General features: G+C 37.4%; 1 protein-coding gene and 2 pseudogenes across 9 annotated transcripts, besides 2 other annotated features; 1 reads left to right on the top strand and 2 right to left on the bottom strand.

The window, feature by feature from the left end:
- RPL12P43 (ribosomal protein L12 pseudogene 43) lies at positions 34,263-34,761 on the bottom strand (annotated as a pseudogene).
- Positions 51,652-52,076, bottom strand: TUBB4BP3 (TUBB4B pseudogene 3; annotated as a pseudogene).
- KLHL13 (kelch like family member 13) lies at positions 63,484-283,011 on the top strand. 9 transcript variants are annotated; one of them, NM_001168301.2, is made up of 8 exons: positions 63,484-63,547; positions 152,327-152,400; positions 235,249-235,390; positions 260,454-260,586; positions 261,107-261,303; positions 270,728-271,523; positions 278,878-278,991; positions 281,429-283,011. In NM_001168301.2, the coding sequence occupies exons 2-8, from the start codon at positions 152,351-152,353 to the stop codon at positions 281,914-281,916; spliced, it is 1,920 nt and encodes a 639-aa protein (NP_001161773.1). In that variant the 5' UTR covers positions 63,484-63,547; positions 152,327-152,350; the 3' UTR covers positions 281,917-283,011. The 9 variants fall into 9 exon arrangements, with proteins under 9 accessions (NP_001161773.1, NP_001161774.1, NP_001381795.1 ...); NM_001168302.2 differs by lacking the exon at positions 63,484-63,547 and adding an exon at positions 64,014-64,316; NM_001168299.2 differs by lacking the exons at positions 63,484-63,547; positions 152,327-152,400 and adding exons at positions 195,495-195,584; positions 197,279-197,344.
- Positions 148,146-148,646: an enhancer, noted in NCBI's record as "H3K4me1 hESC enhancer chrX:117166141-117166641 (GRCh37/hg19 assembly coordinates)". NCBI's record gives its function as "activates a minimal SCP1, AML or CMV promoter by ChIP-STARR-seq in primed H9 embryonic stem cells {active_cell/tissue: H9 hESC(primed)}" and the evidence as "EXISTENCE:reporter gene assay evidence [ECO:0000049][PMID:30033119]".
- Positions 207,844-208,138: a silencer, noted in NCBI's record as "tiled region #7314; K562 Repressive non-DNase unmatched - State 24:Quies". NCBI's record gives its function as "represses a minimal TATA promoter and a strong SV40 promoter by Sharpr-MPRA in K562 cells {active_cell/tissue: K562}" and the evidence as "EXISTENCE:reporter gene assay evidence [ECO:0000049][PMID:27701403]".

Here is a 288,358-nt window from a genome sequence, read left to right as displayed (position 1 = left end):
TGGCCATTAATCTAATAATCACACTAATGAATATATAAATATAAACTGAGATGACTTCTCTGAAGGAAAGTTTACTTTGATTGGGGTGGAGGGTTGGGGTCAGGAAAGGTGTCTCTTATAAAGTGATCCTTGAGCTTAGATTTGTGGAAGAAGAAGTGATAGAGAAGATTCTAATGGGGCCATTAGAATGTGCCTGGAAGACCTCCTAAAATAGAAAGTGTAATTGACAGAGGGCCTCAGCTGCTGTGTTCTGGCACTTCCCATGGGCTGTCGCCTCCCATAACTGAGTACTGTGGAGAGAGTAAGACAGACTCATTCCTGGGCGACATGTGGACACCTTTGTTGGGCAAATTTGGCTCAAGAATTTGCAGAAGCTTCTTTAGTCTACACAATAGTCTAGGATGCTTCCACCCAACCTCCTCTTCCTCTCCCTCATTCAGGGTCAGACTTTCATCATAGCTCCCTCCTGATTTTCTTTCATACGGGCATTTCTCCTGATACCATCTTTCCATGTTTAATATGGTCTTGACATATACTCCTTGGAGGAACTGGAAAAACACAAGTGAAGTGGGTATTTTAGATGTAGGGAACAGTGTTTATTTCCAAGGGCCAGATACGACTTGCATGACCTGGTGTAATCCTGAAAAGAAGACCGAAAACTGTGAGGCTCCAAAAAAACTAATTGTTGATAGCTGTATGTGCAGGGCCGGATTATCAGGAATAAAGTCAAGAGAGGTGAGGGGTAGATGCTGTGGGCTGACAGTAAGCCCTGCCATCCCTTCTGCCATTCAAAGGCTAGGGAAAGGTCTCTGAGCGGTAGGCTTGGGGACACTGCTGTCTTTACCCGCCACCATCTTGCATTGCTTGCTCTGGTCTGCCTTTTTGGCCACAGCTGTTACTCTTTTGCTCCAGCTGAGTTGCTACAATTACCGAGTGAGGAAATACTGATAACAGAGAATTTAGAGTTCCAGGCTTTACTGCTTTCCTAAAGGTTATCTTAGTCAAAGCCTGCCTTTCAGCTTCCTAAGGTCTTTTTTTGTTTTTTGGTTTGAACTTTTCCACAAGTTCTTTGCCATATATTTTGTCTTTCTAAGCCTGAAATGTTTTCTTTTCTTCACTTAATTTAAATGCCCTTCAGCTTTCAACTCTCTACTTGAAGAGGCAGTGAGTGTTCTAGACAGAGTTCAAACTCAAAGTCAGATCAGAGATGAAACCCCAGCTCCATCTCTTTCTATATGTGAGTCTTTGGGCAAGTTATTTAATTTTTGATTCTAAATTTTGTTATTCATAAAATAGAGATATTGGGATTGCTGTGAGAATTACCTGTGAGAATTACACGAGTTATAGTATATAAAAGGGCCTGGTATTGGCACTCAGTAAGTGTTGGTTCCCTTTTAGCTCACTTCCACCCTTCCTCTTGGCATTCTTTACTTTTCTTCTCTCCTTGGATGCCTGGCTCTCACAGCAGATTTCCCCTTACCAAGACAATGAGAGCCCTGGGAGAGCTATTTCCTTTTAGATTTTTCCACGTCTTATTTATCTAAGCACAAATACGTCCTTTCCCTTATTCATTACCTTTCATTATTCAAAACTTTGGTGCATTCAAAACTCATGTAAAAGGATTCAACTCATCATAGAGATGGAGCTTACAGGGCAGCAGAATTTAAAAATGGAAAACTACTGATGATAAATAGAACTCATTCATTCATTCATTCACCAAATATTTCTTTTTTTCTTTTCTCTGTTTTTAGCAGTCCTTATCCCAACACTGAAATATTTAATTCTCTATTATGTCTCCACTGCATAGGGTATAAATGTTACAAGCTTTACTTTTTCAGGATAAATCACAGTATAGAGTAGGAGCAATGTAAAATTTGATATAAAATATCAGGGTTCCAGAAGATTCCTGGCCACATCCTATTATAAAGAATTGTTGCAGTACTTTCTCCTTAGTTCAGCTAAAACTGGGCTCTTGTCACATGACCAAGAAAGATTAGGCTCACCGACACATAGAAGGGTGAGGAAAATGGAATTTATTAGGCAAAAAGAAAAATAAAAAATAGCTCTTAGCGAAGCGAGAGAGAGTCCTGCTAGCAGGTTTCCTGCCTCACAGATTGAATCCCAGGTCACTACACAGGAACAGGAAAGGCCAGGCTCCTCCCACCTGCAAGGGGTGAGAACTTCCCGAGGCGCCACCCTATGCTCCCAGTGCGCAGGTGGTGGCCTTATTCAGAAAGAATCAGTTAGGAAAGGGTGGGCTTCATCCCAGTCCAGCAGTCCAGTTTTTCAGCCTTCAGGCTGTTTTAGGCTTGAAGGCGCAGTTTCTCTAGGGGACCCTTGGCTGTCTTCTGTCTCTATAAAGAATGTCCTACTGGTAGCTCGCTCTCTTGTTAGGCCCTAGTATCCCACCATGTTGTGGGGGGCTGCTCTTACTCCACAGCTTTTCCATTTCCTAGCTAGGGCAAGTTGCTTAACCTTGAAGACTTCATTTTTTTTTCATTTGTAAAATAGAGTGAATTAAAATATTTTCCCCACAGTGTTGTTATGAGGAGTAAATGAACTGACTTGTGTACAATGCTTAGCACAGTGTTTAGCACATAATGAGCACCCAATACCTGTCAGCCTATTGCGAACATTGTTATCAATGTTATTATTCAGGTGAAGTGAACCTAAGAGCTTGTAGGCCCAGATTTTGAATGTTCACACTATTTCCCCCTTTCATTTGGAGAAGTTAGAGGGGGAGACAAGTATGACTGCCCACTCTGTTACTTAGTATCTGTGAGATCTTCAGTAAGTCATATAATGTCACTGAACTACAACTTACAGATCTGCAAAATGAAGAGACTAATGGTCACTATTTCATAAGACTGTTAGGAAGATTGAATGAAGTAATGTGGAAAGGCACTTAGCCCCATGCCTGGAAGAACATAGTAAACATGCACTGGAAGTTAGCTATTAGAATTACACAGTTAATTTTTTACCATCTTCATCCTCTCTTCTTGCACTCTCTTTCCAGCTCCTATTTCTGGGGCTCTGTTCAGGGGAAGCAAAAATAATTTTGCACAAGAACAATCTCTTTATCCCGAGAAAGTTCTCCTTTCTACTTTGTTATGCAGGCAGTTAGACCCCTTTGACTAAATCTCCCCATTTCAGACTGTGCCTCAGGCTTTGACTTTATCACCAAAGCGTGTATAATGGTGTTGTACTAGACAGAAGAACAGCATCTCTCCTACTCCCTCCAGGTAAATTCTACTGCCCCCTTTCCCATGTGGAATATATATGTATATAAAAATTTTTAAAATTTTTTTTTTTATTTTTGAGACCGAGTCTTGCTCTGTCACCCTGGCTGGAGTGCAGTGGCGTGATCTCAGCTCACTGCAACCTCTGCCTCCTGGGTTCAAGCGATTCTCCTGTCTCAGCCTCCCAAGTAGCTGGGATTATAGGCACCCGCCACCACACCTGGCTAATTTTTGTATTTTTAGTAGAGACGGGGTTTCACCACGTTGGCCAGCCTGGTCTTGAACTCCTGACCTCCAGTGATCCACCCACTTCAGTCTCCCAAAGTGCTGGGATTACAGGTGTGAGCCACATGCCCGACCTAGATTTTATATACTTTTAAGAGCAGTTTTCCCTTCATGCAATACAATGGATCAGTAAAGATGAGATTTCAGGCGTCAGTCTCAGACCAAGAGGCCTCATTAACTACACTGTGAATTCTCCCCACCTTCACCAATTTCAATCTAGAAGCACCTCTGACCCATTAATGTCAAATGCAATGTGCTTAGCCTCCAGCAATCTCCACCAGTCTGTGTGAGGAGGCTTTGGCCTTCAGGCGCATTCATGCCATTCTGATGGACAGAAACCTTCTAGCCAGGCTGTGTGGGGAGAGAGGAGAAAAGTGTATATGTGGCAATGGGGGTGGGAGAAGAACAGAAATTACTGAATTATAAAGCACATACTTGCCAGGTTATAAGAAACATTAAACTAAATAGCCTGAACAGTCCATTTGCTGAAAAGACATTTAATTATTTCAGCAAGAACTAGTCAGAGATGAGAGCCCATAAAATAAGCAAAAAGACACTAGTATTTGATTTTAATGTCTTTCTATTTTGCCACAGGCCACAATTTAATTAAAATTCTGAATAGAAATTTTAAGACAACACATTCTCCTCCCTAGAAGCCAGACAATGAAGATAAAACATCCCCAATATCTTCCTGGAATTTTGGCCTTTTTAGCTAAATGCCCAAAGCTAGGCAATCTTTGCCAGCTGCCCCCACTCCCACCTCCCAATAACGAAGGCATTGATGAGAGATGTTTGCAGTTACTAAGCTCTATGTTTTAAATCTGGGCCAAGTGCCCAAGGGTCATAGAGTCATAGACACTTTGTTATTTATTTTAGAGAAAAATGTAGAACTGATTATTGAAAAACTGATCAAAAGAGGTAGTAGAGGTGAGTGCAGATGTTGGGGAGAGATGTGGTTTTATCTGTGTGATTTTCATTGGTAGAGAGAGTGCTGAATTCTGGGTTCTAACCCTGGCTCTAATAGTTGAAAGTTGTATTTTAAACTTCTTGTCACTTCAATTTTGCCATCTGTGAAATGGGATAGGATAGGCCAGTGATCCTTTATGGTCCCCCTGTCCTAATATACCATGCTTTAAATATAGTAAGATAAATATGGCCTTAAATATAAATTACCACAAACCCAAATATGTTGGAAAAGATGGCAGTTCTTCTAACTGTGTTGATCAAGTTTCAGAAAGAATTACATAAACATCGTTTTTTTTTTCTTGCTCATTGTACCAAGAGCCAAAAATACATCTTTTGTTGTTGTTGTTGTTAACATCCAGTGACTAGAGCAATGCCTGGCTCATATAGGTGCTCCATAAATATTTGTTGACTGAATATATGAATCATCCATGAGTTTTAGCTCTCAGTTTTAATTACATATCTTCCTAGCCCATGTTGTGAAGATGTTAAAGATGTTTTCATGTACTTAGTAAGAAAAATAGGCCAGGTGTGGTAGCTCCCGCCTGTAATCCCAGCACTTTGGGAGGCTGAAGCAGGAGGATCGCTTGAGTTTGAGATCAGCCTGGACAAGATGGTGAGACCCTGTCTCTAAAACAAACAATAAAAGAAGTATGTTAAATAATAAATTATAGGCCTTTTTAAAGAGACAGAGTCACTTGCCATGTTGCCTAGGCTGGTCCTGAATTCCTGGGCTCAAGTGATCCTCCCGAGTAGCTGGGCCTACAGCCACGCATCACCATACCGGACTGGGCCACTGCATTTTAACTTGTTTTTTCTGTCAGTAAATTGCAGCCACACAGGATTTTAAAAATTCTATCTATACACCAAATCGGTAAAATCCTAGAAAGACAAATGATTTGTATCCTACCTTTGCATAGGTTGTGTTTTTGTTTAGCCTTTTAGGCCTTTAAAAACCAAAGGCCTAAAAATGGTTTCTGTTGCATTCTCACTGTCCAATCATTTTTTATATTTACAGCAATAAATGTATTTAATTTTTTTTTGTTCCACCTTGACAGTTCAGGAAGCTCCTCTGAACCTGAGAAAACCTTTATGTTGGAAGCTCCAGCCATATCACCCTTTATCGGCAGGAATCATAAAATCTCTGTCTTAAAAGTTATTTTGGCCAGTATTTAATCAGATACCTGGCTCCATTTTACAACACCTCCAGTGGAATAATATTTTCTGGCAATGTTATATACCATCGTATGCACGGCCCCTTTTAGCTATGGTTTTCCCCTCTAGATATTCTGTTTCCTTTCTTCCTGCTCTAGCTAAGCTAACTACTTGCCTCTGCTTCCTCACTCCCGTTCACTCTTTAATGTGTTGTGATCTAGTACTGACACTGTTCTCACTAAGGTCACCAGTGACCTCCATATTGCCAAACCACTGGACAGTTTTCTTATCTTGCAATGCATTACAGCATACGAAATATTAACCACTCCTTCTTCAAAAATCTTCCCTCTTTTGGCTTCTGTGATAATCTTTGATTTTTGTTTATTTATCTTACCTCTTACCTCATTCTCTGGCTCCTCTTCCTTGGCTGACACCTTCAGTGTTGTTTCACAAAGCTCTAACCTTGGCCTTGTACTCTGTCCTGTATTTCTCCCTGAACAGTCTAAACACGATCATTTATATACATGTGACTCTGAAGCTTAACTTTAGCCCAGTTTTCTAAGCTCCAAACCTGCATGTCTGACTACCTATAGAATATCTCCACTTGAATGTTCTATAGGCATCTCATCAGGCCCCCACTGGATCATTGCAGCAGTCTTCAGTTTCACCCCTATTTTATTAAGTTCTCCACACTGCTGGAAGAGTAACTTTTAAAAAATACAAATCTGTTTGGGTCATTCTCGAAGTCGAAATTCTTTAGTTTTGTGGTTCTCCATTGCCTATGGTATAAATCTAAACTTCTTTGTAGGTCATATAAAGTCCTTCATGATCTGGGCTTTATCTTTTTCTCTAGCGTTATCTCCTCTACATCTATCTTTTCATGCTGTAGCAACATTGAGCTGAGTCCCCAGATAATTCCATGTCCTTTCATATATCCAAACCTATGCCAATGCTGTTCCCCCTTTTTTCTTTCTTTCTCTCTTTCTTTCTTCCTTCCTTCCTTCCTTCCTTCCTCCCTCCCTCCCTCCCTCCCTTCCTTCTTTTCTTTTTTTTTTTTGAGACGGAGCTCGCTCTGTTGCCCAGGCTGGAGGGCAGTGGCGCGATCTCGCCTCACTGAAACCCCCGCCTCCTGGGTTCAAGCAATTCTCCACCTTCCGAGTAGCTGGGATTACAGGCGCCTGCCACCACGCACAGCTAAGTTTTGTAGTTTTAGTAGAGACGGGGTTTCACCATTTTGGCCAGGCTGGTCTTGAACTCCTGACCTCATGATCACCCACCTTGGCCTCCCAAAGTGCTGGGATTACAGACGTGAGTCACCGCACCTGGCCGCTGTTCCCTCTTTCAAATGAACCCAAGCACAGCTTCCTCTGGGAAGGATTTTTGCACTCAGATTCTCCTTCCTCTTGTATCCCATTGTATCATGTATCAACCTTCATTATCGTTGATATTGTGTAACGATTGCTTCTATTATGTGTTGGTTTGATTATATACTCATTCCTTCATTGCACAGGTGAAGCAAAGAGCAGCCTTGTTAGATGGGTGGACCTTTAGAGCACGACACAGATTCACAGTGTATGGAGAGAGCACAAGCAAATTTGATGATACCCTCCATTCTCCTGAGTTCCAGTGGAGAAGATAAAGGGACATTCTCTAACCCAAAGGGAAAATAAGGGTGACATTTTCATTCTGCTTCAAGTGAGGCATGCTGTTAATAGGGTAACAGATTAGGTGGAGTTGTCCTAAATACCCCATGGGCTCTCAAACAAAGCTGAGTCCTTTCTTGGCCCTCTAGCAAAGTGATAACACTTTGTCAGTAAGTTCCAACAGTGGAATAAACGTTATTTGTGTCTGTTTCCTCTGGCTTTCCCTCCTTTTAGTGACAGCTGGATGTTGTTATGGAGGAGGGAGAATAGTCAGAAAAATAGTCTGAGCAGCCTGAGCACATTGAAGATGGCAAAATATTTAGGGGTTGGGCTGCCCAAGTACATTGAAGAAGGTCCAGTATTCAGGAGCTGGAGCTCCCAGACAAATCTAACTCCCCAGTGCTAAAAAAACATAAAAAGACTATTACGTGAGATCAAAATAGTGGTTACTTCATTGTGGTGCAGATGGGATTGATCTTGTGGTACAAGAGAGGTTTCTGGTGTGCTATAATATTTTCTAGCTTGATGTGGGTAGTGGTTACATGGGTATACACATAAGTAAAATTTTATTGAGTGATTCACTTGAGATTTGTGCACTTTACTGTATGTAGGTTATATCCCAATAAAACTTAAAAAAGAAATGAGGGGAAAATATATATGGCAGAAAAAAGTAGCCTATCACAATTTATATTTCAAACACAGCATTGGCACCTCAATTCAAACTGCTGTATTATGTTTTACCTAAGGCCTTTTAGGCTTTAGCAACTTTAGGGGGAGAAACTGGTGACCAAAGAAAGAGAGATTCTTTACAAAATGATATTTCCTTAGAGGTGCTTAGGCCCTTGCAGAGAGTTGTAATTGTCTATTTACCCCCATTATATTGTCTTTCTAGTTCAGGGAGCATGTCTTTCTACCTGTCCCAAGTGTGCAACACACAGTAAATGCTTCATCAAGTTCCCTCTGTAACAATTACACTCTGTTCTGCAAAAGAGTGAAGCAGACAAGGCTATTTTTTTTTTTACCTTTTATTCTTTTTGTATAATTTATTTGAGACAGGGTCTCACTTTGTCACCCAGGCTGGAGTGCAGTGGTGCAATCACAACTCACTGCAGCCTCAAACTCCTGGGCTCAAGCGATCCTCCCACCTCAGCCTCCCAAGTAGCTGGGACCACAGGCACGTGTCACTATCACTGGCTAATTTTAAAACATTTTTTATAGACACTAGGTCTCCCTCTGTTGCTCAGGCTAGTCTTGACCTCTGGGCCTCAAGCGGTCCTCTCAAAGTGCTGGGGTTACAAGTATGAGCCACCGCTCCCGTCTGCTTTTTTGCCTTTTACTTTTCCATGTTCCTCTCCTGCATCTTGGTGCCCCTGTGCCCTGCCTGTCACCTCCAGTTCCCTGCTGTTACAGACATAGAAACCACTTACCTGGTGGAGGGACACTGTTCCTGTCACATAACAGGCACTTAATAGATACTTGTTGACTGAGGCAGATAAGCAAGGATCTGGGGCGTTGCTGTAACTGGAAGGCTGAGTGAGTTGAGGAAGTCAGTGGAAAGCTGTATTGGACCACAGGTGGAGCTGCTGCCAGAACCAGCACACTAGAGGAGAAAGTTCACAAAAGAGCACTAAGACCTAGAACCTAAGACCAAGCCTGGGGCTCTGGAACCTGAAATGCCAATCCAGAGTATCCGGTCATAGAGGCCAAAGCCAAGAAGAGCCAGGGACAACCAGAGGAGATTCATGCTAAAGTGTTAGCCTGCCTGAAGAGACTCACTCAGGTGGTGGCCATCTCTGCCCAGGCTGACAGTTTTGAATTGCCTGTGACATAATTCATGTGTGTGTGTATGTGTGTGTGTGATGGGGTCTCACTATGTTGTGAGGCTGGTCTTGAACCTTGAACTCCTGGGCTCAGGTGATTCTTCCACTTCAGCCTCCTGAGTAGCTGGAACTACAGGCATGTACCACCATGCCTAGCTTGTGACATAATTCTGTTTTGGACTATGCCTTGTTGGTCTATCCACCTTAAACTGGCTGCATACATTTCTCTGGTTGTTAACTAACTTATCTAATCTTACCAGAGGTTTAGCTGATCACAATAATACCTTATAGTTGTATAATCTTTTAAAGTCTGCAAAATGCTTTTGCAACCATTAAATTCCAATGACAATCCCATGAGGGAGTTGCAGAAGGTGTTAGCATTGCCATTTAACAGATAAAGAAACCAAGATCCACTTGTTTTGCCCAAGGTCACATAGGTAATAATTGACAGAGTCAGAATTAGAACCCCTCTTCTAACTGGAAGCCCAATTTACTGTTTTAAAAATCACACTGTAGATGCCTGATAATTATTTAAGAGATTACCTTTCTCAGTGACACCTTTTCATAGGGGATTTTTGAAAATGGAAAAGACTCTAAGATATAGAAAAGTGACTTCCTTTTTTTTTTTTTTTTCTTTGAGACAGAGACTTGCTCTGTCACCCAGACTGGAGTGTAGTGGCACGATCTCGGCTCACTGCAACCTCCTCTTCCTGGGTTCAAGCAATTCTCCTGTCTCAGCCTCTGGAGTAGCTGGGATTACAGGCGCCCAACACCACGCCTGGTTAATTTTTGTATTTTTAATAGAGACAGGGTTTCACCATGTTGGTCAGGCTGGTCTCGCACTCCTGACCTCAGGTGAACCACCCACCTCGGCCTCCCAAAGTGCTGGGATTACAGGCGTGAGCCACCGCGCCTGGCTGAGAAGTGACACTTTCTAATGGTGGAAATTTGGGGTATTTTTGCAGGAGGCGAGAGAGATTTTTGGGCAGGAGATCCTGTCCAGCTCTTCTCAAATTATAACATGTAGTTGGTAGCCTAGTATGTGTTCTTTTGATAATCACCCTGCTATCTGGGCTATATGTTATATGCCATCTGAACCAACGTGCATAATACAGGATAGTTAGTCCTTTGCCTCTTGCTCTACAGACCAGAAAGCATAATGTAATTGTTAAAAGCAAAGACTCTGAAGCCAGACAGCTTGGGTTGAAATTGCCGCTTTGCCATGTATTGACTGTGAAACTCATGGCGAGTCCCTTTACTTCTCTGTGCCTCAGTTTTCTCATCTGTGAAATGGCAATAATAACAATATTTACCTCATGAGGATTAATGATTTAATATATGTAATGAGCTTAGAATAGCTCTTGGCACACAATAAGTGCTATGGAAGTGTTACCTATTTTTAATTATTTTTAGTACATATTAGATGTCCTTCTGGTGAGAGCTGTGTTGAATACATGTGTAAATATGTGTGGTCTCTGGCAGGCCAAATCAGGTAGGGTGAGAAGTAGGGTCTTTAGACAGATATGCACCTTGGTAGGGAACCCAGCCTATGACCCCATACATACCTCAGGACTCTTGAACATCAGTTCTGCCAAGAGTTAAGGCACCTGAGCAAGTTATAGACACAGTTTCCCGGGCTACAGACAACAGATCATTTCAGGGGCAGTTGCTTCCATCCTAGTGAAAGCCATGCAATTATAGTCGCCAACATTTGACTCCTCTAGACCCCAAATAGCCAAATGTTTTCACTTATCAGGTATAAAGATTTAGATTTAATCTCCTGAAATTTTTATGAGATGGGATGTTCGTTCATTTGCTGAGTAGCTGTATGAGAAACAGGCTCCCTTTTTACCAAGCTTCTGGGAGGGTAGGCATGATCACTGAGAAACAGTAGTGGAAAATAAGTCATTCAGGCATGCAGAATTCCAGCCTTCTCTTCTCTGGCTTGCTCCAGGAAAACTTTCCCAGTTGCTACAGTGCCCAGTGATCTCTCTGCCTCTGATCTCTGAGAGCACTGACTGCCACTCAGTTTGGCACTTAATTATTTACCACCTAAGGGAAATCTCCCCAATTATAGCCCAGTTCAAGTACACCCCTGTTCTCTCAGTGAAAGACTGACTGAGACAATTGATATTTGAGAGGGAGAGTCAAAGGCATAAATTTACCACTTATTCCCCAGGATTCTCTAAGTTATATCCCTGTATTTAGTCCATTCACCAGAAATACTACCCAGCTGAACTATGTTGCTTTGTTCTCCACCCTCATTACACCCCATCCCCTTAAAATTGCCATTGTAGAATTGTGTTTCGGCTGGGAGCGGTGGCACATGCCTGCAGTCCTAGCGACTCAGGAGGCTGAGGCAGGAGGATCTCTTGTGCCCAGGAGTTCAAGACCAGCCTGGGCAATATAGCAAGATCTTGTCTCACAAAACTCCCAAAGTTGTGTTTATCGTTCTCTTCTGTTGTTTTCTGTTTTCAAATGAAAGCTATCCCAAATCCTTGATAGGAGAAAGGAGCCTATACGTAAATATTCAAAGTGAATTATTGTTTAAATTAGACGAAATTAATCCTACCATTTGAGTCCTGTACATGTTAACAAAGATGAGAAACTCTGAAGGGTTTGTTTGGTGGGTAAGCTGGAAGCAGGCAGAGAGAGAGAGCTGTCAGGAAATGTGGGGTTTTGGATGCCTGTGGCTTCTGAAATATCAAAAAGTATAAAGAAGTTGTAAAAAGTAGAAAAAACTTAGGGCAGTAAATGGGACAAGGTGCTGGCTGCCTGGGAAAGGGTGAGAAAACTTCTCTTTCTTCATCTCATTCCTTCTAAATATCCCCCAGCTCAGTAATTCTAAATTGGACTGCTGCTCTCTCCCTCCTGGCTTCCAGACATCCCCTGTGGAAAATTTGGCTGCCGTTTACCAGTGACTCCAGTGTATGTTGGCCCATTCACACGTTGTTGATTGCACTAGAATGTAAGTGTCCTGCAGCCATCTTGGGTGCCACATTTGGTGCCACTTTTGGCACATGATTCTAGCATTTATCCCTCTGATTAGAATGTGTACCTTTACCTGGTATATGATCTGTGATCTGTGCTTGGAATAGGCATAAAAATATCTCTGTGGCCAGCTTGGTCATTTTTTTGGTAGTCTTGGTTCTGGGGTGGTAGCTTATTTTAGATCTGTTGTAGAGTGGGATCCTGATTGTCAAGGCCTTTTGAGATTCTATGGCACTATGTGTCAGTAACCAGGAACTGAGACAATTCTAGCTGATTGTTGCTATAATGCAGAAATGATAAGATTCTGGCATGATCTGGTCATGATTTTGTACTTCTGGGAATTGGTAGAAAATATGTTACCATTTTTCCCTTAAAGTAAAAGCAATGTGTGGAAATCCAAATTTTGCAAATAAATTAATGGGTGGTTATTTGCTGTACAAAATGTCTGACAGAGTTTCCTTTAAATAGCAAGCTCCTCTGGCGTGCTTAAAATGTGGGCCAATTTATTTTTAAAAAGCCTTTTCACGTGCAGCACATTTAGAAACAAGTCTGTTATATAAAGAAAGATACATATGCATGATGGTTTGGGGTTTGGTTTTGAACCAACAGACTTCACTTGTCCGAATGAATTCACTTCTATCTTTGTCCAGGAAAGTCTTATTTTGACTTGAGAACTGAAGGTAATTGGATTAGGATCCTTAAGAAAATCAACAGAGAAGTACCATTCATTCTGCCTCCTGTGGTGGTCTCAGACAAGCAGATTCTTGTTACAGGAGAGTCATAATGGTCTCAATAGTCCTTTCTATGTACTTCTTCTCTGGGGGGTGTTAGTAGAAAGTGTAATATTTAAAAATTTTTGCTGAAATATGTAGACACTCAAAAGGAAGTCAGAGACCTCTGGTAATGTGTGAATCACATGGAAAAAAATACGATTGTGTTTTAGACAAAAGGTAACCTCCTTGAACATCCCAGGAAGATTGGTACTTAGTCTTAAATTCTTTTTGAAGTTAGCGTTAAGATCTTTGTTAGTGTCAGCCACTCTGAAAGTCATGAGACCACCATTACCTGAATGTCTTGTTCTGTCTTTTAAGTCAAACCCATATGTACTCAGCTGTGAGGCATGCTGAGATTCAGTGGAGATGGGGAGGAGGCCAAGATTGAGCTGAATCAGCAGTTAAGGCTCTCATCCAAGGATAGTTGCCTGCTATCCACATCCCAGCATCTGAGGAGATGGGGCAAATTTCACCTGGAATTGGCAAGTATTTATGTCCAGAGGGTCTCATCTGATGGTTTGGGCCTAGTAGCACAGGTGGAGCTATGACTGAGGCACATGGCAATATCATGCTTTGGGGTAGATGGCTGGGTATGGATGACCATCTAATTTCAGCAGGAATTCAGCTAGTAGCTAGGGAGAGAGAGAGAGAGAGAGAGAGAGAGAGAGAGAGAGAGAGAGAGAGAGACAGGTCTAGTCCAAGAAGAAAAGCAGTGGTTAGGGTTAGATGGGGACTGAGGGTCATAGCCAACCTGGTTGGGGTTCTGACAGAAGACACTGGGCATGATTCAGGAACCATGGAAGAAGCAGTCGTGCAACTAATAGTAATAGCTGTTCTTTATTAATCACTAATCTGTATATCACAGGTTATTTTATTTAATCCTCACAACAACTCTGTGAGGTAGTCTATTTTTTGTGTGTGTCTTGTTCTGCCTTTTAAGTCGAACCCATATGTACTCAGCTGTGAGGCATGCTGAGATTCAGTGGAGATGGAGAGGAGGCCAAGATTGAGCTGTATCTGGTGTCAAATACAGCAAATACGGGATGTATTTTTTCAAACACACACAAAAAAGTCTCCAATTCACTGTGGACATCAACTGGGTGTCCAACAATTCAATTAAATTCTGACACTAGCTACCTGAAGTTAGTCCAAACCTCACAGTTTAAGGGCTTCATCACACAAAACTGCCCCCACTTCAGAAACCAGCCACAAATGGGATTCTCAGATGACCTACACTTCTGCCCAGCTGACTACCAATTCAGGGATTCCCACAACCCCTCCCAGGTTCAATAATTCCATAATTCACAGAACTCAGGCCAGGCGCGGTGGCTCATTCCTGTAATCCCAGCACTTTGGGAGGCCAAGGCAGGCAGATCACTTGAGGTCATAAGTTTGAGACCAGCCTGGCCAACATGGCAAAACCCTGTCTCTACTAAAAATACAAAAATTAGCCAGGTGTGGTGGCGGGTACCTATAATCCCAGCTACTCGGGAGGCCGAGACACAAGAATCGCTTGAACCCGGGAGATGGAGGTTGCAGTGAGCTGATGTAGTGTCCCCGCACTCTGGGCAACAGAGTGAGACTCCGTCTCAAAAAAACAAAAACAAAAACAAAAAACCAACCAACCAACCAAACAAACAAAAACTCAAATAACTCAGGAAAACATTTTACTTATGATTACTGGTTTATTATGCAACTTGGGAACAGCCAAATGAAAGAAATGACATGAGGGCCTGGGGTGGGGCCTACATGGAGCTTCCATGCCCTCCTGCCCAGCACATCAACATGTTAACCAACCCAGAAGCTCTCCAGATCTCCTTTTTCAAGAGTTTTTATAGAACATAATTTCCAGCCCTCTTCCCTTCCCTGGAGGTCTGGGAGTGGGACTGAAAGTTCCAACACTCTAGTCACATTTAGTCTTTCTTGTGACCAGCTCCCATCCAGAAGCTATCTAGGGGTCCTACCCTGCATCAGTTGAATAGAATAAACCCAGGTCTGTTTGAAAAAGATTTGTTATGAATAACAAGACACTCCTATCACTCAGGAAATTCCAAGGGTTTTAGGAGCTTTGTGCCAGGAACCGGGGACAGAGTCAAGTATATTTTTTTCTTATACCACTGGTAGGTATTGTTGTTATTCTTATTTTATAGATAAGGAATCTTAGGCACAAAAAAGTGAAATAACTTAAGGTCACACAGCTGGGAAGTAAGTGGTAGAGCCAAGAATTGAACCCAAGTCTGGTAGCTGTCAAAGCTCTCCACTTAGCTAGCATCTTGCCTGTACTATGTTGTATATGTCATGGCTGAGGTTGGAGGGAAGGATTGCCAAAACTCAGGCAGCTTCCTACACTTATACTGCTTAGGGCAGGCAAGGCCATATGTATCAGAAAATGGAGAAAATACAAACCCCAAGCCAACAAAGCAAAAACCAAAGTCAGCACTGCTAAAAATCCAGCATACCAAAGGTCATAATGCTGAAGACCATCTTTCTTTTGCATTTATTTATTTATTTATTGATATGGAGTCTTGCTCTGTTGCCAGGCTGGAGTGCAGTGGCACGATCTCGGCTCTGCAACCTCCACCTCCTGGGTTCAAGCAATTCTCCTGCCTCAGCCTCCTGAATAACTGGGACTACAGGCACATGCCACCACGACTGGCTATTTTTTTTTTTTTTTGGATTTTAGTAGAGACGGAGTTTCACCATGTTGCCCAGGCTGGTCTCGAACTCCTGAGCTCAGGCAATCTGCCTGCCTTGGCCTCCCAAAGTGCTAGGATTACAGGATTGAGCCACCACACCCAGCCTCCTTTTCTTTTAAATTTAAGGATAACTGAACTCCATACGACTCCCAGTCACATGTCCTGGAGAAGATTGGGAAGCAGATTTCAAGTAGCAAGAGGAAGTTGAGTTAATTACACCTTTGCGGAGTGCTTGCCGGCTATTTGCCAGGCACTCTGCTAAGGTTGTCCAGTGAAGAAAGGTAAAATGAAGAAGAAATCAGGCAGAAGTTAAACCTATAAAAAACTCTAGTAAAACATGACCAGATCGTTAGGATCAAAACCAGTCTCTCTCTCTCTCTCTCTCTCTCTCTTTGGTAGAGACAGAGTCTCACTATATTGCCCAGGCTGATCTTGAATTCTTGGCCTCAAGTGATCATCCCACTTTGGCCTCCCAAAGTGCTGGGATTTAAAATCAGTCTTTTAAAAATTATTATTATTATACTTTAAGTTCTGGGGTACATGTGCAGAATGTGCAGTTTTGTTACATAGGTATACATGTGCCATGGTGGTTTGCTGCACCCATCAACCTGTCACCTACATTAGGTATTTCTCCTAATGCTATCCCTCCCCTAGCCCCTTACCCCCCAACAGGCCCCGTTGTGTGATGTTCCCCTCCATGTGTCCATGTGTTCTTGTTCAACTCCCACTTATGAGTGAGAACATGCAGTGTTTGGTTTTCTGTTCTTGTGATAGTTTGCTGAGAATGATGGTTTCCAGCTTCATCCATGTCCCTGCAAAGGACATGAACTCATCCTTTTTAAGAGCTGTATTACTCATCATCAGTCATCAGCTTGTGAACTAGTCTTGCCTTTCCTAAGCAATGAGCTCCCTAAGTCTCAACTTCCCAACCCCTATAGTTGCTGTTGTGTAGGAAGGTCCTGAGAATTGGGTCAATCTAAATTGGTTGCTATCCAAGGATGCATGAGGCTCCATTGTCAATACAGAGAGGCAAAGTTGTAGTTACTCATTTGATCCATTAGTCTGCAATTCCACACTGAATAGTTACCGAGGGCCAGATACCACAGATTATTACCAGGAGGAAAATAACATTATGTAGCTGTAAAGGGCTAGGTGGATACAGAATATGATGAGTAGCAGAGCCAGCAGCCAGTATAGTTTAGAGGTGAAAAGAGCTGGAGCCCTGGTGCAGACAAGGCAAACAGTTGAGAATGTATCCTTTTGGGGAGGGCCTGGCTGCTTAAAAGACCCTTAATGGTGTGTATACACATCTCAAATTGTTAGGCCAGACATGTTAATAATTTTTTACAGCCTCAAGCTCAATAGAGTCTATTCAAATATAAAGATGTGCCCAGAAGCAGCATGGTATAGAAGAAGGAGCACTGGATTGGGAACCAGGAAATTTGGATGCTAATTCAACCTATGCCACTAATGTTTTGTATAATTTGGAGCCAATTTCTTAACCTGCATGGCTCCTAGATTTTCCCTTTGTAATAAGAAGAGGTTTGGGTTTCATTGATCTTTCCAAACAGCCAGTCCATAATAGAGCAAGTCAACATTTTAAATCAACTCCTGGCTCTTGCCTTGCCCTTCCTCACCTTCCCTATCTTATTCCTGCTGTCCAAGGTAAAGAATTTCAATATTAACCTGGACCACAATACAATCTAAGTTGGGAAACCTTGGACTAGGTGATATTGATATTTCAGGTACTTTCCAGCTCTAGAATTCCATGATTTTGTGTCAGTCTAACTGTGGGCTTTAGATATATTAATTTCATCATTTGTAAAGATTGGCAGTTGACCAGAATTTATGTTCAGGCCAGATATGGGGTCGGGGGTGGGGGATAGGGCTGGCCAAGTAAAAGACCTTGCAGAAAAAATTGGAATTATTGTACCTAAGTTGATGGAAACACAGCAAGTGTGAGGATCTCATCTGTCCAGGTGGATATAAATTAAGTGGAGAAAACTCATAATTGTCATTGCTGTTATCATTTTTAGTTATCTTTTAATAATCACGTACTGTGTGGCAAGCACCCAGCCAGGTTCTCTATATTAAAATTACATCTTTCATTCTCGTGATAAATCTATGAGATATTTATTGTTTTCTTATCCCCATTTTTCAGATGAGGAAATTGAGACTTAGAGAGGATGGAAACTTTCCCCACACAGCAAGAGAAAGGAGGCTTGTTAAAGAAGGGCTGACAGCTCCAGGGACCTTGGTAGATCAGGCTTAGGTGACTGAAGAGAAGATGCCTTGTGTTTGAACAAGGATAGGACCTGGCATCCTCGAGGGAGGGCTTGTGTCTCCAATGACTGGGTTAAATGTTAGCTGATTAACCTGGAGAAGAAACAATAAGAATCTAATGGTTGTGAGTCAGACTTATGTGTGAAGATATCGAATTTGTTTGACTTTGTTTTGCTTGGAGGTCCCATCATTTTCTTCAAAAGACTATTTTTTGTTTTCATTGTGAATTCTTTGTTAGTAATAGAATACATAAACTGGATTTCTATGGCTTGCCTGTAGAGAGGAATGTACTGTTTCTGTACAGACATGTTTGCCCACGTAGATGAAGTATTGAGTCTAATGATAATTCCCCGTTAGGGATACACTATACTAAATTTATTGTCTGACTAGATGTTCACTACAGTTTTGGTGCCATTTAAATTCATTGATCTTTAGAGTCATGCTTTGTAGCTTATGTCTGGGCAGCAATCAATAATTTTATATTTAGTGTGAATTTGACTGTAACCAAAAGATGGAGTGCTACTTTGTCATGGTTCTTTATTGTAAGTAGAATTTGTGCTTTCTATGTAGTGTCAGAATAAATGAAAAGTGAAGTTTTCAGTATTCCTACTATGCTCTCTGAAAAGTCACAACCACTCATTCACAGTCAGGCTAGGAGGTGGTGAATTCAACTTGTCATGAATATGAAATTTATAGATTCGGCTTAAGTGTGAAGGAAATTATTTAGGAATATGGTGCTCATCATACTACTCTATTTCAAAAGATCCTTTAAAAAATCTCTCATTAATACCATTAAGAAAAAATGCATCTGCTTTGATAAGAGCTTAATTATACTAATTTGATTCATTGTTCATGAATATACTTTATAATTTCCCTTATGTGTTTATTTTTGTTACCTGCTGAAAAATGTCTATTTTCTCTGATCTTTAATGGATGCCAATAGGAGAGAGTATATACTATTCATGAATTTGTTCATATATTGATGGTAATACATTCTATATTCTACTTGTATAAAGTAATTTTCAGAATTCTCAACAAGGTTATACATTACTGCTAATCAGCTCAGCCTCCAACACTTTTGATCATCCTGAGAAGTCTAGTCTGGCCCACCTCTCCTCTGGTCACTCCCAGTGACCCCCACTTCTTGATCTGCTCTGACATTCTCACCGTAAAGTAACTCTGGAAGGCCATGCTAGAATAAAAAGATATTCGCTGGAAAAGGGAGGTGGATCCTGATTATCATTTTCTAGCCATTTCAAGATGGTTTATCAGATTAGCTGATTGTTACCTTGGAAGACACAAAGTGCTTAACCCTGTAAAGATTTGCTGTGTCGTGAATGGTGGTTGGAAAATCAGGAGACCTAGAGTGTAGGCTCTGCCTGCCACTAACTGAGTACTTGACCTGGGCCAGGTCACTACCCCTTTCTGGACCCCAAACTTTTCATTTATTGTGGTAGGCTGAATAATGCCCCTTTCCAATATGTCCATGTCCTAATCGTTGGAAGATGTGACTGTTACCTTATACAGTAAAAGGGACATTGTAGATGTGATTAAATTAAGCATCTCGATATGGTGGGATCAGCCTAGATTATCTGGGTGAGGCCAGTATAATCACAATGGTCATTACAAAAAGAGGCAAGAGGATTCAGAGGAGGAGGAGGAAGCAGTGTGATGATGGAAGTAGAGGGTGGAGTGATGTGCTTTGAAAATAGAGAAAGGAGCCACCAGCCAAGGAATACAGGTAATCACTAGAAGCTGAAAAAGTCAAGGAGAAGGGTTCTCTCCTAGAGCCTCCAGAAGGAACCAGCACTGCCAACACTTGGACTTTAGCCCAGTGTGACTGCTTTTGGACTTCTAGCCTTATGAACTATAAGAAAGTAAATTTGTGTTAAGTCACTAAGTTTGTGGTAATTTGTTAGAGCATCAATAAGGAACTAACACATTGTAAAATGAGGGAGTTGGACTAGGCAATCTCTAAAATCGTTTCTGGCTATAATGGTCTATGGTCTAGGATAAATCTAGGGTAAATGTTTCGGTGGATAGGAACAAGGACCATTTGAATGGATGGAAAGGAATAAGATATAAAAACCAGGTATAGTCTTAGTAACCACTTATGGTTTTATCCATACCTGGCAGAACTAACTACTAATAAAAATGACTGTAGAAGAGGTAATCTTTAAAAAATAAGCATGACTGGGAAGGGTGGCTCATATCTGTAATCCCAACACTTTGTGAGGCGGAGGCAGGAGTATTTCTTGAACCCAGGAGTTTATGACCAGCCTGAGCAACATAGTGAGACCCTGTCTCTACAAAAAAATAAAAGAATAGCCAGGAGTGGTGGAATGCATCTGTGGTCCCATCTACTTGGGAGGCTGAGGTGGAGGATGGCTTCAGCTCAGGAGGTTGAGGCTGCAGTGAGCTGTGATCGCGCCACTGCACTCCAGTTGGGGCAGCAGAGTGAGACCCTGTCTCAAAAAATAAAAATAAATAAAAAATTGAAAAGCATAATTAGTGTTAGCAAACTTTATAGTGCATTGAAACATGGTCTACTCTAAAAGTAATCAAAGGACAGAATTTGGATACCAACAAACTATGTTCTCTCCAAAATTTATATCCTCAATTGTATTGTAAGTTGTTGGGCCAGAGTTGGGTGGAAACAGAGCCCAGTATTTTAGGCAGTGCCTTTTAGAACTAGTGTTCACAGGAGATGATTATGAGGCTGAACTAAGAGACAAATTACTGGTGAAACAGCCTGCTGGGGTGAGGTAGATCTCAGAGTAGCAGGTGACTTTGATCATGACTGACTGAATGGTCTTATATATCTATATCTGTGTTGAACTAAGGAACTGTATTTATGCCTCATCTAAGTGTGAAAAACTCATTTTTTCTTTACTACCTTCACTTGCTTTTGTAGCCAGATTTTTAACTCCACCTACAGGCCCTCAAAGGAGAAATGATGAAGCAAGAGAACAAAATGGTTAAGCAGTGATGGATGATGAGAGAGAGTCATTCATTCTCTCATCCATCCATCCATTGATCCATTCTCCATCCATCCATCCATCCATCCATCCATCCATCCATCCATCCATCCAATATAGTTTGAGTACCTGCGCAGGGCAAGTCTCTGTACTACGTGCCATGAGAACATCAAGATGAACTAGACACAAATAATATTTTCAGCCAACTTGAGGTTGAACGGGAGAGTTACAAACTGTCTAATACGTAATAGAAAAATGATATATACTATAAAAGAGTTCTGGGCAAAATATTAAGCGTATAGGAGTATATCAGTCCTTGTCAGTATTTCGTGCCCTCTTATTGTGGAAGATACCAAAGAGCAGCATAGCATCATTTAAATTCCACTCTCAGAGTGAGAGTTTATTATACAGATAAAATCAACTAGAGGGTGTGTGTGTGTGTGTGTGTGTGTGTGTGTGTGTGTATTCCTTGTGGCATTAGATACATTAGATAATCCTAAAATGGATTAGATATGCCTACACAACTGGGGCATTTTAAATAAAAAGGATCAGCACCATAGGAAAGGTAAACAAATAAAAAAATTAAAAGGAAAGAGGTCTTTCCTTTTTTCTTTCTTTCCCTTCCTCCTTCCCTCCCCCCCCCCTCCCTCCTTCCCTCCCTTCCTTCCTCCCTCCCTCCATCCCTCCCTCCTTTCTCTTTCTCTCTCCCCTTCCCTTCCCTTCCCTTCCCTTCCCTTCCCTTCCCTTCCCTTCCCTTCCCTTCCCTTTCCTTCCCTTCCCTTTCCTTTCCTTTCCGATTTCCCTCCTTCCTTCCTTTTCTTGTAAGAGACAGGGTCTCACTCGAGTGCTCAGGCTGGAGTGCAGTAGAACGATCATAGCTCACTGAAGCCTCGAACTCCTGGGCTCAAGGGTTCCTCCTGTCTCAGCTTCCTGAGTAGCTGAGACTATAGGTGGGCACTACCCTGCCCAGCTAAGGAAAGAGTTTTATTGCCTACTTTCCTGAGTCAGCATCTGTTTAAATAATAGAACAGAAGAAAATTCTGGAATCTAAGTAGGCACTGTCCTCTTAGCTGCAAAGGGCACTAGGACTAATATTTGTTCATTTAAAGCAGAAGTGGCAACTCAGATGCCTGTCAGGGCAGATAGGTGATTTAAATGAGTGACGCCAGCCAGATTGTATTTTCATGAAAGACACATTTGTTTTGCATGTTGAATATATAGTAATATTCTTCACTTCTGTAAAAAATGCTCTTCTCCCCATTTTTTTCTTGAAATACAGAGTCCATATTTATCTTTTGTTTTCTTATTTTTGTTAGGCATGGATAGGAGAAATATTTCACCTTCTTTACTGGAAGGAAAAGAACAGTTCAAAATGCAATGATAAAGGGCTCCTGATACCCAACTGCAGTGTCAAGGAGGCAGTAGGGAATGGCAAGGAATGTGGCTACCTCACCACATGCACAGAGAATACACGTCTGGTCTAATGGGGCAGCTTCTTTTCAGCTCTGGCCAATCATTGCCACAGGAAAATATGGGCTCAGTATTGCCTGACTTTCTGATTTTTCAAGAAAAGATGGAAATATAGATTTTCATGTGAAATCTCCCACTTTTTAAATGTTAGTACTTTTTACAAAAAAGATACAATAAACCATGTGCACCACATAGACAATGCCTGTAGGCCTCCAATTTGCATCATTTGATTTAAATAATATTTTATAATTTTTATCTTTTCTATGCCAGCTTCCATCACTGCCACGTACAAATTCTAGTGTCTTAGTTTGAGATGAGAGTGGGAATAAAAGCCAGCCTGTGTTAGAGGTAAGAAATGAAGTTTGAGGCCCATTGCAGTGGCTTGTGTCTGTATTCCCAGCACTTTGAAAGGCCAAGGCAGGAGGATCACTTGAGTTTAGGAGTTTGAAACCAGCCCAGGCAAGATGATGAGACCCCTGTCTCCTCCCCGCTCCACCAAAAAAAAAATTAGCTAGGCATGATGCTGTGTGCCTACAGTTCCAACTACTCGGGAGGCTGAGGTGAGCGGATCGCTTGAGCCCAGGAGATTGAGGCTGAAGTGAGCTGTGTTCATGCTACTGCACTCGAGTCTGGGCAACAGAGTGAGACCCTGTCTCTATTTATTAAAAAAAATAAATTTGAGGGGAAGAAAAAGAAAAAAACCTGAGATACTTTTGTTCATCTCCTCACCAAATAAATATTGTCAGGACTGTCTTGTTCTCCTCGTGGAGAACTAATATATGTCTCGGCCTAGTACTTACATTTTTGAAACAACAAATTGGGACACGTGATCTGACAGTAGGACATAGTATTGAAATGTGGGAATGTCCAGGACAATCTGGGACACATGGCAGACATTCTTACAGAAACCCAAATAAAGTACCTTAGTGACTCACTACGTTGCTTACTTTCCAGGCGGCAGCCTTCTGTCACCAGGTCTTTTTGTATTTTTGTCTTTTTCAATATCTTGGTAACTAAAACTCCTTGGATGGACCTGCCTTCTAGTGAACTGCAAATACACAGAGGCTCCTGTGTTTGCATGACTGTCCGAACCTTCAGCTCTGGCTGTTGGCAGCACCGAAACACCTTGCTGACCCCAGCGTGGCTTGCACTGGTCCCCTGTCTGCAATGGAGAGAAAGACCCATGGGTTAGTACATAGGCCCACTTGAAAGTGCTTTCCCACATTTGTTGCAATGCCAAAGTATAGAAGGAAGTGCAGGGGGAAGTACTGTCAGGCCCAAATTAAGAGTCTTCTCAGAGAAGGCTTGAGCTGATTTTGGATAGCGGCTGGTGGCTGCAAGGGGAGGGAGACTAGAGGGCAGCAGTGGTGTCATGGGAAAGTCTGGTCTCTGTCTTAGCTCAAACTCAAGAGTGTTTTGGCCCCAGGCTATTCAGTGGAAGTCCAGGAGTGGTGACTACCTGGAAGAACAGGAGGGCTTGTGCTGTTATCAAATATATTTTTTAAATCCACCATTTCTTTAAATCTATGCTGATCTCACAAAACGTGCTGAATACAATCCACTTGCTACCAGTTGGAGCCCTGGCCTAGTTCCTCTCTGAGGGCCCTCTAGCTATGACCCCTCATTATTTGATAGTATTTTAAAAACCCAACCTGAAAGCTAAATGCTTTAAACCCCTGAAATGAGGTCAGGTGGGTGTGTGGCCAGACAGCATCTAGAAAGAAATGCTGTTGCTCTCAGAGAAAACTGAAGCGGAGCCAAGGACTGAGCAGGCATCCACTTCTTTTCCCATGTGGACTTTCTCACCTTCCTATGTGGGCCTGTGTTCTCTTAACTTTTTGTTTAGACCATGGTAGATTTAAATCCAGATCATATCTAAATCTTTAATAGTAATTGACCACATTCCGTTCAATGCTTTCCCACGTCTGCCAACATGCCAAGTGGGGTTTGGTAGATTGGATCTGGACTTGTGACAATCTCTGATATGACTTTTGAAGTGCTAAAGAATAATCTTGTGTTGGAATGGGGTGGGAGGAGGGTGAAGTGGTGCTGTTTCTTGGAATTTGAACTCTTTCTCCTCTCTGTTGACAATGAGAATATGGAGTAAAGTCCATTTGTTTAACGGGGTTTTCCCTGACTGCGTATTCGCTTACACAGTGGTGGTGGTTGTTAACTGTTTCAGATATGTACATGCACTGAGTGGCTTGGCTATGAATGTGGGTTTTATAGACTCATAGAATATCAGAGCTAGAAGGAATATTTGAGAGATCTCATCCACCAAAGTCCTCATTTTACTGATGAGGAAACTGAGGCCTAGGGAGGGAAAGTGACACAGTGATTTAGTGGCAGAGCTAGTACAAGAGCTGGGGTTTCTTTCTTTTTTTCAATCCAGAGCTCTTCATCTTTATTATTTGCGACTGTGGAAGAGCTACATAGATCAGTTGTGGAGATCAATCATCCCCTCATCCATGACTCTGGTACTTTCCTTCCTAAGAAGTCAATAAATAATTATGAACCCACTATAAATGAGAGCCACTATGGAAAATGCTGCCAGTAAAAATTATGCTTCCTAGATGCAGACTTATTATAGCCAATGAGTTCACAGACTTATCAATCAGTAGGGACACTTAAGATGTTCATATATTTGCCAGCTCCACTGTCCCTAATTGCTACCAGCACTGTTTTTAGTTGGTTAGATAACTATAATTGTGGTAACTGTTAAAAACATTTTCATGTTTAAAAAACCATGTTTGGTGAGTAGGTTGACCAAAAAAAGAAAAAAAAAACCTTTCATGTTATACTTTTTACATTTTAGTACTGAATATGGAGTAGGTACTCAGTAAGTATGTATTGAATGAAATAAATGCTTCACTGCAATTTCAGGGTTTTGCTGTTCTTTCCGCTGGCCCAGGCTTCTTTGGGGAAGTAGTTCTGCCTACATTCTCTTAAGGCCTCCAACTAAAACATATTTTCTTTAAAAATTTTTTTAAATGTATTTTTTATTTTATTATTTATTTATTTATTTATTTATTTATTTTTAGCAATGAGGTCTCTTTCACCGAGGCTGGAGTGCAGTGGTATCATCATAGCTCACAGCATCCTTGAACTCCTGGGCTTGAGCCATGCTCACACCTCAGTCTCCTGAGTAGCTGGGACCACAGGAACATGCCACTACAGCTGATTAATTTTTTATTTTTGTAGAGACAGGGTCTTGCTATGTTGCCCACACTGATCTCGAACTCCTGGGCTCAAGTGATCCTCCTGCCTTGGCCTCCCAAAGTGCGTGGATTATAGGTGTGAGCCACTGCACTTAGCCTGACACCTCTTTATTTCTAATCTCCTCTGTTCCCCTCACAGTTCAGAAGTTTACCTGGACATAGTGCTTCTCAAATAATTCTACTTCTTCTAATGGTAAGGGAAAGTATATACCCTCTGGCGAGTCAAGGAGTAGTTTAAAGTGGCTTCTTGCAAGTACTTAATTTCTGTTAAAGCTTGTCTTTTACTGTCTAAATATATGAGAACTTTTTATTCTGCTTCATTCTTTGTTTGAATAGAAAATTATTATTTACTCTCAAATTTTGGGGTAAAATTGCTGCTCAGGAAAATGTGTCATTTTAATATTCCATGGCATTCCCTAGGACTCCCAAGCCACATCATAGGATCCCAATTTGAGGAACATGGAACTAGAAAGTATCTAGTATAGCTGGATGCAGTGGCACATGCTAAGATGGGAGGATCACTTGAGGCCAGGAGTTCAAGTCCAGCTTGAGCAACATAGTGAGAGCCTGTCTCTTGAGGAAAATAATTTTTTAAAAAAGGAAATATCTGGTGGATCCAGCCCCTTGAAGCAAGGTCATTGTTCTTAGCCTGGGGAGGTTATGATATCTAATTTCTTTGGAATTAGAGCAGTAGTTTTCAAAAAAAAAAAAAAAAACAAACTGGCTGGGCATGCTGGCTCATGCCTGTAATCCCAGCACTTTGGGAGGTTGAGGCGGGCAGATCACGAGGTCAGGAGATTGAGACCATCCTGGCTAACATGGTGAAACCCCATCTCTACTAAAAATACAGAAAATTAGCCAGGCGTGGTGGCACGCACCTGTATTCCCAGCTACTCGGGAGGCTGAGGCAGGAGAATCACTTAAACCCGGGAGGCAGAGGTTGCAGTGAGCCAAGATTGCACCACTGCACTCTGGCCTGGGTGATAGAGCGAGACTCCATCTCAAAACAAAACAAAACAAAAAATACTATCCAAGTAATGTTTCCTTTAAAATAAGGCTGGCATGGAAGACCAATATGTAAGATTTGGGTCTTTTCTGGTAAAGGCAGGGGATTGGAGGTCAAGAACCTTACTCCTTTGGGTCCCTTCCCCATGTAATCTCTGAAAGCAGTTTAAAAAGTTTTAAACTAGGGTGAAACCATTCTTCATTCAAATCTGGCATCTTTCATTCATTCAACATTTACTCACTTGATGTTTGTTGAGTGATTACTGTGTGTGAGCTAGCTTTGTGGAGATCTGGTGAAAGAGCCTTCCAGGTGGAGGGAAGAGCAAGTACAAAACCTTGAGGTGGAAGGGAAAAGAGAAAAGAGGAGACAAGAATGGCACTAAGGTTTGTTTTTTCCCCAAATATATTACCACATTAGACACTAAAGTTTTTGATCTGAGCAATCAGAAGAATGAGGTTGCCCTTAGCTGAGATAAGAAGACTGAGGGAAGAGAAGGGTTTGTGTCTAGGGGGTGGGGTAGGTGGGGGCAGAGGGAATATCAGGAACTCATTTAGACATGTTAAATTTGAGATGTCTGTCCTATATCCAGTTAAAGATGTCTGGTAAGCGGTTGGATGTATAAATCTTGAATTCAAGGCAAAGTTCAGGCTGGAGATTGACATTTTCCCACATCCCTGTAATAAGAATGTGGAAATACATCAGAAATACATCAGCAAACTGTCTTTCCACAAATGGCATGCACCCAGAAGGTTCATGGCTTCTAGTCCTAGTCACTTGAGGCTGCTGCATTCCAGTTGGCATATGTACAGACAATCCATTGCTTTCACCCTTAACAAGTGAGTTGGATAAACATGTCCGCACTTTCTTTCAAGGATCCCTAGAGATGACTTGTGAAGCTCAGAAACACAGTTCCAATGGAACTACATTTCATGATCTCAGATCCAGAACATTGCTTTTCAGTTGTAATGGCCTCCTTAGAGGGCCACAAAAACTTTGAAATAAAGCAAAGAAAATTTGTTTAGCCACCAAGGCTGTCCTTGCAGAACCCAGGACAGATCACAAAACTGGCATTATTGCACATTATGAATGACTTATCAAGAGGAAATCCTCTTCAAAGGAATGTCAAGGGCAGACTTGAGGGGAAAAGAAGTTAAAAAAGCAACAGGGAGCCCTGGGAGCAGGGGTGCAGTGTTGGGGGGGTGGGGGGAGGAGTGGCAGATTGGCTTTGCCAAGATCACAGAAGGAACAGTTTTCTTGACTTGTGTGCAGAGGAGCTCCAGTTTTTACTTAGTATCAGAGCACCAAGCCACCTCCCTCTATCCCAGTAGCTGCATCCTAGAGTAACTGCTCAACACCAGGTCCAAAGCGTGGGAACTGGAGAAAGGCCACTAGTCACTCAGCACTGACAAATATAGTAAACTCCTGCTGTCTTTGTTAGAGTGTGGGAGGCTGGGGAAGGGAGGAGGTTGATACAGGATGAGGGAGTAGATGAAAAAGTACAGGAAAGAGTATTATTGGGCGTTCTAGAAGGGAGAGCTGAAAATGGGTTAGAGAAGACTTTCAGGAGTAGGTGGCATTTAAATGACAAGCAGGATTTGACTAGGCAGAAATGGAGAAAAGGGAAATCCTAGCAAAGGAAATGGCATGAGCAGAGGGAGATGTCTTCAAGGAATAGTAAATTAAAGTGGGCAGAGTTAAAGTAAGTGAAAGAGGGCATGAAAAGGAAAGCCATACAGTGTTGTGGTTAAATACATAGTCTCTGGAGTCAGACACATTGGTGTGAAGCCAGGCTCTGCAATTTACTATGTGACCTTGGGCAAGTTACTCAACCTATTTTATCCTCTGTTTCCTTAATGTAAAATGAAAATAATAAAATTAATTGCATAATAGGGTGTTTGTGAGTATTTAATGAGATAATATCTAAGTGCTTGGCACAGTTCTATTTAAGTGCTTGGCATAGTTCTCTATAACCTAACTATCAATCATACTAGGAAGGAAATTACACTAAAACATTTATAGTAGTTATACTTGGGTTTAGGGATTAAGGGGAATTTTTCTCTGTTTTACTATTTTCTTTTCTTACATATACATTCTCACAGCAATAATTAGAAAAAGCAAAACAACTTTTCTTTCTTTTTAAGCATGTGTGAAAGGTCCGGGCGCAGTGGCTCATGCCTGTAATCCCAGTACTTTGGAAGGTCAATGCGGGCGAATCACTTGAGATCAGGAGTTCGAGACTGGCCTGGCCAACATGGCGAAATGCTTTCTCTACCAAAAAATGCAAAAATTAGCCAAGCGTGGTGAGACATGTCTGTAGTCCCAGCTACACTGGAGACGGAGGCATCAGAGTTGCTTGAACCTGGAAGGTGGAGGTTGCAGTGAGCTGAGATTGAGCCACTGCACTCCAGCCTGGGTGACAGAGTGAGACCCTGTCTCATTACAAAATATGTGTAAAAGGCAATAGAAAACAATAAGATAAGAAAAATAGATTGAGGCTAGGCCGTCAAGCACATTCTTTTATGGCAAGGGTTTCAAATTACATTTCATGAGTTCTAAGATTCTATATAAGTGCTTCTGGGGTCTACAGATACTTGGTTTAAATTTCTCCTTTAAAAATATATGGTGAGGCCGGCGTGGTGGCTCATGCCTGTAATCCCAGTGCTTTGGGAGGCTGAGGCAGGTGGATGGTTTGAGCTCAGGAGTTCGAGGCCAGCCTGAGCAACATGTCAAAACCCTGTCTCTACAAAAAATACAAAAATTAGTTGGGTGTGGTGGCGTGTGCCTGTAGTCCCAGCTAGTCGGGAGGCTGAGGCAGCAGCATTGCTTGAGCCCAGGAGACGGAGGCTGCAGTGAGCCCAGATTATGGCACTGCACTCGAGCCTGGGCAACAGAGCCAGATCCTGTCTCAAAGTATATATATATATTTTCAAACTCTAATAAAATTAAAACTATGTAAAATACATAAAAATTAGCATAGTAGAGACAATTAAAATTATGCTACCTCTTGACCCATTTTGTGTAGACTTTATAGTAAAGTGTCTTGTACAAATAAAGTATCTTACAAGATGAACTGCTAAAATTGTTAGCATTTGCAGCTACTTATCTATGGGTAAGAATTTTCTCAATACTGTACCACCAAAATAAAAAAACAGAAATAAGTGGGGCATGGTGGGGCATACCTGTAGTTGCAGCCACTCGGGAGATTGAGGATTGCTTAAGCCCAGGAGCTCCAGGCTGCAGTGCGCTATGATAGTGCCTGCGAATAGCCATTGCACTCCAGCCTAAGACCCAGCTCTATTATAAAACAAAAGCAAAAACAGAATCAAATTGGATGTTAATATAAGAATGTAGTTCCCTAGCCCTTGATTTCAGGTTTTTGTGTTTATCAAAAGAGCCCCATTTTTCTCACTGATTGATTTCAAAATACATAGATGTAATGATTTTTAACTTACAAAAGAAATTCATGTTAATAATGTAATCACCCAATGGGCTCACCTTGCCTGCTGCCTAGACAGAGCCGATTTCTCAAGACAGGGGAATTGCAAGAGAGAAAGAGTAATTCGTGCAGAGCTGGCTGTGCCTGAGACTGGAGTTTTATCATTACTCAATTCAGTCTCCCTGAGTATTCAGGGATCAGAGGATAATTTGGTGGGTGAGGGAAGGCCAGTGAGTCAAGAGTGCTTATTGGTTGGGTCAGAGATGAAATCATGGGAAGTTGAAGCTGTCCTCTCTTGCTGAGTCAGTTGCTGGGTGGGGGACACAAGATCAGATGAGCCAGTTTATTGATCTGGGTGGTATCAGCTGATCCATCAAGTGCAGGGTCTGCAAAATATCTCAAGCACTGATCTTAGGAGCAGTTTAGGGAGGGTCAGAATCTTGTAGCCTTCAGCTGCGTGACTCCTAAACCATAACTTGTAATTCTGTGGCTAATTTGTTAGTCCTACAAAGACAGTCTAGTCCACAGGCAAGGAGGTTTGTTTTGGGAAAGGGCTATTATCATCTTTGTTTTAAACTATATACTGTAAACTAAGTTCCTCCCAAAGTTATTTCAGCCTACACCCAGGAATGAACAAGGACAGCTTGGAGGCCAGAAGCAAGATGGAGTTGGTTAGGTCAGATCTCTTTCACTGTCTCAGCCACAAACCTGCAATGGCAGTTTCAATAAGATATCACTTTTTTGTGTTTTATACACCGGAGTTCTGTGACAGGTTTTTGTCTAAGATAGCATTCATTTGATTTTGAAAAATAAAAATGTCTGAAAACCAATATTCTATAGGAATTGGGGGCCTCTGAAAGTTTTGGGGTTGGGGAATATAAATCTTATATCTGTGCATCTGGAAAGTTTATTTGGCAGCAATGTGAGAGATGGATTGATGGGGAGAAATTGGAGACTAGAATTAGGGAGAATAGTGCCTAACTAGAGGATAGGGCAGTGGATACGGGGAGAAGATGGATGACAGAGATGCTGAGGGGCAGATTGACATGACTTGACAGAGCATGACAACTGATTACTTATGAGAAAGGGGAGTCAAAGATGATGTGCTGAAGTTTAAAACCCAAGTCCCCAAGATGAATGCATTGCTGTCCTCAGAGATCATAGACACAGGAAGAGGAGTAGATTTAAGGAACAGAGGCAGGAGATGATGAGTTCATTTTGGAGTATGTTGAGTCTCAGGGGTCTATGGACAGAAAAGTAGAAGAGATGCCATTCAGCAGTGGGAGATATGAGTCTAGAACTCAGGAGATTATTCTGAACTGGAGATGGAGATGAAGATTTGGGAGTGATCCACTTAGAATAGATAAGGCCCAAAAATTGGTAATGCAAACTATGAATAGAAGTATAGTGAGATTATTGTTTTTTAAAACTTTTTTTTTTTTTTTTTTTTAGAGACAAAGTCTCACTCTGTTGCCCAGGCTGGAGTGCAGGGGCAGGATCACAGCTTACCGTAAGCTTGAACTCCTGGGCTCCAGCAGTTCTCCTGCCTTGGCCTGCCAAAGTGTAGGATTACAGACATGAACCACCATGCCTGGCCTTGGCCAATACTCTTTGTGTAAAATTGCGTCATGATGCCAATTTACAAAGTTTTATTTCATTTTAAATGAAGTAACATAGTTGCTCTCAGTCTGTGCTAGATAGTGAGTTGGAATTGCACTGGGTAGTGTTTTTCCAGCTTAATTTTAGAGGCAGGACCTAGGTGGACCTTGGAATACCCATGTCAGAGCATTGACTCAGCTTCACCTGGTAGAATTAAGTAGGCCTAAGTGGATCACAGATGAAGATAATACAGCTACATGCCCAATCTGCCACAGACTACAAGCAGTTTATGTTTCACTAGTAGGAATATTTAGATAGATGCCAGAATGATGTGAATTATAGATGTCATGCAAAAATCCCGGTGCTGCTAGAGAAAAAGACTTATTTGCTAACAAAGAGCTGTCACTTAACATATTGTGGTATGCTTGCAGTTTAGAATCTGAAAAATAATGAAATTTTAGAACTCAAATGCCCTATGGAGTTCTTTTATTTCAACTTTCTAATTTAACATTTAACCCAAAATCTTACTTGGTAGCAGAGCTCAGAACTGAGATCAGCCCAGTGTGCTTCCCGTGATATTGCATTCCATCCAATTCCATTCCTTTAATTTTAAACTACAATACAATAGTTCTCTAATTCAATGAGATTTGAGGCATATAAAGGAAATTAACCTTATCTCTAAAAGGATGTATATGTATCATGCAGTGCTTGACCTGAGGTAAGATGGGGAAGCTACAACTGTTCCATGACTTTTTACCTGTGTGATTAAATTACTTCCTTATTTCTCCTCATATGTATTTGCATTTATAGAATGCAGTTGAAGAATGTGGATTATACAAATGGTAGCTAAATTTGCAAGGAAATGATCTATGCAACTATGTTGGCTGGGTGTGGTGGCTCATGCCTGTAATCCCAGCACTTTGGGAGGCCAAGGTGGGCGCATCACTTGACGTCAGGAGTTCAAGACCAGCCTGTCCAACATGGTGAAACCCCGTCTCTACTAAAAATACAAAAATTATCTGGGTGTGGTGGTGCACGCCTGTAGTCCCAGCTATGTGGGAGGCTGACGTGGGAGGATCACTTGAATCTGGGAGGCGGAGGTTGCAGTGAGCCAAGATTGCACCACTGCACTCCACCCTGGACCACAGAGCAGACCCTGTTTGAAAAAAAAAAGAATGTCAATATGCTAAAAGTTAAGGGGTGGTTGGTGAGAAGGTGGTAGTCACACTTGAAATGTGTGGAAACAAGCAGTGTGGCTGGACTACCTCTTCCTTCCTTCCTTCTTTCCTTTCCTTCCTTCCTTCCTTCCTTCCTTCCTTCCTTTCCTTCCTTCCTTCCTTCCTTCCTTCCTTCCTTCCTTCCTTCCTTCCTTCCTTCCTTCCTTCCTTCTCTCTCTCTCTCTCTCTCTCTCTTTCTTTCTTTCTTTCTTTTTGGGAGTTTCGCTCTTGTCCAGGCTGGAGCGCAATGGTGTGATCTCGGCTCACTGCAACCTCCACCTCCCGGGTTCAAGTGATTCTTCTGCCTCGGCCTCCTGAGTAGCTGGGATTACAGGCATGTGCCACCACGCCCAGCTAATTTTGTATTTTTAGTAGAGATGGGGTTTCTCCGTGTTGGTCAGGCTGGTCTTGAACTCCTGACCTCAGATGATCCACCTGCCTCAGTTTCCCAAAGTGCTGGGATTACAGGAGTGAGCCACCGCGCCTGTCCATGGTCTCCTCCTTTCTTCACTAACCCTTACTAAGCCTCTCATTTATAACATCTTAGAAGTGGTACTTATTTCAAGGTGGTGAATGAAATGCAAGACAAACTGAAGTCAACAGATGGTTGTGTGATCAGAGTGCAATTTGCAATTTTGTCTCAAAAAGAGTACTAATTGGGAGAGACTGACTTTTATTGACCCAAGTTAGAAATAATCAAGTAGCATCTTTACACAATTAAAATAGTATAATCACAGTTAGATTTTCAGGATTTTCAGTGTCTCTGAACTTTTCTTTTTCACAATCTTTTTTTTTTCTTTTCTTTTTTCATTTTTAGAGATGGTCTCACTGTCACCCAGCCTGGAGTGCAGTGGCACCATCATAGCTCACTGCAGCCTGGGCTCAAACAAGTCTCCTGGGCTCAAGCAAGTCTCCCACCTCAGCCTCCCAAGTAGCTGAGACTACAGCAACGTGCCACCATGCCCAGCTAATTTTTTTTATTTTTATTTTTTGTAGAAACAGGGTTTTGCTATGCTGGCTGGTCTTGAACTCCTGAGTTCGATTGATCCTCCTGCCTCAGTCTTTCAAAGTACCGGGATTAGAGGCATGAGCCACCTCATCTGGCCTTCTTCTGATTTAAAAAACATATAATCATTATAGAACACTTATAAAAACACAGAAAAATATAAGAAGGAAAATAAAGCTCATTCATAATCCCATTTCCCTTGTTTTTTGGTCCGTCGAGGCATTTTATTTGTATGTATTTATTACATGCCTAGAAAAAAAAGTCTCAGGTTTCCCCTCCTGTGTGTTTTCATCTTGTTTCTTCATGGTCCATGATGTTAGCTGAAGTTGTCAGTACAGTGAAACCTAACTGACAGATGGGAGCAGATTATTCTGTCATTTTTCTAGATCTTGTTAAGGTCTGAGCAAGAGTACTATCTGCCCTCCCCCCTCCTTTTTTTTGGTTGTCAAATGATTCTTTATTGAAATATTTTCCTTCGTACTTCTTAACTAGCTGGGCATTCCACTGTACCACTGTTGATGTCCTCTATGATGTCATGACAGTGGTGGCGGCCATCAACATTGCAGCCCACAGATTGGGAAGTCCCCAGGATCTCTTTAATGGTACCAGAGAGTTCTCTGGCTAAAGATCAGTGCCACACCTGTCCAGCAAGTTGATAATCTCATCAAAAGTGATATTTCCATTGTGTCTAATGCTTTTTGTTTCTTTCTGTCTTTTGCTGGTCCCTTGAGGGCTTCGATGACCAGGGCAGAGACAGAAGGTACTGCCTCAGTCTGGGCCTGTCTCTTCTGATGGTCAGTTTCACTGTAATCCTCAGACCCTTCCGGTCACCAGTTCCCTTGGTGATGTCATATCCAGCCTTTTTCTGGAGACAGATCCAGGGTGCTGATCTTGGGAGCCAGGGCAGATGTGTCACCGACTTCATTACTAGTGCACCTCATGTATATGACTTAGATCTCATTGGGGTTGAACTTAGGTGGCATGATGAGGCAGCTGGTGTTAGATGAACCCAGATTCAGGATGACTGAAGAAGGTTGCACCTTGGCCTTCTCTGAGCTGGAAACTGAAAGGGTACCTTTCTGAAATGATAAAATTCACATATAGGAGTGATTAAAAACAGTAAACATAGAAATTCTCAAAGTAAAATCGCAGGCTAAATTTATAAAATAATAAAAGTCCACACTTTTATTGATCCAAGTTAGAAATAATAGTACTTAAATGATTATCATTTGACCTTTAGTGTACAGATGCCACCCATCGCAGATCTCCTTCTGGTCTACCTCTCAGGCAGGCAGGAAGGAAGGAAGCAGAGTGATACAGAAGCTAGCTGGAGTGTTGCTAACCAGCAGGGTGATCTTTAGGGCCCAACAGCTCATAGGGCACATTGTTATTGAGGTCACTATGGTGGCAGAACAGCCTGGTTCTGCAATGAATCTTTTATCCTGACTGTGTCCTCCCATTTCAACTTTAAGTCAGTCGGTTGACATCTGTTTATTGAGCACAGCTGAGGTAGGCATTTAGGATACAGAAAACATCTAAATCAGATATGTTTCCTGGCTTTATGGAGATTGAAGACTAGTGGGAGTGATCAGCATTAAATAATTACACCAATAAACAGAGTAACAGAATAGGTGCACTTCTGTGATTTCTGTTCTGAACAACCTTCCTTTTATGTAGTTAAAATATGGAAAGTTATATTTTCCCTATATAACCTATTATATATAGAATATTCCTGTTCACAGAATACATTTACATACAAGGTAGTACTCACAAACCAACTATATGCTATTTTATGGGAGATTTAAGTGGTTATTAATAGTAATCTTGACTCTGCTATTTTTACCCCATATGCTGATTTTAGAACTTAACCTTTGGGTAAACTGGAGCTTCATTGTGATAAAGGTCTTAGCACCTGAGGGAACACAGGTGCTAAGAGACAAAGTAACCAAACGACTCTATTTAGATTGGGGAAACAGCAAAGTCTCACTGCTTCTACTCTTTGCCAACCCCTTTGTAGATTCTCAGAGACCCCGATTGGGTCTTTGCCAAGATCTGGAATAATTGTCTTAAAATGTAGCTCTGAAGCAGCAGTTCAGCTTTGTAGGAAAATAAGGTATTAATAGGAATGAGACACTGAAGAGGTATCTCAGGCAGTAGTTCTGAAGTAGTTCAGAAATGTTCAACCCCACTCTTTATACAGAGCTGCTCTTTGTTTCATGTCTGATTTCTTCTACATGAATAATACCCATTCTTGAATTCAGATACAACAATCCGACATTCATTGTCATGATAAAAATAGAAAACGACAGGAATTGATTTTTCATAGCAATTAGTCCTAGGTCTGTTTTCTGATTTCTTGAGCACATACAGGCAAAAGAGGCAGGGCAGTAATATGGAAGAGAGTGCCTCATGCATTTAATAGGAGATCGTTGTGTTGCCAATCAGGAATGATGAAGGATACTATATTTCAGAGAGTTTTTTTTCTCATTTCAGATTTAATTTTTCCTCATATATAAGCAACATCTTCTGCTAAGAGCAGAATTGTATAGTTAACAACAACAACTTTATCAGGTGTTTTAAAATTCTCTTTTCATGCTTACCATCTGAGGGACCATTTTTCAATCCCATGTGTTTTGATTGTACCAAAAGGACCTGATAAGATCAATTACAATAATGTATAGAGTAGCATTTTTGTAAACGATCACATGTTTTAGGATGATAAGGTACTATTACTCTTCATTCATTTTACAACTATTTATTGAGAGACTATGCTGCACCAAGCACTGCACTAGATGCTTGGAAAAATGCAAAGAACAAGGCAGGCAAAGTCCAATTTGAGACCTCAGAGAAATTACATTTCAGAGGGGGTGACAGCCAGTAACCCAGAGTATGGGATAAATTCTGGAGACTTCACTCCATCATCTAGATAACTTGCCATTCAAAATGCCATTCAATCATTACTTCCCTCAACTAGTATTCCTTTCTACCATGGTGTGTGCACATTTGCATCATAGCACTTATCTCACTATAGTGGGATAGGTCTTGGCTTACCTACCTAGCTCCTCTGTTACATTGTTAGCTCCTGAAAGGCAAGGGACATGTCCCATTACCTCCTTGGTATCTATAATTTTTTACTTGCACATACAATGTACTTAATTAAAGTTTGTAGTAATAGATCAGTTAATGCGATGCATGGTGATTAACCTTGGCTCTGAAATTATGGACTATTGCACAAGAACTATAAAATAGGAAGTGCTATCCAAAATCATATAGTCTAGCCTCCCTTCGCATACGAGGAACTTGAGCTCTGCTGATATGCTGTGCTTTGGGCAGAGCAAATCATTCTGTGTTTTAGTGTTCTCAACTGTAAGCTAGAGATAAGAGAATTTTGGAGCTGAAAGAAAGTTCACAAAGATTTCCTTATCCAAACATTTCATTTGAGAGGTGAATAAGTTGAGGCCCAGAAAAATGAAGCAGCTTGTCTAAATTTCCACAGCAAGTTAGTAGCAGAACCCAAAGCAGGTCTTCTGGCACCTATAATAATTCTTATTTCACAATCCCATGTCCTTTCTCCCTGTAAACCTTAGTATTGCCACAAGATTTCTGTGAAGTTACATGGAAAGAATAGGTATGGATACTGTGGCTAGAGTATAAATTAGTGTTACCACTTTCAAAAACACTGGTATTATCTAGTGAAGATGTACATCCTCTACGACCCAATGGTTCAACTCCAGGGAATACTCCTGAGAAATTCTTGTACATGTAAGTAAAGAGGCATGTACAAAAATATTTAGAGCAGCTTTGATAATAATAGTAAAAAAAGAGAAATAAACAGCCTCAATGTTCAACACTGATATCCAATGACAGAAAATAGATAAATAAATATATGTATAAACATAAGATGAAACATGATGTAGGAAAGAAAACAAATCTCATAAACATAATATTGAGTGAAAAAGCAATTTCACCTCCAGTGTCAACATCCAGAATGTTTCATGTAGTATAATATCATCTATAGAAAGTTCAGGCTGGGAGACCTTGTCTCTCTAAAAAAAAAAATTTAGCCAGACGTGGTGGCACACATCTGTAGTCCCAGCTACTCAGGAGGCTGAGGTGGGAGGATCACTTGAGGCTGCGAGGTCGAAGCTTCAGTGAGCCATGGTTGCACCTCTGCATTCCAGCCTGGGCAACAGAGCAAGTCCCTGTCTCAAAAAAATTATATGTATGTATGTATGTATGTATGTATGTATGTATCTATATCTATATCTATATATATTTAAAAATTAAAAATGGAACGTTTGATTATGAGCAAAGCTAAGCAATATATGTGGTAAAACAATAAATAGCAATAAAGAAATGACAAATACAAAATACTAAAAGGTCTAGTGTAATATTCAGCCCAAACCAAATATCATCATTGTAGAATGAACTTGTGAGATAAAACAAGTCTGAAACTTCATTTAAAAAATGTATTATTGCTATACTTCCATTATTAAACCGTTTAATATCCAAATTGTTTTAGTTTTACCTTCAGTATAGGAACAGTGTTTTTTTTAACACTGTTAACTGTTAGATTGCTCCTGATCTACACATTTATGAAACTAAATAGATGTTCACTGTCAACTGAGGTCAGTACAGAACCAAGCTATTTTTAGGGTGCTTCTATTTTCTTTAATATTTTCATCTTTGTTATACTCTGCATATTCTCTATTATGTATGTGGTTGAAGATGATTTGTCATGGATGTAGTTATAAATGATTTTGGAGTTTTCCTCCTTGTGAAACTTAGAGGTGACAATGCTGATTTTTAATTCATCATCACAAAATACTAAGGCCTCAAATGGGACTTTTCCTTAAAAGGCTTATTTATGGCCTATATGGAATTAGATACTTGAAAGTTAACTTCATTCCTTAAAGATGATGTTGTTTCATGTGGGAAACACAAGTACGTCAAACTAATAAAAAATATTTGAATTACTATCCAATCTAATTTATACTATTTGCTCTGGAATTATTATGTAATTTTTATAAACATTTATTAGCTTGAAAAGTATATAATTTTTTCATATAGTTATCAAGTAAACACACTCTTTTAAAATATTTATACTAACTCTCAACCTATTTGCCTATTGTTCATTTTTAAGAGATAGGATCTTGCTCTGTTGCCCAGGTTAGATTTGAACTCCTGGCGTCAAGTGATTCTCCTGTCTCAGCCTCTGAGTAGCTAGGATTCCCTGTTAATTTAACTACTTGACGTGCGTAGTCATGGTGCTTGTACATAAATTTAACAGCTTCCTCAATCATTATTTATTAGTGCAGCATTTTACTCCTGCAATAATAGATGTGTATTTAGGCTCCGAGTGATTGAGAATTTTGACATCTAGAGAACAGAGCCAATTTTCAGTCCAATTATCATCTAGAATGCTTACATTTGAAACTGAATATTTCGATATTTTGATATAATAATTCCAAATGTTGTTCTCTGATCATGCACAAGTTCAGGGAAACCGAAATGATGTTGATGTGGGCATTGGCTATTCAGCTTTCCAAAGACCTAGCCCAAAATCAAAACCAAATAGTAGACTTGGCCAGAATACAGAGGCCAAAAGCAGACCTCCGTCATCTCCTTGATGGACATTGGGTTTACAGGTATTATGGCTATACTTTATAATTTGCAGACACATTGCAGACATTCCATTGTAGGTATCTAATATTTAATAATTAAAAATTCTAAGGATCTAGAGGTATTTTGAAAAATAAGAATATCCTATAAGGGTAATCCAAGTTGTAACCCATACCTCCTTTTCCCCCTTTCTTTTTGACATGTTGAAGACAGTTTCTTTCAAAAGGCCCGATCCACCATGACTCTCATATTCAACACTCTAGTGCTCCCCTATGTTACTCACATCTGGGACTGGCTGGCTCCCCTTGGCAGCAGGTGTGCCACTTAGCAGCATTCATACTTAGGCTGTGCTCTGGTTGAGACTTACCCCGTACTTCTTTGGGTACCACATATGCCCTGGCAGACATACAGATAGGCAGGCATATGAATGTTAATAGACCCTCCCTTACTGCAGATTATTCCTAAGAAGATTTAATGAGCTAAGCATATTAACATTTAATAGCTTAAGCACCATTCATATTTACAGTCATCTCCCTGGAGGTAAAAGAACATTTATGTAGGAATTGGCTGAATGCCTTCGAGAAAAGTATTAATATCTGTTTGCTTGTGTTTATGGGCCCAAAGACATAAAGAACAAGCTGGTCAACTCTGTGAGGCAGCCAAGGACATACCACGTAATCCTCTCCCTCCTTTTTTTTTATATTGGGGGCTGAGGACAAGAGAAGTTTTCTTTTCATGGAAGATGAACTGAGATAGCAACTAACAAGTGGAGAGGGGATTTTTTTTTGAGAATTTTCTATGGCCTTTGAACTTAAATGTATGCATTGGTAGCAGGAAGAGTCTACTGTGAATATTTTATTGGTATTCTTAGGAGTATGGATTATTAGAAATAGAAGAATAAACTGTTCTTGTTTTTTCTAGAGACAGGATCCTGCTCTGTCACCCAGGCTAGAGTGCAGTGGTGTCATCATAGCTCACTGCAGCCTTGGCTCAAGGCTCAAGTGACAGCCAGGCTCAAGTGATCCTCCCACCTCAGCTTCCCAAATAGCTGGAACTGCATGCACACGCCACCACTCCTGGCTAATTTTTAAAATTTTTTTGTGAGACGGGGATCTCCCTATGTTGTCCAGCCTGATCTTGAACTCCTGGGCTTGAGGGATCCTCCCACCTCAGTTTCCTGAGTCGCTGGGACTATAGGAGCATACCACCATGACTGGCTAATTTTTTCTTTTATTTTTTGGAGAGACAAGGGTCTCACTATGTTGCTCAAGCAGGACTCAAATTCCTAGCCTCAAGTGATCTTCCTGCCTTGGCCTCCCAAAATGCTGGGATTACAAGAGTGAGCCACTGGCCTGGCCCAGTATGTGTTCTTTATGTGAGGTACTTCTGGATAACAAAGATCCATTATAATCACATGTAGCAGTGGAATACAAAAAGCCAAAACCATGTTTTATTTATTTATTTATTTATTTATTTATTTGGTTGGTTTGAGAGACACAGTGTCTGTCACCCAGGCTGGAGTTAGTGCAGTGGTGTCATCATAACTCACTGTTGCCTCAATCTCCTGGGCTCAAATGATTCTCCCACCCCAGCCTTCTGAGAGCTAGGACTACAGCCTCACACAACCACAACTAGCTAATTGATAAATTTTTTTGCCTGTAATCTCAGCACTTTGGGAGGCTGAGGTGGGTGGATCACAAGGTCAGGAGTTCGAGACCAGCCTGGCCAACATGGTGAAACCCTGTCTCTACTAAAAATACAAAAATTATCCGGGTGTGGTGGTGGGTGCCTGTAATCCCAGCTACTTAGGAGACTGAGGCAGGAGAATTGCTTGAACCAAGGAGGCGGAGGTTGCAGTGAGCTGAGATCTCACCACTGCACTCCAGCCTGGGTGACAGAGCAAGACTCCATCTTGGAAAAAAAATTTTTTTTTTGCAGAGATGGGGTCTTGCTATATTGACCAGGCTGGTCTTGAACTCCTGGCCTCAAGTGATCCTCCCACCTCTGCCTCCCAAAGGTCTGGGATTACAGGCATAAGCCACACTCAGCCTTGAAACCATGTTTTAAATCAAGAGAAAGAAGAGTCTGAGTTTCGATTCAGACTTTCTTTGAAAGAAGAGTTGGCTAGGTGCGGTGGCTCACGCCTGTAATCCCAGCACTTTGGGAAGCTGAGGCAGGTGGATCACCTGAGGTCAGGAGTTTGAGACCAGCCTGACCAACATGGTGAAACCCTGTCTCTACTAAATACAAAAAATTAGCCAGGAGAATCGCTTGAACCTTGGTGGCGGAGGTTGCAGTGAGCTGAGATTGTGCCATTGCACTCCAGCCTGAGCAACAGCAACAACAACAACAACAACAACACACACACACACACACACACACACACACACACACACACACAAAAGAGTCTGAGCTCAGTTGTTGGGGGAGCAATGCTAGAGGAGGAACAAAAAGGAGAAAAGAGTTGGCAGCCATCAGTGAATTATTTTAAGAAAATGGATAGAGGAGGAAGAGGCTGTCAACTCTGTCAGCTTAACAATTTGTAAAATATACGAATGTTTACGTAGAAATTGATAAGTTTTAGAGGGATTCAATATGGTACTGGAAGGTCTAACAAGAGTAGTTACGCTGGAAAAAGAAAAGGCATCCAAATTGGACAGAAAGAAGTAAAATGATCGCTGTTCATACATGACATAGTCATATATGTTGAAGACTCCACAAAAAAACCTGTTAGATGAATTTAGTAAAGTTGCAGAATAGAAAATAAACACCCCAAAATCAGTGGCATTTCTATACACCAGTAATGAGTAATGTGAAAAGAAAACACTTTAATTTACAATAGCATCAAAAAGATACTATACTTAGATAAAATACTTAGGAATAAATTTAACCAAGGAGGTGAAAGACTTGTACACTAAAACTACAAACATTGCCAGAAGAAATTAAAAAAGACACCAATAAATGGAAAGACACCCTGTGTTCATGGATTGGAATTCATATGGAATTTCAAGGGACGCTGAATAGCTAAAATAATCTTGAAAAAGAAAAAAGTTGGACATCTCACATTTCCTGATGCCAAAACATGTTACAAAGCTGTAGTAATCAAAATGGTGTGGTTCTGACGAAAAGGCAAACACGTAGAACAATGGAATAGAATAGACAGCCCAGAAATAAGCCCTAGTGAATATGGTCAAATGATTTTTGACAAGGGTGCTAGATCACTCAATGGAGAAAGTACAGTCTGTACAAAAAAAAAAAGGTTTTGGGAAAATAATATCTGCATGCAAAAGAATAAAGTTGGACCCCTACCTTACATTATATACAAAAATTAACTCAAAATGATTAAAGATCTAATGTAACACCTAGAACTATAAAACTAAACTGCTAGAAGAAAACATAGAGGAAAACTTCACGACATTGCATTTGACAATTGTTTATTGGATATGGCACATAAGTACAGCCAACAAAAGCAAAAATAGACTAAATCAAACTTTAAAACTTTTGTGCATTATAGGTCACAATCATTAGAGTGAAAAGGCAACCTATGGAATGGGAGAAAATATTTGCAAGTCATATATTCAATAAGTGGTTAATATCCAGAATATATAAAGAATTACAACTCAACAACAAAAACAACACAGTTATAAAATGGGCAAATGACTTAAATAGGCATTTCTCCAAAGATGATGGACAAATGGCCAACAGGCACATGAAAAGATGTTCAGCATCACTAATCACTAGAGAAATGCAAATCAAAATGATAATGAGGTATCTCCTCACGTCTGTTATGATGATTACTCTTAAAAAAAAATAGAAAATAAAAGTATTGGTGAAGATATGGGGAAACTGGATCCCTTATACACCGTTGGTGAGAATGTAAAATGGTGTGGTTGCTATGGAAAACAGTATGAAATTTCCTCAAAAAATTGAAAATAGAACTACTGTATGATCCGGCAATCCCACTTCAGACCATATATCTACAAGAATTAAAAGCAGGGTCTCAAAAGAGGTATTTGCACACCCATGTTTATAGAAGCTATTCGTGATAGCCAAGAGGTGGAAGCAAAGTAAATATCCATCAATGAATGAATTGATAAAGAAAATGTAGTGTAGACTGGGCATGGTGGCTCACCCCTATAATCCCAGTGCTTTGGGAGGCTGAGGCAGGAGGATTGCTTGAGCCCAGGAGTTTGAGACCAGCCTGTGCAACATAGAGACCCAGTCTGTGGGGGGAAAAAAAAGCCAGGTGTGGTGGTGTGCTCCTGTAGTCCCAGCTACTTGGGAGGCTTAACCAGGAGGATAGCTTGAGTCCAGGAGTTCAAGGTTGCAGTGAAATATGATTATGCTACAGCACTCCAGCCTGGGCAACCGAGTGAGATCCTATCTCTTAAAAAATTATTTAAAAAAGAAAATGTGGGCCAGCCACGGTGGCTCACACCTGTGATCCCAGCACTTTGGGAGGCCGAGGTGGGTGGATCGCTTGAAGTCAGGAGTTTGAGACCAGCCTGGTCAACATGGTGAAATCCCATCTCTACTAAAAATACAAAAATTAACTGGACTTGGTGGCACATGCCTGTAATTCCAGATACTCAGGAGTCTGAGGCAAGAGAATCGCTTGAACCTGGGAGGCACCGGTTGCAGTGAGCCAAGATTGCACCACTGCACTCCAGCCTGGGCCACAGAGCGAGACTCCATCTCAAAAAAAAAAAAAAAAGTGGTGTGTATACATAATAGAATACTATTCAGCCTTAATAAAGAGGAAACCTATTATTTGTGACAACAAGGGTGAAACTTGAGGGCATTATGCTAAGTGAAGTAAGCAGCCAGTCACATTTTATTTTTTCATATGGTTGATTATCAGTGTGCAGGAAATAAGCCAGTCATAGAAAGACAAATACTGTATGATTCTACCCATATAAAGTAACTAAAGTCAAATTCTTAGACACAGAATGCAGAATGATGGTTGTCAGGAGCTGAGCAAAGGGGGGAAATGGGGAGTTGTTTAATAGGTATAAAGTTTCAGTCTTTCAAGATGAAAAATTTATGGAAATTGGTTGGACAACAATGTGAATATACTTGACACCACTGAACGATGCATTTAAAAATGATTAAGATGGTAAATTTTATGTTATGTGTTCTTTACCACAATTAACATTTAAAAATATTAAAGGAAACTTAGACATTATCTATTTTAACTAACTCATTTTGTAAATGCTAAACTGAGTCTCAGAATAGGGAGGCAAATTGCTTAATGACCTATAGCTACTCTGTCAAAGATTTAGGATTTCTGAACAACATAATAATGAAAAATGTGTGTGTTTGTGCCCTAGGAAAACATTTATGGTGTTAAGTCTCAGTGTTGTTTTGCTCTTCTAAAAAATAATTTATAACAAATCTTGAAACTATAAATGTCATACAGGAAGCAAAAAATAAAAAACAAACAAGCCAAATACCCCAATCCATGTGCTATATGCAACTTTAATTTGGTCTTACATTTCTCGCAAGATGAAAACAAAAAACAAAAAACATCTTTCAAACATAGTTAGGCTTTGTTATGGTCTCTGTGCAAACCATTTTTTTTTCAAATGAATTTTGTAGGCATAGACTCAAGATAAAAACTCTCTGACATCAGCAACTTTGGATTCAAATCCTAGGCTCTTAGCTTGAATGTTTGTTTTATTATAAACTGCTATGGTGTGAGCCTCAGAGTCAGAAAAATACATTAGCTGCTCAATTTTTAAAAAGAATCCTTATTAATTTTTTTCTCCCTTTTTTTCCTAGATTTTTCTTTTCCCATCAAAAATAGCTTAGGAGTGATTAAAAACCTGGAAAGTGAAGGACTGTTAAATGCAAATATGCATGTGTGTACACACACACACACGCATGTGCATGCAACTTTAAAATCCTGCTTAGTTGTTTCGTCGTGATTTAGTGGATTCAACAACCCTCTCTCTTCCACCCTGATTCTCTTATTAGTCTAAACTCCATCTTTCTCTGTCCTGTTTTTCTTTAAACACAATTTTGGTTTAAGAAGTTTAGCTTTGGCCAGGTGTGGTGGCTCATGCCTGTAATCCCAGCATTTTGGGAAGCCTAGGTGGATGGATCACGAGGTCAGGAGATCAAGACCAGCCTGGCCAAGATGGTGAAACCCTGTCTCTGCTAAAAATACAAAAATTAGCCAGGCAGGGTGGCAAGTGCCTGTAATCCCAGCCTCTCGGCAGGCTGAGGCCAGAGAATTGCTTGAACCCGGGAGGTGGAGGTTGCAGTGAGCCGAGATCCTGTCACTGCACTCCAGTCTGGGTGACAAAGCAAGACTGCATCTCAAAGAAAAAAAAAAAAAAGAAAAAAGAAGTTTAGCTTCCACAGTCTGTTTCAAGGCTCAGACCATTTTACAATCTCATCTACAGACATGATTACAACTTTCAATTTCTTTTTTCCTTCCATTTGATCCTTATGCACAAGTGTGGCTCACTCATTCTTTCACTGAGTCTGTCAATTTGTTGAGCACTTATTATGTGCCAGATACGTGCTATATGCTGGTGAGGTAGCAGTGAACAAAAAGTTCCTTACTGTCACGAAACTTACCAACAGGTCAGGAAAGCAAAAACTAATCCTCTAATCATACAAAGAAATAAAAAATGACCACTGTGATATATGTAATACGGGAGAGGTATGTGGCCGCTTCAGAGCATTTTATACATCTTTGGTCAAGAAAGCATTCCTTGGGAAGTGAGGCTTGAGCTGAAAACCAAAGGAAAAGGTGAAGTTACAAAATGGAAGCATTGGTTGGGCGCAGTGGCTCATGCGTGTAATCCCAGCACTTTGGGAGGCCAAGGCGGGTGGATCGCCTGAGATCAGGGGTTTGAGACCAGCCTAGCCAACACGGTGAAACCCCATCTCTACTAAAAATACAAAACTTAGCTGGGTGTGGTGGCAGTTGCCTGTAATTCCAGCTACTCGGGAGGCTGAGACAGGAGAATCACTTGAACCCAGGAGGCAGAGGTTGCGGTGGGATGAGATCGGGCCATTGCACTCCAGGCTAGGTGGCATGAGTGAAACTCCGTCTCAAAAAAGAAAAACAAAAAAGCATTTCAGGCAGGCAGAACAAGGCTATGGGAGGCTATGGGGTGAGAGGAAGCAGATTGGGTGTAAAGGAGTAAGAGAAGGCTAGTAGGCTAGTAGGCTAGTAGGAAGGTGAAAGAAAGTACAATGGAAAATTCATTTGTGGCTTCATGCTGAAGAAATTCATGCACTGCCTTGTTCTAGTCTATGTTAAGCAGTTTTGACTTTATCTTAAGTGCACTGGGAATCCGTCAGAGTGTTCTGTGGGTGCTTGTGTGTAGTGGTGGTGCGGAGGATATGATCATATTTATTTTGGAAAATGGCACTTTGGCTACAGTGTGAATAATGAAGGGGGGTGAGTGAGAATGCAGATAATATTTTAAAAGCTATCATTGATGTAGCACTTACTGCGTTAAGCACTGTTGAAAGGGATTTATATATATTGTCTCTGAATCTTTGCAACAACCCAGCAAGGTAGCTACTGTTATTGTCCCCACTTAACCTATGAGGAAATTGAAGTTCAGAGAAGTGAATACACTTGCTGAAGAACACACAGCTGGAATGTGGGAGAGCCAAGATTCTATCCCAGGAGGCTGTTCCAGTATTCAAGGTTGGAGGTGGTGGTGTCTGGGACCAGGTTAGTGGTGATGGAGTGAAGTGAATAGATTAAAGAGATATTTACCAGGTAAACTTTATAGTAATTCATGGTAATTTGGACATGGGGCAGGGGTAGAGAAAAATTCTAAGTGTCTAAATTTCTGGTTTGCATAACTAGGTGGCTGGTGGTACTGTTCTTTGAGCTAGGGAACATTGAAAGACAATAAAAGGAACTTGCAAGAGACAGAGAAGGAGTAGCCAGAGAGGCAATAGGCAAAGCAGGAGATTCTATCATGGAAATCTAGGGGAGCGATGGGGGGATGATTCAACAAGAAGTGATGGTGAACAACAATGTCAACTGCTGCTAAGGATTTTCTGTTCAACTTGATTACTCCAGGTTCTGGTGTATTTGCTGTGGGTAATAATTCTCAAAGGTTCAACCCAATTCGTCATATTCTCCAGGGTGCCAAAGTCAAGATGTCCCTTCATTTGTATGTCTAGAGCTGTTTGCCTTTTTGGATGAAATTGCCGTCAGGTGCTACCTGTTTCATAGCCCCATTGCTTGCCTCCATAGACAGGAACTAACTTGCTTGCCACCCACTCACAGATCCAATCCCACCTGTGTCCCTGGACCAATCCTGACTTTAGACAGGGGCAAGTCAGGCAGTTCCAGACTAGCCATCTGAGTTTCAGTATTGGGTTATCGTTGTTGCCTTGACATCGTTTCACCATTTCTGACAACTAGGCTTCTTGCCTTCTTCCATGTGTCTGAGTCCTCATCTCTGCCAGGTGAAATAATGGCTATGAAAATGCTTTGAGGGCTGGGCGCGGTGGCCCACGCTTCTAATCCCAGCACTTTGGGAGGCCGAGGCAGGCGGATCATCTGAGGTCGGGAGTTTGAGACCAGCCTGACCAACGTGGGGAAACCCCGTCTCTACTAAAAATACAAAATTAGCCGGGCATGGTGGCACTTGCCTGTAATCCCAGCTACTCGGGAGGCTGAGGCAGGAGAATTGCTTGAACCCAGGAGGTGGAAGTTGCAGTGAGCTGAGATCGCACCATTGCATTCCAGCCTGGGCAACAAGAGCGAAACTCCATTTAAAAAAAAAAAATTGTCATCCAGTATATAAAAAATATACATCAGCTAAAAATGTGTCTTTCATAGGTGTCTGATTTACAAACTAGGCACTGTTGGACAAATCTGGTTTAATATTGTATAGAAATGTATTTACAATGATTTTATTAATCACCTTTGAAAATCTTTTTTTGTAGTACATTTTTCTGTTAAGATCGTAATTTTAGAATATGTGATTCTCATACAAAGAAAGTCCCTTCGTGATAGAATTAAAGTAAGACTTATGAAATATATCACGTTTGTATTGTTTATAGTGTATACTTCTCAGTTTTGTTCTAGAAGGTGTAGCTGAATCCACACTCAAATATGGATGTACTTGGTTCTGTGAAAATATGATATTCAGGAATCAGATCCTGCAGAATGGATAAGTGAGATTGTTCATTTCACAACTGGATCATTCATTTTTCCCTTTTTCCCTTTTCATATACTTCCATAATCTGTGCAAGCTGGCACAGGCTAGTGGAGAAGGGGTAGAACATGAAAAAGGAAAAAAAAAATTAAAAGAACTAATGGGTCTGTATACTGTCTCCCAAGGACAAGGAAACAAAGGGAGTGGTGTTTGGTGAGAAAGCTTTCTAAACAGCTAAACTGTTGTAAATTCTAGACTTTAGGAACATCCATGTAGTGTTGTTTGGAGTTGGGTAAATAGTTGCTGTTGGTAAGTTGAAACAGCACCAATTCATGGGGGAAGGGGAGCATTTGGGCTCCAGTCAGGTAAAAGCTGGACTTCAGGGCAGGGATTGAACCTCAAATTGAGGAACTGGAGTGAAAAATCAAGAATCCAGGCCAGGTGCGGTGGCTCATACCTGTAATCCCAGTGCTTTGGGAGGCCAAGGCAGGAGGAATGTTTGAGGCTGGGAGTTCAAGACCAGTGTAGGCAGCGTAGCAAGACCCCTGTCTCTCAAAAAAAAAAAAAAAAAGAAAAAAGGCCAGACATGTTGGTGCATGCCTGTAGTCCTAGTTACTTGAGAAGCTGAGGTGGGAGGATCGCCTGAGCCCAGGAGTTCAAGGCGAGGCTGCAGTGAGCCATGGTCATGCCACTGCACTCCAGCCTGGAGATAGAGCAAGTCGAGATAGAGCAAGTCCTTGACTTTAAAAAGAAAATAATAAAGAGTCCAAAGTTCAAAGCAGTATGCTCAGGCTTCACTTCAGGTCTTCCAGCTTGAGAAGAGCAACAGTTACCTGACCATTAATCTCCCAGGTGTGAAGCATAGGGTAGCTGAATCTACCATTTATTGGGTTGTTTGCCTTTGTTTGGATTCCTCAAAAACTAGCAGGACTGGACTACAGGTGGAAAGACATTAGTGCATGAAGCCCCATGGGGCTTCTATCTATAAAAATTATATGTATGTACCACTTTCCAGGAATATCTCTATTGCTCAAGAAATATTTGTTGGTGATTGGTTGTTCTGATAGTTAATTTTATGTGTCAGCTTGGCTAGGCCTTGGCACCCAGATATTTAGTTAAACATTATTCTAGATGTTGCTGTGTAGGTATTTTTAAAAATGAGATTAACATTTAAATCAGTAGATTTTGAGTAATGTAGAATATCTTCCACAATGTGAGTGGACCTCATCCAATCTGTAGACCTGAAGTGAAACCTGAACATACTCACTCCAAGTTATCCTTCTAACCCCGACTTGGTTTGCTCAGTCTAAAGAAGTAGCCTCCTGCTTTGGGTTCTTGATTTTCACTCCAGTTCCTCAATTTGAGGTTCAACCCTTGCCTTGAACTCCAGCTTACATGATCTGACCTACAGACCTTAATAAAGCAAAGACTCACTACCACCCTCCCAAGACGGAAGGACTCTGCCAACAGACTGCCTTCCACTGGAGCTTCAATAGCAACCCTTTCTTGGGTCTCCAGCCTTCCGTCCTCCACAATCAGGTGAGCCAATTCCTTAAAAATAAGTTTCTCTCTCCCTCCCTCTCTCTCTCTGTGTGTGTGTGTGTGTGTTTGTGTGTGTGTGTGTGTGTGTGTGTGTGTGTATTTCCCCTATTGGTTGTATTTCTCTGGAGAACCCTGACTAATACAATTGTGTAATATAAAGTTTACCTGAATTTCACTCCACTGAAAGGCATCACTTGCTTATGTTGTATTCCATCCAAACTATTCCATTAATAGTATCTCTACCTCCCAACAATCTGGTTCTATAAGGATAATAGAAAAAAGTAGCAGAGTTGGGAAACTTCAGATGAAGTACATTTAAAAAAAATCTACTTTAAAAACCTGCTTGCTTTTGATATCAAAATTTGACCATATTTCTCCTTGCAATTCTATCAAAAAAGGAAAAAAAAACTTCAGTATACTCACAAAAATGGGTGGAAAAGTATCACTTGAGAATGAGATGCTGAACCCTGAAGGATATTTAAAGACATTGTGGACCTACTTGAACTGATTCAGTTGTGAAAGCTCTTTCACACGACCAGGAGGGGAATGCATGGATACATAAATGCGAGTGGTGATCTCTCATGATTGACCAAACCTTTCTTCTGGCATTGTGTGCAGCATGATGTTATGTAGTTGCTTTGCGTTATGATTTCTATCAGGACATACAGTATTTAGTTTGCTAGCCCAATACAGATTAATATTAAAAGTCCTGTGTGGTCTTTGTTTTAAAATGTTTTTGTGTCCATCATATCACCAATGTAGTTAAAAGCTTGAGAAATGAATTAGTATGAGGTAACCTAAAATATGAGTGACTCTATTGTGAATTTAGGCCAGATACTCTCTTAGTAACTAAACTGCTAAATATTGAAACTTTTTCCCTGAAGGCATTTAAATCTTAGTTTTGGTTGGACATCTTCCTGGTGGCTGAAAGCTAATGACTAAAGCTATTTTCCCAAGTTTCCTGTATTTTTCTTTTAACTTCTCATTTACTCTTTCCAGCTGTTTGTATTTGATCAGTTGTTTTCTAAATGTTCACTTTCCTTTAACATATTCAGTAGAAAATTTGGATTTCTTGATTAGAGAATATTGCATTTATAAAAATTGTTTTATTACATATGAAATTAAAGTTATCCATTAAAACCTACTTTTGGTTTCACCATAGTATATTGATAATGTTCTTATATGGAATACATTTATAGCCAGCACCTAGGATCATGCTTGAGAAGGGACTTAATAAATACATCTTCAGTTACTTAATAAAACCCAGTAGCAAACACGCTATGCAGAAATTGTTCTCTTTTAACAAATGCCCTCATATCTTCCCCATTTTGCCCCATTCGCTACTTCAAAAACCATAAAAATATGGTTTTGCTGATTTAGCTCTCAAATAAAAAATATAAATTCTGAAAGAATACATGAGAAATAAATAATAATAGTTATGTAGGAGGGTCATCCTAGGCGGATAGGACAGAAAATTTTAACTAGATAACTAGTTAGTTAACTAGATAACTGATTTTTATTTCACTGACTTTTTTTCACTATGAAACTGATTAACTGATTTTTTTTCACTATGAAAATGCTTTAATGGTGGTGTCTGTACAGCATGGGATGTGGACAGGGAAAACAGCAAGTGCACACACAGCAGGACAGGCCACAGGACAGGCTGGGAGTGAATAAAGAGTTCACACTGCTTCCCTGCTTTCCCGGGTGACTGGAGGCTCTAGGCCATCTCCTCCTCGGCCCCCTCCTTGAACTCATCCTCCTCGGCCGTGGCATCCTGGTACTGCTGGTATTTGAACACCAGGTCGTTCATGTTGCTCTCGGCCTCGGTGAACTCCATGTCCTCACCCGTGTACCAGTACAGGAACGCCTTGCGCCGGAACATGGCGGTGAACAGCTCGGAGAGCGCTTGAACAGCTCCTGGATGGCCGTGCTGTTGCGGATGAAGGTGGCAGACACTTTTAGCCCCGGGGCGGGATGTCACAGGCAGCATTGTTTTCTTAAAATATTGATAATAAACTCAACTCATAACCGGTCAATTCTGTACACAAATGAAAACTAGTGATAAGTATAACTATTGTTGTACTCAGACTTAAGATTTTAGCATCACTTAGTCATTTAAAATACTAAGACAGATCATATCATTGCCTTGCTCCAAAGCTTTCTATGGTTTCTTTTTATTTTTTCTTTTCTTTTTTTGAGATGGAGTCTTTGCTCTTTTGCCCAGGCTGGAGTGCAGTGGTGCAATCTTCACTCACTGCAGCCTCCACCCCCCGGGTTCAAGCGATTCTGCTGTCTCAGCCTCTCCAGTAGCTGGGATTACAGGTGAGGGCCACCACGCCCAGCTAATTTTTGTGTTTTTAGTAGAGACGAGGTTTCACCATGTTGGCCAGGCTGGTCTCGAACTACTGGCCTGAAGTGATCTGCCTGCCTCGGCCTCTCAAAGTGCTGGGACTACAGGTGTGAAACACCGCACCCGGCCTTTCTATGGTTTCTTATTGCAATTAGAATAATATCAAAATCTTCTGATATGGTGCACAGACCCTAAATGATTTTGTTTTGATCGACCTTTATGACATCATGTTCTACCACTCTGCCCATAATTTACCGTTCTTCATCTATAATGCCTGTTTTTTATTTTTTCAATGCATGGAATTCATTCCCACCTCAGGGCTTTTCATTTGCCATTCCTTCTCTGGAATGATTTTCCCTCAGATCTTTGCTTGGATGACTTCCTTTCAGCATTCAGGGCTCGGTGTAAATTTTACTTCTTAAAAGCAGTTTTTCCTGACCACCTCTTCAGAATTAGTTTCTCCCATCCCAGGTCACTCAGTATGTATACTACTCACTTACTATAAACCATTTCCTTGTTTTATTTTGTATGACACATATCATTACCTGGAATTATCATGCTATAGTATTTCTTGATTATTATCTTACCCTCCTAGAATATAAGCTTTTCAAAGTCATAATTTTGTCTCTTCTGCACCATCTCGAATACATAGTTGGTACTCAATAAATATTTGCAGAATTAACTAACTAAATGCCTGGCATACTGAGTGTTGATCCAGAGATCTTCACTTGCAAGATAAAGAGGTTGGATCATCTTTAAGGTTCTTTCCAACTCAAAAATTTAACACTCTTTATTCATATAATTTTTTAAAATTAACATTATTTTTTAAAATTAAAATCTATCTATTAAATATCTATCTATCTACCTATCTATCTATCCATCCATCAATCTGAAGACAGGGTCTCACTCATTTTCCCAGGCTGGAGTGAAAATGATCAAATGATCCTCCTACCTCAGCCTCCCAACTACTTGGGGCTACAGGTGCATGCCACCATGCCATGCTATTTTTGTTTTTTATTTTTAGTGTAGACTAGGTCTTGCTCTGTTGCCCAGGCTGGATTTGAATGCCTGGGCTCAAGCAATCCTCCCGCCTCAGCCTCCTGAGTAGCTGGGATTGCAGGCATGTGCCACCACGCCTGGCATAACTCAGTTTTTATTTTTATTTTTGAGACAGGGTCTCGCTCTATTGCCCAGGCTGGAATGTAGTGGTGCGATCTCGGCTCACCACAACCTCTGCCTCCTGGGTTCAAGTTCTTCCCTGCCTTAGCCTCCTGAGTGCCTGGGACTACAGGCACCCAGCACCATGCCCAGCTAAATTTTGTAATTTTAGTAGAGACGGGGTTTCACTATGTCAGCCAAGCTGGTCTCAAACTCCTGGCCTCCAGTGATCCACCCACCTAAGCCTCCCAAAATGCTGGGATTAGAGGCATGAGCCACTGTTCCCGGCCTCAGTTTTTAAATGTTAAGTTTGAACATGGAAAAAAGAGCTGTCAATAACAAGGAATGTGGGGATAAATTGATATTCTATATATAATTTTCATGTTGTAAAGAGAATCTTCCATAGTAATTTTCAAATACATAGAGCATAGGTAGAGATTAGGAAGAGGAATGATGATGAAACTTACATTGAAAAAAGATAGATGTTCCATTGGCTATGTTTATACCGAATTATCTTGAGTAAAAGTAATATAATTTATTAATTTTTCCTGTTTCACTGAGAAGGCCAGAGCAAGGTGGAAGGTGAGGGAAAGCCCTCCCCTGAGTGACACCAATATACTAACATTTTCATAAAAATGTTGTAGCATAGGCTCTGGAGCTTCCCTGCCCAGGATTGAAGCCCATCTCTGTCTCTTAATACTTGTGAAACCTTAAGGAAGTTATGTAACTTCCTGTGCTTCAGATCTCATCTCTATGAAGTGGGAACATTAACGGCATCTACCTCACTGGATTGTTTCAAGGACTAAATGAGATAATGTTTTTAAAGGGCTGAGTACAGTATCTGCCATATCATTGCACTTAATAAATAATAAAGTCAACTCATTATTCCCATTATTAAGAATAATGAAGGAAATATCAGTAGATGTCAAACCCAAGAACGACAAGTACTGATTGGTGAGCAGGTTGGGGTGAGGAGTGAGATGGGAGGCCTGGAAGAGTTCAGGACCTTTCCGACACTCAAATGAGGCTACACTTCTAATTAGCATAGTGTTGACGTTGGGCAAGATGAGTGTGGATACTTAAAGAGCAGCCTCTGGCTGGATATAATTTATAATGTAAGGAAACAGTTGTAAAAAAAACAATTTTACTAAAAGTGCCAATAAATTACAAATGCCATTGAAATGTAATTTCCTGTATCTTGAATGTATGAATGTGGGATTTATACCAAAATTCTGTATTTAGGCGGCTAAGGTACACAGGGCCTGAATCAAAAAGAGTTGCATAGTTAAAATCATTCATGTTGAGTAGACATATCACATTCTGAAACTTTTTAATCCCTGAAATGAAGTGGTTGTTATGAAGTTTCAAGAATAATCTAATCAGGATGCAGTATAGCTTCATTAATGTGTACTTCACTAGTTGAGAATCTGAGAATATTTAGACAGAAACTGAGATTTTGCCCTATCTGTGGAAAAATAAAAGCATTGCCAAGAACATCAGTATTATAGACAAGATTGTATCAGGAGAGTATAAAGAACTTAGAAGAATAAATACTGTTGATGTCCTCTTTTAGGTACAGTTGGTATGCTAATATAGTTAGTCCATCACACAACGTAATTCTTTAGTGATTTGAGTTAATAAATTAAGTCAACAATATTTATTTGTGCAGTCCCAATGTGACAGGCTTTGTTTCAGACACTGGGATTCAGTAACGGAACAAGACAGACCTGGTCTTCATGGGGCTTACATTCTAGCAAGAAGATAAATAATGGTTTACATTAACAGGATGACATTATGATTTGAGGAGTACAGGGTGCTTTGTGAATATTACAGAAATACTCATTCTAGTCTAAGGTATCAGGAAAGGTCTTCTGGAGAAAAGCACTAAGCTGAGACTTGAAGACTTGTAGAAGTTGTCTAGGCAAATAGGGCTGGGGAATAGTGTCCTTACAGGAAACAATATATGAGAAGACTTGGATACCTTACTTGGCTGATTATCTTTCTGATTAGTATAGCGGGTCTATTAAGGGTTTCTATGAACTCTTAGCCTAATTTGCATTTCTCTATATACTTGAAAGTAATGTAATTTTTTTTTCTTAAAAACATTCTGTGGTTCCAAATCTTCACAAATGTAGACAGAATATTGTTTTATTTTAAAAATGTGTTCAGTTCTGGGCCAGGCGTGGTGGCTCACGCCTGTAATCCCAGCACTTTGGGAGGCCGAGGTGGGTGGATCACGAGGTCAGGAGATCGAGACCATCCTGGCTAATGCAGTGAAACCCCATCTCTACTAAAAATACAAAAAATTAGCCAGGAGTGGTGGTGGGCGCCTGTAGTCGCAGCCACTCGGGAGGCTGAGGCAGGAGAATGGCATGAACCCGAGAGGTGGAGCTTGCAGTGAGCCGAGATCGTGCCACTGCACTCCAGCCTGGGCGACAGAGCAAGACTCCATCTCGAAAAAAAAAAAAAAAGTGTTCAGTTCTAAACTTTATATACTCAGTAAGCAGCTCTTGCTGCCTATCTCTCTTCTGACTGGTCAGTAATATAACTGCTGGTGTTTCATGTGCAATGCAAACCCTTTATAATTTTCATTTTTTTTCTATAGAATTCTTAACATTTGGTATAATATGATGTCACTGTAATTTATGAGTGGTATTTAGTAAAATCTCTAATGTATGGACAATAAAATGGCATTTTCTTTACTCGGGAGGCAGGGGAGGGAGGCTCACTTGAGTCCAGAAGTTCGAGGTTACAATGATTTATTTATTTATTTATTTATTTATTTATTTATTTATTTATTTATTTATGTATTTTTGAGACAGAGTTTCACTGTGTTGCCCAGGCTGGAGTGCAGTGGCACGATCTCAGCTCACTGCAACCTCCACCTCCCAGGTTCAAGCAATTCTCCTGCCTCAGCCTCTGGAGTAGCTGGGATTACAGGCACGCACCACCACACCCAGCTAATTTTTATATTGTTAGTAGAGAAGGGGTTTCACCATGTTGGCCAGACTGGTCTCAAACTTCTGACCTCAAGTGATCCGCCTGCCTCAGCCTCCCAAAGTGCTGGGATGAGCGCGCCCAGCCTACAACGAGTTCTTATTATGCCACAGCACTCCAGCCTGGGTGACAGAGGGAGACCCTTTCTCTAAAAATAATAAAATAACCCCCTGAACTCCAACATTGTCCATGTCATTTTCTGTGTTCCTAGGGTGTTGTGTGAGGGGAGCAATGACCCCTCTTGTATTAAGTGGCATCCCAGATTTCTTGCTACTTACAACAGTGTAGCTACTTATAATGAGAATGATATGCCCTTTGTTCAATTTGATTAAAAGCTAGTCTTTCCCATTGTTCTCTATTTAACGGTCCTAACTTCAGAGCATGGGTGGAAAACTATGTGGTAGGGTGACAACAGAAGATAGGAGGCTTCCTTTTTCTTAAATTTCTGGATGCCCCTGTTATGTATTCTACTAAATATGGTAGAATTTGAGTTTACAATGAGGACCATGAAATACGTTTTTATAGCAAGAGGAGGCCTCAGGAGGTCTTTTGGTGAGACCTTAGAAATTGTGGTTGCCTACTTGATGTCTCTAGCTTTTGCCTGATATCTCCATTACAAATGCTAGGTGATTTTGTTAGAACTCTTTTGGTTGCAAATAACAAAAGCCTTCTTGGAGCTAACTGAAGCCTCAATACTGACTTGAAGTCATGACCACTATATCCTCAAGTTATTATTATTATTAGTGTTATTATTATTATTGTGACAGGGTCTTGCTGTGTTGCTCAGGGTGGTTTCCAATTCCTAGCCTCAAGTGATCCTCCTGCCTCAGCCTCCCTGCTAGCTGGGATTATAGGTGTGAGCTACCATGCCCAGCTTGTTTTCCCAAATTCTTAACAGCTAGGCTAAGACTTTCTCCATCTAGTTTAGATTCAATCTAGGCCAGAGATTGGTTCATTGATCCAGAACTGGGTACCTGATACCAAAATGGCCAGTCAGAGAGCCTCCAGTGGAATATAGAGTTAGGTTTCAGAGATTTCAGCCTCAGTCTGTCTGGTCTGTTGAATAGAGGAGATAAAACCCAGGGATATGTGACCAACTGAGTCCTATCATGCAGCCTGGAAAGCATAAAATCCTCTTCTGTGATAAAAGAGAATGATGAAGTAGATTTCCTGGTACTGTGCAGAAAAGAGACAGAGATAGTCCTGCCGGCACTCTAGTCCCTGATTCCAAACCATTCCTGAGCCTTGACTGTATTCCTGTCTTTGTATTCTTGTTCACAAAAAGGGAGTAAACTAGAGATACTGCAGTTTGTCAAGGCACATGACTAATTTTAATAGCTTTATTGAGGTATCACTGACATACAATAAACTGTGCATATTTAAAGTGTACAATTTGATAAATATTGACATGTTTTGTGAAAACATTACCATAAAAGCAATAAGGAATATACTTATCATCCCTAAAAGTTCTCTTGTACCCAATTGTCCTTTCTGCCCTCCCTCCAATCTCATCCCTAGGCAAACACTGATCTGCATTCTATCACTACAGATTCATTTTCATTTTATAGACTTTTATATAAATGGAATAATACAGTGCATACTTTTTTGTGTGGCATCTTTCGCTTGGATATAGTTATTCTGAGATTCATCCATATTGTTATGCATATCATATTGTAGTACATTCATTCCTTTTTATGGCTGGGTAGTATTCCAGTGTATGGATGTACTGGTTTATCACTTCACTTGTTGATGGACTTTTGGGTTGTTTCTATTTTTAGTTAATAACTAATACATCTGCTATGAATATTAATGTACAAGTCTTTGTAGGGACATATGCTTTCATTTCTCTTGAGTAAATACCTAGGAGTGGAATGGCCGGATCATATGGTAGGTGTATGTTTAACTTTTTAAAAGACTGCCAAATTATTTTCGAAAATGAGTGTACCATTTTTCATTCACAGTAGCAGCATATCAGAGTTGTAGTTCCTTGCAAAAACTTACTATAATTATTCCTTTTAGTGCTAGGTATTCTAGTACATTGTAGTGTTATCTCATTGTGGCTTTGATTTGCATTTCCCTAATGACTAATGATGTTGATAATCTTTTCATGTGCTTGTTTGCCATGCTTCTTTGATGTAACTTCTTTGGTGGTGTCTGTTCAAATAGTTTACCTTTTTTTTTTAATTTGTTGTTCATATTCTTGTTATTGAGATTTGAAGGTTCTTTATTCTGTATGCAAGTTTTTTAATATTAGATATGATTTTTGCATATTTTCTACCGGTCTGTAGTTTCTTTTTTCATTCTGTCAACAGTGTCTTTTATAGAAGAGTTGTTTCTTTTCAATTTTGATCAAGTTCAACTTCTTAATTTGTCTTTTTGTGGACCATGCTTTTCGTGTCATATCTAAAAAATCTTGGCTTAACCCAAGGTCACAAAGGTTTTTGCCAAAGTTCTGGAAATTTTCTAGCTCCAGATTTTACATTTAGGTCTATGATGCATTTTGAATTAATTTTTGTAGATGGTATTAGGTATGGATCTTAGTTCACATGGATGTCCAGTTGTTCCAGCACCATTGTTGAAAAAAGCTACCCTTTCTCCACTGAATTGCCTTTAAATTTTTTAAATGGACAAATAATAATTGTGCATATCTGTGGGATACAATGTGAGGTTTGCGTCTATGTATACATTATAGAAAGATTTAATCAAGATAAATAACGTATCCATCACCTCACCAACTTATCTTTTTTTTGTGGTGAGAATTCTAAAAATCTATTTTAGCAGTTTTGAAATATACACTATTAGCTGCGGTCACCATGCTGTGCAATAGGTCACTAAAATTTATTCTCCAGTCTAACTGAAACTTTGGACCCTTTGATCAACATCCTCACTTTCCCCATGCTTCCTCCTCCTTCCCCTGCCTCTGATAACCATTTTTCTACTTTCTGTTTCTATGAGATTGACTTTTTTAGATTCCACATATAAGTGAGATCATACAGTATTGTCTATGTCTGGCTTATTTCACTTAGCATAATTTCCTCCAATTCTTTCCATGTTGTCATGGATGCAAATGACAGAATTTCTTTTTTAAGGTTGTATAGTATTTCATTGTGTATATGTACTACATTTTCTTTATCCATTCATTCATTGATGGATTCTTAGATTGCTTCCACGTTTTGACTACTATGAATAATGCTGAAATAAACACTGGAGTGCAGATATCTCTTTAACATACTGATTTCAATTCCTTTGAATATATACCCAGAGAGGGGAAAGGAATCTGAGCAGGCATTTCTCAAAAGAAGAGATACAAATCCCCAACAAATATATTAAAAAATGTTGAAAATCTCTAATCATCAGGGGAAATGCAAATTAAAACCACAGTGAAATATCACCTCACAGCTGTTAGAATGGCTATTGTCAAAAGGATGAATAACAGGTATTGACGTGGATGTGGAGACTGTTGGTGGCAATATAAACTGGTGCTCTCACTATGGAAAGAAGTATGGAGGTTCCTCAAAAAGCTGAATTGCTTTTGAATATTTGTTGAAAATAACTTGCCCATATACGTTGTGGGTCTGTTTATGGACTCTATTCTGTTTCATTGATCAATACCACACTGTCTTGAATATTGTAGCTTTACAGTAAAAATTGAAATCAGGTAGTATTATCCCCCTAATGCTCTTTGTAAAAGTTGTTTTGGCTATTTTATTCAATTTCCATATGAACTTTAGAATCAGCTTGTCAATTTCTACAGAAAAAGCCAGCTAGGACTTTGATCGGGGTTGTGCTGTAACTATAAATCAATTAGGAGTGAATTGACATCTTAATGATATCAATTCTTCTGCCCTATGAATACAGTATATTTCTACATTTATTTAAGCCTAAAGTTTTCAGGACAGGTCTTACACATCTTTAATCAGATTTATCTCTAACTTCTAAAGCAAGACCCTTCTGTGTATGCTACCCAAAGCCCTGTGAGGGTTTTTTTTTTTATAATAGATTCCATTCAATAATAGGCTCCATTCAATAATTGATGAGATGAGTGTTTTGAGGAAATGCAAATTTACCAGAGAGACAAAATGTATCCTAAATAGTTTTCAATTTGTTTTTTAGTCAGAATTAATGCAGTTGAAATCTTTTAGTTTCACATTAGGCACACAGCAAGCTTGCAAATGCTTTTAGACCGATTAGGGATCAGCTACCAGCTCTGTGTACTTTGGTGTGTGTGTGTGTGTGTGTGTGTGTGTGTGTATGTATGTTATGTGTGTGCCCACATCTGCCTGTATGGTCTCTTAGTTAATTTTTATAATTGTATAATTAATTGGTGCTGTCAAATCTTTGGGGCATGGTAGGGAGAATTCTAAGATGGTCCTAAGATTCTTGTCTTCTGTTATACATTCTCCACTTAGGTATGGTTGGGACCTGTGAATATGCTGGGCTATCACTCTTGTGATTAGGTTACATTATGTGGCAAAGGTGAAGAGATTTTGCAGATGTAATCAAGGCACACAGTTAATTTTTGAGTTAATCAAAGGGGTGATAATCTTGGGTGGGCCTGACTTAATCTGGTAAAAGACCTTAAAAGAGGCACTGGACCCCTCCTGAGGAGAAAGAAGTTTTTCTGTTGGCCTTGGCTAAGTAGAACAACCATGTTGTCAACTGCTAATGGAGAGGGGCTGCCTCTAGATCCAGTAAATGCTACGGGTCTTAATTCTGTAACTGCAAGGAACTGAATTTGGCCAACAATCTGAATGAGTTTGGAAGAAGATTCTGAGTTGCACATGAGAACACAGCCCAGCCAAAAACTTGATTGCAGCCTTGTGAGACCCTGAGCAGTGCTCCAAGCTAAACCATACCTGGACTCCTGACACGTGGAAACAGATAATTAATGTGTGTGTTTTTAGCAATGAACAATAACTAAGTCAGCGGATACTCTAGCTGGCATTTGAAATGCTTCCCATTATGTTCGTTTGCTAGACCTGCCATAACAAAGTATAACACCATAGACTGGGTAACTTAAACAACAGAAATTTATTTTCTTGTAATTCTGGAAGATCAAGGTGTAGGTAAGTTTGGTTTCTTCTGAAGCCCCATCTTGTCTTGCAAGTGGTTGCCTTCTCACTGCATCCTCACATGGTCCTTCCTCTATGTGCATATATGTCTAAGTCCTAAACTCTTCTTAAAAGGACACCAGTCATATTGGATTCGGGCCCATCTTAGAGACATTACTTTAACTGAATTACCTCTTTAAAGACCTTTTCTCCAAATGCAACATACTCTCCCATGTGTTATCTTATTTGAAACCCAAAACAATGCTGTGGGGCATATCAGACCAGTATTATTTTGCTCCCCACTGGAAATTTGGGAAAACACTCTCAGAGCACTAACTTAATGTCACATAGCACATAAATTGTCTTCTGACTCTGAGTCTAGTGCTCTATCCAGTAGATTAAGTATTCAGATAAAGCATCCGAACCCAAACAGCAATGGACTTCTATTGGATAAGCATATTTGTAATATCTTATTGCCAGTTCTTTTTCTTTTTTCTTTTTTTTTAAACTGAGAATCTGTGCAAGCTACTGGCAGTTCAAATGCAGATCCTGCAGTTGCCCCCATCTCAACACCCTTGCTATGAGGGTTTTCTCTTTGTGTAGATAAGGGCTGCTTGGCCCACACTGGATTATCCCATTTTTACTGGCATTTCTGTGGGAGAAACTTATTATAAAGTAACCCCACTTGAACCTTTTTATGGCAGGACAAAGCAGTGACTCGAGTGTACACCAGCTCAGTTTGTACTTATTTTTTTTTTAACCTGTGTGCCAGGTTTTTGATACATGCTAAAAGTGATTGTTTGGAATATATCACCTCAGTGAGATTGTAAACTTCTGTACAAGGTGCTTTCTACCCAATAAGCATTTAGTGTGTAAGGTAGGTATACAATAATTATTGAATAAGCATAGTGGAGAAGCCAGTGGAAGCATTCCTGTTAACAAAGGGGAATTGGGTTCAATACACTTGCACGTAAAAGGTAATAATGCAAATTCTATGTATATTTGGAGTTCTTTGATTATTTGGTAAAGTCCAACAATGTGGTATTATCTTTAGTTCTAGCAAGTTTTTGAGTAGCTGATTATTCTCAAATTTACCTAAAACCTACTACTAGAATTTCAGTGTATGTAAGTTGAAATACAAAGTCAGCAATGTTGAAGATCTCAGATCCCAGAGGGAGAAATCCTAGAAAACATAAAGATTCCACACTCACCGCATCACTTCCTTAAGAAGAAGAAGAAGAAAAAAACAGCCAAAGAAAAAAAATCACAATAGTGATTAAACTGGTTGCTAAGAGCAAACTCCCTTTATTTTCCCAAGGAGGAGTCTGGAATTATAAGTAGAAAGGGCAAAGGAATAGGTGTAAGAAGGTGGCCCCAGGCTGTAACCGTCAAGAAGGCAAAGAATGAATAGAAGACAAGCAAGGGGAAAAACAGGCTTGACTGGGGTTTTTTTTGGGGGCTAGGCTGATAGAGCAGAATCAAGATTCTGACTTAGAAGAGCAGTCCCACCAGAGTTTGGAAGCAGTTTGCATAGTGGTTAAGAGCCTGGGTACCAGAATCACACCGCTTGGGATCCTGAGTCCCGCTCTGCCACTTACTATTTATGTAACCTCTGGCAACTTGGTTAACCTATACACCTCAGTTTTGTCACTTGTAAAATGGAGACAATAGTGTGTAACTTGTAGAGTAGCTGTGAATTAGGTAAGTTGATGCTTCAGTGCTTGGTTCATAGCAGACGCTCAGTAAAATGTTAAACTGTTATTTGTAGTTTTTATCCTTCCTCTTTCTTAATGTTGTGTACTGCAGCAGGGAGGGGGAGGGATGAAGCGCTTATCCCACTAGAAGAGTGATATTTGTGTGAGAGCCTGGGTCAGGCTTATTTTGAGACGTGGGCCCCACTGAGGTGAGGTGGCACCGCTTCCAGGGCACACCCTTTGCTCGGGCCCCGCCGTGACTATGAGGAGGCCGAGGCCACGGCTGGCAGAATGCACGGGTGGACCTCCTTGGAGTGGCTAACCCGGGGCGGCTGCACTGTTGTCCCTGGATACTTGACACTTTTCACTTTTTCTGCCTCCCGGCACTAGAATCCATGTGGGCTCACACCAGAGCCTCCCGGTTTCCGAGGCGTGAGGGCCACTTAGCGGTCATTCAGCTTCAGGGTCCGGCCCTGTCACGCTTTCGCTACAGCCTGGGAGTTCCGTTCGGACCCCACACACCGTCCTAGCCCCGGCTCCCCGCCACCCTGCCTCCCGCGCAGGCGCCGCCGGGGCCACCCCCGCCGCCATGTTTCCCCCGCCCGCGCGCTCCCCCCCCCACTGCCCCCTCCCTCCCCAACTGGGTTCCCGCCCCCCTCCCTCAGCAGCCCCCCCACACCCTGGTGAGGTCAGGCGGAGGCTCTGCCGCTGCGGCCGCAGTAGCTCAGCTCCTATTCCTGGGAAGCCTGGAACGGGGACTTTTGAAAATAACTGCAGCGGCATTCGGGTTAGGGTCCGTGCTCTCCGCCTGCGCCAGGACAGGGTGAAGTGGTCGGGGCGAGCAGAGGGTGCGAAGGTGCGGGTGCTGGTGCCTCGCAGCAGGAGGGAGCCCCGGCTGCGCCGCGCGACTCCCTCTTTGGCCCTCGGAGCGCAGCACCCGGCGGACAAGCGGCGGGACGCCAGGACGCGGCGAGCAAGGTGAGGCAGGGTCCTGAAGTCACAGGGGCTCCAGCAGCCGCTTCCCTGCCTTCGGACCCGGCGCTGCGCGGTGCGCGGCGAGGAGTTGCGATCTGTACCAGGGGCAGAGGAGCAGAGGAGCAGGGAAACAGCTTCATTTTGCCCGCCGCCCCCTCTTTTTCTCCCGCGTGCTGGTGCGCGCCCTCATCCTTACACCTTCGCATCCCTTTCTGCCGGTCCCTCTGGCTCCGTCGGACGCCTGGGTTCTTCTAGGACCCCAGAACCCGGCTTTCCTGTGCTTCTTTGTCATCTCTCCAAGATCTTCTCCTCTGGGCCTCGCTGTTGCTGCCCTGACGGTCTGGGGTCCCGCTGCCCGCCCCGGCCCTACTGTCTCTTGCCCTCTAACAGTTTCTGCTTTGTGCCTCCTAATCCATCTCTCCTTCAGAATCTTCTAACTTAGGAGGCTCCTCTGCTGGCTCCCAAGTCAGGAGCACACTCCTCTTCTTCCTCGAAGCTTTTAACTTAGCTCTGAATGTCTTCAGCTCTGAATATTTTGACTTTTTTGTTTGTTTGTTTGTTTAATTACAGTTGACTAATGATTTTCTTGGAGGCTTATAGTCTAGGCTACAGTTTACTGAAAGTGATGAGATCATTCCTTCACTAAATAGCCTTAGTAAATATCAACTAGGGAACTTTAAAGTTTCTTTCTAGGTTTCATTAACTTAGTCCAAGAACAATAGCCACTTAAAATGTATGTATATATGTTGGTACGCAATCTTCGTACATGGTCCTAAATCTGATTCTTCCCTGGCTGCTGAGCAGGCCTGAGAGAGAGGATTGGTGGGAATTGTGATGCCTGGCTCCATTTCTCTAATTGTAAACTAGGATGTTAATCGTTTTAATGTAGTCAGAGGACTTTAGTGGTTTGGGATAAAGTCGCTCAAGTTAGCATAGGCTGGTAACTAAGCACATTGAATGGAGACTAAGAGACGCTGGGATTTAAAACTGTCTCTGGAGGGCACCTGCTTTCTTTTTTTTGAAGCCACAGTTTCTTAACAGTAGATTTCATGTTTGTATAAACCCTCTAAAAGCAGCATATTTTAAAACCACGTAGTTACAAAAAAGACTACTCACTCTTAGCGATATCGCTTTCTCCCCATGTAGTTGTGGTGTTAGCTCCCATACTGAGGTTCATTTGCTCACTTTCATACTGCAATTAGTGTGTGAAGAAAGCTGAATGGAGAAGCACAAAGTGGAGGCAAATACCAGTGAACAAGCACATGCTGACATACGCAGCTGTGTTTTTGGAAATAGACTGTATCTAGTGTTCAAATTTAAAAACTGAGAAAAATGAAATAATTCAGCATTTATGACATCATTTTACATCTAAAAATATTAGCTCCCTTAACTGCAAGTTCTTATTAATATCCTCATACTTAACGGTAAAAGAGTTGTTTGCCTGATGTATGACCAAGTGTTGCCATTGACACAGTGTGCACTAATTGGCAGCAATCTCAGAAGAAACCAGGTTGTGAATGAAGATAATGGCTAAATTTCACTGTCCTGGTAGCACGTCTTATGGCAGTGAGATGAGAGTAGTTTCTGCTGCAACATCAAATGATGTATTTAAAAAACAGATAAATAAGAGCTTCAATTATTAAAAAGCCCAAGGTTTTCAATCTGCCATTTTTATAAGCACACTTCAAAAAGTGTAGTGTGATTATATAAGGCTCAGTTGATGTTCTGAAGAAAGTAGTTTTCACAAGAAAAGTAAGGCCTATTGCTTATCAATTTAGTTAGATAACTTGCAGATGATTTGTAGTTTCCCAATTGATTTGGTAAATTCCTGAGTTTACTTGAGGTTTATTAAAAAATGGAATGTAGTAGGGAAAGGGTACTTATTCTAATAGGCCCACTTTCTAAGTCTGTAATTTTCTTAGCAAACTATTCTCAAAATACATAAAAACTTACAACTTTTTCAAGGAAAAGAGTTTATACTATTTTCTTACTTTTTTCTTTTCATGCTTATTATTGATACAAAATCTAAGCTAAGATTGCTGCTAATGTGATTGCATAGTAAGACTATTTATATTTGCCAGGAAAAGAATAAAGGTGGATGAGTTAGCCATAAGCATTTTGCTCTGAATCTTCAATATGACTCAATATGTGTTTGATAGTCCATCTGGTACACCTAGAGGTTAGCAGACTGGATATTTCTGATATTACTAAATGTAACTGCACTTACTTATTGGATTATCTTCTTTCTCATTTTATGTACATTTCAAATTATGCTTCTTCATGTAATTTGACTTGCAGTAGTGAAATGAGACTGACCAATTTTCAAATTGTTTGATTTTTATTGATGTTTGATAAACCACTAAAACCTCTTGAAAATATTTTTTTCTTAAATCCACTGATTGAAACCGATGTATTTTTATTGCTATGAAATAATACAACAAATTTCCAGGAATTATTTCAGAAAATGTGGAAAGACTGTAGAGAAATGAATAGCCCTAGAGAAAATATCTCAAAATTATAAAAATGGCTTTCTCAAGTTACTGATATTCATAACAATCAGGTTTTTATGTATCATTCATTCATTTACTAATTCATTTTACAAAATCTACTGGGTACTTGTGTGCCAAGGCCCTGTGTTAGGCACAATGATAAACCTTATAAGGCATGATCTTTGCTCTTGTGGAGTATCACAGTGCTTATATTCTACCAGAGAATACAGACAATAAACGAGCAAACAAATGAAGAAGATCCTTATAGACTGTAGTAAGAGCAATGAAAATAAGTAGGGGAATATGATACAGATAGCTAGGAAGGGCCTACTTTAGTGTGGGAAGTCAGAAAAGGCCTTTCAGAGAAGATGATTGAGCAGAGACCTGAAAGAGAAGAGAGAATAGGCCTACCTTGTCAGGATCTGGGAGAACATTCCCGAGATAACATTCTTGCAGAGAGAAGAGTAAGAGCCAAGGCCTTGAGGGGGGAAAAAGAGACTTGGCGTTTTTGAAGAGCAGAAAGCAAGCCAGCATGGCGGATTAAAGAAGATGTTACAGAGCCTAGAAGCAGCTCAATAACCGATAAATAGGACTTGGAGGTCCTGAGAAAGAATTTGGGTTTGATTCTCAGAACAATAGGAAGCCACTGAAGAGTCTTTCCTGGGGAAGGTCATTGGCTTAAAAAAATTATCCAGGGAAATTTAAAAAAAAATGTTTTGCAGAGGATAAATAGAATGTCTACTCATTCAGTCATTTATATTAATACCTGAGAATAAAAAAAACTCTATGATCAGTATGCTAAATAATCATGTAATTCGGTTCCTCTACTCTGTTTAGGTAAGGGGATGGGGGAATGGGAACCCTGAGGTGAGTATGTTAAAAGGCAGTTTACTTTCCACTGTCACATTGTGACTTGTGCTACAAGGTAAGTTGTCACCAACTTTATTAAAAATCAGATCATTGTTCAACTTAAGAATTTATTTTTCAAAGAATGATATCTTATTTTCTCATGGAAATATGTTTCCTTTGGAAGGTTGGAAATTTTATTTTGTATAAAGGAATAACCTAGGTTTTAGAAAGGGCCTTTGGAATTTTAAGAAGGGCTTATCATTTTCTTTTACCTGTTGCCTCTCCAACATTTTCAAATGGCCATACCTTTATTCCTTGAGAGATTAGGGTTACTGTGTTTCCTGAGGCTTAAATGAATTTATTGCCCTAAGCCCTTCCTTGAAAGCAATCCAGCTTTGAGGTCTAGTTGGTCCCAAATAGGAATGCAGATGATTATTGACATTCCATAGGAGTAAATCCTAATATTGTGGGGGAATAACCTGCAAAATAACCTTCATCAGTGCCTGCAGGGTCAACTTGATTTGATCCCAGCCTACTTTCCCATATGTCCTTATTATTCCCTTTCACAAATCTCTATTGGTTTAAACTGATTTTCCCCAGTTTGGAACTTTTGTGCTTAGCATTATTCCTGGCATAGAGTACGTGCACAGTGGGTGCTTGTCAAATGGATGCCATGCCTTTCTTTTTTGTCATTTCAAATTCCAGGTCCTATTACACTATTCCCCATTGAACTAGATCTCCCCCTCTGAAGGTGAACAGCAGTCACACACTTGCCCTGTTGTGTCATAATTATGCTTATTTGATGCCTGGCCATCTCCCCACTTGCCTCTGGCTTCATGAAGGCGACCTAGACCTCATCCGGTTTGCTCATTGTTGTATTCTGAGCACCCAGCACATGGTATGCACTTTATAAATAGTTATTGAATAATGAATAAATACTGTCTTGTGATGTTTCTCCTATTAATTTTTTGATGTTAGATCATTTAATACTGTTTTACTTTTCACGTGTTTGGTGTTCCGAAGTGGTTTCTGAGAGAGGTTGTAGAGCATACTTGTTAAGAGCTCAAGCTCTGGAGCTAGGCCACCTAGGTTTCAATTCCAGCTAGGAGACTTAATAGTTGTGAGACACTGGGTGAGTCAGTAAACCTCCCTGTACCTCAGTTATCTCATATGTAAAAAAGGGGTAATAGAACTTGCCTCTTATGGTACTTGCAAAGATTACATGAATTAGCTAGGCCCACTTTTTCTTTTCTCTTTTTCTTTTTCTTTTTTTTAGACGGAGTCTCGCTCTCTCACTCTATCGTTCAGGCTGGAGTGCAGTGGCATGATCCCGGCTCACTGCAACCTCCGCCTCCTGGGTTCAAGCGGTTCTCCTACCTCAGCCTCCCGAGTAGCTGGGACTACAGGTGCGTGCCACCACGCCAGGCTAGTTTTTTGTATTTTTAGTAGAGACAGGGTTTCACCATGTTAGCCAGGATGGTCTCGATCTTCTGACCTCGTGATCCACCTGCCTCGGCCTCCCAAAGTGTTGGGATTACAGGCGTGAGCCACTGCTCCCGGCCTAACTTTTTATTTTTAGTGGAGACAGGGTTTCACCATGTTGGCGAGGCTGGTTTCAAACTCTTGACCTCAGGTGATCCACCCACCTCGGGCTCCCAAAGTGCTGGGATTGCAGGCATGAACCACCTCCCCCGGCCTAGGCCCACAATTTGTTTGCAATTTTTAAATTTCTAAAGCTCTGAAAACTGAAAAAGATTTTATTTGGTAACTTAGATGCCAAAACTCATGTGGTGGCAAAACCTGACTTAAACTGACATAGGGTATTTATAGTCTTTATTCTACTTAATGTTGATCTTTATTTTGTTTTGCTATAGAATTACTAATATGTTTATGGGGTTGCACCATAGACCCTAATGGTGTATTACATAACATATGGTATATAAAGTATATTTCCTGTCTAAAGGTCTGGACATTTCTAAATTCAGAAACACATCTGGCACCAAGATTTTTCGATGAGATTGTACACCTTGCAGTAAACTGCTTAAATCAGGGCCTTGCACATAGTATGTTGTTGCTGTGGGTGGTGGAGATTAGGGAGGTAAATAAACTACTTTATCTTTCCCAATAGCTTGCTCATAATAGTTACCATGTAAATATATACTGATTTACTCATGCAATAACTGTAAATAGAGGACTGGCTGTGTGGTTCTCATGTCATAGGAAAATAGATATGGCAGGGTCATGTAATTGAAATGAGCCAAGACTCGTCTGTTAGTACTCTCATCTGGTACCATTCAGAGCAGTTTAGTTTTTGTTTTTCTGTTGTTATTTAAACCAACCTATGCTTCTTTAGCACAAGAGAGTCTTTTGTGGGGGTGGGGGTAAGAAATTCAGTTAAGAACTTATTTAATGTGATTAGACACTTATTTTTTTGCAGTTGTTGAACATTTATTGAACTGCTAATGTGTATAGAAATCTGTATTAAGAGCAAGAGAAGGCCGGGCATGGTGGCTCACGCCTGTAATACCAGCACTTAAGGAGGCCGAGGCGGGCGGATGATAAGGTTAGGAGATCGAGACCATCCTGACCAACATGGTGAAACCCTGTCTCTACTAAAAATACAAAAATGAGCTGGGCGTGGTGACATGTGCCTGTAATCCCAGCTACTTGGGAGGCTGAGGCAGGAGAATCGCTTGAGACAGGGAGTTGGAGGTTTCAGTGAGCCAAGATCGTGCCACTGCACTCCAGCCTGGTGACAGAGCGAGACTCAGTTTCAAAAAAAAAAAAAAAAAAAAGAAAAAGAAATAGAAAAGTAGAAAAGAGAAAGGTAGAAAACAAATGAGACATGATTCCTGACCTTCCTTAGCCCCAGCGCCCTGCATGGTTACATGGGGACATGAGTGTGCGTTACAATTCTTTATTTTCCTCTGTAAACTTGACATCATTAAGATTAAAAACATGCAAAGGAAAACCCAAGAGTTAATTGAAAACTCTTCTTAGCGTCCATGATATGAATTGGGTTTTAATTATCCTAACACAACCCCCCTCAGTATTATCTTTATATAACATCTTGACAGCCTTTTCCTTTCTAACTAAACTAAAACAACATGGATTTTCTTGTTCTTTACCAATACACAATTGGTGTATTTTCTTTTGTTTTTGGTAGAGATGAGGTCTCACTATGTTGCCCAGGCTGGTGTTGAACCCCTGGCCTCAAGTGATCCTCATGCTGTGGCCTCCCAAAGTATTGGGATTACAGGCATGAGCCACTGTACCTGGCCTGTTTTTTTTTCCTTCGGTTTTGTGGGGTTGCCAGTAATTACATGTCTCAAAGGATTTTTTCTGCAGTTTTCTTGCAGTTGAAAACTAGTCCTTGAAACTATTCTGCCAATTCATTCAACAAATACTTATTAAGTGCCTATTATATTCCAAGCATTGTGCTAGTCTAAACAAATAGAATCTCTGTCTAGTGCTCTTTCCATTACTTTGGGTCCTTCAAAGTGGAGCACATGTACTGATTGAGCAGGGTGGTGACAAGGTGGTGCTCCCAGGAGCCACAAAATAAAGCAGCTTGTATTTTCTTGAAGCATCTGTTTTACACAGAGATTTAGGAGAACATTAACTGGTAGCTATTTAAAAATCTTTAAACAAATTCAGATACATTCTGCCTTAGAACGCAATATTCATAGAAAATCTGAGGCAAACCCCAATATTTCAGAGAAAGTCTCTGCTTGCAAGGGCAGCTGTGGTAACCCTGAGATGACCCTTTGGAAAGCACTGAGGTGGTGCTGTACTGCCCGAATCTGTTCTTTTAGTCAAACACCCAAACATTTTCATAGCCGTAAATTCCCATGATGACCTGTGGGAAAGTTAATGGACATAAATGTTTTTCTCTGTTGCGCAATTTCAAGGGTACATGTTGGTTACCCTTGGTCTAATGGTCTAAATCTAAACATGTGTTGAGTTCTTACAGAGTTTTTAATGTTGGTGGGTAATGGCTAAGAGTGACTATGAAGGACCTGCCTAGGGAATGATATTTTCAGAATAGAGGTTATTAGGCCTGACGCAGTGGCTCACTCCTGTTATCCCAACACTTTGGGACGCCTAGGCGGGAGCATTGCTTGAGCCCAGGAGTTCAAGACCATCCTGGGCAACAAAGCGAGACCCTGTCTCTATAAGAACAAAAAAAAATTTAAAAATTAGCTGGGCATGGAGGCACACGCCTATAGTCTCAGCTACTCGAGAGGTTTAGGCAGGAGGATCCCTTGAGCCCAGGAGTTCAAGGTTGCCGTGGGCTACAATCACACCACTGCTCTTCAGTCTGGGTGACGGAGTGAGACCCTGTCTCAAAAAAAAAATCTAAAAAAATTTTTAAAAAAGGCTAGAGGTTATTAGAACACAAGGACCACAAACTTAAAGCAGCACAGTTCATGGTGTCAAAGCTTTGCCTTGTTCTGTGCACACTTGCCTGTCTCACTGATTTGAAGTTCACTTTTGCTAACTTTAAAGCTGCTTTCATTTACAGCATAGTATACAAATTGGTTTGTTAATTGCTGGCCACTGAAATAGTTAATACTAGAAGAAAGTTGTCAAGGATTAAGTGCTTTGAGGTTGATAAAAGGTTTCTACAGTTTGAGATGGTTTTGAAAATAGGCCAGCAGAGCATTGGAGGAATGCCTGTTACAACGTGATGGTTTAATTTGCTCCAGATGAGAAAGATGAAGAAGAAAAAGGCAAGTGAAGAAAGGGGGTGAAAGTAAATGGAGTAAGTCAAACACTAAATCTTTCAACTGATTTTCATTATTGCAGTCCCACTTTCATTGTTGTTGTTCCATGCCAGACATAGTTCACAGGGCCTGACATTGTTATATTGTTGTGTTACTGCTCAAATCTTGTAAGGACATGGGTATAGAGGATTGTGATTAGTGGATGGTCTTTATCGTCTACAGGTGAAGTGCTTTTACAGTCTATTCAGTAAAAGGAGATAAGAGTTTTGCTTGTAGTTTGTAGAGTTTTCTTTCTTGGTCCCACTTTTAAAAAAATGGTGATACATTTCTAAAGATCACTTCATTTCAACAAAGTTTTCTGTTCCACTCTTGGATGTTTCTTTTTTCTTTTAAGACAGGGTCTCATTCTGTCACTCAGGCTGGAGTGCAGTGGTGCAAAGTCAAGGCTCACTACAGCTTCAACCTCCCAAGTTCAAGTGATCTTCCCACCTCAGCCTCCCAAGTAGTTGGGACTGCAGGTGCATGCCACCACGCCTGGCTAATTTTATGTATTTTTTGTAGAGACAGGGTTTCACCATGTTGCTCAGGCTGGTCCTGAGCTCAAGCAATCCTCCTGCCTCAGCCTCCCAGTTTGCTGGGATTACAGACATGAGCCACTGCACCTGGCCTCACTCTCAGATATTTCTTAGTGGAAAGGCAGTAGAGCTTAATGGCTATGATCTTGAACCCTGGAATCATAGGCTTGGGTTCAAATCCTGACTGCCTTTTGTTGGGCAACTTGCTTCACCTCTCTGAGCCTTGTTTATCTCCCTTGTAAACTATCTCATCTAGTTTAAGGATTAAATTAATAATGCGTATAGAGTGCTAAGCACACTTAAGCCACATATGAAATATAACTATACTTATTATTATTTTCATAGATTTGTGGCTAAATTAGTTGATAACTTGGAGCATACTATAGGACCTTGGCCAATCATATATGAAGCAGAAATGTGAGGGGAAATTGTGTGTCTTCTTTGTTTATATTGTCTTAATCCTAGCTGGAATGCTATTTTTCGAATGTGCATCTCGTAAATGGTGAGTAGACTGTTTAGAAGTAACACTAGTTTTCTGGCAGACAAGAAAGTTTATGGTGAATGTTGGCTTATTACTTACTCAAATATGGCATCACATTGATTCCAAGAAAAATGTCAGTTTTTAATACAATTAGCCCAATATATATTTAAATGTGATACTGTTTGGGTTAATAGGATTTTAAATTTTAATATCCATTTTGAAGGAAAAGGGTTATGCAGGATAATGTATACTATGAACAATGTTATCTTTTAAACATGAAAACATTTGGTTTTCTGATAATCACAGGGGTCACACATTTTTCTGATTTATCTCTAATTGTTCCAGATTTTAAGTCCCCAAAGAAGAAAATACTGAAGCATTTGTAATAGTTAAGCCATTGGGAAGAGGTATAATTCTGTTGTGAATAATGTCTTCCTATGGATTTTGAGTTGTTATGGTTATTTCAAGTTTTTATCATGGTTACTGTAATAACAAATCAAATAATACCCTAAGAGAAGATAAAAGTTTGATAGTACCTTTGATAAATGAATGGATAAGTCTAAATGGAGTATTGAGAACAGCTTTAGGTGTTAGAGGGATAGACTAATCTTTTAAGTTGAGAGTACATGAATCTACCTTTCCTACTTTCTTACATGATGCCCTTTAGTTCCAATGTCAGACAAATGATGAGAGAGATAATCCTTGGTGATGAAATGCCACAGGTGCACAGAAGGGAAAAGACCAGGTAACATATTGGTCATATACTGTATATTCACAGGTTTTTATGACCGTTATTAAGATAATGTATATTCAAGTGCTTGAAAAGCTTAGCTCACTATATTGATGAAATATATTATTTATTAGCAGTGATGTCTACATTTATAAATAGTGATCATTCTCAGTATCATTTGATGATAAAAAGGCAGTATTCAAATTTATATATTTTTTAGAAAAATTAGACTTACTCTACCATTAGGTCATTAGCTCAAACCTTAAATAAAGATAATACCCTTTATTTTTAGAGCATCTTTCTTTTGAAGCATGATTAACTGTTCTTATTCTGTTTATTCCTGTGGAATATGCACAATGAGTTTAAGTAAATTGCAGAAGGGTTACATCCTGTGAGGTGGAGCTAAGAGTAGGCCTTTAGTTTCTAATCCAATGCTTTTGTACTAATGATATAAAAAGCTCTTGGCCGGGCGCGGTGGCTCATGCCTGTAATCCCAGCACTTTGGGAGGCCAAAGCGGGCGGATCACGAGGTCAGGAGATCGAGACCATGGTGAAACCCTGTTCTACTAAAAATACAAAAAAAAAAAAAAAATAGCTGGGCGTGGTGGCAGGTGCCTGTAGTCCCAGCTACTCGGGAGGCTGAGGCAGGAGAATGGCGTGAACCTGGGAGGTGGAGCTTGCAGTAAGCTGAGATCGCGCTACTGCACTCCAGCCTGGGCGACAGAGCGAGACTCCATCTCAAAAAAAAAAAAAAAAAAAAAAAAAAAGCTGTTTAGACCAAAGGATCCTTTAATATCTGTAGCCTTTCAATTGATGGGGTTAAAGCAAAATGTCAGTAATTGTGATAGCAATTTGGTATTTATCAAAATGAGTTTTGGATTCAGTAAGAATTTTATAAGTACTTTTGGTATCATATAGGTACAGTATCCACGTGAACATTTATGAACAAGCAATTATACGTAAAGCACTCTACTAGGAGGGAGAAAATGTATTCACTGCCCTGAAATAGGTTACAGTCTTGCCAGGGGCAACAGAGAACATGAGTCAATTTGATATCGGCCAATACTAATATTATTACCAAGCAGCCAGTGACTAATAAATCATTATTGCACTCATTATGAGCCTGGGACCCTTCCAAGTGCATCTGATGCATTGATACATTTAAACCACATAACAATACTATGAGGTAGAAACTATTATTAGCCCCACTTTACAGATGAGGAAACTGAGGCATATAGATGCTGGATAACTTGCCTGTGGTTACACACCTAATATGTATAAGAACTAGGAGTAAAATCCATGTAGTCTGATTCTTGAGTCTATGCTTTTAACCACAACACTTCCTTTCATGCTATCTCTGACAGAGGCCATTATATAACAGAGCATGATATCTAAAAAAGGCATGTTAGAAAACAGATTCTAGAGAAATAAAGAGAAATGATCAGATGAGGGTGTTAAAGTTGGAAAGATAGTTTGAAGAAGGCACTTTTAAAGGAGGTCTTATTGAAAAGCAAGGAACGTATTTCTGAATATTTCAATGCTCAAAGCTATGTGTACATATGTGCATGTGTGTGCACAGGTGTGTGTTGGTATATGTGTGTGGGCGTGTTTATTTTAAACTGGAAAAAAACTTTAGAGGTTAAAACAAATTGACAATCTTTTTACTGACAGCTAATCAGAGCTCTGTTTTTGTGTACAATATTTTGACTTCACAATCCTGTGTCGAAAAAAATATTTAACGGCTTTATTAAGATATAATTCACTCATCATACAATTTACCTGTTTAAAGTAATATAATTCAGTAATGTTTAGTATACTCACAGAGCTGAGCAACTGTCACCACAATTTTAGAACATTTTTATCACCTCAGAAAGAGAAATTTGTTTTGAAACAAATGTGGCCACAAAGAGGATGGAACTAGTGTGTCTGTTGGTACTACTGCTTGTCTATCAAAATGTTCATGATTTATGCTCAGTCTAACACAGACCTCATGCTGTTTTTCTGCAGTCTAGCTCCAAATTGCTGTAGAGCTCCTCCTCCTTTGAATTTAATTTTGATCGGTGACAGTCTTTCAAGGCAGTATGTATTGATCTAATTTTGAATTCTCAATTCAAGTTGATTGTATATTTGTATTTGTCATAAAGGTATTGATCTTAGTTCTAAATAGCAAAGCCAGACTCGTATTTAAAACAAAACTGCTAAACCCACTAGTATGAGTGGCTACCTCCTTGTCTGTGTATGCTCTATAGTGGGCCAGAGCCAAAGATTTCTGAGAAATTTTATGTGTATACACTGATATTTTTAATTACTTCTAAAAGTTATACCTGATATAGGTTACTAGTGGACAGATGATTGAGGTAAAAGCAACTCCTCCACGCCATTTTTTTTGGCTGGGGCATAGTATTGGGGTGGTGTGTTATGGAAAATGTCTTTTTTTTGAGACAGGGTTTCATTCTGTTTTCTAGGCTAGAATGCAGTGGCATGATCACAGCTTACTGTAGCCTTGACCTCTGGGGCTCAAATGTTTCTTCCACCTCAACCTCCTGAGTAGCTGGGAACACAGGCGCACATCACCATGCCTGGCATTTTTTTTTTTTTTTTTTTTTTTTTTAGTGGAAATGAGGCCTCGGTATGTTGCCCAGGCTGTTCTTGAACTTCTGGGCTCAAGTGGTCCTCCCACCTTGGCCTCCCAAAGTGCTGGGATTACAGGTGTGAGCGACTGCATGTGGCTGAAAAATGTCTTATAAAATGTATTCCATGATACTATGTACAGATAGTATGAAATAACTGGAATTAAAAAAAATTCGGCCACTGACTTTTCAGCTATTTAGGGTTCAAAAAAGATACAGTTAGTGTTTATAGTCAAGGACTGTGTTTCTGTCCAGTGGGAGTTACCAAACCAAATATCTCTGTGTGTGTTGGGGGAGGCAGGCTGTTCCCAGGTCTTCATTAAAGTAATAAGCTACAGTCAGTGTTATCTTTCAGACTAAATAATTACTATTTCCTTTCTATTATTAAAAAATGACCTTCAGACATAATTAAATGTCTTAAAGAACATAGGTGTCTTTTAAAATGTGTTAATCTTAGGTTGCTCTCTTTTTCTTCTTACAATTTTTCTTACTTTTAATTTTACCGAATTTTTCTTTCAGAATGATCTTGAAATGTCATTTTACACTTTTTCAGTATTTTTAAATGCCTATTATCTACTTGGGTTGTTTCTACTCAGGGGCCAAAGTAGTTTTAGTTGAAGTTAAAGTGAGTTGATAAAATGATTTCCTGTGAATCTTAAGTAAAGTTTTTATTTGCATAGATGGAATTTCTGCTTTGCCATGTATGGCAAAAGGTGTGGTGATCTCACAGCTAGTAGGTAGGATAAAATCAATTAAGGTGGCACTGCTGTCACTAGAATAAAAAATCTATGCATACCTTTATATTAATTAGATGAAAGCTCCTCTTTATCACTAAGCTCAACAGTTGACATCACCTGGAGTCAGGGAGTCAGGTGCCGTGGAGTTAAAAACAGAAAGCATGCTCGATTTAGAAATTCTGGCATATATGTATGATGCTACCTTTTCTCACAACTAGATTTTGGTTATTAAGCCATTGTGATATTGGGCTATGTTAAAAGACATTAGAAACCTGTTCATTTAAGACAAGCCAAATTGGTCTGATATAAGAGGGTCATGCTGAATGAGAAAGTATCACATAATTTAGGAGAGAGGATTTTGAGTAATGTGAATATTGAGTTTTCTGTGACTTGGTATATCATTTATTGATTTTAAAAAATGAACCCATTACATTATACTCATAAACTATTACTTCACAATAGTTTGATTTTCTGCTTAAATCAGTGCCTAAAATGGTAAAGTCTTAAATGGTTTAGAATGACTCTGCATGTAGGTTAGGTCCATCTACCTGTTTTATATGGGGATCTGCTTTATCTGCACATAAAGAAGATTCGCTAGCTTTAATTAGCCTTACTATGTAGGGCAGCACTTTCTCTAATGAGAGAAAATGAGGTATTTTACACAAATTAATTCAACAGAAATTAGTGACTACCTTCTTTAAACCAGGTGATGGGGATGCAGTGGTGAACAAAGTTCTATCTTCATTCTATGAGGTACTCACAGCATTATATGCACTCTCTTTGTTCTTTTCTAAGAACATTCCATTCAAAGGAATAGGAAAAGTGGCAGGAGAAAACACACTCCTTTCCTTTAAGGATGTAGTTTAGCATTTGCACACATCACATTCACACATATCCCACTGGCCAGAACTTAATCCTATGGTGATACCTAAGCTGGAAAATGTGGCCCTTCACTGCATGGACAAGCAAAAATAATTATTACTATATGAGCCGGGAAGAACAGATATTGGGGAATAACTAATAGTCTCTGCTATACATTGTCCCTAATGTAAACCTTTAATCATTCATCAATTTTTGACTTATCTGGAGATATTATCTCTATGACATCAGCTACACATTTGCTTCATGGTAAAAATTAAGACTTCTCAGCAGAGTATACAAGTCCATCATGACTTGACTCCTGCCTGTCCCTTTAGCACCTCTCTCACCCCATCCAAAGTTGCAGCCTTATGGGGACTACTTGGACTTCCCCAAACTAGCCATGCTCTCTTACCACACATTTGTACTTGCTACTTGTATTAGTTTGTTTTCACACTACTATAAAGAAATACCCAAGACTGGATAATTTATAAAGGAAAGAGTTTTAATTGACTCATAGTTTTGAGGGGAGGCCCTCAGAAAACTTACAATCATGGTGGAAGGTGAAGGGGAAGCAAGCACCTTCTTCACAAGGTGGCAGGAGAGAGAAGAGTGAAGGAGGAACTTCTAAACACTTATAAAACCATCAGATCTCATTAGAACTATCACGAGAACAGCATGGGGAAAACTGCACCTGTGATCCAATCACCTCCCTCCCTTGACACATGGGGATTACAGGTCCCTCCCTCCACACTTGGGGATTATAAATTGAGATGAGATTTGGGTGGGGACACAGAGCCAAACGATATCACTACTCATCCTAAACTGCTGCCTACTTTTTGTCCTTGAGGTTTCAGTTTAGATAGCACCTCTTCTAGGAAGGTTTTCTTGAGCCTCCTGTACCTCACACCCCTGTTATGTGTTTCTTTCATGTATTTCCATAGTATTGTTCATGACTCTCTTTAGCAACCTGTATTACAAGTAGTGTTTTTCCTTCTCTGTCTCTCTCCCTGGATTATGAATTCCTTGAGGACAGGGGCTAACTCAGTTATCTGTATTGTCTGTCATGATACCTGCTCCAGAGTTGAGTTTACTTAATGTTTGTTGGTAAGAAAATGAATGAATGAATATTTAGTTTACTAATTATGACTCCTTGATTAAGATGTCAACTCTTCCTATTTACCATCTGGAAACTGCAGTACTTAGAGTATTTTCCAGTAGCTAGGACTGGGTAATTTTGTAAGAGGTATTGATAAAATAAAATAATTTGAAATAAACATCAGATGATTAATATATGAATTATAGAAGGCACAAACAATTGATGTGTAAGAGTTAGGAAGAGCCCTAGGGATCATTTAATCCAACCCTTCTAGAAGATTTTAAAAGGACACACGACTAATATATAGAGAGAAGTTAAATTACTTGCTCAAGGGCCTCCACTTTCAAGGATCTTGCAATATCGTTAAACAGATGATATGTATAGACATGAAAGAGGTGATTGAGAAAAAATTGCCGAAGGAATAGAAATGATTGGAATAGTCAGGGTAGGTTTGATCAAGGATCTTGGCTTTGCAGTGAGCCTTGGTCACTGGGTAGGATTTTGATATGAGAAGACATTCAAGATATAGGCAATGTATAAATAAAAGTGGAAAGACAAGGATATACGGGAGAATTTTGAGATCTCTTTAGTTGAGTGATATTTAGTAGTAAGAGAGAATACAGAAAAATTGGGCCAGAAAATGGAGGGATTTAAATACCAGGCTGCTGAGGGAAACCATTGGCAGTTTTAAGTAGGCGAGTAATACAGTTTTTGTATGTTGTATCTGACTGATAGGTGGGCTGGGTTGAAGGCTGAATGGGTCATGAAACTGGCATATTGTCTAATGTGCCAATTTAAAAATATGAACTTAATGGGTTCTCGTTTTTGCTCAAAAGCAAAAACATGATATACTATCAATTCCCATGATAATTAACATAACAATATCAGTGTTTTTCTTAATGGAGAAAGTGAGTGTAAGTAGCAAGCTTATAGTATTAGTATTGCATATGTATTAGTCATGACATACCATAGATAATTGTATAAATTTTCACGTTACGCCAATAAACTGTAAAAATTCCAGAAGTAACTGAGAACGTGGTAGCAGCTGCAGCATCGGCCCATGCTATTTTGCCAGCCATTCGGAGACTGCATAAATTAACTAGTGGCATGAACTCTCCTGGTGCATTTTGGAGCCATTTTATTCAAAAATTGTTTTGTAGAAAGTGAAAATGTTATACTGTATTTTGGCAAAAATAAGAAGAACAATAAGCAGAGCTCTCTTTAGTGTATTAAGCATCATCTAAAAATGAAAAGCGTGAGGGGAGAACCTTTACTTCATGTGCCTGTGAGGAAATTTTGACTTTGTATAGACAAAAAGTATGTACACAGAGAAAGATTTGTTATATAAATAGTATAGCTCATTTGTATAGTCAAGGGTGTCTTCCTTTCCTTCCTTCCTTCCTTCCTTCCTTCCTTTCTTCCTTCCTTCTTTCCTTCCTTCTTTCCTTCCTTCCTTTCTTCTTTCCTTCCTTCCTTCCTTTCTTCTTTCCTTCCTTCCTTTCTTCTTTCCTTCTTTCCTTTCTTTCTTTGTGACAGAGTCTGGCTCTGTCACCCAGGCTGGAGTGCAGTGGCACCATCTCAGCTCACTGCAACCTCTGCCTCCAGGGCTTAAGGAATCCCCCACCAAGTTGCTGGGACTACAAGTGTGTGCCACCATGCCCAGCTAATTTTTTTTAAAATTTTTATTAGAGACGAGGTGTTGCTGTGTTGCCCAGGCTGGTTGGTCTCGAACTCCTGGCCTCAATTGATCCAGCTGCCTTGGCCTCCCAAAGTGCTGAGATTATAGGTGTGAGCCACTGTGCCCAGCCGAGTGCATTTATTTAATAGCTGTGTACACTTGGACTTAACTCATGGCTTTAACCCATGGCTGGCTTTAACTTAGCCTTTTGAAAGTCTATAAGTTTATAGCTTCAGACACATATTAATACTTACTTTTTAGGACCTAATGAAAACAGTTTATATTATCATTTGTCTTTCTACTAGGAGTTGGAAGGAAATTTTCAGTTTAATGAAGTTTTAAGTTATATTAATTTGAGTCTAGAAAATTTGTACAACTTTTTTTGGGAAACCTTCAAAAGTATTTGTTTCAGATGGTGTAAAATGAAATGCATAAATACCTATTTCCATAATATCTTTGTACTTGAAAATAATATAAAGTTAACCTTATGTACCCTTCTGAAAATTAAAAGCATTTAATAAAGTATAATTTTTTTAAATTTTATTATTATTATACTTTAAGTTTTAGAGTACATGTGCACAACGTGCAGGTTTGTTACATATGTATACATGTGCAATGTTGGTGTGCTGCACCCATTAACTCATCATTTAGCATTAGGTATCTCTCCTAATGCTATCCCTCCCCCTCCCCTCTCCCCCCTCCCCCCTTCCCCCACCCCCCTTCCCCCACCCCACAACAGTCCCTGGTGTGTGATGTTCCCCTTCCTGTGTCCATGTGTTCTCATTGTTCAATTCCCACCTATGAGTGAGAACATGCGGTGTTTGGTTTTTTGTCTTTGCGGTAGTTTGCTGAGAATGATGGTTTCCAGCTTCATCCATGTCCCTACAAAGGACGTGAACTCATCATTTTTTATGGCTGCATAGTATTCCATGGTGTATATGTGCCACATTTTCTTAATCCAGTCTATCATTGTTGGACATTTGGGTTGGTTCCAAGTCTTTGCTATTGTGAATAGTGCCGCTATAAACATACGTGTGCATGTGTCTTTATAGCAGCATGATTTATAATCCTTTGGGTATATACCCAGTAATGGGATGGCTGGGTCAAATGGTATTTCTAGTTCTAGATCCCTGAAGAATCCCCACACTGTCTTCCACCATGGTTGAACTAGTTTACAGTCCCACCAACAGTGTAAAAGTGTTCCTATTTCTCCACATCCTCTCCAGCACCTGTTGTTTCCTGACTTTTTAATGATTGCCATTCTAACTGGTGTGAGTTGGTATCTCATTGTGGTTTTGATTTGCATTTCTCTGATGGCCAGTGATGATGAGCATTTTTTCATGTGTCCTTTGGCTGCATAAATGTCTTCTTTTGAGAAGTGTCTGTTCATAGCCTTTGCCCACTTTTTGATGGGGTTATTTTTTTCCTGTAAATTTTTTGAGTTCATTGTAGATTCTGGATATTAGCCCTTTGTCCAATGAGTAGGTTGCAAAAATTTTCTCCCATTCTGTAGGTTGCCTGTTCACTCTGATGGTAGTTTCTTTTGCTGTGCAGAAGCTCTTGAGTTTCATTAGATCCCATTTGTCAATTTTGGTTTTTGTTGCCATTGCTTTTGGTGTTTTAGACATGAAGTCCTTGCCCATGCCTATGTTCTGAATGGTATTGCCTAGGTTTCCTTCTAGGGTTTTTATGGTTTTAGGTCTAACGTTTAAGTCTTTAATCCATCTTGAATTAATTTTTGTATAAGGTGTAAGGAAGGGATCCAGTTTCAGCTTTCTACATATGGCTAGCCAGTTTTCCCAGCACCATTTATTAAATAGGGAATCCTTTCCCCATTGCTTGTTTTCCTCCAGTTTGTCAAAGATCAGATAGTTGTAGATATGCGGCGTTATTTCTGAGGGCTCTGTTCTGTTCCATTGGTCTATATCTCTGTTTTGGTACCAGTACCATGCTGTTTTGGTTACTGTAGCCTTGTAGTATAGTTTGAAGCAGGTAGTGTGATGCCTCCAGCTTTGTTCTTTTGGCTTGGAATCGACTTGGCAATGCGGGCTCTTTTTTGGTTCCATATGAACTTTAAAGTAGTTTTTTCCCATTCTGTGAAGAAAGTCATTGGTAGCTTGATGGGGATGGCATTGAATCTATAAATTACCTTGGGCAGTATGGCCATTTTCACAATATTGATTCTTCCTACCCATGAGCATGGAATGTTCTTTCATTTGTTTGTATCCTCTTTTATTTGCTTGAGCAGTGGTTTGTAGTTCTCCTTGAAGAGGTCCTTCACATCCCTTGTAAGTTGGATTCCTAGGTATTTTATTCTCTTTGAAGCAATTGTGAATGGGAGTTCCCTCATGATCTGGTTCTCTGTTTGTCTGTTATAGGTGTATAAGAATGCTTGTGATTTTTGCACATTGATTTTGTATCCTGAGACTTTGCTGAAGTTGCTTATCAGCTTAAGGAGATTTTGGGCTGAGACAATGGGGTTTTCTAGATATATAATCATGTCATCTGCAAACAGGGACAATTTGACTTCCTCTTTTCCTAATTGAATGCCCTTTATTTCCTTCTCCTGCCTGATTGCCCTGGCCAGAACTTCCAAAACTATGTTGAATAGGAGTGGTGAGAGAGGGCATCCCTGTCTTGTGCCCGTTTTCAAAGGGAATGCTTCCAGTTTTTGCCCATTCAGTATGATATTGGCTGTGGGTTTGTCATAGATAGCTCTTATTATTTTGAGATACGTCCCATCAATACCTAATTTATTGAGAGTTTTTAGCATGAAGCGTTGCTGAATTTTGTCAAAGGCCTTTTCTGCATCTATTGAGATAATCATGTGGTTTTTGTCGTTGGTTCTGTTTATATGCTGGATTACGTTTATTGATTTGCGTATATTGAACCAGCCTTGCATCCCAGGGATGAAGCCCACTTGATCATGGTGGATAAGCTTTTTGATGTGTTGCTGGATTCGGTTTGCCAGTATTTTATTGAGGATTTTTGCATCGATGTTCATCAGGCATATTGGTCTAAAATTCTCTTTTTTGGTTGTGTCTCTGCCAGGCTTTGGTATCAGGATGATGCTGGCCTCATCAAAGAGTTAGGGAGGATTCCCTCTTTTTCTATTGATTGGAATAGTTTCGGAAGGAATGGTACCAGCTCCTCCTTGTACCTCTGGTAGAATTTGTCTGTGAATCCATCTGATCCTGGACTTTTTTTGGTTGGTAAGCTATTAATTATTGCCTCAATTTCAGAGCCTGTTATTGGTCTATTCAGAGATTCAACTTCTTCCTGGTTTAGTCGTGGGAGGGTGTATGTGTCGAGGAATTTATCCTTTTCTTCTAGATTTTCTAGTTTATTTGTGTAGAGGTGTTTATAGTATTCTCTGATGGTAGTTTGTATTTCTGTGGGATCGGTGGTGATACCCCCTTTGTCATTTTGTATTGTGTCTATTTGATTCTTCTCTCTTTTCTTCTTTATTAGTCTTGCTAGCAGTCTATCAATTTTGATGATCTTTTCAAAAAACCAGCTCCTGGATTCATTAATTTTTTGAAGGGTTTTTTGTGTCTGTATTTCCTTCAGTTCTGCTCTGATCTTTGTTATTTCTTGCCTTCTGCTAGCTTTTGAATGTGTTTGCTCTTGCTTTTCTAGTTCTTTTAATTGTGATGTTAGGGTTTCAATTTTAGATCTTTCCTGCTTTCTCTTTTGGGCATTTAGTGCTATAAATTTCCCTCTACACACTGCTTTGAATGTGTCCCAGAGATTCTGGTATGTTGTCTGCTTTGAATGTGTCCCAGAGATTCTGGTATGTTGTGTCTTTGTTCTCATTGGTTTCAAAGAACATCTTTATTTCTGCCTTCATTTCATTATGTACCCAGTAGTAATTCAGGAGCAGGTTGTTCAGTTTCCATGTAGTTGAGCGGTTTTGAATGAGTTTCTTAATCCTGAGTTCTACTTTGATTGCACTGTGATCTGAGAGACAGTTTGTTATAATTTCTGTTCTTTTACATTTGCTGAGGAGAGCTTTACTTCCAACTATGTGGTCAATTTTGGAATAGGTGTGGTGTGGTGCTGAAAAGAATGTATATTCTGTTGATTTGGGGTGGAGAGTTCTGTAGATGTCTGTTAGGTCCGCTTGGTGCAGGGCTGAGTTCAATTCTTGGATATCCTTGTTAACTTTCTGTCTCGTTAATCTGTCTAATGTTGACAGTGGGGTGTTAAAGTCTCCCATTATTATTGTGTGGGAGTCTAAGTCTCTTTGTAGGTCACTCAGGACTTGCTTTATGAATCTGGGTGCTCCTGTATTGGGTGCATATATATTTAGGAGAGTTAGCTCTTCTTGTTGAATTGATCCCTTTACCATTATGTAATGGCCTTCTTTGTCTCTTTTGATCTTTGTTGGTTTAAAGTCTGTTTTATCAGAGACTAGGATTGCAACCCCTGCCTTTTTTTGTTTTCCATTTGCTTGGTAGATCTTCCTCCATCCCTTTATTTTGAGCCTATGTGTGTCTCTGTATGTGAGATGCATTTCCTGAATGCAGCACACTGGTGGGTCTTGACTCTTTATCCAATTTGCCAGTCTGTGTCTTTTAATTGGAGCATTTAGCCCATTTACCTTTAAGGTTAATATTGTTATGTGTGAATTTGATCCTGTCATTATGATGTTAGCTGGTTATTTTGCTCGTTAGTAGATGCAGTTTCTTCCTAGCCTTGATGGTCTTTACAATTTGGCATGTTTTTGCAGTGGCTGGTACCAGTTGTTCCTTTCCATGTTTAGTGCTTCCTTCAGGAGCTCTTTTAGGGCAGGCCTGGTGGTGACAAAATCTCTCAGCATTTGCTTGTCTGTAAAGTATTTTATTTCTCCTTCACTTATGAAGCTTAGTTTGGCTGGATATGAAATTCTGGGTTGAAAATTCTTTTCTTTAAGAATGTCGAATATTGGCCCCCACTCTCTTCTGGCTTGTAGAGTTTCTGCTGAGAGATCAGCTGTTAGTCTGATGGGCTTCCCTTTGTGGGTAACCCGACCTTTCTCTCTGGCTGTCCTTAACATTTTTTCCTTCATTTCAACTTTGGTGAATCTGACAATTATGTGTCTTGGAGTTGCTCTTCTCGGGGAGTATCTTTGTGACGTTCTCTGTATTTCCTGAATCTGAATGTTGGCCTGCCTTGCTAGATTGGGGAAGTTCTCCTGGATAATATCCTGCAGAGTGTTTTCCAACTTGGTTCCATTCTCCCTGTCACTTTCAGGTACACCAATCAGACGTAGATTTGGTCTTTTCACATAATCCCATATTTCTTGAAGGCTTTGTTCATTTCTTTGTACTCTTTTTTCTCTAAACTTCTCTTCTTGCTTCATTTCATTCATTTCGTCTTCCATCGCTGATACCCTTTCTTCCATTTGATCGCATCGGCTACTGAGGCTTGTGCATTCGTCACATATTTCTCATGCCGTGGTTTTCAGCTCCATCAGGTCCTTTAAGGACTTCTCTGCATTGGTTATTCTAGTTAGCCATTCATCTAATTTTTTTTCAAGGTTTTTAACTTCTTTGCCTTGAACTAAAGGAGGAGGTTCGAACTTCCTCCTTTAGCTCAGAGTAGTTTGATCGTCTGAAGCCTTCTTCTCTCAACTCGTCAAAGTCATTCTCTGTCCAGCTTTGTTCCGTTGCTGGTGAGGAGCTGCGTTCCTCAGTTGGAAATGCAGAAATTACCCGTCTTCTGTGTCGCTCACGTTGGGAGCTGTAGACTGGAGCTGTTCCTATTCGGCCATCTTGTCTCCACCCCCGAGAGAAAAAGTATAATTTTTCTGTGATTCCTTTTCCTACTCTGTTGGAACATCTGCTAAACTTTAGCCCATCATACTTCTTATGCTTGTATAACAACATGAAAACCTGTAATAACCAGTTTTTGGCATCATACATTATTATAAGACTTTGTCATAATATTTCAGGAAGGTAATGCTGTTGAATGTACTAATAAGTTACAAAATTAATTTAGATGATTTCCTAGCTATAACCTATTGAAAATCATTTGTTTTGGTTTCCAATCTGATTGAAATCCTAAAAATACTTAAAATAATTTACAGAGTAGCATGTAATAGGAATCGTTCAATATACATCAGCACACATCCTGTGTATTCATTACATGAAATGGTACTCGAACATTGTGAATATAAAGTTATGGTATAGTTTTAATTAAGACTGTGGACTCTAAACCTGACCTAAAATCTGATTCTGTCATTTGCTACTTGTGTTACTTCATTTTATTGCGTCATGGTTTCCTCATCTCTAATGGAGGAACAAGAGATTTTATAGAAATTAGATAAAGTAGTGTATGTGAGTGTTAAGCATAGTACCTAGAATATGATAAGATTTAATAAATGTTAGTTATTATTTTATATAACTAGTATTATCTGGTTATGAAAGGAACTTTGGCTTTTAGTTTCAAATTTATCTTTCTAGCCATTTTATTTAAGACGTTTATACAAGAAGAAATACATAAAGAATGAGGTAAATGACAAATTAGCAATGTAATTGTTATCAACTAGTGGAGGCACTTTTAGCAGGCAAATTACTCATTATTATGGTCAATTATTTTGGCAAATAATTAAAGAAAATGAAAAAGAAGACCACCAGACTATGAATGACTTTGCCTTTAACTGATGCTGATAGAATTTGTTTTAAAATTTTTTCACTATTAGGAAGTAGCCTGGTTTTGACTAAACTTTTTAAAAAGAAAAAAAAGTTTGTTTGAAATAATTACAGATTCACATGAACTTGCAAAGATAGTACAGAGAGGTCCTGGGTACCTGTCACCCAGTTTCCCCAAATGACTACATCTTATGTAACTGTAGTATATTTTCATAGCCCAGAAATTGATATTGGTACAATGTGTGTATATAGTTCTGTGACATTTTATCACATTATGGATTCATGTAACCACCTCCACAATGATGATACAGAAATATTTCACCATAAGAGACATAAATTACAGAACTCAAGAGGAGGGGGAAGGAAAGAAAATTTGTTGTATTGACACATATTTTGCTTACCATGTTCTTTCTTCCTTCCTGATGTTCCAAGATACCCTCTTTTATCATTTTCTTTTGGTTTAGATAACTTCTTTTAACTAATAGGGTAGGTATGCTGGTGACAAAATCTTAGTTTTCCTTTATCTGAGAATGCTTTAATCTCCCCTTTATTCCTGAAGATTTTGTTTTTGCTTGATATAGGATTCTGAGTTGACAGTTCTTATCTTTCAGCACTTGAAAAATCCTTTGTGTCTCTTCTTTATGGCCTCCATGGTTTCTGATGAAAAATCTGCTGTCATGTGAATTGTTTCCCCTGATAGGTAAGGTGTTTCTTTCACTGCTTTAAAAATTTTTTATTTGTTAACAACTTTCAAAAGTTTGATTATGATGTGGTTTAGAGTCAATTTTCTTATTTTATTTATGTATTTTTTAATTTCAATATGTTTTTGAGGAACAGGTGGTGTTTGATTACACGAATAAGTTCTTCAGTGATGATTTCTGAGGTTCTGTTGCACCCATCACTCAAGCAGTGTACACTGTACCCAGTGTGAAGTCTTTTATCCCTTGCCACCCCCATCCCTTTCTCCTGAGTGTCCAAAGTCTAATGTATCATTCTTATGCCTTTGCATCCTCATAGCTTAGCTCCCGCATATGAGTGAGAATACATGATGTTTGGTGGTTTTCCATTCCTGAGTTACTTCACTTAGAATATTCTGATATGTATATAATGATGCTACCTTTATCCAGGTTGCTGTGAATGCCATTATTTCATTCCATTTTATGTCTGAGTAGTATTCCATGGTGTGTGTGTGTTGTGTATCTCCACATTTTCTTTATCCTAGAGTGGATTTTCTTGGGTATATTCAATTTGGGATTTGCATGGCTTCTCGATTCTGTAGGTTTCTTATCTCTTTGAGTACTTTTTCAGCCCCACCCTCTTTCTCTCTCCTTCTTATCTCTCATATTGCAAATGTTAGATCGTTTGTTATAGTCCCTAAAGTCCCTAATTCTGTATTCATATTTTTTTCAGTTTATTTTATCTTTGTTTTTAAGGTTGGATAATTAGTGTTCTTCTGTTTTACAGTTCACTGATTTTTCCTCTGTCTTTTCCATTCTGCTGTTGAGCCTATCTGTTGGGTATTTTATTACAATTATTGTATTTTTTGCTTTTAAAAGATCCATTTGGTTCTTCTTTATATCTTCTATTTCTTTACTGAGACTTTATTTTTTTGCTGAGGCTCTTGGTTTCAAATGTTTTCATAATTGCTCAATGAAGCATTTTTATGATGGCTACTTTAAAATCTTTGTCAGATAATTCTAACATCGCTGTCATCTTGCTGTCAACATCTATTGATACTTTTTTTATTATACTTTAAGTTTTAGGGTACATGTGCACCATGTGCAGGTTTGTCACATATGTATACATGTGCCATGCTGGTGTGCTGCACCCATTAACTCGTCATTTAACATTAGGTATATCTCCTAATGCTATCCCTCCCCCCTCCCCCCACCCCACAACAGGCCCCATAGTGTGATGTTCCCCTTCCTGTGTCCATGTGTTCTCATTGTTCAATTTCCACCTATGAGTGAGAACATGCGGTGTTTGGTTTTTTGTCCTTGCGATAGTTTGCTGAGAATGATGGTTTCCAGCTTCATCCATGTCCCTACAAAGGACATGAACTCATCATTTTTTATGACTGCATAGTATTCCATGGTGTATATGTGCCACATTTTCTTAATCCAGTCTATCATTGTTGGACATTTGGGTTGGTTCCAAGTCTTTGCTATTGTGAATAGTGCCGCTATAAACATACGTGTGCATGTGTCTTTATAGCAGCATGACTTATAATCCTTTGGGTATATACCCAGTAATGGGATGGCTGGGTCAAATGGTATTTCTAGTTCTAGATCCCTGAGGAATCGCCACACTGACTTCCACAATGGTTGAACTAGTTTACAGTCCCACCAACAGTGTAAAAGTGTTCCTATTTCTCCACATCCTCTCCAGCACCTGTTGTTTCCTGACTTTTTAATAATCACCATTCTAACTGGTGTGAGATGGTATCTCATTGTGGTTTTGATTTGCATTTCTCTGATGGCCAGTGATGATGAGCATTTTTTCATGTGTCTTTTGGCTGCATAAATGTCTTCTTTTGAGAAGTGTCTGTTGATATCCTTCACCCACTTTTTGATGGGGTTGTTTGTTTGTTTTTTCTTGGAAATTAGTTTGAGTTCATTGTAGATTCTGAATATTAGCCCTTTGTTAGATAAGTAGATTGCAAAATTTTTCTCCCATTCTGTAGGTTGCCTGTTCACTCTTTTGGTAGTTTCTTTTGTTGTGCAGAAGCTCTTTAGTTTAATTAGATCCCATTTGTCAATTTTGGCTTTTGGTGTTTTAGACATGAAGTCCTCGCCCATGCCTATGTCCTGAATGGTATTGCCTAGGTTTTCTTCTAGGGTTTTTTATGGTTTTAGGTCTAACATTTAAGTCTTTAATCCATCTTGAATTAATTTTAGTATAAGGTGTAAGGAAGGGATCCAGTTTTTTTTTTTTTTTTTTTTGAGACAGAGTCTTGCTCTGTTGCCCAGGCTGGAGTGAAGTGGCATGATCTCGGCTCACTGCAACCTCTGCCTCCCCGGTTCAAGCGATTCTTCTGCCTCAGCCTCTTGAGTAGCTGGGACTATAGGCACACGCCACCATTCCTGGCTAATATTTGTATATTTTTAGTAGAGACGGGGTTTCACCATGTTGGCAAGGCTGGTCTCGAACTCCTGACCTCAAGTGATCCACCTGCCTTGACCTCCCAAAATGCTGGGATAACAGGTGTGAGCCACCACACCCAGCCCTATTGATACTTTTTTAATGCAGCTGAATCTTCCTGGTTCTTGGTATGGCAAATGATTTTTTTGATGGCAACCTGGACATTTTAGGCATTATATCGTAAGATTCTGGATCTCATTGAAACTTTCTTTTTTCTTTCTTTCTTTCTTTCTTTCTTTCTTTCTTTCTTTCTTTCTTTCTCTTTCTTTCTCTCTCTCTCTCTCTCTCTCTCTTTTCTTTTCTTTTCTTTCTTCTATTTAAAATCTTGCCCTATGAATGAAACTTTCTGTCTTAGCTGGCTTCATCTGATACTGCTGTGTCAGGGGAGGGAGGGCACTGCCTCATTACTGCCAGGTGGGTCTAGACAGCCAGGTTTCCTAATTGACCTCTCTTGATACCTAAGAGGGTGGTTTTTCCTTACTGGTGGGTGAGGGTGGAAGTCCTGGCTCCTCACTAGACCTCCAGTGATATCTCCCTGCCTGAGAGGGCTAAGAGTGCCTTGTTACTGCTTTACACATAGCCTTCACTGACATCATTAGGGGGATGGTCTCACAGCCACTGGATAGTGGTGAAAGTCCTGGCTCTCCACTGGGCCTCTTCTGACCCCATCCCAGCGCAGAAAGGAGTGTGTTTCATTACAGCATTGTGAAGGTGGAAGTCTAGGATTCCCACTAAGCCTTTGGTGACGTGGATGAGGGTGCAGCCATATTTTTTTCTGTAGTGTTTAGCTGGAGTAGAGTAATTATTGTCTAAAAATTTTCTGTCCTAATATTCTGCCCTTTTTCTGATCCTCTGGCTAGAGAGAGCAGACTTTTCTTCTTCTGTGTTTTTGGTTTGTGCTCACTGTCATTTCTAGGTTGCCAACTTCTTCAGCTTTATACCTTGAATATATTAGGCAAAAAGAACACCCAGGAAAATCTCCACTGTGCTATTCCTTGGGTCCTGAGGTCCCTAGCCCATCTGCTTCTTCCTGCCACCTTTCAGAACCATTTTATGTTTTTATATACAATATCCATGATTGTTAGCCATATTTTGTAGGAGAAATAAGGAAAAAAATGCATCTACCTCATCTTTCCAGAGGAAGTTTGACTTATTTTGGCCTTGCTGACTTTTTCGTAAGTTATTATAGTTTGATTATATCTTGAAACCAGAAACTATTCCTTGTCCTAACTCAGGAGACATTTTGGAGTGGCTTTATATTCTATTTTGCTGCTTTGTCAATAGAGTTATTTAAAGTTATCATTATGTAGGCAACAGTTCCTTAGTTTGTAAGGCAAAATGCTGAATCTAAGAAACATGTACCACATATGTGTCTGTTATATCTGTAAGAATTTACTTATTTAAAATCCTGTTTGCGTTAAGGGTAATAAAAGTGAAGTGATATATAGATGACAGATTTCATGAGAGAAAAATTTTGAAGTCAGAATGGGGATGAGTATCATACTGAATTCAGTAATGTATTATATATAATGCTTAAGTAATGATTAACGTATACATTATTGCAGTACCGGTTAACTAGTGATCACATAATTCTCATCGAAATTGTTTAGAGACATAAAATATTGGCACAGGGTATTGTTTTACATTCTTTGAAACAGTAAATGTAGATTGGATTGAGGAAAAGGCTATCTGCTTTAACAATAAATTTCCTAGGTACTTCAGTAGCTTACTGTGAATTTACTTTGCCCTGTCTGTTGTATTACTCTTAAAGGAGTTAGAGAATATGGCTTCAAAATAATATCAGTGGCATTGCTTTCCCCTGCTCTTGCAGGTGAAATCCACTGATAAAGGGGAAGAAGATCCATTGATGGTCATAAATAAAATTTATCCTAAAAGTGTAAAATATTCAGAGCTGAATACAGCTCTCTATATATCAGCCCTCTGAGTTTATAGATGAGGAAACTGAAGCCCAGTAATGTTAAGAGACCTGGGAAAAGTAACAAGCTACTTAGAAGGAACTGGGACTTGAATTCAGATTCTCTGATCCTGGGGCCACTATATTTTCCATTAGCTGGTACAGTGAGGGAAGAATCAGACCTAGAAGCTGCCCTCAAAGAGTCTACTGGAGCAGATGGGAAGGGCAAAAGTAATTGTAATACTTGGTAGAAAGTGACCTTTCCCATAAAAGAGATTTGGATAAAGTTTTTTGAAATGTAATTCTTTAAGCATTTAAACTGTACTTTAATTTTGTACTATGCATACATAAAAGGAAAGAAGTCAGAAATCTTATTTCCAGACTCTTTTAGATAAAGAGGTCCCCAAATTTATTAATTTTTATTTTGAAAAAGTATACTCGGGATAAAAATGTGGATGATTATGTCTGGTTTAGAGTGTTTCATAATTTAATTAACCTAAGATAAATTTATATAAGTAAATAGATAAATGAATAAATGTACTCACAGAAGATATATATATGTGTATATATATATATATTTTAAAGAGTAGATTCAGTGGATAGAAGTTTCAAAGAGTTAGATGTCACCTCGGTATAAGGAGATTTTTCTGATAAAGCTATTGAAGTACGGAATGGGCCATCTCAAATTATAGGGAGTTCACATTACTAGAGGTGGTTAAGGGAAGGCTAGTTAACTTCTTAACAGGGATGAGAGTTTAGAGGGAAATTAAGCATTGTGTAAGTGGCAGGACCCATTTGATCTGTAAAGTTCCCTTTGAACTTTGAGATTTTATGATTTGAATTATTTCAAATTTTGCCTAAACTTTGGAGGCTTGGGCATAGTTTAAATATTGTATTTTTCTCATTTTCAATAAGAGAAATCCTTTATTTTCCAATTTTTAGAGTATTTAAATGTCATGTCTAGCAGTAAAAAATAATAGTTTTTTTTTGTAGCGTAACATCCTTATTTGTTAAGGTTATGTTTTATGATTTCACCAAATTTGTATTTCATCATAGGTACATATAGGACTAACACATTTTAATACATGCCTCATAGACTGGAAGAATTTCAATCTACATATTTCATATGCTTTCTATTTTTTTAAATTATAAAGGCATCTAACACACATGGCAAAACATTTACAGAAACCCAAAGTATCCATGAAAAATAAGTCTTCTCTCTCTGGAGGCAGCCATTGTTATCATTTTGTTTATTTACTTTGCTTACAGATGTTTTCTATGCAAATACAAGCATGTGTGTATATCCTCTTTTAAACACAAATGGAAGTACGTGATACACATTGATCTATGGCTACTTAACAAAACTTTATATTATAAATATTTCTATATCAGGACATAAATACCTACCTTATTCTTTTATTTCTCATATAATTAAAAAAATTGAGATATAATTCACATACCATACAATTCACCTTTTTAAAGTATTCAAATCAGTGTTTTTTTTTAGTATGTTCACAAAGTTGTGCTGCCATTACAGTGATCTGATTCTAGAACATTTTCATCAGTGAATGCCTATATACTGTTGGTGGGAATGTAAATTAGTACAACCTCTAAGAAAAACAGTCTAGAGATTTCTCAAAGAACTAAAAGTAGGTCTACCATTCAGTCTATCAGTCCCACTATTGGGTATCTACCCAAAGGGGAAAAAAAAAGCCATTATATAAAAAAGACATCCGGGCATGGTGGCTCACGCCTGTAATCCCAGCACTTTGGGAGGCCAAGGCAGGCAGATAATTGATGGCAGGAGTTCAAGGCCAGCCTGACCAACGTGGTGAAATCCCATCTCTACTAAAAATACAAATTTAACCGGCTGTGGTGGCGCACTCCTGTAGTCCCAGCTACTTGGGAGGCTGAGGCAGGAGAATTGCTTGAACCCGGGAAGCAGAGGTTGCAGTGAGCCGAGATTGTGCCATTGTACTCCAGCCTGGGCAGCAAAGCAAAACTCCGTCTCAAAAAAAAAATCCATCTTCATGCATATGTTTATTGCAGCACAATTCACAACTGCAAAGATAGGGAATCAAACTAAGTGACCATCAGCTGATGAGTGGATGAAGAATATATGATACACACACACACACACACACACACACACACACACACACACACACACCATGGAATATTACTCTGCCATAAAAAAGACTGAAATAATGTCTTTTGCAGCAATTGGATGGAACTGGAGGCCATTATCCTGAGTGAAGTAACTCAGGAATGGAAAAGCAAATATAATATGTTCTCACTGTTAAGTGGGAGCTAAGCTAGGGGTATTCAAAAGCATACAGAGTGATATCATGGACACTGGAATCTCAGAAGGAGGGAGATTGGGAGGAGAATGAGGGATGAAAAACTGTCTGTGGGGTACCATGTACACTATTTGGGTGACAGGTACACTAAAAGCCTAGACGTCACCACTATACACTTCATCCATGTAACCAAAAGCCACTTGTACCCCCCAAACTATTGAAATATATATATATATCTATCTCCTTTTACTCATCCCATTTGTTCTATAATAAAGTCTATCTCCCCTCTCCCCAGTTCCTGGCAATTATGATTCTGCTTTCTGTTTCTATGGATTTGCTTATTCTAGACATGTTATATAAATGGAATAATACAATAAATGGCCTATTGTGTCTGGCTTCTTTCCCTTAGCATAACGTTTTCAATGTTCGTCTTAGTTATAGCATGTATTAGTACTTTCTTCTTTCTATGGATGAATAATTCTACAAGGTATGAATATACTACTACTTATGTTTATTCATTTATCGGTTGATGGACATTTGGGTTATTTTCACTTTTTACTTATTAATAAAGCTGCTGTTAGCATTTGTGTATAATTTTGTGTGTGTTATGTTACCTCATTATTATTATTATTATTATTATTTTTTAGACAGAGTCTTGCTCTGTTGCCCAGTCTGGAGTGCAGTGTCATGATCTCAGCTCACTGCAACCTCTGCTTCCCAGGTACAAGTGATTCTTTGCCTCAGCCTCCCGAGTAGCTGGGACCGCACCACATGCCACCACGCCTGGCTAATTTTTCTATTTTTGTAGAATGGGGTTTCTCCATATTGGCCAGGCTGGTCTCAAACTCCTGGTCTCAAGTGATCCATCCGCCTCGGCCTTCCAAAGTGCTGGGATTACAGGTGTGAGCCACCATGCCTGGCCTATTACCTTATTTTTAATAACTCCATAGTACTGTGTCATTTGGATGTTTTATAATTTATCTAAATAGTCTCCTACATAGAGACATTATGGTTAGGTATGGACTTTGTGATTGATATTGAAAACAGCCTTGCACATTTCTGTGTACAATTGTGAGATAAAAGTTGAGAGTTGGAATTTCTGCAGCAAAAGGCATGTGCATTTATAAATGTATCCTCATTGCCCCTCAGAGAAGTTTCATCAATTTATTCCTCTAAGTACCTGTTTCCTCACAACCTTTCTTAAAATCTTTTGAATCTTTGTAGCATTGTGATGTTCATTTTTATTTCTAATATATTCATGCTATCTCTCTTTTTCTGGATCAGTCTTTTAAGAAGTTTGTCACTATTATTCAGCTAATAAAATCCTCAGCAACCCAACTTTCTTTTTTGAGACAGGGTCTCACTCTGTCATCCAGGCTGGAGTGCAAAGGTGCAATCATAGCACTCCTGGGCTCAAGGGATCCTCCTGCCTCAGCTTCCCAAGAGCAGGTAGGACTACAGGTGCATGTGACCACTTCCAGCTAAGTTTTTAAACATTTTTTTTTTTTTTGTAGAGACAGAGTTTCATTATGTTGCTCAGGCTGATCTCAAACTCCTGGCCTCAAACAATCCGCCTACCTTGGCCTCCCAAAGTGTTGGGATTATAGGCATGAGCCACTACAACAACCCACATTTTGATTTTCTTGATCATTTATTGTTTTAGTTTTCTATTTCATTTATTTTTGTTTTTTATTATTTCTCCATTTGTACTTTCTTTGATTTTTATAACATTGTTTTTCTAGCTTATTAAACTAGATGCATAGTGCATCTATTTTTAGCCTTTTAAAACAGTTTTATTTTGTTTTAAATTGATACATGATAATTGTTCGTATTTATGGGGTACAATGTGATGTTTTGATACATATATACATTATGTAATGATCAAATCAGGGTAATTAGGATATCAGTCATCTCAAATACATGTCATTTCTTCACGGTGAGAACATTTGAAATCCTCTCTTCTATTTTAAAATACATTATTGTTAACTGTAGTCACCCCGCCATGCAATAGAACACCAGAACTTATTCCTCCTATCTAACTGTAACTTTTTGTTGAGCAACCTCTCTTCATTACCTGCCCCCCACTCTCGCCCAGCCTCTGATAACCACTATTCTACTCTCTACTTCTATGAGATAAACTTAAAAAATTCCTCATTATGAGTGGAATCATATGGTATTTGTCCTTTCGTTCTTGTCTTATTTCACTTAGCATAATGTCCTCTAAGTTCATCAATTTTGTCACAAATGACAGGTTGCATTCCTTGTTATGGCTGAATAGTGTTCCATTGTGTATGTATACAACATTAAAAATTAATTTATCCATTGATGGACACTTAGGTTGATTCCATATTTTGGTTATTGTTAATAGTGCTGCAGTAAACACGAGGGCATAGGTATATGATGATAGATACATATATATACTTGGAATTGTGATTGCTAGATCATATGGTAGTTTTATTTTTAGTTTTTTGAGGAACCTCCATACAGTTGTCTATATTGGCTACCCAAGGTGATCCACAGAGTCAATGCAATCCTACCAAAATACCAATGATAGTTTTTATAAAAACAAGAGAAAAACAATCTTACAATTTGTATGGAACAACAAATGACCTAGAATAGCCAAAGCTATCCTTAGCAAAAAGAACAAAACTGGAGGAATCACATTGCCTGAGTAAGGAAAACAGCACGGTACTGGCATAAAAACAGACACATAGACCACTAGAACAGAATATAGAACCTAGAAACAAATACACATATATACAGCCAACTGATTTTAACAGAGGTGTTAGGAACATTCAGTGAGGGAAAGGAAAGTCTCTTCAATAAGTGGTGCTGGGGGAAATAGGATATCCATATGCAGAAAAATGAAAAGTAGACCCTTATCTCTCACCATATACAAAAAAATCAAATCAAAATGGATTACAGAATTAAATCTAAGACCTGAAACTACTACAAGAAAACATAGGGGAAGTGCTTTATGAAATTCTTTGGGGAAAGAAATTTTTGGCTAAGCTTCAAAAGCATAGACAACATAAGCAAAAATAGACAGATGGGATTACATCAAACTAGAAAGCTTCTACACAGCTAGGAAACAATCAAGAGTGAAGTGGCAACCTACAGAATGTGAGAGAATATTTTCAAACTGTGCATCTGACAAGGAGATAATATCCAGAATATGTAAGGAACTCAACTCAATAGCAAAAAAGAAAATAATATGATTAAAAAATTGGCAAAAGAGCGGAAGAGCTGTTTCTCAAAATAAGATATAAAAATGGCTGACAGATATATTAAAAAAATGCTCAACATCACTAGTCATCAGAGAAATGCAAATCAGAACCACAGTGCAATATCATCTCACCCCTGTTAGAATTGCTATTATCAAAAAGACATGAAATAAATGCTGGGGATGATGTGGAGAAAAGGGAACTTACATATTGTTGGTGGAGTTGTGAATTAGTACAGCCACTGTGGAAAATAGTGTGAAGGTTCCTAAAAAAATCTAAATAGATCTCCCATGTGATACAGCAATCTCACTGCTGACTGTATATTCAAAAGGAGGGAAATCAGTATATTGAAGAAATATCTGCACTCCCATGTTTATTACAACACTATTCACAATAGCCAGGATATGAAATCAACCTAACTGTATGTCAAAGGATGACTGGATAAAGAAAAGCTGATATATGTATACACACACACACACACACACACACACACACACACACAATGGAATACTATTCAGCCTTAAAAAGAATTAAATCCTGTCATTTGTAGTATCATGGATAAAACTGGGGGTCATTATGTTAAGTGAAATAAGCCAGGCATGGAAAGACAAATATTGCATATTCTCACTCATATACAAAAGTTGACTTCATGGAGGTAGAGAGAAGAATGATGGTTACTAGAGGTTGGGAAGGGTAGCAGGAGGAATGAAGAGAGGTTGGTTAATGTGTACCAACATACAGTTAAATAGGAGGAATAAGTTCTAGTGTTTAATAGCACAATAGAGTGACTGTAGTTAACAATAATTTATTGAATATTTCAAAATAGCTAGAAGACTTGAAATGTTCCCAGCACAAAGAAATGATAAATGTTTGAGGTGATAGATAACTCAGTTACCCAGATTTGAACACTGCACATTATATGCTTGTATCAAAAATATTATGTGCACCCCAAAAATATGTCCAATTATTATGTATCAGTTAAAAAAAACCAAAAATCAACATCACTGTAACAAATGGTATTTGTATTCTTATTTTTTTATAGATATTGACAAGTTGTTCCAAAACCCATGCTCCCATGATGAGTGAGTTTAACTATCTGCCCACCCCCTTGACATATCTGATGTACTTTTTTTTGGCACAGGTGTGCACACAATTTGATAGAAAAATAATTTATTCTTGTTAGGGAGTATTTAAAAATATTTTCAACTTTTATTTTAGATACAGGGTGTACACATATGCAGGTTTGTTACATGGGTATATCGCACTCAGGTAGCATGCACAATACCCAATAGGTAGCTTTTTAACCCATGCCCCACTCTGCCCCTCACCCCTCTAGTAGTCCACAGTGTCTATTGTTTCGATATTTATGTCCATATGTGCTCAATGTTTAGCTCCCACTTCTAAGTAACAATATGCAGCATTTGGTTTTCTGTTCCTGTGTTAATTCGCTTGTGATTATGGCGTCTAGCTGCATCTATGTTGCTGCAAAGGACATGATTTTTTCTTTTTTTATGGCTGCATAGTATTCCTTGCTGTCTGTGTACCACATTTTCTTTATCCAGTCCACCATTGATGGGCACCTAGGTTGATTCCATGTCTTTGCTATTATGAATAGTATGATGATGAACATACAAGTGCACGTGTATTTTTGGCATAATGATCTAATTTCCTTTGGGTATGTACCCAGTAATGGGATTGCTGAATCAAATGGTAACTCTGTTTTAAGTTCTTTGAGAAATCTCCAAACTGCTTTCCACAGTGGCTGAGCTAATTTACATTCCCACCAACAGTGTATAAGTGTTCCCTTTTCTCTGCAGCCTCACTGACATCTGTTGTTCTTTTACTTTTTAATAACAGCCATTCTCACTGGTGTAAGAGGGTATCTCATTGTGGTCTTGATTTGAATTTCTCTGATGATTAGTGATGAGCATTTTTTCATATGCTTGTTGGCTGCTTGTATATCTTTTGAGAAATGTCTGTTCATGTCCTTTGCCCGTTTTTTTAATGGGGTTGTTTCTTGCTGGTTGATTTGTTTAAGTTACTTATAGATTCTGGATAATAGACGTTTGTTGAATGCATAGTTTGCAAGTATTTTCTCCCATTCTGTAGGTTGTCTGTTTGTTGACAGTTTCTTTTGCTGTGCAGAAGCTCTTTAGTTTAATTAGGTCTCGTTTGTCAAATTTTGTTTTTGTTGCAATTGCTTTTGGGGACTTATCCAAAAATTCTTTGTCCAGGCTGATGTTGAAAAGAGTATTCATAGGTTTTCTTCTACACTTTTTATAGTTTGAGTTCTTAAATTTTTAATCCATTTTGAGTTATTTTTGTATATGGTGAAAGGCAAGTATCCAGTTTCATTCTTTTGCATATGGCTAGCCAAGTATCCCAGCACCATTTATTGAATAGGGAGTCCTTATCCCGTTGCTTGTATTTGTTGGCCTTGTCAAAGATCTGATGGTTGTAGGTGTGTGGCTTTATTTCTGAGTTTTCTGTTCTGTTCCATTGGTCTATGTGTCTGTTTTTGTACCAGTACTATGCTATTTTGGTTATGTAACCTTATAGTATAATTTGAAATCAGGTAGTGTGATGCCTCTGGCTTTTTTCTTTTTGCCTTGGCTATTTGTGCTCTTTTTTGGTTCCATATGAATTTTAGAATAGTTTTTTCTAATTCTGTGAAGAATAATGTTGGTAGTTTCATAAGAATAACGTTGAATCTGTAAATTGCTTTGGGTAGTATGGCCATTTTAATGACATTGATTCTTCAAATCCATGAGAATGGAATGTTTTTCCATTTATTTGTGTTGTCTTTCATTTCTTTCAGCAGTGTTTTATAGTGCTCCTTGTAGAGATCTTTTACCTCCTTGGTTCTTGGTGTTCCTAGGTATTTCATTTTCTTTGTGACTATTGTAAATACGATTGTGTTCTTGATTTGACTCTCAGCCTGGGTGTTATTGGTGTATACAAAGGTTACCGATTTTCATACATTGGTTTTGTATCCCAAAATCTTGCTAAAATGGTTTATCAGTTCTAGTAGCGTTTTGGTGGATTTTTTAGGGTATTTTAATAATAGAATTATATCATCAGCAAAGAGGGATAGTTTAACTTCTTTTTTTCCTATTTGGTTACCTTTTTTTCATTCTGTTTCATGATTGCTCTGGCTAGACTTCCTATACATCTTTTAAGCCTTATTGTATGTCCTGATATTTAGCTAGAGATGGCTGAATCTTTTCTTACGCTTCTCGGATATTCACATTTCTTTTTCTGCGAATTTACAATTTCAAATCATTTGCCCTATTTGTGCTTTTCTTTTGAATTTTATGAATTCTTTTTCTCCTTTGAATTTTTATTCTTAGTCACTTTTGTATGTTACTATTATTTTATCCTTCTTTGTTGATTGTCTTTTATTTTTAGATGATCAATTTTACTGTGGTATAATTTACCTGCAATAGAATATGAGATACCCCTAGGAACCTACTAGAATGTCTAAAATTAAAAAAAGAATACCTAACTGACAATGCGAAGGTGCTGGCAAGGATTGTGAGCAAGTAAAACTCTCATACATTGCTGATGGAAGTACAAAATGGTACAGCTACCCTGGAAAACAATTTGGCAGTTTCTTACAAAGTTAAATATACACTTAACATATGATCCAGCAATCTCATTCAAAGGTATTTACCATAGACAAGTAAAAGCTTATGTTCACAGAAAAATATGTATACAAATGTTTATGGTAGCTTTATTTATAATTGCCTTAAACTGAAAACAGCCTGAGTGGTTTTCAGCTGGTGATAGAATAAACAAACGTGGTGTATGTACACCAAAATATACTACTTAACAATAAAAAGGAACAAAGTACTGATACATACAAAAATTTGGATGAATCTCAAAGGCGTTAATGCTAATCAACTAAAAGAGGTCAGACTCATTAAGGCTAAATATATTATGATTCCATTTATATGACATTCTGGGAAAGGCAAAATTATAGGGACAGAAAACAAGTTAGTGCTTGCTGGAGAATGGGGGTGAAAAGTGGATGATTCCACATCAAGGAAATTTGGACAGTGATGGAATTGTTCTATGCTGTATCTTGATTATGGTTGTAATTATGACTATTATATGTTTGTCAAAACTCAGCTGTACACCTAAAAAGTGTGAATTTTTCTATATGTAAATTACACCTCAATAAACCTAATTAAAAATTTTAAAATTAAACCCATGTGATTTGCATTATAAATTGGACCACCATTTGTGATTATGAAATATGAACTTGCCAATAAACTGCTACAGGTGACGCTAAACTATAAGGAGCCCCTTCTGCTGCGTCTACTAATTAAATACTTTGAATGAGGTTCAAAAATGGCCAATTTGAAAATAAAAGTAACTTTTAAAACAAAAGTTGTTACACAGATATTCAATTGCAGAAAGAGTAAGAGCTTTGCTCAAAAACTTGAATATGACATTCACATAATATCCACTGTTTCTAGGAAAAAAACTTATAATAATGTCTGCATCTGTACATTACTTTAGAGTTTGTAAGGTACTTTTATATATGCCATCTCATTTTGAATTATTGCAAAACAATGCCTCACTAGCAAAGAATAAATGTTCCCATGAAGCTGCAAGCCCCTATGACTATGAATACAATTGTGAAGTAGGGATTGTCAGACCCCAAGGTTCATTTTCTCCCTGAGTGACACTTAATCCAGAGGTAAAAATCAGTCTCAGATAGTAGAACAGGCCAAGTTATGTGGTAAGGCTGTGGTGTCCCCAAACAGAAGCAACTTTGATGGAAGAAAACAGAGAATACATGTAAACATGTATTTGTGCACATTTGTATTACATGGCTGCTGAGAGAAAACAGCAGGCTGTTTCCTTTCTAGGGCCTGTTTATTTCTGAGCATATCTCCTTGGTGAGTGCTCCCCACAAAATACTGGTGCATAATACGTAACATCTTTCCTTAATCATAATGCACCCCCTACGTCCCTGGTCCCAGGCCTTTTCTCACCATGTTCCCTCGTTTTTGAATATACTTTTATACTCCCACACCCTCCACAAGGCAGTAATTTAAACCTCATCCATCCTTAAGGACCAGCCCCAAACGTCCTCATTCACCCAAGCAGAAGTAATTACTTTTTGTAGATTCCCACTGCATACTGCTTAACTTTCTCTTATAGAATTGATCACATTTGGCATTGCCTCATATAGATGTTTGATTGCTTCCAGTTGTAAACTCATTAAGTACCTAGCCTAGTTCATTGGAGACCCACCACACCAGCTAGCAGTGTGCCTTGCTATACTGTAAGGTCTTAGCACTTTCACTGAAGTTCAGGCATAATCAAGTGTGCCACATGATTCCAGAAAGCACCAAGCCAAGAGGAAACACAGAGGTGGATGTGGAAAGCAAAATACAATAATAAAGCAAAAGTATGTTTCTCCCTGTGTTAGTCGGGGTTGTTCAGAGAGAAACGGAACCATTAGGAGATTATCTATCAAGGGGTGGGGGTTGAGAGAAGGGGAGAGAGGGAGAGAGAGAGAGAGAAGAAGAAGAGAAGAGGAGAAGAGAAGAAAGGAGAGAGGTGAGAGAAAGAAAGAAAAGAAAAGAAAGAGAAAAAAGATTTTAAGGAACTGTGGAAGCCTACAGGCTGGAGACCCAGGGAAGAGTTAATATTGAAGCCCCAGCCAAAGGCAGTCTTCTTGTTTGGGGGTGGGGGACAGAAAAGGAGCAGTCATTTTTCTATTAAGGCCTTCAAATGATTGGATGAGACTCATCAACATTAGGAAGGATAACCTACTTTATGCAAAGTAACCTGCTTTACTCAGAAACGTCTAGAATAATGGTTCACCAAATAACCATGTTGACACATAAATTAACCATGAGACCTTTTTTTCTCTACAAGATGCTCCACAAGTCTCTTCTTCCCAGTCCTTCTCCCAATGCAACGACTGCAGTGGGAGCCACCTCCTTAAAAAGGAAGCAGTTTTATCTAAGGCATGCTAAACAAATTCCTGGAAAGGTCTAACTAAATGATAATGCTTCAGAAACTATAGTGATCACATAACCAAAAAAATTCCAAGTTATTTTAAAGTTGCAGATAAATCCCAATTGTGTATAATAATTTATCTTGTGATTGGTGAGTTTTGTTACATTGCAGTCACATTTAAAAAAAATCTCTCAGAAGAATTAATTTCAAAATAAACCTCAATCCTGGAACACATTACAACATTCTCTTCTTATGCTCCTCTTTCTAAATAAGGTACCAGTGACCTCAACTGAAACTGCAGTTTAACTTTATTAAGGAAGAAGAAATAGAAGGGACAAAAACTGTTGTAAAATAAATTATAAATATTAATAATCACTAATGCTGAAATTTCTAGTGCTCAAATAAACATAAAATTAGAAACTGGTCTGTTCTGCCTATGGAGTAGCGATTCTTTATTCCTTTACTTTCTTAATAAACTTGCTTTTACTTAAAAAAAAACTGTCTTAACTATTTTAATGAAGTATTTGAAAACAGTTTTTTTCCCACAAATATCTTATGACACAGAAATAGAACCTAGCAGACTATTACACTAGTGAGCAAATAATGAACTTTTGGTAAAGCATACCCAACCTTCAGTTAGAATATCTCCTGATAATAAGAAAGATCTCATTGAAATTTATTAATTCTTTTGTGTCTAGTAGATAACTTGGATGGCACACAGTGCTTTGATTTTTACCTGCCCAGAATTTAACTCCTCATCCTATCCTACATGATTTTCTTTTTCCTCTCCCCCTTCCTCTTTTATTCCATGTCACTGGGAATGGCAGGTCTTGCACCAAGTAATGGCAGGTCTTGCACCAAGCAAGCCAGAAACCTGAGCTTTAGTCTTTATTCCTCCCCACTTTTCACTCCTGCATCCATTCTAGTAGTGAAACCATTCAATAGCTTTCAATTAATCCTTCCTCTCTCTTTTTTCTTAGTTCAGATTCTTTAGTTTGAATTACTCTATCAGTTTTCTAACTTATCCACTGACTTCAGGACTTGCCTTCCTTCAGTTTGTTCAACTGCATTTTGAGAAATACTGCTAATGCTATTCTGAAGTCACTCTTGCTTGAAAGTATTTCAGTGGCTCCCCAGTATCATCAGTATAAAAAAATCTTTTTTTGAGTTACACATAAACCCTTCAGTATGGACCTGATCACTTGCTAATTCTCATCGTCTTCCACACACAGCAAACAAACTGACTTTTCTGCTGTGGTTTATGTTTTATCTCCCTTATGTGGCTCCCTCTGCCTGGAATGCCCACTCCGTTCCCCACTTTGCCTAGTTAACCCATATATGTTGTCTAACAAAGACTAAAATCAACCTTTGTCACCTCTCAGAAGCTTTACAGACACAAGAATATTAACTGTAGTGTATTGAACTTGGGAAAAGAGCAATGATCTGAGATACTGAGTCAAAAAGCCTCACAGATAATCTAAACAATTTCCAATCCAAAGGGGCTGAACCAGTAGTTTACAATGTATTATTTCCCCCATACTATTCATATGTGTAGTGCATTCTATCAGTAACTCTCAATATAAGTAGTGAATCTCCAGAAGGGAAGGGAACACTTCGGGAGGGATAATTCAATGTGCACATGTTGGGACAGAGGAAAAGAAAGAAAAGAAAGAGAAGCAGCCTCACAAACCTAAGAAAATCTTATCAAATTTTTATAGTGAAACAGTTTGGGGGTGGGTGGCATTGAATCAAAAATGACTTTACTGGAGGTCCAGTTTTCAAATGTAGATAATAATTATGGGCACAGAGATTTTATATAGAGTTTACAACTTGACAATAAGCTCTTACAAAATCGCCAGTGGAAAATGTTTGCCATGGTCATAAATTCAGTGACCTGCTTGAAAGATGTGTGGTATTTACCCTATCTTGCTCCAGCCAGCTCATACAGAAAGCAGCAGCATAATCCAAAGGAGTGGGGACATCCATGGAAAATTTCCTGGCCTGGCAGTTTGCATGATAAGTGAAGAAAACACGATTTACTAAGAAAAATGCAGGTGGAACCCCCACAGCAGGATGAGGCCAACAAATTTATTACACTAGGTGAAATACACATGAATGTCTGCTGCCAGGTCAGACTCATAAATATGCATTAAAAGAGATTCTGAACCCTTATGAGAACCAGTTTTTTCTCAACCTACAAGGGCTGACAGATTTATGGTTGAGGGTTTTACTTCACAAACAAACCCTTAGGTAGAACCTACATTTCTGCTAAGGTCATAGTGTTCTTTCACACCAAGGAGACTCCTAAGAAGAAACAAACAGTTTTTTAACAGTTTATACAGGTAGAACATTCCAGTAATCAGCAGATAGCAAAATCTGTGACTATAATGAGCAACTAAAATGGAAAAAAGCAGAAAAAATAGGACAAGGGAGTCAGAAAGGACAGACATTTTTTCTAATCTCTACTTTGCTACAAATTAGTTAGCTATGAGGACCCCAGTTTCCTCATTTATAAAGTATGTTAAGGGTAGGAAGATAATAAAATCTTTTAAGGTCTGTCCCAGCATTGAAACAGTAGGATTTGATCTAGAGTGACCTCCCTGACAGATACGAGGGTGAAATAGAGGCAGGCTCACATGACAGTTACTGGCAAGGAAGAGAAATGGGTAGTCATGACTGGTGGAAGTGAGTAAAAGTTACAAAAGTAAGCTGGACATACAGTCTGGGTAGCCAACTTTATATTGTTAGAAAGTTTAACCATTCTTTTCCAAACATCCCTTCCCACAACTTTCAAAATTATTCCTTAACTCTTCTATGACTTTCTATTGTTATATTCTACATTTGTATCACAATAATGTTAACATCAACCCCTAGTACAGGTAGGGCTGAAATTTCAGTCAATCTACTCTTATATCCACAGCCAAGTATATGTAGAGAGGATGATATTGGGGGATGATATGGTTTGGCTGTGTCCCCACCCAAATCTCATCTTAAATTCCACGTGTTGTGGGAGGGACCCAGTGGGAGGTAATTGAATCATGGGGGCAGGTCTTTCCTATGCTGTTCTTGTGATAGTGAATAAGTCTCACAAGATCTGATGTTATATAAAGGGGAGTTTCCCTGCACAAGCTCTCTTTTTGCCTGCTGCCATCCATGTATGATGTGACTTCCTCCTCCTTGCCCTCCACCATGATTGTGAGGCTTCCCCAGTCATGTGGAACTGTAAGTCCATTAAACCTCCTTATTTTGTAAATTGCCCAGTCTCTGGTATGTCTTTATCAGCAGCATGAAAACAGACTAATATAGGGGAGAAGGGAGAAATAGAGGGAATGAGGACTTCTTTCTTCATTTGTGGGGTTTTTTTTTTTTTGAGAGAGTGTCTCACTCTGTAACCCAGGTGATAGTGCAGTGGCACAGTCTTGGTTCGCTGAAGCCTTGACCTCCAGGGCTCAAGCAATTCTCCCACCTCAGCCTCCTGAGTAGCTGGCAATAGAGGCACTCACCACCACACCTGGCTAATTTTTAAATGTTTGGAGACATGGGGGTCTCACTGTGTTTCCCAGGCTGGTCTCAAACTCCTGGGCTCAAGTGTCTTCCCACCTCGGCCTCCCAAAGTGCTGGGATTACAGGTATGTGTCACTATGCCCAGCCTCTTTCTCCATTTGACATCATGATATAGGCTTCAATTCATCAGGAAGAGAAAACAATTCTAAACTTTTGTGGATCTATTGCATAGCTTCAGAATACATAAAGCAAAACTGAACAATAAGAAAATGACAAATCTGTTCATGTCCTTCGCCCACTTTTTGATGGGGTTGTTTGTTTTTTTCTTGTAAATTTGTTTGAGTTCATTGTAGATTCTGGATATTAGCCCTTTGTCAGATGAGTAGGTTGTGAAAATTTCCTCCCATTTTGTAGGTTGCCTGTTCACTCTGATGGTAGTTTCTTTTGCTGTGCAGAAGCTCTTTAGTTGAATTAGATCCCATTTGTCAATTTTGGCTTTTGTTGCCATTGCTTTTGGTGTTGTAGACATGAAGTCCTTGCCCATGCCTATGTCCTGAATGGTAATGCCTAGGTTTTCTTCTAGGGTTTTTATGGTTTTAGGTCTAACATTTAAGTTTTTAATCCATCTTGAATTGATTTTTGTATAAGGTGTAAGGAAGGGATCCAGTTTCAGCTTTCTACATATGGCTAGCCAGTTTTCCCAGCACCATTTATTAAATAGGGAATCCTTTCCCCATTGCTTGTTTTTCTCAGGTTTGTCAAAGATCACATAGTTGTAGATATGCGGCGTTATTTCTGAGGGCTCTGTTGTGTTCCATTGATCTATATCTCTGTTTTGGTACCAGTACCATGCTGTTTTGGTTACTGTAGCCTTGTAGTATAGTTTGAAGTCAGGTAGTGTGATGCCTCCAGCTTTGTTCTTTTGGCTTAGGATTGACTTGGTGATGCAGGCTCTTTTTTGATTCCATATGAACTTTAAAGTAGTTTTTTCCAATTCTGTGAAGAAAGTCATTGGTAGCTTGATGGGGATGGCATTAAATCTGTAAATTACCTTGGGCAGTATGGCCATTTTCACGATATTGATTCTTCCTACCCATGAGCATGGAATGTTCTTCCATTTGTTTGTATCCTCTTTTATTTCCTTGAGCAGTGGTTTGTAGTTCTCCTTGAAGAGGTCCTTCACATCCCTTGTAAGTTGGATTCCTAGGTATTTTATTCTCTTTGAAGCAATTGTGAATGGGAGTTCACTCATGATTTGGCTCTTTGTTTGTCTGTTGTTGGTGTATAAGAATGCTTGTGATTTTTGTACATTGATTTTGTATCCTGAGACTTTGCTGAAGTTGCTTATCAGCTTAAGGAGATCTTGGGCTGAGACAATGGGGTTTTCTAGACACTTCTCAAAAGAAGACATTTATGCAGCCAAAAAACACATGAAAAAAATGCTCACCATCACTGGCCATCAGAGAAATGCAAATCAAAACCACAGTGAGATACCATCTCACACCAGTTAGAATGGCAATCATTAAAAAGTCAGGAAACAACAGATGCTGGAGAGGATGTGGAGAAATAGGAACACTTTTACACTGTTGGTGGGACTGTAAACTAGTTCAACCATTGTGGAAGTCAGTGTGGCGATTCCTCAGGGATCTAGAACTAGAAATACCATTTGACCTAGCCATCCCATTACTGGGTATATACCCAAAGGACTATAAATCATGCCGCTATAAAGACACATGCACACGTATGTTTATTGCGGCATTATTCACAATAGCAAAGACTTGGAACCAACCCAAATGTCTAACAATGATAGACTGGGTTAAGAGAATGTGGCACATATACACCATGGAATACTATGCAGCCATAAAAAATGATGAGTTCATGTCCTTTGTAGGGACATGGATGAAGTTGGAAATCATCATTCTCAGTAAACTATCGCAAGAAGAAAAAACCAAACACCACATATTCTCACTCATAGGTGGGAACTGAACAGTGAGAACACATGGACACAGGAAGGGGAACATCACACTCTGGGGACTGTTGTGGGGTGGGGGAAGGGGGGAGGGATAGCATTGGGGGATATACCTAATGCTAGATGACGAGCTAGTGGGTGCAGTGCACCAGCATGTCACATGTACACATATGTAACTAACCTGCACATTGTGCACATGTACCCTAAAACTTAAAGTATAATAATAAATAAATAAATAAATAAAAATATTTAAAAATTAAAAAAAAGAAAATGACAAATCTACCAATTGGAGTGGAAAATTGTAAACCACCTCTCTCAGTAACTGATAGAACAAGCAGACAAAAAAAAATCTATTATGGTTATACATAATTTGAATACAATTATCAAGCTTAATTTATTGAGTATACATAGAATATTTCAGCAAGTGGAGAAAATGTCTTATCACAAGTATGGACAGAACATTTATTAAAATTGACCATATACTAGGCCATCAAACAAGTCTCAACAACTAGTGAAAGGACTGAAAATTAGAGTATATTCTCTGGTTACTGTGCAATTATGCTAAAAATATGAAACAACTAAAAATAGCCATGTATGGATATTGAAAAACATTTTTAAACAACACATGGGGTGAAAGAAATCCTAATAGAAATGTAAACTACTTAAAACTGAGCAATAACAAACACTGCATAGCAAAACGTGTGAGGTGCAGCGTAAGCAAAACTTACAGGAAAATTTGTAGCCTTAAATGCTTACACAGCCTTCATCACTTAACGACAGGTATACATTCTGAGAAATGCATCCTTAGGCAATTTTGTCATTGTGTGAATATCATGGAGTGTACTTACACAAACGTATGTGGTATAGCCTACTACACACCTAGGCTATATGGTATAGCCTGTTGCTCACAGGCTACAAACCTGTAATGCATGTGACTGTACTGAATACTATAGGTAGTTGAAACATAATGATCTGTATTTGTGTATCTAAATATATCTAAGCATATAAAAGGTATGGTAAAATATGGTATAAAAGATAAAAAATGGTACACCTGCATAGGGCATTTATCATGAATGGAGCTTGCAGGACTGAAAGTTGTTATGGGTGTCAGTCAGTGAGAAGAGAATGTGAATGCCTAGGATATTATTGTACACTACTATAGACTTTATAAACACTATACATTTAGGCTTTACTAAATTTATAAAAAATATTTTTTCTTTGGTAATAAATTAGCCTTAACTTACTGTAACTTTTTACTTTGTACACTTTTTAATTTTTTAAAACTTTTTGCCTCTTTTGTAATAACACTTAGCTTGAAACAAAAACATATTGCACAGCTATACAAAAATTCTTTTTTTATATCCGTACATATATACATATAATTTCTTTATATAAGCATTTTTCTTTTTTCATGAACTGGAAGAATTAATATTGTTTTTTATTTGTATAAATGTAAGGGGTACAAGTTCAATTTTGGTACATGGGTATATTGTATAATGGTGAAGTCTTGGCTTTTACCATATATATGCCTTTTTCTATTTTTAAAATTGTTTTTTTTTTTTTTTTTTTTACATTTTAAACTTTTTTTTGTTAAAAACGAAGACACAAGCATATACATCAGCCTGGGCCTACACAGGGTTAGGATAATCAATTTCACTGCCTTCCACTTACACATCTTATCTCACTGGAAGGTCTTCAGGGCAATAACGTGCATGGAGCTGTCATTTCCTATGGTAACAATGCTTTTTTTCTGGAATACCTCCTGAAGGGATGTGCAGCTGCTCAGCTCAGCAAAGGCACCAACTCCCAAGGGGGCAATTTTCAGTTTCAGTTCAGGTGAGGGTGTGTGTGTGTGTGTGTGTGTGTGTGTGTGTGTGTGTGACTCTTCTGGATGGCCCTGTTTTCACCAGGATGCAGGGCTCCACCAAAGCGCTGTTTGCTCAGCAGCAGAGTGCAGATTCAGCTCAGGTCCCTAGGGGCAGGGTGCAGGCATGGCTGGGAGAAGATGGAGCTGTTCTGCCAAAGTATGGGTTCCCCAGGAGGGACTGCGCAGCCTCAACTCTGCCTGAGGGGATGGGGGAAGGAGTGGGTGGAGCAGTTCCACCATTTCTTGGCCCCACAGGGAAGGGACAGTTGTTCACAGCTGGACTTGAGGATATAGGGCCACTAAGCAGGGGTGGTTTGAGGGCAGTTTAGTCTCAGGGAAGAAGATGTGCTGTGACTACTCGTACTCATCCTGGGGCAAGACATACTCTAGCATTAGCTCTCAGTGCAGTAGCCCTGTGGGCCACTTGGGGTGGGGCACAGTGTTGGCTTCTTATCTGTGGGGGGAGCACAGCTTTGTGGTCTCTAGGCAGCTCCCTCAGCTGAGCTTAATGCTAGTGAGGACTGCAGGGGACCCCAGTAGTGAGGATTGTAGGTATCCAAAGGGTTGATGGGGGCTGCTGGGATCCTCTTGCCTACCTTTGCACCATAGAGAGAAGTTCCTTCTGGTTCCCAGGTTATCTCACATGGGGGATGGGGTGATGGAGTCCTAGTATTTCCTTCCGTTCTTTATGTGACTCTCCTGAGTTTCTGTGCTCACCAAGGTTTGTGTTACTCCTTTGACGCACCCTGGTGTTCTCCATTAGTTATTTTCATTAAAATATAGCTGTTTATTTGTTGTTTTGCTTGTCTTTATGGAAGGGAGGAGGGCTAGGGGCTTCTAGTCGGCCATCTTCCTCTCTACCCATTGTGCTTTTCTAGTGATACTGTTCTGAAGGCTGGATCCAACAGAAATTGTGTGTGTGCAGAGATGTGTAAATAAGAATGCGATATTATAGTCATGTGTCACATAACCTTTCGGCCAGTGATTAACTGCCTACGAAATTGTGGTCCCATATGATTATAACGGAGCTGAAAAATTCCTATTGCCTAGTGAAGTCAGATCCCTCCTAATGTTGTAGTGCAAAGCATTCTTCACGTGTTTGTGGTGATGCTGGTGTAAACGACCCCACTGTGCTGCTTCTAGTGGTATAAAGGTATAGCAATACTGTTATATATATAGTACATAATACTTGATAATAAATGACTGTGTTACTGGTTTATATATTTACTATACTTTCTATTGTTATTTTAGAGTATATTCCTTCTATGTATACAAAAACCTAACTGTAAACAGCTTCAGGCAGGTCCTTCGGAAGGTATTCCAGAAGAAGGCATTATCATCATAGGAGATGACAGCTCCATGCACGTTATTGCCCCTGAAGACCTTCCAGTGGGATGCGATGTGGAGGTGGAAGACAGTGGTATTTATGATCCTGACCCTGTGTAGGCCTATGTGCTTGTGTCTTAGTTAAAAAAAAGTTTAAAAAGTAAAATAAAAGTAAAAATTGAATAAGGATTATAGAATAAGGATATAAAGAAATACAATATTTTTTACAGCTGTATAATGTGTTTTAAGCTAAGTTATTACAAAAGAGGCAAAAAGTTAAAAAAAATTTAAAAGCATATAAAAAAAGTTACAGTAAGCTAAGGTTATTATTGAAGAAAGAGAAATTTTTTTATAAATTTAGTTTACCTAAGTGTACAGTGTTGATAAAGTCTACAACAGTATACAGTAATGTCCTAGGCCTTCACATTCACTTACCACTCACTTACTGACTCACTCAGAGCAACCAACTTCCAGTCCTGCAGGTTCCATTCATGCTAAGTGCCCTATACAGGTGTACCATTTTTTATCTTTTATACTGTATTTTTACTGCACCTTTTCTAAGTTTAGATATGCTTAGATACACAAATACTGACTATTATGTTACAGTTGCCTACAGTATTCAGTACAGTCACATGCATTAGAGGTTTGTAGCCTGTGAACAATAGGCTATACCGTATAACCTGGGTATATAATAGGCTATATCATCTAGGTTTGTGTAAGTGTATTCTATGATGTTTGCATAATGATGAAATCACCTAATGACACATTTCTGAGTACCTATCCCCATTGTTAAGTGATGCATGACTGTACTTACAATGAGAAACTATTGGAAACTCTCTATGTATATACCAATGGGAAGAATAAAGAATTGTCTCATTGTGTTCATGGGCACGTACCTTAATGACTAATGATTTTGAGCATCTTTCCATATATTTATTTGTTATTCCATATATCTTTGAGTATGTGTTCAGATTTTTGCCCATTAAGGAAAAAAACTAGATTTTCTTTCATTGTAGAGTTGTAATTTTTTTATTGATTCTGGATGTAAATCTTTCATCAGATGTGTGGGTTGCAATTTTTCTTCCTGGTTTGTGGTTTGTCCTTTCATTTTCTTGGTAGTCTTTCTCAGAACAAAATATTGTAATTTGATAAAGATCATTTTGTCAGGTTTCTCTTTCGTAGATCATGTTTTTCATAGCTACAAGATCTTTGCCTAACCTAAAATCCTGAAGATTTTCTTCTATCTTTTCTTCCAGAAGTTGTATATTTTTGGGTTTTATATTTAGATCTGTGATCCACTTTGAGTTAACTTAAAGCAAATAAGATTTATTTGCTAGGAATACTTTTATTTGTTTAACTCATAAAATAAATATGTTATGAAAATGTGTTACTAGGAGTTATTGCCTCCAGTTGGTATTTTGGAAGCATGGGATTGTTAGTGACATTTAAGCTCTTTTGACCCTGGCCAGAAGTTAGAACTATAGTTGATTTCATAATTTAGTGACTTAAAAGTGTGTAGTATCTGGAGCAAATCGTTTCATGAAAGAATACTTACCAATATTTATTTTTACTATTTTACCCCTGTAGTTCTGTTTCATTAAAAATAAACACTTGTCCTGACCCACTAAACAGATTTCATGTCTCATGACTGGTTCCAGATAATTTAAAAAGCATACTGGCTTAACTATCTTCCTGAATTGGAACTCACAATCTTCACCACCTCCACTACTAAATAAATATTACCTGTCATTACCCTTTTCTGTCTGCTTTGTAACAATTCTACTTGGTTTTTCTCTAAGCACAGTTTAATTTTTGTTATGACTTTACAAATTTTTAGATAATATACTATCAGCTATGTTGTCAGAAAAAAAACAGTAAATGGAGTAATAGAAGGAACTTATTGTGATACTGTAGAATTTTAGTATCTATTAAAATAGCGATGTCCAGCCCTGGAGGAGCTATAACTCTTCCGTATTTGTGTTTCATTACCTATTCCTGTCTTAGTTGAGTTTCTTTTACTTCTATGTAGCAGAAACACACTGGAGCTTGCTCTAGCCTAATGGAGCCTAGGGAGGCCAAGGGCAGGAAGCTAGAAGGGCTCAGTAACTTTGGAAGCTATTCTTGCTTCTTGTATCATTTGTGTTCCAGGCTACGTTGGCTCTGTTTCTTTTTATGTGAGTCCTTTACACCTCTGTCTTTCTGAAGACTGGCTTTCTCTGATTTCTCTGTGCATATGACTGCCCTGAGACCCTGGGATTACTTCTGGCCAGACTAGAATTGCTCTGCTCCAATTCCCAGGAGAGATAGTATATATAATTAGTTTAGGACAAGTTCCACTTCTGGTCTAATCAGCATGGCCCAAAGGTAGTTAGATTGGAAAGAACAACCCATGTTTGCCTTGTGGGTAGATGGTATGCAGTTCTCAGAGACTGAGAAGGGTGCTGGGTCTACTGCAAGTTCACAAAATGCTGGTTGGTATACATTTACCTTTTAAAATGAATTTTAATTAATTTGGTTTTCAGAATGTAGAAGTTTATAAAAAGTTCATTGTATATTAAAAAAGACTGAGTTAAGGATTACAAAACTAGAAAAGTCACACTGACATCAAAGGATGACTATTCTTTTATTACTTTCATGTTAAAAATAATTAAGCTTATATAACAAATTTAGTCAAATATATTGACCACAGAGTACTCTTTATTTTCAAAGGTGGTAGTCATCCACATAGTGAACGTCTTGTCGATCCAGCAGTTGAAGGTGTTATAGGCTAAAGAAAATTAATATTTAAAATATTAGACATGCATTACAAATTTACCTCTGAAGAGTTTTCATTTAGATATATTAAAATTCCAAGTTGTAGGGAAGGGAAGATATGAGACCCAACATTTATTGTGTTTCTGCCTAGTCAGTCAGTTAACATATTTTATTTCATTCAGACCTTATAGCCACCCTTTGAGAAGTAGGCGTTGTTATCCTAGAAGCAGTGAAGAAATTAAAACACACAGAAAACAGCTAGCAAATATGTAGTGAGGCTAGCATTTAAGCTCAAGTCTGTGTGACTCTACAGTTTCTTCTCTCTTCACTCTACTGTTTGGGGGTATGAAAGTATATTTATTAAACTTTTCTAAAAGAGGCTATAAGTAGGACTATACAGAAGCTATTCAGTTCATTTTCTTGTCTGTGTGCTTAAGACAGTCTCAGTGTCAAACATATGATAATCATTTCTCCATATCTGGAGCAAAAAGAGAGTCATGTCAGTTACCTAATGTTAGTCACTTAAGCACATGGATTTTTTAGAGGTCATTACAGTGATAAATCAATATTTTAAAATAGCAGTGGCTTCTTCAGTTTGGAGAGAAATGTTTTTTAACCTTATATTCTAAACCTTAATGCATGCTAAATTGGGAATTGGAGGGAAAAAGGGAAAGCTGACCTTTCTTTTTTAGTCTGAACAAACAAGAAGAGGAAAGCAAAGACTGGCTAAATAGTATAAGGCAGTATTTTAAGCTTTCCATGTTTATTCACTTGAAACCTGTTATTTTTCAAAAACACATTTTTAAGTGAAAAATCAGAAAATATATATGCTTTAGAAATTATTGTTAAAGACAAATTTTGTAACATAAATGCTTTATGTAATAGTTACATAAAACAAGTTTAAGTTGTCTGGTATTGATGATATAGAGGAAAAACTATCCTTCAAATATTTGTGAATTTTACCTGTGAGTTAATGATGGTTTACCTTCTAATTTATCAACCTAAATGGCCTTGTCCAATACAATTAAAATGAACAATTATTTGGTTTATTGTAACTTCAGACTTAGTCGGAAAAAAATATATAACAGCTGCTAGGGTGTAATTGCTAAAATAACTATAATAATTTTTGTCTCTGCATGGTGAAGAATATGCATTAAGACTTTAGCAAAAGATAAGACTGTGCTCTCTTTGTAAGTAGTCTGATCAAATGTGGCTCATGACTTAAAATTAATTTGATATAAAGTAAATCTAGCTTAATTCTTTATTAAGAATTCACAATGACCTTTTTGAAATAGAGGAATTTGAGATGAGGATGAGCTAGATGCTCCAGAGTTCACATTGCTGCTACCCTTTAGGGCATAAAAGGAGCAACCAAAATCATGCTATTTTAGTTCTTTAATAGTTTGGCTATTCCTTTACAAGCTATCTTTTCTAGGGACAAACTAATATAGCATGACATACTTTAAGCATCAAACATAAAAGAGTTTTGACCAAACTGCTCTCAGCATTTCTGTTCTGAAAGTACCTAATTAAAAGTAACCCTGAGTTACTGGCCCAGATATTGGCCCAGTGTAGGGGAAATGAAGCCCACTTAGAGTTAATGGGTTGAACCAATTGTCCTCTGTAGTTCATTTCAGTACCTCTAATGTTTTTCTCATTGGTAAGCTTTGAGACAGGATGGGAGCTTATTAGTGACACAGTTTTCTTCTTCTGAAGCTAAACTCTTGGTATTGTGATCTTTTGACCTTTTATTCGCTCTAACTTCTTGATTCCCTTTTTCCACTCCTCTAAAGTACAGCACATATACAGGTTCATTGATGTACAACCAAATTTTACTGTAGTGGTGAGCATGGTTTATGGATTTAATTAATTGACCTATTAGTGAAATCCAGCTTATTGGCAGTCTTTCACGATTGAAATTCTAACTAGTCTCTCTGCATATCTATTTAGATCATCCCTTAACCCCAATGCTAGGCTGCTGCTAGGTTAGATCTGAAAGCACTACCGGCAGTCAGTTTTGCATATTCAGTTAATTATTTGGTTTCTTATAAACCACTTCTCTATTTTTTTCTTTTACTTATTCTTTGCTTCCAATTTCTTGGCTACAGTTTCTTAGTTCTGTTTGCTGTTTAGTCAGAGGACCAGTAGAAAAGAGCATTTTCCTTTTCCTTTTCACCAGATTCAGGGACAGTTTCTGTGTTCTCCTGGTTCAGGTCTCTGTAAGTCACCATATGTGGCTTTCAACCCTGTCAGACGTTGACCTTACCCTTTTAAACATTTTGTAGCAGTTTGTTTAATTAGTGGGAAATAGAATTCATAGATAGTGTGACCTACTTATATACATATAACAAAATCAATACCATGATTATAATATAAAGAATAAATAAATATAATTTATAGTGAAACTGTACGTATTTCAGGATATGACTGTGAGGGCCCAACTGTACTAGAAGATGTAGTGAAGTAGTGAATGCTTGTACCTACTTCTTTTTTTTTTAAAACAAAAAGTTTTTTAATGTCTGTAGCCTAATCTTGGAAATGAAGCTTGTACCTACTTCTAAAGAATTAAGTTCAGGTTTATGAGAAGTAACAAGGTAATTCTGTATAGAAAACTACAGAAAATGAAAAATTAGTGGTACATGTGGACCATAACATAAAAATGTTAGAATAAATAACCACAGATGAGACTTGTTTGTATATAATAAGAGAAAGAAGGAAATACTTGAAGCCGAGAAAACATGTCATGACAAATTACAGACTCTCAAAATGAAGAAAATGAGGAAGTACGATATTCTCACAAAGGACTTGGGCCATATTTATAAGGGTACTGAGAAAGTAATTTCCTATATTGTGATAGAGAACAAGACCCTGATGAGGCATCACAGAAAGCATATTTCCTATTTTGAAATACTACCACTTTAAGACATGGTTTAGATTCCTGGTGCCTCAAAAGACCTTGATGACCAAATTCTTCTCTAGGTGATGAGAAATAGAGAGGATGGATTAGAAAGAGAAACAATAAAACAGTAAGGTATGGAGAAGATGGGGCAGTAGATGTCTCTATACCAAAAAGATAGAAAAATAACAGGCAATCACCAAATGAATACTTTCAATATGGGTTTTTACAGGATATGTTTCTTAGTGTTACAGAACATTTTTTTTAACACATAGAATTTCGTAATTTGAAACATTAATTTAAGTAATTTTTATTCTTTTAAAAAATTTGCTCTTCAAAATTCAACTTCAGTAATTTTTATTGAGATCCCTATGGTTCATATGTCTCTACGAATTTAATAATGCTTTGTTTGTAATCTTTAAGAATGGACTCAAATATCCTCTGCCATTTTTTGCAGAGGTTCCATTGCTTTTGCAGTAACTGCACTATTATACTAAACTCTTTTCAACAAATATATAATTAGAAATGCTCTAGTATGTAGTGCATAGAGTGGATATATAATTTAGTTTTGAGACAACATCTTTATTTGATTCAAGCTTCTGCCTCCGTAAAGACTTTGTCCTAAATTATTGGGCTTTTTTCTTAACTTCTTGTCAAATCTACCTGTATTAGTATACACAGTTCGTATACTACCTGTGTATTAGTATACACAGTTCCTGGTGTTTATTGTGTTAAGTTTCACCTGGCAGAGTATTTCCCTCTTCTGGGAAATGAGGCCATTCTTTACTGTTTGGGACTGCTCCATGTATTCCATAACACTTACCTCTGCCCACCAAATGCTCGTGGTTTCTCTCAATAATTTTGAGTGGTAAAAGTACCCCAACACATTTCCAAAATGCTCCTCAGGGGCATTGGACTCATTGGCTATTCCTAGCTAAATGTATATGCTTGCATTTCTTAAAAAACAACCTCCACAAATTTTATTTATGATTTAAAAACACTTAAGGTTAATCCCCATTTTCTCTTGGAAGAGGAGTCTTTTTTCAGTGTGACTGTTGTGGATTGAATTGTGCCCTCCTGAAACCTAGATGTTGAAGTCCCAACCCCACCAGTATCTCAGAATGTGGTGAAGTGTGGAGATAGGGTATTTCATGGTAGACTCTAATTCAATGTAACTGGTGTCCTTTTAAGAAGAGGTTAGGACATAGGCAGGTTCAGAGGGAAGACCATGTGAAGATGGCCATCTGGAAGCCAAGGAGAGAGACCTCAGAAGAACCCAACTGTGCTGACATGTTGAATCTGTTGTTTAAGCTGCCCAGTTTGTGGTACTTTATTATGGCAACCCCAGCAAACTAATACAATGACTGATTGATACTTCTTAATATGTGTTATTTCCATGTTAGTATACCAAGATAGCAGTATAATTTAGTGGTTGCAGTTCAGATTTTCAAGGTTAGAATTCTGACTCAGCCACTTAGCAATGGTGACCTTGAGCATATTAATAAACTCTGAGAAGCCTCTGTTTTTTTTAATCTGTAAAATGAGGGTAATAATACGTTCTTCTCTGGGTTGTTGTGAGGATTTGGTAAAGTAACTAATGTAAAGTGTCTGGTACGTGGAAGAATTCTATAAATAATACTTCTTTTTTCATCTGCTTCCATTTTTAGGTATACTTTGCATTTTCAAAAATGATGTAATGGCATACTTGTTAGATGGACATTTATTGTGGGGATTTCAGGCTGCCTGATTCGTGGATGAGGGAGAGGTTTGCGGGTCATAGGGCTTTTTCAATACCTTTATACTCAATAATATGCATTTAACACTTTACAAAGTCATAGTACCTCACATCCAGGTCTACATGATGCACAAGGATTACCCTCATTGTGCCTCAGGAGATATTATTGTAACCTTTGTTTTGCTTACATAACTTCCTTTAAGACACAGTATACCTGTCCCCTGGGAATATGCTGAGATAAGTATTCTTCCTCTGTATTGCATAGTGCCTTAGCACACATACCTTCATTCATAGCATTTATATGCTCTGTTATGTCTGTTTTCTCCATGAGACTGAACTCTTTGAATGTAGGTACTGTTCCTCGTTCATATTTATATTCCTAATGTTCTGCACAGTGCCTGATTCTTTGTAGATGTGCTATAAATTACATATTACCAACATTTATGAGTAATGCTAAGTGCTAGATGCTGTCTCTGTCTCTGTTTTACAGACGGTAGTTAAGTGCTCACGGTAACACAGTTCAGTGGTAGAGCTAGAATTGAACACCATGATAGCTTATTTGCAGGGCCCATGCTCTTAACCATTATAATATAATGTCTCTTCCCTGAGAATGGAAGGGTCATCATCTGGTATATTGTAGGTCAGTGTAGCCCAGAGAGGGAGTTTGGAACATTTAATTGGTAGGACCAAGAACCTGAAGCACGCCTTACCTGAAAGCAAGTTGGGGGTGTGTGTGCATGTCCTGATGCTTGGAAAAGAAGTTATATTTTAATGCACATAGTCTGCTATATTATTTGTACTACTGGTATTGAAGGTTTAGATAAAATTTGTATCTCTGAAATGCACTTTCTTCATTAAAAATGAATTTCTATAGTGATATAGAGTGAAATTTCCTAGTAAGCCCCCAAATCGCTTAAAATGGATGTCATCATTGACTGTGCTCCCTTATACGTTGATAGCAGGGTTAAGATGATTGATATAGCTTTAGGGAATTTGCTATATTTGTAGTGGAAACAGCGTGAGAAGAAAAGTGAAGATGCTGCTTGTAACAGTTAAAACTTCAGATTTCTTAAATGCTTAGGAGATGAACTGTTCCAGAATTTTGTTTTATTGTATTTTTATTTACAACTGATTTTATCTCCTTAATATCAATGTATTTTTCATTTTCAATACTTTGGTTAAATTTTTTCCTGCTGACTCATGGCTGTCATTACAGCTGTTACAGTAAAGTGTTTTAGAGATGCTGTAGGATCTGTTGAGACTTGTAGAACTATTTGCTTCTACAATATATGATCCCGGATTGTTGTACTCTTCTTATGTTCCTTGAACAGCTTTTGCATTTTCTTCTATGTCATGCCTTAGTGTGCCTTCCTTCAGCTCCTTATCTCCTTCTTCTGATTTTTTGCATGCTCAAAACCAGTTGGCCAAACAGATTTAGAATTGTACATGAAGGACTAAGGTGTGCGTCAGTTACTAACATGAATGTGCATTTGTGCTTGAGCTTTGTGATATCTATTCTGTCTCTGAGGCCTCTTTTTTACTTGTTTCTTTACTGTGTTTTGAATAGATGAAGTTACTGCAAAATTGGTTCATTCTAGACATACTATAAAATGATGTCAATTTTCAGTCTGTCTATTAAAAGGGATAGTTTGGCTTAATAGTCAGAAGTTCAGGTACTTTTCCAGTAGATTGTTTTAGTGACATTTTGCAATTGATTATTATTGGAAAGTAAAATTCTTTCTGCCTTAATGAAAGAAATTGTGCTTTAATTTATCCTGTTTAAAAGGAAAAGTCAACAAATATTTTGGGTGATAAATTCATGACCAGCATTCATTTGGGCACGTTGCATAACTGAGCTATAGTTATTGACCCAGAAGAAGTAATACCTCATCAGGATAGCAAAGGATTATAATTGTTTTGAAAGATCAAGACGCTAGCCATGGATTTAAGAGTGGAGAACTATGAAAGCACTTGGTGTTTAGGAACTCTGAGAGGAACTGTAGAATGAAATAAAGTAGAGCATAATAGGAAGGTGGAAGCTGATAAAGACAGAGCACTAAATTAGTGTGGCATACTTTAATTAATTAGTGTGTGTAAGAGAAATAAAAATGAGGGGGGGAGTAGGGGAAGGGATTTCTGGAGATACTACTCTGTAGTTTCATATTTAGAAGACAAATCAAAGCTGTTAATAGACTGTTGACTTTGAGCTGCAATTATTGATATCAGTATGAGAAACAGTGGGCTGACATCAGAATTTAAAGGGCTAAGGTGGTAACACTATGTAATGGAGAGGCTTTAAAATCAGACAGTCCTGGGTTAGATTCCTGGCATCATCACTTCTGGCTATTTTGACATTGGATAACTTCATGTTTTCTAAAAAGCCTAGAAAACGTGTACCAGTGCCTGTCTTTCTCTTTGTATTCATCATTTTGGTAGATTACTGGAAGATGACTGTTTGGGCCTAAAGGAAGCTGTCCAGTTTTAAATTGTTGTTGTTGCTGTATATCCTTACATATAATTTATTGTCAGGTATATGATTTGCAAATATTTTCTCCTATTCTGTAGGATTTTTCACTTTTTTTTTTTTGAAATGGACTCTCGCTCTGTTGCCCAGACTGGAGTGCAGTGGCACAATCTTGGCTCACTGCAAGCTCTGCCTCCCAGGTTCACACCATTCTCCTGCCTCAGCCTCCCGAGTGGCTGGGACTACAGGTGTCCGCCACCACACCCGACTAATTTTTTTTCTTGTATTTTTAGTAGAAATGGGGGTTTCACTGTGTTAGCCAGGATGGTCTCGATCTTCTGACCTCGTGATCCACCCACCTTGGCCTCCCAAAGTGCTGGGAGTACAAGCATGAGCCACGGCCCCGGCCGATTTTTCACATTTTTGATAATGTCCAGTGATGCACAAGTTTTACATTTTGATTAAGTCCAAATTATCTATTGTTGCTCATGCTTTTGGTGTCATGTCTAAAAATCCTTTGCCAAATGTGAGGTCATAAAAATTTGTTTTTATCTAAGAGTTTTAGCTCTTAACAGGTTTTTGATCCATTTTAGTTAATATTTGTATATGGTATACACAAATGTATATGTATATGGTGTATACCTCATTCTTTTGCATGTGACTATCCAGTTGTGCCAGCACCATATGTTGAAGAGACTTTCCTCTCCTCAATGAACAGTCTTGGAACACTTATGGAAAATAGTTAACCATAGACACGTGGCTTTATTTCTGGACTCTCAATTCTATTCCATTGATCTATCCTTGTGCCAACACCACACTGTTTGATTACCACTGCTTTATAGTAAGTTTTGAAATTGGGAAGTGTGAGTCTTCCAGCTTTGTTCTGCTGTGATTACCTTTAAAGATTAATCTTTGCTGAAAAAAAGTCCCAAGGAACAGGGACAAAGTACAGTGTGGTTTTGACAGGGGAATAAATACTCTGGGAGGCTGTAGCTGAGATAGATAGATTTAAGTGCTCGGAGGCTGATAATAAAGAAATGAATAAAAAAGTAAAATATATTGAACACCTATTATATGTCAGCTGTTCATATATCCTCACAACAAACTTGAGGAAGTGGGTATTGGCTCCCCATTTTTACCTAGTAACATTCTGAGAATTAATGAGATGAAGTAATTTGCTTGTGCAGCTAGAAAGTGACAGCTGAACCTATGTCATTAAGCTTCTAAAGGCCTATTACCATGCTGCCTTGATAATGAAACTACCTGAATAAATGTATCAACCAGGGTCTAATCAAGAGAAAGAAATCACATGAGTTATTTGAACAAAGAGAATTTAATATAAATAATTATTATGTAAGTATATTATCTACTGTAAATTAATTGAAAGGGTAAAAAGGTATTTTTTTACCCAGGACAGATAAGGCTTTCCTGTCCGATACAATAGCCACTAGCTACATGTGGCTTTTGAGTACTTAATTATGACTTTTACAATTAGCTAGTCAGTTTCTACAAATAAGTCAGTTGAGAGTCTGATGAGGATTGTGTTAAATCTGCAGGTCACTTTGGGGAGTATTACCATCTTAACAATATTAAGGCTTCCAATCCATGAACATGGTATGTTTTCCCATTTATTTAGATCTTATTCTGTTTTTCAGCAATGTTTTATAGTTGCCAGAATATAAATTTTGTACTTTTTCTGTTAAATTTATTTCCAAGTATTTTATGTTTACATTGATGGAATTGTTTTAAATTTCGTTTTCAGATTGTTTATTGCACATGTATAGAAATAAAATCTATTTTTGTATATTGATCTTGTATCCTGCAACTTTGCTGGACTCATTTTTTTACTTCTAATAGTCTTCCATCAATTCTGTAGGATTTTCTACGTACAAGCTCATGTCATCTGCTCTGAAAAAATAAAGTAAAAATAGTTTTACTTCCTCCTTTCCAATATGGGTGCCTTTTTTTCTTTTAAAAATTATTTCCCTGAGTTTTCCAAGATGAATTTCATTTCCTTTTCTTGGTTAATTTCCCTGGATAGAGCTTCTAGCACAATGTTGAATAGAGGTAGTGAGAGCAGACATCCTTGTTTTGTTCCTAATTTTAGGGGGCAAGCATCTAATGTTTTATCATCAAGTATAGTGTTGTAGACTTTTAAAAATATTACATTAAATTATTATTCATCTTTCTTTCTTAGAGCTGAGGGTCTTGCTGTGTTGGCCAGGCTGGTCTCAAACTCCTGGGCTCAAGTAATCCTCCTGCCTCAGCCTCCTGAGTTGCTGGGATTTCAGATATGAGCCACTATGCCTAGCATATTCATCTTTATTACTGAATTTTTTTTGCAACCCCTTAAATTTCTGTGGTTGAGGTGAGACCCTCACTTACTTTACATCAGTTTTGGCCCTGTGGTTATAGAAGATTTGGGGGAAATTGTAAAAAGTCCTAAAGATTCTGAATTCAGATTGTTTTGCAAGTGTCTTTATATTCTATATCTGTTTTAAAGAAACCAAATCTGTAACTGACAGTTCATGCATTCATCATGGTAGTGAGGTTAATTTTAAGATGCCATGCCAAGATTTAATTAACAGGCATTTGTGCAAATCAACAGCCTTAGTTCTATATCAAATGATAAAGTAAACCATATCCTACTTTAACTTTTTTGATCTATTGTTGAACTGTGGGTCTGAATGTGTTCCATAAGATGGTTTCTACTGTGGCTATGAAGATTGTAGAAAAGATAGAGCTACCTACACTTCTCTTTATGTCTTCTGTCATTTTCTTAAATTTGCTAAAAATATTTGTTATAGATCCAGAAAAACTGTTACCTTTATTCAGACCTGCATGCTGTACTCCCTTGAATCCCTTGCACAGTAAAAGTAGAGTGACCTAATTTAGTAACATGGTGATTTCTGCTGGAAAGATTTGTATCTGAAATACTGCTTTCTAAGGAGTTCTGACTGGTGATTTGCCAGTTTTTTTTTTTTTTACCATATTTGAAAATCACTTACTAAAAAGAGTTAAAACTCTAGTACATTGACTATATGAATTTTATCAGAACAGGTTTTAATTGTTTTACATTTAATTGACTTGTGGCTTTTGATCGAATAGGATGTTAAACAGTATTTCATCTATTTAGAGGGAAATACTTTGTCTTTTTAATGTAATATTGAGGAATATGATAAACTCCTAAGGAGGCAGTTTATAATTTAATACAGTACTCACAATATTTCTAAGACTGATTGTGATGTATAAATCAGAGTGGACCTTAAAGAGGGTTCTTAATTCATATTAGCCTATGTCATTTTAGCAAAAGATTAATACTTATTTTTTAAGAAATGTGATAATAAACTTGTCATTGATAAAGAAATACTTTTATGTCTTCTTGTTGTTATTTAGATGTTGCTTAGTGTTTGAGCACGGACTTTAGATTTCAGCTATAGATTCACTTAAAAACCAGAATTCTTCAGCTTAAAGACCTCTTGCACAAAGAAAGCAAAATGATGTTTTTTTTTCTTTTACTATACTAGAAGAATATCATGTTATAAAAATGCTGCTTGCATCTAGATTTCAAGAGTTACTTGGAACTTAATAATATTTTATTATATTAGAGATATAGGCATTTTTGTTTTAAGATAGTTTGTGAATCTCATTTTGCTTGGATAAACAGCTTTCTGATAAGGTGATCACTGTAATATAAAAGCACTTAAGAATTTTACCCTTTGGAACATGGAGGGCAAATTGAATTATAGCTTGTTAGCATGGAGATGAGGAAAAAAAGAAACAACCTGCACCTGCTTGCTTAAACGCATCCCAAATTGAAAGCTTTAATACATGAAGCCACTTAGTTTTCCCTATAAAATGCTCAGCAGTTTTTTATCTTCACTCAATTTATCTATAGATTTCCACTTAAAATCTTTTGTAAGCGTTTTTCTTCTTTCTCCTTCATTGTCTTTTTCTTGTTTGTAATTTATTGTGGGAGAAATAGGATTTTCCATGGTAACTAGGACCCTGAGAGGTGTTTTATATTCTGTGGTTTCAGATTTTCTCTTGGTTTCTCTCTCTCTCTCTCTCTCTCTCTCTCTCTCTCTCTCTCTCTCTCCTCTCTCTCTCTCTCTCTCTCTCTCCTCTCCTCTCTCTCTCTCTCTCTCTCACACACACACACACACACACACACACACACACAAATTGAGATTGGACATCTTTTCTTATGCTTATTCTTTTTATTGCCATTCTTCTGTGAAAGGCCTGTTGAAATATTTGCTCACAGGATTGCTCACCTTTGTTTCATTATGTTTTCTTTTTTTTATTATTATACTTTAAGTTTTAGGGTACACGTGCACAACGTGCAGGTTTATTACATATGTATGCATGTGCCATGTTGGTGTGCTGCACCCATTAACTCTTCATTTAACATTAGGTATATCTCCTAATGCTATCCCTCCCACCTCGCCCCACCCCACAACAGGCCCCAGTGTGTGATGTTCCCCTTCCTGTGTCCATGTGTTCTCATTGTTCAATTCCCACCTATGAGTGAGAACATTCGGTGTTTGGTTTTTTGTCCTTGCAATAGTTTGCTGAGAATGATGGTTTCCAGTTTCATCCATGTTCCTACAAAGGACATGAACTCATCATTTTTTATGGCTGCATAGTATTCCGTGGTGTATATGTGCCACATTTTCTTAATCCAGTCTATCATTGTTGGACATTTGGGTTGGTTCCAAGTCTTTGCTATTGTGAATAGTGCTGCAATAAATATACGTGTGCATGCGTCTTTATAGCAGCATGTTTTATAATCCTTTGGGTATATACCCAGTAATGGGATGGCTGGGTCAAATGGTATTTCTGTTATGTTTTTAGAATATTTTATGTATAATGAATATTAAACATTTGCCTATGTTGCACATCTCCTGGCTTCCAATCTCACACCCCCATGCCTCTTCTTAATTATGTTTATGGTGTTTTGTACCATATACAATTGCAACTTTTTGTAACCAGCAAACTTAAACATTATTTTCTTTATGGGCTCTAAGTTTTGTGTCAACCCTTAGAAAGATTTTGTGACTCATTAAAAATTGTTTTAAAAAATTCTCCTTTATCTGTCTTCTAGTTTTTTTTTTTTCTTGAGATGGCGTCTTGCTCTGTCGGCCTGACTGGCGTGCAGTGGTACGATCTTGGCTCACTGCAACCTCCACCTCTTGGGTTCAAGCAATTCTTCTGCCTCAGCCTCCTGAGTAGCTGCGATTACAGGTGCGCCCAGCTAATTTTTTGTATTTTGTTTTTTTTTTAGTAGAGACGGGGTTTCACCATGTTGGCCAGGCTGGTCTCAAACTCCTGACCTCATGATCTGCCCACCTCGGCCTCCCAAAGTGCTGGGATTACAGGCGTGAGCCACTGTGCCCGGCCTCTACTACTTTTTTTTTTTTTTTTGAGACGGAGTCTTGCTCTGTCGCCCAGGCTGGAGTGCAGTGGCGCATCTCCGCTCACTGCAAGCTCTGCCTCCCAGATTCATGCCATTCTCCTGCCTCAGCCTCCCGCCTAGCTGGGACTATAGGCGCCTGCCACCACGCCTGGCTAATTTTTTGTATTTTTTTTTTTTTTTAGTAGAGACGGGGTTTCACTGTGTTAGCCAGGATGGTCTCGATCTCCTGACCTTCGTGATCCGCCCGCCTCAGCCTCCCAAAGTGCTGGGATTACAGGCGTGAGCCACCGCACCCGGCCCTCTACTTCTTTTACGATTTTTTCATATTGCAATATTTAATCTATCTGAAACATATGGTATAGATAGGATTTTAATCTCCTCTCCCCAGCATAGCCAGTTTCCCCTAAAGTGTTTTTTGAGAAGTTTTATCTTCCTACTGATTTCAATTGCCACATTCATGATATAGTTAATAACCATATGTATTTTGATCTATTTTTAGATTCGACTCTGTTCATTCCTCTGTCTGTTCCCACACTAGTACCACACTGTAATAGTTACTATATATATTTTTTACTACATTTTAATATCCACTGGAAAAAGTTTCCTTGCCTCTGCCTCCACAACCACCCTCCCCAAACACCAGCCATGATGTTTATTGCTTATTTTTCTTTTTTAAGCTTATTGGACAATTTTTATGTGTTCAGTTCTCCCAATGAACTACAGATTCAACGTACAAAATGTCCACCTTCTCCACAAAAAATCTGACTCTTTTAGGGAATTTGATTGTAATTGTATTGAATTTGTGTATTCAATTTGAGGGAAGTTTGCATCTTTATGATTTTGAGTTTGTCTGTTCCTGGATATGGTGTGTGTGTGTGTGTATGTGCGCGTGAGTGTGTGTGTTTCCATTTATTCAGGGTCATTTATTCTTTTATGTGCTTCCATAAAATTTTATTTTTCTTTTTATTTATTTATTTATTACTTTTTTTGAGATGAAGTCTCACTCTGTCGCCCAGGCTGGAGTGCAGTGGTGCAATCTCGGCTCACTGCAAGCTCTGCCTCCCGGGTTCATGCCATTCTCCTGCCTCGGCCTCCTGAGTAGCTGGGACTACAGGTGCCCGCCACCACGCCCGGCCAATTTTTTTGTATTTTCAGTAGATACGGGGTTTCACCAGGTTAGCCAGGATGGTCTTGATCTCCTGACCTCGTGATCTGCCCACCTCAGCCTCCCAAAGTGCTGGGATTACAGGTGTGAGCCACCGTACCCGGCCATAAATTTTATTTTTCATATGTCTTTCATACATCTTTTAAAGCACATTTGTAAGTTTTTTTTTTTTTTACAAACTTTGCTGCTCTCAGGTAGGTGGTATTTTTTCCAGTACTTATAGAATATGATATTGGTGGAATATAAGAAATCCTTGTTTTCATGGACCTGACATTCTTGTAATGGGCCTCTCATTGTGCTAATTTTTCAGTTGATACTTTTGCATTTTCCATAAACCTTATGTTACCTATAAATCATTAATTTTTAGACAATCATTTATGATCCTGCAGCAGCAACATTCCTCAGGAACTTGTTAGCAATGCAGATTCTCTAGACCGATCCCACACCAACTGAAGGAGAAACTCTTTCCAGCAATTTGTGCTTCACATGTCTCCAAACTCTGATGTATGCTCAAGTTTGGAGACCACTGATGTAAATAATAATTTTATGCTGTCTTGCTCATATTTTCATTTCTCACATTTTTTAAATTGCAAGATGTGTGTGTATCAGGGCTCAGTGGATTACATAGAATGAGCACTGACTGAATAGGCTGAGACAAATCGTTAACATCCATGGGTAAGATGGGAGGGGAATGATGAGACATGAATTATTCCTTAATTTCTTAATTCCTTAATTAGGTGAATAAGGAAAAAGTAAATCAGAGAGAGAGAGAGAGAAGGAAAGAAAGAAGGAAATTAAGTATACAATTTAGGGTGAGGATTTTAGTGGTTGACAGAGGGAAGTCTGATTCAAAGATCACTCCTATAGATAAGTAAGAATTGTAACATTATGAAATTGAAAGAAATAAAGACAGCTAAGCCTAAGCCTGGCATTTGATACTTAATGAATGTTTGTAAGATGAAGTTCAGTCTTTGCCATATGAGGGTCACCACCATTAGAAAATCATATAGAATTGCATTAATACAAGGATAATACTTTCAATATTGGCAAAAAAGCCAATTGCAATGATGAGTCAGATGATACCATGAGCCAACAATATACCTCAAAGGCATTCCTAAAGCCTATTATGAATGACAACATGAGAAGGGACTACCAAGGGATCTTGTCAGGAAAGAAGGAGGCCAGGTGTGGTGGCTTATGCCCATAATCCCAACACTTTGGGAGGCCGAGACAGGAGGACTGCTTGAGGCCAAGAGTTTGAGACAAGCCTGAGCAATATAGTGAGACTCTCCTGTCTAAAAAGAAAAAAAGAAAGAAAGAAAAGACGGGAGGAATGATATTAAGCAGTGGAACTGCATGGTGTATGGTGTATACCTATAGCCAACATGAAGTACAATGATAGTGACCACATGGTGGTGACATGGGCAGATTGCTTCAGTGACTATAGAAGGGAAGCTGAAATTGTTGAGAAGAGTGTGTCAGCCACTCTGGCACTTGGCCAGGAAAAGGGAGAAACCTAAGAAACATGGGAATCCAGTCTTTTTGGTAGGAGTTTAGACCTAAAAGTAGCTGTGAACATACCTCTCTGGACCCCCTAGTTGTAGCATAAGATGCTGGTCAAGGGGAAACCAGGCAGGCTGATCATGTACTTAAAATGAGCGTTCTGAAATAGGCTTTAGCTGCAACCTTTAGTATAGTGCAACTGTTATTTTGTTAGGGTGCGTGTGTGGGAGCATACCAGATAGACCTATCAATTTTTAGATTTACTGTAGTGAAGAATCACCACTCAATGCAACAGTTAGTGCTCAGGTATTTTAGGATAAGACCTCTTTAGTGCCACAGGTGGGAGAGGAGAATAAGCTAAATGATTCTATGATCTAACACTCTGGGACATTTAAAAAAATCAACTTTTGTCTAACAAACTATTTTTTAAAGAACACAATTCTGTTAAACTTCAGATTTTGCATTTTCAAGATGATTTTGAATTTTTGTAATGCTGCTATATATAATTTAATTTAGAGGAGTGCAATTATGTGCAGTTTTTCTAGATTTTGCGGTTTTTTGATTTTGTCGTGTTTAGCATTTTTCACTAATCCTTTCTGTCAGTTTTCTTTTCTTACCACAGTACTTATCAAAATTTTATTTGAAGACAGAGTACTAGAGAAACTCCTAAAATTTCTTTTATATAGCATCAGTTTAATTCATAAGTGAGACTTACCTTATGTAGTGTGAAATTGGCTAAGGATATCTCAAATCTGATTATTTTAAAGCTATTAGTTTTTGGACAGAGTAGGAAAGAGTGATACAGTGGGTTTTAATTAAACGCTAGGTCATAAACTGGAATCTTTATTTGAAATATTATCTAAGATAGGTGCTTGAGAAATATTAGATTTGTGAATTACTTAAATACTTATGAATAAAATTGCTTGAACTTATGCAAGATATCTCAACTATCATAAGCAGTTTTGTCAGTTTTGTTTCTGGTGAGCTATATTGAATATTTTAAGGGCAAAACTACAATTAGGTCGTTGGCAGGTATGTGCTCTGAGTAATGATTAGTTTCCCTTTTATTCATGAGGGTGTCATGGCCAGGGGAAAGTGTGCATTTTTAATTACAATACTTGTCTCGTTATATTTTTGTTCTGTCTGGTTTTATTTCTTTGAAAGCTCTTTAAAAAAAATGTTGGCCTTTCTATGTCATATCCCGTCTGCACATCTACATAGTCCCGACTTCAGGGCAGAAATAATATTTTCTACTTTTTTTGTTTCTTCTTTATTAGAAAATTCCAAACATGCAGAAAAGTACAATATAACAGTTGCCCATGTAGCCACCATGTAGCTGTGTAAAACCTCAAAATTTTGCCATTTTTGTTTTAGATCCTCAACAAAAAAAGATACAGGTGAAGCTCCTAGAGTATCCTTCCACAATTGCATTTTCCTACTATCCTCTCCTGGGGGAACTACTGTCCAAAATTTGGTATTTATCATTTCCCTTATTATTTTTGTCCTTTTTCTATATCTGTGTGTATGTGTGTGTGAGTGTGTATGTATATGTGTGTACATATGTGTACTTGTTTACTTCTTCAGTTTACATTTTTGTCTAATGTAATGCTATTCAGATTTACCTGCTCTAGTATCTCCTATTATGAAAACAAAATAAAACAAAACATTAACTACTTGTACATTATGTCTCATCCAACTGCCACCCATTTCTCTACTCTCTATTAAAGGAACACTCCTTGTAAGAGTTGTGTACTTATTTCCTCTCTCCCTTCTAATTCTTAAACTCATACTAATCAGCTCATCTCCATTACTCCACACAACCCAGTCTTACTTAACAAGGTCTCCAGTTGCCTCTCTGTCACTACACTAAGTTGTCATTTCTCACTTCCTTACTTAATCTCTCAGCAACATCTGACACACTTGCTTACTCTTTTCTTCATATAACACCTTATTTTGTCTTCTGGGTTACCACACCTTCCTGGTTTCCCTTCGAGCCCACGGCCTCTCCTTACTCTTTTTTACCAGATCCTTTTTGTCTTTTTATTTCAAAATCAATTGAGCAAAAAAAATACAGGATTAAAAGTAAACATCTCTCCCATCTCATATTCCTTCTCACAAATAAAGGCTATAAACAGGCTTTATGTGTTGTGCATGTGCATGCACATGTGTGTGAATTCATAGGTGAAAACAGTGCCTCAATTAAAATAGCATTTATTTGTTTCCTGTTTCTATTATGGTTGGTGCGAAAGTAATTGCGGTTTTTGTCATTAAAAGTAATTGCAGTTTTAATGGCAAAAACTGCAATAGCTTTCACACCAACCTAATATTGGTTTTATATGTGCTTCTTGCTTATATTATTTCCTTATTTTACCATTATATGTTATTGTTTTCACTAATTTGTGTAAGTTAAAATTATTAGCCCTTTGTTGCCTGTCATGTGTGTTATGAATTATTTTTCCTAGTTTATCAGTTGCCTGAGGGCCTTGGCATATTTGAAGTACAGAGTTTTAATTTTTTTCTATGATCAGATTGAATAGTCTGTTATGATTTCTGATATTTGGGTGCTGCTTGCCTTCTTCACTGCATGATTATAAATAATTTCACTTAGGTTTTCTTTTGGTACTCTTTCAGCTTCATTTTGTTACCTTTAAATTTTGATCCTTCTGGAATGTATTTCAGGGCAACAAGTGAAATAGTGGATAACCTCTGCTTTTTAAAAAAAATAAACACAACCAAATGGCTACCCAGTTGTCCTGAAATCACTTATTCAATCATCCCCCCTTCTCTTACTTGTTTGAAAGGCCATCTTTACCCCAGAGTAACTCCCTGCTGTATTTGCATTCCTCACAAGATCTTGAAATAATTTATTTATTTTTGTTTTGTTTTTCAAGCCACTGCAGTAAAGTTCTCCCCACTGATATTGAAACTGCTCTTGGTAAAGGTCACCACTCATATTATAATTGTTAAATCAAGTAGATGTATCTTACTTGGTCTTGAATTTGTTGAATGCTGTTGAACTACTCTTCCTTTTTAGCTTTTATCTCACAATTCTCATAGTTTCCCTCCTACCGTTCTCTCTGTTTTCCTTACTAATTTGTCTTCTTCCATTTCTTTGGGATTCCACCTTCTCATGGGGAATATATTCTTTTTCTGCTTTTTATTTATTTATAATTTTTGTGGGCACATAGTAGGTGTATATATTTATGGGATACATGAGCTGTTTAGATACAGACATGTAATTGGAAATAAGCACATCATGGAGAATGGGGTGTCCATCCCCTCAAGCATTTATCCTTTGAGTTACAAGCAATCTAATTATACTCTTTAAGTTATTTTAAAATGTACAACTAAGTTGTTATTAACTATAGTTGCTCCTGTTGTGCTATCAAATAATAGATCTTATTTATTCTATCTAACTGTAGTTTTGTACTCATTAACCATCCCCACTTCTCCCTACCCAGCTACCCTTCCCAGCCTCTGGTAGCCATCATTCTACCATCTGTCTCCATGAGTTCAATCATTTTAATTTTTAGCTCCCACAAATAAGTGAGAACATGTGAAGTTTATCTTTCTGTGCCTGGCTTATTTCACTTAACACAATGTCCTCCAGTTCCATCCATGTTGTTGCAATTGACAAGATCACATTCTTTTTGTAGTTAAATAGTACTCCATTGTGTATATGTACTACATCTTCTTTATCCATTCATCTGTTGATGGACACTTAGGTTGCTTCCAAATCTTGGCTATTGAATAGTGCTGCAATAAACATGGGATTGCAGATACCTCTTTGATACATAGATTTTCTTTCTTTGGGGTTTGTAATTAGCAGTGGGATTGCTGGATCATATGGTAGCTCTATTTTTAGTTTGTTGAGGAATTGCCAAACTGTTCTCCATAGTAGTGGTACTAATTTACGTTCCACCAACAGTGGACAAGGGTTTCCTTTTATCTACATCCTTGCCAACATTAGTTATTGCCTGTCTTTTGGATAAAAGCCATTTTAACTGAGATGAGATGATATCTCAGTGTAGTTTTATTTTTATTTTTATTTTTTGGAGACAGAGTCTCACTCTGCTGCCCAAGCTGGAGTGCAGTGGCTCAATCTCAGCTCACTGCAATCTCTGCCTCCCGGGTTCAAGCAATTCTCTTGTCAGCTTCCTGAGTAGCTGAGATTACAGGCATGCACCACCACGCCCATCTACTTTTTTTGTGTGTACTTTTAGTAGACATGGATTTTCATCATGTTGGCCAGCTGGCCTCAAACTCCTCACCTCAAGTGGTCCACTAGCCTCAGCCTCCCAAAGTGCTGGGATTACAGGCGTGAACCATCATGTCTGGCCCTCAGTGTAGTTTTGATTTGCATTTCTCTAATGATCAATGATATCAGCCACCTTTTTATTGGCCTGTTTGCCATATGTATGTCTTCTTTTGAGAAATGTCTATTCAGATAGTTTGCCCATTTCTTTTTCTTTCTTTTTTTTTTTTTTTTTGATGGAGTCTTGCTCTGTCGCCTAGGCTGGAGTGCAGTGGCGCGATCTTGGTTCACTGCAAGCTCCACCTCCCAGGTTCACGCCATTCTCCTGCCTCAGCCTCCCTAGTAACTGAGACTACAGGCGCCTGCCACCATGCCCGGCTAATTTTTTTGTATTTTTAGTAGAGACAGGGTTTCACTGTGTTAGCCAGGATGGTCTCGATCTCCTGACCTTGTGATCTGCCTGCCTTGGCCTCTCAAAGTGCTGGGATTACAGGCATGAGCCACCACACCCAGCCTGTTTTGCCCATTTCTTAATTGGATTATTAGAATTTTTTCTATAGAGTTGCTGAGCTCCTTACATATTTTGGTTATTAATCACTTGTCAGATGGATGGTTTACATGTGGGAAAAAATAGATGCAAATTATCCATCTATCGTTGTCTCTTCATTTTGTTGATTGTTTTCTTTGCTGTGTAGAAACTTTTTAACTTGATGTGATCCCATTTGTCCATTTTTGCTTTGGTTGTCTGTGCTTATCAGGTATTGCTCAAGAAATCTTTGCCTAGACCAATATTCTGGAGTCTTTCCCCAATGTTTTCTTTTAGAAGTTTCATAGTTTGAGGTCTTAGATTTATGTCTTTAATCCATTTTGATTTGATGTTTCTATATGGTGAGAGATAGGGGTCTACTTTCATTCTTCTGCATATGGATACCCAGTTTTCTCAGCATGATTTATTGAAGAGACTGTCCTTTCCCTAATGCATATTCTTGGCACCTTTGTAAAAAATGAGTTCATTGAAGATGTATGGATTTATTTCTGGGTTCTCTATTCTGTTCCATTGGTCTATGTGTCTTTTCTTATTCCAGCACCATGCTGTTTTGGTTACTGTAGCTCTAGAGTATAATTTGAGGTGAGGTAATGTGATTCTTCTGATTTTCCTTTTTTTTTTTTTTTCCTCAGAGTAACTTTGGCAATTCTGGTCTTTTGTGGTTCTTATTAATTTTTGGATTATTATTTCTATTTCTGTGAAGAATGTCATTGGTATTTTGATAGGGGTTACATTGAATCTGTAAATAGCATTGGGTAGTATGGACATTTTAGCAATATTGATTCCTCCAATCCATGAAGATGAAATATCTTTCCATTTTGTTGTGTCCACTTCAATTTTTCATCAGTGTTTTATAGTTTTCATTGTAGAGGTCTTTAACATCTTTGGTTAATTCTTAGGTATTTTCCTTTATGTGTGGCTATTATAAATGGGATTACTTTCTTGGTTTCTTTTTCAGATTGTTCACTTTTGACATATAGAAATGCTACTGATTTTTTATGTTGATTTTGTATCCTGCAGCTTTACTGAATTTATCAGTTCTAATAGTTTTTGGGTGGAGCCTTTAGGTTTCTCCAAATATAAGATCATGTTATCTGCAGTCAAGGATAGTTTGATTTCTTCCTTTCCATTTTGTAAGCCTTTATTTCTTTCTCTTGTCTGGTTGCTCTATCTAGGACTTCCTGTACTATGTTGAATAACAATGGTGAAAGTGGGCATCCATATTTTGTTCCAGATCTTAGAAGAAAGGCTTTCAGTTTTTTCCCATTCAATATGATACTAGCTGTGGGTCTGACATAAACAGCCTTTATTGTGGTGAGGTGTATTCCTTTTATACCCAGGTTTTTGAGGGTTTTCTTTTTATCATGAAGCGATGTTGAATTTTATCAAATACTTTTTCATTATCAATTGAAATGATCATAAGGTTTTTGTCCTTCCTTCTATTGATATTATATACCACATTGATTGATTTATGTATGTTGAACCATCCTTGCATCCCTGGGGCAAAACCCATTTGATCTTGATGAATGGTCTTTTTAATGTGTTGTTGAATTCAGTTTGCTAATATTTTGTGGAGGATTTTTGCATCAATGTTCATCAGATATATTGGCCTATAGTTTTCTTTCTGTGATGTGTCTTTGTTTGGTTTTGGTATCAGGGCAATACTGGCCTGGTAGAATGAGTTTTGAAGTATTCATTCCTCCTCCATTATTTGGAATAGTTTGAGTAGGATTGGCATTATTTCTTCTGGAAAGGTTTGGTAAAATTCATCAGTGAAGCCATCTGATCCTGTACTTTCCTGTGCTGGAGACACTTTATTACAGTTGCAATCTCATTACTTGTTATTGGTCTGTTCAGGTTTTGGATTTTTTCATGGGTCAGTGTCACTAGGTTGTATATGTCTATAAATTTATTAATTTATTCTCGATTTTCCAATTTATTGTCATGTATTTGCTCATAGTAGCCAGTAATGATCCTTTGAATTTCTGCAGTATCAGTTGTAATGTCTCCTTTTTCTTCTTTGATTTTATTTATTTGGGTCTTTTCTTCATTTTTCTGTCTGGCTCAGGGTTTGTCAATTTTGTTTCTCTTTTCAAAAAACCAACTTTTCATTTTGTTGATCTTTTGTATTTTTTTTTTTCATTTCAATGTCATTTATTTCTGCTCTGATCTTTATGATTTCTTTTCTTCTACTAAGTTTGGGTTTGGTTTGCTTTTTTTCTATTTCTCTAAGATGCACTGTTAGGTTGTTTATTAGAATTTTATATCTTTTTGATGTAGGCATTTATAACTATAAACTCTCCTTTAAGTACTGCTTTCACTGTATCTTATAGGTTTTGTATGTTTTGTTTACATTATCATTTGTTTCAAGAATTTTTTGAATTTCCTTCTTAATTTCTTTTTATAAAATCTGCTGTGAGAGAACAGCTTCTAAATTTCTTCATTGACCCACTGATCATTCAGGAGTGTATATTTTAATTTTCATGTGTTTGTACAGTTTCCAAAATTTCTCTTGTTATTGATTTCTAGTTATATTCTATTGTGGTCAGAGAAGATGCTTGATGTAACTTCAATTTTTTTGAATGTTTTAATACTTGTTTTGTGGCCCAACATATGACCTGTCCTTGAAAGTGATCCATATGCTGAGGAGAAGAATGTGTATTCTGTGCTGGTGGATGAAATGTTCTGTAAATTTCTATTAGTTCCATTTGTTCTATAGTGCAGATTAAGTCCAATGTTTCTTAGTTGATTTTTCAGTCTGGGTGATGTGTCCAATGCTGAAAATGGGTTATTAAAGTCTCCAGCTATGATTGTATTGGCATCTATTGCTCTCTTTAGGTCTAATAATATTTACTCTATATGCCTAGGTGCTCCAGTGTCGGGTGCATATATGTTTACAATTTTATATCCTCTGGCTGACTTGACCCCTTTATCAGTATAAAATGCCATTTTGTCTCTTTATAGTTTTTGTCTTGAAATATGTTTTGTGATATAAATATAGCTATCCTGGCTCTTTTTTTGGTTTCCATTTGCATGGAATATCTTTTTCCATTCCCTTATTTTTGAACTAAGTATTTCTCTACAGGTTATGTGTACTTTTTGTAGGCAACAGATCTTTGGGTCTTGTTTTTGAAAACCATTCAGCCAATCTGTGTCTTTCGATTGTAGGATTTAGTCACGTAGATTCAATGTTGTAAGGACTTCAGCCATTTTGTTATTTGTTTTCTGGTTGTTTTATGGTCTTCTCTTCCTCCTTTCCTTCCCTCCTGTCTTCCTTTAGTGAAAATAATTTTCTCTGGTTGTATATGTTAATTTTTTATATATCTGATATATGTTTTTTGATATGAGGTTACCATGAGACTTTCAAATAATATCTTATAACTCATTATTTAAACTGTTGACGGCTTAATACTGAATGTGTAAATAATCAAACAAATAAGCAAGAGAAAACCAGAGAAAACCAATAAAACTCTACACTTTAACTTCTTCCCCTAGCTTTTTAACTTTTTGTTGTCTCTTTCTTTTCTTTTTGAGATAGGGTCTCACTCTGTCATCCAGGCTGTAGTGCAGTGGTGTGATCTCAGCTCACTGTAGCCTCGAGACCTCCTGGCCTTAAGTGATCCACCCACCTCAACCTCCCTAGTAGCTGGGACTATAGGCATGCACCACCATGCCTGGCTAGTTTTTGTGTTTTTTGTAGAGACAGGGTTTTGCCATGTTGCCCAGACTGGTCTTGAACTCCTGGGTGCAAGTGATCCACCCACCTTGGTCCCCCAAAGTACTGGGGCTACAGGCATGAGCCATTGTGCCTGGCCTGATGTTTCTATTTATATCTTGTTATACTGTTTATGCTGTGAAAAGTTGTAATTATATTTCACTGTGTTATAATATTCTGTGGTTTTCAGTGTGCTTATCATTACCAGTAGGTTTTGTACCTTCTGAAGATTTTGTCTTGCTCAATAATATCCTTTTCTTTCAGATTGAGGAACTCCCTTTAGCATTTCTTCTAGGACAGATCTGGTGTTGATGAAATTCCTCAGCTTTTGTTTGTCAAGGAAGGTCTTTATTTCTCCTTCATGTTTGAAAGATATTTTTGCCAGATATACTACTCTAGTGTAAAAGTTTTTTGTTTTCCTTCAACACTTTAAATATGTCATGTCACTCTCTCCTGGCCTATAAGGTTTCCACTGAAAAGCCTGCTGACAGATGTATTGGAGCTCCATTGTATGTTATTTGTTTCTTTTCTCTTGCTGCTTTAGGATCCTTTCTTTGTCCTTGACCTTTGGGAGTTTGATAATTAAATGCCTTGAGGTGGTCTTCTTTGAGCTAAATCTACTTGATGTTCTGTAACCTTCTTATACTTGAATATTGATATCTTTCTCTAGGTTTGGGAAGTTCCCTGTTATTATCCCTTTGAATAAACTTTCTATCCTCATTTCTCTATCTACCACTTCTTTAATGCCAATAACTCCTAGATTTGCCCTTTTGAGACTATTTTCTAGATATTGTAAGTATACTTTATTCTTTTTTATTTTTTCTTTTGTCTCTCTATTTTCAAATAACCTATATTCAAGCTCATTAATTCTTTCTCATGTTTTATCAGTTCTACTGTTGAGAGACTCTGACTCATTCTTCAGTATGTCATTTGTATTTTTCAGCTCTCGTCTGATAGGATTCTGAATTCTTTCTCCGTGTTATCTTTAATTTCATTGAGGTTCATCAAAACAGCTATTTTGAATTCTCCATCTGAAATGTGACATATCCCTGTCTCTCTAAGACTGGTCTCTGGTACCTCATTTAGTTTGTTTGGTGAGGTCATATTTCCTGGGTGGTCTCAACGTTTGTAGATTTTCGTTGGTGTCTGGGCATTGAAGAGTTATGTATTTATTTTAATCTTTGCAGTGTGGACTTGTTTTTACTCATCCTTCCTGGGAAGGCTTTCCAGGTATTTAAAGGGACATGGGTGTTGTGATCTAAGTCTTTGGTCACTGTGGCTATATTTTCATTAATGGGCATCTCAAACCTCGTAACGCTGTGGCTCTTGCAAACTCTTGGAGATACTGCCTTGGTTGTTTTTGCTAAGATCCAGAAGAATTCTATGGATTACCAGGCAGAGACCCTTGTTCTCTTCCCCTAATTTCCCCCAAACAAATGGAGTCTCTCTCTCTCTCTTTTCTGAGTTGTTTAGAGCTGAGGGAGAGGTGACACCAGCACCTCTGTGGCAACCACCACTGGGACTGCACTGGGTCCCACCTGATGCTAGCACAGCCCTGGGTTTTGCCCAAGGCTCATGGTAACCACTTCCTGGCTACTGCTTATGTTCATTCAAGGCCCAAGTGCTCTACAATCAGCATGTGGTGAATCCAGCCAGGCTTGTGTCCTTCCCTTCAGCATGGTGAGTTCTCCCTGGCCCTGGGTGTGTCCAGAGATCCTGTCTGGGAGTTAAAGCCTAGAGTCGGAAACCTTAGGAATCTACCTGGTGCTCTAGTCTGCTGTTACTGAGCTGGCACTCAAGTTGCAAGACAAAGTCCTCCCCACTTTTCCCCCTCCTTTCCTGAAGCAGAGGAGCCACTCCTTTTGGCCATCCTTACCCCAGGGCTGTAATGAGTACTATCTAGCTACCAGTGATGTTCACTCAAGGCTCAAGTGCTCCTCAGTCAGCTTGTGGTGAATGCTGCCTGTCCTGAGTCTTTCTCTTCAGGGCAGTGGGCTCCCCTCTGGCCAGGGCAGGTCCAGAAATACCGTCCAGGAGTCAAGGCCTAGAATTGGGGACTGTAGGAGCCTGCTTGGTCCTTTACCCCACTGTGGTCTCTCCACATAGCTAACACATCTAGGAATGTTCTGGGTCACATGTGAAGCCAGCATGGCTCTGAGTCTCTCCCAAAACCCACAGTGAGTATTGCCTCACTACCACTGCTGATTTTTCAGGGCCCAAGGGCCCTTTAATCAGCAGATGATTAATCCTGCTTAGGACTGGGTCCTTCCCTTCAAGGCAGCAGGTTTCCTTTTTGCTCAGGGTGTCTGTAGAAATGTCATCTGGGAACTAGGGCCTGGAATGGGGGCTTCAGAACTGTGCCTGCTGTCCTAGCCTACTGTAGGTAAGCTAGTATGCAAGTTGCAAGACAAAATCATCTTTTTCCCTTCTGTCCTCAAGTGGAAGGAAGGAGTCTCTCCTGTAGCTGTGAACGGTGCTGCCTGGGGTTATGGGAGGGCTGATGCAAGCACTCCCTTGGGTGCACCAGCTTGTGTCTCACTGGGTCATGTGCACCCCACATCCACTGGCTTTGAGCCCAGCATAACACCAGGACTTGCCTAGGAATTGCAGTCCTAGTGGCCTGGACTGCCTTCTCACTTTATTTAGAATGCCAGAGCGCTTTAGCCCATGGTAGCAGGGCTTGATGGAACTCAGGTTCTAATCATTGGGATAAGCAATTTATCTCTTCCTAGGCCTGGTCTAAATGCTCCCTCCATGGTCGTTGGCTGAGTTTTTCCCCTTGTTGCTCTCTACTCTGACAGGGTAGCACTGAGTTCCAATGGAAAGTCCCCATTACTGCAATCTCTCTCCTCTAGTGCACAGATTCTCCCTCTGCACAATGTGGCCACTGCCAGGGGATGGAGGGGTGGTGATGTAGGCGATTAAGGGCTGTATATCCTACAATCTTCAGGGCCTTTTTCCTTAATTTGATGTTAAAACAAGGTATTGTGATCATTCACCTGATTTTTGGTTGTTATGAAAGTTCTTTTTTGTGTAAATAGTTGTTCAATTTCGTCTTCCTACAGGAGAGATGATCACTTGAGGCTTCTATTCAGCCATCTTGCTCTGATTGCCTTCACTTGAGTAACATTTCCCAATCTCATCACTTCACTTGTTACTTAATTGGCTAAATATTCCTACATTGACACTTCTAGTTCCAATCTAAATCTAGATGTAATCTTTTCAATTTTCTGTTAGACACTGTTTGGTGTGTCCTATGGTACATAAATGTGTGTACATCAAACAATTGTTCTCCTTTTTTCAATATTTTTCCTTATTCTCTACATGCTACCTCACTTGATATCTTCATCCTCATCCCAGTTATTTAAACAGATTTTGTGATTTTGTTTGTGATCTCCTTATCCCTGTAATACCTATTCATGATCTTTTAGTCAATCAGTCCTAGTTCACTCTGGCTATCCTCATAGACATTGTCTGGGCTCTTATCTCAGTTCTTGACTGTAGAAGAACTTTCTTAACTGATCTCTAGATATCTAGTCTATCTCTCTTCCATCCCCATATTGGAGCTGTGCTAATTTTCTTTTCTTTTTTTTAATTACTATTATACTTTAAGTTTCAGGGTACATGTGCACAATGTGCAGGTTAGTTACATATGTATACATGTGCCATGCTGGTGCACTGCACCCACTAACTCGTCATCTAGCATTAGGTGTATCTCCCAATGCTATCCCTCCCCCCTTCCCCCACCCCACAACAGTCCCCAGAGTGTGATGTTCCCCTTCCTGTGTCCATGTGTTCTCATTGTTCAATTCCCACCTATGAGTGAGAATAAGCGGTGTTTGGTTTTTTGTTCTTGCGATAGTTTACTGAGAATGATGATTTCCAATTTCATCCATGTCCCTACAAAGGACATGAACTCATCATTTTTTATGGCTGCATAGTATTCCATGGTGTATATGTGCCACATTTTCTTAATCCAGTCTATCATTGTTGGACATTTGGGTTGGTTCCAAGTCTTTGCTATTGTGAATAGTGCCGCAATAAACATACGTGTGCATGTGTCTTTATAGCAGCATGATTTATAGTCCTTTGGGTATATACCCAGTAATGGGATGGCTGGGTCGAATGGTATTTCTAGTTCTAGATCCCTGAGGAATCGCCACACTGACTTCCACAATGGTTGAACTAGTTTACAGTCCCACCAACAGTGTAAAAGTGTTCCTATTTCTCCACATCCTCTCCAGCACCTGTGGTTTCCTGACTTTTTAATGATTGCCATTCTAACTGGTGTGAGATGGTATCTCATTGTGGTTTTGATTTGCATTTCTCTGATGGCCAGTGATGGTGAGCATTTTTTCATGTGTTTTTTGGCTGCATAAATGTCTTCTTTTGAGAAGTGTCTGTTCATGTCCTTTGCCCACTTTTTGATGGGGTTGTTTGTTTTTTTCTTGTAAATTTGTTTGAGTTCATTGTAGATTCTGGATATTAGCCCTTTGTCAGATGAGTAGGTTGTGAAAATTTTCTCCCATTTTTTAGGTTTCCTGTTCACTCTGATGGTAGTTTCTTTTGCTGTGCAGAAGTTCTTTAGTTGAATTAGATCCCATTTGTCAATTTTGGCTTTTGTTGCCATTGCTTTTGGTGTTTTAGACATGAAGTCCTTGCCCATGCCTATGTCCTGAATGGTAATGCCTATGTTTTCTTCTAGGGTTTTTATGGTTTTGGGTCTAACATTTAAGTCTTTAATCCATTTTGAATTGATTTTTGTATAAGGTATAAGGAAGGGATCCAGTTTCAGCTTTCTACATATGGCTAGCCAGTTTTCCCAGCATCATTTATTAAATAGGGAATCCTTTCCCCATTTCTTGTTTTTCTCCGGTTAGTCAAAGATCAGATAGTTGTAGATATGCGGCGTTGTTTCTGAGGGCTCTGTTCTGTTCATTGATCTATATCTCTGTTTTGGTACCAGCACCATGCTGTTTTGGTGACTGTAGCCTTGTAGTATAGTTTGAAGTCAGGTAGCATGATGCCTCCAGCTTTGTTCTTTTGGCTTGGGATTGCCTTGGTGATGCGGGCTCTTTTTTGGTTCCATATGAACTTTAAAGTAGTTTTTTCCAATTCTGTGAAGAAAGTCATTGGTAGCTTGATGGGGATGGCATTGAATCTGTAAATTACCTTGGGCAGTATGGCCATTTTCACGATATTGATTCTTCCTACCCATGAGCATGGAATGTTCTTCCATTTGTTTGTATCCTCTTTTATTTCCTTGAGCAGTGGTTTGTAGTTCTCCTTGAAGAGGTCCTTCACATCCCTTGTAAGTTGGACTCCTAGGTATTTTATTCTCTTTGAAGCAGTTGTGAATGGGAGTTCACTCATGATTTGGCTCTCTGTTTGTCTGTTGTTGGTGTATAAGAATGCTTGTGATTTTTGCACATTGATTTTGTATCCTGAGACTTTGCTGAAGTTGCTTATCAGCTTAAGGAGATTTTGGGCTGAGACAATGGGGTTTTCTAGATATACAATCATGTCGTCTGCAAACAGGGACAATTTGACTTCCTCTTTTCCTAATTGAATACCATTTATTTCCTTCTCCTGCCTAATTGCCCTGGCCAGAACTTCCAATACTATGTTGAATAGGAGTGGTGAGAGAGGGCATCCCTGTCTTGTGCCTGTTTTCAAAAGGAATGCTTCCAGTTTTTGCCCATTCAGTATGATATTGGCTGTGGGTTTGTCATAGATAGCTCTTATTATTTTGAGATATGTCTCATCAATACCTAATTTATTGAGAGTTTTTAGCATGAAGGGTTGTTGAATTTTGTCAAAGGCCTTTTCTGCATCTTTTGAGATAATCATGTGGTTTTTGTCTTTGGTTCTGTTTATATGCTGGATTACATTTATTGATTTGCGTATATTGAACCAGCCTTGCATCCCAGGGATGAAGCCCCTTTGATCATGGTGGATAAGCTTTTTGATGTGCTGCTGGGTTTGGTTTGCCAGTATTTTATTGAGGATTTTTGCATCAATGTTCATCAAGGATATTGGTCTAAAATTCTCTTTATTGGTTGTGTCTCTGCCCGGCTTTGGTATCATAATGATGCTGGCCTCATAAAATGAGTTAGGGAGGATTCCCTCTTTTTCTATTGATTGGAATAGTTTCAGAAGGAATGGTACCAGTTCCTCCTTGTACCTCTGGTAGAATCCGACTGTGAATCCATCTGGTCCTGGACTCTTTTTGGTTGGTAAACCATTGATTATTGCCACAATTTTAGCTCCTGTTATTGGTCTATTCAGAGATTCAACTTCTTCCTGGTTTAGTCTTGGGAGAGTGTATGTGTCAAGGAATTTATCCATTTCTTCTAGATTTTCTAGTTTATTTGCGTAGAGGTGTTTGTAGTATTCTCTGATGGTAGTTTGTATTTCTGTGGGATCGGTGGTGATATCCCCTTTAACATTTTTTATTGCGTCTATTTGATTCTTCTCTCTTTTTTTCTTTATTAGTCTTGCTAGCGGTCTATCAATTTTGTTGATCCTTTCAAAAAACCAGCTCCTGGATTCATTAATTTTTTGAAGGGTTTTTTGTGTCTCTATTTCCTTCAGTTCTGCTCTGATTTTAGTTATTTCTTGCCTTCTGCTAGCTTTTGAATGTGTTTGCTCTTGCTTTTCTAGTTCTTTTAATTGTGATGTTAGGGTGTCAATTTTGGATCTTTCCTGCTTTCTCTTGTGGGCATTTAGTGCTATAAATTTCCCTCTACACACTGCTTTGAATGCATCCCAGAGATTCTGGTATGTTGTGTCTTTGTTCTCGTTGGTTTCAAAGAACATCTTTATTTCTGCCTTCATTTCATTATGTACCCAGTAGTCATTCAGTAGCAGGTTGTTCAGTTTCCATGTAGTTGAGCGGCTTTGAGTGAGATTCTTAATCCTGAGTTCTAGTTTGATTGCACTGTGGTCTGAGAGATAGTTTGTTATAATTTCTGTTCTTTTACATTTGCTGAGGAGAGCTTTACTTCCAACTATGTGGTCAATTTTGGAATAGGTGTGGTGTGGTGCTGAAAAGAATGTATATTCTGTTGATTTGGGGTGGAGAGTTCTGTAGATGTCTATTAGGTCTGCTTGGTGCAGAGCTGAGTTCAATTCCTGGATATCCTTGTTAACTTTCTGTCTCGTTGATCTGTCTAATGTTGACAGTGGAGTGTTAAAGTCTCCCATTATTAATGTGTGGGAGTCTAAGTCTCTTTGTAGGTCACTCAGGACTTGCTTTATGAATCTGGGTGCTCCTGTATTGGGTGCATATATATTTAGGAGAGTTAGCTCTTCTTGTTGAATTGATCCCTTTACCATTATGTAATGGCCTTCTTTGTCTCTTTTGATCTTTGTTGGTTTAAAGTCTGTTTTATCAGAGACTAGGATTGCAACCCCTGCCTTTTTTTGTTTTCCATTTGCTTGGTAGATCTTCCTCCATCCTTTTATTTTGAGCCTATGTGTGTCTCTGCACGTGAGATGGGTTTCCTGAATACAGCACAGTGATGGGTCTTGACTCTTTATCCAATTTGCCAGTCTGTGTCTTTTAATTGGAGCATTTAGCCCATTTACCTTTAAGGTTAATATTGTTATGTGTGAATTTGATCCTGTCATTATGATGTTAGCTGGTGATTTTGCTCGTTAGTTGATGCAGTTTCTTCCTAGTCTCGATGGTCTTTACATTTTGGCATGATTTTGCAGCAGCTGGTACCGGTTGTTCCTTTCCATGTTTAGTGCTTCCTTCAGGATCTGTTTTAGGGCAGGCCTGGTGGTGACAAAATCTCTCAGCATTTGCTTGTCTGTAAAGTATTTTATTTCTCCTTCACTTATGAAGCTTAGTTTGGCCGGATATGAAATTCTGGGTTGAAAATTCTTTTCTTTAAGAATGTCGAATATTGGCCCCCACTCTCCTGGCTTGTAGAGTTTCTGCCGAGAGATCTGCTGTTAGTCTGATGGGCTTCCCTTTGAGGGTAACCCGACCTTTCTCTCTGGCTGCCCTTAACATTTTTTCCTTCATTTCAACTTTGGTGAATGTGACAATTATGTGTCTTAGAGTTGCTCTTCTTGAGGAGTATCTTTGTGGCGTTCTCTGTATTTCCTGAATCTGAATGTTGGCCTGCCTTGCTAGATTGGGGAAGTTCTCCTGGATAATATCCTGCAGAGTGTTTTCCAACTTGGTTCCATTCCCCCCCCTCACTTTCAGGTACACCAGTCAGACGCAGATTTGGTCTTTTCACATAGTCCTACATTTCTTGGAGGCTTTGCTCATTTCTTTTTATTCTTTTTTCTCTAAACTTCCCTTCTCACTTCATTTCATTCATTTCATCTTCCGTCGCTGATACCCTTTCTTCCATTTGATCGCATCGGCTCCTGAGGCTTCTGCATTCTTCACGTAGTTCTCAAGCCTTGGTTTTCAGCTCCATCAGCTCCTTTAAGCACTTCTCTATATTGGTTATTCTAGTTATACATTCTTCTAAATTGTTTTCAAAGTTTTCAACTTCCTTGCCTTTGGTTTGAATTTCCTCCCTTAGCTCGGAGTAATTTGACCGTCTGAAGCCTTCTTCTCTCAGCTCGTCAAAGTCATTCTCCGTCCAGCTTTGTTCCGTTGCTGGTGAGGAACTGCGTTCCTTTGGAGGAGGAGAGGTGCTCTGCTTTTTAGAGTTTCCAGTTTTTCTGCTCTGTTTTTTCCCCATCTTTGTGGTTTTATCTACTTTTGGTCTTTGATGATGGTGATGTACAGATGGGCCTGTGGTGTGGATGTCCTTTCTGTTTGTTAGTTTTCCTTCTAACAGACAGGACCCTCAGCTGCAGGTCTGTTGGAGTACCTGGCCCTGTGAGGTGTCAGGCTGCCCCTGCTGGGGGGTGCCTCCCAGTTAGGCTGCTTGGGGGTCAGGGGTCAGGGACCCACTTGAAGAGGCAGTCTGCCCGTTCTCAGATCTCCAGCTGCGTGCTGGGAGAACCACTGTTGTCTTCAAAGCTGTCAGACAGGGACATTTAAGTCTGTAGAGGTTACTGCTGTCTTTTTGTTTGTCTGTGCCCTGCCCCCAGAGGTGGAGCCTGCAGAGGCAGGCAGGTCTCCTTGAGCTGTGGTGGGCTCCAACCAGTTCAAGCTTCCTGGCTGCTTTGTTTACCTAAGCAAGCCTGGGCAATGGTGGGCGCCCCTCCCCCAGCCTCGCTGCCGCCTTGTTGTTTGATCTCAGACTGCTGTGCAAGCAATCAGGAGACTCCGTGGGCCTAGGACCCTCTGAGCCAGGTGCTGGATATAATCTCCTGGTGCGCTGTTTTTTAAGCCCGTCGGAAAAGCGCAGTATTCGGGTGGGAGTGATGCGATTTTCTAGGTGCGGTCTGTCACCCCTTTCTCTGACTAGGAAAGGGAACACCCTGACCCCTTGTGCTTCCTGAGTGAGGCAATGTCTTGCCCTGCTTCGGCTCGCGCACGGTGCACGCAGCCACTGGCCTGCACCCACTGACTGGCACTCCCTAGTGAGATGAACCCGGTACCTCAGATGGAAATGCAGAAATCACCTGTCTTCTGCGTCACTCACGCTGGGAGCTGTAGACCGGAGCTGTTCCTATTCGGCCATCTTGGCTCCCTCCGCTAATTTTCAAATATATATTTGTCTATATATATGATCTGGCTAAAAATTTTAGTTATATATATTATATATAACTAAATATATATATATAACTAAATATATATACAACTAAATATATATATAACTAAATATATATATAACTAAATATATATATAACTAATATATATATAACTAAATATATATATAACTAATATATATATAACTAAATATATATGTGTGTGTATATATATATATCTAAATATATATATCTATATATATATCTAAATATATATATCTATATATATATCTAAATATATATATCTATATATATTCCCTGGCTAAAAGTTTTAGTTAAAGTTAAATCCCACATAAACTTGATCACATGTGTTTACTTCTCCCTTCCTAACTTCATGAAAAAGAGAGTAAGGTAATGGAAAAACTCAATAAGACAAAGAGAACAGGAGTAGGAGCATTGATAGTTGTAAGGTTCAAACTAACTTTTACTTATTGCAATGGAAGTTTCAACTTGAATATCTCCTTCTACATGAACTTCTGAGAGAAACCAACTAATTCTTCCCATAAAACTCCTAATATTTTAAGACTTGGAGGTACCTGGTCTGTGGAAGGCAGGAATGTGTCATGAGATTGGATACATGAGTTATTTGTTGAAAATCTTTATGATAAGTGGCTGCAGTTCCATATCCTATCACCTACTCCCTGCTCCTCAGGAGACCAAATAGTTTATTTTCTGGAGAATCTGAATAAGAATATCCCAGACTCAGAAATCCAGGCACAGTAGGAGGGTTGGTTGAAATAAGAAGACTGTGTTATTCTGTTTTGTGCTGCTATAACAGAGTACATTATAATTTATATATAACAGATTGATTTACAATGAGCAGAAATTTATTTCTCACAGTTCTGGAGGCTAGGACGTTCAAGATAAAAGAGGCTGGCATCTGACAAGGGCCTTCTTGCTGTGTCATCCCATGGCAGAAGTTGGAAGGGCAAAAAGAGGCAGAGGGAGAGAGAGAACACACAAGAGGAAGATGAACTTGAACTTGTCCTTTTATAAGGAACGCATTCCCATGATAATGGCATTAATCCTTCATGAGGGTGGTGCCCCCATGGCTAAACACCTCCTGTTAGACCCCACCTCCCAACAGTGTTGCATTGAGGTCAAGTTTCCAACACATTCTTTTTTGGGGGCACATTCAAACCATAGCAGAGATTAAGAGAAAATTTGCATACCTAATTTCAGGACCTGTATGTTTCATCCTAGATGCAATTAGTGAAACAGGGCATGAGTTATTTAGTTTTACATTATCAGATTTCTAGTAGTAATCTAGATATAGATTTTTCCCTTTTCAACATCTTCTAAATAATTGTATAGTCTAAACATAATTAAAAAATTTTAACATCTCAAATTCTCTCATCACTTTAACATGTTTTAGAAAAGGTAAATCGAAGGTCAGTTCATGTGAGAGTGTGTAAAATATTAATTTCATTTAACCTACTCAGTTTCTTTACTTGTAATAACAGAATTATAAGCAGAAAAATGATTGTACAAATAAACATAAATGATGTCATTTGATTTATTTGCTTTTTAGAATTATGAAAACCCAATAAATAGAGTTTTTTTTCCTCTTCTATTTCTTTTCCTTAAATTCAGGGGCTGGAAGAGGGCTGACGACAATGAAGAATCCCTCCTCCTGCTTGCTTAATTATTTTAGATCTTCACATAACTTCTTTTTTCTTTTTCTTTTCTTTTATTATTATTATTTTTTGAGACAGGGTCTCACTCTACCACCCAGGCTGGAGTGCAGTTCTGTGATCTTGGCTCACTGCAACCTCTGCCTCTTGGGCTCAAGAGATCTTTCCACCTCAGCCCTCTGAGTAGCTGGGTCTACAGGCACATACCACCATGCCCAGCTAATTTTTGTATTTTTATAGAGACGGGGTGTTGTCATATTGTCCAGGCTGGTCTCAAACTCCTGGACTGAAGCAATCTGCTCGCCTTGGCATCCCAAAGTGCTGGGATTATAGGCATCAGCCACTGCACCCAGCCAACATAACTTTATGAATAAACTAAATTGCGTATTATGCATTTTTATTTTCCCAATGTAATAAATTGATTTTATTAACAAGAGATATTTAAGTAAAATTTACATTTTGCTTCCCAATATATCTGAAACGAATAGAATAAATACATAAAATATATTCTACCTTCCCAGTGTTATACATCGGCATTACTAAAATGTAGATATTTTAGATATAGTTGAGTTTACCAAAACTCACCTACTCTTTTCCTACAAAAATAATCACCAAAACAAAAATTCAGTGCAGGCCAAGAAAATATTTCTATCCGCTATTTTATGTCTTTCGAATTTCAAAGTACTATACCTTTCTAGCTTATATTTTTTTGCAACCAATTCTAAAATTGTGTTCCCTGTTTATAGACTTCTCAGACCCCAAGTTCCTGAGGTAACATGGGAATCAGTGCTGTCTCTATGTGTGTGTATCTATGTGGCATGTATTTGCCTCAACTCCCCCCTTCTAACTTCTCTTGTCTAACCCAACTTCATACAGGGTCCTTAGGTCTTCTGATTCTCAGTTTATTCCAATTTCCTGTATAAATAGTCCCTCTTGTCTGCAGGTGGTATGTTCCAAGACCCCCAGTGGATGCCTGAAAACGTGGAGAGTACCGAACCCTATATATACTATGTTTTTTTGATAACTGAGACCGCTACTAAGTGGCTAGGAGACAAGTGGCATATATAGCATGGATACACTGCACAAAAGGATGATTTACATCCCAGGTGAGGTGCAGCAGGATAGTGTGAAATTTTATCCTGCCACTCAGAATGGTGTGCAATTTAAAAACATGTGAATTGTTTATTTTGAGAATTCTCCGTTTAATATTTTTTGAACTGCAGAAGGCCAAACCATGGATAAGGGAGGACTACTCCACTTGGTTGCTTTTCCATGGATAATCATTAGTTACTGATTTCACATGAAATTTAGTCAATAGTATTTAGTGATTCACTATTAAATTTCATAGATATTTTTACTTTCAGTTTTTTAAATAAGATTCAATTTCTTAATTTTCTTAAGATGTAATATGAACATTAAGTACAGGGGCATACATTTTTCCTTTAATTCAACCATGAAAAGTATAAAAATATTATAAAAACAGAAGTTGAAAATTCCAGTGTTAATCTTCATAGTAAATATTGGCTTCTTTTCCTCCTGAACAGGTCATTATCCAACTTTTAGAGGTGATGGATCATCTGCATAGAGGGGAATTGGTTGCTGCAATACTTCGTAACCGGTATATTTATGGAAATAGTTTAACTTATATAACGTCTTTCCTATTTATATACCTAACATAGCAGGCATTCAATAAATATTTGTTGAATACTTGGTATAAAGTAAGTATTTACTGTATGAATGAGTTAGAGAATGACTAAGTGACAAAGAAATTGAATAAAGAGGATGTTAGTGACAATGTTTCCTGAGATAATGAAAAAATAGAGAATATATTTAGAAAATGTAATTGGTATAAATTATGAGCACCTGGAATACAATCAGTGGAGATATTTATTTGAATTTTTAGTTTTAAAGGCATATCTGAATAAATACAGGTATCCATAGCTTAAGAATAGAAGTGCCAACAACACATTTTTAAAAATAGGATTGTCCTGTGATTGTATATATTTATATTATTTAAAAATCCAGTTAAAACCTTTTCAGGGAGTTACTATGAGATATTTAAAGCTTCTTCTGACAAATTAGGATTTTAAATTTATTATTTAAAGAAAAATAGCCTTGTTTGCAGGTGTGACAGAGTCTGTCTTATTCCCAGTAGCTTGATTGTACAGTTTGGATGAAACATTTGGAATAGTATGTTTGAGTTGTCTGTATCCTGGCTCTGATGCTTACTAGTGGTATAGCCTTGGGCAAGTTTCGTAGTCATTCTATACCTCAATTTCCTCACCTATGAAATGGTGTTAATAATAGTACCTACATTGCAGGGTTGTTGTGAAGATTAAATAAGTGTGAAAGGTGGGGCATGTATGAAAGTGTGTGTGTGTGTGTGTGTGTGTATGTGTGGAGAGAGAGAAAAAATAGAGAGCGGGTGTGAGTGAGTGAGCTGGGCAGATAGTAAGCAGTATATATGAGCTAGTATGAGGGAACTTTTAAAAGTTCATGGAAAAAATGGAAATAAAAGATAAAAATAAAAAACAACTGTTTCTTAATATAAGCTCCACCCAAATCAAGTTGCTTTTTTAAGTGTTGATACCAGCCATTTAAAGAACTGAGCGTCCTGGGAATTTAACCATATCAATGATGTTTCTTTTACATTATTAAGTGAAGAAAAATGGGTGCTCTTTAAAGGGTTTTTAAGACTAGGAAACAAAAAGAAGTCAGAAGGAGCCAAATTAGTACTGTAAGATGGGTGCTTAATGATTTCCCATCAAAACTCTCACAAAATTGCCCTTGTTTGAGAAATGAGCAGAAGCATTGTTATGGTGAAGAAGGACTTTCTGCTGAAGCTGTCCTAGGCATTTTTCTGGTAATATTTTGGTAACTTTCTCAAAACACTCTCATAATAAACAGATGATATAGTCCTTTGGCCCTTCTGAAAATCCTCAAGCAAAACGTCTTGATCATCCCAAAATAACTGTTGTTGTGACTTTTGCTTGTGACCAGTCTGCTTTTGTTTTGACTGGGTTACTTCTACCTTTTCCTAGCCATTGCTTTGATTGTGCTTGTCTTCAGAATCATACTGGTAAGGCCATGTTTCATTTCATGTTACAATTCTTTGAAGAAATACTTCAGGATCTTGATCCTACTTGTTTAAAATTTTCCATTGAAAGCTCTTTTCTTGTCTGCAGCTGATCTATGTGTAATTGTTTTGGTAGCCATCAAGTGGAAAGTTTGCTCAACTTGAATTTTTCAGTTGGAGTTGTGTAAGCTGAACCAACTGTGGTATCTATGGTGTTGGGTATCATGTCTGCTGTTATTCGCTGGTCCTCTTTAATTAGGGCATGAGCAAGATTAATTTTTTCCTTGCAAATTCATTTGGATCATCTGCTGCTGAGGGCTTCATCTTTAACATCATCTCATCCCTTTCTAAAATGAGTTATCCATTTGTAAACTGCTGATTTCTTTGGGGGCATTGTCCCCATAAACTTTTCATAAAGCATCAACGATTTCATCATTCTTCCACCCAAACTTTGTGATAAATTTGATGTTTGTTCTTGCTTCAGTTTTAGCAGAATTCATGTTGCTTTGATAGAGGCTCTTTTCAAACTGATGTCTTATACTCAGTGCTTCAAACTGGGTCCTGTTCAGGCATTTATAACACATTACTATGAGTTTATTTTCATGCAAAAAAATTGAAATCCATGCATAGTTTTTTTCAAAATACACATTTTGCATGAACTTTTTGAAGATCCCTCATATTATTCAAATATAAAAGTGAGATTTTAATTATTTTGAAAATGTAGTATTTGTGTTTTTCAATTCCGAGGTATTTTAAAATACAGGCATGTTGTAAAATGAACAGAAAACGTAGGAAAGGTTGAGGTAGGAAGGGAACATATATAAAGTTACTGTTACTTGACAGATACCATAGAAGGAATTTTCCATAATAATCCAATTAGAGAAATAACATGATGGGTGCCTGTTTGTTGGAATGTATACAGTAGTCCCCCTTTATCCATGCAGGATACATTTCAAGGCTCCAAGGTTGCCTGAAACTGAGGATAGTACCGAATCCAACTGTCATCAATCAGAACATATTTCTGCTCATCTCTTCTACTCACAAATATAAACATTTTCCATCTTAACTAAGCACTTTTCATACACTGTGGTCATAACTTTTGCAGTTTGAGTGTGACAGCAGAACTAGCACAAGCTGCTTCTTCCTTCTCCACAATTTCACCAACAGATTTCTTTCTTACTGTTGATCTGAGCAACCTCAGCATGTGTTTTTTAAAAATTAATTTTGTTTTAAGTTCTGGGATACATGTGCAGGATGTGCAGGTTTCTTATGTAGTTAAAACGTGTGTTCTGGTGGAGGGAGAACATACTTTTGTAAGTCAAGAACTTTGACCCTTTCACTTAAAGGAAACCCTTTATGGCTTCTCTTTGATATATCCAAGTCACCAGTATCACTATTCTTGCACTATGGGCCATTATTAAGTTAAATAAGGGTTCCGTGAACACAAGCACTAAATACCTCAGCAGTTGATCTACTAACTGAACTGGCTACTAAGTGACTCATGGGTGGGTAGCATTTACGGCAAGGATGCTGGACAAAGAGATAATTCCCGTCGTGGGTGGGGTGGAGTGAAGTAGGATAGTGTAAGATTTCATCATCTTACTCAGAATGACACACAATTGAAAACTTATAAATTGTTTATTCCTGGAGTTTTCTATTTGATATTTTCTTTAGAATGTGGTTGACCATGGGTAACTGAAACCAGGGGAAAGTGAAACCATGCATAAGCAGGGACTACTGTACTATCATCTGGGCTAGGGTGGAATATTCAGCTTAGGGGCTGTAAAACAGACTTGCTCACAGATACAGAAAATAGGGGAATCATAGCAGGGATAATATGTGGCCATGTTGGGTGAAAACAGGAGTAGATCAGGGGATGTTGAATTTATAGCTGCATGTATCAGTAGTTCCTTCTTTATTGTTGCTGTGTAATATTTCATTGTTTAAATATGCAACAATTTATTCTATCTATTTTCCTGTTGATAGTCATTTAAGTTGCATCCACATTTGGCTATAATGCATAAAACTGTTATTAGAATTCTTGTATAAAATTTATTTTGGCCACATGCACTCATTTTGTTTGGATTTACAGTATACTAGAAGTGGAACTGCTGGGACATAGAGTAAGCTACTGTTGTTTAACATTTGTAGAAACTACCAAACGTTTTTTGAAAATAGTTGTACCATTTTATACTCCCACCAATAATAAGTGAGAATCTTTACTAACACTTGATATTGTTAGCTTCTTTAATTTTAGCCATTCTGTGGGTGTGTAGTACTTCCTCATTATGGTTTTCACTCTTCATTTTCCTCATGTGTAATGATATGAATAGGTTTTCTTATGTTTATTAGCTATTTGGATATATTTTAGAAGCATATGTTCAAGTGTTTTGGCCATTTAAAAATGGGTTATTATTTTATTTTGATTATTAGGAGGTTTTAGTTCACTCTGGATATATAGGTATTTGTACTGTGAATATTTCCTTCCAGTCCATGGCTTACCCTCGAATTCTGGTATTTGTGTCTTTTGATGAGCAGTAGTTCTTTTTAAAATGAAGTTCAGTTTATCATTTTTCTTCTGTTATGCTTGGTGCTTTTTGTATCTTGCCCAAGAAATCTTTGCTCTTCCAAATTTGAGGTTTTCTTCCAAAAGTTTTACAGTTTTAGCCCTCACATTATAAATGCATTCTTGACCGCAAACCAGAGAAGTGAATGTATGGCCTAGATTCCACATAAGATCTAAGTGATTAATAAGACCACTTTACAGAAGAAAAGTTCTTTGTACTTTTAATTCTAAGCTAATACCTTTGTAAATGGCAAGGTAACTGAATGATAACTTGAGCTAAATCTGGCATTGCAGAGAGACCTAGTCTTATGGACCCTAGTTTATAACACAATGACTTTTGAGTCTTCTCTTGTAACCTTTCTTATAAATAAAGCCCCTTTGAAAGAAATATAATTCTGATTCTAAGTAATGTGATCCAGAACATAGAAAATAATGGGAAGTTGCATAGTTCAAATGTCAAAACCTGAGCAAAACGTTGCTTGCATGCATATACAAATTATGGGTCAGTTTCAAATTCCAAATACAGTAAAACATAGGAAAAGGCTCACATCTGGAATCACAGCACTTTGGGAGGTTGAGGAGGGTGGATTATCTGAGGTTAAGCGTCCAAGACCAGCCTGGCCAACATGGTGAAATCCTGTCTCTACTAAAAATACAAAGAAAATTAGCTAGGCATGGTGGTGCACACCTGTAATTCCAGCTATTTGGGAGGCTGAGGCATGAGAATCGCCTGAACCTGGGAGGCGGAGGTTGCAGTGAGCTGAGATCGTGCCACTGCCTTCCAGCCTGGGTGACAGAGCAAGACTCCGTCAAAAAAGAAAAATGGAATATATGAAGGGAATAAACTCTTTTTGACTAAGAAAGTTTTATCCCAGCATGAGAATGGTTTAAGATCGTGAAAGTTATTCATAGAATGCATAGATGTAATGAGAACCAAAAGTTAAAATCCAAAGGTGTTTGAAAACAATTACATGCTCCTTTTAAGAATAGAAAAGAGCCCTTAAAAGACATGTACCCTAAAACTTAAAGTATAAAAAAAAAAGATTAGTGACAGAAACTTGCACTTATAATATGAAAAAATTATCTCTCTGAAACAACAATTCAGCATCACACTTAATGGTAATATGTAAGAGTTGTTCCTTAAGCAGCAATAAAATAAGAATGCCCACAATCAACATAATATTGAATATATATCTGTAAATTCTGTCCAATGTCAGTAAAGAGGCATAATTAATGGAAGGAAGAAGAGAAAATTAACCAATTCCTAGAAGATAAATAGTGCTGGGAAAACTGTATATCCACTTGCAAAAGAATGAAACTGGATCCTTATATTACATTGTACACAGAAATAAACGCAAAATGGATTACATACCAAAGTGTAAGGCCTGAAATCATAAAGCTTCTGAAAGTAAACACAAGGGATCAGAGCTATCAGGAAGAGCTTGACAAAAAAGAAAAGAAAACACAAGGGAAACACTCCTTGATACTGGCCTTGGCAATGATTTTTTTGGATATCACCCCAAAAGCTTAGGCAACAGAAACAAAAATAAACAAGTTGGGACTACATAAAAATCTTCTTCATGGGAAGGAAAACAATAAACAAAACGAAAAGGCAGCCTACATATTGGGAGGAAATATTTGCAAACCATATATGTGATGAGGGTTAATATCTTAACATAACTTACATAACTCAGTAGAAAAGAAACACACCAAATAACACAACTTAAAAATGAGCAAAGGACCTGAATAGATATATTTTAAAAAATAATACATAAAAATGGCCAACAGGCATATAAAAAGGTGCTCAACATCACATCATCAGGGAGATGTAAATGAAAACCACGATGAGATATCACCTTGCACCTATTAGGTTGGCCATTATCAGAAAGACAAATGATAGCAAGTGTTGGAGAGGATGTAGAGAAGAGAACCCTTACACACTGTTGGTGGGAATATAAAATGATACAGCCATTATGGTAAACAGTATAGAAGTTCCTCAAAAACCTGAATACAGAACTACCATATGACCCAGTAATCCCACTTCTGGGTATATATGCAAGAGTAATGGAATTAGCACTTCCTCGAGATATCTGTGCTTTCATGTTCATTGCAACATTATACACAATAGCTAAGATATGGAAACAACTTTCAATGGATGACTGGATAAAGAAATTGTGACACACACACACAAATGGGATATTATTCAGTCTTTTAAAAAGGAGATAATGCCTAGAGAAAATTTTTACAATCTACCCATCTGACAAAGGGCTAATATCCAGAATCTACAAAGAACTTAAACAAATTTGCAAGAAAAAATCAACCCCATCAAAAGTGGGTGAAGGATATGAACAGACACTTCTCAAAAGAAGACATTTATGCAGCCAACAGACACATGAAAAAATGCTCATCATCACTGGCCACCAGATAAATACAAATCAAAACCACAATGAGATACCATCTCACGCCAGTTAGAATGGCGATCATTAAAGTCAGGAAACAACAGGTGCTGGAGAGGATGTGGAGAAATAGGAACACTTTTACACTGTTGGTGGGACTGTAAACTAGTTCAACCATTGTGGAAGACAGTGTGGCGATTCCTCAAGGATCTAGAACCAGAAATGCCATTTGACCCAGCCATCCTATTACTGGGTATATACCCAAAGGATTATAAATCATGCTGCTATAAAGACATGCACACGTATGTTTATTGCGACACTATTCACAATAGCAAAGACTTGGAACCAACCCAAATGCCCATCAATGATAGACTGGATTAAGAAAATGTGGCACATATACACTATGGAATACTATGCAGCCATAAAAAATGATGAGTTCATGTCCTTTGTAGGGACATGGATGAAGCTGGAAACCATCATTCTCAGCAAACTATCACAAGGACAGAAAACCAAACACCGCATGTTCTCACTCATAGGTGGGAATTGAACAATGAGAACACTTGGACACAGGAAGGGGAACATCACACACCAGGGCCTGTCGTGGGGTAAGGGTAGGGGGGAGGGATAACATTAGGAGATATACCTAATGTAAATGACGAGTTGATGGGTGCAGCAAACCAACATGGCACATGTATACATATGTAACTAACCTGCACATTGTGCACATGTACCCTAGAACTTAAAGTATAATAATAAAAAAAAAGGAGATAATGCCATTTACAACAACATGGATGAACGTGGAGGACATTATGCTAAATGAAATAAGGCAGATATCGAACAAAAAATACTGTATTTTTTTATTATTATACTTTAAGTTTTAGGGTACATGTGCACAATGTGCAGGTTAGTTACATATGTATACATGTGCCGTGCTGGTGCACTGCACCCACTAACTCGTCATCTAGCATTAGGTATATCTCCCAATGCTATCCCTCCCCCCTCCCCCCACCCCACAACAGTCCCCAGAGTGTGATGTTCCCCTTCCTGTGTCCATGTGTTCTCATTGTTCAATTCCCACCTATGAGTGAGAATATGCGGTGTTTGGTTTTCTGTCCTTGTGATAGTTTGCTGAGAATGATGGTTTCTAGCTTCATCCATGTCCCTACAAAGGACATAAACTCATCATTTTTATGGCTGCATAGTATTCCATGGTGTATATGTGCCACATTTTCTTAATCCAGTCTATCATTGTTAGACATTTGGGTTAGTTCCAAGTCTTTGCTATTGTGAGTAGTGCCGCAATAAACATACGTGTGCATGTGTCTTTATAGCAGCATGATCTATAATCCTTTGGGTATATACCCAGTAATGGGATGGCTGGGTCAAATGGTATTTCTAGTTCTAGATCCCTGAGGAATCGCCACTCTGACTTCCACAATGGTTGAACTAGTTTACAGTCCCACCAACAGTGTAAAAGTGTTCCTATTTCTCCACATCCTCTCCAGCACCTGTTGTTTCCTGACTTTTTAATGATCGCCATTCTAACTGGTGTGAGATGGTATCTTACTGTGGTTTTGATTTGCATTTCTCTGATGGCCAAATTGTCTCAGCCCAAAATCTCCTTAAGCTGATACGCAACTTCAGCAAAGTCTCAGGATACAAAATCAATGTACAAAAATCACAAGTATTCTTATACACCAACAACAGACAAACAAAGAGCCAAATCATGAGTGAACTCCAATTCACAATTGCTTCAAAGAGAATAAAATACCTAGGAATCCAACTTACAAGGGATGTGAAGGACCTCTTCAAGGAGAACTACAAACCACTGCTCAAGGAAATAAAAGAGGATACAAACAAATGGAAGAACATTCCATGCTCATGGGTAGGAAGAATCAATATCGTGAAAATGACCATACTGCCCAAGGTAATTTACAGTTTCAGTGCCATCCCCATCAAGCTACCAATGACTTTCTTCACAGAATTGGAAAAAACTACTTTAAAGTTCATATGGAACCAAAAAAGAGCCCACATCACCAAGTCAATCCTAAGCCAAAAGAACAAAGCTGGAGGCATCACACTACCTGACTTCAAACTATACTACAAGGCTACAGTAACCAAAACAGCATGGTACTGGTACCAAAACAGAGATATAGATCAATGGAACAGAACAGAGCCCTCAGAAATAACGCCTCATATCTACAACTATCTGATCTTTGACAAACCTGAGAAAAACAAGCAATGGGGAAAGGATTCCCTATTTAATAAATGGTGCTGGGAAAACTGGCTAGCCATATGTAGAAAGCTGAAACTGGACCTCTTCCTTACACCTTATACAAAAATCAATTCAAGATGGATTAAAGACTTAAACGTTAGACCTAAAACCATAAAAACCCTAGAAGGAAACCTAGGCAATACCATTCAGAACATAGGCATGGGCAAGGACTTCATGTCTAAAACACCAAAAGCAATGGCAACAAAAGCCAAAATTGACAAATGGGATCTAATTCAACTAAAGAGCTTCTGCACAGCAAAAGAAACTACCACCAGAGTGAACAGGCAACCTACAAAATGGGAGAAAATTTTTTCAACCTACTCATCTGACAAAGGGCTAATATCCAGAATCTACAATGAGCTCAAACAAATTTACAAGAAAAAAACAAACAACCCCATCAAAAAGTGGGCGAAGGATATGAACAGACACTTCTCAAAAGAAGACATTTATGCAGCCAAAAAACACATGAAAATACTGTATTTGTAAATGTCAAATAGAAACACAGGGGCAGGAGTGGGAAGAAATGGGAAGAAGAAGGTCAAAGCATGAAAATTTGCAGTTAGGTGAGGTGAATAAGTCTAGAGATGTAATCTATGGCATGAGGACAATAGTTAATAATGATATATTCTATTCTGAAAATTTTCCAAGGAAGTAGATTTTAGATGTTCTTACCACACAAAAAGGCAACTCTGGAAGGTGATGGATATATTAATTTGTTTAACTATAGTAATCATTTCACTCTGTCTATGTGTACCAAAACATCATATTGTACACTTTAAATATATGCAATAAAAATAGAAAGAAATAAAAAGGTTAGGCTTGTATATCTATAAAAGCTAAGTCTTAAAAACAACCCCTTAGTGCTAGAACTAATGAGTTATAAAAAATAGTTGGATATAAATAAAAATTTTTAAAAACAGTACCTTTTGTCTGTATCAGAAATCGCCATTTAGAAGATATAATGGCAAACAATCAATTTATAATAGCCGTAACAAAAATGTCTAGGATTTATATTATGAATATTTAAAAATTCTGCTCAGAGACAGGAAAGAAGACATTTTAAAAATGGACAGTTATACATACCATGGTTCTTGATAAAAGACTGAATGCTAAGAAGAGATACATTATTTCCAAATTGTCCTATACATTCTACATAAATTTAGGAGGATATTTAAAAATTTGGCAAAGCAAATCTTCAATAAGTTAATGAATATCTGAAAGAAATGTATCTCCATTATTAGTACATTGTCTGCTATGTAGTAATTGCTCATTAATTTACTAAATAAAGGACTAGTAAAAAATCTATATTTGTTCTGTTTATGATGCAACAAATATTTATGGTGTAATTGGTAAGAACTAAACATTGTCACGTGCAAAAGCATGATGAAAAGTGATGAGTTCTTCTACTCATTGACCTTCTTCTGGGGGTGTGGTGTGGTCAGATAATAAATATATATCACGAAGAAAATTGTTATGAAAAATTAATAAGGTAGGTGGAAATATAAAGAGTTAAGAGTGAGCGGAGGTCAGTGTAGAAGGGCATTAACTTCTTATTAGCCTTGCATGTGTTTAGTCTTGTAATCTACCATCCATCATATATTTTACCCTATATGAAGTTTTATTCTAGTGCTTTATGAGCTATAGGGAGAAGTCAGCCACATGTGGTTTGCTTTGATGGAAACAGTATACTTATCTGAACATCCTCATGCATGCATTATGGTAATGTCTAGGAGGACACGTTGTGGTGAGAGTCACCAGTTTGTTGTTGTGGCGGTATTTTCTGATTGCATTCCTGGAGCTAATAGCATTTCTGTAATGCTCTGACAGAGTTTCAGTCTTCCAAATGTAGTCTTTCATAGATGAAACACAGTATAAAATATCGTCTGGTATTTCCAACACAGGAGAAAGAGTGCCAAACACTGTACAATCATATTTTTACCATTTTAACAAATATTATTCACCACTTACTGGGTAGGGTGCTAGGGATATAGCAGTGAATGTTAATACATGGTTTTCTGTGTAGTGGGAAATACACACAAATAATTGTGTTTCTTAAGTGCTGTTGAAAGGACATATGGGGTGCTACTGACTGTGTATAACACATATATACACCGGGTCTTGGGAGGGTCAGGACAGGCTTTATGAGTGAAGTCATGTTTCTTCTACTTCTCTCCATTTCCACTCTACTACCACCATCTTAGTTCAAGCTACTCTCATCTTTTGCCTGACGTCCTGCAATAACCAATTGGTTAGTTCATTTTTCTCTAGGTTCTAATTAGAGTTCTCTTTTCAGAATTCAAATCTAGCCATGTTGCCTTTTCGCTTTCAAATTATTCTATAGCTGTATCTTAATTTTAGGATAACATCCAATGTTAATCTCACATTGCACTACTATGCATGAAGGCATGAAAAAGCATGATGCATTCACAGAGCTATAATCAAAATCAGATGATTATTAATTATAATAATAAGGAGCAAAGTAAGAAAAGGCTGGAGATGAGTTAGGAGAGGGAGGTATGGATCAAGTTAAGAAGCATTTTATGTTTATGCTAAAGAGTTTACATACTTCACAGACTGCAGAGATCTACTGAAGCTTACAAACAGAAGAGTGATGTGATCTGCCTTATACTGCTAGAAAGATCACTTTGGTGGCTGTGTGGATTATTTGGGGAAGGAGGACGGGAAAATTAGGAGACCAGTGATCAGTCTATTGTAGCAGTCAAAGAAAGAAATGAAAAGAGTCTGAACAAAGGTGATGGCAGTGGGAATGAATGAAAGGGAATGCATTTGTGAAATACTTAGGGATGAATTTTACAATGTTTGGGAACCAACTGGTTTCTTCACACTCTAGGCAGAAGGTTCTTTTAAAATTGTTAATCTGATAATGTCACCTAGACTGTCCTTTCCTGTTTATGACTATTAAAATCCTACTTGTTCCTCAAGACCCATACTGAATTCCATACCCTACATAAAGCCTCATCTGATCAATCCAATCACAAGATCAGGAGAGCTTCTTGCCTCTGAACTACTTTACCACTGCAATGAATTTTATCATGTTTGGTTCTGCATTGAAGTAATTTGAGCCTTTATTTGCTTATGCCTAAGGGAGCCCTTTCAGAGAGTGACTGGCTGTATCTAATGTATTTTTATATCCTGTATTGTACATAATGCAAGATTTTGCACATAGTAAGCTTTCAGTAAATACCTGTAGAAGTTGTACCATTTATTAACAATTACTGGATGGTGATTTTATTCAGTAAAATGGTTTAGAGTAGTTTTCTTTTGTTTCCCACAGTTAACTCTTACTTATAGTTAAGTAATTTAATATTAAGTGACAGTCTTTAAGACTGTAAAGTAGGCTAACTGAATTTAGTATAGATTCTAGGAATAAGCCCAGACTTTTGTACTGACGTAATGTATAATCATGTCTTCATGGTGTAGAATGTCAAGGGAATACAGGGCTGGGAATCAGGTCATTCCATGTTTAAAAATATTTAGCCTTTACTATTTGTCAAGTGGTGTCCTCATCTGTCACATGTAAGAATTGGAAGATGGAAATCTTTCTTTTCATTTTAAAAGTCTAAAATTATATTTTTAAGACGAAGCACATAGTACATGCTAAAGAAACACATATGTGATTAACTTCATATAAAACAAATTTAACAAGGTGATCAGCCATTGGAGATAAGTCCTTTTATTAATTTATCATAATTTGGTTTTCTCACTTTCAATGAAGGTATCTTTTCTGTGTTTTTTGAAGATTAAAAACTTGTGAGGGTCTGGTTTTATCATGGGTGAAGTAAGCGTGGCAATAATTGTAAGCCAAATCTTTGGCTAGAAGATCTAGCCAATAAAAATAATAAGAGGGTAACACATGAAATTCTGAGACCAGTTACTTTTTATACATTGGAATTATTTTGGTTTAAAAATTCTGTAGGTTTTGGTTATCCACTATTATTGTCATAAGATCTTATGGTAGACGCACATGAAATTTATCACCATATTTGTTCCTATAACTGAAGAGTTGCATGTTTTCATACAAAGGATATGGGCTTGTTAGTAATGTTGCATGTTTTATATATTTGAAGGAATTTTCCAGGTCATAGAAAGTATATCTGTTCTTGGGGAGAATAATTGCTACTCCAATTTCAGTCATCCTACCTATCTTGAGTGTTGCTGTTCATATTTACATTCTTCCTGTGCAATCTCATCTACCGCAATTATTTCAGTCCTTGCCTACATACTAAAGACCTTTCATTTATAGCTCGAGTCTCAATTTTTTCTGAGTCCCAGACTAAAAGTTGTTTATTTTCTCCCTCCACAATTTTTTGTTTGTTTGTTTGGACTCTACAAGTAATACATATTTATTACAGAACACTTAGAAAAATAGAAAATTATATATATGCAGGGTAAATAATCACATAAGATAGCCTCTGTTAACACCTCGATGTATTTTCACTCTAGTCTTCTGATACATTTTTAAATGTAACTAAGGTTTTACTTATTGAATATGATCTAGTTATAGTAGTGTGGTTAAGGGTGAGGCTCTGAAGTCTGCCAAATATAGGTGTCATTCAAACTCTGCTACTTACTAGCTGTGTGAAATTTGGAAAGTGTCTTAACTCCTATGAGTCCATTTCCTCATCTGTAAAATAAAGTGATATCACTGTGTGGGATTGTTCTGTGGATTAAATAAAATGTTTGTAATATGGTTAAGTTCCTGTCATATGGTAAATGCTCAGTAAATGGAAGCGCTTACTGTTTTATTATACTATATATCATGTCTGTACCTCCCTGTTTTTCTTATTAGATTTTGAATATTTTGACATCAGTAAAGACTTGTAGTTATAATAGCTGCATGGCATAAGCCATTCTGTGGTACAAACAATGTCTTAATATTAGATATTTAGGCCAATTCCATTTTGGGGGTATTGGGGGAATCAGCCCCCAATATTTCAATGTAGGTTCTTTTCTATTTTCCCTAAGTGTCAGCTGGTCTCAGAAATAAAGAGACAGAGTACAAAGAGAAGAATTTTATAGCTGGGCCGCTGGAGGCGAAGTCACATATCGTCAGGTTCTGTGATATCCACTTGAGCTGCAAAACCAGCAAGTTTTTGTTAGGGATTCTAAAAGGGGAGGGGGTGTATGAAAAGGGAGTAAGTCAAAAAGATCACATGCTTCAAAGGGCAATAAAAGATCACAAGGCAAAGGCAAAATTAGAATACTGATGAGGGTCTGTGTGCCGCTGTGCATGCATTGTCTTGATAAACATCTTAACAGGAAACAGTGTTCAAGAGCAGAGAACTGGTCTGACTAGAATTTACCAGGCTGGAATTTCCCAATCCTAGTAAGCCTGAAGGCACTGCAGGAGACCAGGGTGTATTTCAGTCCTTATCTCAAACCCATAAGACAGACACTTCCAGAGCAACCATCTATAGACCTACCCTCAGGAATGCATTTCTTCCCCAGGGTCCCAATTATTAATATTCCTTGCTGGGAAAAGAATTCAGTGATATTTCTCCTACTCACACTTCCATCTATAGGCTCTCTGCAAGAAGAAAAATATGGCTCTGTTCTGCCCAACCCTGTAGGCAGTCAGGCCTCATGGTTATCTTCCCTTGTTCCCTGAAAATCACTGTTATTCTGTTCTTTCTTAGGGTGCACTGATTTAATATTGTTCAAACACACATATTTTACAATCAATTTGTACAATAGTGGTCCTCAGGTGACATACATTCTCCGCTTACGAAGATAACAGGATTAAGAGATTAAAGTAAAGACAGGCATAAGAAATTATAAGAGTATTGATTGAGGAAGTCACAAATGTCCATGAAATCTTCACAATTTATGTTCAGAGATTGCAGTAAAGACAGGTGTAAGAAATTATAAAAGTATTAATTTTGGGAATTGATAAATGTCCATGAAATCTTCACAATTTATGTTCTGCCTCGGCTCCAGCCGGTCTCTCCGTTCGGGGTCTCTGACTTCCTGCAACATGGGGGTATTAGTTGTAGTAGTGCCTTCCATATCTGTTATAATTTATCTTTTTTCCTTCTATTTATTGATTTTTGCTCTATACTGTGTCAAATCCTCTCTTTACTCCCTTTAATGTACATTTTGTTTGTCACATTGGTTTAGTTTCCTTTAGTTTCCTCGACCAACGTAATTTATATCTTTCCTCATCTTATCTTACTTGGCTTTCTCTTCCTGGCTCATTGAAGTCATGTTTCCTTATTCAATAAATAGTGTTTTTCAATATATTTCCATTGCTGCTTTCCATGCTAGTTGTTTTTGTTTTTGTCTGTTCATTCTCAAAGGAAGAAAGATTCCCTGAAAGGCCTTTGTACTGTTGTTTAAAATGTTTTTTGTTCATGGTCTTTATGTGGCTGACTCTTGTTGTCTAGATCTTTACTTAAATATCCTCTCCTCTGAGAGGTTTCCTTTGACCATCCAATCTAAAGTGGCCACCTGTATACTGTCTATTGTCACACCATCCCAATTTAATTCTCTCCATAAGACTCATCATTCCAACTATTAGATATTTTCCTTCTTTATTTATTTTCTATCCCCTTTCACTGGAATAGAAGCTCCAAGAGGCCAGGCATCTTGTTCAACTTGTTTACTGCTTTAATCGCAGCACCTACAACCATTTCTTACAGACAAGTTACTCAATAAATATTTGCTGAATGAATGAATAAAGGAATTAACCATTTCCCCTCTGTCTGTGCTCTTGTGCACTAATCCCACCGTTTTCTCTGATTTTTATCCATGAGTCAATACTAATAGAAATAAACGATTGAATAAATAAGTAGGGTAGAAGAGACAAGTCTTCCTTACAGAAGAATTCCATATTTTATTTGTGAATGTTTGTTTGTATATATACCTTCTTTAGAGGCTGGAACTTTATTCTCCTTCCACTGGTGTTAATTTAATGATTCACTTACAAAGAAAAGAATGTGGAATGGAAAAAAAAATGGTAACTTTATAGTGAAGAAATCTGACAAATACTACCAGCAGTAGACAGAATACCCCCGCCCCCTGCCCCCGCCCCCGCCCAGGATGGCCACATTTTAATCCCCAGAACCTGTGACTATGACACTGTTCATGGCAAAGTGGACTTGCAGATGTGATTAAGTTAAGGTCTATGAGATGAGGAGATTATCCTGGACCGTTCAGGCAGGCCCATTGCAATCACAAGGATCCTTATAAAAGGGACACAGGTGCGAGTCAGGAAAAGGAGATGTGATGATGGGTCCAGAGGTTGGAGTGATGCTCTTTGAAGATATAGGAAGGTGCCACAAGCCAAGAATGCAGGTAGCCTCTAGAATCTGGGGAAAAAAAATAACAACAACAAGAAAACCATCTCTCCCCTGAAGCTTTGCCAATAGTTAATTTTTGATTTCTGACCTCCAGAGCTGTAAGATCATCAACTAGGGTTGTTTAAAGCCACCATTTGTGATCATTTGTCACAGTGGAAATAAGTTAGTATGCCTTATTTTCAGAGTCTGGCACAAAGGCTTCCTAATATATACCAGGAGCTGTAATTTCTGACTTGATATAAGCACAAAGAGGAATTGATGGTAGTGGTGGTCAGAAAGGGGCACACAGTAAAAGGTACTAGAACTCTGGCTGCTTTAAAAAGCAACAACATTGCCAGGTCTCAGTTTCAGTGCTGGCACTGGTTTTCCTGACTCTGTCTACAAGATATTTAACAGTAAGTTGGGCAAGGTAGGATCAGAAGTAACTAGCTATTTGTTATTTAAAATTGAATATTCAAATATTTATCTATATTTTTCTTATCCAATTGTATAATTTATGCTCATTGAGAAGTATTTGGAAAAATTATAGGAAAGTATAATCCCACTGCACTGAAAGCGCTGTTAATATTTTGGATCTCATAAATACAAATGTTTATTCAACACAAAGATTCCCCAGTATTGTAAACATGACATATCCAATGTCCAATCCCATGTAATCTTAGCCCTGAGTACCTGCCTTGTCATCTATATTCTTGGTATTGTTTGATGACACCACCATTCACTCAGGTGTCTGACTCAGAAACTCGGGCATCATCCTGGACCCTTTCTCATCCTTCACACTCAGTTAGTCTCTAAGTCCACTTCTCCTTCCCAATTATTTCTCCAATTCACTCCCCCTGCTGTTTTATCCTTATTATCACTTCCTTAGATTTGGCCCACATAATTTGTCAGCTAGATCATTAAAATATCCTTCTAATCTGTTTTTTTTTTTTGCTTCTAGTCTTAGCCCTCCCCTTCTCCCCTGACAGTTTCTCTCTCTCTTTGCAGCCATAATGATCTTTCTGAAATGTAAATATGGTCATATTGTTTTCTTGTTTAGATTTCTTCAGTGGCTGCCAGTGTGGCAAGGTCTCTTATATGGCTCCTGTCTACCTCACCAGGCTTTTCTCCTGCACAGAGCATGCATTGCAGCCTTCCCCAACACTGGAAGATGACCCGTTCCCTCATATTGCCACCCTTCTTTCTGGAATGCTTTCTCTCATATGTTGGGCCTAACCCATTCCTGTTTATCATTCAGGACCTCTCTGTGAAACTTTCACTGAAATATATGCCATGCCTCTTCCAAGCAGAATTAGGTGTCCTTTTCTTATTTATTTATTTATTTATTTATTTATTTTGAGACAGTGTCTCACTCTGTCACCCAGGCTGGAGTACAGTGGTGCAATCATGGCTCACTGCAGCCTTGACTTCCCAGGCTCAGGTGATTCTCCCACCTCAGCCTCCTGAGTAGCTGGGACGACAGGCGTGTGCCACCATGCCTGGCTAATTTTTGTATTTTTTTTAGAAATGGGGTTTTGCCGTGTTGCCCAGGCTGGTCTTCAACTCCTGGGCTCAAGTGATTCACCCACCTCAGCCTCCCAAAGTACTGGGATTACAGGCGTGAGCCACCACATGTGGCCAAGTATCCCTTTCTAATGGCTCCCCTAGCATTGACTCTTTTTTTTTTTAAATTATATTTTAAGTTTTAGGGTACATGTGCACATTGTGCAGGTTAGTTACATATGTATACATGTGCCATGCTGGTGCGCTGCACCCACTAACTCGTCATCTAGCATTAGGTATATCTCCCAATGCTATCCCTCCCCCCTCCCCCCACCCCACCACAGTCCCCAGAGTGTGATATTCCCCTTCCTGTGTCCATGTGATCTAATTGTTCAATTCCCACCTATGAGTGAGAATATGCGGTGTTTGGTTTTTTGTTCTTGCGATAGTTTACTGAGAATGATGATTTCCAATTTCATCCATGTCCCTACAAAGGACATGAACTCATCATTTTTTATGGCTGCATAGTATTCCATGGTGTATATGTGCCACATTTTCTTAATCCAGTCTATCATTGTTGGACATTTGGGTTGGTTCCAAGTCTTTGCTATTGTGAATAATGCCGCAATAAACATACGTGTGCATGTGTCTTTATAGCAGCATGATTTATAGTCATTTGGGTATATACCCAGTAATGGGATGGCTGGGTCAAATGGTATTTCTAGTTCTAGATCCCTGAGGAATCGCCACACTGTCTTCCACAATGGTTGAACTAGTTTACAGTCCCACCAACAGTGTAAAAGTGTTCCTATTTCTCCACATCCTCTCCAGCACCTGTTGTTTCCTGACTTTTTAATGATTACCATTCTAACTGGTGTGAGATGGTATCTCATAGTGGTTTTGATTTGCATTTCTCTGATGGCCAGTGATGATGAGCATTTTTTCATTGTTTTTTGGCTGCATAAATGTCTTCTTCAAGGAGAACTACAAACCACTGCTCAAGGAAATAAAAGAGGATACAAACAAATGGAAGAACATTCCATGCTCATGGGTAGGAAGAATCAATATCGTGAAAATGGCCATACTGCCCAAGGTAATTTACAGATTCAATGCCATCCCCATCAAGCTACCAATGACTTTCTTCACAGAATTGGAAAAAACTACTTTAAAGTTTATATGGAACCAAAAAAGAGCCCGCATCGCCAAGTCAATCCTAAGCCAAAAGAACAAAGCTGGAGGCATCACACTACCTGACTTCAAACTATACTACAAGGCTACAGTAACCAAAACAGCATGGTACTGGTACCAAAACAGAGATATAGATCAATGGAACAGAACAGAGCCCTCAGAAATAACGCCGCATACCTACAACTATCTGATCTTTGACAAACCTGAGAAAAACAAGCAATGGGGAAAGGATTCCCTATTTAATAAATGGTGCTGGGAAAACTGGCTAGCCATATGTAGAAAGCTGAAACTGGATCCCTTCCTTACACCTTATACAAAAATCAATTCAAGATGGATTAAAGATTTAAACGTTAGACCTAAAACCATAAAAACCCTAGAAGAAAACCTAGGCATTACCATTCAGGACATAGGCATGGGCAAGGACTTCATGTCCAAAACACCAAAAGCAATGGCAACAAAAGCCAAAATTGACAAATGGGATCTAATTCAACTAAAGAGCTTCTGCACAGCAAAAGAAACTACCATCAGAGTGAACAGGCAACCTACAAAATGGGAGAAAATTTTCACAACCTACTCATCTGACAAAGGGCTAATATCCAGAATCTACAATGAACTCAAACAAATTTACAAGAAAAAAACAAACAACCCCATCAAAAAGTGGGCAAAGGACATGAACAGACACTTCTCAATAGCATTGACTCTTATATTTTGGTGTTGTTAGGAGAGATTGAAGTCCCAGTACTCATAGTAGTTGTATTGGCAAGAGTCATTATAATAGCTAACACTTAAATAGCGTTACTTTGTACTAGGTACAAAACCTTTATGCATATTAATTTATGTTATTCTCATAATAACTTTATGAAGTAGATACTCATCATTATTATTCCCATTTTACAAACAAGGACTTTGAGGCACAGAGAGATTAAGTAAATTGTCTAAGGCCACACAGTAAATAAGCATGGATCCAGGGTTCAAATGCAGGAAGTCTAGCTCCAGAGTCTTTGCATTTAGCCATATGCCAGTCTTTTTCCTTCCCTGGAATGCAAACTCCCTGAGGACAAGGGTTTTGCCTGTCCTGTATCACCTCTCCTGTGTCTCATTACCTAAAACTAATTCATGGCAGTAATAAATACTTCTCATGATGATCTTTTTAGAGAGTGCAGGAAGTGAATGTAGAGGAATGTGTCCTCCTGTCTCTTCCTAGCAGAATTAGGTGTCCCTTTCTTACAGCTCCCATAGTATTAGATCTTATTTCTGTGGTGTCTGTAGTAGATATTAAAGTTCCAATACTAGTAGTACATTGGTTGTATTGGCAAGAGTCATTGTAATAGCCACCTATGGCGTTTACCCTAAGGCCAAGCTAGTTCTGCTTATTTTGGGTGTGCATACATTTACGCTGATAGGTTAAGTACTATTAATGAGTTGGAAGCCTGGAAGTTGATAAAGGTAATTTTTTCTTTTAACAGATGTTCACTTCCCTCCTTTTTCAGTCTTTTATTTTTTCCCCTTTTCATCTTCCCAGCAAACACAGTTACAAGGTGAGCGTTAGAAAGATTATGTAAAATTTTCAAAGGCTCCTGAACAACAGTTGTGTAATGTTCTATTTTGGGTTACATGTGACCAGGAATATGGACCCATGAAATAATTCAGAGCCTTAATGTGGATGCTTCTAAAAATATATAGCCAAAGGACAAAGTTTTCCTTTGTCTTTCTGGTTATCAGTGCTGTGTGATATTTTGACCCCTTCCCTCCATTCGACACTTGGTTTTCTTTGTACCATTGCTTTGTTTCAGATTAAAATGAAAAGAAAAAGATTAATACCTTTTTTCCCTGGAAGATCTACCTTTTCATTGGATTATAGTTTCCATGCCTGTCTTTGGGACTTATTAATAGCTATGGCAATTTAAAGGCTTTGTGATCCACAGATAGGCATACTATGATTCTCTTCTAAGAGTCCTTAATCCACCATTGAGAGAAGGGCAATGTGTCCTCCTCCCTTCCTGAGGCCCTCTGTATCCATGGTGTGTTATGAAATGCATGATCCTGAAGGTAAAGATGTTTTCCTATATCAGCACAGCACGACATAGCTGATATAGATATGAGCTATAGATAGCTAGAATAAAATCCTCTAGTGACCTTTGCAGTCTGTTTTAGGGGAAACAAACAACAGAAGCAGCAGAGTGAATCCAAATTAAATTTAATGTTGTTTTTGACAGGAAGAGCTGTGCCTGGATGTAGACAGTGTCATTTCTTTTTCCCTGGCACATTATTGAAAATACTAATATATAACTTTGTCCAAATTTGGCTGAGATCAGCCATTGTCCAGGGCTGGCAGGTCTCTCTCTCTTTTTTTTTTTTTTTTTTTTTTTGACAGGGTCTCCTTCTGTTGCCCAGGCTGGAGTGCAGTGGCTCAAGTGATTCTCCCACCTCAGCCTCCTGAATAGCTGGGACTACGGGTGCACACCACCACGCCTGGCTAATTTTTTCTATTTTGTAGAGATGGGGTCTCGCTATGTTCACCAGGCTGGCTTAGAACTCCTGGCCCACAAGCGATCCTCCCACTTGGGCCTCCCAAAGTGCTGGGCTTATAGGCATGAGCCACCTCACCTGGCTGACTCCTACTTTTGACTTCTCAAACTTGGGAGGCTACTCAAATCAGTGGGAGGTCACTTAGAACACACTTTTCTCTCTAGATTCCCTGAAGCAGTGCTAAGTCTAATAAGGCCTCTAGGGAGCGATAATTATTTGATCTCTGGCCCCCAATGCCTGCCCCTTAATGTTACATTTATCCTTTACTCATGTGATATGAAGGGGAAAGTATATTAATACTAGCTTTCAAGTATACTACTATACTCCTTCCCATTTCCCTTTAAGGGTAGTTTATTTACCTGATTGACCTTTCTGTTGTAAAGGCAGAATGTGATACTGAGTGTGGAGTTTGAAAACCACTGTTTTCTGGTCTTGACTCTGCCAACTTAACAGTGGTACCAGTTTCTTTCTTCTTCCTTTTTTTTTGTTTTTAGAACAGAAATACTTTCTCCTGTCTTGAAAATTAATGAGATAATATGCTTGAATCACTGTGTTCTCCCTGAAAGGTGGACCCTGAATAAATTCAAGCTGATTTTTTTGAAAGGAGCTGAAGGCAGAGTTAAGTCTATTTGTTTTTCTAAGAATAGCTGTGGCTCCACAAATAACATACTACACTTTTTTTAGAGAGGAAAAGATTGTAGAGATAGTGTTAACCCTCTCAAATGTAAAATGACAGGGAATCTGATATTCAAAGGTGAGATCATTTGTCCAAGTTCATGTAGCAAGGTAAAGGGCCAAGACATGAGTACCCAGAGGTTTGGTTTTTCTTTTTTTTTTTGGCACAATTAAGAGTTATTTTTGCCTCAGAAATCTGCATTTCACATATTTAATGCAAAATAAAACCCTTCTTTGGTAAAATACATTCTGTTAGACTTTCACTATTGTACAGTCCATGTGATGAACTTAGTATTTATAGTTAAATTAGTATAGCCTTTACCACCATTTTTGTATGTAAAATACTTTCCCTCTTATCTAAATAGTTCCAGTAGTTTCTTTTCTGTGGGTTGGATAGAAAGTAAGTATTGATCTAATAATCACTGGGTGGTAGGGAGATGGATAAAAATAGAATGGAAACTCAACCCAGTCTGTTCTAAACTTTGCTATGTGTGCAATTCTGATGTATTATATGGCCTTAAACATATATTTAATGACACATCTACATCCAGGCACAGCCCTTGCTGTTAACAACATTGTTAATTCAGTTACACTTCACTCTCCTGCCTCAGTTGTTGTTTTCCCTAGAAAAGACTGCTAAAATCATTACACAATTTCTTTCCAGCTATTTTTAGGCCCATGTCTTAGTTTTCTATTGCTGCTGTAACAAATTACCATAACTCCAGTGCCTTAAAAGAACACTGATTTGTTACCTTACAGTTCTGCCGGTCATTGGCCTAAAATTAAAGGACTGTGTTCCTTTCTGGAGGCTGTAGGGGAAAATCCGTTTCCTTGCCTTTCCCAGCGTCCAGAGGCCACCTATGTGCCTTTGCTTGTGTCTCTCTTCCTCCATCTTCGAAGCCAGCAGTGCTGGGTCAAATCTTTCTCACATCTCCTCACTTGAACCTCTGCTGCTTTCCTCTTCCAATGTTGAGGAGCACAACTGAATAATCCAGGATAATCTCCCCATCTCACAGTCTTTAACTTAATCACACCTGCATCATCTCTTGCTATGTTAGGCAACATATGCATAGGTCCCAGGAATTAAGATGTGGACATCTTTGGGGACCCATTATTCTGCCTACCACACCCTATATCTATGTCAACTATACCATACTGTGAGTTTTCTTTTGGAGGGTATTAAGATAATGGCTGTTTTCAAGTTAAAAAATTATTTTCAAAAATATTTATCACAAATCTTTGTCCCAGTGCCCTCCATGCAAGATAGTTTCCAGCCATTATGAATAATTGTTTAATATTTTATATATACAGTCATCTGTTGTTATCTGTGGGGCATTGGTTCCAGGACCCCCTGAGACTGCAAAAATTCACAGATGCTCAAGTCCCTGATAACATTAATACATTGTAATCAAAGCCCATTCAAATTTTTTCCAGTTATCCCAAAAGTGTTATTGACAGCAGAAAGCTCAACTTCAGAATTATGCATTGCAATTAATTGTAATGTCTTTTTAGTGTTTTTCTATCTGGAACACTTTCTCAGTCTTCTCTTGACTTTCATGACCTTGACACTTTTGAAGATTACAGGCCAGTTAATTTGCAGAATGTCCCTCAGTTTTCATTAGTCTTAATTGTTCCTCATGATATTATTGAGGTTTTGCTTCTTCAGCAGGAATTGCACAGACATGATCTTCTCATTGCATCCTATCAGGTGGCACCTGATATTGATTTGTCCCATACAACTTGATAACTTGATTAAGGTGGTATCTGTCAGGCCTCTCCACTGCAAGGTTACTTTTTCTTTTATTTCTAATTAATAGTATTTCTGATGAGGTTGAGAATACTTTGAGACTATACAAATATCTTATCCCTTATCAGACTTTCAATATTTCATTTATTGCATCAATATGGAATCATAGTTTCCTATTTTATTGTTATAATCCTTGATTTATTTTGATGCCAAATGGTCTCATATTTGTATGATCCCCTTCAAGCTGGTTTATGTATCTTTTTCACAAGTCTCAATCATCCTTCCTTATGTTTGGAGTTTATCTTGTACTTTCTGAGTGCTTCATTACATTCCAGTTCATCTTGTACTTTCTCTGCATTAGCTCTGGAATCAGGCATCATGGTTCCTTTTAGTGGATAATCATATCTCGAACCAAAATCTGTTTGCTAGGAGTGCTCATTGCTATTCCAGTATTGCTGTTCCAAGGCCCTTTTGATGGAGAGAGCTAGGAAATATTTGTATACATGTATATACACACATAAATACATATACACATTTATACATATATGTTTATATCTTTATCCATTGAAACCATGAGTTCTCACCAATACCTTCAATTTTAATCCAATACCATAGAGTTCATTCTAGTTTTCTCCCTTTTCATGATTTCACTTCTCAATTGGTAACATTAAGAAACATGTCTCTTATTATTTGACCAGTTCCTTCACATGTAGCCAATGCCCTGTTGACACACCCTTGCCTCCCCGACTCTGACTTCCAGAAATCCTGGCTGTAGCTGCCACCTCCCTGCATGAATACCCTCATTTTGTTTGCATTTCACCGTACCACATCAGTCCACCATTGATGTAGTCTTCCTGCAATGACACCTTCCTCATCTTCTCAAGCCCCACAAAGAGTCTCTATGGTGCCCTCTTCATAGGGCATGCCTACTTTGCTTGGTCCCACTAATGGATTGAACTGTTCAGGAAGGGGAAGGGAAGGAACATTTTCTGTACTTTGACGAGTTGTTGCCACCTTTTTCCTTACAACCATGGTAAGGATTACTACCCTTGTACTGGATATTTACTTTCTATTGTTGTAGTTCCTATAAATTCTGCTTTCCTGTAGTCAACATCCACATTTTAAAATTATAATTTATGAGATTTTTGCTTGTCAATTTGAGTCCTTTTCTTCAGATTAATATTAATTTGTTTACTGGTTTATTATTATTACTGGTTTGATTTTTGCCTAATAAGGTGTTAAAAATGAGGCAACTGGAAATAAGATGATTTTCACGTAATTATGGTATAATTTATAGAAACACTACTGCTTTCTCATAATACTTTTTGTTATTTTTATGTTCTTCATTTAATTTTTTTTCTTTTCACTAACTAAACAAACAGCAGTGATAAATATAAACTATCAGCAAAGCTGGCTTAGAAGAAAGAGTTTAAAAAAAATGAGACAGGATCTCTATGTTGTCCAGGCTGGTTTTGAACTCCTGACTTCAAGTGCTCCTCCCACCTTGGCCCTCCAAAGTGTTGGGATTACAGGCTTGAGCCACTACGCCTGGCCAGAGTGAAGCCTTTCATTTTTGAATAGAGGTATTTTAAAAACCTATTGCACAGTAACCTATTCCTGGTTATTTAGGGTTAGGAACATGAGTTCAAAAAGTCTGACCTCCTTAGCATGGCATAGAAAGCTCTTCACATTAGGTTCTCAGATTTCCTTTCTAGCCTCAGTTTCTGCTGCTTCTCATTTTGGTACTCTGTGCTATTACTGTACCACATTATTTTCCCTTCGCCAAGTGTGCCACATTCTTTTGTATTTCTGTGGTAGTGTGCGATTACCCAGAAGGTAGATCAAGCACATGCTTGGAACACCAAACAGACATAGGTACCAAACAATGAGGAAGAAAAAGAGTATTTGATGTTTCATGTCATCATCAAGGAAATTAGATCTTTGTTGGACTTCCTTACACTTAATTCATAATTTAGAATTATTTATATTTTGAAATACATGTGAGGGAGCACCATAGCCTTTTCTGTAATTAAGGCCCCTGTACGTTATTTTAGGCCCTTCTCTGTGCCTTTGCTTTTGCTGGATCTTAGCACTGTGAACCCTGCCTCTGAGAGAATTGCATGATATTCCATCCCACAGCATTTTATTTATTTATTTATTTATTTATTTATTTATTTATTTATTTATTTATTTTCGAGACAGAGTTTCACTCTTGTTGCCCAGGCTGGAGTGCAATGGTGCGATCTCAGCTCACCGTAACCTCCCCCTCCCAGGTTCAAGCAATTCTCCTGCTTCAGCCTCCCAAGTAGCTGGAATTACAGGCATGCAGCACCACGCCCGGCTAATTTTGTATTTTTAGTAGAGACTGGGTTTCTCCATGTTGAGGCTGGTCTCGAACTCCTGACCTCAGGTGATCCGCCCACCTCGGCCTCCCAAAGTGCTGGGATTACAGGTGTGAGCCACCGCGCCTGGCCTCCATCCCATAGCATTTTATTGCACATCTATCATAACACTTAGCACTTTGTATAACAATTTTTAAATCATCTCTCCTGACCAAACCATGAAGTCCGTGAGGAAAATGACATCTTCCCATCTAGCCATCTATTTCGTGCATCTAACCCGGTGATTTAGGCAAAGTAGAGACTCATTAAGTGTTGTTAAACTGAATAATTATTGTCTTGTTTATAGATGCAGGTGGTAGCTTTTATAGCAGAGATTGAATTATGTCTCTTTAACTGTTACCGCACTTGATTCATTAGTATCTGTTCGGATAGAATTTGACATGTCCAGGCAGTCCAGTTTGTTAATATAACAAACTGTTCAGAGAATTGGCAGTGTTCAGAAATAAGAAATCTGAAAAATCTGTAAGATTCATATGCAACACGATGATTTACTGGAGGCTTTTTTTTTTTTTTTTTTTGACGGGGTCTTGCTCTCACCCAGGTTGGAGTGCAGTGGCACGATCTTGGCTTGCACAATCACTGCAACCTCTGCCTCCCAGGCTCAAGTGATCCTCCCACTTCAGCCTCCTGAGTAGCTGAGACCACAGGCATGTGCCACCATGCCCAGCTAATTTTTCGTATTTTTGGTAGAGACACGGTTTCATCATGTTGCTGAGGCTGGTCTCGAACTCCAGAGCTCCAGCAATCCACCTGCCTCAGCCTCCCAAAATGCTGGGATTACAGGTGTGAGCCACCATACCTGACCCTACTGGTGGCTTTTTCTTCCATCTTGTCCAGTGTTCTGACAATCAGGATTTAGCCTTGTATACTCATGTTCATTCAATTGCATTAGTTCTTTAAAAATCGTAGAATCTTTTCAGTTAGATTTGGATTAGAGTTGTAGGTACTTTCTGATTTGTTCACTTTAAGCAGTTCAAGGAGAAAACAATGAAAAATTTTGTTGTTGGATGGATATCACATTGGCTCTTTTGCTGCTTAAATATCATCTATCCATGGCCTGCAGGAGCCATAGAATATCTTAACTCGTTGGGGTCCTATTACGATAGTCCTGCCCCAGACTACGAAAAGTTTCCAAAGGTCATCTTTTGAGTTTGAAGCCATCTGAGTAGAAAGTTTTCTAATGGCAGTGGTTCCCAGATGCCAGTTAGTTCATGGAAGCTGGTTTGTTATGGATATTGTCACAGGTCTGCAGTGATGTATGAGAAACAACAGTGTAGTGATTATCTACCAGAAAGCTAACTTTATTGATTACAAAGGACCATCCTTTATTCTGAGATTGTTCTTTACACTTTTTGCTTGTTCAAATGCTCTTTTGTCCTTAATTTAATGAAATTAAATTTACGATGTTAATCAAGGACTGTATCTGTATCTTTATATGAAACCCTTGAGACAAGATATGTTTCAGAACTTACATTCTTTTTGGATTTTAGAAAGGTAGCAGTCTGTATATCCTATATTACATAACAGCCCCAGCAGGGTTTGAGGTGACACCCCATAATCAGTTACAGTAATGTTACTGCAGTGAAATATAAGAATATTTATACTAAGTGAGAGAAAAAGCCTGTGAATAGCCTCATGTCAGTTCAGGTCAAGCTTGACTGCCAGATGAGTTCATATCAGTTCAGATTTTGCTGCCAAATGAGTTACAGGCAAGAAAAAATTGATTTCCAAGTGTTTGAATTTTGAAATTGTGGATAAGGGGTTGCCTTTTAAAATGTCCTTACTTTGTAAAATAAAGTTGAGTATCCTATGTAGGACCCCAAAATGTTTTTGAAATTTCATTGGTCCACAAAATCCAAAACTTGGGAAACAGCTCTTGAAAGCTATTGAAGTGAGTATAACATTACTGTTACACTCATCCCTAGCCAATAATAATTTTCCTCTCTATTTTGTTTGCAAGGAAATACATTGCTGTTGGTTATAATCTTTGGATGTTGTAAAAATCTCCAAATATACTTTTAATCAAAGTAGATTGAAATTAAGTTTATCTTGTAGCAATTTTAGGACGCTGGGGCAGGAGAGAAGGTTGCAGCCTGAATCCATCCACAATTCCCAGTGATGGATTAGGATTCTGTGATAGGGATGGGTTCTAGCTTGACAAGTCCTCCCGGCTGCATTTGTTTGGCCAAATAGATTAGTGAGGAGATTGGTCTGTTTTGGGTAAGGGCAATAGTAAATACCTATGTGCACTTAGGTTAACTGATTAATCTTTGGCATTTGTAGCTTAGGTTTCTATCCATCAGATGGGGTTAACAGTTCCCATCTCACAAGTATGAAATGAGTTAGGAGCTATGGAAGTACTTTGACAATGAAGATCACATTAGCATATAAAATAATAATCTTAAAGAAGAAGTTATGTAGTATGAACTAATAGAATCAAAACAACACAGCTGCACAATTCTTGTCCTAGTAAATTTGTCTAGAAAGTAGACTTGGTAAAACAATTATTTGACCTAACTGGGCTATAATTTGGCTCTTGCTTAAAAACAGTATTTCTCCGTTCTATGTGCCAGTTATTTATTTATTGGCCCTCAGCTTCAGATTCACCATGTGTTGCCTGCTCTGTGAAAATGGACCTGAACCTTTTGTTTTCTATTTATTTATTTATTTATTTATTTTTAATAGATTTTTTAAATTATACTTTAAGTTTTAGGGTACATGTGCACAATGTGCAGGTTTGTTGCATATGTATACATGTGCCATGTTGGTGTGCTGCACCCATTAACTCGTCATTTACATTAGGTATATATCCTAATGCTATCCCTCCCCCATCTCCCCACCCCCCAGCAGGCCCTGGTGTGTGATGTTCCCCTTCCTGTGTCCATGTGTTCTCATTGTTCAATTCCCACCTATGAGTGAGAACATGCGGTATTTGGTTTTATGTCCTTGTGATAGTTTGCTGAGAATGATGGTTTCTAGCTTCATCCATGTCCCTACAAAGGACATGAACTCATCCTTTTTTATGGCTGCATAGTATTCCATGGTGTATATGTACCACATTTTCTTAATCCAGTCTCTCATTGTTGGACATTTGGGTTGGTTCCAAGTCTTTGCTATTGTGAGTAGTGCCGCAATAAGCATACGTGTGCATGCGTCTTTATAGCAGCATGATTTATAATCCTTTGGGTATATACCCAATAATGGGATGGCTGGGTCAAATGGTATTTCTAGTTCTAGATCCCTGAGGAACCTTTTGTTTTTATCTTTTTTTTGTTTTGAACCTTTTGAATGGTTGCTTCCATTACCACCTGACACTGAAGTTTTGTCAGTAGAGGGTGCTGGAAAGGCACATCAGGAAGGAAGTACTTTGACAATGGTGACCACTTTAACATATCAAATCATAATTTTGAGGAATAATTATATGGTACAAACTTGTATAGTATTTATATGTTCATATAGTTGTTTATATAAAATTTATATATTTATATAGTTGTTATATATAATATGTATAATTTACATAGCATTTATATGGTTTTGCTTCATGGTTCCCTGTGTGCTTGCTCAGCAGGCTGTTTTTTGAGCATCTTCACCAGTGCTCAGCTTCTTTACCCAGTGGTCAGTAGCTTCTCATGGTGCCCCCAGAGACAGTTTTATAGCAGAGTATTTCTGGTAGGACACTTTCCAGAAGGTGTATTTTGAGCATGTCACAAAGGGTGGGTTTCTGACAGATTCCAGCTAATGAGCACCACAGCAGCTTCTCTACCCTTCATTGTGCTGTGGCTGTGCCCTCTCCAATAATGTCTGGATCTCAGCCTTGAGCAGAAGTCACTTTCTTTGGTGCTCTTTCTCAGCCCTAGGGGTAGTTGCTCCTGATATCTGTGATTCTTTGATTCTTGTGTTTTTTTTTAGAATCTCTTTACTTATTACTAGCCAATTTCTCATTACTCCAATTTCCTGTTATTCCAACCCTCTGTCATAGTTAATAATTTCTTATGTACAACTCTCCCTGTTCAAATTACTATGCGGTTTCTCTCTCCTGAGTAGACCCAGACAGTTGCAACCAATTAAAGATCTCTCTGAGCCACCATGTATCACTGGCAAGCCAATTCTTCAGAGATGATATCGTTGTATCTGTAGTTGAAAAAATTCAAATATCTTTTAGGGAAATGTCTCAAAATCCAATGAAGTTTAGCTGTTCTTCCCATGGGGTTTCTGTGTACCTATGTATTTGTCTCTCTTTCTCTATCTTCATGTCCCACCACCTTAACTGTGAGTTCTCACTCTTCTCTCCTTCTCCATCTATTTGCCTTCATACACTTAGTTTCCAACCCCAGCATTGCTTTTGGCTTCCCTGCGTCTCAATTTCTGTCTTGGTGAGGCAGCGATATAAAAGATCATAAATTAATGAAATCAAGGACATGAAAGTGCTTTGTAATTAGTAGAGTACCATACAAAGTGGTGATATTACTTGTGTTTATTAAATAGTTTTCTCTTCTATGTTTTCAAATGTTCAATTATGTTTTATTTTAAGAGCTTTGTGGGTGCCTTCAGGGGTACTTACAAACTAGTAAAATAGATACATCAATACATAGAATTATTAGACAAGACTGAATGTGCTGGGTGCTAAAATAGGGGAACAAATGAGGAAACAGGAGCCCTGAAAATTAGAATTTAATTGTGGTCTGAGGATTCATGGATTATTTCCAAGGAGAATCATCTGACCTTGAAGGACCTTACCTGCAATTTATTAAATGTTTGTGGCACAAATGAGCCTTGCAATACGTACTTTACATATATTCTCATATTGAATCTTTACATTCATCCTTATATTCTTAAATTATTTTATGTCTTAGACTGATTTCAAAATATTTTGCTTGAAGACAGATTTTTGTTCATTTGTTTTATTTTTAATTGAAACTTACCTCCAGTTATGTGTGAAAACTCAGTGGCAGTAAAATCTACAAGATAGAACATTATGTTGCTTTTCAGGTATTTTCTATTTTCATATTCATTCATGGATACCTACATTTTAAAAGATGGTTGAACACTTTTCACCTGAGAACTAGAGTAAATATATGATAATCTCTATATTTAAAAAGGGAAACGTTTTGTTTAAAAATTGATGACTCAGTCTCTTTTTTTTTTTCCATAAGAGAGTGTGTCAGTAGGCTTCTAGGAGATGGCATACTTTATGAAAAAATGTAGCATACTATTTAAATTAGAGGTGGTTACGCTTTGAATGCAAAGTATCCTGTCAAATCACAGGATGAGTGCATCTCCCAGTGGAAGATGTTGCAAAGTGCAAGTGAGTATGAGTCTTCCCGAAAGCATTTGTCTTTATAGCTTGGATTCTATGAGATGCCCACCAAAGACACTTAATTTTTTATCTTAGAAAGTCAAGATGGATGAGTCTTCAGATTTATTAGGAACCCTTCTTTAGTTTTGAATATTTTGTGATGAATCCATACTTTATCTTTTTGCAGATGAGATGGAAATGTCCTGTTTCTTTGGCAAATAATATGTGAGCATAGCACATGTAGCTTTTTTTTTTTTTTTAAATAGGCTATGATTTGATCAGTGTTTTCTGAAGTATTATGTGCGTGCTACTGGTGGTATATGTACCCGTAGAAATAGACAGACTAACACAATTTGAATATATTTGTTACTTATTTTAACGCTGATTAGGAAAAAAAGCCTGGTATATCACACTTGTCATTTCTTAGATACTACTGAAGTTAAGACTATGCAGGTAAAAACACCTCACCCAGACCAAGTGAATTACTGGTGCAGTGTTCAGGCATGCCCAAGAATGTATTGCTGCATTCTTTTCATAGATACAGCAACACTCTACCAGAAAATAGTAGTATTTAAATATACAAAGTATTTATAACATACATAATTGCAAATTGGAATCGGTTCTATGCTCTTTTTTTGTTTTGTTGTTGAGGTCAGTATGGATCAATGGATAAAAATTGAATTTTTAAAATGTAAAGGTGCAGACTGTGAGGGAAATCTTATTAGGGGATGATTTTGATGAAGTTAGTCATGTAGCTTTAGACAAACTTGAAGACCAAATTTAGCAAACTGTCTGAATCATCTGCTACTGTTACAGAAGGACCAACTGCAAAGAAAACAACTATCACACAAATTTGATGAAAGTATTTGAAATTTGTATTTTCATAAGTATGATGAGAATGAACCTCTTTCCTTGTATGTCAGATGTGTAGAGACACACATTCTGGTGTGAAACCTTTCAATCCTGTGCTTTTTTGAAACACAAAGTGTGCTATACAAAGTCCACCTGAGAGGTTCCTTAAAAAGTTGAACATAGAGTTATCATATGTTCACCCAGAAATTCAGAAACTCCTAGGTGCATATCCCCCCAAATTAAAAACTAGTACTCAAACAAATGTACACCCATGTGCAGGGAGGGACTATTCACAATACCCAAAGGTGGAAAGAGCTCAAATGCCCATTAACTGATGGATGGGTAAATAAATTGTGGTATGTACATATAATGGAATACTCAGCCATATAGTATATTAGAAGTATCAGTACTTCTAATATACTAGTAAATGGTGGATGAGCCTCCAAAATATTATGTTAGTGAAAGGAGCCAAGCACAAATGATTAGATACTATATGATTCAATTTATGTGAAATACTAAAATAGATAAATCCATAGTGACAGAATGCAGATGCAAGGGGCTAGGGGCAGGGAGGAGAGAATGGGGAGCAACTGCTTAATGGGTATGGGTTTTATTTTGGAGTTGATTAAAATGTTTCACAACAAGATAGAAGGGGGTGGTTGCGCAACATTCTGAATGCACTGAATGCCACTGAATTGTTTACTTGATAGGTGCAGCAAACCACCATGGCACATGTATACTTATGTAACAAACCTGCACATTCTGCACATGTATCCTGGAACTTAAAGTAAAATAAAAAATTAAAAAAAAATCACTACTTTTATCTTATGTGGATTTCACCTCAGTATGGAAAAAATAAGACTTACCCAGTAGTGTGGTATGTGTGACATTTTATGGGGAATAGGATGATGTTAGGTTGTGCATAAGCATTTCTTATTACAGGAGTTAAGTATGTATTTTTACAATTGTCTTCTTTTTATGAGAAATTATTAGTTTCCTATTTGCAGTAATAAGTTTTCCTTTAAAGATAAATGTAAGTTTTAAAGAAAAAATAAGATGGTACTGATATGACACATGAAGGCAGTTCACAAATGAATGAAAAATGGCAGCTTCAAAGAGACATTTTGTTTTATGTTCAAGCCAACTAACTTTAATTTTTATTATGTTATTATTATAATTATTATTGTTTTAGAGACAGAGTCTCGCTCTATTGCCCAGGCTGGAGTGCAGTGGCACCATCATAGCTCATTGCAGCCTTGAACTCTATGACTCAAGTGATCCTCCCACCTCAGCGTCCCTCACAGGCATGTACCACTACTCCTTGCTATTTTTATTTTTTATTTTTTATACAGATGAAGTCTCACTATGTTGTCCAGGCTAGTCTTGAACTCTTCCCACTTCAGCTTCCCAAAGTGTTGGGATTACAGGCGTGAGCCACTGTGCCTGGCCAATTTTTAGTGAGAACATATTAGACACTAGTTGCTGTTTATGAAAGTTGAACGAGATGTGACTTTTGCCTTAGGAAAAACTTCCAACCTAAAGGTGATAAGCCAAATCTATAAATAATTCAAGGAAGAAGCTGAATGTGCCCAGTGAGACTGGAACAGAGGACAAACAGACTGAGGCCAAGACCAGGTACCTGTTTGGTTTGATTACCAGTACCATTTCAGAAAATGCTAGAATAGGCTTCTGGGTGTAGTGGCTCATGCCTGTAATCCCAGCACTTTGGGAAACCGAGGATGGAGGATTGCTTGAGACCTGGAGTTCAAGACCAGCCTGGGCAACATAGCGAGACCCCATCTCTAAAAAAATAAAAAAATTAGTGGGCATTGTGGCAAGCACCTGTAGTCTCAGCTACTCAGAAGACTAAGGTGGGAGGATCACTTGAGCCCAGGAGTTCGAGGCTGCAGTCACCTATAATCACACTACTGCACTCCAGCCTGGGTGACAGAACAAGACCCTGTCACTAAAAATGGGAAGGAAGGAAGGGAAGAAGGAAAGAAGGAAGAGGGGGAGGGAGGAAGATGCTAGGATATATAGGAAGAAATTAAACTAAACTCTATGTACAAGTGCAAACAAAACCCCAACTTAATATTGGCATTCGTGGTTGATGGAAAGATGGGAGTTGGTGGGAAACCATTTTAGAGCAAAATTTGCTTTTGAAATTAGAAACAGGGAGAAAAATTACTTAATAAATGCAGCAGGCCGGGCGTGGTGGCTCACGCCTGTAATCCCAGCACTTTGGGAGGCCGAGGTGGGTGGATCATCTGAGGTCGGGAGTTCGAGACCAGCCTGACCAACATGGAGAAACCCCGTCTCTACTACAAATACAAAATTAGCCGGGCGTGGTGGCACATGCCTGTAATCCCAGCTACTCAGGAGGCTGAGGCAGGAGAATTGCTTGAACCCAGGAGGCAGAGGTTGCAGTGAGCCGAGATCATGCCATTGTACTCCAGCCTGGGCAACAAGAGCGAAACTCCAACTAAAAAAAAAAAAAAAAAGCAACAGATAATGTAATCAAGTTTCATATACTGTGGTCCTTTTTGCCTCTACCTTTTTCTCTCTCAGTAACTTGGAAGTCCTCTGGGCTTCCTCTCTCCCTAAAAATCTCACATTTAAAGGTAGCATAGTAGAGGGCTTGAGAATATATGCTCTGGAGCTAGACTGCTTGGGTTCAAATTCCAGTTCCAATATTTACAGATCGTGTAACCTTAGTCATGTCACTTGATTTTTCTATGTATTTGTTTTATCTTCTGTAAAATGGGGATGTTAATAGTAACTGCATTATAAGGCTTTGGTAAGGATTAAATAAGTTAAATGATTAAATGTGGTAAGCATTTATAACACTGCTTGGCACATGGTAAGTGATCAAACAAATGTTAGCCATTATCATCATCTCCAGTCAGTAAATCCTGTCAATTTTGTCTCCTAAAAGTCTTTTTGAATGTCACCCACTACCACTGCCTTAGTTTAAGATCTTATGTTGTCACAATTGCAATTGTGCCTTAACTAGTCTTGCACCCGCACCCTCTCTCCTAACCATCCCCTCTGTCTCACTTGACTGCCTGACATACTCTTGCTTATTCTGAAATACTCAGCTCAGATGTCACCTCTGTGAAACTTTCCCTGATCCTCTGTGCTAGTCCACTTAGGGCTCTCCATGTGCACTTATATCCTTTGGAACATATCTCATTTATAGCATAGCTTATATAGTACTGTGACTGTAACTGATGTTCCGTGGGTTGTGTCCACCTTGAAGGTGAGAAACTGGGTTTACTTAGTTTTGAACTTCCACCCTAAACACAGCCCCTGGTACAAAGTAGATGCTTATTAAATGCTTGGGTGGATTATTGAATGGGCTCTGCCTGTAGAAAGCTAGTTTACAGTCTTCATTTGGGAAGCTAAGTTGAACACACCTAAGAATAAATAACTATGAACATTGTATAGTAACTGCTGAAAGAGTTTAGAAAGAAAAGGGGAGTGCTGGGGGTAATCAAATTATACTTCAAAAAGGTAGAGCTTGATTTAGAACTTAAGAATGGGCAGAACTTGTGTGAACAGAGAGGCAGCCACAATCTACTATGCAAAAGGGATGTTTTATGAGTTGAATGGGTGGTGACAGAAAAAAAGGAAAAAAAAAAAGCCCAGCCTTAGCAAAACAGAGAAGAGACCAGTCTAATTAGGGTGTGTGTATGTGTGTTGATGGGGGGAAGGTATATGTTGAAAACTACAAGTAGATCATAACCTATAAACAGGGTGTGTTCTAAAGATTTATTTACAAACCATTTGTTTGGACATGACACATAATATACATGGTTTCTAGCCAGCTCAAAATATTGTATTTAACCTACTTAGTAGTGAACTATCCCAGGGACAGTGCTCCAGAGCCTGGGAGCAGAGAGTCAGGAAAGGTGCGATGGATTCTGGGCTAGAAGACAGAGTGATAGAGAAATTGAGATTTGTTGTTCTCCTATGACCCTTTCTGCACCTTTTTTTTTTTTTTTACATCTCAGTTTCTCTAAGAGAAAGTTTCTCTATCCCTCAAGGCACCCCATGCTGCTAACTTCCTTGAAACAGAACCCCATCCAAAGTTGCTAGGGCTCTAAAAGGCTCTCTCTCACCTCCAGCCTGCCTCATTCCCTCAGGGCAACAGCTCTTTGCTATTTGAAGAAACTTGACTCAACTCATTCATGCCAATGTGTGAATAACTGATAGCCACCTCATCCTGGCAGCTGTACTTACTTTAATTTTAACAGCCTTCTTGTTAGCTCAAATGAACCTGTAATTGCTGGAATTTCTGGCACTGGTACAGAGCAAACAATGTGGGAGGGGGGTGAGGGTTACAGAGAGAGAGAGAGAGAGAGAGAGAGAGAGAGAGAGAGAGAGAGAGAGTTTCACTGTAGGAGAAGATATTTTGAGATAAGGAAAGCTTTGGCCAAGAGCTTTGCCTAATTTTCCTTTCTTCTCCACCTCCCTCCCCCAAATTGTTCTTGTGTATTCCTCTTCACAGGTTTACTATAGGCTGCAAGTTGTTTATTATTATTACTTTTTAAGAATAACTTCTGTAGCAGTTCTGGGTATGGTGGTACTGTGTTTTTTAGTTGTGTGCAAATCTGGGATTACCTGTAATGGGAAATAGGGTTGAATAGATAAGGTGGGGCTGGGGGTTGAGGGGACCTTGAAAGTGGAGTCTACAAATACATCCATAGAAATAAGGAGTCATGGAAAGTTTTTGAATAAAAGCTTAAGATGATGAAACCAATAAAGGTGGCAAAATGAATTCTAAATTTTGAATTAGAAATGATGGAGTATTATGTTTACTCTTGGCTTGGGATTGGTTTATACAGAATCATATTTCTGGTTACCATTTTTCATGGTTCTGGGCATTCACCTTTAATTGTTAGTATCTCTCTCCTTGGCTGTCTGTTCTCTGTGGCTCCTGAGCCAATCTTCCTTCAGGATTAATATGCTCCTAGAAGCTTTTATGACTTTTGTATTACCAACTAGCACATAAGGGCTTATACATTCTGTTTCTGTGTCCCAAAATTCAAGTCTAATGTTAGCAAAACACAACTCTCATTTATAAGACTTTTTTTTTTTTACTTTTTAATGAAAATTTCCAGCCTTTCCAAACATACCCCAAAAACACACTGGAGATAGTGGTTAATGATCTGCATCAGTTAGCCCTCAGAGCTGCAGGAACCTCCACACCCACTCCCTAACCTATGCATGTTAAACCATGTTGTAGATAAGCTCTTCCCTTTGGGGAACCCCATTGTCTTTTATTCTTTATATTGTTCATTATGTAAATATTCTTGATATTTCTCCTCCACCAGTCTGCACAAAGGAGAAGCCAGAAAATGGGGTGAGAAAGGGATTTGAGACATTTCCTTAAGCCTAAATTATAATTCTCTCATTGGAACAGGATTCATAGATCTTTAATCAAATATGTTTATTTTTCTCTGTTTTGAACGTTAAAAGGGCTTGTTCGCATTGGGCCCTCTTGTGTGTCATTTGTATATTTTGCTCTTGACTGCTCAGCATACCATTTACATTACCAGGTATTGGTGATGTGCAGTGACTTGCTTGGTTGAATTTGCTATTTCATTTTTTTGCTCCATGTAGTGGAGCAGTGATTGTTAAAATTGGATTTTGTGGTTTACTCTTTCGTCATGACTTGTAGCAACAGTAATTTAATAGGATTTAACAGTCCAAAGAATATACTTTTTGTCCTTTTCATTTACCAGTCCACAAAATGACTGCTTTTAGGAGATATTGTTTCATTTTTCAATATTCCCTGGCCTAGGTGGTAACAAACTAATAAAATGCATTCATTTGCTTTACCAATCCTATCTTGACTTAGAAAGTTGATTACTGACATTTCCCTTCCTTATGGTAGTTAAGTGTTTTCCTTACTCAGTTCAGTTCAGCAGTCACCTATTGATCCATTCACACCCCCATCCTCATTCTTCTATCATAAAGTTATTATATACCTACTATGCTGGGCCCCCTGCCAGGCACACATAGGGTCTGTCATGCAAACATCAAAAGGAGCCATTTAGGTATGCTATGTGCAATTGTAACATTTTATTTTTTCTTATGATTCAAATCTTAGTTTTGGGAGGAAAAGGCCCTTTAATGATTTCTTATTTAATTATCATCAGAAAAGTGTAGTTAGGCATGGAGGAGGGAAGAACCTACCTCTGCTGGCTTGATTTCACCAAAATCGCCTCCTATAATTGGGTTACTATGTGACAGGCACTGAGTTAGGTATAATACAAACATAAGGAAGGCCCAACCTCAGTTCTCAGGAATTTATAGTCTAGGGAGACATAGAAGCAGTTTTAACCCAAAGAGAGAGGAGCTATAATATTCAAAGTATCACAGGAGGATAGCAAACCCATTACCTGTATCTTCTAAGGGATGTGAGGGAAAGTTTCACTGAGGGAGGTTTGCTTGAACACTTAAGCATGACTAGAAGTTTGCTTGGTAGAGTAGAAGGGCAGGGAATTCCAAGTGGAATCAGATGTGAAGTCACTGAGGCATGAAGGAGTATGACATATTTGAAATGTATGCCAAGAAATTGCTAATTACTAGATGAAAGAGAACTCTGTGGAATTGGCATTGGGAAGATATTTCTGGTACAGGTATAGGTTGATCATTTATGTAACTTTTGTCATATAGCTATTCTGTAGCTTCCATTAACTATTCCTTACTTCTCCTCTCCTCCAGCCATTTATGTGAAGACTTTTTTTTTTTTTGGAGGGGAGGTGTTTAGGAGTCATATTTGTAGTTTTTCCTTAAAATGAATATTAATATAAATATTAATACAATACAGAGGTGACTAATAAACACCAAATTAGGTATCAGGAGACCTGGCTTATTGTTTTCCACTTCTCTCAGCGGCTATGTCACTTGAGCCAAGGCATTTAACAGCTCTGTTTCTTCATGAGTAAAATGGGAATATTAATGCCTGCATTGCCTACCTCAGGATCAGGTTGAAAATGAAAATGAAACTGTTAAAAATAAAGAGGTATAATAAACTCTTTTACTTGGAATTCTGCTGGCTGAGGTTAAACTGACATTTAAAGCAAGTAAAATACTTTGTGGAGTATCTGGATAGAAAAATTAGGTTGGAAAATAATTCTTACTTCCTCATTAACCCTCTATGTCTGCCCTTTAGTCTTTGAAATGTCATTTAGCTTATTTCTATGTTTCCAAACTAACATGATAAAAATTTTAAACTTCCTAATGTTCTGGCATGTATATCTTGGCCCTTTCAAATTCTCAGTGTAACTATTAAATAGCAATTGATTTAAGAGTTAGGTGAGTAAAATATAAGTTGGTATATTTCGTAGTCAATCTTGAATAATTCATACCTATTAAGTAGTTTGAATTACTAATGAGATACTGTCTATCATTTCTTGTTCCATATGGTGGTAGGACACAAGTTTTGTTCCATTTTAGAAATGTATAAGAGGGTCCTGATTCATTCAATTAGGATTGGGAGGTTATGAGACTTTGGCCTTCTGCCTTCTTTGCCATTTTTCCTAATTCAGTGACAATGCAGGCAGCAGTTATTAGTAGCAGCAAATGACATTTCCATTCATTTTATTTCCTTTGACCCCCATCTTCCCCATTAGATTGAGTGGTAATCTACTGAAATCTGATAAATCACTTGAAACATGAACTTCTAGACTATAGGAGCATGAGCAATTGCTTCCAATATAAATACTCCTGGCTAACCCTTCTTTAGATCAGTGGTTCTCAAAATCTATCACTATGGATATTTCAGCAGGACAGAAAATTCTGTAAACCACTTAAGTCATCCTGCTCTGAACCATCTTACATACATCAGAAGAAAGGGAAAGAGTACTGCTATGGATGAGATAACACAATGGTATTTTACATGGAATGTAACTGAATTATTTATACTAGACTAGTATTGATCCTGTCATCATAATCACTATTATATGACACTTGTGGAATTCCAAGAGGTAGTTACCCCTCCTCCCTTTCTGCCTTTGCAACTTAGAGATGAACTAGTTATGTGAATTTGGATAAAACACCTATTCTAATCAAAATATAATATAAAATGGTTGTTGAGATTTTTCTACCAGGCCCTAAGGAAATAATCTGTCAATTTGTCTGTTTTTCACAAAACTAAATGAGGAAATGGTCTGGCTTATTTTCTCTTTGTTTTAAAATCTATGGTGCCATTGATACCCAGTTTAAAAACATTCTTCTGAAGGTGCTGTTGATTAAATCATTTTAATGTCCCCCAAGTACTGCCTGTTTTTGAAGATTATTTGGAAAATGTGGCACATTCACCAACTCACATTCTCCTCTTATTCTGTACTTGCTTTTTTTCCTTATAAGTTAGTGGAAAGGCAACTGGTCAGTTTTTTCACTCAATAAAAAAGAAGGAAGGTGTAGACAGCTTTTATCTGGGAATGCTTTAAGTCATTGAGAGAATATTTTTAAGTGTTAACTACTTTTTGAAATTATTGGCAGAATCTTTTAATCCATTTTAACATAAAACAGTTGACTAAGATGGAAAGATTTTTATTGTTTACATAAAAGAAATCACCATGGTTTTTGCATCATTGCATAAATCTAAGAGATTGTGCATACATAAAAAGGATGAGACAAAGCTGAATGTTAAGTGCCAAAATCAACGAAAGCTTGCGTACTTACTGGGTATTTGACACTGAGCATAATGGAATGTGGTTCCACAGAGAGAGAATACTAAATATTTAGACCCAAGGACATGTTTCTCTGATAGCTTCTTATCCTAATCTCCTAGCTAACATTATTAACCCTTTTTGAAACACCTCTTTCTTACACTTAGATTTCCTCCTATTAAAGCTCACCCTTGGAGATTCTAAACCTTCTATACCCAAGCACCTACACTCACCCACTCATCTCTTTCTGAGATCTTCATGAATTCCTTTTGTTTATTATATGGATCTTTGGGTGAATTATCTTGGTTTACTATGAGTAGTAAAGCACAATCACAATTTCTCTCCACTTACAGCTCTATTTTTCCAAAGGTCACAGCTCCATCATTCAGCTCTTCTGTCGGTATCCCTTTCTCATCGATTCCCTGGAATTTTTGAACCAGGGCTGTGAGGTATACAGCCAGCAATGTTGCATAGTACTTTAGAGTTGCTGCCCAACACAGGTCCATCTCTCTTCACAATTCATGTTTGTTCCTTTTCAGGCTCAGAGTGGTGAAGGAAGTTACTAAGATTAGCGTGCACTATGAAGTCTGGGAGGTGGGCTTTCAGGGACCTGCTTACTTACTCTGAGGCTCTGACCTTTGCCTTAGTGTGATTTTCTCACCATCCTCTTTTATTTTGTGGGCAAAGGATCAAAAAGATTTCTTCAACATTGAGTGCTAAACATTAGCAAGAATGCGTGGTTTCTGGTCCCTGTAATGAAAGAATATTTTTAAAACCATAGACTCAAATTACCATGTAAGATATCACAGAAGCAAATGGAATTTGAGCTGGATCTGGAAGAATGGGTTGAGTTCAGGAAAGTGGAGTTTGGAAGAGATTTCATGCAAGAGGGACCTCTGGAGCAAAGGCGAGAAAGAACAAAGAAAGCTTTTGACATAGAGAACTGGAAGTTGGTGTTATGATTTACTACAGTAAACTGGAAGAGTAGGTTGGCCGGTATGTACTGAGTTCTTAGTGCTAGGCTTAGTTACTTGATTAATTATTTGATTGATCTACTCATTCAACAGATTGTTTCTCATAGCCCACAGGATAAAATCCAAACCTGTTTTCTGGCGTGCATGGTCTTCTGTGATGTGGTTTCTGCATACCTTAAAATCTACTCCACTCAACACTATGTACCCACTTTTCAGTAATATTGAACTCTTTTCAGTCATATCGAAGAATTTGCTGATCCCTGCAACATGTTGTATTCCTTCACATGTTTCTTTCTTTGCACAGGCTATTTCTTCTAGAGTTCACTTGATGTATGCTTCATTCTTCAGCCTCAGTTGCAACGGAATTTTTGTTATTCCTCTGCTGCTGTAGAATGCTAGGCTTATATTACTAAAGCTTCTACACCATATTTTGTATTGTCAGAATACATGCCTGCTTCCCTCACTCAGCTTATGAGCTTCCTGAGGGCCAGGGATTGTGTCTGGTTCACCTTTACATCCACACCACCCAACATAGTACCTAACATGTAGCCAATTCAATAAATACATACTTACTGTAAAATTATTCATTGATCATTTACTTTACATCATGTGTAGTTTTATTTTTAAAAAGCGATCTAGATGGAATGGGATTGACAAATTGAAGACGGGCAATGCAGGGAGATGAGTTATATGTATTTTTGAAGTAGCTCATTTGTTTAAAAAAAACAGTAGGGGCTAGATTCCTGGGAGATTGATAAAGAAAAAAAGATAGGACTTAATGACTGGCAACTATGGGCAAGAGAGAGGGAAGAATTAAAGATAATAAAAAATAAAGATAATACAACAAATAGCAGGATAGTGACCCTTAAAAAAATAAGGTTACTTTCAGGTAAGCATGTTTTTTTTTCTAAGTTGGATTTCCTGGTGTTAGTATTTGTCTCACTCCACCTTTGCTCCAAAGATGAACACTTTGTTCCTGTTCAGTTTACCAGAACTAAGTTCAAGATATATGTGCTTCTCATTTTCATATCTGGCCAGCAGTTTAGATATGAAATATAAATAGTTCAACTACACTGACTACAATTTCCTATCAAGGGAAGGTATGCAGTACATAGGTTTTTTTTTTTTTTTTTAAATATATAAAGCCTGTTTCTGCTTTTGGGAGCTACAACTGAAGTGTTGTACCAGGCAGATGCACTGGGGTGCGCTACTATGTAGCAGAGCCTAGCTGTGCATCACAGCTCTTAACTTTAAAACTCCAGAGAATTTGATGAGAGAGGGATCCACAAGAACATGACAAATGATGAGAGTTCAAACCTTAAGAGAAAAATGGGCTTATTGGTAAGAGACCTTTCTTTTCCTTTATTTACTGCTGTTACTTACTCATTAAAATAGCAAGCCTGTTATTTCCATATGTGGCTGTGAAGCGATATACAAAAATCAATTTTAGATGTATTGTAGAATTCAGGAGACATATTGGTAACCATGCAAAAATCATAGGAAGCATGTACAAAGCTTGATTTTGAATAAGATTTCTAAGGGAATTTTATTTTACTTCAGACTGTGTTATAGATTTATTTATATAGCTTAAATGTAATGCAGGTAAGAAATATCTATATATACATATATTTAAAAAGTTAAAATAAAGAATAGTGACTTATGTAGAAATACATAATTTCACTCAGTTGCCAGAAGGTGGCATACCAGATTTTTTTAAATGCACAAAGAAAAGGAATAATATTAATAGGGATATAAAATAAGCTGTATTTAAAGACATTTTGATGCATTTTAAAGCAAAGAAATAATATAATTGTTATTTTTTGGTAGGGCTTAATTGTAAAACATGACAGATATGAATTTGACCTATTATAGCTTTTTATCATTCAACAATAATGTTTATGTGTATAGCATTTTAAAAGTATACTTTCAAATAGTACTGTCATTAAGGAGATGCTGTTTTGAATTTATCATTCCAAAAAAGAAAAAATATTTTCCACCTACTTTTTTCATAGGAAGTTATTAGATTTAGTATCACATTTTGGATAAGGTCTTTGTCAAGGTCTTTCTAAAGATATTATTAAACTATGACTTTGATATAGTTATGGATTTAATAATGCAGTAGTGCTTGTGAGATGACCCAGAAAAAACCAAGACAGTTTATTTTGAAAAAAAGTGAGATAAGGCTAATGCTTACTTTCTATATGCTGATAACAACATAAATGAAATAAATGGAAATAAATGAAATTTTATATTAGAGCTCATCAAACATTTGCCAGCATACTTTAATTTTTTAAGAGAGTTGACTGTCAACAGCCTATACTGTAGTGCTTCTGTAGTGGTCTCTATTTTTAAAACTGGATTCCTGAGGCAGTACCAGAAGTATGTCTATCCAATGTTGCTTTTTGTATTAGCCCAAAAGAGCTAGATGTATGACAGAACTTAACAAAAACCAAATCTTCTGGTTAGGAGACAGTATATCTATTTATGTGTTTTTATTAATTACAAGCAGTATGAAAATAAAAAGAATTGGTAGTAAATGAACCTAGAAGAACATTAGCCATCTGTTCTCTGAAAGCTTGTAATATGTGTCATTTGCTTTCAGGTTTTTATGGCAAAGAAGTATATCAGCAAAGAATTGACCTTTAGGCTTAAAAAGCTACAAAATGGCAAATTATTCCAAGGGGCGAGTATATATTTACTGGAAAAGTGTCTCCTTGTGTCCAAATTTGGCTAGTTTAGTCTTTTAGATCAACTGCCAATCATTGTTATGCTTAATGCCCATCTTTATTCCAGACTTTCTGAGACATTAAGAAAGCTTCTAAAAACAAATAGGATCTTATGGCTTTCTAGTTAAGGGTTTTTAAAAGTTAATTTACATAGTTTAAAATTGTTATGTGTGGTTTTAACTGTTCAGGATTTATAAATATGGTTTATTAATTTACAGCTAAAATGCTGTCAGGGTATGCTTTGAAAAATTTGAACTAAATATAATAAAACTACAATTAACCAGGTTTCTTTTTGCACTCCACTTTCAGGAGACGGAGGCAATTGTCATTAAAACAAGCCGATTTCAAGGATATATTCAAAAAATCAACTTCAGGGTATGTCCAGGGGTCTACATTTTTCCTCACCTTTTTTTTTTTTTCAGTGCGAATTGGTTTTCATGAAAGACCCTGAGAATACTAGAAGACAGTTATCAAGTATAGTTACAGTAATGGCTAGGGCACTGTGTTTATTAGGAAAAAAGTATGTAAATCATGCTGTTAAAAATGCCACGCATCATTGTATTGTGCCTTATATTTTCCAACATGCTTTCACAAACATAAATTACTTTGGTTTTCACGACAACACTGTGAGACGGGCAAGGAAAGCAGCATTTTCCCTATTTTACAGATGGGGGAAGATAACACTGGAGGTCAGAAAGCTAACCAGGGACACAGCTGCAGTTGGACCACAGATGCCTAGCTCTGTCTCTTCTGCCTTCTTCCTCATGGAAAAAGTTTGAAACAAGTTTTTAACTTTTTAATCTGTATTACACAATCAAGATAATTTGTTTTCTAATTGTTGTACCTCACAGTTTCCCACTTCGCATCTGTCTGTCTGCCTCTGTGCCTGTCTGCCAGCTGGAGACCTTACTTTCAGACTCTCCCAGACCTAGAAGGATCTGGAGTGTGGGAGGGCAAGATAATGGATGTACAGTTTGCTATGACAACTGGTGTTGAGCAGCCAGTGTTCATATGCTAAGGCAGGCCAGGGACTGAGAAAGAAGACAATCTTACTATAGCTAAGAGATATTCAGCAGGAATTAGCAACCTTGACTTTAAAGCAGTGTTTCTCTAATAGTTTAGTAGACCTGGTGTGATAATCAGCTGTAGTACTTGTTGAGAATGCAGAGTACTGGGCCCCACCTTCAGATATCTACATTTTAAATAATCACCTCATGTGATTCTTATGCACACTAATGTTTGAGCACATCTGCCTTAAAGGTAAAGAACTTTTCTTTTGGTATATGTATTGCAGCATAGAGAAAAGAACCACTTTTCTCTCAGCAACTTCTGTGTTCCATGTCAAACCATATTAACCAGGGCAGTGGGGAGCAAGGGGCAAGCAAGAGTGATGAATGACAGATATTATTTGCACACATTGCTGGATGTACATCTGAAGCATGTCACAATAGCTACTGTTCATTGTGGTGACTTTGACGTATTTTATAAAGGTTTGTGTCTATTTTAGACATGAGGGGCAGAAAGATTTCTGCCAAAAGGTGAAAAATAAGTGAGTTTTGATATTTTAATAACATCTCCCAGTTGTTTTTATTGTAAAGTAATTTAAAAAACTGTATAGAAAACTAGGCTATTCAGGGTTCTGGTAGTTAAGGGTTTACTGTAACAATGTATTTACACTAATTTGTGTTTCCTATGTGTATATCTAGTCTGCCTGATTAGATTATAATGGTCTTGTGGCCAGGGAACATGTGTTCTTTTGTGTATTTGTAACATCTAGCAAAGTCATAAGTTATTGATACTTATTGATGACTGAAATAACTCACTGAGCATGTATCTCCTTTCTAGGGGTTTTGGGCTAGGCAGAGTAAGTTGATTGATTTCATTTGTGAAGTTAAAGGAGACAATCTTACACTGTCAGTAATGGTTAATATACTAAGAAGTTTTCAGTTGAAATAACTGTATTTTAGTTGACAGATGTGAAAGTGTGGTCCTAATTAATAAATGTGCTTTTTCCCTGTTTAGAGTATCCATTCAAGCTCGATCTTGCCTCTTCACCCTTTTTGGAATACATGTTATGTTGTTCTGTGCTTTACAAATCTGAATCTGAAAAATTGATATTTCTAGAAACCCCTAAACATAAATATTTTTGTTTAATTTCTGAACAGTATCATAGAAATTTAAACAAATGCCTAGACCCTGTAGTGGAAGATTCATAAAAATGCTCAAGTGTCTCTGACTTAAATCAAGCTGAATAAGGAAATAAGGAATGAATGAATAAATGTATGCTAGCTAAAGGGAAAATGTAGCTTCAGAATTCTATGAGAAGTAACTGATTATTTAAAACATATATTTGATTTTGAAGACATGAAGTGGTTCTGAACTTATTAGTTGAAGTAGACAGACATAGAAAGGAAGTCAAGAAACCCAGATTTAGATTACCTCTAGCTTAAATCTAGATTCAACCTAGAAGATGAATTCTGTTTTTATTCAAAATGGAATTACTTTGGTTAGTAGTAGACCATGAGATAAAGGAAAAGAAATGATTTCCCTTTCATTGGATAGCCATTGCATCCAAATAATAAAGCTAAACCTAATGCCAAAACAAGCTGTGATTATTTTACAACACATGAACACTTGATGTGGCATGTGCTAATGATGTTGTACATCATAGGATTTTAATTGAATTTCTGTTTGCAGGCACAGCAATTTTAAATTACATACTTTTCAGCTAGAGTCTACAATTTAGACCTATGACCATACACTTGGCATCTTTCAGTATAACTGTCTCTGTACTCTTTAGCTGTTTGTAGAATTTAAAATCGCTAAAGAGAAGAATTCTAAATTGGAAAACGAAAAGGATCTGGAAATAGTCATGAAAATAGAAGTATTGACCAGGTTGCTAAGTCTCTTGGATAGTGGCATAGTGGGCAAATAACATTACCATAAGGACATCTTTAAGAAAACTGTTGGGTTTCATATTATGGCAATGGGTCACAAGGTTCAAGTTTGAAATTGAGCCTTTTTTGAAGTGTAAGATTTTCTCATTCATTATTTGGTCAAAACCTTTTATTTTTAGATGACAGTAGTTTCTGTGGGCATATGTATATGAAATTCAGTTTTAATGATTAAACCTAGGAAATGGTAAAAGTTAAAGCAATTGAATATAAATGGCTCTTTCTCATAGAAAATTTAAATAGTGTTAAATAGTCTTAATTAGTCATTAGGATTAGCTTTCTGTGAAAGTGCTGCTGGTTAGCAAAATGTTATTTTGATTACTCTATAAGTATTTTTAACCAATATTTATAAATAGGAAGAGGAAGAGATTGGATAACCAGGTGATCTTCTAACCTCATTTTTGGTTATAACATTTATGATGCACATGTGAATGTTGTAATAACTTTTTGGATGTAAATATACATTTTTCAAGGTAGTAGTACTATTTCATTAATTTAAAATTGGGATGTTGAAGAAAATATACTCTTCTAAAGATCTTTCAGAAATTCAGACTTTTAGAAAAGTATAGGTATTTCTGAAATAATATAGAATATGGCAAATGTTGAATTTCTGTAACTGGCATGTCTTTTGAGATTTGGTATGTGATATGCTTATTACTGAAAAAATTTTCAACCATCATAAATAAACATTATTAGAAGTTGTTTATTCTTACCAAAATAGTGCAGGATTTACAAATATAAAGATTTCAGTATTCCTTACATTGTCTTCATGCCACTTTGGCAGTCTTGCTTCTATATTTGATGCTACCAAAATTAAAAAAAATAAGTGAAACTATTTGGAAAGCTTCATATGAATGTATTTTCATTCAATAGAGCCATATTCTTAACTGTTCAGTTGCACTGTACATTTTAAGTGGCTTTTTATTTTGATAAGTTCACAGATTCAATCAGAAAAGCTAACAATAGCTTGACTATTTTATTTACTCAAAGTAGTTTAAGGAGATACTTAGGAAGTTGCTGAGAGATGACTAAACAGGTGAGTGATCACTATTTCAGGTGATAGAGATTTTTTTATTGGAATATTTATTTTATTTAAGAAAGTATATATATATTCTGGATGATTTCCTTCAATATATGCTTATTTTTAATAAGATAGTATGTTTCTACATATTTTTTCATTTTAAGGAGATTATAGCCTAAAATTATCAAATTAACAGATAAATATCCCTCTTGACCTCTGCTTTTGGTAATAGCAGGTTTAACAACAGTGTTTTAAAAATCTTTCAGGATATATTCTGGCTTCAATATATAATTCTGATTTTCACTCCTCTGTTTATAAATTTCCCTTTCAATTTACTCAACAAATACTTATTGAGTGCTTTCCAACGGGCCAGGAATGGTGCTAGATTAGGAAGATACAAAGATTTAGGGATTCCTTCTTGAAGGACACATAGGAATTTGGGAAAGACATCTTGGGCAGATGAAGTAAAATAGCTATAGCACAGGGTGTGGTAATAGCATGGCCTCTTTTTGGAGCATTGGATATGTTACCCCTACTGATGATGATAAATCGTCTCTCTGTATTGCTCTTACCAAACAATTTAAAAATGGTAATCTAAAATCACATATGTAAATAGTACATAGTATATATACTTAAAAACTATTGATTTGCCAGGTGCAGTGGCTCACGCCTGTAATCCCAGCAATTTGGGAGGTCGAGGCAGGCTGATCACCTGAGGCCAGGAGTTCAAGACCAGCCTGGCCAACGTGGTAAAAACCCATCTCTATTAAAAATACAAAAAATTAGCCGGGCGTGGTGGCGCATGCCTGTAATCCCAGCTCTTTGGGAGGCTGAGGCAGGAGAATTGCTTGAACCTGGGAGGCGGAAGTTGCCGTGAGCCAAGATCGTGGCACTGCACTCCAGCCTGGGCTACAGAATGAGACTCTGTCTCAAAAATAAAAAAAATAAAATAAAATAAAAACCATTGATTTCCACTACCACAACCCCAAGCATACACAAACATCCTGGTTTGGAGTTTAAAGCATTTTTTTTTTTAAACAGATGGGAATACTTTGAAGCATACACGGGTAGAAAAAAAAAAAAAAAGAAAAGCCATAAAGAGTATAGATAGTGCCAGAAAACAAAATGAAGAAGGAAGGGCAAGAACTTCTGAATTTCCCATTCAGTGTTACTCCTTTTTACAGCCTTAGTGAAGGAGTAAAGTTAGTCATAATCTGTGGATCATCGGGTCCCCAACAACTGGATCTTTGTTCTCTGCTCAGTCTCTCTGTATTTTTGCCCACTCATCCCAGCTCCTATCTTAGCCCCATAACCTCTTTCATCTGACACCCAACTATAAAAAGTATTATGTAAATATCAGGAATTACTACCACTCTGGCTTTCCTTTCCCCTTACAGCCAGCCATTACCTTCCTCACCCCTATTGTCTTCTCCTTTGGATCCATTACCTAGTGTTCCTGCCTTTTCAACACACTAGCATCTCTTATTGCTGTTTTTTCTCTGCCCAACATGGCACCCTTCTTATCTTAAGGAAATGTTACAGATAGGAAGAATTACTGCCCTTCACATTGCTTATGCCATCATGGTGTGAGGAATTCTCTACGCATATACATGAGTGTGTGCCTGCATAACATTGTTTGTATTGTTTGATGATTTTGACTAATTTATATTTCTTGATACCTTTGATATAAATCCAAGGCATAGTCATAGCTACAAAAGGGAATGTCTTTGTAGATTCTTTGTTGGCCTACTAGGTTTCACACAGTTCTGTTAAAGAAATTTCTAATGTAAAACTTTCCAATGTAGTTGTCTTTGAGAAACATCTGGGATTTTCCATTTTTTATTGTGGCAAGACTACATATCTGAGTATCTAGTAAGAAATTTTAAATGTATCTGATAGTTTCCTGAAACAAATAAAGGAGACACACATGCACGAATATATAGTCATATATGTGTTTAAGAGATACACACAAACACACATGCATGTAAGTGTATAAGTGTACATAGCCATGAATGTGAACAATTTTATTTCCTGTAAGAAGGAACCCTTAATGTATCAAGAATTTTGCTTTGCTGTCCAGAATTTTGTGTGTGTTTTAAAGGGTTTAACCGTCCTATTTGGTTGCTATCCAAGTACTTTTACTGATTGGTGGAACATAAACAAAGCACACAATTTGGCATGATCTGCAGTCTTGTCTAAGCATTGTGAATAACATGGATATTTTAGATTAATCTGAAGAGACATTTCAGAACTGAAAAGATTACACAGTGCCTGTTCATACAAACTCTGGCTAGGGCTATTAGTCTTTAGCTGTACCTACCACAGGATTAACCAAAACTTGCATGAAAAAGTAGATAATTTCTTAGGGGACATCAGGAAAAAAATGGAGCAAGAGATTAGAAACATGATATATTAGTTCATTTGGTGAGGTGGTACTGGTGACAAACTATACTAGTCAGTTAGCAAATTAAGTTTTACTATAAAATTATTTAGGAACATATGCATTGAGAAAAAAAATCAGAGTATTGGCAATATATTTACGTTTTCTCTTATACTGTGACTGCTTAAATTATATTTTCTTCCTGAACATTCTTAAACATCTTCTGGAATTAAGATTTTGGAAATGGTTCTTCATGCACAGCTTTTCTTTTATGGTGTTTTTCTCCCACTTCTATTTTTCAGTGAACATATAATTGGAGGAGTTGATATCTCTTTGTAATCCTGTTTCTTTAGAATACATTGAGACATTTATAGAGTGTGGTTCACTTCAAATAGAAACATGCATCTTGTGGAATGGTCTCATTGGGAAGAACAGTAGGGATTCTACAAGAGTCCTATACTAGGAGATTGAAATTTGGTTTCTAGTTTCTCTTTTGCTGCTAGCTTGTGATACAACATTGGGCAAGTTAGCTTCTCTGGGTTTCAGTGTTTTCGTTTATACAATGAGGGTACTGAGAAAAATGAATTCTTAGAGTCCTAAAATTTCAACAAATCTTCTCCTTTTACATTCTAAGAGTTGGCTCTTTTTGTAGCCTTGGCCAAGACCCATCATTGTCCTTTGTTTGTTACGTCTCTGAACTGTGCATTTCACAGGTATTTTTTAACTGATTAGTTAATGTTCATAAAATGCGTCGAAGAGCTTTTATGTATGTTGTCTTTCTCTCCTGTTTTATGCAATTGTACATAATAGAAGCCAAGTGTTCTGTAATCAAAATAAGTGTTTCCTACGATGTGACCAAGGGTTTTTTGACATTTGCTATTCTAAATATTAAAGTAGTGGGACACTGAGCCTGCATAAAATTATATTTAAAATATATGTTGAATCATTTTTGTTCATTCCATAGGTGAACATATTTTTAGTTCTAGAATGTAATGGGAATTATAATTACACTCCATAGTTATGACTGGATTCTCCACCAGGGTAGTAACATCTGATTTGTTTGGATGCTGCCAACTTGTAATTAGGATGATTTTACCTGGCTGAAGTTTATTTCTAAATAATATGTGAGGAATAGTGTTGTTAAGTGAATTAATAGTGTAAAGTGTTGTTCATGAACTGTATTTCTGATTAAAGGGATTATTTTTAAGGACTTTGGCATAATAGTTGTTTGCTCATGAGAGGTAATTATAAGTGACTTAATAATTTATTAAAGGAAAAGTAAGAACTGAATATATATACATCTCCACCATCAGATATAATGCTTTTAGGGTTTTAGGTGTTTTAGAGTGCTGAGGATGGGGTGTAGGGAGGCAGCCTTACTTTCTTTTCATGCTGAACAAATATTAAAATTATTGGGGTACCACAAAAACAAATATTAAATATTAAGTCTGCAAGGAATCTAGACTGAAAAATTGACCTGGAAGATTCATGGTATTAGATAGCTTCTTTGGAGCCCAATGAAATTCGACAAAAGTATGTTGTTTTTTTTGAATCAGTTGATTGTTTATAGAAGAATAATAACTTATAGAAGGATATTCTTATAGAAGAATAATAATCTTTACAATAAAATGATCTTCACTTGTTTGTGGTGGTTCCCTTTTTGGGAATTTGGAAAACTCTACCTTAACTTGCCTGTTTTCCACTCATCAATGTTTGAGAAGTCTTCATAGACAGATAAACTCCTGGAAACACTTCACTACCATGTTTTTTACACAGGTTTTTGGATCTTCATTCTCAGAAGGTGAAGTAGACCAGGCACGGTGGCTCACGCCTTTAATCCCAGCACTTTGGGAGGCCAAGTCGGGTGGATCACCTGAGGTCAAGAGTTCGAGACCAGCCTGACCAGTATGGTGAAACCTTGTCTCTACTGAAAATACAAAAATTAGCCAGGCATGGTGGCAGGTGCATGTAATCCCAGCTACTCAAGAGGCTGAGGCAGGAGAATTGCTGCAACCTGAAAGGCAGAGGTTGCAGTGAGCCTGGATTGTGCCACCGCACTCCAGCCTAGGTGACAGAGGGAGACTCCATCTCAAAAAAGCAAACAAACAAAAAGATTCATAAGCTGGAAAATGATTGAGTCTCTTTTCTAAAACATCACCTCCTTACTACATAATATATAGCTGCTTTATGTTTTATATTTTTAAATGTTTGCAAATGCTTCGGGTTTTGAAAATTTGTTTGAAACTCACTGTGGAATAAGACATTTCAAACTTGATGTGTTCATACATGTGTGTGGCTGTGTGTGTGTGTGTGTGTGTGTGTATGTATTTCTCCTTCTTTGGATTTCAAACAAGTTGCCCCTGCTGATTATACCTGAGGCCTTTTTGCTATATAACCATTAAGGATTATTGCAGAAAGCCTTCTAATGTAAAATATTGACTATAATTTATGTGTATTAATGGCAGGTTAAAAAAAACTTTTAAATATATTTTGGCCACTAGCGCATTGATAAATATTCCTTTCTCTGACTCATTTGACAATTTCTGTGAGTCTGTTTTGTGTGCAAGTACTAAAAGGAGTTGGATATGTAATTTAACCCTTTAAAATGCTTGACTGGGTTTTTGGGGGCTGTTTCTTTTGTATGATAGGTTGAATAAAAATTGTATGTAAGGTAATGATGGCTGACATAATTTTAATATTTACAAAGTTCATATATTACTTGTCAATCTTTCAAAATAAGCTTTCTCTTTCCATATATGTATGTATGTGTATATGTACATACTGCATGTACATATATGTTTTGTGCTTCACAGGAAAATAGTAGTTTGTCTTTTTGCCTTGATATTGGTCTGTATCTTAAAAGGAAGGCATTTGTGATTATGTTAGTTGATTTCATGCTGTATTTCTTATATACTAAATTTGGTATTTTGGAATTTTTGAAAATAGTTCCTTACTGTAGAAACATTCATGTGTGTTTCTAAAATACAGATGAAAAAGCCTCTTAGGGGACTAAATCTCAATCTTTAAAAACTAGGAATAATTTGGAAAGAATATTCGAACGCTAACTATTTAAGTTGGAAGCATGAGTTTATTGTTTGGATACAGACTTGAAAGTAAATATGAGCTTTGTTCCTGCAGTGATTTTTTAAAAATAGGTAGTTGCTTTCATGTCAATCATGATCTGCCTTTACTAAGCTTGCATTGATGGAAATGGATAATTCTGTTTTTAGGTAGAAGCAGAAGGGTACTATGATTGTGAATTGCCTATATCAGAAGTAAAATTCTTCAGCCTGTAAATAAACAGTTCAGCATAATACTCATTTAACCTATATTCACTTTTTAGAATTGTGTAGAAAATTTGTGAGTTTGTTTTGGTGCTTTAAACAGAAGCTTAAAAGTCACTTTCAGGGCATTTACAACGCTATTTTCTGGCAGTATTTTGAAACAATATAGATGAGCCCTTTATTTGCCATTGCTTTCATGAAATACCTCAAGCTGCCTTTGACAGCAGCTTCAATTTTTGAACCTCCTTGACAATCGCTAATCCCTATAGGTTACCGGACCCGCTGTTGAGCTTTGGAGTGGTCCCTGCTGGACACCTGCTTGGCCAGCAGTGTTGGTCTTTCCTCTAGGCAATTTGTGAGCTGTCTGCGGGGGAGGGAGGGGAGGAGTGGGGGGGGTGGTGAACAAGAGGGGAAAGGGGAGAGAAGGGGAGGGCAGTATTGAATTAGATTGTTGATAGCGTCCCTCTGAGGACTGCTATTAAGAGCATGCTACTCTGTACTTCGCTGCTGCAGAAGAGAGAGTGATATTTGTGTTACTACAGCATGTTGTAAATGTGTGAGATTTTGCTCATCTCAGCTTGGAAATAAGAATAGGGAAAGGAGAGCAACTTGAATCAGAAGCTACTAGAAGAACCTGCAGAGTTCTGAAGCAGTTTATATTCTTCTTACATTTTGCCTTCTCCTAGCTGGAAAGCAGAGGGACTGGAATTTTTGAAACGGGCTTTTCCCATAATGGCATTCTTGATTTGTGTGGCCAGAGCTTGCACAGGAGGAAAGCAGGCTGCTGAATTTAGTCACTGATCTCTATTAGCGGTAGCCTAAGGCTATGCTGAGGTTTATATCCCATTTGTATTGTTGCAGCTCAAAAGAAGATTGTTCAGAGGATGACAAGTGTATTCTGAGTAGGTATGTTGTTGTTTCATTTTCATATGAAACCCATCTATGTTTTTTCTTGCTACTATTGGTCAGAAATCAGGTTAATAGGTGCAGAATATAGTACAGTGCTGCAGTATCCCTGTTAAGGTAGAACAATGGTATTGCAAGCTTAAAAAAAAAAAGCCTGGCTGCTTTTATTAAATAAAGCTGCATTGTATGGTATGCACAGTGCAGTCCTAAAAAAATATACTGCAGTCAACGCTTTTCTGGCACTATTGTTGAGTTGGAATGATTGAATCATCATATTGCTTTAGGGGACAGAAGAATTTAAGGAGGTACCTTACAGCCCTATTTTACAGATTGGAAGCATCGGTTTAAGGGCACTGGCAGAATCCTTTGCTTGTTCTCCGCGGCAGCCACTGCTGTGTCAGTACAGTGTGGAATGGAAGTCTTAGTTGGTAGTCTGTTATGGAAACGCTCTTTACTGTTATTGTAGTACCGTGGTGACAACATGCCATTGAAATGGAAAACGAGCTCTCCTGCTATCTGGAAATTCCCAGTTCCTGTGCTTAAAACATCCAGGTCAACTCCACTTTCTCCAGCATACATGTAAGTGAGAGAAAATAGGATATTAAAGTGGGATTTCATTCATGAATCTACCTTGTGGCAAAATGGGGGCGGGGGAGCCCCCAAACAGCAACATCCAAAAACCTACAGGATTAAAAACCTCAAGCTTGCTTACATTTAAAGATGTTGGCATGCCCACACTTCATCATTGTTTTGTTTTTCTAAAGTTTATGTTTATTTAAAGTGTTTAATGGTAATCTAATTACCAGTGTGAAAGTACAAAGGCATACCTAAGGAATTGCAAAAGAATTAACTTTAATATTTAACATATGTTGGATTTGTTTGAATTTTTGAATATCTAAAACACTTAGGATGACTTCTTTTGTGTAATGGCATTAAAAATTGATGATTGATGGTGGTGTGTTAAATATGGTAATGCCTCTTTACTATTTTTTCATGAATTAAAAACAGAGTTAACATTGATCAGAAAATGAGTCTTTTAATTGAGACTTTTATACTTTAGTTGTGTATGAATATTAATATGTTTGATAGTACATCTTTCTCAGTTTTATCATTCAAGTTCTGAAGTGTAAGTTTGAATTTGTGCAAATTATATCTCTATGAGCAGTTATATTATGGGGATTGAAAAAGTATTCTACAAATGTCTGTTTTAAAAATGTATTTTAAGTAAATACGTACTGAAGTGCACTGGGAAGTCTTTCTAGAAGTTTTCAAAATTTTTGAAAATCTTTTTAAATTTGCAGTGTTGCTTTAAAGGCAAAATCCAGGAGATATAATAAAATGTTCTTTTAAAGTATTGTTCATGATCCTTTTTGGTGGAGGAAAACCGAATCTTTTTTTAAAGAAAATATTAGTACGAGAAAAGCTTTTGAAAAGAATGTTTTAAATTTGAGTGTTATTTTTAAAATATTTATCAGTAGGAAAAATGTGGAAAACTTCTCCTGCCTTAGTTTAATTGTGTATTTAGAGCTGTGGTGAGTTGCCATTTTTTAACTTAGTTTTTGTTTTATGTGAGGTAGAGATGCACAATTATATCTATCTCTTTCTTTGAAACCCTTTCAGATGCTGAGGAAGTGTGGTTATGCTCTCAGTCCAAAAGAAGCAATTCCCTGGAAAGTGTTGAAAAATGAGGCCATTTCAGAGTTAAATCCTGTGGTCATTTTATTTTCAGATTTTTTAATGCTCCTTTCCGTTTATGCTCCAGGATATTTTTATCTCTTTGGGTGTTAAACTTTATGAAGTAAAAAAAAAAATAGGCTAGTTTGTAAAAATAAACCAGCTATATTTGTTTTTCAAAAACTGTTTGTCAAAAGCACAAATTAATGGAGGTGACAAGTTAATGGAGGTGAGAAGTTAATGGAGCTCTTTCACATAATTCGAGAAAATAGGATGCTTCCTGACTTTATGCATCTTAACTGGCAAGAAATGACTAAAGATTTACCAAAAGCAACTTTATTATAAAAACAAAACAAAACAAAACCTCACTAAAATCAGGTTACAATTATAATGGTTATTAATGTTTCTAATATTCCTACTATATTTGATTGTCTAAAAGATCCAAATTGCAGCCCTTATTGCCCCTGATTTGTCGATTTTTAGAGATGGTGAAATAAATCCCCATGTTTTATTAAATTCATGCCAGCCACAAGCTCAGATACAACTCAACACAACATTTTAAATTAATCACTTTCTTCCTTTTAAGTGCTTACCTCTTTGACCTGATGATATGAGTGAATCAATTTAGAAGATAGAACCTACAAAATATAATAGATCTTGCATGTTGACTGTTGGTTGTTGGTAGTACACATAGGTAGAATGGAAAAATATATTCAAAGAGCTTATGGTAGGCTGAAGTATTTTGACATTGTAACAGACTATTTTGACATTACAACACTCTATATTATTGAATTGGTCTTAACTTATTTTTCTTTTTATGTATATTAATACTTAATAGTAAGTAAATATGCACAGATAGAAATTTATGTGAAATGTAGCAAGACTAGCTTGGGGAGTTTAAATCAGGTTTTTAAATATGTTGTTTAGTTTTTGACCATTTTAGATCACAGTTCATTGCCTCACTTGGCCAAAAATAAAAACATCATGTTTAACATGTTTTTCTCATCAGTACTTCTCTATATTCCTCAACACATTTACACACAAAATGATACTTAAGTATAGCATAATTCCACTTCAAAAATGATAAAGACTGAATTAGATTACTGGGTCAAGTAACATTATATTTGTTCTCACAATTGTTTGGCTGGCAAACATAGGTTTAAATGGTTACTTGTGTCTTTTGGGTCTAAACTCTTTGCACTGAAATAGAATTGTTCAATTCTGACTCCTCAATAAATCGTGATATATAGGAAATTTACCTGTAAAATAATGTATAAGTATTTAAAGTAGTATTTTGAATATAGAATTCTTCATAGGTGATATAAGATCTTTTTGTACGTATGCTTGTGTAGCATCAGTATTGGTTTGTAATGTTTTATCATTACTTACCGTGCTTTGTCAAATATACATTACGTGGTTTTCATTGAAGACTTGAGTACTTTGTCAAAGACTGAAATTTCAATATGAAGTATTTTAGGTAGTAGTAAAAATGTGTTATAGTGATTGAGCATGTGTGGGAAAAATCTAAACGCTCCATGGTCTCTTTCTAAACCCAGTGTATGTGCTGCTTTGCTGTAGCTCTTCCATTGATGCTACAGATAGGGCAGTACTGCTGTGCTAGTGAAGGCTACAATAGAGAACATTTTACTTACTGCAAACATCGAGCAGCAAGACTATTACTTTTTTCCTTGTGGGTTTAAAGTCCATGTTTGTTTTCTTTCTGTTTGTTTAGAACTTGAATGACAGTTGAAATGTCCCAACATTTTTAAGTTTTCTTTATGATGAAGACTATAGTATTTGTGGCAATATTAGTAGAAATAGCATCTTATATAGTATAAAGCACTTAAAAAATTTTGCTGTAATGTCATACTAGAAAAGTGGGATATCTTAAATACGAAAGATTCAGGAAAATAATACTTCAGTCTCTAGATTGATTGATGATCAAATAGTCTTTATTGGGTAGACATATTCTTTCAGCTTTAGATTTTAGCATTGCAGGGTGGTGTGCCATCTATGTGGATTTCTGAAGGGATTGTCTTGATAGAAATAGAGTGCTTGGTGACATGTGTTTGCTTTGCACTCTGTTCAACAGTAGGTTGAAGTTCAACCTTAGCCTGAGGGAGGATCTCCTGGCCAGTGTAAACTGCATTAGTAAAGACTCTGCCCCTGACAGGTGCAAACCATATAAATTACTCTGTCATTTAGCCTAAATTAATAAAGCTGAAAGAGCAATCACATCTAAGTGTTTTTATGGTGTTTAGGTATTCATTGTTTTAAAACAGCAAATGGTTCCTTCAGGCAAATATTATAGGGTTAATGCCTTGTTAGATGCTAAGGACACACTGAAATAGAACAAAATTAGCACTAGTGATCCTTTCATCTTTTCTTTTCCAGCAGCGAGTTTTGACAATAATAGTGTGGCAAGGAGGAAGGCAATTAGGTAAGAATTAACCAGTGAAATATAACAGTGAATTCTAGCAAGACAGACCCTGTGAGTTGTTTTCCTTAGAATGTTACCTTTCTCAATCTAAAAGACAATGAATGTTAGTGAACTAGACTTGTTCTCCTTTAGTCCCTGCACTTACATTCAGTTAGCTTCCTATTTATGATTTTTTGATATGTAAAAAATATTTTTATAGTAAATGCCAAAAAACACAACATTCTATAGCAATTGCCTCTGTAATGTCTTCAATAAAATTCAGTACCTGGCATTTCCTGAGAAAATATTGTGTATATTGTATAAATGCTCCTTGTTTGTAGGTGATTCACAGCACAGACATAATAAAAATATGAATTTTCTAAATTTGACATGTTTCTATCCCCTAAGATTGTCTTTTTTTTCTAATTTAGTAAATAAAAGAAAACTTTGTGGTTACAGAAATCTTTCTTATCTAGCAAAATACTTATTAAATTGATAATCATTTGTGATTAGAGAAATCTTTCTTTTCTAGCAAAATACTTATTAAATTGATAATCTCAAAATAGAAAAGAATGTTTAGTTGCTTTGAGAACATAAACTTTTACTTGCTTTGTGTCTACTTAATTTTGTTTTTATTACTTATGCACAATTTAACAAAATTATGTGGAAAAATAACACAACTAACACCTAAGATAAATTTTGTGTTAGTCTGCAACTTTTGTGGCATGTTCTTTGGGAATTTGCATTGTCTGAGCTTGCAGAAGGACTAGGTTGTCATTTATTAATGGAAAATCATAGAGATAGAAGTGACCTTAAAAGTCATTTAGAAAGTCCAAACCCCTTTTAACACAGGAACTCATTCCATGACACCTCTCGAAGATGGCATTGCATGTCCTTCTTGAACACTGTCACTGACAAAGGGCTCACTACCTCACCAAGGCTGCACCCTCCATTCATGGACAGCTTTTCCTTGCATTGAGCAAAATCAGTTCCTTGTATCTTTTCTCTCCCGTTCCCAATGCAGCCTTATAGAGCTATATAGAAAAAAAAAAATTCTATTACATACACGCTTAGGCGTCTTCTCATGTGACATGGTTTTCAGACCCTTCACTCTTCCTGGTTGTCCTCACGTGGATGGTTTTTTCATGTTAATCTTTATGTAAGACACTACATTTGAATGTGATGCTCCACATGGGGCCCAAATAGAAGACAATTCTCTTCCTTTAAGCAGAATCTCTGCTTGTCTTAAAGGGCCTGAGATTATATTATTTTTTTTAATTATAGGATTCACACTGTCCCCTAGTGAATTTACAGTTTGCAAATTGCCTTTTTGAAGGCCTTACAATCAGATTGCTTGCTCCTCACTGTCTGTGTTTATTCTTTTAGCTTCTTCAGATCTTTTAGTCTGAGGAAGCCTGGCATGTGCAAATGAAGTTAACATTTTGTTTTAAAGCCTATTGTGTATTTTTTAAAAAGACCTCTTGAAATCATTTAATATAACAGAAAAATATTGCACACAAGACACTTGCAAGACAAAGAGCTAGTGTTCCTGTCACTTTCAGATATTTCAAAGACATTCACTGGTCAATAATTTATCTAGATTCCTTTTTTTATACTTAGTGTATCTTCCAAGTAATCGCTTCCCCCATTGCAAAGAAACCACTTTCTACAGAGGGAAGAGAGGCAGAATTTCATATCTCCATACCATCATGGGAAGTACGGAGTTACTGAGAATTTCATACATTCTGCTTGAAACTTAGAATATTTAGTTGAGACTTAAGTATGGCCAAACTTGGGGAGACGGAGCGATGAGAAAGAAGTATGGGATAGGCAAGTATTTGTGCTAATAACTTGCAGTTGAAGAGTTAAGAATTACAAACAACATACATGATAAAATTTTAGATTGACATGGCTGCCATGATGTATTGCTTTATATCCTCAAGACTTTGAGAAAGGCGGTATAAACATGAGATTCTTGGGGAATCAGTACATAAATAAGTTACTGAGTAATTCATTTTAGAAAATGCTCAGTTCTGGATATTAGCCCTTTGTCAGATGAGTAGATTGCAAAAATTTTCTCCCATTCTGTAGGTAGCCTGTTCACTCTGATGGTAGTTTCTTTTGCTGTGCAGAAGCTCTTGAGTTTAATTAGATCCCATTTGTCAATTTTGTCTTTTGTTGCCATTGCTTTTGGTGTTTCAGACATGAAGTCTTTGCCCATGCCTATGTCCTGAATGGTATTGCCTAGGTTTTCTTCAAGGGATTTTATGGTTTTAGGTCTAACATTTAAGTCTTCAATCCATCTTGAATTAATTTTTGTATAAGGTGTAAGGAAGGGATCCAGTTTCAGCTTTCTCCATATGGCTAGCCAGTTTTCCCAGCACCATTTATTAAATAGGGAATCCTTTCCCCATTGCTTGTTTTTCTCCGGTTTGTCAAAGATCAGATAGCTGTAGATATGTGGCATTATTTCTGAGGGCTCTGTTCTGTTCCATTGGTCTATATCTCTGTTTTGGTACCAGTACCATGCTGTTTTGGTTACTGTAGCCTTGTAGTATAGTTTGAAGTCAGGTAGCGTGATGCCTCCAGCTTTGTTCTTTTGGCTTAGGATTGACTTGGCAATGTGGGCTCCTTTTTGGTTCCATATGAACTTTAAAGTAGTTTTTTCCCATTCTGTGAAGAAGGTCATCGGTAGCTTGATGGGGATGGCATTGAATCTATAAATTATGTTGGGCAGTATGGCCATTTTCATGATATTGATTCTTCCTACCCATGCGCATGGAATGTTCTTCCATTTGTTTGTATCCTCTTTTATTTCCTTGAGCAGTGGTTTGTAGTTCTCCTTGAAGAGGTCCTTCACATCCCTTGTAAGTTGGATTCCTAGGTATTTTATTCTCTTTGAAGCAATTGTGAATGGGAGTTCCCTCATGATTTGGCTGTCTGTTTTCTGTTATTGGTGTATAAGAATGCTTGTGATTTTTGCACATTGATTTTGTATCCTGAGACTTTGCTGAAGTTAGGAGGAGACTTTGCTGAAGGAGATTTTGGGCTGAGACAATGGGGTTTTCTAGATATACAATCATGTTGTCTGCAAACAGGGACAATTTGACTTCCTCTTTTCCTAATTGAATACCCTTTATTTCCTTCTCCTACCTGATTGCCCTGGCCAGAACTTCCAACACTATGTTGAATAGGAGTGGTGAGAGAGGGCATCCCTGTCTTGTGCCAGTTTTCAAAGGGAATGCTTCCAGTTTTTGTTCATTCAGTATGATATTGGCTGTGGGTTTGTCATAGATAGCTCTTATTATTTTGAGATACATCCCATCAATACCTAATTTATTGAGAGTTTTTAGCATGAAGGGTTGTTGAATTTTGTCAAAGGCCTTTTCTGCATCTATTGAGATAATCATGTGGTTTTTGTTGTTAGTTCTGTTTATATGCTGGATTATGTTTATTGATTTGCATATGTTGAACCAGCCTTGCATCCCAGGGATGAAGCCCACTTGATCATGGTGGATAAGCTTTTTGATGTGCTGCTGGATTCCGTTTGCCAGTATTTTATTGAGGATTTTTGCATTGACGTTCATCAGGGATATTGGTCTAAAATTCTCTTTTTCTGTTGTGTCTCTGCCGGACTTTGGTATCAGGATGATGCTGGCCTCATCAAATGAGTTAGGGAGGATTCCCTCTTTGTTTATTGATTGGAATAGTTTCAGAAAGAATGGTACCAGCTCCTCCTTGTACCTCTGGTAGAATTTCAAACAAATTTACAACAAAAAAACAACCCCATCAACAAGTGGGCGAAGGATATTAACAGACACTTCTCAAAAGAAGACATTTATGCAGCCAAAAGACACATGAAAAAATGCTCATCATCACTGGCCATCAGAGAAATGCAAATCAAAACCACAATGAGATACTGTCTCACACCACTTAGAATGGCGATCATTAAAAAGTCAGGAAACAACAGGTGCTGGAGAGCATGTGGAGAAATAGGAACACTTTTACACTGTTGGTGGGACTGTAAACTAGTTCAACCATTGTGGAAGTCAGTGTGGCCATTCCTCAGGGATCTAGAACTAGAAATACCATTTGACCCACCCATCCCATTACTGGGTATATACCCAAAGGATTATAATTTATGCTGCTATAAAGACACATGCACATGTATGTTTATTGCGGCATTATTCACAATAGCAAAGACTTGAAACCAACCCAAATGTCCATCAATGATAGACCGGATTAAGAAAATGTGGCACATATACACCATGGAATACTATGCAGCCATAAAAAATGATGAGTTCATGTCCTTTGTAGGGACATGGATGAAGCTGGAAACCATCATTCTCAGCAAACTATCACAAGGACCAAAAACCAAACACTGCATGTTCTCACTCACAGGTGGGAATTGAACAATGAGAACACTTGGACACAGGAAGGCGAACATCACACTCTGGGGACTGTTATGGGGTGGGGGAAGGGGGGATGGATAGCATTAGGAGATATGCCTAATGTTAAATGACGAGTTAATGGGTGCAGCACACCAACATGGCACATGTATACATATGTAACAAAGCTGCACGTTGTGCACATGTACCCTAAAACTTTAATAAAAAAAAGAAAGTGCTCAGTTCTTTTTCAATCACCTTGTATATTAAGTTTATAACATTCAGCAGTTACTCAACTGTCTATTATGTGCCAGGCATAACTCTGCTGAGGATTAGGGGCATAGTCCTTGTGATCATTCAAAGTGATTATTTTTTATCTTCCATACTATCTTCATTCATAAGCAATTAAATAGCTTAATTTATTCTCCTGCTGTGAAAATTTGGAACCAAGACAAACAGGTTAAATAAATTCTTGCTTACTGTACTTTCAATATTGATAATGGATTTAAGGGCAATGGAAACACCTCAGAAGAAAAATTTGTCTGGACTAAATGAGGAGACTTGAACTGGAGGTAGATAACACATGTTAAAGTGCATATTGCACAGGATGGAAAATGAAGCAATTTTTTTTTTTTTATTATACTCTAAGTTTTAGGGTACATGTGCACATTGTGCAGGTTAGTTACATATGTATACATGTGCCATGCTGGTGCGCTGCACCCACTAACGTGTCATCTAGCATTAGGTATATCTCCCAATGCTATCCCTCCCCCCTCCCCCGACCCCACCACAGTCCCCAGAGTGTGATATTCCCCTTCCTGTGTCCATGTGATCTCATTGTTCAATTCCCACCTATGAGTGAGAATATGCGGTGTTTGGTTTTTTGTTCTTGCGATAGTTTACTGAGAATGATGGTTTCCAATTTCATCCATGTCCCTACAAAGGACATGAACTCATCATTTTTTATGGCTGCATAGTATTCCATGGTGTATATGTAATGCTCATCATCACTGGCCATCAGAGAAATGCAAATCAAAACCACTATGAGATATCATCTCACACCAGTTAGAATGGCAATCATTAAAAAGTCAGGAAACAACAGGTGCTGGAGAGGATGTGGAGAAATAGGAACACTTTTACACTGTTGGTGGGACTGTAAACTAGTTCAACCATTGTGGAAGTCAGTGTGGCGATTCCTCAGGGATCTAGAACTAGAAATACCATTTGACCCAGCCATCCCATTACTGGGTATATACCCAAAGGACTATAAATCATGCTGCTATAAAGACACATGCACACGTATGTTTATTGCGGCACTATTCACAATAGCAAAGACTTGGAAAATGAAGCAATTTATGTTTAAAGTTCATAGTGTCTTTTTAAACAACAAGAATGGAATACTATTCTTTACATTGGACAGGGAATAATTTACTGTTTGTGTGCTTTATAGCACACAAGTTTACATATATTACCTTCCAAGCAGTAATAATTTGATCTCAAACTCTAAGATTGAATCTTAGTTTAAAATAAAATTATATTGTGTTTTCAATTATACTAAAATATTTTTCCCAGCATAACTTACTATGATGAGGTTATCTGTTGTTTTTACCCATTTCCCCCCCACATTTATGTCATGCTAAGGCAAGAACATGCCCAGTTTGTTGGAGAGGATTTCTTATAATATAGTTCAATGGAGTAATGAAGTAACTTATCTTCAATAACAAAAAAATAAAAACAAGTTTCAGAACTTTAGATTAAATTTTAATCTAGCATGTATAACAGATATTCTAAACTTCATGAGACATATTCCAAATTTTTAAAATGTCCTAGTTTAGCATAGTTAAATGTAATACAATTTATTTTCCTCTATTATAGAAGTGCTAAGCACTTAATTTCATTCCTCCCAAAAAGCCCTGTAAGTGTACATCCTCTCACTATTTTACGAATAAGGACACAAGTTCAGAGAGGTTAATTGCTTAATGTTACACATCAAATTACAAGTTGAGCCAAAATTCAGATTTAGGGCCACGTGATTTCAAAGCTTGTAATTTCTCCAATGCCTTTTCATTTTTATAGACTTTTGCTACTTTCATGCCATCTATTAATTATATAATACCTTACTAGGGTTAGAAGAAAAGGGAAATATGGTAGATGGGAAAAGCTTTTTGAATTGGGTGGTGGTATAGGAAGAGGTTAGAAAGCTTTACTTGCTTACTGTCAAGTGGTGAAGTTGAAGGAAAATATTGAGGCAATTATCTTTACTTGCTCATATGATATCGGGATTAACTCCATTGTCTCTTGATGTTTCCATAGTTCCTTGAAGCACTATTCCATCTTCATTGATTACACACATTTCCCACCCATGGTAATTAGCTGCCACGGACAGTGCTGTAGCTGGTGTACTCTTTTTAGCACGTTCCAAGGGTTCTACCCCAGTCAGTATATTTAGTACTTTCCTGCAGACATTATCCTCCCACTGCTTAATTGCATGCAAATACTCAATGAAAAAAAAAAACCCAAACCTCTATGTATTTCTTTTCTATTGCTGCCATATCAAATTACTGCAAACGAATGGCCTAAAATGTCACACATTTATTATCCTACAGTTTTTTTTTTTTGAGATGGGGATCTCACTGTGTCGCCCAGGCTGGAGTACAGTGGCATGATCATGGCTCCCTGCAGCCTCGACCACCGGACTCAAGTGATCCTCCTGCCTCAGCCTCCTCAGTAACTGGGACTACAGGCACGCATCACCACACCCAGCTTATTATTATTATTATTATTATTTGTAGAGATGAGGTCTCGCTGTGTTACCAGGCTGGTCTCAAACTCCTGGGCTCAAGCTATCCTCCCGTCTCAGCCTCCCAAAGTACTGGGATTACAGGCATGAGCCACCATGCTTGGCATATTATCTTACAGTTTTTTCAGATCAGAAATTTGGTACTGGTCTCACGGGGCTAAAATAAAAATGTCAGCAAGGCTGAGGCTCTAGGGGAGAATCTGTTTCCTGCTCATTCCTGTCATTGACAAAATTCCGTTCTTTGTGGCTGTAGGACCAAGGTTCCTATCATCTTGTTGGCTATAAGTTAAAGGACAATTTCAGCTTCTAGAGATTGCTTGCATTCCAGCCCCATTCCTCCCTCGTTAAGGCCAGCGACAGCAGGTTGAATCCTTTTCACATTGCCTTCTGGCTCACTCTTCTGCCTTCCTCTTCCATTTTTTCAGGACTCATGTAATTAGATTAGGCTACCTGGATAAAACAAGACACGCCCCATTTCAAAGTTCGTAACCTTTATCACATTTTCAAAGTCTCCTTTGCCATGTAACAACATATCCACAGATTCCTGGGGTTAAGATGTGGACATCTTTAGGAGGTCATTTGTTGTATCTACAATACTCTAGTTGAACACAATCATGTTGGGCTTACACATGCGTTGTAGAAAGTGTTCCAATTAACCCAAGTGGTTCTACAAATTTTGCATTCCTGTAACTAAACCATATTTATTAATCTCTGGATCAGTAGTTTTGTTCTTGAAAATTATAATAGTTTAAACATTACATAGGCAGTTCTCAGCCCTTGCAACAATGATTTCCTGGAAATCTTATTAAAAAGTGGAATTATCCAGTAACAGAACTATAATCTGGGGTTGTGTTGAAAATATCATGAAAACAAGTTTCTCCTATTAGAGCTTTTATTGTGCTCTACATTTTATAAAATAGGCACAATTGTTTTGATTACATCGATTTTGCAAGCATATACAATCATATAAAATACAGATATGAGTGAAATTGAAGATGCTAGTTATTTAAAAACTATTTTTTTTGAAAATTCAGTCTATTTTGAGATGGTTCACATAGCCCAAGTCTCTTATTAAAAGTTAATAGTAATAGTGCTACCTTTTGAATAAAATCATGAAATTAGTTTTCTTAATAAAATTTGATGCAACAAGCGGAATCATTCAGAATAACTCCACTGTTATCAGAGCCATTTAAAAAGTACTAAAGTGTGTGCATAGTACAAGTTGGCTGATGCTGATTGCATTTTATTGCATTGAAAAAAATTTCAAAGGACTCTACATTTCTACCTTCCCAAAACATTTTCAGTTTATTCAAAAGACTGTTCAAAATCAGATTGAACATAAAGGCTACCAGAAAATAATAGTTAACAACCAGAAGGTCTTTGCATGTCTCTGGAAATTCAAATAATACAGGTTGTTGAGAACCTTAAAAATCTTCAAAACATAGTACTGAATTAGCTAGCAGTGGCATATGATTATGTGGTTGTTGCTAATGCACTTTAGTGTTTGGTGTTTGGCAGGTGCAGGGGGCAAATATTGAAATTTTGAGTGTCAGGTAACATCTACTGAGTGAAATAAGAACAGTTAAATAACAGGTGAGGACTGTCTATGCTACTCAGTCATTGACCATTATGTTTGATTCTTCAGCAAGTTATGGCCTCAGAAGTGGCATTTCTAAACTTGGAGGTGCATCCAGGAAAGTTCTGATCTCAGATCTGGTTACCAAACTTTCTAGACATTGTCTGGCTCCTATTATGGCAGGTGCAGGGGCTTGATGGTATTTTAATTTATTATTTTTACTTTTTTTTTGTAGAGACAGGATATTGCTATGTTTCCAAGACTGGTCGTGAACTCCTAGCCTCAAGCTATCCCCCTGCCCCCAACCTGTGCCCCGCAAAGTGCTGGGATTACAGACATGAGCCACCACACTTGGCCTTCTGATGGTATTTTAAATTTAAAAGGTTTAGATTGAAAATATTGTGTTTTAGAGCACTAAAATTTAGAGAACCAAATATTATGAGAATGATGAATTGGAGTGGCAAGCTCAGTTGAGTGTATGTGGGCAATTGGGCTTAATTTGTGCTTATGCGATCCCTCTGTACCTAACTGCACTCCCTTCTTGCTTCCCACATTTAAGTCTCTCACCGCAGCTGTTTCTAAAAGTTCTAAATGAACTTGCTTAATCATTTACAAGTTGCCCTGTAACATCTTTTATTTTCACTTTTTTTTCTGGTTTCAAAAATATAGAGCTTTTCACTGATCAATGAGATAAGACCTTGACATCATATAATGTGCATAATTATCTTAATCAGGGTTCTTTCAATCCACAAGCTGATAGGAACCTTAGAAATCACTCTTTTGGTCATACCATTTACCTTGAAAGAGAATGTGATATTAATGCTTGATCACTTTTCCTCCATCTGTGTACATTTGTATTTGATGATTTAACCCAGTCTTAATTTATATTTCCTTTTAAAAATACCATTTCTTCAACTGCATTAAAATTAATATTAAAGACCAGCTCTACAAAATCTTAACTAGGTTTCTCTTTATTAAATGTGATTATATCAGAGCTCTTCTCTTGTCTGACAGTGAAACATGTTCTTAATTAATAGTCTGATCTAGCTTTAGTTTGGGTGGACCTACAAAATATTTGAAATACAATTTTGAAAAGTATATGGATGACACTAAATTGTGAATCATTGTCCAATAGATAACCCCTTAGCATCACCAAATTGAAGTGATTTTCTCATTCGTTACGATCACTTTCCTACAGAGGGTGCGTGCATGCAGTCATTTCTGAATGATTCACAGCTAAACAAAGTTCGTGAAACTGGAAACAAAGGTTTGGTTTTAAGTAGACTGGAGACTTGGTTCATTAATATACTTTTCATAGAAATGTTGCTGAAGCATATAGATAGATACAATTAGAGTGTTTTTTTTAAATGATGTGCAGTACTATCACATCATCAAGAGTTTTGACTTTCTTCCATATAATTAAAATTGCAGATTATGTTTTTGAATAGTGAATATTGTGTGATTGCTGATCCAGCCCTGCAGATAGCCTGATCTGGAACAAATAACCCTTTAAAATAATAGTAAGGAAAGTTGATATTATTTATTTATTTTTATTTGGTGCTTATATGCTAAATATGAACTGATACCCTTATGGATTAGAGAAAAAAGTTGGCAATCGTTTTGTTATTGTGGTTTCTATGAATTATACAACATGATATTTGTTAGTAAAGAGTGGTAAGCATTTATTATAATTTTATATCATTTAATTATTTGGAAAGTAATTGTTTTTTATTATCATCTCTTAGCAAGCAAGTATCCTGACTGCTCTTTGTTTTATTATCATCTCTTTGCAAGCAAGTATCCTGACTGCTCTTTGTTTTCCTATCATCTAGTGTGGTGCCTGGCACATAGCAGATGCTCAATAAATGTCGATTTTATAAATGAATTTAGAGAATAGTTTTTAGGTCTGTACCTCTGTGCAGATCACTTCACATGAAAGTGTTAAGTTTATTCATCTGATATATGCAGTAATTGAATATAGTAGTTGTCCCTTATGCATGATTTCCAACTCCTTGGAATGAGTTACCCATGGTTAACCATGGCATGAAAATAGGTGAGTACAGTATGATAAGATATTTTGAGAAAGAGAGAGAGAAAAAGAGCACATTCACATAACTTTTATTAAAGTATATTGTTATAATTGTTCTATTTATTACTAGTTATTGTTGATATCTTACTGTACCTAATTTATAAATCAGGTAGTTATGTATGTATAGGAATAAAACGTAGTGTATATGGAATTTGGTATATCCATAGTTTCAAACATCCACTGGGGGTCTTGGAATGTATCCACCGAATAATGGGGGCTATTGTGTATCATGGTCTTGTTAGAGAATAAGTTATGACTGTATTTCCTATGAAAAGAACTAATCAAAAATCCAGATTCTGTTCATTGTTGCTGAGAAATACCATGATACTGGCACAGACTGAAAGTAATTTTACTAGAAGCAATCTACTAGTGACCAAAATACTTTAGTCATGGTTCATCAAATTGTAACTGATAAGGAAAATAAGGTTTTTTTAAAAATCTGTTCTACGATAGAAACTACTCTCAAAGTTAAGAGTTATTTGACTTATTTTTGCATGCTGTTCATCATAATGGAGAAAACTATTTGAGATATTTATGTTTTGAAGCTAATATGCTTTTACTTAAATGATAATGTGTTTTGTGTGTATAGTTTGATAAAAGAAATCACTGACTAGGAGAAAAAGAAGACCTGACTAGGGTTTAGGAGAAATAAATTAAAAATTAACACTCAAAAAAGTATTTACATTTATGTCCTGAATTTTTTATACTTAAAGGGCTTCAATCTAACCATAAAGGTTTAGCTGATATTATATTTAAATTAAATGAATTTTCTTTGTGTTAAAAATGATTAAATACAATGGCTTTTACACATTACTTGTTTAGCAAGAGACAAAAAATGCATAGCTGTGAATATGTAAAAGCAATATATTCCAAAGCAAAACAATTTGTAGTTTGTAAGTAAATTTGGATTTTCGTTTGTTCTGTTGTCATTAAACAAACATTTATTGTGAATAATTTGCTGGACTGTGCAATTAGTTAAGGAGGGTGAGGCCAGGAAGCCTTGACTTCAAGAGTGTAGGATTTGGCTTCTGTTCGGCAAGCAGTGACTCACTGAATACCTTTGAGCAAGGGAGTGCTTTTCTGAGCTATAAATACAATCACAGTATGTATAAAGACCATTATGTATGTGAAAATTATAATTAAATCCAGGTAAGAGGTAATACAGACAAGAACTGTGGTAGAGGCAGTGAGAGTGGATGGGGGTTGAAGGATAGGAGCATTCTAGAGAGAGATTCAGTTGAACTTAGCAGTTGATTGGACATGGGAAATGGGGAAGAAGCAAGGGTCAAAGGTGGTCAAATAATTTTGGTGAGAGCAATTGCCTTTTAGAATCCAAATATTTTATCTATAGTTCTTTTGAATGTATAATATCAGGATACATCGGAGATTTCTGAAATTTCTTCTGACTGACCAACATTTTAGGAATGGTCATTAAGAAATATGTATGTAGTCAAATTCATTACCATTAAGCATATCTTTGACATATGAAAAGATTGGATTTTGAAGATGTAAAAATGATGATTGCTTCAACAAGTATCTCATGGAGATGGAGTGAGTGAGGGTAGTAGCATTTTCCGACTAGCTAGGGAAACTTTTAACACCTTGACTCCCTGCTACTCTCATCTACATGGTGACTCTTCTCCCCTTTTGTCTGCTTCTCATCTACACTGAGAGTCAGAAATTATAGTTTGGGGTGTGAAACACTGGTTTAAAGGACTGTATAAAAGGAAGGAAAGGAATACTTCTCTTTTTTCATTTATCTCACACAGATTAAGGTAAGTACTTCATTACTACTTCATAATTCATAGATTGCTTCTGCAAAACACATGTACACACAATCTGAAAACGCTCCAGTTATCTTCAATTTAAAATTCCCATTTAAATGACCAGGAGATTTGAATGCTTGATGCCTACTATGTCATTTTTATCACAATGGTATGTTCTACCCAAGAACACATAGCCTTCTTTTAGCCAGAGAACATGGTGTTTCTACAAATAAACATCTTACCCCTAAAGAGACAAATTCCTTGATGATTTATAATTTGGAATAGCCCCTCCCCAAATCATCAGTCTGCCTTCCAGAAAAACATTATAAATTTTGTAAATAATTTTTAATATTTTAGGTAATGATGTATAGTTGTGACACATAAATATTTTGCCCAAATGAATCCTTCTTTAGAATTACTGCACCATGGATAAACACTTATGGTAGTTTTGGTAGAGCAATTTTTGTTATTCACATTAGCAGAGTTGTCTGTGGCTAGATACTGAAATTGCTCTGTGATATGGACTGGAATATTATGGTGATCTTAATTAAACTGGCTTTCTAGGAGTGTAGTAAAATGGTGGACCCTAAAACATTTTAGGTGAAAAACCAGGAACCAGTTCTAGAGCTAAAGACCACATATATACTCTTGGAGTATGGTAACTGTGAATATGTAGATAGGTGAGTGGGCTGTAAGTAACAGTGAAGACTTTTTGCATCTCCTAACAACCTGAGAGCTTATGGCCAGCAATGGATATGTTTCTTTATGGGAAGCATAGTACAAAAGGGATAAACTGAAGTCTTATAATAAAGTTTTGTGGAAAAAAACCCTTAATGGTGAGGCAGATATGCAGAAAAGGGACAATAACTTTAATGTTAAAAAATGATACTTAGAGTCTTTGCTTCCATTGAGCCACGTATCTGTGATGAGCTTGAAAGAACTATCCTAAGAGTGATTCTCAGACTCATTAGGTTGAGAGCCTGTCTTCTTTTTTTGTATTATTCTCCCCTGTCTTAAAAATACTGGCTGTCATATTGAAAACGTATGACTGATTTGATACTAATTTTTTCCTACATTCATTGAAATAATTAGAGATGACTCCAGGCCATTACAAAAATCAAGACTGAGATTTGGTAAATTTATTACGGGCTTTGAATACATAGAGTCATTGGGACTCTTAGGGCTGCCAACTATATTTCTTAAAACATGGAATGCAATGGTTACTACTTTGTGAGTCTTACTCTTAGGTTTTTTCATGTTTCCCCTTAAAAGATAAATAAACATTCTCTTAAGACCTGGTCATGAATTACTGACTTTGTGAAGTTGAATAGAACTGGGAAATTCAGGAAAGGATAGGATTTTCACCACCTTTTAGCAGTTGATTAATGAATCTCCTGTTCCCAAATCGATTTATCTCAGTTATTTCTAATTGGTTTTGAGTTTGTGGAATCTGCTTTAATAATAAACTCTAAAATTGGGTAACTCAGATGTTTGAATATTTAATAAAAATCTTAGGAAGGTGAAACACAGTTCTTTCTTAACGTGCTTTTTGATTTTAATGCACCTTAGCAAAAGAGTCAAATTTTAAAGTTGATGAGCTACAGATAATGGGAGTAAAATGACACCTTGGTTAACAAGTCCTCTGGAAGCAAAGCTCCTAGAAAATTGGCCTGAGCATTGAAGGGGTTGGAATACCCATTCCAGTTTCTTCATTTTTGGATTAAAGAAAGAGAAGGCAAGCTCACTGCTGCAGATATAGAGACTTCTCAAAGGGCAGGCTGGGTGCTAGCTGTAGGGCGAAGCATCCTTCTAGAGGGCCTATGCTTCACCAGAGGATTGTAACTATTTCCTCTGTGCACTGGGAAGGGGACTCTTGACAGTGATGGGAGCACATGCTGTTTCTCCTAGCCCACTTCTACATATTGCCATCTCCCTACCACCATTATCACATGTGCATTCTTTCACCTATGTGGTTTTATAAAAGCAAGGAAGATTTGAATTCACTTGTTTGTATAGAAGGTATGGAATCAACATTTAGAAATGCATTCATCTTCTAATTATTTTTAAATTACTTCATTAGAAATAAAATAATTATCTCATTCAGAAAATAGAATGGATTCTTACATACCTTATCTACCTACCATTCATCCATCCATGTATCCCTTTATCCATCCATCCATCCATCCATCCGTCTACCTATCTACCAATCTACCCATCTGCTTATCTTGCTTTCACACAAATATAAGAAATGTGGAGAATGAGAAATAATATATAAACTAAGCTTTCTAAATAGAAAACATTTTTGGTCAAGATGAATTGGACATGATGCAGTTTAACTGGTATATAAATTTTAAAAGATGAAGGGACACTAAAGTCTTGAAATATGGTAAGCAGAGGGAGCAAATATTATTTTGAAGTTCTTTAAGGACAAGATTGAGATATTCAGTGGAAATGCCTTTTGATTTGGGTAATTAACTTTCATCCTGTTATAGTTATCTAATGGAATATCATTTGTCTAGCCCAATTCCCTTATCTACGTCATAGTGTTATATCTGTTATTGTGATGGTTGGCATTAGAGTTCAGAATGTGTTCTTTTAAATGTTGATATCAGTATGTGAAATTCTCCCCAAATTTCATCTGAGTTATTTTCTAGGATTTACTACCTCCCTACCCCATAAGTGTTGGGAGAATAGCATGAAAGATTTTTAGTGTTGGTATTGTTTTTATGGAAATAGAATGGTAAAAGTAAGTGATCTTCAGATTGAATTAATTAAACCAGAAAATTACTTGCCTATAACAGAATGTATCTCTCTGATATCCTCCTTGTGCTTATAAATTAAGCATTGAAATGCTAAGTGACTTATAGCCTCTACTGTCTGCTATTTTTAATTTTTTAGGCTTGGTATAAATGGGAACAATGTAGGCTCTGGATTCAGATGTGGGTTCAAATCATAGTTACTAGACTCATGGTGAGGCCTTAAACTCTCCGAGCTTCAGTTCCCTGTCTTTATTTTATTTTATTTTTTTATTTTATTTTATTACTATTATACTTTAAGTTTTAGGGTACATGTGCACAATGTGCAGGTTAGTTACATATGTATACATGTGCCATGCTGGTGCACTGCACCCATTAACTCGTCATTTAGCATTAGGTGTATCTCCTAATGCTATCCTTCCCCCTTCCCCCACCCCACAACAGTCCCCAGAGTGTGATGTTCCCCTTCTTGTGTCCATGTTTTCTCATTGTTCAATTCCCATCTATGAGTGAGAACATGCGGTGTTTGGTTTTTTTCCTTGCGATAGTTTACTGAGAATGATGATTTCCAATTTCATCCATGTCCCTACAAAGGACATGAACTCATCATTTTTTATGGCTGCATAGTATTCCATGATGTATATGTGCCACATTTTCTTAATCCAGTCTATCATTGTTGGACATTTGGGTTGGTTCCAAGTCTTTGCTATTGTGAATAGTGCCGCAATAAACATACGTGTGCATGTGTCTTTATAGCAGCATGATTTATAGTCCTTTGGGTATATACTCAGTAATGGGATGGCTGGGTCAAATGGTATTTCTAGTTCTAGATCCCTGAAGAATCCCCACACTGACTTCCACAATGGTTGAACTAGTTTACAGTCCCACCAACAGTGTAAAAGTGTTTCTATTTCTCCACATCCTCTCCAGCACCTGTTGTTTCCTGACTTTTTAATGATTGCCATTCTAACTGGTGTGAGATGGTATCTCATTGTGGTTTTGATTTGCATTTCTCTGATGGCCAGTGATGATGAGCATTTTTTCATGTGTCTTTTGGCTGCATAAATGTCTTCTTTTGAGAAGTGTCTGTTCATGTCCTTTGCCCACTTTTTGATGGGGTTGTTTGTTTTTTTCTTGTAAATTTGTTGGAGTTCATTGTAGATTCTGGATATTAGCCCTTTGTCAGATGAGTAGGTTGCAAAAATTTTCTCCCATTTTGTAGGTTGCCTGTTCATTCTGATGGTAGTTTCTTTTGCTGTGCAGAAGCTCTTTAGTTTAATTAGATCCCATTTGTCAATTTTGTCTTTTGTTGCCATTGCTTTTGGTGTTTTAGACATGAAGTCCTTGCCCATGCCTATGTCCTGAATGGTAATGCCTAGGTTTTCTTCTAGGGTTTTTATGGTTTTAGGTCTAACATTTAAGTCTTTAATCCATCTTGAATTAATTTTTGTATAAGGTGTAAGGAAGGGATCCAGTTTCAGCTTTCTCCATATGGCTAGCCAGTTTTCCCAGCACCATTTATTAAATAGGGAATCCTTTCCCCATTGCTTGTTTTCCTCCAGTTTGTCAAAGATCAGATAGTTGTAGATATGCGGCATTATTTCTGAGGGCTCTGTTCTGTTCCATTGATCTATATCTCTGTTTTGGTACCAGTACCATGCTGTTTTGATTACTGTAGTCTTGTAGTACAGTTTGAAATCAGGTAGCGTGATGCCTCCAGCTTTGTTCTTTTGGCTTAGGATTGACTTGGCGATGCGGGCTCTTTTTTGGTTCCATATGAACTTTAAAGTAGTTTTTTCCAATTCTGTGAAGAAAGTCATTGGTAGCTTGATGGGGATGGCATTGAATCTATAAATTACCTTAGGTAGTATGGCCATCTTCATGATATTGTTTCTTCCTACCCATGAACATGGAATGTTCTTCCATTTGTTTGTATCCTCTTTTATTTCCTTGAGCAGTGGTTTGTAGTTGTCCTTGAAGAGGTCCTTCATGTCCTTTGTAAGTTAAATGAGTTATTACAAGGATTAAATAGGATACTAGAATGTGCCTGGCACAGTGCTTAGTACACAGCAGGTGCTGGGTAAATGATCTTATTCCTATGTTAAAACAGACAGAAGCTATTTATTAATACTGTTCTATTTTAAATGTGACAGACATATGCATATAAGAAGCCTGTGCAATAGCTTTTTATAGCCTGTGCAATAGCTTCTTATAGCCTTGGAAAGATAGCAGCTATTTTATAAAATCTCATCTGTAACTAAAGAGTTCCATTAGTGAAATGATTTCAGGTAGACAATAATATATTTATGTCATTAAAAAAACTACAAATAACTAACAAAAGCTTTATCTTTCTTGATTCCTTTCAGGCAAACACCTCATTAAGAAGATATATTCTTTAAACAACAATTAATTTATGCCTTATTAATAGATGTTACTTTCAAGCTCACTCTTGTTGGTATTTGAAAAAGAAAAAAGAGAGAGAAGTTGCTATGATATTTATAATTTCTTTGTGTAATGATACTATAAATGACATTTTAGTTGGGGGACAAATCTTTCAATATTTGAAATTTTAAGTTTTTAATTTTTTTCAACAAAAATGCCAGGCTTATTTTATATACATTAGTTTACTTCATGAGTTGGAAATTTTGTTCCCGATTTTTTCAAAACATGTTCCTTTGTTTCATAATGAAAGTTGAGTATGTGTACACTCAAACGTTTGTGGTATCATTCAGCTTTTGTTTGGGAAGTGTGGAGAAAGAGAGGAGTAGAAAAGCTATTAATATCTTTCGAATTCAATGCAGTATGAATACTTTGACTCTATCTTAAAAAGCCAATGGAAAATGGCTTCTACCATCTTAAGTTTTTAATTTATTTCTCAAGGGTGGAAGGAAATACCTTGACAGATTTAGCCCTGAAATTCAAATGAGTATGAGAACAGGTGGTGAAATTTCTTCTCCACCTGCCATGCAACTTTATCACAAGAAATGTTTCATTTAGCAAATGCTGCTGCTAGCAGACACTTCTCTGTTTCAGAGCAGAAAAACAAATGGATGGAAAGTACTTTGAGGAAAGACTTTTTCTTGATTTTCTTTTTAAATTGTGAGTGTGAGCAATATGTATTTTATTTTCCTGGGGGTTGGGTAGTGGATAGTCAGTGCCTTGATTAACCAACCTGTTTTGTTGTGTTGTTAAACCATTCATAGCTTTCTTGTTTTTGTTTTCATTTTGTTTTGTTATTGTTGTTGTTCCTGTATACCAACCCACTGACACCAACTTTAGTTAAGGTAATATTATTAATCTGGGGAACTTGAAATATCTATATTATACTTTTGACACTAATGCAAGAGACTTTCTTTTTTTTCTTTTCCTTTTTTTGAGATGGAGTTTCACTCTTTCACCCAGGCTGGAGTGAAGTGGCACAGTCTCGGCTCACTGCACCCTCCGCCCCCCAGGTTCAAGTGATTCCCCTGCCTCAGCCTCCTAAGTAGCTAGGATTACAGGCACCTGCCACTGCGCGCGGCTGATTTTTGTGTTTTTAGTGGAGACGGGGTTTTACCATGTTGGCTGGGCTGGTCTCGAACTCCTGATCTCAGGTGATCCGCCTGCTTTGGCCTCCCAAAGTGCTGGGATTACAGGCGTGAGCCACCACGCCCAGCCTGGGACTTTCATTCTTTTGTTGCAGTGAAATTGAGTTTTTAGCATATATTGTTAGATTTAACCTTTTTTGGTAATGAAATGATGGCAGTTAAAGCACTATGAAACAAATGAGGGAACTAAATAGAAAAGTGTTGTTCATATACTTTTACCTTTCTAGCTTTTCTCTAATTCATTTCTTCTTTTTTCCCTTCAGAAATTACAAACAGTACAGGAAAGTGTAGAGAACAGTCTTTTATTCATAGCAGTATCAAGATGTTGCTTTTTATTTGATGTGAGCTAGACATTAATGTACCAGTGCATGAATTGGCACACATAACCTCTCTACCAAGAAAAGTTAAGTGCTTTTATTGTGTTTTCATGATGATAATCTCAAGAAGCACCAAAATGTTCCCTTTTCCTTGACAATGAAATTTGACCACACCTGGGTTTCTGTATAACATGAACTGCTATTTGCAATGATAGAAACCAAGAAATTGAAGTACACATTTTATAATTGATCAAGATGATATCTTATTTTTTAAACACAATGGTACTGGTTTCAGTGGATTGTCGTGGGATTTATTTAGGTATGGAGATTGAGGAGCATTGGAAGATTATTTGTGGCTTTTGAGTCAAATGATGCAATTAAGAGATGCTTTTTCCTTCCTCATATAGCATTCCAACAAACATATTTACTATAATGAATTCTAAGAGTATATGGTTCTCTATAGAACGTCTACCAAATTAAACCTCTACAGAGGGATTCACTGAAGAAAACACATTTAAGTCAGATCAGCAGAGCACTCTTGCTTTGGCCCACCTACCAGGACATAGATACCAGGACACAATTCTTCATTGTCATGTTGCTTGCTATTAAAAAAAAACCACATTTGTCCATTTAGTGAGTTTTAAATTTCCTTTGAAAAAATCCATTTGGATGAACAATTCTATGCAGACAGTAGTAGGAGTTTATGACATGTTTGCACTAGCAATTTTGAGAGTATATCTTGTACTCTGATAATTTTGCAGGTTTAAAGATAGAATCTTTGTGCATATTCTGGAATACTGATGAGGTTGAACATTTTTGTATCTGCTAACCATTGGCACCTTGATCTTTGTGAATTGTGTGCTCATATCACTTACATGTTTCCGTTCGGGTAATTTTAAATATGTGGACATTTCGAGGCAAGATTACAATGTTGGCAGCCCTTTGTTAACATATGACAATGGCTTAGGCTTTTTTTCCTTTTGTCTTTAAATGCAGTGCAGAGAAATGCCACAGTCTGTGTATGTTTGGTTTGACCACGTTTACAATGCTTTCAGTAAAATGGTCAGACAGTGCCTCCATCTCTAAGCTAATACTCATCAAAAAAGTAGTTGTTTTCTTTGAGCAAGCACAGTTGAGTGATTCACGTACACTTTGTGAAAGATTGCTCTTGTGCTTTATGGTTGGTCATTGTTTCAAGAATAAGACGTCTGCTGTGGTGATTGGGTAGGCGGGGGGTGGCATGCAAGCAATATGCAGACTATAATATTGTAGGGAAAAGAGAGGTTTAATTTTTAGAAACAAAATTCGTTAATATAGTCTCTCCCATGAATAATCTTGTAGGGCTGGTGAAATGGGACTATTTAGACAGAATTTGCCAGATTCTAACTTAACATGTAAAAGTGGATCCAAATAACAACTGTTTTATGCAGATTTAGGAAATTATTATTCTTACATGAGCTTATGTAAAACAAAAGCTTTGCTGCATAATTTTCTTATAAACTTCAAAGCCATTATCTACTTTTTTACTCTTAGACTTGAGTTTTCAAATTGATGGGCCTGTGGAGAGCAGAGATATTCTGTTAGGTAGCCTTGGAAGAATTAGTGATAATTAATAATCCTGCTGTGTTTCATATTGCTAGCATTACCTCATGGATTCAACCCTATGACTGGGAAATTATTTAAATCATGAAATTGCTTGAGAAAAATTTTCATGAGACAGTAAATTCCTCTATATTAGGATTTCTCACCTTTGGCACTTGACTTTTTTGCCTAAGAACAGCTTTGACCTAGAGAACTGTCCTGTTTTGTAGGATGTTTAGCAGCATCCCCAGTTGTGACAGTGAAAAATGTCTGCAGACATTATGAATCATGGGGGTGGAAGGAGGGGCAAAATGCCTCCTGCTCCCCCTCCCCACATTGAGAATGACTTGTATGTATATTGTATTTAACTATATGAGTTGAAAAAACATCAGATTAAAAACTGTTATTTTTTTTCTTGGAATTACTCAGATAATCATTCCTTTAAGCATAGATTGATATAATTGTGGCTTGGGGTTTGCAGAGAAGTGTTACCTCCTTGCAATGTTGAAGAACAGTGCTCTTCACATTCAATCAATAAACTTAATAAAGGGGAGATAGATGGGAATATTGAATCTGCTAAGAAGGTTAACATGGCATGTACTGTTACCAAAGCAGAAATTAGTAGGGAGTGTTTTGAATGTTAAAAAGTCAAAAGATACTGATAAAACATCATGAAAAAGATAATTTTAGTCCAGGCTTCTTCAGCTTTTGAAGTAATTAATTAAAAAGGCAAGCATATTATGTTGGCAAGAAAGGGCTGCATTTTCACTTTTTGCTTTCTGTTTTTAAGAGCAAGAGACAAATGACAAAGTAAATAAGTTGTTACTTGTAGTTTACTCAAAAAAGCAATTTCCGGGATATGTCATTGTGGCAATGTGAATTCAGCTTTACTCCTATCCCTTTTACATCTGCAGTTTCATAAGAATGATAATTGATGGTCATTTAAGCACTGCATAATAAAGAAATGTCTTTGGAATGATCTACAGAAAGAAGATTCTGTATTCATTCAGAGGACATATATTAAGTCTTTCGTGCTAGGCTCTGTGCAGGGAATACAGAAACTAATAAAACAGTCTGCTTGAATATCCTATTAATATAATCTGGATGAATAGACATTTTCTGGTTAGGGATAACAGTCACCATCAATCAATTTCTGACTTTTCCAATTGATTCTGTAATTTTAAACGTCTGTCCACAAAAGTTGTTTAAAATTGTGTGTGTGTGCTATATATCATAAATATAACTTAATTCTCTTTAAAGCTATCTCTGAAACTCTGGTGGAAGGCTATATCCAGTTTCTTTTATGCTTTTTAAAATCTTAAGTTATTCTCTTCTTTATTAAATATCTATCAGAATTGAATTAAACATGGTTATATATTATTAATTCATTTTTGGTTATACTATGGCTCTAATATCATTAAGAAGAATTGATGTCATCCTTAAGGCCAGAATTTTTGCTAATTATTGCAAGATTTAAAACCACTTAGTTGGTGTCATAATTCAAAAAGCAGAATCTTTAGTATGGTCTTTTTCTTGTTAAAACTGATCAACTTGGGGTTTTAGGTATGACAGGAAAAAAAGGTGAAACCTTTCTGATATTGGATAGCTCAGTTAGACAGTTAGAAAAGCAAATAATTCAAAATTGAGGAAATTACAGAAAAAATGAAGAGTTCCAGCACTTGAAAATCTGCTCTCCTTCTTTTTTCCTAATGTCTATTTTAGCAGTCTTTTTAGCAGTCTGTATCATGAATGCAGAACCAAATTCATGAGCCATGGGCTCCCCACTCTTAGGCAGGTGATCCAGAGATTATTTTAGCAATGTATACCTATGGAGAAACACAAGATCTCTTCTAAGGAATGATGAAAGGTTATTAATAATGGCACATTTTTAGTATAACCTGAGATTTTTAAACTATCAAATGTATTGTCATATTCTCTTTGCATCTAAGTGACCTACTGACTAAGGTTCTCCTATTCTTACTTATGCCCCTTGAAAATACTATTGCTGCAATACATGCAAATACAGAATTGCCTGTATTTATATTTTTAGTATTCATTTCTTTGAAAAGATGGAAATGTGACTAGATTGTAGCTATTAAACAATCCCAAACTGGTAAGTGAGAGATACTGCTAGAAAAAGAAATTATATCATGTGAAAAATTTTGTTCAGTTGGGGTTGATTAGAACTACTACTAATAACAGAAGATAAAGTAATGCATTAATATATAACAATTAATCTTTTACTTTTATTAATGGGGGTTTGGAGTGGGAATCAGACTAGACCTAGATTCAAACCCTGGGCCAACCACTTTAATAAGTGGTTTCTGACCCTTCTTTAGTCTGTGTATAAAATTATTGGCAAGTACCTGCTATATAATGACTATTCAATAAATGGTAGCTATCATTTTTATCTTTTCAAAATTAGGTGTTCCAAATTAATTTTAACTATATGCAGCATAATTTGATGGCATTGCTATCTAAATAGTAACATATCAACAGTAATTACTGTGGCCTTTAAAAACTCTGTGACTATAATTTTGAACCACCTTTTAAGTTGATTTCTCAGTTATCATCTGTATATTCTGTACTTGGAAACCATTTTACAAATATACATTTCTTCTAAGATAAAGAGTGGTACAAGCGTATAATATAGTGAAACAATATTCACCATATTGCATGGTCATATGATTGCAATAGTGACTGATTATTTTTCTAAATAATCTCATTGTAAATTGTACAAGTTTTAATTTCCCCTTCTTTCTTATGTAAAAAAACTTTCAGATCTCTCGTGGAAGAGGAAGACCAACACATGAAATTGTCCCTTGGAGGCAGCGAAATGGGCCTCTCATCCCATTTGCAGTCTTCCAAGGCAGGACCTACACGCATCTTTACCAGCAATACCCACAGTTCTGTGGTGTTACAGGTAATTTAAGCTGTCTCTTTGGTAGTGTTTACGTAGCTTTAAAAAACCCACCATGGATTTTGTGATGCAGGATGTCAGTAGTGGAGGAGGTTGTGGGTGTGTATGTGTGAATAGGAAATGTATGGTAACTATTTTTTGCTCAGTTTTGCTGTGAACCCAAAATGGCTCTAAAAAATGAAGTTTATTAAGTAAAGAAACAAAAGACAAAAACTAACCAGGAGAGAAATCTTGATGGAGGAATGCACACATTCCTGAGGTTAAAAAATCCTCAGAATCAATTTTTTGTTTGGTTTGTATAAAGGACATTTTGCCAGTATGCCACTTTCTTACAGAATACCATATCTGATTTCATTCCATAGCAATCAAAGTAAGTATTACAAGGTCCCTACACTGAATTTTCCTAGTTCCTCATTCACAGCCTGTTTTACTATCATCTTTGTAATGGTTCTAAAGATTATATTTATTTGGTGTCCCAACTCGCATTGGTAGTAGTAACTGTGGGAGAAGAGGTTAGGACTGCTGGATGCAAACCCTCTGATACATGTAATAAGTAATAACTAAAATAAAAGCAGGGGACAGAAACACAGTAGAAAGCCAAAAGAACATGAAACACAGCAATCTGGAGCTATTTAGCACGGGGATTAGAAGCTTAAGTACTTCTGACCTTTGTGGACATTTTCTGACTTCTGTGGGCATTGCTGAATTAGAGAGCAATATGGTACTGGATGTCCATTAATGTCTTCTAAAGATAGTTAAATTATATTGGTCCTCTTACTACCCTTAATAAGATAAGGAAAATTTGCCTTTCTAAATGCATATTTAAAAGAAATCTCCCCAGATGGATTTCATGCATATCCCTGATCAAGAACCATTATAGTAAAGCTGTATATAGAATATAATATAATGAGGGACAAGGTTTATACTTGCTGTGCATCCTCTGTGTTTAAATGTAATTTCACCGGATTTCATTTTCCTTATCTCCAAAATGTGACTCTTGACTAGCATACCTCTAAATTTCCTGCTAGTTTCAATCTTTGAATTCAGTAAAATCCCATTTCCCCAGTATTTCCGTTTCTAATTGGAGCTGGGGTCTATCTAAGGTTCATTGTCCTGTGGGTCATCAATAGATATGTGAGTCAGGAACGAGAATCTTTCCATCTCCTGGCATCTTAAAGCTGTGTAGGGAAAAGGGAAGATGGCCGAATAGAACAGCTCTGGTCTGCAGCTCCCGGCAAGATCAACGCAGAAGGTGGGTGATTTCTGCATTTCCAACTGAGCCCCCACTGGTGATACCCGGGCAAACAGGGTCTGGAGTGGACCTCTAGCACCTCTAGCAGATCTGCAGCAGAGGGGCCTGTTAGAAGGAAGACTAACAAACAAGAAAGGAATAGCATCAAGAACAACAAAAATGGCATCCACACAGAAACCGCATCTGAAGGTCACCAACATTAAAGACCAAAGGTAGATAAATCCACAAAGATGAGGAAAAACTAATACAAAAAGGCTGAAAATTCCAAACACCAGAACACCTCTTCTCCTCCAAAGGATCACAACTCCTCGCCAGCAAAGGAACAAAAGTGGACAGAGAATGAGTTTGACAAACTGACAGAAGTAGGCTTTAGAAGGTAGGTAACAGCAAACTCCTCCGAGCTAAAGGAGCATGTTCTAACCCAATGCAAGGAAGCTAAGAACCTTGAAAAAAATTATAGGAATTGCTAACTAGAATAACCAGTTTAGAGAAGAACATAAATGACCTGATGGAGCTGAAAAACACAGCATGAGGACTTCATGAAGCATACAAAAGTATCAATAGCCAAATCAATCAAGCAGAAGAAAGGATATCAGAGATTGAAGATCAACTTAATGAAATAAAGCAAGAAGACAAGATCAAAGAAAAAAGAATGAAAAGAAACGAACAAAGCCTCCAAGAAATATGGGACTATATGAAAAGACCAAACCTAAGTTAGATTGGTGTACCTGAAAGTGATGGGGAGAATGGAACAAAGTTGGAAAATACTCTTCAGGGTATTCTCCAGGAGAACTTCCCCAACCTAGCAAGAGAGGCCAACATTCAAATTCAGGAAATACAGAGAATGCCACAAAGATACTCCTCAAGAAGAGCAACCCCAAAACACATAATCGTCAGATTCAGCAAGGTTGAAATGAAGGAAAAAATGTTAAGGGAAGCTGGAGAGACAGGTCGGGTTACCTACAAAGGGAAGCCCATCAGACTAACATCAGATCTCTCTGCAGAAACCCTACAAGGCAGAAGAGAGTGGGGACCAATATTCAACATTCTTAAGCAAAAGAATTTTCAACCCAGAATTTCATATCCAGCCAAACTAAGCTTCATAAACAAAGGATAAATAAAATCCTTTACAGAGAAGAAAATGCTGAGAGATTTTGTCACTACCAGGCCTGCCTTATAAGAGCTCCTGAAGGAAGCACTAAATATGGAAAGAAAAAACTGGTACCAACCACTGCAAAAACATACCAAATTGTAAAGATCATTGACACTATGAAGAAACTGCATCAATAAAGGGGCAAAATAACTAGCTAGCATCATAATGACAGGATCAGATTCACACATAACAATATTAACCTTAAATGTAAATATGCTAAATGCCCCAATTAAAAGACACAGACTGGCAAATTGGATAGACAAGGCCCATCGGTGTGCTGTATTCAGGAGACCCATCTCACATGCAAAGACACACATAGGCTCAAAATAAAGGGATGGAAGAATATTTACCAAGCAAATGGAAAACAAAAAACAAGCAGGGGTTGCAATCCTAGTTTCTGATAAAACAGACTTTAAACCAACAAAGATAAAAAAAGACAAAGAAGGGCATTTCATAATGGTAAAGGGATCAATGCAACAAGAAGAGGTAACTATCCTAAATATATATGCACCCACTACAGGAGCACCCACATTCATTAAGCAAGTTCGTAGAGATCTACAAAGAGACTTAGACTCCCACACAATAAGAGTGGGAGATTTTGTCACCCCACTGACAATATTAGACAGATTAATGAGACAGAAAATTAACAAGGATATTCAGGACTTGAACTCAGCTCTAGACCAAGCAGACCTAATAGACATCTACAGAACTCTCCATCCCAAATGAACAGAATATACATTCTTCTCAGCACCACATTACACTTATTGTAAAACTGACCACATAATTGGAAGTAAAACACTCCTCAGTAAGTGTAAAAGAACAGAAATCATAGCAGTCTCTGAAACCACAGTGCAATCAAATTAGAACTCAGGATTAAGAAACTCACTCAAAACCATACAAATATAGGGAAACTGAACAACCTGCTCCTGAATGACTACTGGGTATATAACGAAATTAAGGCAGAAATAAATAAGTTCTTTGAAACCAATGAGAACAAAGACACAACATACCAGAATCTCTGGGACACAGCTAAAGCAGTGTTTAGAGAGAAATTTATAGCACTAAATCCCAATAGGAGAAAGCAGGAAAGCTAAAATAGACACCCTAACATCACAATTAAAAGAACTAGAGAAGCAAGAGCAAACAAATTCAAAAGCTAGCAGACGACAAGAAATAACTAAGATCAGAGTAGAACTGAAGGAGATAGAGACACGAGGAACACTTCAATATCTCAGTGAATCCAGGAGCTGGTTTTTTGAAAAGATCAACAAAATAGATAGACCGCTAGCCAGATTAATGAAGAAAAAATAGAGAAGAATCAAATAGACACAATAAGAAATGATAAAGGGGATGTCACCACTGATCCCACAGAAAGAAACTACCATCAGAGAATACTACAAACACCTCTATGCAAATAAACTAGAAAATCTAGAAGAAATGGGTAAATTCCTAGACACATACACCCTCCCAAGACTAAACTAGGAAGAAGTCGAATCCCTGAATAGACCAATAACAAGTTCTGAAATTGAGGCAGTAATTAATAGCCTACCAACCAAAAAAGGCCCAGGACCAGACGGATTCACAGCCAAATTCTACCAGAGGTACAAAGAAGAGCTGATACCATTCTTTCTGAAACTATTCCAAACAATAGAAAAAGATGGAATATTCCCTAACTCTTTTTATGAGGCCAGCATCATCCTGATACCAAAACCTGGCAGAGACAACAAAAAAAGAAAATTTCAGGCCAATATCGCTGATCAACATAGATGCAAAAATCCTCGATAAAATGTAATCCATCACATAAACAGAACAAATGACAAAAACCACATGATTTTCTCAATAGATGCAGAAAAGGCCTTTGACAAAATTCAACACACCTTCATCCTAAAAACTCTCAATAAACTAGGTATTGATGTAAAGTATCTCAAAATAATAAGTGTTATTTATGACAAACCCACAGCCAATATTATACCGAATGGGCAAAAGCTGGAAGCATTCTCTTTGAAAACTGGCACAAGACAAGGATGCCATCTCTCACCACTCCTATTCATCATAGTATTGGAAGTTCTGGCCAGGGCAATCAGGCAAGAGAAAGAAATAAAGTTTATTCAAATAGGAAGAGAGGAAGTTAAATTGTCTCTGTTTGCAGATGACATGATTGTATATTTAGAAAATCCCATCATCTCAGCCCAAAATCTCCTTAAGCTGATAAGCAACTTCAGCAAAGTCTCAGGATACAAAATCAATGTGCAAAAATCACAAGCATTCCTATACACCAATAATAGACAAACAGAGATCCAAATCATGAGTGAACTCCCATTCACAATTGCTACAAAGAGAATAAAATACCTAGGAATCCAACTTACAAGCGATGTGAAGGACCTCTTCAAGGAGAACTACAAACCACTGCTCAAGGAAATAAGAGAGGACACAAACAAATGGAAAAACATTCTGTGCTCATGGATAGGAAGAATCAGTATCGTGAAAATGGACATACTGCCCAACGTAATTTATAGATTCAATGCTATCCCCATCAAGCTACCATTGACTTTCTTCCCAGAATTAGAAAAAAGCTACTTTAAATTTCATATGGAACCAAAAAAGAGCCCGTGTAGCCAAGACAATCCTAAGCAAAAAGAACAAAGCTGGAGGCATCCCACTACCTGACTTCAAACTATACTACAAGGCTACAGTAACCAAAACAGCATGGTACTGGTACCAAAACAGATATATAGACAAATGGAACAGAACAGAGGCCTCAGAAGTAATGCCACACATCTACAACCATCTGATCTTTGCCCAACCTGACAAAAACAAGCAATGGGGAAAGGATTCCTTATTTAATAAATGGTGTTGGGAAAACTGGCTAGCCATATGCAGAAAACTGAAACTGGACCCCTTCCTTACACCTTATACAAAAATTAACTTAAGATGGATTAAAGACTTAAACGTAAGACCTAAAACCATAAAAACCCTGGAAGAAAACCTAGGCAATACCATTCAGGACACAGGCATCGGCAAAGAGTTGATGACTAACACACCAAAAGCAATGGCAACAAAAGCCAGAACTGACAAATGGGATCTAATTAAACTAAAGAGCTTCTGCACACCAAAAGAAACTATCATCAGAGTGTACAGGAATCCTACAGAATGGGAGAAAATTTTTGCAATCTGTCCATCATACAAAGGGCTAATATCCAGAATCTACAAAGAACTTAAACAAATTTACAAGAAAAAAACAAACCACCCCATCAAAAAGTGTGTGAAGGATATGAACAGACACTTCTCAAAAGAACACATTTATGTGTCCAACAAATATATGAAAAAAAAGCTCATGATTACTGGTCATTAGAGAAATGCAAATCAAAACCACAAGGAGATACCATCTCATGCCAGTTAGAATGGTGATCATTAAAAAGCCAGGAAACAACAAATGCTGGAGAGGATGTGGAGAAATAGGAACACGTTTACTCTGTTGGTGGGTGTATAAATTAGTTCAACCACTGTGGAAGACAGTGTGGTGATTCATCAAGGATCTAGAACCAGAAATACCATTTGACCCACAATCCCATTACTGGGCATATACCCAAAGGATTTATAAATCATTCTACTGTTAAGACACATGCACAGGTATGTTTATTGCAGCACTGTTCACAATAGCAAAGACTTGTAACCAACCCAAATGCCCATCAATGATAGACTGGATAAACAAAATGTGGCACATACACACCATGGAATACTATGTAGCCATTAAAAGGATGAGTTCATGTCCTTTGCAGGGACATGCATGAAGCTGGAAACCATCATTGCCAGCAAAGTAACACAAGAAAAGAAAACCAAACACCAGATGTTCTCACTCATAAGTGGGAGGTGAACAATGAGAACACGTGGACACAGGGAGGAGAACGTCACACACCAGGGCCTTTCAGGGGGTGGGGGGCTAGGGGAGGCACAGCATTAGGAGAAATACCTAATGTAGATGATGGGTTGATGGGTGCAGCAAGCCACCATGGCACGTGTATACTTATGTGACAAACCTGCATGTTCTGCACATGTATCCCAGAACTTTAAGTATAAAAAAAAAATAAATCCCTCTAATCCTCTAATATATGAAAACGAGTCTTCGGCTATTTTTGTTTGTTATACATATGAGGATAGATTTTTAAGGTGCTCAAAAAAAAGCTGTGTAAATGGTTTACTTGTTGATTTTTCAAGTTATGGGAAGAGAGAATAAGGGGTCAAACAGATAGGAAAAGTATGTGAGGAAGAAGTGTTTTTGGTATACTAAAGTGCTCTCGCTAAAGAAAAATAAGAAATACCTCACTACTATACTCCTACCTAATGTAATGCCCATAGTAGTCATGAGTTAAAGCCAATTATTGTGGTCCTGCTAATTTTTAAAATTTACTAGAAACCGAACAATGATTGCCACTGTAGTGCAGTGAGAGATATTTAAAGCAATGGTTCTCAAATTTTAGTGCATGTCAGAATCATCAGGAGGGCTTGTTAAAACACTGAACGCTAGGTCCCAAACCAGAATTTTTTAATAAAAAACTCTGGGGATAAGGCCCAGGAATTTGCATTTCTAACAAGTTTCTAGATGATGCTGCAGATCAAGGAACATAGTTTTAAGACCATTGTTCTAGAGGTGGGACCTTCTTCCACCGAGTCATGGCCTTTTCTTTTCTCCCTATATATTTTATGGAGGTTATAAATTATTGTTACAATGGATAAACATTAGAGATAACTTAAATATCTATCAGTAGGTGAATCGTTGCATGAAATATGTTGCACCAAAACTATGCAATGCTGTGCAGCCACCAAAAAGAGTAATATCTGTACATATTGAATGGAAAGAATATAAGATACTAAAAAAAAGTAACAGGGAAAATGTGATACATCCATACAATGTAATATGATCCAGCTATTTTAAAAGATGAAGTACTAATACATGCTATCATATGGATGAACTTTGAAAACATTATGCTAATTGAAAGAGGCTAATCACCAAAGTCCGTGTTTTATGTGATTTCATGTTTTATGTGATTCCATTTGTATGAAATGTCCAGAATAAAGAAATCTATATAGACGTAAAGTAGACTATTGGTTGCTTACAGCTAGGGAAATTGGGGGGATATGAGAGTGAAAGCTAAAGGTACAGGATTTCTTTTTGCAGTGATAAAAATATTCTAAAGTTGACTCTGGATATCATTGCATATATCTGTGAATATACTAAAACCATTGATTTGTGCACTTTAAATGGGTAAATTGTATGGTATTCAAATTGTATCTCAATAAAGCTATTAAAAATGTAACAAGGCAATATGTATTGTATAATCCTTTTTATCAGTAGAAAAATTATACAATATGTATACACATGAATGTGAATGCATAGCAAATGGTATGGAAACACTAGGGAAGCTGAGGAATAATGTCATCTTTTGCTCTGTAAAATCCTATAATGTTTAATTTTTATTTACAATGGAAATATTTTTCTGCATAACCTCTGTAATAAAAAAATATATAACAGCTGACAAAACAAGTGTAACTGGGTCTCAGAGCCCTTAGCTCTGCCATGCCTTAGCTCATTGGTCCAGGCTGAGAAAGAACAGTGATGTGAAAGTAACCTGAAATTTTGTGTTACTTGAAGATAATTTTTCTTCAACTGATTTTTTATGTTGTTACAATATTTCCTGTGGTACCATAGAGATACCACTCTATGTTGCTATTAAAACCCTTCTATGCTCTATTTAAAAGTCTATTAAAAATTATGTTTTCACAAATTGAGATTTTTAAGGCCAAGCACTAACAGGGAACATTTTTGTATCAATCTTAGGTGTGGTGTTGTCAAGAGAACAAGCTAGAGAAGTGTTTAATGTGTAAATGTTATCATTGTTTTAAAATTAGCAATAACACATACTCCGGCTTCAAAAGGCATTGAAAGTAGCTGTCAGGGGAACTGATCCATGGGGAGAAACTGTTGTAATAAGCCTCACTCTGCAGGATTACCCACTGCCAAATTGTAGTGAGAAGGACATGGGTTTCAGCCAAAACTAGAATTCTAATCGTGCCCCTTATTAGCTAGTTATGTGACTTTGGGAATGTCATTTATACTCTCTGGCCCAGCTTTTTTTATTTGTAATCTGGGTAAGAGATTTGAGGATTAAGTGTCACAATTTATGGAAATAAGGTGCATAATAAATATTCATTTATTTTCCTTCCACTTGAGGTAAATGGAGAAGGTCTCACAGGGAATAGAGCTGATCAGAAGTTATGGGTATACCACAGGGAACTCCTGAGCCCCTGCGTCATTAATGGACCAGGCTCTGGCTATGGGATGTGGTTCCTCTCAGACTAGGGTCTTTCCTCTTTCTCTTTAAGTCTCACCTAGACAGAGCAGAACAGTGAGGGTAGGAGTCATGGTGTCTCCCACTGGATAAGATTGGGCAGATGGATGAGGCCACTTATTTTCTGCCAGGACTATTGAAGAAAACAGAAAATAGTTAATGAATTAAATGATTATGTATTAATATGTGATTATATAATAAAAAAAGAAGTTATGGGTATACCGAATAAGGTGTCCATCTGGTTGGCTTGAGCAGGCGGTTGGCTTGAGCAGGTCTAGCAGGTTACTCATCTCCATTAAATGGCTTCAGCAAACTAGGCTGTCAAAGAAAATTCCTAGAAAGTCATTTGATACCTAACAGGCTTGGATTCCTAGAATCTTGAACAAGTTCCAGGATAATCCATGACTGAGTTGGCAGGGCAAATGACTTTTACTCAAGTAAGAAAGATTAACTAAGGTTAGCTTAAGTAGTGATTGGTAAAATCAAGGATTATTTCATTTCCCTCACTCCTTGGCTACTACTACATCTGTGGTTATTTCTCATGGAAACCTTCTATTCTTTCACTTCTCCCTATTATTCCAGGTTGTCAGCATCTTTCTCTTACTGTCCTATCATATGGTAATTCACTGAATGATAACTTTCCTAGCACCTTCAGTTTTTAAAATAATAGCTTTATTGAGATATGATTCACATACCATATAATTCACCCATTTATTGTGCAAATCAATGGCTTTTAGTATATTCACAGGATTGTGCAACTGTCACCACAATCAATTGTAGAACATTATAATCACCTCAAAAAGAAGCCCATATTTGTTAGCAGTCACTCCCCAGTTGCCCCCAACTCTTTTCTCAATATGGCAACTGATTGGTTTGGCTCTGTGTCCCTACCTAAATCTCGTGTCAAATTGTAATCTCCAGTGTTGGAGGAGGGGCTTGGTGGGAGGCAATTGGATCATGAGGGTGGATTTCCCTTTTGCTGTTCTCGTGATAGTGAGTGAGTTCTCAAGAGATCTAGTTGTTTGAAAGTGTGTAGCACCTCCCCCTTCACTCTCTTCCTCCTGTTCTCACCATGTCAGATACGCCTGTTTCACCTTCCGCCATGGTTGTACGTTTTCTGAGGCTTCCACAGCCATGCTTCCTGTATAGCCTGTGGAATGATGAGCCAATTAAACTTCTTTTCTTTGTAAATGACCAGTTCCAGGTATTTCTTTATAGCAGTGTGAGAATGGATTAATACAGCAACCATTTATCTTTTCTCTGTTTCTGTAGATCTGTCTATTCTGAGCATTTCATATAAATGGAATCATACAATATGTGGTCTTTTGTGACTAGTTTCTATTACTTACCATAATGTTTTCAATGTTCATCTATATTGTGGCATATAACATGCTTCCTTCCTTTCTGTGTTCAAATAATATTCCATTGTGTAGATATTTTGTTTATGTATCCATTCATTGATAAGCATTTTTTTCATACATTTTGGCTTTTATGAATAAAAGCTATGAATATTCATGTGTAAATGTCCGTGAGGACATGTTTTCATTTCTTTTTGGTATATACCTTAGAGTGGAATTACTGGATCCTATGGTAATTCTGTCTAATTTTTTGAAGAACTGCCAGTGTTTTCCAAAGTATCTGCACCATTTTATATTCACACTGGCAGTGCATGAGGGTTTTAATTTCTCCACATTCTTAACAGCATTTATTAACTGTCTTTTTAAAATTATTATAGCCATCCCTGTAGATGTGAAGTAGTTTTGATTTGCATTTCTCTGATTGCTAATCATGTTGAATATCTTTTTTTTTTATGCTTATGGCCATTTGTATGTGATTCTGGAAGAAAAAAAATCTTATTCTTGTTCTGTGCCAAGTCACCAGGAAAGAAGAAAACAAACCAAAACAAAAGAAAAAGAAATCCTTTACCCATTTTTCAGTTGGGTTGTTTATCTTTTTATTACTCAGTAGTAAGGGTTCATACACACATATATATTATATTACATATATGTGTATATATATATTTTACATATATATGTATTCTAGATACAGATCCCTTATCTGATACATGATTTATAAGCATTTTCTCCAAGCACCTTCAGCTTTATGGTCCCTTCTTGTTCTGCTAATTGCTTTGCCATTCTCCAATTCTTTATCCATTCAGCCATATAATCTTTGCTTCTGTATTATCTTGGCAAAGTTAGTAGGAGAGAGGGTCAAGGAAAATGCCTAGAAGGGTTTGGATTTTTCACTATTCCCTAAACATATATTGTGTGTTCATATGCCAGTGCATTTGTACACATTACCTCTCCCTGGAATGCCCTTACTTCACTTTTCCTGTCTGATAAACCTCAATTTATTTATAATGACCTTTCTTTCTTTTTAAAAATTATTTATTTTTAGTTTAGATTCAGGGGGATGTGTGCAAATTTGTTACATGGGTATACTGTGTGATGCTGAGGTTTGGGCTTCTAATGATTCCATTGCCCAAGTAGTGAACATAGTACCCAATAGGTAGTTTTTCAGCCCTTCTCCCATTTCTCCCTTCCTCCTTTTAGAATCCCAGTGTTTATTATTTCCATTTTTGTGTCCATGTGTACCCAATGTTTAGCTCCTACTTATAAGTGAGAACATATAGATATTTTAGTTTCTGTTTCTGCCTTAATTTGCTTGGGATAATGGCCCCCAGCAGTATCCATGTTGCTGCAGAGGACATGATTTCATTGTTTTTTATGGCTGTATAGTATTCCATGGTGTATATGATCCATCTTAAATGGATGGTACCTCTTCTGTTAAACTTTTCTTGACCCAAGCAGAGTTAGTAGCTTCTTCTATTCATACATTTTATCTGTTATAAATATCACCTATCAGTGAGCTCCTCAAGGTCTAGGATCTAAGTTGTTGTTTCTGTATGCCTATGATCAGTACATGATGCTGCTTAATAAATGTCCACCTTTTGTATTATTAACATACTAGTTATCATTAAAAGAGATGCTACTTTGCTATAAAGAAGCTTTTTAGTTTGATGTACTCTCATTTGTCTATTTGCTTTTGTTGCTTCTGCTTTTGAGGACCTATTAAAAAAATCCTTGCCCAGCCTAATTTCATGAACATTTATCCTGTATTTTCTTCTAGTAGTTTCAAAGTTTTGGATTTTACTTTTAAGTATTTAACCTATTTATAGTTGGTTTTTGTGTGTGGTGAGAGACTAATTTCATTCTTCCATATGTGGATATCCAGTTTTCCTGGCACCATTTATTGAATAGACTGTCCTTTCCTCATGTGTGTTCTTGGCACCTTTATTAAAAAAATCACTTGGCTGTAAATACATGGATTTATTTCTGGGTTCTCTGTTCTGTCCCATTGGCCTGTGGGTCTGTTTTTATGCCAGAATCAGGATGTTTTGTTTACTATAGCTTTGTAGGATATTTTGAAACCAGACAGTGTAATGACATCAATTTTTTTATTTTTGCTCATGATTGCTTTGGCTCTTCAGGCTCTTTTGCATTTCCAAATGAAGAGACAACCTACAGAATGGGAGAAAGTACTTGCAAACTATGCATCTGATAAGAAGTTAATATCCAAAATGTATAAGGAACTCAACAGCAAAAAAAAAAATAAATTATCCAATTAAAAATGAGCAAAAGACCTGAATAGACATTTCATTTCTCAAAATAAGACATACAAATGGCCAACAGATATATGGAAAATTACACAACAACACTAATTATCAGAGAAATACAAATCAGAACCACAATGCAAAATCATCTCATCTCAGTTAGAATGGTTATTATAAAAAAGGCAAAATATAACAAATTCTGGTGATGATGTGGAGAAAAGGGAACTCTTAAATACTGTTGGTGGAAATGTAAATTAGTACAGCAATGATAAAAAATAGTATGGAAGTTCCCAAAAAACTAATAATGGAACTACCATATGATCCAGCAATCCCATTACTGGGTATATATCCAAAGGAAATCAGCATGTTGGAGAGACATTGGCACATTCATGTTTATTGCAGTAGTGTTCACAATAGCTAAGACGTGGAATTAAACTAAATGCTTGTCTACAAATGAATGGATAAAGAAAAAAATTTTATATCTACATCTATATATAAATGTGATACAGATAGATAGATACAATGGAATACCATTAAGGAATAAAGTAGAATGAAATCCTGTAATTTGTGGCAGTATGGATGAACCTGGAAGACATTATGTTAAGTGAAATAAATCAGGCAATGAAAGAGAAATACTGCATGTTCTCACTCATATTTGGAATCTAAAAACGTTAATCTCATAGAAGTAGGGTAAAATAGTGGTTACCAGAGACTGGGGAGGGTAGGGGAGAGGAGAGGACTGGGAAAGATTGGTCAATGAGTACAAAGCTACAGTTAGGAAGAATAAATTTTGGTTTTCTGTTACACAGTAGGGTGACTATAGTAAATAACAATGTAATATATATTTCAAGAAAGCTACAAGAGAAGATTTTGAATGTTATTGCCACAAAGCCACAAAGAAATGATAAATATTGCAGATGATGGATATAATAATTACCCTGATTTGTTCATTATACTATGTATACATGCATTGAAACATCACATTGTACCCCATAAATATGTACAATTATTATGTGTCAATTATAATTAAAAATTAAATTTTAATAAGAAATAATACATATAAAGAGCTTAGCCCTGGGATAGAGAAAGTGCTCAGTGTCTTTTTAATGCTATTATTGATGTTGTTTGTGAAATAAATTAATTTGGATGGCAGCTTATAAATCACTTTCATATATACTTTCCTCATTGATACTTGAAAAAAATGCTATGAGGTACAAAAGGCAAGAATTGTTATCTCCATTTTATAGATAAGGACGCTGAAGCTCAGGGAGATTAGGAGGCTTGCCCAAGTTCACATAGCCAGTAAGTGATAAATACTGAGACAGATTTGATGATGGTGTAGTTTTGTATTTTTATTTCTACTAGTCTTGCTCTAAATTGTCTTACCTTTTAAAATACAATGTCTATAAATATTGTGTTCATTAACTATAAATGTAAAAACATGTATTAGCAAAGGCTAAAAGATAGTTTGGAATGAATGATATAATAAATATTTTATTCTTGATAGAAACAGCAGAATTACACAGAATGTCTTCTTGCTGGCTTGCCTTTCTTCCGTTCACCTACTGAAAAGAGAAAAAAAAAATCAGGGAGAAAAATGTTAACTGCCAGTTGAAAACATCCCTTTCATCCTTAAGACCTGGAGGCCATAACGAGGGTATCATGCTTCAGCTGGTGGCAGTGTATATTAATTACAGAATACTTAGGTATATGGAAACAAATCATTTCCTGATTACTGGCGATACTCAAACCTATAAAGGTGGAAAATGCCTCGTTACTCTGGCTATGTGGGCCTCTAGTTGATATTTTCTCATTTTAAGATTGGTGCCTATTGGACTGCTCTTTTTGTGTTTTCCTCACTTATAGCTATTTACTTTCTCTCTTCATTTTTAGTTCTAAAGTCAATGTAGGATATCATTTTATAGTCTTATCCTCTAGCTAATAGAATGTTAAAGAAATGGGTTATTGTAAGAGCCTATACAGATTAACACGTGTTGCCTTTCCCTGGGTTAATTTCTCTGAATGTTTATCCTGAGGTAAATGCTTGGGTTGCTGATAATGTCATGTTGATGAAGTATATCCTTTTTTCTCAACATTATGATCATAAAATAAACAACTTTAAAAATATAATGTTAGTACGTTGTTAACATAAGAAACAGGCATAATGATTAAGATAATTTACATTTTATAAAATAAGAGTTCAAATAGTCTAGATTCTTGTGGTTTTTATGAAAATGATACTTTTAATTTCTTTTCATTTCCTGAATGGCAGCTAGAATATAGGGAAATGAGTCCATAGTTTTTCTTGGGCATAGCTCTTGGGGCACTCAGGTTGGGGTACAATAAGTTATTCTTATTCTTCGAATTGACTGTGCATCTTTAGGATAAAAGTTGGAAGACTGTCTGCCGCTTTCCCTTTTTAGGCCACTTCAGTGTGTTCTTGTCCTGCTCTCTCAATTGAGTATTTTTGGTTATTTGCTAGTGTCGAAGTGATAGAGAGGGCTATCACATACCAACTTGAAAGTCAACTATGCTGGAATACATAATTTGAATTTCTGATTGTTGCTAGTATACAGTAATACAGTTTGTTATTAATTATTGATCTGGCATTGTGCAACCTTGGTAAACTGACTTATCAGTTCTAGCAGCTTTTTTGGTAGATTCTATAGGTTTTCCTATATAGGCAATCATTTTGCCTATAAATAAGCCTGCCTGCCTGCCTGCCTGCCTTCCTGCCTTCCTGCCTTCCTGCCTGCCTGCCTGCCTGCCTGCCTGCCTTCCTTCCTTCCTTCCTTCCTTCCTTCCTTCCTTCCTTCCTTCCTTCCTCCCTTCCTTCCTTCCTTCCTTCCTTCTTCCTTTTCATCCTTTCTTGCCCTCCCTTTCTTTTCTTTCCCCTTTCTTCCTTTCTTTTTCTTTCCTCTTTTCTTTTTTCTTTCCAGTCTGATGCCTTTTTTTTCCTTACCTTATTGCACTGGATAAAACCTCTAGAAAAATGGTGAAAGCAATCAGTCTTTCACCATTAAGTATGATGTTATCTGTAGGTTTGAGGAAGTTCTCTCGTATTCTTAGCTTGCTAAAAATTTATTTTAATTTTCTAATTTTTTTTTGAGACAAGGTCTCATTCTGTCACCCAGACTGGAGTGCAGTTGCATGATTTTGGCTCACTGCAACCTCCTCCCAGGCACAAGCAATCCTCCTACCTCAGGCTCCAGAGTAGCTGGGACTATATGTGTGTGCCACCACACTCGACTAATTTAATTTAAGTTTTTTTTTTTTTTTTTTTTTTTTTTGTAGAGACGATGTCTCACTATATTGCCCAGGCTAGTCTCAAACAGCTGGGCTCAAGCAATCCTCCTGCCTCAACCTCCCAAAGTGCTGGGATTACAGGCATGAGCCACCACATCTGGCGAGTTTACTTTTTTAAAAAAACAGGAATGGATGTTGGATTTTGACAAATGCCTTTTTTTTCTGTAGTCATTAAGAAATGATCTTAGCATTTTTCTTTTTCAGTCTGTTAGTATGGTGATTTATATTGATTAACTTTTGATTGTGAAAGCAACCTTGCATTGGAGTTATAAACTCTTCACTTGGTCATGATGTATTTATTATTCTTATATATCAGTAAATTTGGCTTGTTAAAATTTTGTTGAAAATTTTTACATCTTTGTGCCCGATGGATTTTGATCTTGGCTTTCTGTGATTGTCTTGTCTGGTTTTAGTATTAGAATAATGCTGGCCATGTAGAATAACTTGGGATATATGCTCTCCTCCTAATATTCTGGATTTGTTTGTGGGGTATTGGTGTTCTTTCTTCCTTAAATGTTTGATAGATTTCACCAGTGAAACCATTTCATCTTAGAGTTTTCCTTGGGGAAACAATTTTAAATTAAAATTTAATTTTATAGTAGACATGTAGCTATTTAGTTTATCTGTTTCTTCTAAAACTTTAGTAGCTTGTGTCTTTCACAGAATTTGTCCATTTAAACTGAGTTGTCAAATTTATTGGCATGAAGTTGTTCATATTTCCTTATTATCCTTTTAATACTTATAGAATCTCTAGTTTATGCCACTTCTATTCATCCTGGCATTGGTAATTTGTATATTCTCTCTTTTTCTCACCTAATCCGTCTTGTTAGAGTTTTGTCAGATTTATGGATCTTCTCAGAGGAACAGCTTTTGGTCTTATTGCTTTTTCTGTTTTTCTGTTTTCTATTTCATTGATTTCCACTATGATCTTTATTATTGCAATTCTCCTGCCTAATTTGGGATAAATTTGCTCTTCTATTTCTAGTTTTTTAAGAAGGAAACATCTTTCATAGGAGGTGTTTCTTCTTTTTTAATATAGTCATTGACTGATATAAATTTCCCCTAAGTAGAGCTTCATCTGCACTCCACAATTTTTGATGTTATATTTTCATTTAGTTCAAAATGCTTACGAGTTTTTCTTTTGATTTCTTTATGGGTTATTTAGAAGTATGTTTTAGTTTCAAAACATTTGGGGATTTTCCAGAGATTTTTCTATTTTTGATTTCTAATATAATTAAGCTGGGGCCAGAGAACATATTAATAATTTGTATGACTTGAATCCTTTTAAATTTTTTAAGACTAGTTTTATGGCCCAGAATATGATCTATCTTGTAAATGTTTCACATATACCTGAAAATAATTTGCATCCTACTGTTCTTCGGTGAAGTATTCTGTAAATGCCAATTAGGTCAAGTTGGTTGATAGTGTTGTTTCAGTATCCTTGCTAATTTCTGTATATTTACTGGTTTTTGTCACCTTTAAAATCAATTATTGAGAGAATGGTATTGAAATCTCCAATTATAATTGTAAATTTGTTTATTTCTATTTGTAGTTCTCTCAGTTTGCTTCATGTATTTTGAAACTCTGCTATTAAACACACAGACATCTAAGGAATTTATGTTCTCTTGGTAAACTGACCTTTATTATGAAGTTACCTGATTAATTTTTGGTACTATGCTCTGAGATCTATTTTGTTTGGTATTGTAGTCATGCTAGGTTTATTTTAATTAGTGTTTGCTTTGTATATCTTTTACCATCCTTTTACTTTTATTTTTGTAAATTAACATACAGTAAAAGTCAATTTTTTATTAGTACATACTTTTATGAGTTTCAACATATATATTGTTTCATTTAATCTCCAGAATTATGACACAGAACCATTCCATGACCTCAGCATACTCCCTCCTGTTACCCCTTGGTAGTTATACCCACCACCATCCCTAAACCCTGGAAGCTACTGATCTGTTTTCTGTCGCTTTATTTTTGTCTTTTTGGAAATGTTACATAAATGACATTATATGATCTGTAAGCTTTTGGGGCTGGTTTCTTTTACTTAGTATAATATTTTAAGATTCATTCATTTTGTTGTCTATGTCAATAGTTTGTTCCTTTTTACTGTTGAGCAGTATTCCATGGTATGGAACTTTGTGAGGTCTCTTCTTCATTCTCCTCCACCTGGACCATCTTCCGAATTCTTTCCAGTTGCTAGGGCTCTATTTTGGCCCTTTGGCCTGAAAGCTGGGACCTTATTTTCCCTGCTCTGCCACACAGTTATCATGGCTGCACCCACATCTTGGCCCAAAGACAAAGAGAGAGGAACTGAATTGAATATTCACCACAGAAAGACAATCACTGCTTCTCTGACCAAGGAGAAAGGTTCCTCTTTTACAGGGTTTTAGGCATCTGCCACCCCCACTGTCACCATTGTCACTCCTCTTGCTACCAATGCCTTGAAATTGCCTTGGGATCCAGGCCAGGCCGGGAGGGGCGGGGCGGGGCGAGGCGAGGCGTCCTCTCCAAGCTCTCTGAGCTTTGAGAATCTTCTTCTCTTTAAGAAAGAAGTGGCCGGGCGCGGTAGCTCAGGCCTGTAATCCCAGCACTTTGGGAGGCAGAGGCGGGCGGATCATGGTCAGGAGATCAAGACCATCCTGGCTAACATGGTGAAACCCCGTCTTTACTAAAACTACAAATTAGCCGGGCGTGGCGGCATGCGCCTATAGTCCCAGCTACTCGGGAGGCTGAGGCAGGAGAAGGGCGTGAACCTGGGAGGCGGAGGTTGCAGTGAGCCGAGATTGCGCCACTGCACTCCAGCCTGGGCGACAGAGCGAGACTCCATCTCAAAAAAAAAAAAAAAAAAAAAAAAAAAAAAAAAAAAAAGAAGTAGGGGGCTTCTCCTGGAGCTTTTTCTGTCTGTTGACAGGTGACTGTTTCCAGCTTACGTGATGCCCTAAGTCCAGGTCGGGGTAGACTGGGAAATATAAGATAGGGGGTGGGGTGAGGTGGGGACTCACCATCAGCTTGGTGAGAGTTTGCATTCTGATTTTCTTTCTTAATTCATCTGCTCTCATTAATATGTGGTTTTCATTTACTTTTAAGCTTTGTGAAATTGCACCAGGCCAGCATTTATTCTAGAGCAAACTTTCCCCCAGTACTGAGGCAGAATCCTTTTGACGATGGTGACAGTGGGGGTGGCAGATGCTTAAAACCCCAGCCTTGTAAGGTTTCCACTCATGGTTTGAATAGAAACGACTTCCAGCCCTTTGTGAACCTTGGAGAGTATTCCTTGTGCTCTTTTTTGGCGGTTCTTTCTGCAGACAAAGATGTTTATCATTACTCGCTGGAATCCTTGAGGGTGACTGTTTTTCGAGCTCTGGAATCCTCTCTGTGTGCTGATCTCTCTTCTTATATTCTGTCCTATCTGCCTTGATGTCCCCAGACTCTCAGCTCTAGGAGAATACTAGGTTTTGCCTGGGTTCCCACTCCCTGCACCTCTGTCTGAAATCCATAGGCAGTAAATTTAGACAGTCATAGGGCTCACCCAATTTGTTTCTTATCTTTCACAGATCCCTTTCCTTCAATGTTTTTAAACTTTTTTTCCATATATTTTTGTTTGATTTTAAAGAGTTTCAGGACGTAATGTAAATCGAATCTCTCTTACTGGAAACATAAATTTATAGGATATAATTGAATAAGTAATGGTGAAATCCAAACTAAAAATGCCTAATTATTTTAGAGATGATTGTGTGAGAGATAGCTTTACAAAGGAGGTGGAATTTGGGCAGGTGTGGTGACTCACACCTGTAATCCCAGCATTTTGGGAGGCTGAGACAGGTGGCGGTTGGGGGGCATCCTTGAGGCCAGCCTGGGTAACATGATGAAACCCCTTCTCTACAAAACAACAACAACAAAGGAGGTCTAATTTAAGCTAGTCTTTGAAGGAGGAAGGATATTCCAGGTGAAAAAAAATTTTTATCACCAATGTGATCGTTTGGAGAACAACCTGATAAGACGGGTCAGAGTATATAGGGAACTAATAAAAAATAAGGTTGGGATCAGATCAAAGAAGTCTCTGCAAACCAGAAGTTGTGCTATATTGCAGTGATGGAAAGTCTTTACGTTTTTAAAGTCTAAGCAGTGTTATATAATAATGAGCACAGAGTTTAAAATTAATATAAACATTTATGTCCAGCCTATATATTTGTTTTAACTTAAGTGCATCTGTTCCTTTTTCTGTCCTTTGAATAAAATGAAGAGCAGCCTCATAAAAACATGGCTGGTATTGTTTTTATCTAATACATTACATTTACATAACACTGGAGTAAGGCCATTTCTTAACTTTCTTTAGTTCCTTAATCTTTGTTCATAGAACATATTTTCCATTATAATTTTAACTACTCTTTTCAGGATGTGTTTCGTTTTTTCTCTACTTAAAATGACAATGATCAAAACTAGATATAATATGCTAGTAAGTTTGTTCTAATGTAGAATTTAGTTGAATTATTTGTTTATCAAATTCCTTTTAAATACCTGACAGTATCAATGTAGCTTTTTTTCACAATAGCATTATATTTCACTTGAAAGCTATTGACATCCAAGTAATTTTTATACAAATTATTCATAGCTTGTCTGGTTTCCATGTTATAATCCTGTAATATCAAGTCATATTCTATTCTGTTTTAATATGATCATTTTAAAATTTATCAAACTCATTAGATGTTTCAGACTTTCTTTGTTTCCTGGTATTAGATATGTACCTCTCTCTATTTAATAGAGGTTGAAGTTTTGATACATTGGGTAAGTTTAATACAGTGAAGAGAAAAAACATGTTTAAAAACATTAAACATTAAACATTAAAACATTAAACATTAAAAATAGCATTAAAATGCTATTTTCCAGCATCAAAATAGCATTAAATGACGCTATTTTTCCAGGATATGGAGAAGAAAATAAAGGAAGATATGGGGAGATTTATAGAAGAAGAAAGGGAAATATTAAAGAAATTGAGGACAGACAAACCCCTCTTAAATCAAACCCAAGGCACAGAGACAGAAAAGTAGAGAACTAAGATAAGTGTTGAGATAGAGAGACTGGAAAGATGATGAGTTTAAATCAACAGAAGCAGTTTTAAGGACATTCTGAAAAACTAATTAGAAACTGAACAATTTGCCTAAAGCAGAGCTGCATAGGTATATGGTATACTAGCATATGGAAACAGACAAAAATGTTCATGTAAATCTTTCAAGAAGAGTGAGTACAAGTTTGGTGAAAGAAAATGATTTTACAGTAAAAGGACTTATTTCGAGTGTGCAGGAATCTTTGAAAGGCTTCTTAAATAGGGGAAAAGATTTATGAGTGAAAGCAAAAAGTAGATATATAGAAGGCAGATGAGAATTTTGGAAGATAATGAACCTCTCTCTTTTTCTTTTAATGTATGCATACTTCACTAGAAGATTAGAGAATAAAAGGTGTTTAGAGAAATGACTGCCTTCTTGTACACAACAATGTGTATAGTCAGAAGGAGCTTCTCTTTAGACAGAACTGGGATATCTGGAAAATAATATACAAACAAGATGTTTAGAATTTGTTTGAAAACAATCTGAATTGACAGATATCATTTGGATAAAGATAGACATAACGTAGAATAAAATTCACTAATATGGAATTGGATAGTGGGGTCATTCATTTATGCATATAAAAATAAAGGTTATGAAATGTTTAGAAAGGGACACTGTATGTTGTGAAAATAAATGTAAAACCTTACAAAAGCAGATAACTTGCCAAAGGTAGATACATTAAGCGTGGAATAAAAGACACTCCGAATTTGTTAAAAATGCTCTAGGTGCCTTAACTTCTTTTCTTTTGGGACACCAGATTATACTGAGAAAGGTTAAAGGATTTTTTAAAAATGATAGTGTAAAGGGACACAAAATGATAAAATCTGTGAAAAGAATAAAAGCTCCCGGTGTCTTAGCTGAGCAAAGCTGTCCAGATCTTGAGCATTGATTACATACCTCCACAAGCAGTTTGAATGGAATATGGACAAAACAAGAAATTACACAGCTGACGATACATGATGCACAAGCTACTCCTCTTTTCAGAGGGAAAAAAAAGTAATATGTAGTAGGAATGGAACATACTGACATTATTCAATTCCAATTGTAAAATATTTGCAGGAATATTTTAAAGGCAGGAGGCTAGCAAATAAGCCAAGAAGGTTTTGTTTGTTTGTTTGTTTTTGTTCTTTAGTGGAAGAAAATAATGGATCAGATACAATCATTGCTTTTGAATAAATAATCCAGAATTTCTTTATAAAGATATTGTCTACGTATGCTTTAGAGAAGAAGAATAAAAAACTATTTGATAAATAAACATAAAGGGGGCATACAGTACCTAGACTCATCTCATTAGTATCTTGACATCTCTTTTTTATGCCAATGCCCAAGGTATGTTACTTTTCCCAAGAAAAATCAAATCCTTTAACTTGCCATTAGCTATTCAAAACTTTAAAAATAAATATCCTTCGAACCAACAACTCCAGTCCTGAGAATATCTCCCACAGATATACTTAGACAGCTAAGTGTATGTACAAGGAAGTTAATTGCGGCATTGCTTATAACTGCAGAATTTGAGGGAAAACCTGAGTGTTCAACTAAGCGGGAATGGATAAATAACTTATGACATGCCCCTACTGTAGATTACTGTGCATGCACTAAAAGAATGAAATAAATCCTGTGCACTGAGATAGAAGACTATCTGTGTTATCTGCTCAAGTGAATTTTAAAATGCACAACAGTATGTATAGTAACCCACTTTAAAGAGGCCTTTATATATTTTAATACAAGCATAATGTAGATTATGATATATAGAGAATGAGGTCTTGAAGTATGCTTACTAAACTGTTAACAGTGGTTACTTCTAGTAAGTGAAAGAGGTAGCCTTTAAGTTTTTAACTTATATCCTTCTGTATTTTGACTTCAAAAAACATACAAGCACATATTTAATTTTTTAAACCTGAAATTTATATGAGGGATAAAACAAACACAAGTTTGGGAGCCAACGTTTTCTCCCCAACTCCTGGTTCACTACCTTTTCTCTTACCTTAACCTTTACCACTACCACAAACTACCACAAACGAACACAAACGAACACTTTAAGCACAACTCATTTTATTATTGGGAGAGGTTTCACAAATAAGTTCCTGGTTTCCAGTTAACTTGTTGCAAAGTTTACATCCTACCCAATGTGACTACATGGCTTTAAAGTTACCAGTGGTAGCTTCTGAGTAAAATTTTGTTTGTTTGTTCATGCGTTAATGGAACATATATTAAGTACCAACAGTATGCCAAACACTGGGGAATTCAAAGATGCTAGTCTCTCAACTGTTTCAGCTGATGCTTGACTATCCTCTCCCACACCCTAGTGTCCTCATTCACTGCTTCCCAATACTCTACATTTGAAAGGTGATTCCCACAAATTTATTGCAATTTAGACCCCATATATCAATGCCGAGATCGCGCCACTGCACTCCAGCCTGGGCGACAGAGCGAGACTCTGTCTCAAAAAAACAAAACAAAAAAAGAGCTGAAGTGACTCTTCTCATGCCTTCAGCATGAGAATATTCCCTTAAAATTGGCATCTCTTTTTATAAGATGAGCTATTATTATTTTACTTCTACTTTTCTAAATAACAGAGACAGCAGACGAATTAGTAATGGAAAATAAAAATAGTGGCATAGGATATATAATGTTTGGGTTTACAAAGAAAAAGGGGCATTTGTGAAAGATTTGATATTTGTTAACATAAACATGTCAATCATTGTTGGAAAAAGAAAAATATGATATATAATCTTGTTTTAAAGTGTATGTATAATGTATAAATATTTTTGGAATAAAAATATTCATCTCTTTCCCTAGAGGGAGAGTGGCTGGATCAGATCATCTCTTTGAAGTTCCAGTTCTGTAATTCAAGCATTTTCTTTAAAAAGCTTTAAAATTAAAATGAGAAGCTTAACTAGGGTTTATACTACACATATGTGTAGGATCAATATTTTTAAAACTGCATTCTTAATATGTTATGCCTTTTGCTCTTTAAATCTGTGAAACAAAACATAGTTTTATTTGAAGTCATTAAAATATGAAGGGGACAGAGTAATCAATGCTGTTGGTTCTTACTGTATTATATTATTAGAAAGCAATTTGTGTATTTTGTGTATCTGTCTTCCTGGTTTTTTATAATGAAACATTTCTATCTTTGAAACTACAGACTCAATCTTGCCAAAATGTTCATTTTTTGTATCATTGTTAAATTGCATATTGTTCCCTTTTGGTGTACTTTAGTAGCCTGTTACAATCTTTTTAAATTCGTTATTCTTAATCGACAAATAAACATTATATATAATTTGTCATGTAAAACATGATATTTTAATCACATCATGGTAAATGGGGTATCCATCCCCTAAAGCATACATCTCTGTACCCACAAAAATTAAAAATAAAAGATAAAAATTGAAAAACATGATGTTTTGAAATATGTGTATGTTGTAGATTCAACCTGTTATAATCTTAAAAGTGATTGTCATTCTTCCAACTTATATCAATAGAACAACTGTCTATTTGTCGTTAGTTGAGACCATCAGGGTGTAGTGAAAAAGCTAATCAACAAGGATTCTTCTCACCAGAGCTCTGTCACTCCTCTGAATTGTGGCTGCTAGCCTGTTAATTCTCCACTAAACCTTTAGGCATTTGGAGACAATTAAGTCTCATGTTGGGGTTTCCTGGGCTTTTTTTTGTTTTTTTTCAAACAAAGATAATTAAGTCTCAAACTTGAAACTTGAAAGATATTTGGCCAGGCAGCAGCAATGTACTGAGTATAGGCTTCTCAAAGAGATGAAGTAATACAATTAGTAGAAAGAACTATCGTGTACTTAATACAGTTGCTCTCTACTTTTCTTTCTCAACCTCCCCCAAAACAAAACAAAACCAAGATGCTTCAGTCAAGCACTATAAAAGGACTATTAAATTATCGCGAAAAGGAATGTTAAGACAGTCTAATACTCTCATTCTGCAGATGGGAAAGTAGAAGTGCACATTGTAATTATTTTTCAAAATAAGGTAAAAGCTGATAATTGTGTAAATAAGCAAAAGTATATACTTTTTCCTTAATCGTTTTTAACCTAAATTAGTCTTAATTTTGTGTTATTCCTACAGTGAAAGAAAACATGCATTGTCACATATCAGGAAAGTTGTGCAGTTATTTTTTCTTCTCCCGAATATTCTGTTGGCTTTATGTTCCACATATGTTGCACCACATTAATATTCAAACAATTTTAGCACACGAAGATTTGTAACCTCATTTTACCTTGATTAGTGACTCAACTCATGTTCTTGTTGTAGGGCTTTGACCAGCTTCGACTTGAAGGATTGCTTTGTGATGTGACCCTGATGCCAGGTGACACAGATGATGCTTTCCCTGTGCATAGAGTCATGATGGCATCTGCTAGTGATTACTTCAAGGCTATGTTCACAGGTAGTTTGCCTTTTAAAACTCTGAAACCACATTAAAACAATATGAAAAATCCGTGTTTAAATCTTTTTTATTTCTAACATGAAATTTGGTTCTTTTGGAAACAGCTTCAAAAGAAGTACACAACAGTATGTATGGTTTTCGGTGGTGCTGTTTTAACATGGAAAATTGATGCACTTTTTTCATACTGTCCATCTTTATCTCACAGCTTTTCTTTTTCAAGCTTATATCTAGTGGGCCATCAGAGACTCTGTGTCCTCCTAGTACAATCTCTACTCTATGTCAAAAAATAGGAAGTGAGAACATTTTGGAAGCACTTGCATCATATATGACCTCCATTAGTATAGAGATTATCTTTTTTAAGTACTTTCTTTTAACAGTAAAATGTGCAGCAGACTGACTCTAATATGACTGCTTATATAAGATAAGACTTTCCTTTGATTTTATTGCATCTAATTAGCAGCAGAAGTGAGTTTGACCATAATTATCCACCTTCATTTAATTGAATGTCTTTTTATTTAAGGTGGAATGAAAGAACAAGATTTAATGTGCATTAAACTTCATGGTGTGAGCAAAGTCGGTCTAAGGAAAATTATTGATTTCATTTATACTGCAAAGCTTTCTCTTAATATGGACAACCTTCAAGACACGCTGGAAGCTGCCAGTTTCCTACAGATTCTGCCAGTTTTGGACTTCTGTAAAGTGTTTCTCATATCTGGGGTAAGATATTTTGAAATCTGATTTTTCCTGTGGTAGACTCTGATGTAGCCTGTTTAGGACTCATGAAATCTGCTGTGCAGGAATGTGAAACTTGCCATTAGACAGATGTGTCTTGTTGTATGTGGTCTGTAAGCAAGGTGAGATTGAAACAGGTGCATTTTTATGAAATAGAATCATTTAATAAAAGCCTCTGTGTTGGCCGGGCATCGTGGCTCACGCCTGTAATCCCAGCACTTTGGGAGGCCGAGGCGGGCAGATCGTCTAAGGTTGGGAGTTCAAGACCAGCCTGACCAACATGGAGAAAGCCCGTCTCTACTAAAAATACAAAAATTAGCTGTGCATGGTGGTGCATGCCTGTAATTCCAGCTACTTGGGAGGCTGAGGCAGGAGAATCGCTTGAACCTGGGAGGTGGAGGTTGTGGCGAACTGAGATCACGCCATTGCACTCCAGCCTGGGCAACAAGAGTGAGACTCCATCTCAGGAAGAAAAAAAAAGCCTCTGTGTAATCAAATGACATGAGATACTAATAATGTTTGATGAAGATATATACTTTAACTGTTTGATAATGGTATGTACCATAATCTGGTTTTATTCACCTTAATGACTATACAAGCAGGCTTCTTAAATGTAATTGAATGGAAAAGTAATCTGAGCTTCTAGAACTCTTTAAAATTTCTTCTTTTAATAAGGGAGCTAGATCTTAAGAAGAACTAATACCTATGGGCAAACCTGTAAGAATGTAAGTCTTGATTCCATAGAAACATATCACCTACTGAATAGTGTTTAGCCATTTTTTAATAGATAAGATAGGACACATACAACTACCAATCGATGGAGTACTTAATGATAGTCACCCAGTTCCTGAAGAGAGTGTTTTATTTTAGTTGAGACCTTTAAATTTTACTTCTGGGGAGATAAATGGCTACATTGGACAGAAATATTGCCAAGACTTCCAGAGGTCTTGGAGCTTGTTTTTCTGATTAAGAATTCTGGCAATATTAATTTTTGGTATATTTTCTAACTCATTATGTTGATGGATATGTTTTCTATAATTTTTTAACTCATATGAATCTTAATATAGGTAAATAATTGCTGTTAGATCTTTACAACTTACATTTTTTGAACATGGAACCTTCTTTAAAACACTAAGTTTCAAGAGAGCCATGTCCTTAATTATTTTATTATTAAGGTACTTAACTATCTTAAAAGTCAGCCAATAACTAATTTAACTGGCCTATTGAAAGTGTGTTTTTTGTATGTTTGATTTTAGAAAACTCAGACTGCTGTCTCACAATTACTTATAAAATTTGAACTAATTGCTACTTTTAAGGGTTTTTATGGCAGCATGGTGCTATATTGTTGACTTGTATTGTCTTCTTTATTGCGAAAGTAGCCCAAGTGAAGTTGGTTAATTCCCATGCTATTGCTTGCCTCCATTACTGAATTTAGGTGCTAAATTTTATTTAAATTTGATCATGCAAGGCCCATTCCCTCAAGAGCTATTAGGATCTCACCTCTGGTTGTGTCACTGGCATGATATAACAACTTCATTTCAAGGAAAAATGAATCATATTGAATGTGATTTTCAAAATGCCTCAAGTCCAGAATTTAATTTAGTAGTAACACTTAAAGCTTGTACTTATAGACTCTTAACATTGCTTTACACTGATCTTAGCAACACATGGTCATCCTGAGCCAAATTAAGGAAAGTGCCATGATTTCTTTGGAACTAATCATTAACAAGAGACATTGTTGGCCTATCCTCTAATGCAGAAGTTTAGTACTTAGAACTTCAGGTATTGATTGTGATCAATTCCTTTACCTGAAAGAAAATGACCAAACTGGATAATACACAATACAAAAAAGTTATAGTAATATTACTGTCACAATAATAGAAAAGAATTTTGTTCTAGATAACTGTATTTAAAGCAATTTTATTTAAAGATGAGACCATAGTCACTTTGTATTGCTAATTTCCAGTAATTAGACTGTTGGTTCCTTAACCTGTGTTGAAACATTTATTATAATTGTTTAACAATTTAGAAATGTCTTCATTTTTATAAACACTTAATATTGCCTTAAATATCATGTTCATTTTTTTTTTTTGCATCCTTTGCAGACATCCTAAAACCTATTTCTAATGGAGAAGAGGCTTCTCTGTAGCAAAGATTACTTGTGATAGAGTTTACTCCTACCTCTCAGTTTTAGAATTTTCTTGCCTATGAACTTTTAGGAATTACCTCTTTTCTTTGCATTATTCTACCTTACTTGTCCTTCATCCTTTTTTGCAGAGGATATGTCTGTATGGTTTTAGAGTAGAAATCTCTTCCCTCTCAGAATCCATTGTAATTTTTGAGAAAATCTGGCAGATGATTAGTTCCAGGAACATGCAAAACCCAAGTTTTCCTTTACCCTTCTTTCATGCATTCTGTTTTTTTAGTTAAACCTATGTTCAGTCTTGCTCTATTTATTTCCCCTTTCCTTCTCAGCAATCAAGTGAAAAAGGAAAAATAGTAGCCCAGTGTATTTTCTACTTATAAAAACTGAACATCTCAAGATACTATATTTTTTAAAGGAGGATTTTTTGAAGTTCTTCCATGAGCTAAGTTATTATAGATAAATTTTAATATAATGTTCTCATGTTTAAGAACGGTGTGCTGAAATAAGATGTTTTAGAGGAAATAGGCTTTATGTTTTTAATGATATAGTGATATTATAGTTCACATAATCAAAACACTATTTGGGTTTGAACTTTTAGACAGAAAAATTCCCTTCTAATACAATTCTGTTCTATCCTATTCTCAATCATTTGTGTGGAGGAAGAAGAACAGTGGTACGTAAAGTGTGAATCAGTAACAGTGGTATGTAAAATGCGAATCAGTAAAGAACCTAGAAAACATGTATGTATTAGTTTTAAATGATAACTCTAGATACATTAGTAAAGCCACACTCACCTTTGGTGGGATAGAGATACCAGTTTTCTATAACAGAGCATCAGTGTTAATGGAACAAGAGCCAACCTCCCTTCTAACTTTGCCATCATTTGCAGTGTTACTTAGTGGTTTATAGGATGTGGCATTTTTGTTTTTGCTATGTTATTTTCTTGGAGTTATGGAAAAGAGGACAATGAAATGAATACAGAAGGATGACAATGAAGGATAGATATGAAGCATGGTAGGTAAAAATTTCTGTAAAACTAAAACCACTTTTATATACTATGAAGATAATGGAAAATTGCCTTTGTTTAGTCATACCTAAAAATTACATTGGTTTTGTCCTTATGACATTGTATAACTACAACATGTTAAATACTGTGCCCATTAGCTAGTGTTTTTTTTTTTGTTTGTTTGTTTTGTTTTTTGAGGCGGAGTGTCGCTGTTGTTGCCCAGGCTGGAGTGCAATGGCAGGATCTTGGCTCATCGCAACCTCCGCCTCCCAGGTTCAAGCGATTATCCTGCCTCAGCCTCCCGAGTAGCTGGGATTACAGGCATGCACCACTGTGCCTGGCTAATTTTGTATTTTTAGTAGAGACGAGCTTTCTCCATGTTGGTCAGGCTGGTCTCAAACTCCTGACCTCAGGTGATCCACCCGCCTCAGCCTCCCAAAGCACTGGGATTACAGGCGTGAGCCACCGCGCCCAGCCCCATTTGCTAGTTTATAAGAAAGTTGTGTAAGTTTTGTTTATCCTTTGTTTGCAATTTGAAATTTTTAGCATCTAGCATTTGCCCCACGGAACTTTTGTTATGGAGGATTTTAGGCTAGTTCACAAAACAACCTAATTTAATGTTAGGTTGCTGAAATAGGGCATCTGTAATTGAACTCAAAAGATTACAATTTAAATATACAAATATATAGAATGAACAAAACAGAATAAAGGTGAGAAAGAAATCACTTTATGTTTGTATAAAAGCATTTTTTAACAAGAGAATGAGATATGTCATTGGGCTTTAGACTTGGGGATAATCTTTCTTAAAATAATTTTTTAATTGTGTTTTCCCCCCTTGATGCAGGTAGATTACTGGTTTCACCTGCACATTTGTTATCAGTGATGGGGTGGAGAGCTTACAATGAAGTAGAGAGAAAGTTTATTGAGGTGACTGGAGGTGATGAAGAGTTGGAGACAAAATAAAGGAGGTACATAAGTGGGAAGGAGACAAGAGAGAGGAATAGGGAGAATATGTTTCTCTCAAAAGAAAAACAAAAAGAATCAGAAGTCATTGGAGAAGACAGTTCCTTTTGCTTTGCCTCTGTTACTAAATTACTGAGGATTTCCTGCATAGTACATATATTTCACATTTTTCATTTAATCTAAATTGTATTTACCCGTAAAGATTAACAGACATGTTTTTTAAGATTTTTTTTTCACTTTTGAGGGCAATTTAATGCAAGTTAGAGACAAATTGTATAGATAATTAAAATTAAAAATGAATCAAAATTATTTCCCTCCCCACCAAACCAGTCTTGACTTCCTTATTGACAGGGCTGATATTGGGCAAATAGTACATAGAAGGCCATCCCCGTTGCTTATGGTCGGCCATCCATTCTGATTGGTTGATACCCATCTTTTGTGGTTTTTAAATATTCTAAATATCCCTCCTATAACCTTGAGCACCCATTCTTGCCTATCTGCTATCTGGGACTCTGTCTGGGAAGAAGAGGCCTAGCCTGGGCTCAAACCTCTTCAACCTCACAAAAGCCATTGTAATAACTAACATTGCATTCAATAAAGGAACTGCATTCAAAGTGCAAATAAATAGAGAATTGAATATTTTGGGCTGGAGACACCAGTGGCATTCACCTCAAATAGCATTTAGAAACTGAAGAAAGACAAAGACTGAAAGAGAGAGAGGTGTTTATTATTCAATTATCCCTTTGTTCTTACCAAAGTGTCTCTTCTTTGTGTCCTGTGATGGTCTCATCTGTGGAAGGAGGCTTGAGAAAAGATACCTGTACATTCTCTGCCTGCTGAAGTACCTTGTTGGATTTCTTCCTAGTCTTATTCTGTGGACATGGTTTCATTCTCTGCATTGATTGTACTAGATATCAGGCTGTCATTTTAATAAACTAGATAGCACCAAGTAGAATTTGGCGCATTGAATGGCTAAGGAGTTCCCCAAATTTTTGCCAGATTTCTTAGTCTTTGCATTTCCCTTGAGAGTACAAAAGCAGATACTGGCTGGTCCGAGTGCAGTGGTGTTTACAACTAATTGATCACAACCAGTTACAGATTTCTTTGTTCCTTCTTCACTTTGACTGCTTCACTCGGCTAGCCAGAAAAAAAAAAAAAAAAGCAGATACCCATTTTTTTCTAAATGGGAATTTCTTTGTATAAAACACCAATCTTTTAAAAAAAGTCCTAGATTTCAGATGAAATCTTCCATTAAAATAGCAAATTATGTTAATGACAGTGTTTTGGGTACATCAGTTATAATTTGAATAGTACAGCAGCAGTGAGGACCAGTATGTTATTGAGAATACCACTTGCAATATTATGATGTTGGAAGTGCCTTTAGGATGACTATGACTGTTGTTTGGTTATAAAAGAATAATTTATAATAATTTATATCAAAGAAATGTAAATGAGCAGTTGATTATTTTAAGAACAATTTTATAGGTTCCCACAGGTGCTTGAAGAGTTTTATCCTTTTTTGTTGTTCTTTTTTTTTTTTTTCTTTTTTTTGATGGAGTCTTGCTCTGTCACCAGGCTGGAGTGCAGTGGTGCGGTCTTGGCTCACAGCAACCTCCGCCTCCCGGGTTCAAGTGATTCTCCTGCCTCAGCCTCCCAGGTAGCTGGGAATACAGGCGTGTGCCACCACGTCCGGCTAATTTTTGTATTTTTAGTAGAGATGGGTTTCACCATGTGGGCCAAGATGGTCTCGATCTCCTGACCTCATGATCCACCCACCAAGGCCTCTCAAAGTGCTGGGATTACAGGCGTGAGCCACCGCCCCCGGCCTTGTTGTTCTTTTTAAATGCCAATGTAGTTATTTGGATTAACTTCTGTTATAACTCTGTTTTTAAGTGAACCTTCTTTGGAATTGTGGCCAGGTTTTCAGATGAAATAAAAGATGAACTCAGATGAAATTTCTACTTAGAAATTTTTAAAATAAGCTTTAAACTTCATATTTTATATTTTCAATGTGTATTCTATTATATATGTAAATTGCATTATAAGTCCAATTATCCATTTATGGATATCCAATTATCCATTTATCCTTTTATGTATCCAGTGGATAAACAAACACATGTATCCATTTAAAAATACTGTCTAGGCTTAATGTTTGGAGATTTCTAGCTGAGTCACTTTTAAGAATCATGATGGAGAAGTGGATTAAAATGAACCATAATAGAATATTATGTATTTCTCTGGGCCATTGTTTACTATAATTCCATCAGTTTTGGTCTATTTATATTGTTAATTATTACTGTAGACTTTGCTTCTTTAATTTCTATATTCTATGATTAATTTTTAAGCTTTGATTACATATACTTGCTAAGAATTAATTTCCTATTACATATTTTTCTTGTCTGTGTCTCATTTTGAAATTAATAAGGTTTTAGTAATTTGCTACATTAATTCAACAGGTATCCTATTTTTAATTGCATCTATCATCGTATCTTTACTTTTTATATTTTTGATACTTGTAGTATTTAGCCTTTGTTGTATACTCACAGTATAGTAGCTGTTGTATATGAGCTATAGAAAATACTTAGTCTTGGGTACCCCATAAATATATATACCAACTATGTGCCTACAAAAATTAAAAACTGAAAGAAATAAAAAAAGAAAATACTTAGTTCTTCTGTCAAGAAGATAACAGTTCGGAAGGTTATGGAATACCTTTCTCTGGTGATTTTAAAGAAAAAAGTAGGCAGCTATTTGTATTGGTTAGATGGTCTGTCAAAGTCTTTTCTAGTCTTGTGTGTCTGTATATATGAACGTATTGATATACAGAAGGTATTTTCCAAATGCCTGTAAATAAAATTTAAGTTTCTTTCTCATGTTATTCTAGCAATCGTTTTCTCACTGGATAAATTTGAAGAGGGAAAAGGTGAAGGAATTAAATACCTTGATCCCATTTCTGAATTATACAGTTTGGCTTTTAATCTTTAATCTTGCTCTGTTTTACATGCTATAAATTTAGATTTCAGTTTGGTGACTGGCAACTGGTAGTATCATTTTGTCTTCTTAAAGTACCCATTCTTTGTTGTTTTTTAGTAATCATATCAATAATGATGAGAATTTGCATACTTGGGAATTATATTTGTGTTGTCATCAACTTTTGCTTAACTGTACTAATAAACATCTTCAAAAGTATAAATCACCTTCACTCTGGGGACGAGATAATTCTTACTTGTCTTGGGAAGTGAATTCATGACCTCAAATTCCTTCCACTCAGGGTGAATTGGGAAAACAGGTATTGACTGTAACTCCATTTACAAAACTTAAATTTTTGAACCACCGACCTGCAGCTCCTCAAATTGGATTAAATGGACTTTTTATTAACCACGTTAGAAATCCAGGGTATTTATACAGTGTTATGCTGTCTATTTCTAGAGACTCATAATTTGTTAACTTATTTTTCTATTTTTTTATGTTACAGTTATGTGTTAGGTATTTTAAAAATATGTAGCTACTAAGTAAAATAAGCAATTAAACATTTTTGTAAAGCAAATCAGCTACTTAAAAGAGCACAAATTCTTTTTGAGTAATAAATCAATGATAGACTGGATAAAGAAAATGTGGCACATGTACACCATGGAATACTATGCAGCCATAAAAAAGGATGAGTTCATATCCTTTGTAGGGACATGAATGAAGCTGGAAACCATCATTCTCAGCAAACTAACACAGGAACAGAAAACCAAACACCACATGTTCTCACTCATAAGTGGGAGTTGAACAATGAGAACTCATGGGCACAGGGAGGGGAACATCACACACCAGAGCCTGTTGGAGGCTGGGAGGCTAGAGGAGGGATAGCATTAGGAGAAATACCTAATGTAGATGACGGGTTGATAGGTGCAGCAAACCACCATGGTACGTGTAATACCTATGTAACAAACCTGCACGTTCTGCATGTATATCCCATAAGTTAAAGTCTAATTAAAATAATCTATGAAAATAACAATGTGTGTGTGTTAACCTTAGAGATTTCAGTGATATTATATCCTAACTGGGCTGTCATTTTATGCGGAGGAGTAATGTTTTTAGCTTTGTTTCAGTTTTTAAAGAAATGTCAACAGGAGGATTATTTTATTTTCTCTTAACCATCTGCCAAATCTGTTAACTATACAGGTGTGAGGTTAACAATACATTGATAAAGTTTGTGTGATATTGAGGACACATAACCTGACAAAATTTTAAAAACAACCAAACATTTAAGTCTTTTGCCTGTGATCTGTGTCTGTTTGTATACATACACACTGGCATTTTTTATTGTAGGCTTGTTTTTGTGGTTTGTTCTTTGTATTATATTTGCTAATATTATTTTTCCTATTTTTCCTTTGATGAGTCAGTTATTAGAGCATTGAAAAGAGGTTCTACTGAGGAAAGGCCTCTCTGTCACTTCTCTTCTTTGTCAGCTTTTCACTTTATGGTATATTTTGCTCTATGGTGGGGAGATGGTTCTGGGCTCATGTTGACGCCAGAGAGAAACAGAATGTGCTGAAAGTAAGAGTGGCTAAGGAAAGCTGTGTTGCCCAGATGGAAGCAGTCATCACAGATACCAAAATCTCATTTACATGAGAGATTTGTTGTAGATATACCCCTCTGCCCTTAAGAAAGACATTTCCTTGCTTATATTTCCAGATAAATAATGTTGAAAATTAATTTGCCCTAGGGATAATTATCTTATTAAATTATTTTCATTATGAGTGATAACTTTGAAGGAACCAAAATGAATGATAGTAATGAGTGATGCCTATTTACGTGAAAGGGAAATCTAGGGTTTGGGTATTAGAGCTTTTCTGTTCATGGATCTGCTAGCTGTGTGGTATTTTTAAGAATAATGACTAAGAAGTGGATTGAGATGAATCATAATAGAACAACCTTCTATTTTCCCAAGTTTCCATCTGGCAGGAATTTTATCAGTATTTTGGGGGTGGGGGTGGGATACATTTTTGAGGAGAGAAGAGTAACTGGTTTGGCCATATTCCAGTTATAACATTGTTTCTTAGAGTAGCTTCTAACTTACTGACTTTGATCATTTTCTTTTAGTCAGCCTTCTAGTGGATTAAGTAAAGGTGGTTTGCAAATTATCTGTTTGTAGATCATTGATACATTTAGATAAGAATCCTATTTGTATCTATTTGAACATTAAAAGCATAATTTACTCTTATTCTAGAACAGGTATTTGTGCTATCAAGATGTGATTGCCATGAAAGTAGTCATGTTTTAATTTTTTTTAATTGGCTTAATAGGTCACTTTAGACAACTGTGTTGAAGTTGGACGGATTGCCAACACCTACAATCTAACCGAAGTGGATAAATACGTTAACAGTTTCGTCTTGAAGAATTTTCCTGCATTGCTGAGCACAGGGGAGTTCTTGAAACTCCCTTTTGAGCGTCTTGCCTTCGTGCTTTCCAGTAATAGCCTTAAGCACTGTACTGAACTTGAGCTCTTTAAGGCTACCTGTCGTTGGCTTCGCCTGGAAGAGCCTCGGATGGACTTTGCTGCAAAATTAATGAAGAACATACGATTTCCACTGATGACACCACAGGAGCTCATTAATTACGTGCAAACGGTGGATTTCATGAGAACTGACAATACTTGTGTGAATTTGCTTTTGGAAGCCAGCAATTACCAAATGATGCCATATATGCAGCCAGTTATGCAGTCAGACAGGACTGCCATTAGGTCTGACACCACTCACTTGGTTACACTAGGAGGAGTGCTGAGGCAGCAGCTGGTTGTCAGTAAGGAATTGCGCATGTATGATGAAAAGGCCCATGAGTGGAAATCGTTAGCCCCCATGGATGCCCCAAGGTACCAGCATGGCATCGCCGTCATTGGAAATTTTCTCTATGTGGTTGGCGGACAGAGTAATTATGATACAAAAGGAAAAACGGCAGTTGATACAGTCTTCAGATTTGATCCTCGATACAATAAATGGATGCAAGTTGCATCTTTAAATGAAAAGCGCACCTTCTTCCACCTAAGTGCCCTCAAAGGATATCTGTATGCAGTTGGTGGGCGAAATGCAGCAGGTGAACTGCGTAAGTGCATTTATATTAAGCATAGAGACAAATTTCTTCACTCAGAAATTCTTATCAAATCATAAAATAAGCAGTCCTGTAAAATCAGATAAAAATGTAGTTAGGGTTTTATTTTAAAACTATTTTTCTGAGAAAATATTGAAGACCATCTTTATGCCTTATCTGGGCATATATCGTTGGCAAGGGAACAAATTGTACGTTACAAATACATCAGTATATTGTAGCATATTTCACCTGTGCAGTATATATGGTCTTCATCTTGAAGGTTCATCTAAAGAGTATACTTAGCTCATTTAAATTATAATAAGGTCTTGGATAGAAGTTTGGCATGTTTTCTCATTTTCTGCTTTTAAAAGGCCATATGATATTTTACTGAACAGGTTACAATCCTTCATTACAGAAAACTTTCATTGTTTCTTCTTTTACAAAATATGTTACCTATTAGTGGCCACAAAGATAATTTTCTTTATAGATTAAATGTACAAAGTTCAACATTATCCAAAGTTTGTTCACTGTGAATATTATGATCTATGACTGTTTTAAAAATAATTCTGTTGACGTAATATCAGATAGTTTTCTTTTCCATAAGCCCATCTGGTAAGCTTTATTTGATGGTCACCTTTTTGTCTTCCCAGTATAAAATTGGTCATAAATGTACTTTGATGTAGAATACTTTGGCTATGTAAATTAACCCAAAAAGGTAAAATTTTATTATTTCAGATAAAATTGGGATAGTATAATTTTTCCAAAAATAAAGGCAGGAAGTCCACATTTTATGTTGTGACATATATTTGTCATTACCATTATTGTTTGGCCTTGTTTTCAATTATTTTATTCTCTATTATAAATAGAGTCTGTCACAGGGAGGGGAACATCACACACCAGGGCCTGTCTGGGGTTGGGGGGCTAGGGGAGGGATAGCATTAGGAGAAATACCTAATGTAGGTGACAGGTTGATGGGTGCAGCAAACCACCATGGCACGTGTATACTTATGTAACAAAACAGCACGTTCTGCACATGTACCCCAGAACTTAAAGTATAATAATATAAATAAATAAGTAAATAAATAAAAAATACAAAAAAGACAGAAAGACAGAAAGGAAGAAAGAAAGAAAGAAAGCCAGATGTGGCTCATGCCTGTAGTCCTAGCTGTTAGGGAGGCTGAAGCAGGATTGCTTGAACACAATAAATAAATAAATAAATAAATAAATAAATAAATAAATAAATAAATAATGTCCTTGTAGTTGACCAATTCCAGGCTCCATAGAGCTGGGAAAGTTCAAAATATTGGCATTGGCTCTGGATAAGTTCAGAGTAATTCTCAGAATCTTTATTTTTCAATATTCTAAGAAATAAAAGATAGTTTAATGTATTTGAGACTAAGCTATTTATCAGAGAATAGAATAACTGTTCTCAGCTTTTATACTTTCCTGTTTATAAAACCCTTTCTTGTTAGTGACATGGTCTTTTTCCTGATCTTTTCTACCCAAAGTTTTTTTTTCTTTGTTGTTACAATGATATTTTTTTCTAAGACCAGATTTTCTAGATTGTTGGACTATGTCGCATGATCATGAACTGCATAGGTTTTCCAATATATTTTAATAATTGGACTTTTAAAAGCAGTTAAGGCATAAGTGTCCTTAGTGTACAATTGTTCTTTAGGCCTCCTCAGTCAACCTACACACATTATTTTCATGTTATTATACTATTTTAAATTTGCGGTATCTGGAAATATCTAGAAGGTGCAAGTAGTGACTTGGTTGTTTCTTAGAAAATCCCTGTATAAGATAATGTTTTCTTAAATATTTTCTTCACAAATAACAGGTCATTAACTTGGTCAGTCTTCTTTTCTCAAAGGAAGTAGCTCCGTTTTTCAAAGTCAGTCCTTGCTTGTTGATATTATCACCCCTGTTAATATGCGGCTACTTAGCTTTCAATATATAGTTCCTAATACTAATTAAAAGCCATATTCTTCTGGGAGTTTTTAATCTTCAGGCCAAGGAGAGTCATTACATAAAACCAAGATGCTAGAGGCTTCTTTCTTTGAACCTATCCCAACTCTCTTTCAGCTGCTCCTATGGTATACCCATCTAGGAACTAGAAATAGACCACACTGTTGGGCAAGTGGCTCATACACAGGAATCCTTGCTCCTGACCTTCAGAAACCACCCCTCCATCTCTGATTAAAAACAGTCTTCTGTGTTTCATTTTGAAAGGGAAAAGAAACAAGGAAATCATGCTTTTCTTAGGGTATTCCTAAATTCATATTTAGGCTTTAACAATAAAATTTCTAAAGCTTAACCTAAGGATAATGACTTAAAAAAATTTCCCCTCTAATGGTAAATATAGGTCCATTTTAATCTTATTTCATAAACTGCATTTAAAAAAAGGCACATGTCATTATAATACAGGCACAAACCATCTATTCCAAGAATTCTAATTCTAGTTATCATCCAATTATTTGATATTTTATTCCATTTGAAATGATCTATAGATTACAAATCTATAATGACCTCATAGATTTGTAACCTATAAGTAGCTAAACTTTTGTAGAAAATGATTGCGTCCCTTAAAATCAGCATACCCATCAAACGCATTCTGTACTAAACATTTTATTATATAATATATTGGAAGTTTAAAAAATATTTTGTGATTGACTTAGTAAGTGCATTCAAATTTAGAGTCTTGATTTCAGGAGAAAAAAGGCCAAAAAGAGTCATTAGATAAAGCCAAGAAGCAAGAGGTTTCATTTGTTTCTGATCCACTCCACCCCCTTTGAGTTCTTTCTATGTTATACTCAAATAGAAGCAAGAAGTAGATTGTCTTGTCACGTCACATCCTGTATTACGGAGGTAACCAAACTTGATGAAACCTGCCTTGATTACTATTGCTCCCAAAGAATAATATTAATGAAATTTCCTGAATTCTATCCATGATCGTGTTTCTCTTTATATAAATAAAAAATGAATTTGTGTTAGTTGGCATTTCCAGTTTTCTTGGACCCATTGTTTTTGCAGAATAGCAGATTTTGATTCTAAAGAAACTCTTGCCTATATTTCTGAATGTTCCTGCCAGAAACTGAGGTTTTAACATTTCCCCTACCCTACAAGCGCTTTTTAAAAATAGAATTCCTCCTTCAACGCACACATTAACATCTGTTATAATAAATTAACATTCCCATTGTAACTGATTAAGTTGAGACATTCATATGCCTATGTAAATAGAAGGAGGTGATGGGAATGGGTGGCAGGAAGAGGGGATTGATGGGAAAGTCATTTAACAATTTAATAGGTTGATTAGTACCAGTATATCACTTCATACACACAGTAACTATTGCCTGTATATAATTATAAAAAGAAAAATTTGATGGGTACAAAAATAGTTAGAATGAATTAATAAGGCCTAGTATTTGATAGCACAGCAGGGTGACTATAGTCAATAATAATTTAATTGTATGTTTTACAATAAGTATGAGTATATATAATTGGATTATTCGTAACACAGAGGATAAATGCCTGAAAGGATGGATACTCCATCTTCTATGATGTGATTATTATACATTGCATACCTGCATCAAAACATCTCATGTACCCCATAAAAATATACACGTACTATGTACCCACAAAAATTAAAAATTAAAAAAAAAACAGTGGCAACATTTGCAAGACAGTTTAGATCACTTTAATGCATTAGGCCTTTTAAAATCTTTCCATGGGGTACTTGGACCAAAGGAAACCTAAGCCCATTGTTCATCAAAAAAAGACTGTGTGTGTGTGTGTGTGTGTGTGTGTGTGCACGCACTAGCACACGTGCTCACCTGGTTTAGTGCTGAAATATAATTCCTTCAAAATGCTGCTTTCCTTTGACACTGGTTACAATGGGAAACTAGGGGAGGCTTAGAGTAGCTGTCACTTAAGTGTAAAAGGAGTCAGTTATTTCTGGCATCTTTCAAAATTGTGTCATATAAGAAATCAATCTTCTATTGAGGCTTCCTATATTGAAGAAGATTATGACAGCTCCAATATCTTTCACTTCAGTTAAATATTAATAAGTTAAGGTTTCAAATAATGAAATAACTTATAGAAAACATGTTAGATGTTTTTCAAATACATGCACAATAAAACTACTAAAATTTATTAAATGCCTCTATACCCCCCAAAGGATTTGGGGGTTTCTTGATCACTCACCAGCGTTCTATGTTTCTAGAGTCCATCTCCCCTGTATGACAGCCATCACTGTTTAAATGATTTTCTTTAGGCTGATCTCTTTCCTAATCTTAAAGAACAAATAAATTCCACATCCTCTTCTGGGACCGATTCTGGATTCCTATGGAATTATCTCAGAAAATAAGAACTCCTGATATATGTGAGATAACCAACCTAAGTATAATTCTTAAATTGGAGAGATTCTTTAATGTAAACACTAGGCCACCAAACTACTGAAGTTAATTCTCTAGATTAGGGGCCAGCAAACTTTTGTAAAGGGCCAGAAAGAGTCTATTTCCAGCTTTGTGGGCCATTAAATCTCTGTCACAAGTAATCAACTCTGCTGTTGTAGTGTAAAAGCAACCCTACATAATCCATAAACAAATGAGTGAGGCTGTGCTCCAATAAAGCTTTATTTGTGAACATGAAATTTGAATTTTATAGAATTTTCATAAGTTACAAAATAGTCTTGATTCTTTTTCAATGTGTAAAAAATGTAAAATCATTCATATTTTTATCTTTTGGGCCCTACAAAACAGGAAGTAGACTGGATTTGGCCTATGGACTGAGGTTTGCTGCCACCTGCTCTAGATTTTTCCAGTTGCCTCTTTACCATTTCCAACTCTTATAGACTACGATTGAAGCACTGCTTTGTGGCTCCAACTCTTTGCCTTGCATCATCCCTTACTCCCTCTTCCCATCAGAGTTGTTGGTACTAACCTATATCTGAGTGTCGTGTAAATATGGAAAATGGAAATAAGAGCATGTGTATCTACTTTTTAATTAGATGTATTTTATTTTAAAATAAAATACTATTGATTTTACTGATAACAATAGCAACTCTGCATGGAGAATTGCATGACAATAAAAGTTGACAATAAAAATTAAATGCCTGGAACAGCTAAAGGAGATGCATTTTTAGCTGGAAAAAAGCTTAAGAATGATGGACTATTATATAGTAATTTTGTTATTGGTGGTTAATAGCTATCTTGAACTGAGGGCCTCCTGTGTGAGAAAGTACAAATGGATTCTTATAACCACTATTAGGGGAAAATGCAATTAAGTCACTGACAGAGGAATTATCTTTCTACATAGGAAAATATTAATAATAATAAAAAGTGAATAAGTATTCAAATTCTAACTCCACTATAAAAAGAATAAGAAGAAACTAATGGAAATCACATTGGAACAGTTTGAATTAAACATAAGAAAGGACAGTTACAATCCAAAAATTTCAAAGTTTAAGTCAGAGTCCCGCATTAAGAAAAGTGTAAAACTATAGTGAATCCTGTCTTTGGCTTCAAGCAGATGAAGATGATATCTGGAAGTCTTTTTAGACCCCGTTTCTGATAGGATGTGTGGTTTAATTACTTCTAAAAGCTTCCCATTAATGGCTTTGCTAATGCCAAGTACCAATCAATGCACTAGGTTTTCTCTTATGTGGCGAGAGAGAGAGAAGGAGAGAGAGAGAGAGAGAATAATAATGTAGGATTTTGCTTGTCCGTTAGGTAAAAGTCATGCCAAAGGCAAATAGAAATGAACATTTGAAAAGGCATCCAGTGACTGGAAATAGTAAAAAAAAACAACAGTACTGGGGCATGTGGCAGTTTAACTTGTTATTAATTTTAGAAATAGGGTTTAAAAGAAATAGAATTGGCAAGGATCCAGGCCTAAAGCAATGAACAAAGCCAACAAAGCAGTAGGTAAAAATGAGAATAGTAAAAGCCTTTGAAATAAGACTGAAAATTCAAAGCTAAAGTAAGTGGAAAAGGAAGTCAGTAGAGAGATACAAGAAGTGGCATGATATAGGTGTGCTTGGAGGAGAAAAGCATACTTTGCGTAGTGAATTTGATGATGAAATGAAATTATTGAATAGAGCGGAAAAGTAGTCTCTCTCTCTCTCTCTCTCTCTCTCGCTCTCCTCTCTCTCTCTCTCTGTGTGTGTGTGTGTGTGTGTGTTTTGCCTGTCACCATGTTATTTTTTTTTAAGTAGAGAATCTCATTCAAAGGTTGATTCATCAGGATTGCATTTGGTTGCAAGTAGCTAAACCTAATTCCAGTGGCTTGATCAAATTGTCCTACTCAATAAACTTCTGCTTACCCGTCGCTGCCCAGAACTATATCATATGGTGGACCAAAGCTTCAAGGGAACCTGCTAAATTAAATTTCGTTTTTAGCTTGGTGTAGTGCTTCCCTAAGCAGTGTTGTGGTTCTGTTAGTTTAAAAAAGTAGGGTTGGGGGACGCAAGAAATTGGATTAGCAGTTGGCAGTGTCTGCAATAAATAATATGAACTTTTCAAGTCAATCTAGACCTCATGCTTTTGATGAGTTCTCTTAACAGCTTCTCTGCCTTTTAAAAAGTGATTACATTTTCCATCTTTCTTGGTGACATTGTTCTGTTCTTGAGGTTATAACAGACTGATTGAAAGATACTTAAGTGAGTTGAGGTCACTTCTCCAAAATACATTATGTTAAAAGATGATAAATACATTACTGACAGGAAGTATTCTTAATAAAGATCTTCATATTATGCCGCCAACCATCTTCAGGTTAAGAGTAGTACTGGCTGCAATGATGGTGGGTATATACGAACTATTAGCTTTAAAGTATAAATGTAGAGAAATTATTATCAGTGTCCATTTTGTAGTCTGTATATGAATTAAAGCAGTGGGCTTCAGAACATAAACCAAGAAGTGTGTATATTTTCATTCTCAATGTAAAAGTTTGCTTCTTATGTATTAACGTTTGTTTCTATCAACATGGGGACCCAGAATTGAGGAGTTTTTCATTTCTTTTGATTTTTTTCATCCTTTCTTCCTATGTTTTTAGAGCAAAGAAAATGGAGAAATGTCAAATTATAAATATGTAAGCAGATTACAGAATAAATCTTAGTGATTTCTGCAATGACAGAAATTTGTTAGATTCTTACACTATCTAGTCTAATGTAACATGTACTAATGGTTTATATTATTAATATAGTCTCAATAATTACTGTAAGAGCTCCCCCAAAGTCTTACACATATCTATCATAGCTATAATAGATATGTTTCAAGTGTTTGGATATTATTACTGTTCCACTTAAGAGAAAAATAATTAATTGCTAAATTTGAAGTTAAAAATAATTTTCTTTTCTTTTTTTTTTTAACAGCCACAGTAGAATGTTACAATCCAAGAACAAATGAATGGACCTATGTTGCCAAAATGAGTGAGCCCCACTATGGCCATGCTGGAACTGTGTATGGAGGAGTGATGTATATTTCAGGTAAACAAGTATCATGTGAACACAATATAATATATAAGCTTTTAACTATATGGTTATCTTTCCATATAGTGGTAGTAATAATAATAATAATTCAGGCGTCAGGAGTTTGAGACCAGGCGGGCCAACATGGTGAAATCCTGTCTCTATTAAAAATACAAAAATTAACTGGGTGTGGTGGTGCACGTCTGTAATCCCAGCTACTTGGGAGGCTGAGGCAGGAGAATCTCTTGAACCCAGAAGACGGAGGTTGCAGTGAGCCGAGATTGCGCCACTGTACTCCAGCCTGTGTGAAAGAGCGAGACTCCATCTCAAAAAAAAAAAAAATCCAGAAAAACGGAGAATCAAAATATAATTTATGTTGATTTTAGAAACTATTTTTGTGTGTATTTGCATATGAATGTCTTGGGCATTCTGTAAATTTATAAGAGTACTAGTAAACCAATCCTGTTGTAAGGTATAACTTAGAAAAAATTGGAAAGCATTCAAATTTTGCTTTCCAGTCCCCATGCTCTGTATTCTGATAAACACCATTCATAGTTTCTGTAGCAACAATTAATTCATTTTATTTAAGATTTAGCTAAACTATGTGAAGGAGTGTATCATTATATAACATATAAGTTCTCCTATGCATAAAACGTGCTTCCAATATGCATAATAGTACATAATAATGTTCATTCTCTCTTTCAGTATAGTCCATAATATGGGTTTCCTTCTTCCTTAGCATTATAGGGGGATTCTACTATGGTGTCATTGCATAAATATTTCTGTGCTGATTATCTGTATTTTATGCACATGAAGATATATTTTTCTGTTAAAAAATTCTGAAATGGCTATAGTTTGTTCACAGTGTCCCAGTAGCAACTTTCATTCTCAAATTGTTGGTGTTTAAATCAATCTACTGTAGAATTTCTTTCTTTTTTTAATGCATTTTCTGCTTTCATTCTCCTGTAGAATTTAGGAAGAAGTCTCACTTTAATGTAATGACCACCTCTGGTATTGACATTTAACTTTGTTAGTCAGGTTATTATCATTTGGCCCTGACACACTCTGCCTGGGACAATTCTTCCCCATATGAAGGCCTGCCAGTGCCAGGCCAGCAGTTACATTACTAGAGACCAAGGGTGTAAAGGCACTATTTGTGACCTGATTGACCACTGCCTTATGAAATTTTTAATCAATAAGAATCAATGAAAGGCCTATAGTATATGATTGGCAGGTTTCTGGTGTTAAATTCATGAGCAACTACAGAATGTCTTATATTGGAAGAGCCATCCAGGTAATAAATATGCTCCCATTAATCAATGATTTACACCATCTATCTATTTTATGTGGGCAGCTGCTGTACCATTATAATGAGAGCTCCAACTCCTCTGAGAAAAATGACACCTGAATTGTTTTAGTGGTGTTTTGGCATAACTGGCGTATATTGCAGAAATGACCTTCCCAATCAAGAGTGGTTAGAAACTATAGCTGATTTTCAAAACAATGAACACTGTTTTGCTTTCTGGGAATTCTGTAAAGCACAAGGAAAATATTTTTAAAAAGCAGAAGGAAACAGTGATAGTGATTGGCATCTGGCCATTTGACAGTAAAGGTTTGAATGATTTGACTAAAGATTAGCTTACTTCTTTCCCTTGTCTACAGAAGGTATCGTTTAATACTTTCATTGTAGAGACTGGTTTATATGTGATCTAAGAGTACACTTTGTAGATGATACAGACTAAATTAGATTAACAACAAATTGGTGCATGTATAAAATTCCACGTATATTCAGCATTCTAATTCTTTAGATTTTTAAATATGCATTCTGATAAGAGATGACATTATCCACCCTCACTCTGCCCACAGAAAACTCTATAAACATAAACAATTCTGAATATTCTTATAAGCTTTTACACATGTGCAAGACTTTCAACTTTTTCAAAGCATTTTGATAAATATCTCACTTCAGAGTCACAATCCTGATGCAATAACTAGAGTAGATATTGTTTTGTGACAAGTGAGGAAATGGGAACCTGGAATTTAATGTGCTCTAGCCCAGTGCTCAGTACCCAGAGGGTACCCACTAAAAGGCAGTAAGTAGTGAATGATGCTTTGTAGTTGGAATTTACTACAGACCCAACTCTATCAGTGATCAAAATATATTTTCCTTCAGCAAAGCCTTTTAAATACCAGGGATCTACATTTGAGAAAGTCATTGCAATAATGTAAGTGATTGCAAAAAAAGTAATTGTTTTGTTCTTTAAGAAGATGAAAATGCTATTTTCTTTACTTTTAATCCAGAGAATGTATTTATAGAGGGAAGACAGTCCTAAGAACAGTATTGATAAGGTATATGTCATAATATGTGACTAAAAGTTATCTGTGACAGAGCTCCTTTAATTACTTTTGCATTTCTATAATTATTTACTTCAAAACTATTGTTTTCATTCTTTAGGAGGAATTACTCATGATACTTTCCAAAAGGAGCTCATGTGCTTTGACCCTGATACTGACAAATGGATCCAGAAGGCGCCAATGACCACTGTCAGAGGTCTGCATTGCATGTGTACAGTGGGAGAAAGGCTCTATGTCATTGGTGGCAATCACTTCAGAGGAACAAGTGATTATGATGATGTCCTAAGCTGTGAATACTATTCACCTATCCTTGACCAGTGGACCCCAATTGCTGCCATGTTAAGAGGGCAGAGTGATGTTGGGGTCGCTGTCTTCGAAAATAAAATCTATGTGGTTGGGGGGTATTCTTGGAATAATCGTTGTATGGTAGAGATAGTGCAGAAATATGATCCAGATAAAGATGAATGGCATAAGGTTTTTGATCTGCCAGAATCCCTTGGTGGCATTCGTGCTTGCACACTCACAGTTTTTCCACCAGAAGAAACCACACCATCACCTTCTAGAGAGTCCCCTCTTTCTGCACCTTAAGATCATCTCTACAACTAAGATGCTGTAGTTCTATCTTTGCAATGTGTCATAAATTCTCTTCTTTTTCCCCCTTAAGTAGTATATATGTTAGGATTACCCTCTGGTAATTGATACAGATATTGGAAAAAAGACAACATTGATGTTATTTGTGCTCTTTGTTTGGCCTAGAATGTTTATAAAGTGGTAACACAACCATTCTGGAAATGTATCCCATAGAAGCTGATGTTTAACATATGAAAAAAAAAGTATTGTCTATAAAATGTTTCTTCAGTACTTTTTAAATGCTGTGTATTGGGTGTAAGGTATTTGTCATCTTACATTAGTAAACCCAATAAGCCAAGTTGAAGGTGGATTATAGTAAATGTACAACTGTGCTCACTAGGCTTCAAGTAAAAAGTTTTCCTTTCATCTTTGACTGTAAGATGTCAAAGGGAGGCAGCCTGCTTGAACAGGAAACAATACACAAAAGGTTGCCAACTCGCATGAGCTACCTCCCTCTTTTCATAAAGTATTTTTGACATATCTGTCAACCCACTTGACTGTGTGGGTGCATTGAGAACACAAAGTTTCCTAGACACACAGGAGAAGTAGCTTAAATTCACTAATATTAATTTAAAAAGCAGCATGAACCCTCTACTTATAAACAAGGGTTTGGTGTTTTTAAAGTGTGTATACATACATACACATACACACATGCACATATGTCAAATATAATTTTTTTAAAAATTGAGTGGCACATCAAAGAAATGTGAAATTAAAAAGAATTCTTCCAAAAAGCAGCTTCCATTAAAATGGGAATTCAGTATGCACATACTGAATGCATATATGTAGAACCATACAGAATTTAGGTGGATAAGGGCTAGAAATTTTGAGCAACAAAATTTGTCACTTGACCAGATTTTATCTTCAAAAACTGTATTCTACTCCTTCTCCTTTGCTGTTGAGGTAACTTGCATATTATATGTATTCTGTATACTCAGTTCATAAGGTTATTTAGCACAAAGTATAGCAGCTTCACCTGGAGAGCTGCTTTTGCTCAGTAAATTCAACTTCCATGTTTTATCTTTTTTTGTTCAATAAAAACATTTAATGTCATTTTGGTCTGAGACATCCCATTATTGTCTGATTTGACTTCCTTTGATTAAATATCTATATTTTTGGCATGGCAAAATGTGATCAGAATTTACAGCTCTGAGCAGCTTGGATGAGTGAATATGCCTTTTTATTCAAGGAAAAAAAGAATTTGACAAAATCTAACCTTATTCATCAAAACTCATTGCTGGTTGTGTTTGGGGAATTAGATTATGGAAGATGCTAACTGGCTTTTCATCACCACAGAAGAACTGCCAGCCATATCTAAACCAGAAGAGCAGTTACAATTCCGAGTTTAGTCTCCCTGATCTTCAAGAGGATCCATCTTGCCTGATGAGAAGGGATTGTGTAAAATTACCTTAGAGATTTGTCGACCTGGGATCCCAAAGGAAAAATGTTTTTGTGAAAGATTATTTGAGAATTATATTAGCATCGTATTGTGATCTTCTCTACTTTATCTGCAGATGATCAGATTAAATCTGAGCCAAAAATTTAGGGCTATGATAATACAACTAGTGAGATTCCAAATTTCTTTACCATTAGGTAATTAGCAGTGCAGATGTCACTGCATCTATCTTGAGTTAAATAATTAAGGAAACAATTTTCTCAATAGGAAAAGCTTGGTATGAATTTGAAAATCCCTCTTGAGCATTATTGTTCTTAAGTCAGAGCAGCTGGTCAATGGTATCAGTTCTCTGCTTATAGGCAGAGTGAATTCAGGCATTTGCACATAGTTAACACCTGTCTAAAAATGGAGGCATTATATGGTTTGACTGTGTCTCCATCCAAATCTCATCTTGAATTGTAGCTCTCATAGGGACCCGGTGGGAGGTAATTGAATCAGGGGGACGGGTTTTTCCTATGCTGTTCTCGTGATAGTGAATAAGTCTCATGAGATCTGATGGTTTTATAAAGGGCAGTTCCTCTGCACACGCTCTCTTGCCTGCCACCATGTAAGACATGCTTTTGCTCCCCCTTCACCTTCTGCCATGATTGCGAGGCCTCCCCAGCCGTGTGGAACTGTGAGTCCATTAAACCTCTTTTTTCTTTATAAACTACCCAGTCTTGGATATTTCTTCATAGCAATGTGAAAATGGACTAATACAAGGAGTATATAAGACAGATTGATAATTCAGAAACAACTGAATTATCAGAAACAACTGAAGAGCCTGATCAGGTGGCTCTTCTCCGAGCAGCAAAGGTTCTTTCCATCTTGTGGCCTCCCCTTTTTAGGTTCTCAGAGTCCTCTCCAGTCAGTCAGAAGAAGAAAAATGGAGGATTGCAGGTGGGAGGGCTATAGTGGTCAGGCTTGAAAGAAGCATACATTACCTCTACCCACATCACCTGTACCCACATTCTAGTGGCCAGAAGTCAGTTCTGTGGCTACATATAAACACAAAGAAAACTAGAAAATATCAGAAAGCTGTGTGCCCAGAAAGAAGAAGAAATGGAGCTGGTGATCTTCTAGCAGTCTGCCACAGGGAATAACACAAAACATACATATCCACTTCTTTTTGACAACGTAGCTTTTCTGCACCTATGTATGTTATTTAGAATAGCAATTTATTTCACACTTTACTGTAGGTGCTGTTACTAAACAATTCTAACAGCTGGAAAATTATTACACATTTTGCTTTACAGTGAATTAACTTTTTATTTATGAAAAAATACCTGCCAGTTATTAGTTGGCTTTATAAGCATTTCTCATATTTTCTCTTAAGTTCTTAGCCTACTTGAAAGAGGAGTTACAGAATTCACTAAATCTCAAAAGGTTTGTGATTTTCCTTCTTGGTCAAGATTACTGGAATTTGAAAAATGAAGAAAGAATTTGCCTATTTCTATAATTTTTAGAAAATTCATCTGATAATCAGTATTTACCCTGAAAAGTGAAATTATGACCTGAAACTCTTTCCTTTCTAAAATTACTTTAGAGACTAAAATATAGATGCATGCTTAAATACATACCTATGTAATATTTCTTTGGGAGTTGCTAAAATAATTCCATATTAGCCCATGACAGGGTGCACCACAGGGCAATTAAGTAGTGTCTTATTTAATTAGTTCCACCATGTGACCTTTTATTTTCTCATTTCAAGGGCCTTTGCGTGTTTTCCTCCCACAAGAATAGTAAGCAAACATTCTTGTGTGGAAAGTTGGCTATGCCTCTAATTTTATTCTTAGCTCCTATGCCTTTCCTTGTGTTTTTCATTTTCAGCCACAAAACCACAGGTTTAGTCCTTTGCACATCAAATAGCTTTGTGAGTAGGCAGGAAGAAAAGTAAATGCAAAGCAAGTTCTTAGAGATGGGGAGTTTTATTTTAAATTGGTCAAATAATTCAGTGTTTAAAACTTCTGGTATTTATAAAAATGCAAAATATAGAAAAATTGAAAAGTATAAGAAGGAAGAAAAAAGTCATGGTCTTCCACATATCAAGATAACTATTGCCAATTATGAGTACATTATTTATACACAATTATTTAAAAATCAGCATTATTTTTGTATATACTATATAAAGTATGTTCTGATACATCAATACATCATTTTCTGGTATAAAATACGTTCTAATACACCAATGCATTAACTTCTGATACAAAATACATCAATGCAATATTTAGGATGCAATTTTGTAATGTGTAGTAAGTGAAGTTCAACAATTAGGTAATGTGTTGGGCATTTGTCAGTTTAAAAAATACTGAATATTGACATGATCAAATGAGATGTTTGCATAATTAAGCAATAGTGATGCCAGACAATTAAAACATTTATTTCATCAATGAACCTCATTTGCATAATTCATATCTCATAGTGGATATTTCATCTCTATTTACATTTAGCATTCCTTACTAATCATGTGTTATCAAGTATTATCAAATCTTTGTCAAATGCATCTTTACCTTGTATGTGTTATTTGGCAATGTGATTAAAATAAAAAAAGACTGAATTAAAAAAGTGAGACTAAAGGCCATACATTTATCGAAAGAAAAAAAGAGGGGATATTACAACAGGGCTTGGCAAACTTTCTGTAAAGAGCCAGCAAATATTTTAATCTCTGTGCGCCATATGGTCTTCATCACAACTACTCATGTCTGCTGTTGCAGTGTGAAGGCAGACACAGACAATATGTAAATGAATGAGTGTGGATGTGTTTCAATAAAACTTTATTTATAGACACTGGAATTTGAATTTCATATAATTTTCATGTATTACACAATATTCTTCTTTTGACTTCTTTCAACCATTTAAAAATGTGAAGGCCATTCTTAGCTCATGAGCCATACCAGATTTGGTTGACAGGCTGTAGTTTGCTGACCCCCCCCATTACAAAAGCATATTTCATTACCATTCATTTATTCTTTCAACACAAATTTATTGTGAACCTATTTCGTATCAGTCAATGAAAAGTCCTAAGGCTACAAAGATGAATACAACAATTCCTGCCATCATGAGCTCAGTCTAATTGGGGAGATAGGTACTTACACTGTATTGTGCTTGAGGCTATGATGGGTGTAAAGAAGCAACATCTGAGCAGAGTCATAGGAATAGGTCTTTGTAAAATGAGTGGAAGGCTGTAAAGAAATGAGGGCCTGCCCTAATAAAATACAGTTTCTGTGGCCACAAAGGTGGAAATGAGAGAGTACTCGTAGGGAAAGGGTAGCTTCTCTTTGAAATCCTAGCACCTATCCTCTGAGGTACAACTTCCTGTTGCAAATCTCTCATTAATTACACCAACTACCAACTTGCTGGTTCTGTGCTAGATAGAGTCATATACAACTTGTCCTTCAAAATACTCTGAAACTCAGCAAAAATCAGGATGGGATATTTCATAAGGTTTCTCTAAATCCTCAGTGTATTGGATGCCTTTTACTACAAGAAGCAGAAAACCCCAAATTTTAACAATAAGGAAATGTGTTTTCTCACAAATCTTCAATGCCTTCTTGGAGGTAAAAGAAGACTCAGGCATGGTATAATTAGCTAAATGTCCTCAAACACCTAGGGTTTTTTTTTTCTTTACATTCCATTTGCAATAGCTTTGCAAACCTGTATTGCCAGTATCATCTCTAGTTAAGACCCAGAGAGAGAAAACCTCTCCCCAACCATGGAATTTAAATCCTTTTTTTCAGTCTGATGGAGTCAACTTAGGAGATATGACTGCCCCTGGCCCAGTTGCTAGGGGAATTTCATGCATGGATTGGCTTAGACTAATTATCTTATATGAAATCATTATGGAATTAACCATAATACCCTTCTCACTCAGGAAGAACAAAAGGAAAACACATAGGGAAACGAAATTTAGCTAATTGGATTTACTTTGTTCAGTTTGTCTGTAATCAGCTTGGGCTTTTTCTAGATTAGTGTTTTTCAAAAAGTCTGGTCATAACTTACTAGTACAAAAATTCTCAAAATGTGGTCTAGGCACACTGGTGTCCCTGAGACCATTTCAGAGGGTTCACAAGGTCAAAATCATTTTCATCACAATACTAAGACATCATTTGCCTGTTTCACTCTCATTTCCCCACAAATGTATAGTGGAGTTTTCCAGAGGCTAAAGAATGCATAATGATATAGTTGATCAGTCAGGTAATAGAATATGAGTTTATACATGCTTGTATATAAAAATATTCTCATATTTCATTTTGAATGCAGTAAACATCAATAGATATAATCCACATGAACAAAACCTCTTTCATGTGCTCAAAAAATTTTAAGAGTGTTAAAGAGTACTGAGACCAGAAAGATTGAGAACAGCTGGTACAGCTGGTGTTCGTTCTAAAATTGATTTTAGTGGATTATAAGCGACATTTTTTTACAGAAATGGAATAAAACATAGACTGTACTATACATCATAATTTTAAGGTTTTTGTGAATTTTTATTTTGGTTATATATGTGTATATATATACATATTACATATTTATGTATACATATATACTTATACACATATACATACCCATATAGGTATATATAATAAAATTGTTCACAAAACAATACACACACACACACACACAGAGTTGCATTGTAAATATTTCTTAATGTAGGGCCTGATCAAAAATGGCTGAAAACACTGTTCACTAGCTGCTGACCACATACTCTGTATAACAAAAGCCTTCCTCCCACCACCACTGAGGAGCACACTCAAGTTTTCTAGATTGCTCAAAGTCCTGACACCAAAGAGCAAGATGCAGAGAAATACATTACCTAAAGTCTGATTTCTCAGTTCTCATGTCTTAAAACTTACTCATTTCCTTGGTAATTAAAACCAAAACCCGGAGGAAGACAACTACCTATAGGTTCCCTCCTGATCTTAGAGGAATTTGCATGATAGCTACATTTGAGGAGAACACATAGCACCA

Source organism: Homo sapiens, chromosome X, assembly GCF_000001405.40.
Source record: "Homo sapiens chromosome X, GRCh38.p14 Primary Assembly".
In the NCBI taxonomy this organism is placed as follows: domain Eukaryota; kingdom Metazoa; phylum Chordata; class Mammalia; order Primates; family Hominidae; genus Homo; species Homo sapiens.
The sequence above is the reverse complement of the archived record's forward strand: the minus strand, read 5'-3'. Positions and strand labels throughout refer to the sequence as shown.

Bases quoted from the DNA above. Each gene is read 5' to 3' on its own strand.
- KLHL13 (NM_001168299.2), top strand. From the start codon at position 195,544: ATGATGAGAGTTCAAACCTTAAGAGAAAAATGGGCTTATTG. The intron at 197,345-235,248 runs GTATGTCCAGGG...AAAAACTTTCAG, and splicing joins TTCAAAAAATCAACTTCAGG to ATCTCTCGTGGAAGAGGAAG. The intron at 235,391-260,453 runs GTAATTTAAGCT...TTCTTGTTGTAG, and splicing joins ACAGTTCTGTGGTGTTACAG to GGCTTTGACCAGCTTCGACT.